The sequence below is a fragment of the Neofelis nebulosa genome, chromosome 11 (genome assembly GCF_028018385.1).
Source record: "Neofelis nebulosa isolate mNeoNeb1 chromosome 11, mNeoNeb1.pri, whole genome shotgun sequence".
Taxonomy (NCBI): Eukaryota; Metazoa; Chordata; class Mammalia; order Carnivora; family Felidae; genus Neofelis; species Neofelis nebulosa.
Window position 1 is genome coordinate 11455919 of NC_080792.1, and position 288358 is coordinate 11744276.

The 288358-nt window shown below is 38.5% G+C and overlaps 1 protein-coding gene across 5 annotated transcripts; it reads right to left on the minus strand.

Moving 5' to 3' along the window:
* Positions 1 to 87596: 87596 nt before the first annotated feature.
* CDH7 (cadherin 7) lies at positions 87597 to 216760 on the minus strand. Of its 5 annotated transcripts, none has more exons than XM_058691855.1 (12): positions 216363 to 216760; positions 203411 to 203817; positions 159605 to 159899; positions 155762 to 155881; positions 148334 to 148501; positions 145498 to 145685; positions 129516 to 129769; positions 116778 to 116914; positions 115860 to 115981; positions 115087 to 115204; positions 111767 to 112018; positions 87597 to 95481 (listed from the first exon to the last, which is right to left on the minus strand). In XM_058691855.1, the coding sequence occupies exons 2-12, from the start codon at positions 203618 to 203620 to the stop codon at positions 94988 to 94990; spliced, it is 2358 nt and encodes a 785-aa protein (XP_058547838.1). In that variant the 5' UTR covers positions 203621 to 203817; positions 216363 to 216760; the 3' UTR covers positions 87597 to 94987. The 5 variants fall into 5 exon arrangements, with proteins under 5 accessions (XP_058547838.1, XP_058547837.1, XP_058547836.1 ...); XM_058691854.1 differs by lacking the exon at positions 216363 to 216760 and adding an exon at positions 215208 to 215350; XM_058691853.1 differs by lacking the exon at positions 216363 to 216760 and adding an exon at positions 214698 to 215009.
* Positions 216761 to 288358: the final 71598 nt, after the last annotated feature.

Below are 288358 nucleotides of genomic sequence, written 5' to 3' on the forward strand. Positions count from 1 at the left end.
ATCTCGCGGTCCGTGAGTTCGAGCCCTGCGTCGGGCTCTGGGCTGATGGCTCGGAGCCTGGAGCCTGTTTCCGATTCTGTGTCTCCCTCTCTCTCTGCCCCTCCCCCGTTCATGCTCTGTCTCTCTCTGTCCCAAAAATAAATAAAAAAACATTGAAAAAAAAATTAAAAAAAGATATAAATGTCAAAATTTTAAAAGTGGGCAGCAATTCATTTGACAACATCCAAATTAAAAACTCATGACATAGGGGCACCTGGGTGGCTCAGTCGGTTAAGCGTCTGACTTGATTTTGGCTCAGGTCATAATTTGATGGTTCATAGGATCAAGCCCCATATCTGACTCTGTGCTGACAGTGTGGAGCCTGATTGGGATACTTTTTCTCTCTCTTTTTCTGTCTCTCTCATTCTTTCTCTCTGCCCTTCCCCTGCTTGCGCTCTCTCTCTCTCGCTCTCTCTCTCGCTCTCTCTCTCTCAAAATAAATAAATAAACATTAAAAAAACTTTTGGCACAAAGAAGAAACAAAATTATAAATGCAGTCTATTTTTTTGGAGAAAGCATTAATATCTACAAATATTTACAGAGTACCTACAAATCAATGAGTAAAAATTTAAACAACCAAATGAGAAAATTGGCTAAAAACAATAACAAACAATCTATAAAAAGAAAGCAAAGCAAAAACAAATCCAGGATAAATTAAATAGGATAAATTAAATAGACACAATAAAATATTATTTCTCATTCTTGCAGAAATTCAAAAGTCTGACTATCAATGATAAGGATGTAGGGGAAAGGCATCCATCCCCTGCTGCTGAACAAATGCAATGGATCAGCCACTTGGGAAAACAGTTTGGTGTTATGTAACACACTTGGAGATGCTTAATCCTGTGAAGTGAAAATAGTTTCTCTTTGGGCAAATTGCCCTTCTTTCCCTTTTCTTTCCCTTTTCTATTTGTAAAACTGGAATAATACTGGCGTCCATGATAAAAGTATTAGTATAAAATGGGTGGTTGCATCCAAAACGCTTGAAGTATGATATTATTTTTATTAGAAATGAGGGGAAACTAATACATATGCATATGGAGATGTTTACAAATAAGCATTGCAGCATTGGGAACCAGTGAAGTATAATTATCCATTTATAGGACAGTATTAGAAATGAGCTTATAGTCTCATTCTTGAAGTATTCCTAGTTATAATTCAACAAAAAATACAGAATTAATTAATAAGAACTGTGTAAATGTACCTCAAAAGAGCATTGAGCCTTAAATGGTATGGGTTTCTTTATAGTATGAATTGCCTTTATTGGTAAAAAGTCAGGCCAATTTATGTTCGGTATGACACAGGCAGTGACACTAGAAAAGTGAGATTGATTTTACTGATGCCATTGCAATGGGAAAGCACCCCAGATTGTAAGATTAATGTCTGGCAGGGGCTTTTTGTCATGGACAGATATTTATAGTGAGGAATAGACAAGTTACAGACGGGATGGTTTACAGGTATGGTTATTCTGCAAGTAGGGGAAGTCTTAGCTGAATAGGAAGTATTTTCTCTTTCAGGGGGACAAACGATTCTAAATTTAGCTAATAATCACTGGAGAAAAAATGAGAAGTTGTCTGGGGTGGAATAGGTAGATGTAAAAGGGGAGGGTCTGCATTTGTCCTTATCAATATAATTTATGTAAATTTTTTAAAATATTCAAATAATAGCATCGAATGAGTGTATATGTGTTCTGTGTGTATATATGCATGCATACACACATATATGTAAATATATGTATGCATGTATGCGTATGTATCTATATATATAAATACATACACTGTACTTAGGTTTGCAGGTGAGATCAGAAAGGATAGGCTAATATCATAAATTTTAATAGTTTATGATAAGAAATATCTCTAGAGCAAGGGGAAAGGGAGATTTTCCTGCATTAGATATCAGGCTTCAACTTTCATTCTAATATCTGTTTTCTTAAAAATTTCAAAAGAAAGTCTTTATGACAAAATTTTGCATGTGACTCTTTCTGACCATTGAGAGTATGAATGTCACTGCAGTATTTGAAGATATGAAGTAGAATATGTGGAAAGAAACAGAAAGTCAAGAAATGAAAATACAAAATATGAGAAAAGAATGAGGAAAAGAATGTCAGAATTGCTGAAATGTTACATAAAAGAGGACCAGAATATCTCATTGCTTTGGTGTCATAAAAATCACTGCAATCTTTAGTGAAAGTCAAGGTGACAGAGTGAGTACATCAAGCAATGAAAAGGATGTAAGGAAATGGAGGCACAACAAGGAATATTTGAGGGGGAAAAAGGCATAAAGAGAAAGGCAATTAAAAAATGTGTATGTTGGCTTTTATATTATTTTCATGGTAAGAAATAATAGAGGATTATTTCTCATCCTGGCTACATGTTAGAAGCATCTGGTGATTTAAAAAAAAAAAATGCTGATGTCCTGTGTTGGTCTGCTTGGGCTGCCATAGCAAAATATCAGATTGTATGGCTTACAAAGCAGAAATTCATTTTCTCAATGTTCTTGAGATTAGGATGTCCAAGATCAGGTGCCAGTCAATTTGTTCCTAGTTGAGGGCTCTCTTCTTGGTTTTCACTTGAGCTGTCTTCCTGTTGTGTCCTAACATGATGGCAGAGAGTGAGAATTCTGTTGTCTCTTTCTCCTCTTTTTTTTTTTAAGTTTATTTATCTCTTTTAAGAGAGAGGGTGTGTGCTTGTATGCAGGAGTGGGGAAAAGGCAGAGAGTGAGGGAGACAGAATCCCAGGCAGCCTCTGCACTATCAACATGGAGCCTCATGTAGGACTCTATCTCTTGAATTGTGAGATCATGACCTTGGCTGAAATTAAGGGTCAGAGCCTTAACCAACTGAGACACCCAGGCACCTGTCTTCCTCCTCTGATAAGGCACCAACCCTATCAGATCAGAGTCATACCCTACTGACTTTTTTTTTTAATTTTTAGTTTATTTGAGAGAGAGATAGAGTGTGAGTGGAGGAGGGGCAGAGGGAGGGGGAGAAAAAGAATCCAAAGCAGGCTCCAGGCTCTGAGCTGTCAGCACAGAGCCTGACACCGGGCTGAAACCCACCAGTGGCAAGATGATGACCTGAGCCAAAGTCAGAGGCTTAATGGACTGAACCACCCAGGCATCCTTTACTGATCTTATTTAACTTTTATTACCCCTTCACAATCTCGATCTCCAAATAGTGTCTTATTGGGGGGTTGGAATTTCAACATATAAACTTGGTAGTTACACAAACATTTAGACCATAATATACCCTGATCACAAGAAATATTGGAACCATGAGTTTTTCACAAGGACAACGTGTGTTTTCACTTCATTTCATCCTTGATGCTGACACAATGGTTGGCCTGGCACTTAAGCTGGACTCAATGGCATTTGTTAAAGACTAAATGAAATAACTTAGATGAATTATTTATAATGAAGTGGTTTCCTTGAAAACCATCTAAGTTGGGTCTCATTTTTTTTGTTTAATCTGCTCTGACATATCGTTTTATTAATTAATTTATTTATTGTGTTTACTTATTTTGAGAGAGAGAGAGAGAAACAGAGTGTGAGCTGGGGAGGGGCAGAGAGAGAGAGGGAGACACAGAATCCGGAGAAAGTCTCCAGGCTCTGAGCCGTCACCACAGAACGTGACTCGGGGCTCGAACTCACAAGTGTAAGATCGAGACCTGAGTTGAAGTTGAACGCTCAACTGACAGATCCACCAGGTGTCCCGTTCTCTGACATATCATTTTAATTAGTGTATTTAAACCATTCACATTTATAGTGATTATTGATAGTTAGATTGACATCACCATGTTTGTAACTCTATTTGTTGTGTTTTGTGTCTTTTTCCTTTATTTCCGCCTTCATTAGTTTTGAGTATTTTATGTGATTCCTCTTTTAGCATTGCAATTTTATTTCTTTTGAATTATTTTAGTGCTCCCTGCAGTTTGCAATGTATATTTTTAATGAATCAAAGTCTACCTTAAAATAACAATATCTGCCTCACGTATATTCTAGGTCATTTATAACATAATAGCTCAGTTTTTCTCTGTTTGTAATACTGCTGATGTTTATTCTAACTGTCTACATGCTGTTATCATCCTATACAATGTTACTATTATTTTACACAGTTATTTGTTATTTTGTTAAGAAAAAATGTATTTTACTTCTTTTTCTATCTATAATACTTTTCCTTTTTAAATGGGGACTCAAGAATCTGAACTCTTATTTTCCTTATGCTTAAAAATATTTTAACATTTCTTACAGGGCAGTTCTGCAGTGGTGAATGCCCTTAGGATTTTTGTTTTTTGGAGAGTCCCTTTTCTCTTTCACTTTTGAAGGATAATTTCATTTAATATAGAATTCTAGGAATTTATAATTTTCTTAAAGTGCTTTAAATACTTCACTTTCTTCTTACTTGCATGGTTTCTGAAAAGAGTCTACTGTAATTTTCATAAGTGTTTCTGTATAGGGAAGGGTTTTTTTCCCTCTGTTTTCTGCAAAAATCATTGACTTTGATTTTTGCAGTTTGAATATGACATACCTCTGTGACCTTTTTATTTTTTTGGTATTTAATCTGCTCTGTGTTCTCTGTACTTCCGGGAACAGAAGTTCTGGGAACTTCTCTGAACTTCCTCCTCCTTCTAATGTTCCAATTATGTGTATGCTGCATATTTTCAAGTTGTGCCACAGTTCTTGGTTATTCTGGTTTTCTTTCTTTTTCTTTTTTTTTTTTTTTCCATTCTTTCCTCTCTTTACATTTCAGTTCTCAAGATCTCTGTTGACATTTCTTCATGTTCACCGATTCTTTTCTCGGCTGTATCTAGTTTACTGATGAGCCCGTCGAAGGCAATTCTTTATGCCTGTACAGTGTGTGTGATTTTTAGCATTTTCTGTTGATTCTTAGTTTTTACCTCTCTGCTTTGCATCACCCATCTATTCTTGCATACTGTATACTTTTTCTATTAAAGCCTTAGTATATTAATCATAGTTATTTCCTATATAAGAATTCCAATATTCGTGCCGTATCTGAATCGAGTTCTCATGCTTGCTTTGTCTCTTAAGACTGGGTTCTTGCCTTTGATAGCCTGCCTTATAGTATTTTCGTTGTTGTTGAAAGATAGACATGGTGTGTGCATTAGACAATCATAGTACATGTGGTAATAAGCCTTTGCTGTAAAATTTTATGTTGAGTTGGACCATGTTTGCTGTCCTTGAAGATGTCAGGGGCTTCAGTTTCTTTTTGTGCTCTTGTTTTTGTTTCTCTTGTTGTCTTTGAGTCTCTCTAAAAACTCCTTAAATAGAGTCTGCCTTTTCCAGCTGTAACCCATTCTTCTTCTAGTGGAGTCCTGTTGGTGTGGAGGAAAGAGGCAGGGTTATTTATCTTACAAGATTATGATTAAATTGCAGTGTTTCAGTTGGTCTAAATTCCTTGGTTGTGACTTTCACAGCAGTGTCTTAGCTTTGTTCATCCTTGTATGCGAAAGGAAGGCTGGAAGGGAGGAGAGTCAGAGAAATGCCTTTTCCCCCCTGAGATAACTCTCTGGCAAATTGTTTCCTCTTGTAGAGTGGGCTTACTTGCAGAAAAGACTGTTGGTGTATCTCATGATGGTAACTCCTTGTCTCCATCTGCCACAGCCAGCAGGGGATCTTTCTTGGCTTTCATTGGGAGAACTTAGTGGGGCTCCTTAAAGGTAAAATCTACAAAAATGTAGAGCCTCGCTGAAGACTGTGGCTCTGAGGTTTTATTCTCATGCTATTTCACACTCAGCCTCTAGCAATTTGTCAAAATTAGCATCTAACTGTTCCTGTCAGTTTATGACCCAGTGGTTTCTGCTCTAGGTAAGCTGACCTCGGCTGTGGCACTCTGGATTTACCTGTCCTGATTTCAGGGTGGCCGTTTGTCCTGTGACCTCAGTGTTCGGATAGTTCCAAAAAAGTTCATTGATTTTCAGGGTGTTTGGCTTTTTAATTATAAGGACAGAAGAAAGGACCAGCTGATTCCATGTTAGGCCTTTACACGGGCTCTTAATAGCTTGATGATATAAACACATCTGAGCCCTGGTCTCCTTAGAAAAGTGCCCTCTATTTGTGAGATTTGAGGGAAAAGATCAAACTGATTTTTAACAATCTGGCATGGCAACTGAAACTTTAACTGTAACACAGAATGCTTTTGATGAAAAAGTTGCTGCAAGAAAGCCGGTGTTAAATGACAAAGTCCCACTGATTTAAAAACGGTTAAATTGCTTTGCTATAAAAGCCAGAAAGACATTGGTTCAACTGTGGGACCTGAGCAATTTTTCTGTGCCTCAGTATGTACAGGTTCAGTTTTTAATGCCCGCCTTATGGGATATATTCATTTACTTGTGGTGAGCATTTTTCTTTTTTTGTATGTTACATACCAAGTGCCATTTATGCACTTAGGGTATGCAAAACAGGCAAAAGTCCCTAACATCCTGGTGCTTATGTTCTAATGAGAAGATAGAGAAAAACAAGAAAAAAAAGTCACATACATAGTATACTGGATAATGGTGAGATCTAAGGGGAAAAGGATCTAAAGAGAGGAAACCGGGGAATGTGATTTTATAGCGTGACCAAGAAGGGCTCTTTTAAAAAGATGATATGGGGATAAAAGCCTAAAGAAGTCGAGGGGCTCATCCATGTGGATCACTGAGAAATAACGTTCCAGGAAAAAGAAGGCCAAGTGCAGAGCCTTGGAGGCAGGAGTGTCCCAGAATGTCAGAGACCCCGAGGAAAGTGGTGTTGCTGGGAATGTGTGCAACAGGATGAAAAGTCAGTGCAAACAGGGTGGGTGGAGGAGACTCGTTGTCTACTGCAGGTGGTGTTGGGTCTTGTAGATCATTTCAGTATGGCAAGGACTTTAGTTTTGAATCTGAGCGAGATAGAAATTCATCATAGAGTTGTGACCAAAGAACTGATATAATCTGACTTCTACTTTAATAAGATCACTCAGCCAACTGTGCCTGAACAGGAAGTAAAGAATTGGGAGGCGTAATTTGTATATTTCTTCCAGACACTTGCTAAGTATTCATCACAAACTAAGGAGAGCTTCGTTTTATATCAAAAGCTATCTTGGCCATGACAAATGGTGAAAGCAGTGGACTCTGGAACTTGACGTTGTATTGGAAGAAGATACAGGAAAGAGAAGGAGTACAGAGAAGAGGCAGACACACGTGCCCCCCAGTCAGTGTCCTGAGGGTCCCAGGAGCAGCATGATGGCCTTGGGTTGGGTTAGAGGTCGGCAAGGGAGAAGAGGGCCAGTGGAAGGGGAACCAGAGTATCACAAAAGTAAAAGATCATGAACTTGGAGTTTTGCTGAAATTTGATTCTGATAATAGCTATCTTATATTTATTATAGCGTAATACCGTGGAATCATCCAGGTTCTTTGACACAACATTAATGTTTTTCTTACCTGCTACCTATGACGCAGTTGCCTTGCTATTTAGTCTGAAGGTTCTTTAGCTTATTTACTTGACTCATATATAATTTTTATTATTCCCCGGCCCACATCTCCAACCTCTTCCTATAAATACTTCTTTCAGACACATTAAAATGTGACCTCGTTTTCTGATAACTATGCTTCTCATGTGTGTCACAGCACAGACTGTTTAGTGATTCAAGAATGATATATTTTATGCTTGCTGAATATAACTTTAATTTTCTATGGCGATCAATAAAAACAATATAAATTCCTTTAGGAAATGTGTCCCTGGGAGAGGATAGAAACATCAGTGAAACATGAAACTGACGAGAAATGAGAATCCAATAAACATTTGCACATTAACTTGAGAGCACTTTGCAGCTTGTTGCTGCGTTTCTCTAAATTAGGATTTGATATAGTGAGGCTTTATGAGAGATTTTCTCCTGTAAGAGCATTATTAAAGTTATTCATGCTATATCCGAAGTCCTCGATTATTGAGAATCATCATCTCTCTGTCAAAGCGAGTATTAACTAATTGGTAACAGGGGAATAGGAGGTGTGAAAAAACACACGAGGTATTAGAGGCAATTTGTTTTGGGGAAGCAGTCGTTGACAGTTTGACATTAACGTTCAGTTAACACTTCTGGGGGACTTTGAAAATGATTCTCTCCGCCAGGCAGGACACAGGTTCTGTGCTTTCACAAGACTTATGAACAGACTTCCTTTTTGACTTCCTTTCCGTGCGTTTGAATTGAAAATGCACACCATTGCTTGCCGTCCTCACAGATGCTATATCAACATTTTTAACAGTGGCGGTGTGCTCTAGATACGAATTTAACATTTTACCCTTCAAAATGGCAATTATTTTCAATATTTCAAATTTCCCTTTGGTTAGAAAGGAAGATCCCAGAGTAGAGCTGCAAATCCCTCCTAAATAAATTCTTGCAAGGAGAAAGGAGGAAAGCTTAAGCAGATGACAGTGAGCGCTATGAATGAAAACTCTATTTCGTGCCATAGAAAATAGTCTGGCTTTTCCACACATCACACATTTTAATATAATTTCAACTGTTCTTGTGCTGGCTCGTGGGAACCTTTTCTGACAATGACATATTTGTGACCTAATTCGGATTTTTAGGTTTCAAATCAGCCGAACCCGGTCTTCACTGGAGTATTTTATGGTTTGTAAAAAAGCGCCCAGCACTCTTACCTCCCAGCTCCTGTGACCACAACTGCGCCACCAACCCAAAGTGCAAAACCTGGAATGATTAAGAAAGCAAAATTATTGTTTTTCATAGAGAGAAAGTTGAAACTGTAGAGTGTTCATTGAAAAGTATTCGTTGGTTTTACATTGAAAATGATTCTGGGGGCACCTGGGTGGTTCAGTCAGTTGACCAACCGACCTCAGCTCAGGTCACTATTTCGCAGTTTGCAAGTTCGAGCCCCGCGTTGGATCTGCTGCTGTCAGCGCAGAGGCCGCTTCAGATCCTCTGACTTTCTCTATCTGCCCCTGCCCCAATTGCATTCTCTCTCTCTCAAAAATATGCAACGTTACAAAATTTTAAAAAAAACGATTTTTTTAATTTCCTCTTAGCAAGTAACTTTGGGTAGATAGAAAAACCTGAGATCCTGAAAGGGAAGAGAATTTCTGTGGAACTATAAAAGTAGAAATCTGGGAGAGGAAATGAGCTGACATGAGTGATGTAATCATTTTAGGTCCTCAAAAGAGAATTAGCCATCGTTTGTCACCATATTCTGAGGCACATGTCTTACCTCACCCGCCTTAACCAGGTCCCATCTTTCTTTGCACATACCAGTGTTGATTAATGTGGAACTTAGACAGGTTTGTGTGTAAAATTATATACGTATATAACTTGTCCTTTAAAATTTAACAGAAGAGCATAGTTTAAAATGGCGTATTCACCTTAGTAAATAGCAGTTATCATATAAATGCACAAAATTATCATTAAGATACAGATTTAATTATGGTGTGGACGGATATGTTAGAGTCAATGTATCCTCACTACATAATTGCAAGAAATAATAGAAAGGAATAAAGTGTGTTTCTATCCCTGTGTACAACCTACCTCTTCTGCTGGCTTTTGGGACATCAGTTTCTCCAAGAGACCAAGCCCCATAAGTTTCTTGCCTCAGAACTTAGAAATCAAGTAGCCACCAACTATAAACGGTCAGAGCCGGAATCTACGTAATCTGACCCACACTTGGGGCTGAGCTCCTAAGAGACTATCCCCTGGTAGTTAAAAGGCCAGAAGAAAAGCTGTTCTCTCAAGACCTGGAGTCTGCCTTAATGATTTATCAAGGGTCCAGAACACTGCTGATCTTGAAGTTCAGAGTACTGTACTGTCAGCACTCAAAGGCTTGTGGCAAAAGTAAAGAAAAACACTCTTGAGGAATAGAACATTACTCAGGACTCATGTTATTTATCTCCGTTTTTCTTAAATACAGCATCTAGCATAGAAGCAAAGATAATCAGGAACAAACGGACCTGTGACAAAATGACCAAGAGTCAGAAAACGGAATAAACAACTAAAATCAAACTTGAAAACCCCAGCGATTATCTAGAAACCCTAAAATCAAGGTGGCACGTTTGAAGAAAAAAAACAATTTTTAGAAGAGAAAAATTGCAATAACAAGTTAAGAAACCAATGGATAAATTTAGTAGCAAATTAAACAGGGTGGACACGAATCGAAACATCTAAGGGCAAGTCAGAGAAAGTGTACAGAGAGGCAGAGAGCAGAGTTGGGGAGAAACGGGATGGTGTGGAATAACTAGCATGTGTTTAAATGGATTCTTAGGAAAAGGATTGTGGAAATGAGGCAGAAACAATATTTGAGTCATAGAAGGTGCAAATTAAAAAGACCGGTTCCCAGATGTAAAGATTGCAACATATTCAATAAAAAATAATAGAAATAAGCTCACAACTTATAAAATTTCAGAGAGCCAAATAGCAAATATCTTTAAAATGAGCCCCCCAACTCTGGTTATTTTCAAAGAACCAAGAGCATAAAGTTGTCATTTTGAGAGCAACAGTGGAAGTTATGAGACAGGTTAGTCGAAGCTTGATTAATAAATTCACCCAAATTCTTTAAAAAAATTTTAATGTTTATTTATTTTTGAGAGAGAGAAAGAGAGAGAGAGGAGGGGCAAAGAAAGGGAGATCCAGAATCTGAAAGCAGGCTCCAGGGTCTAAGCTGTCGGCACAGAGCCCAACACGGGGCTCGAACGCACAAACCACGAGATCATGAGCCGAATGAAGTTGGACACTTAACCGACTGAGCCACCCAGGTGCCCCTAAATTCACCCAAATTCTTAACACGGTAAACTCATAAAATTTTATTCCTTGCTCACCTCTGTTCAATTAGGACTGGATAGGACAGTGAATCTTACACAGATTCCACCTGGGATGTGTAGCCCAGTAATAGGGAACAGCAGGATTCTGCAAGATGGTTTGGAGAACTATGTGGGGAAGTGTCTTCCTTTACTTCCACTTAGATCACATTGGCCAGAATCTGGGTACATTATCCATACCTAATTACCAAGAAGTTGGAGACATAGAGCACGTAATTTCATAATCCCTTGCTGTGTCTCTAGTTACAGGGCACCCTTTTGTTAATGTCCCACCAAGAGAAAACAACCTCTTTGTGGAGAGAGGTGCAAAGTCACTCCCAGTCACCAAATTCTGCTTAAAGTTCAAGGTCTAGAAATAGTATGTAGTCCTAGCTTCAGAAAGTAAGAGTTGGGGCGTCTGGGTGGCTCGGTCGGTTAAGCGTCCGACTTCAGCTCAGGTCATGATCTCACGGTCCGTGAGTTCGAGCCCTGCGTCGGGCTCTGTGCTGACAGCTCAGAGCCTGGAGCCTGTTTCAGATTCTGTGTCTCCCTCTCTCTCTGCCCCTCCCCTGTTCATGCTCTGTCTCTCTCTGTCTCAAAAATAAATAAACGTTAAAAAAAAAATTAAAAAAAAAAAAAAAAAGAAAGTAAGAGAGTTGAATAAAGCACCACTTACTTTTCCATATCATTGTTGTAAGCCTGAGAATAACAGACTGACAGGATATCCTGCTGTGGTTGGGAGGGGGGCTGCCGATAATATTGTCCTCATCTTGCCTGTTTTTCTCTATAGCAGCTTTCAGCATTGTGTATATTCCTTCCCATCTTTTGTGATTTTATACCATGTCTGAGTAGGCATTTGGGATTAGGCCCATCTGAGGAAGCCATACGTCTTTCTTAGCTATCTCCTGCCAGTGGGAGGAAGGGTTCCTGCAGGATGTAGAAGATTAAAGTTTCAGAGGCTTTTAGATTTTTTTAAGTTCATTTATTTATTTTGAGAGAGACAGAGAGAGAGTGAGCAGAGGAGGGGCAGAGAGAGAAGGAGAGACAGACTCCCAAGCAGGCTCCACACTGTCAGCACAAAGCCCTGTGCGGAGCTCGAACTCACAAACCATGAGATCATGACCTGAGCTGAAACCAAGAGTGGGACGCTTACCCGATTGAGCCACCCAAATGCCTCTAAAGTTTCAGAGGCTTAAAAAAAAAAAAAAAAAAAAAAAAAACCAACCTAGGCTTATGGGTGTTTTGACCATTTAATCCTCTCAAAGTATACATTGACTTTGATTTGTACAAGATCATTTGTTTCCATCTGCCAATAGGGATATCCAGATTTTCTGTTTCTTATTTGGAAAGTATGCTTCATTTCTTTCTTTTGTTTTTGGTTCTTTCTCTTTCTCCCTCTCTCTGTCCCTCTCTCAAGTCAAGCCTACTCTAAACTGATAATTCCGATCTTTTCTCTGCATTATTTTATTAAACTGGGTAATTTCTGTGGTTACAATATTCGGATTATGTTAAAACATTTTCCCCAAATCATTGTACTCAACTGAGTAATTTGGCTCAGGCTCTGTCTTCCAGAGGCTTTTTAAATATTATCTCTTTTGTCTTGGGGTTTGTAACTTTAAGACCTCAATTACCAGGGATCTTCATATATCCATTCTTTTTGTTGTTGTTGTTGTCATTTTACTTTGGCTTTCAATCTGGTCAAAAGCTTTGTAAACTCAAGCCTTCTCTCAACATGTTCATAAGGGCAGCCGAAGAAGCCAACATGTGGTTCCAAGCTCTAACCTTGGAGTGTCATCCCCCGGAGTCTAGGCTGAGCCAGCACCACCAATGTTACCGTAAGACCATCAATGTTACTGAGTAGGCCATCGAAACCCAACATGGGGGGCAGTTTAACTGAGTGTTCCGTCCTTGTGTAACATGGATCTCCAGCCGATCAACGTCCACCAGATTATCTAGTTCCTTATCCAGACTGAGAATACACGATACATTTCTTCCTTTGGCTACTTTTACTTAGCTTCTTTTTGTCCAAGATCACACGGTAAACCTGAATCTTGAGCTTGGGCGTAATTTCCACAAGTCAGCGTTGGTTTCCCCCACTGCTGTGAAAGTAGCACGTTCTCTGAAACCTTTCATAAGCTGAAATGGCATAAAGCAAAGAAATGGTTACCATTAATTGATATGGAAACATTTTTGAGCCTTCCCAGACCCAAGAAATAAGCTCTCTTAAGATACCTTTCCTGATCCCTTAAGACACGTCTTGCTAATGGAGATACTAAATAAATTGACCTAAGGCATAGGTGCTCACAGAAACAGTTCAAATCAGGTAGCTTGAAGCTGAGACGTTGAGTGTCCTTCCTGGAGAGGGAGCTGGTGGAGTCCCTCTCACTGCTCAGGGGAGCACTGCCTCTGTGCTTCCTGCAAAACAAATGCTGAAGGCATTTTTGCTGTTTTTTTTTTTTTAATTGTTTTTAATGTTTATTTATTTTGGGGAGAGAGAGACAGAGTGTGAGTGGGGGAGGGGCAGAGAGAGAGGGAGACACAGAATCCCAGGCAGGTTCCAGGCTCCCGCTGTCAGCCCAGAGCCCAACGCGGGGCTCGAACCCGTGAACTGTGAGATCATGACCTGAGTGAGCCGCAGTCAGACGCTTAACCCACTGAGCCACCCAGGCGCCCCTCGCTTGTTTTCAGCTAGCAAAAACAGGTGCTGTCTGTTGTAGGTCTTATAAAACTGAAGTGGAGTAGCATGAACTTTTGAACAAGTGGGGGATCCGTGTAATAACTTCACCTGAGGGGAAAAAAAAATACATCCAAGTTCGCCTGGAAGTGAGATGCTCTGCACACGTGGAATCTCAGGATCACACAGCCCGAAATGAAGGTGGAAAGAGATAATAAGAATCATTCCAAGTCCAATGGGTAGATGACCAGTTCCATACTCTCTTCGTTTTCCGAGTTGCTTATATATTCCGATTCTTTACCGAGAAACACGAAAGTCTTTTGAGTCATGTGACACTTGAGGCCAAGTTGAAGTGATCAACAGGAAGGGCTGAGTTATAGAATATAAGAGGAAACTGACTCACTTCTATAAGCAGAAAAGTTATTTCCACAGTTCTCAACGTGAAAATTGCCCCCAGGCACATAATGAGCAATCAATAAATTCTAGCTGATTTTTTTTTGAAAGAAAAGAAAGCCACGCTGCTTATTTAAAGCCCATATATAACACTAAGCCATCTGCACTGTTTTATTGCTCCCTGTGGCGGGAGAACTATCAGGGACTGCTAAAGAGATGTGTGTTTAGATAGAAACCTGAAGGCCACCGCATCGAAACATTTGAGTGTGTTTGCAGGTAAACTGATTAATGCATGTTTAATTTAGGCTCAATAGTAAATTAGAACTACCATCAGGACACACTCTGCTGAACTGAAAAATCAAGAGAAAAAGCTGTAACATTCCAGGGACCAACTTGTATTTGAAACGTGTCTAAACGGAGAGCTGTGTGTTTACAATGTGGACTCTGCGCAGCAGTGGAGGGAGGAAGCATCACTAAGACTTACTTATTAGAAATCCGTGTGAGTTACTGCTATCTTTTCTAAGATCTCTATCAGCACCCCAAATGATAAGGTTGCTAATAAATGTATCCTGTAAAAAAGAGATACCTTTTTATATTTAAAATGTTGCCTATTTATTCCTAAATCCCCAAGAGCAAGATAGAATTTAGTTTCCAGGAACGTCTCAAAATGCTTGATTGTTATGTTCACATTCCTGATGGCCCTGGTCATTTATCTAAGGAGAAAAATATCATGTGCCAAAAAAACTTTTTGTGCTTATTGAAGAATGAACCAAATCAGTCAATACGATGTGATAGCTGGACCTCAGATGGGCTCTTCCATATACTGGGAACAATATGAAATTCTTACATGTGACGAGAATAGTCTGGATGCTTGACTAGACTATATTATAGCACAAATTTTCAAGAACATGCCTGACACTTCCCCCCCCTAATGTTAATACACAAATGCCAAATTTAAGTAGATCCTTCATCATTGGATTGGCCTATCCTATAGAAGCTTGCTTATAGGCACAGTGCTAGAGGCTCCCCCTTAGACATGGAAACAGCATAGGTGAGTCAGAGGAGCAGCAGCAGAAGAACAGTTTAGTCCAAAACTCATCTTTTCAAAGAGAAAAGTTGAGCCTAGTTAGACAGGTTTCCAAAACCTCATAATCAGTGGCAGAGTCGAGAGAGGCCTGATGATAGCCCTCCAACATCTACTCAGTTAGGGGCTTGCAGAGCCCAGAAGGACAGTGAAACCTCTCCCCAGACCTTCCCAAACTATCTGCTTATAATACAGGGATAAGCATTATTGGACAATGTAATCATCCTGCATGAATACAAGCTGATAGTAATCCTCACCATTAGGGGATCAATAAAAGTCTCAGAAGTATGAGTGTTAGAGGTATTGAATTCCTAACAGTATGACTCAGTGCCCCATTCTTTCTATTTAAAAAGTCCCATGTTTATATTATTGACCCTGCAAGCGTCAATTTTCTGAGATATTTGATGAGTAAATAGGAAATCCATTTACATGATTCAATGAATGAAACGTCTGTCAACTAAACAGATATCTTAGGAAGCACAACACATTCAGTGGCTCATTTAGACTTCTTGTTCTGCTTGAGATTGACTCCATTAAGCTGAAGACTAAATATAATTGGCCACAGATCTAACATGAGATGTAAAGATAAGCATTCTATTAGGCATCTGCTTTGCATGCACAGTTTTATGATGTACATTATTTTAAAGTAGGTTTCATTGGTTAATTTGAGTCATTTCAATGAAAATGGAAATGGAATAATACAAATTTTTAACAGACAGCAAAAGAATATTTTAACAAAGGGGCCATCTCCCAACAAAATTCAACATACGAACATTTAGGACAAGAGACAACCAATAAATGACTTCTCTTTCTCTGCTAGAAGGTAATTACATATAACTGAAAGGAATTAGGACTTATATGCACAGGCATATAACAGACTTGGAAAATGAGACAGAAACTATAAAACAAGGTATGGTGATTAGTCCAGTGGGAATGTTTTAGCATACAGTTATAACATATGGGTTGGTCTTTACAACATGCTCTAGCGTTGCACTTCAGAATAGATTGTTTTAGGGGCTCAGTCGGTGAAGCGTCCGACTTCGGCTGAAGTCATGATCTCACAGTTTATGAGTTCAAGCCCTGAAATCGGGCTCTGTGCTGACAGCTCAGAGCCTAGAGCCTGCTTCAGATTCTGTGTCTCCCTCTTGCTCTGTCCCTTCCCTGCTCACGCTCTCTCAAAGATAAATAAACATTAAAAAATTAAAAAAAAAAATAGATTGTTTTAGAAGTTTAATGAGAATGAAGTTTAGAAGTTTAGTTTAATCTGAGAAGATTTTCTAAGATAAATAATAAATAAATAAAAAGATAAATAATACCTTTTTTTTTTTTTTACCCTTACTGTGTGCCCAGTTGTAGGACTTTAAGAAGTTTCTCACATTCTATTGACATTGCAGACATGTTGACAATACAAGATGCCAAATCTACAGGTGAGGAAGGTGAGATACATAGTGCCTGTGGTCACAGTCAATAAGGCAAAGACCTGGGGCTTGAGTCCAGGACCACTAAACTGCCAGGTTCAAGCACTTTTCCATGATGTGCAGAGAGGTAGTGGGTGAAGGAGAAAGAGACTGGTTAACTCCTCTGAGAGAAACTCTAGCCTGCAGATATGTAGGTATTAGCCCTGTGGACACAAAGACCAACTCGTTATTTAATAATTCACTGAGCAAATATATAACGCACTCCTAGGATGTGTCAGATGCTTTTCTAGATGCTGAAAATATTTGTGAGAAAGAGGCATAGTCCTTATCAGCAGAGAGCTTACATTCTACTCACGGAGGCAGGTACTAGATAAATAAATATGTATTAAAGTGTACATTCTAATGCGATGAGTGAGTAGATAAGAATCATTCAAAGTCCAGTGGGTAGATAACCAATTCCAGAACCTCTTCATTTCCCAAGTTGATTAAATATTCTGATTCTTTACCAAGAAAAGTGAAAGTCTTTTGAGTCATGTATATAGAAAGGCTGAACAGAAAAAGCATCCTGAGGAGATAACATTGGAGCAAGGCATGAATGAAGGAAATGAGATAGTGAACCATGAAAACATCAAGGGGAAGAAAAATGTTCTAAGCAGAGGAACAAGTAATAAAAGGTAAAAGGGTAAAGGTAATACAAAATGATAACATATAATAAGAACACAGACCATGTATGACACTGAGTTTATGAAAAGAATTTGGATTTTGTTTGGCACAGTGTGAGGAACCATTGGAGGATAGAGAGTTGGGAGTCCCATGATCTTATGTATATTTTAAGAGTTTCAGTTGGAGAGCTATGAGAAAACTTAGTAGTAAATGGCTACAAATTACAGTGGGTCATCTGTTAGGGGGATGGGGTAGAGACCTCTCTTAAGGGGATTAGGCCAGTAAAAAAAAAAAAAAAAAAAAAAGGATGTATCAGTATTTCATTGTTTCTGTATGTAATATGAGGCTAGACAATAAAGATCAAAGTGGTGAGAAGTGGTCAGATTCAATATACTTTTATAAATTCAAATGTATTTTCTGATGAATTAAAAAAATTGGGGAAAACTCCATATCTTGACCTAACCATTTGTCTTCTGATAAAAGTAAAGCAACAACAACAACAAAAAACAAACATAGAGGAGGAACAGATTTGGGGGGGGGGGAGGAATGGTCCTCAAATGTGGGCATGTTAAATTTGAGATGCAGTTAGTTTTCCAAACAGAGACTTTGAATAGAAAGTTGAATGTATGACTCTGGCGTTCAGAAAGAAGTAAGAGCTGGGGGTTTATCTTTGTGGGATTTGGTGAACTGATGTTATCTAAGCAATGATACTAAACTATTTCACTGATTTAAAGACCAAGACTTGAGGCCTTATAACTCTTTGTTTTGGGAAAGACGTGGAATATTCAGTCATGGAGAATTGGAAAGAGTGGCAAATGATGTAAAAGTGTGTGATGATTTGAATGTGTAAAATAAGTGTTTGAAGAAGGGAGAGATCAATGGTGTCAAATGTTGCCGAGGGAACACATGACATGTAGGCTAAGAATTTACCATTGATTTTGGGAACATGGGATTGTGGCCACCAGAATTACCTTTCATAGTCCTAGTGGATATAAGGAGTAGAGGAATATGAACAATTCTTAACCTGAATTGTTCCAGAGGAAGGGCAGAAGTGCAAAGAAGCTGCATCCAACCGGGATAGAAGTATTCCCTCTCCCAGAAGAGCAACACCCTACTCAGGCCACTGGCAGAGGCCACTCCTGACCCCAAGTCAGCTGGTCAGAGCAAGTTACAAGTGCGATGATGGCAAAAAGGGTTGTGGTGTTTGCGATCAAAGACTGGGATTCTGAATTGAAGAATCGGGTCCAACGTTTAGTTGGTTGACTTACGAATTGTGTTACTCTTCACAATTTTCTTAACTTCCCTAAGTTTTATTTTCTTCTAAAACAAAATTGGAAAAATAGTTCTTACCGCATAAACTTGCTTTTAAGAGCTCAATGAATAGTATTTTGGTTATTGTTATCCCTGCGGCAAGAATAGCAATAGATGAGACCAACCGAGGAAGCACCAACACACAGAGCATCCGCCCCCGTGCACTAGTCTAATTTCTACTCTGAAACTAGAGTAACTTTGACAAATTCAGATGTAATTTATTGCAAATCACTCTTTGAAATTCCATGCTGGAAACATAAATACCAACGTCCATAACGTGGCCCGCTCAGCTCTTCCCATTCTCCTCTCATCTCACTTGGTAGTTTCGTGGACAATGTATTCCCACATGCTCTGGCACTCCAGACCGTGTGTTCTCCCTTTTATACCTGATCTGTGTAGGCTCCACATGTCATTTGTGCACTCTGTCCAGAATCTAAAAAGCCTATTCTCGGGGCGCCTGCGTGGCTCAGTCGGTTAAGTGTCCGACTTCGGCTCAGGTCAGGATCTCACGGCTCATGAGTTCGAGCCCCGCGTCAGACTCTGTGCTGACTGCTCAGAGCCTGGAGCCTGTTTCAGATTCTGTGTCTCCCTCTCTCTCTCTGACCCTCCCCCGTTCATCCTCTGTCTCTCTCTGTCTCAAAAGTAAATAAACGTTAAAAAAAAAAAAAAGCCTATTCTCTGTGCATTTGTGATATTCTAGCTCAAACATCACTGCCCATGGAAGAACTGTGCCCCTAATTGTGAAGGCTTATGAAGTGATGAGGAGTTGGCAGTAATGATATTCTGCTTCTAAAAGGGTATAGATGACATCTGGGTGATATGGGACCATGTAATTAGGTTGTAAGGGATTCTTTTTTTCTTCCTCTCATCCTCTTTCTCCCTCCCTCTCTTCCTTCCTTCCTTCCTTCCTTCCTTCCTTCCTTCCTTCCTTCCTTCCTTCCTTCCTTCCTTTCTTCCTTCCTTCCTTCCTTCCTTTCTTCCTTCCTTCCTTCCTTCCATATCATAGGGTAAGTCATGTCCTCTTGAATTTTCTCCCCCAGTTTTGGCAGAAAATAAATATTTTTTAATGTTTTAATTGGTAAATATTGCACATATAAAGCAAAGCCTACATTTTAAGATTTCAATCGCTAAAAGAAGATGAAAGAAATTATCAACATTATCATTTTTTATTGCTTCCTTGTGTGACAAGTGAATGATGAGTTCCATAGTAAGATGGGCTCTAATTTACAAACCTGATCAATGAAAACGACCTATTTTGTTTTATTTTATTATTGAAAAATTGAAAAATTAGAGTATCACCCATAATTGTCCAAATGTACAGTTAAAAATTCAGATATGGAAATAAAATATAACTCCATAAAGTAATGCTATCTAAATAAGGGTGTATCTCATATGTGGATAAAATACATTTTGCATTGAGGGTTGAATACTATTGTGATTGGTGGTCATAGGATTAATACTAAAAACTGTTTGACGTATATAATTAATAAAAACTTTGTGATAAGAGTGATTTCAGCAACTAATTGTCAGGCAAACTAGGGATTCCAAATAAAGATTTAACAAAAATAAACATCCATAGAGCGCTTTGTCAAGAGATAAGATTAGAGAAGTAAGAAAATAGTTCCTAGTATGTTATAAAAATTACAATTTAAATGTTTTGTCATGTTATAAAGTTAAATTATCTAAGGGTATCTTATAAAAAGAAAACATTAAAAGTTTTTACCTCACCATTTAGAAATATGTCACATATGATTGATTCTGTCCCTAATCTACTAAAATTCAAATGCCAATGGATTTTTATTGAGTTTTTTACTGAAGAAAAAACCTATTCCAATAACAATCTCTGAAAATTTACATCTTTGATTTAAATATAAAATTTTTACAGTGCATTAAAAGCATTTAGTAAGTCGTGTGTGTATATATAAAACTTATCTAAATATTATCTTAAAGAAAAGCTTAGAAAAATCTTGTGCCATCAGGGTGATGATTATTTTGCCACATAATTACCTTTCTGAAGATGAAATAAATGACATTTGAGCTGTATCATCATTTTAAGAAGTGTGTGGGGGAGAAGGGGATGTGTGTATGCACAAACTCTTAAAAGGAAATAATGCTGATTCACCTATATACTTTCTGAGGATTCAGAAGATAGTAGTGTGAACCGGGTGCAGGAGGAAGTGAAACATAAATTGAAAAATTGAAGTTATTTCCACCTGGCCCTTGACATAAAAGGGTACTATTTTCACTGATATTGCTGAAATGCAAAGACGAAAATTAAAAAAGGCAAATCACTTGTAAAATATTGAGTTACATTTTCCTCTCGTCCAAGCCACCACTGGATGTTGAGGAAAGAGGCTGGGATATTATTAAATAACTTCCTGCTTTAATTATTCAAATGCCACCTAATGTCTTGAAACAGCTAATTCAGCTGGCTAAACTCATTGGAATCAGAGAATGTTTTAAAAACTATGAAACTCTATTTTAACCTTACAGCAACTGAAAATTATGAAAATAAGCTTTAATGGTCCATCTCATGAGAACTACCCTAGCTTTATTTTTTAATGTGAGTAATCATTAACACCCATTGTAAATGGTATCATGGCAATATAAACTTTAAAAAATTTAAATTCTTTGTAACGAGAATTTGGCTGTTTTAAATATGCTTCTCAAATAATTGAGGCTCCTGGCCTTGCAGTTCAATAATGTCCAGATAATACCACTAATGTATTTAAATGTGTAAAAATGTATCTCATGACTTTCTGCAGACCATCTTTTTATTTCATGAATGTAAATGCCTCATTAGCCAAGATTGCCATGGGCATAAAGCACCAACCAGGTCTTAAAAGTGCATCTTTAAATGCTTTAATAATTCTTGGGCACCTTTTGAGAATTTAATGTTTTCTTTTTAACTGCCATTCATGAAATTAACAAAAGAAAAAAAGAAAATCACAGCATAGAAGGAACAAGGTAAAACTCAGAAATTCATGTTGGAATGTAAGCATGGTTCCTCTGTCTCCTAACCAGAGATACTGTTTAAAATTGTCTGAAAAGATTTGAGAGAGGTATGAAGAGCCTGGATTTTTGAAGTGATATCTCTAAGGGAACTCTTGAATAAAAAAGACAACTCAAAAAAATCCTCAGGGAAAGAGGAAAGTCGAAATGACAGAATTTTTACTACCCACTCCCCATCTGCCATAATCTTTTGTCATAACTTGTAATAAATAGATGTGTTTCTAATTGAGATTCTAGTGAACTCAAAGACAGCATGAGTGCACATTTGGTACGTAGAGGGAAAAGGCATAAAATCTTTTGAAAAATCTATACGTTGTATGCTCAGCCAATGGTTAATTTATAAATCAGTTTAGTAGCCCCTCAATTTATTAGGAGTTTGCATTTAAAAGGTATACAGCAGTGGCATTCCAAAGTTGAGATGAGATTACCTGTTCCATCCAGTGTTAAGTATGTAGATCTCTTCACTCCTCTCCTCCAGTAATCCATTTTAATGGGTGTGGGGACCAGGCAATTTTACTGTTAATAAGACAGGACCATGGGCCTCATCCCTCAACTCTGTCATCTTCTACACATGGCTTATAGCTAACATGTCATTATCAAATTAAAGGTTGTAAAGAAGCTTCTCGTATTTTCATAACAAACTATACACTCTTCAGGCAAATTATATTCTTATATGAATAAAGGGCTTCTCTCTAAGGCACGGGAAGTCATGACCTCTGTGGGGTCTAAGTCTTTGAAATAACTAGAAAGTTCTTGATGACAATGTTGAGTTACCCTGGACAATCTAATTATGAAGGACGCGCTCTCATCTGCTCTCTCTTCTGATACTCAGGGTGTTGAAGCCTGGAAGCCTAGAGAATGAGGCTGGAGAAACCAAGGCATTTTTGCCTGACCCCAAAGTCAATACTTCTTTCATCCCAGCACATGAAGGGCCATCCTGGGGCCCTCATTCATAGGTTGCATACTCGGTTGAGGGATTGTTTGCTTGACTCTATTTTCCAAAACTGAAAATAATTTATTAGTTCTTTTCTGCCACCTTTCTAAGTGGCTACCCCATTTTCTTTATTCAATGTAGATGATACAGGGGCGCCTGGATGGCGCAGTCGGTTAAGCGTCCGACTTCAGCCAGGTCACGATCTCGCGGTCCGTGAATTCGAGCCCTGCGTCAGGCTCTGGGCTGATGGTTCGGACCCTGGAGCCTGTTTCCGATTCTGTGTCTCCCTCTCTCTCTGCCCCTCCCCTGTTCATGCTCTGTCTCTCTCTGTCCCAAAAATAAATAAAAAACGTTGAAAAAAAAATTTTCAATGTAGAGGATACAACTACAACTTTTGTTTTTGTAAATAAAATGTATTCAAAATGAAACACTTATTTGTAAGGGTAGTCAATGTTAGATTTGTTAAAGTCACTTTAGGGCGTCTCAAAGACACAGGATCACTGAATGGAGTAACATGTCATTTTCCTTAAAATTGTTGCAGGAGACAAGGGCAGGTTAATTGTTTGCCGTAGTTTTGAGGACTTTCCCACCTCTGAATTTCCCACATCACAATCCATCCATCTCTGTAGTACCTTCTACACCTCTCCTACCTGATAGAAGGAATCCTTTCTCTATCTTGGAGGCTCGAGTTCCCAAAAGCACTGCGGTTTGGGAAGGGGTTGCCAATTCTGTCTCCTCAGTCCATCCAACCCAGTAAGACAGAATGACATGGGGCTTAAAAGAAAGGGTCTAGAGACAGTCATGTAGGGAATAGAAATCAGGGTCTAGCAGTCACTAACCAAGAACACAGGCAAGTTGATTAATCCCTACAAGCCTCAGTCTCCTCATCTGTGAAAACAGATACATATAGAACTTACCTTCTTATTACCAAAATATGCTCTGCAAAATGTTATTTTGAAAATATTTTGTGGGATTTGGCTTATAGATAGTCTAGTAGATAATGGGATTATAAAAGTGGTGAAATAGTGTGCCCATTCATAAAATGTTTGCTGCTTATTTGGAGATTCACGCAAGTCTATTAGAGGTTAACCATGTGGGGAGAGTTAAATCAGACGTTACAGGAAGGGTAAGAGAGAGATTCCTTGGAAGCTTATGGGTGGGGAACACTGTCCGATCTTCATGCTTATTGTGTATTTTGGGAAGCTGTGGTGGAAATGGAGGAGGGAAGACGGGGAGGAGATGAGGAGAACCTTCTGGGAAGATCTTTGACAATATATTCGTTGTCTATGAAAGTGATTCTTTCTAGCCACGTCTCCCACTCAGTGCCGCAGTATCAGTCTTAAAATGGAACCGAATTTGCTAAAAAGGAAATAACTGTGAATACCCTATCAAGAAGTGACTTAAATAGGTGGGTAAAATGTAAATACAAGATCGTTTACGTTAAGTTTACGTTCCATCTGTAGTGGAAAACTGCCAAGTTACTTTCCTCACAAAAACAATGTTCATGGATCTAATGATGAGTTTTGTTGAGCTAGAACTCTAATGTTCAATTTAAACCACTGGGGACCAAATAGTTTAAAGAATGCCACACCACACCTCCTCTCATCTCCGTTCAACTGAGTCTGATTTATATGTTCACATGTTATAATACATTGAAGTTGTTGGTTTACTAATAGTTCTTGCTATTACTTTCCTCCATTCAAGTAATATAATTTATTTTTATCCTTTTGCATTTCCTAGTACAGTACTTGACTGTAATAACTCTTAACAGAAGTTTGTTGATTTAATTAGTGGCAGTGTTAAGCTAAATTCATTTTAATGAAAAGCATGTCCTGAATATCCTGGAGATTTGAATAATGCCTTTTCCCAAAGACGTCCATGCCCTAATTTTCTGAACCTTTAAATATGTTACATTACGTAGCCAGAGGGACTTTGCAGATGCTACTATAATGGTATATAGATCCTGACACAGGGAGATTATTCTGGACTATGCTGGTGAATCCCAGATATGAGGAAGGGTACTTAAATATGGAATAAGGGGCAGAAGGAGAGAGTCAGAGGGAGATGTCGCTGTGGAGAAATGATTAGAGATGAAATGTTGCTGGGTTTTAAGATGCAGGGAAGGGGCCTCTACAAACTGGAAAAGGCAAGGAAGGGAATGGATTCTCCCCTGGAGATTCCAGAAAGATACCCAGCCCTGCTGAAAACTTGATTCTAGCCTGGTGCAGCCAGTGCCAGGCTTCTAATCTGTAGCAATGTAAGATAACTTTCTGTTACCTTAAGCCAATAAATTGGAGACGATTTGTTATAGCATCAGTAGGAAACCAATATGTTTAGCTACTCTAATTGTACCGGAGGTGCATTGATTTTAACTAAACAGAAGGTCTAATATTAACTGTAACCATCTATATCTACAAGAATAGCGTGCATTCTTATGAACTTTAATGTAACTTTTAAGTCTCTGTTCTATAATTTTATTTTATTACCTATATTATAATTTTCAAATGAATGGCTGTTTTTTTTTAACCCAAGCATTTAAAAAATATTAACACTTGTCAAATAAAATTTTGACCTCTTTTTCTTAGATATGACAGAAATACTGAAATAAATAAATTGCATTGATAACGTCCATTGCGATATCAGATGGCTTACAATATGCCCAACACTTTCAATAAAGATGGCATACAATTACTTATTACAATGTTATAATTAGATGAACCAGGTGGCAAATTATGCTAATTTGAAAATCAATCTTATTCTCTTCAATTTTGTATAATACTGAATAACACCGATACTATTACATCATTATTCAAGAGTATAATTCAACATGTGCACGGATATGTTTCATTGTGTGCTCACTTAGACATACTCTTGATAATTGCTTATTGGTTGAATTGCTATTTCTTAGTTATGCACTCATATATTTGTCACATATAACACAACTTTTACAAATCATTCATCACCCACCTAAACACGTTAGACAAACTGGAGAAATGGAACAGTACACAACACTCACCCTCAAATCACAAAACTTCACGGTATAAGTGATGTACTTGTGCCAAATTATATGTGAATTAATCTGAAGAGAAAATGAATAGTTGACATGATTTCTGTTTCCTGCATGCACCTCTCTCTCAAAAAATGAAATTACTTGAACCTACATGATACCTATGAAAAATAAAAATGTCATTAAGAATATTTGTAATGTATGTCTTCTAATAACCAGAAACGGTTACTAGAAGAATTTCTTATGATTCCATAAGAAGTCTCTACAATCCATGTCTCAGAATGCTGACGTGATTGATGCCTACCTTCCACTAGACTGTAGTCGATCTGAGAATTAAGATTAGATTGGATATGCTTAATGTTGAATACGCAACCCTGGTCTAGTAACTGACACAAGGCCAATAGGAACCAAATGAGAACTTTTTAAATAAATGAAAAAAATAATTAATGCATTGCAAAACAGGATGTTGAGAGGTTAGTGATTTTGAGAGAAACAGTTCCATTAAACTACCCTGAAATTCTGATTATTCACTACATGCAATTCTCTGTCATTTACCAAAATAATATGTTCATTTATTGCCTTCCCAAATAGTTTTTTTCTTTCTTGTGGAATGTACTTTTGGGTGAAGATGTAGTTATATTTCATTAAAAAAAAACAAAAAAAAAACAAAAACCTGAATCAGAGTTGTTAGATGACTTAGCCAAGCAAAACTCTAGGACTAGCACTCAGGTATTTCTGATTATAATAAAAATATATAGTTTCCTTTTAACTAGATTCATGTTTCAAAAACAGCCTGACTTAAATATTGACATGATATCTTTTGGCATTCTGGACTAGTACCCATTTTCTTTTATTTCTCTTGTGGGACATAATCAAGATCCTGTCATCTTAAGATCTCAAGAGCTGAAAGAGAATATAAAAATTGAATAGTTTAAGGTGACATATTCCAAGGCCATTAAAAAGTTTATATATTAACAAGCAATACAAAACCTAACACGGTGTCAGTTCAAGGTAGGGAAAGAAAAGAAATGTACTGAGTTTATCGACACGATGCCAACACCATAAATTCAATATGAGAGAAAGTTAACGATAGGCGATAGAAGGTCAAAAAGAAGAAAATATTAATGGCACAGATAAAAGTTAGACTTATGTTGAAATCTTAAGATTTGATACTTTAATAAACTTCATAAAGAAGATAGACCTTAAATTATATATACAAAACCCTGAAAATATTACACAGTTCTATCTTAATCTGCTTTATTAAGATACAAATTACATAAAACAAAAATTTCAAATTCTCAGTGCGTAATCTGACTAATTTGAACAAACATAGACAGTAACGTAACCACCACCATGAAATTATACATTTTTATCACTCAGGAAAAGTTTGTGTCATTCTGCAGGCAATGTCCCTACTGGCCCCTGATAACTTTGGTCAACTGTATTTCCCTAGGCTTTTGTGTATTTTGCAAGTTCATATAAGTGGAACTATTTAACCGGTTTGATTGGTTCTACCAACTTCCTTGCCATATTTGAAACATATAGCTTTATGTAAAAATGCTTTAAAGTACATGGTATAATTAATTTAAAATCAGTTGCTTTGGTTTGGGCTCCAAAGGAAGGATTCCCAACTTTCTGCGGCCATGTCCCTCTCCCACCAAGAGGTAAGGCCATAGGATTTTTACTGTGACTTGTCCCTCTCCCACCAAGAGGTAAGGCCATAGGATTTTTACTGTGACTCTCCAGTTCTAATACAGAACCTAAAAGGGAAAACTCTAGTTCATTTCCATTCTTGACCACATCAACTCATGTGCTCTTTTTGGCTGATCTTCTTTAATCCCATTAAAATCTCTTTCCACCTATCCACAGAAGATGGACAAAATTATTTCCTCAAATCTGTTCCCCTGAGCATCTGACCCTCATCTGTCTTCCTCTTGGTCATATCCTCTGTAATAGCCCACAGATAAGTCTGTCAAGAACTGTGGAATGTCTAGAATTTTATCCTCCCTGCTAGTTGACAAGTTAGCCTGTCACATTTGCCTTGATCCTGGTAGAAGGTGTGAGACAAAGGGCTTTATTAGTTATGGTGGAGCAGATAGCAGGAACTTCAGGTTGTGTCACTCTTCCTTCCCCTTCAAGGTCCATGAGCCAATATAGGTTGGCCCTGGTAGGTGCTGTAGACATGGTGAATTGTGTTACCGCTGAGGCACTGTGACCTTAGGAAACCTCAATTTTCTTTTTCTTTGTTTTTAATTTTTTTTTTTTGTTTGTTTAAATTCAAGTTAGTTAACATACAGTGTAGTATTGGTTTCAGGAGTAGAACTCAGTGATTCATCACTTACATCTAACACCCTATGCTCATCCCAACAAGTGTCCTCCTTAATACCCATCCCTCCTTTAGCCCATTCCTCACCCACCTCCCCTCCAGCAACCCTCAATTTGTTCTCTGAATTTAACAGTCTCTCACGGTTTGCCTCCTTCTCTGTTTTTATCTTATTTTCCCTTCCCTTCCCCTCTGTTCATCTGCTGTGTTTCTTCAATTCCACATATGAGTTCAATTGTATGATATTTGTCGTTCTCTGACTGACTTATTTTGTTTAGCATAATACACTCTGGTTCTACCCACATCATTGCAAATGGCAAGATTTCATTCTTTTTGATTGCCTAGTGATATTCCACTGTATATATAAACCGCATCTTCTTTATTCATTCATCATGAGTCAGTGGACATTTGTGCTTTTTCTATAATTTGGCTTTTGTCGATAGAATGGCTATAAACATTGGAGTGCATGCACCCCTTTGAGTCAGCATTTGTGTATCCTTTGGATAAATATCTAGTAGTGCAGTTCCTTGGTTGTAAGGTAGGAACCTCCATACTGCTCTCCAACCTTTTTTGAGGAACCTCCATACTGTTCTCCAGAATGGCTGCACCAGTTTGCATTCCCACCAACAGTGTCAAAGTGTTCCCCTTTCTCTGCATCCTTGCCCACATCTGCTATTGCCTGAGTTGTTAATTTTAGCCATTCTGACTGGTATCTCATTGTGGTTTTGATTTGTTATTTCCTTGATGATGAGTGATGTTGAGTATCTTTTAATGTATCTGTTTGCCATCTAGATGTCTTCTTTGTAAAAGTGTCTGTTCATGTCTTTTGCCCATTTCTTCACTGGATTATTTCTTTTTTGGGTGTTGGGTTTTATAAGTTCTTTATAGATTTTGGATACTAACCTTTTATCGATATGTCATTACAAATATCTTCCTCCATTCCGTCAGTTGCCTTCTAGTTTTGTTGATTGCTTCTTTCACTGTGCAGAAGCTTTTTATCGTGATGAGGTCCCAATACTTCATTTTTGCTTTTATTTCCCTGGCCTCTGGAAACATGTCTAATAAGTTGCTGTAGCCAAGATCAAAGTGTTTGCTGCCTCTTTTCTCCTCTAGGATTTTGATGCTTTCCTGTCTCACATTTGGATCATTCATTTGTTTTGAGTTTACAATTACACCGAAAACCGTAAGATACCTAGGAATAAACCTAACCAAAGAGGTAAAATACCTGCACTCAGAAAACTACAGAAAGTTTATGAAAGAAATCGAAGTCGCCAAAAAAATGGAAAAACATTCCATGCTCATGGTTTTGGAAGAACAAATATTGTTAAACTGTCGATACTACCCAAAGCAATCTACACATTCAATGTAATCCTTATCAAAGTAACACCAGCATTTTCACAGAGCTAGAACAAACAATCCTAAGTTTGTATGGAACCAGTAAATCTCCCGAATAGCCAAAGTAACGTTGAAAAATGAAACCAAAGCTGGAGGCATCACACTTCCGGATTTCAAGCTGTATTACAAAGCTGTGATCATCAAGACGGTATGGCACTGGCGCAAAAATAGACACATAGATCAATGGAACAGAATAGGGAACCCAGAAATGGCCCCACGGTGTATGGCCAACTGATCTCTGACAAAGCAGGAAAGAATAGCCAATGGAAAAAAGTCTCTTCAGCGGATGGTGCTGCCAAAACTGGACAGCGACATGTAGAAGAATGAACCGGGACAACTTTCTTACACCATATGTATAGGAAACCCCAATTTTACAGAAACTAAATCCTTGCCCAGAGAGCATATTGCCTCTAGTTTCCTAAACAGTAGCCACATCTGTCCTCTGCCCCCACAAGGATACACTATGTTTTGTACACATATATCCTTAAAAACACAACCTCGTACGGGAACTGCTGTAGGAAGAGCAGAAACATGAGAGACTCACAGAGAACTGCTTCTCAAAATCCCCAAATTTAGCACCTGCCTTAGTCTTTCAAACATGGTCCCCACTGATTTCTCCATCCTGGTCAACACCATCACCCAACCTAAAATATACGAGAATCCTACCAAAGTTGGCTATTTTTAAAAAAACAACTCCAATATTGTTATTGCCCCATTCCTAGAAATTAAACTTGTCTCACAGTCTAAATACTTATCAAGACCACCTCCTCTTCTGAATCCTTATTGCATAGCCGAAATTCTTGTCCTTGTAATTATAGTCCTGGACGGTTGTGGTGATCTGGATTGGCGGTTCTCAAAGTGTGGCCACCAGGCCAGCAGGCATGAGCATCACCAGAAAACTACAAAGACGCAAATTCCAGAGCCCTCTTTAGACCCATAGAATCTCTACAGGTGGTTTCCAGAACTTTGCTTTGCAAATCTTCCAGGTGCTATTGATGTATATCGAAGTCTAGGAGCTATTGCTCTCTATTATGTTATCTCTACTCTTAGCTTCCTAAATAAATTCTGTTACCAGAGTTGGCCAATAAAAATACAAATATGATATTACATTCCTTAAAAACTGTATAACATCTTTGGGACCCGAGTGGCTCAGTCGGTTGAGCGTCCGACTTTGGCTCAGGTTGTGATCTCACAGTTTGTGACTTCAAGCCCCACACAGGTTTTGCTGCTGTCAGCATGGAGCCTGCTTCCCATACTCTGTCCCCCTGCACCCGTCCCCAACTTGCAGTCTCTCAAAAATGAATAAAACATTGCCAAAAAAGGCCAACAACTTTATAACATCTTCATAACCAGAGGATAAAGTCCAAGACTCAGCTTAGGTAAGCTCCTTCCAGAAATCCTCTCTGGAAGCCTTAGCCTATGGAAAAGCCTCCTCTACATCCTCAGAATGTCTTTATAATTTTTAATAAAACACTTTAGAGGTAGTCAGAGCTTAGGCTCAAGTTAGGCTCACGTGGGACTGAATCTTTGCTTTACCTTGTATTAATTTTATATCTTTGATGAAGTGACATAGCCTCTTTAAAGAAGGTTTAACCTAGGGATGCCCGGGTGGCTCAGTGGGTTGAGCAGCTGACTTCGGCTCAGGTCATGATCTCGCAGTTTATAACATCGAGCCCCGCATCAGGCTCTGGGCTGACAGCTCAGAGCCTGAGGCCTGCTTCGGATTCTGTTTCTTCCTCTCTGTCCCTCCCCTGCAATTTCTCTCTCTCTCTCAAAAATTAATAAAAATGTGAGAAAACAATTTTAAAGTAGGTTCCGCCTCTATAAAGTTGGGACAGTAATGACATCTGCCTCAGGGTGAGTGTGAGTATGTAATTCAACAACAAAGATAAACCTTAGGCCCAGTGCATTCTGCTTTGTACACATAAATTTGTGTTTTGTTACTTACGTATTCAGTAATTACTGTTTGTAATGGTATTTTTGTTACTATGACTAATCACTATTATGGCTGTTATTCCCACAACATTTAACATAGTACGTTGCCGGTATGTTTCCCTATCTGTGTTCTTCCTAGGCTGACCGATAACAGCAACCCTGACAAATAGTGTGTTTTCAACTAGTGTTTGTGAACTAAATTCAGTTACTGTATATCATCAACCAAACAGAAAAAATACAGTATGCAGGGTATAAGCAAAATAAATATGAGACCTATATAAATGGAAGCACATTCAGGTGAATAGGAATTCATATGTTTAAGTCACCGTAAGTAACAACAAAATTACAAGTTTCCCTCACTATCCAAGAGTGGAGCAATTTATGGAAATTTTGTGAAGCAAAGAAGCAATTACCATTAAGTTATATATTTTTGAGCATTTTCACCCACTCTAATAATCACCCTTTGGCTTTCCTGGTGCCTTAGGACATGGGGGTGCAGAAAATAAATGGAGAAGACAAAGCACAAATGCTTCTAGACACAGTTCCAAGTCCTGGAGGCTTGCTGCTGAGATGGTGGGTGTAGTTCCCGGGGAAGGCACTGGGAGGCGCCATTCTCACTGCTCAGGATGCCTCTGGCCTTTAGAAGGGCGCCCTAGGGAATAAACGTTGAATGCTGTTCCCACCTTTCACCTTTCTTCTAAAAGAGAAACTCCTCCGTGGTTTTCTTGAGGATGGCGAAAACAGGAATTAATGTGGGTCTTTTGCAAAAGCAGCGTTGTGTAATGTGAACTCTCAAAAGTGAGGGATGGTTAAATTTCAGCTCGAATCCATTGGCCACTTATGTGCTACCCTTGAGAATACAAAGGCTGATAAAACATAATTCTTCCTCAAGAAGTTCAAGGCCTGTGAGGAAAGACATACATAAATAGATACATTACAGTGATGTATTACGTAAGGATAAGTGCTATCGAAGTTGCACAAAAATAATTTGATAGGCTCATAGACATGCCAGGAAAAAGTTGAGGAAATGTTATATTTGAACTCATAAAATAAAGGTACCACATATTGAGGATATCAAAAATACAAACTGGCAGCGAAATGTATGGTTTAGTCTCTTTAAAGCCTCTTCTTTACTGACCAATAAAATTGGTGACAACAGCTTTCTGTTGCATGGAGAAGAAATAACTCACTCAAGAAAGATTTCCCTTCCAATTGGGACTAAGGATTGATAAGATCTTGACAAATGCTGTGTCGGGAGGTTTGCCAAGAGATATTTCTAACCGAGTAGCACCTCCAAGAAGCAGGGCGTGCATACACATCAGAATCAGGGCAAGACCACGTCTGCCCTTCCAAAAGTAGAACTCATTAGCAGAGATGATGTCATGCTTCCTAAACCGGACCTATTTTAATGTTCTGCTAATCATCTCAGAGGTAACTGAGGCCATCAGACATCATGTGTGAAAAAAAATTATGACTAGAAGCATTGCATATTGCATTATCCACAAAAATGAATACAATGAATGTCCCCCATGAAGATTTTTAATCTTGTCATTTCAAATATTCATGAAAATAAAAGATTGGATTTTCTGAAAGCTTGAAAATTTACTTAGTATCTCAGCTTACATAAGCCACTCTTTAAGACCTGAGAATTTCACCAAACATTGTCCTTGGAAATCACATGACAGAGTCATTGTAAACCACGTTAAAATGGTGAATTCTTCTCCTTAACACCTGAACTTTTAAGCATTCCACCGTGTAACAATTGCAGAGCGTTTAGCTTTGCATAAATTTTCAAGTTGAAATAGTCACTTACGGACGAGACTTATTTCATAGAAGAGAGTGGTTTTCCAGCGTATTTTGTATTAAAGCCCTGCATCCTTCTAAAAGACGCTGTAGGGAAAAACTCCAGAGTGCCCCTAATATAGAACCATATCTGCTATTTTATATCACCTTTAATGACTACAAATTTTCTTATAAAACTAAATCTCAATTGTATTTGCAAAGAGTTTATAAGGACATACTGAAGATATTGGGACAACCAACTAGAGGCGGCCGTCCGACTCTACGTAGAGTAACTGATACCTGTTCCCCACAGACACCCTCCGATGTGGATTAGGACACATGCCTGCTAAAGTGAAGCTTTCAGGTTTTCTTGGATCGTCTTGCGCAACTAAATATGTTTCTGCATAACACTCCTGAATGCTTCGGGCCCTATATTATTCTGCTGCCTCTCTCCGATGATATGTTACCGTGATAAATCCTCGCAGTGCACTGCTGTTCTGATGAGCTGTTCCTTCGGCATGCCATTGAGGCTGTCACATGGATGATGTATGAGAAAGGCATACTGATGATGTTTTCCGCAGAAGATGCTGCTGCCCGGGGAACAAAAGGGTTAGGAGAAGATTCAACATAATTACCCGATAAAAGTCAACCCGCACACGGCATGCTAGGAAGTGCATTCATGGGTATGGTAAATCACTTCCCTTTAAAATGTAGTGTTTCTGGTACTGTTATCATAAGCCTCCTTCCCTGAGCTATAGATTGAGCTCATGTAAACATTTTGTTAGTGGAAACAAGCTTAAAGGGGCAAAATTAAAATTTACCTGAAACCCACATGTATAGATTAACACTATTCTTTTCAACTATGGGATAATTTGTCAAAGGAGTTCCGTGGTTACTGGAAGTTTTGCATGTATCATAGAAAAAGGAAATAATTCCTCTTTGTAATAACCATGCAGGAAGATTTTCCTAGGAAAATGTCATTATCCTGATTAAACCCAGAAATGACCTCAGGTTTACACTAAACCCTTACCATGTAACATTCAAATGTCAGAGTCACCACCAAAAATCATGCCTACTGAGATAGTATACCAGACAGTTCGTTTAATTTAAAAATAACCACCTGATCCTTATTAATCTTCCTAAGGAAAAAGAACATAAGAATTAAGGAAAAAACTATAGTTGCTTCAGGTTCTTGAGAGCTGAAAGATTGACTCTTTTCTATACCCAGTTCTCACACAGTGGATACTGAATAAATATTTGCTGATTTGAGATAAACTCCATAATTACCTGTCCCTTTAGGAGATCATCCCATGATGCAGTATGTTAACCAACCCAATCAAGTTAATGGGATGAGCAGAGAATATTGTAGAGGAGGAAAGGGATTTCTTGTTCTCGGTTTTAGGATCTTTCTTTAATTTTATTCTGAGGTCTTGTAAAGGAAGCTATGGGGAAAGACAGACTGTCATGCAAATGATTAATTACTATTTTGCTTATCTTTTCAATAAAAGTAAGTTGACAAGTTTAATATTTTTTCATAGTCTGCTTTTATTTGCTATGAAAATTCATCCAGTCTGGGAGATGTAGTTTAAAGAGAATTGTCAAAAGAATGTTTCTGAAGCTGGTATTTGCTAGAACTTTTAAAAAACGTAAGGTAGTCTCAAGAGAAGCCAGTAAAGTCATGTTTCGTGTTCCATGTATTTATTTATTTATCTAAACCTCCCATAAAGTTCTTAAATTAACTTTATCTGGAAAGTTGACAACTTAAAATATCTCATTCTGGTAGGGTTTTGGTAATCTCGTAATGCTTTGCTTAAAAATCGTTGTCTGTTCTCTGCCATGTAAAACTACCTACATCACCCTGACCTTCCTGGAGGTACAGCTAAACAGCAGATCACCTGTTGGAACAATTTTCTTTTATAACCATCCACTTTCTGGTAGAGGCCAACCAATGCTCAAAGTCAAATATTAACTCCCAGCTTGGGAACTAGAGACCCCTGGGGGTGATAGAGATGAGACGCCATATGACGCAATACTGCCTTTCTGTTTGATTACTCAGTATTTTGTATCAGTAACGTTTTATGGGTCAGTTTATATAAGAGCAGCCCAAGACAAGACCAATTGCTTATACCTTTTCTGGAGTCTGGTCTTCATGCTTCAGATGTTTTGGTAAAAAAGTCCAAAAAATACAGGCTCAGAGGCTAAAGGACAAAACCTCTAGGAATTGAATGCAGTCTACTCTGACCCATCTTTCAATAAATAGTTTAGAAGGCTTTCTAAGTGTCAGGCACTGGGCTATAAACAATAACATGATCCAGGGGGTTGGTAAAAAGAGCCATGCTGTGTTGATACAGTTTTATTAAATGAAAAAAGAACTAGAATTATTTTTTTCAGAATATCTCCTCGGTAAGAAAAGATACTAGACAATATCCAAAGAGATCAGTTGATGCCAGAATTCTTTGAGAAAAGCAATCTATCAAATATTATACTTGATAACATTTTGTGTGAAATACAATATAGAGTTTGTTCCATGCCATTCTTTATGTATGTGGACTGCTCAGATTGTACAAGAGTTGAAAATGATTCATTTTTTTAACTGTTGACTTTCTTTACGTATAAGGAGCATATGTTAGAAAAAATGAAGGAAACAAATTTGAAACACGGAGGAAGAGGGACCAGTTTTTATAATAACTGTTTGTAAACATAGTTCTCCGCTAAACTGTTTTTGCTTAGGATCAAACATATGTTCTTACTCCTAAATTCTCTTTACCAAGTCAACATCAAGAATCAAAGAAGTCTTGAGTAAATGGAGAAAGAAAATCTTTAGAAGTAAAATTATGAACCATCAACATTTATACATTCAGTATTCACTTTTACTATAGTTTATAGATATCTACATATCTAACTTTGATGCATACGTCAGTTTAGACATTATACATATTTACGTTGTCACTCACATATCAGTGCTCAGTAAATGTGGATCTTTCTTTTTCTTAGAAAATGCAGAGTATCTACCTCATGTGGATACAGTTTAGAGAATGTAAAATGCTGTAGTCAAAAAACATCCTCATAAGGGGACCCTGGGTGGCTCAGTTGGTTAAGTGGCTGACTTCAGCTCAGGTCATGACCTCATGGTTCGTGAGTTCGAGCCCCGCATCAGGCTCTGTGCTGACAGCTCAAAGCCTGGAGCCAGCTTCAGATTCTGTGTCTCCCTCTCTCTCTGCTCCTTCCCTGCTTGCGCTCTGTCTCTCTTTCTCAAAAACAAATATTTTTTTTCCAAAAAAAAGCATCTTCCTATGGGGAATTGGAGCAGGCTAGTCAAGTATTGATTAGCCCAGTGTAATGGAAAGAACATGTACTTTGGGTTCGACTAGACCAAGTGTTAGTACCATTCCAACCACTTTTCAAAGTGTGAATTTTGTTAGTTTCTTAACATTTTTGGGTCTCACGACATGTCCAAGATAGAAGCAACACCTACATGAAAGGCTTGCTCTAGGCATGCAGTGAGATAACTTTAGAAAGTAGAGTTCTAGCTGGAAGTAGGTACTCAAGGATGCTCGTTGCATCCGTAGCTCATTTAAGTTGGTTTTTTAGACAATTATCATATGCGTAGATAGGTGTCAGGGTATTCTGTTTTGAGACTTCATGTTAGGTTATTATTATCTTTAGTATTGTCAAAAATATATAGCTACTTTGTTTGCATAGCACAACTACGGAACTCTCTAGAACTCAGTGACAGTTTGGAGCACAATACCAAATGTAGGAGAGGTACATAGTCATAATTTGAGTGTCTGGAATTGGAAAATGGCTAAAATAATGATTAACATTTGGTCTGTCCAAATCCGAAGGACATAGTCTTTCCATTATAGTAAGTGTATGTGTGTGTCTAATTTGCTTCTCTGTACTTTTCAAGACTGTTTCAACCTAGCAACCTACATCAGGATCTAAGTGACTAGCTTTTATACACCAAAAAGTATTCCAGATATTATCAGCTTATTTATTGAGGTTCACAACCAATATGTGATTTAAGTAAAAGTCTCCTGGTGAAAACTAATGAAAGATTTTACACAACTTTTGTGATTATTAAATTCTGAAAGCTCTGTTTTCATACGAAAATTGATTAAACATCATTTCTGCACAATATGGTGTGGTTTTTAGAGGGTATCATTTTTCCATATCATTACATTTAGCCTTATACATATGTGGTTCAGCAATTAAGCAAAGGCAAACATTGACAAAAATAATCCTAAACAGGTTGTAATCTAAAATAGAAATAATGAAAATTGAACAGTGCTAAAAGAATGTTATATTTAGCTAAAGTAGTAGATGATTAAAGTATTTTCAAATTATGAGGAAAAAATAGAGAGCATAAACAGAAAATACCTTGTTATATTAAATCAGCTTTTATTTATTTTTTAAGTTTTATTTATGTTATTATTAATTATTATTATTATTATTATTATTATTATTATTATTATTATTATTTTGAGACAGGGAGAGGGAGAGAGAGGGAGAGAGGATGAGAAGGAGAGAGAGAGAATCCCAAGCAGGCTCTGGACTGTCAGCACAGAGCCTGACAAGGGGCTTGAACTCAAGAACCACGAGGTCATGACCTGAGGCAAAATCAGGAGTTGGATGCTTAACCGACCAAGTCACCCAGGTGCCCCAATCCAGCTTTTATATTCTAGCAATCCATCTAGAAGGGTGATGATAATAAATATCTTCAATTTTAATACCACAGTAAGAAATACCTTGATATTTGTGAATGTCACTAATACTGTTTTATATAATCTATATCTATCTCTGTGATCTACAACAATATAGATATCCATATAACTCCAAAAAATGTTTCTCATTCCCACTCTCCATCAATATTTTAGAAGGCATCCACTTCATAGGAGTCTTTTAGTGTGAAAAATCACAACTATACCATTGAACAGAGTTCAAAATTCACTAAAATGACAATTATTTTTCAGCCTGAATTCTTTTAAGGCCATCCTAACTTTATTATAAATGGCTTGATTGATGATTCTAGCTATATTACTTTGTTTTCCCTGACTTCAGTATTCTGTTTTCATCAAATGAATCTTATTATAAATATCATGAGCCAGTAAGGTGCTAAGGTGATATGGTATCATTTATATAACAAGAGAACTTCATCTTTACCTATAATACAGTTTTTCCATGTGGATTTGGAGTATGATATTAGCAATTCGTAAGCTCCCAGAACGGGATTTTTGGCCGATGTAAGAGTATATTATTTTGGTACAAGTCTTGTGCTCTGATTTATTTTTTCATTAAATAGTGACACCTTTGACACATGTTAGCTAATAAAAATCTCAACAGAATGTTTTGTTACAAATTTGTGTCTATGTTGTAGAAGGAACAGGAACTAAGGAAACTCAATCTAATTACCACCCCCCCCCCCCCATGATGTGCTGCTTCATCCTCGAGCAGGGTTTACAAACAGGACTACTGTTGCAATTGTTTTTTTCATGTAGCATTTCCCCTCTGCACTTACACACAAGAAAGTCCACACAAATTTTGCCAAATGGTTCCCCTTGAAATATCCTTCCATAGCAGTTCCTGCCATCTGTCTAAAGCATTATGTTCTCTCTTTCCAACTAGGTAATTTTTTCTACACTTAAAAAAAAAAAAAAAGGAGTGGATGGGAAACATAAGGAGACAGACTGAGCACCATTAATCAGGGTTTCAATTTAAATCAAAGGGGGAAACTAAGTGCACATAACCTGAAAATGGAGAAGATATATGCACATAGTTATCCGGAGTGAATCTTGGTTGTAGAAAGCAAAGATCCTGAACCAGGAGTCTGGAAATTTGATTGCAGTGCTGATCCTACCACTAAATAATATATGGTGTTTAGTAAATTATTTAATGGTCTTTGGCTTGAATTTCATTATATCCATAAAGGGGATACAGAGTTTATAACCTTTATTATCCCTTCCAACTCGAATGTTCTACATCAGTGGTATGACTTTATAAGAAAAAATAGAGGCAACTCATGTTTGTTTCAGTACAGTTTTAGATAGAAAGATTTTTCTGGCAACATGTAGATTAAACGCCTCATAACAAAAATAGTGAGTCAGCAGCTACAATACAATCTTGACTGCAGGGCAACAACCACTCAGAGGGACTAGGAGATACATCCGTTTAATACTCTGCAATTTGTTCGTCTTCAGAGCTATGTTTGTGAGCAAATCTATCTAATGCTTTGACCTTGCACTCTAATATGCTCCCGAGTCTCAGACAATCATTGAAACACGCAGCGATCATTTTTCCTTGTGTTTCTTTCTGTTTCAGGTTTTACTTTTTGTTTTTGTCTTTGTTGTTTTGGCTTTGACAAATAGTAAATCTGCCCACTTCATCCCACGTTGAACGGTCCACTATGCTCACAATTGCATCTGATGGAAATGACCATGCCAGTATGAGCAGTATGAGGCCAGTCATAAAACACACACACACACATTCATCAACATTTGGCAAAACACACACAAAAAAAAAGGAAGGAAGGAAGGAAGGAAGGAAGGAAGGAAGGAAGGAAGGAAGGAAGGAAGAAGAAACTAACTAGAAATAATCTATTTAGATCAGGGTTACTGAAGCAAAGACTTTATGGTGTTGAGATTCCAAAGGAGAAAGTGCCTCAGAGAGGTGAGCTGACTTCCTGAGGTAGATCTTTCCCTGGAGCAAATGATAAATCTTGGCATGGGGTAAGAGACAAAAACTTTGAGCTTTGCCACAGCAGATGGCTGTGACTGAGGACAGGGACGTTTTGTGATCACTGGAAGTTTGCAGAGACAAAAATTGGATTTTGGGGGTCTCTCAAAGATAAAATCTGTTTTCTCCACAAGAGACTTACTGATTCCCGAAACCAAGCAGGGAAGAAGACTAAAACACTAAGCGAAAAGTCTATGAAAAGCAGAGTTTAAAGAAGCTTCCTGTGATAATAAGGGAATGGTTAGAACCAAGGTATTTTGCCAAGTAGGGTTCTGATAAACACACAAGCTCTGTGTTGGGTGCCCTATGGGGATGCCCATAGCAGAGAGGAAAATCACACAAAGTTTTATCAAAGTTTACTACACCTGTGGATTTTAAATAGGCATGACAGTGATTTCTTTTTTCCCTCTTGGGTGATCTAATGCTTCTTTTTGACCACCCCATAGGGAACAGGAAGACCTACTGAGGAACAATTCATGTGTCCAACCATGTCTCTACATATGTCTCTTCCTGCAAGGAATTCACTCTGGACTTAATATAACGTTTACAAAATGAGTACTCACAACACCAATATCCACTCCATATTCAGTCATGAAACCCGCATCAGTACATTCTGACCCAAAGTGTCCCCACCCACAAAGACAAAAGATAGTATAAGGCAGTATAGTTCATAAATGAAAAGTAGGGTATGTGGTAAATTTTTTAAAATGTCTACAGGCAAAGCGTTAGAATTAATAGGTAAACCTTACACGGAGTGAGATATAAAGTCAATAGAAAGCAAAACTCACTTATCAGAAACAAAGAAATAGTCAAATTTTTAACATTATGCTTTTTGGAAAAGCATGAAAATACTTTATACAGAAAAGTCCAAATCTAAGAACACTCCAGTTGTAATTGAAAGAAATTGAAGGGAATCTAAACAAAAGGAAGGCTATTCCAATGTCCATACAGTGGAAGCCGCAATATTATAAATATGTTAATTTTCTCTAAATTATCTAAAGGTTCAAACCAATCCCAACCCCAATCCCAATCTCAACAGTATCTCCCCTGCCCCATCCTTTTTTTTTGGTGTAAATTAACAAGCTCAATCTAAACTGATGTGGACAAAGGTCCAAAACCATTGAAGAGAGTCCTGAGAAGACCAAAACTAGAGCACTTACACTACCATATGCCAAGGCTGATTATAAAATTATAGTCATTAAATGGTCAGTTAATTTTATGACTTTCCTGAAAAATGAACATCAACCCACCTTCACATCACACACACGCGCACACACACACAAGCAATCTACACCAAGTGTAGAATTATATGTGAAACATAAATGATGATAGTAGAGATTTTACAGGCAAACATGGGAAAATCTCTTCACGTCCTTCAGATAGCAAAATTTTCTCAAGCAGAACATGAAATGTACTAACTGTAATGGGAAAGATATAAAATGTATTGCATTAAAATTAAGAACTTTGTTCTTCTAAAGTCACCATTAAATAAAGATCTAAACCACACAGTGGAAGAAAATATTTGAAAAATGCATATTCATCAGTGACTTAGGTGAATAAATAATTCCTAAATATCAACCCAAAAAAGATAAAATATTTGTCTTAAATTTTTTTTAAAAAATGTTTATTTTTGAGGGAGAGAGAAGGAATAGAAGATCCAAAGTGGGCTCTGTGCTGACACCAGACAGCCTGATGTGGAGGGCTCAGACTCACTAACCGTGAGATCATGACCTGAAGCCAAAGTTAGGCTCTTAACCAACTGAGCCACCAGCTACCCCCAAAATAGTTGAAAAAAATTAAATACAAATTTCACAAAAGAAAGTACCTAGAAGCCAATCGACACATTAAAAGATGTTCAAATAAATGATTGCCAGTGAAATATACACTGGAATTCTAATGTGATGCTACTATATATTCATCTGAAAGGATAAATGAAAAGAAGCAGAATATATCCCCTGTCAGCAAGCATAGATCACCTGTCGAAGCAACCAGGTCCTTCATACACTACTAGTAGAAATGCAAATTGTCCTAACCACTTTGGAAAACTAGCACCTTCTAAGAATCTGAAAGACATATTCCTTATGAACTAGCAATTCTCAAGACGCGAGGACATCCAAAAGAAGTGCATCAGTATGTTCTCCAAAGGACATTTTATAATTATATTCTTAGCACTACTCATGACAGCCGAATGAGAAAGAAATGTCTATAAATGGATGGCCAACATGTGACATAGTCACGCAATTAATACCGTGTTGCAAAGCAGAAATGAACTACCCTTAGCAACATGGACGGATCTCATAAACGTAAGGCGAAGAAAGCCAAAACACAAATAGTACAAAGATTTCGTGATTCTATTTGTATCCCGTCCAAAACCAGACATGGTTGTCTATTGTGTTGGAAGTCAGAATAGTCCATTGCCCTGAGAATGGGGGCGGGGATCCCGGGGACCTGGTAACCTCCTGTTTTCTTTCTAGTTACCACGAATAGTGGAATGTGAGCGTGGTGAACAGTCATTGAGCTGTAACTCCCTCTTCTGTATATGCCTGTGCCAAAAATGCTTAGCTATTAAAAAAATCGAAAAGATCTAAAGGGTCATGTGTGTGCTGCAGCATGGGGGCTGAGGTAGCAGGCTGGGAAGCTGAATCTGAGCAGAGACGTTTCTGAGGGTTCTCCGGGGGTCTACACCCTTGGGTGTAGGAGGGGGGTGAACTGGATTGGATGGAGGAACATGGTGAGCTGTGATGTGCAGTGAAGAACTCAGCAGCCCTGTGTGGGAGGGACTGAAAAGGCTGGAAGGTGACTCTCAGATGATGGGAATAAATCTTCATTCCAGGGGTTTGGGGAGGGGGGGCACTCTGGGTGACAAGTCATAATAGCTACTGCAGAGAGAATTCCTTCTGAGGACTTGAAGAAAATAAAACGTGAAAGGGAAGCCGATCATTAAACAACATTAAAATAAGAAGGAGGTCTCCCATCTGACTATCCTAAATTCTCGGGGAAAGCCTTCCCTATAAAGAACCCTAATCTCTCATGGGGCAGTTTGAAATTTGTTTAAATGTGGCATCTAAAAGCTGAATAGCTGCTGGAAAAGGAAAACTACTTCTCCCCTTTCGAAGCTAGCACTGTAATCTACAGCCCAGCACAAAAGATTTTTAAATTGCTGAGCTAAACATTTCAATTTCACAAAGGCTTTTTCATTCTCTCTTAACTCGTAGAAACCTTTGAAAGAATTCAGCGGGGGGTAGCAAGCTTCTTTCGTTTGTCATATTTATCATAGTAAGAAATGAGACACATTAGAGAACAGAAAAATCACCTTCTTAGGCAATTTAGCGAGGTTGAGACTTAATATTTCCCCTTATTCTAAAATGGATATTTGGACATTTTTGTTGCAGTGTATCATTTGGCAGTGATCAGAGACATGGATGAAACGGATGAAATGGCTGTTATGGTTTGTTTCCTTAAGGTTGATTCAGATGGTGAAGAATGCCTCAAATATTTACTTTTGAGTAAATGTGTGTGTGCATATTAATTACTCTGCCTGTTATCATCATAAATCATCCTTTCCACTAATGACACATTCTTCACACTAATAAGTGAAAATTACAACAAACAAACTAATCTCTATCAGGAAAGCACTTGATGACTTAGTAAATTAAATGAAGCCAAGCCCTATGTATATTTCTACAACTGTCTGGATTATTTTGTTCCATATCCCAAAACCACCTACGTCTTAGACCACAGGGAAATTCTATTATTCTTAAATATCCTTATTTAAGGAAAGTGGGAAATACACTTTCACTTGTAAAAGGCCAGGCTATGGTGTGAGCAAATTAATCAAACCTGAATAAAACAGAACTTTGGTAAACTAAAGCGTTTCTACCTCCCTAGACTTAACCTGGCCAAAGTCATACCAGGTGATACCTTCCCTTCTTCTGAATTTGTACATATTCCTAGGAGTCGGGAATAGTTTTCCACATTTAAGAATCTTTCCATGTATGAAGGTGACGGTCATTAACCGAAAGCTTACACTTTGCCAGGTACCTTCCTAAGTTTTTATATCCCTCGACCATTAAATCCTCCCAAACTCCTACAGGGTAGGTTTCTCTTTTATCTCTGTTTTAAAGATAAACTCACCAAAAAGTAACAATACCTGGTTCAGGTGTCCTCACAAGCAGGGAGTCCTGGAGGGATTCGAACCCAGGCACCATCTGGGCAGCAGGGTCTCTGTACTTTGCTCGTGAACTACATTGCTTTTGCTTAAAAAGTACTTTGAAAAGTCGTCTTCAAATAATTCTTGATCAGCTGAATTTTTCCTTGATGGTATTTCCACATTAGTTCTGTAGAGTGAAAGACCTGTTCCCTGCTATTGGCGGTGACAGAGGAGACAACTTCGAGTCTCCCGCTGAGGGGGAGACTGGGGAGGGCACACCAGAGTCCTGGGATGCGTTCCACCAGGCTTCTCCAAGGCATGGAACAGGAGCTCTAACTGCGTCCCGTCTCAGGGTCATGATCACCATCAAGAGACATGTTGTTTTCAAACACATGATCTCTTGGTAGGTGAAGGTCTCACGACTTGTAATCACTTGCGTGATTAGATGCTCTTTAGTTCCCGTCCTGAAGGTGATAATACAGCTTGTACTTTTTACGTAACAACCGCTGCCTGCTGGTTTCCCCGGAGAAGGAAAGGAGAAGATCCCAGATGAGCTGGGGATTCAGCAGACTCCTTTCAAATGAGAAATTCAGAGCCTCATTTTCTTTTGTTCTCCCAAAGCGCTCTGCAGCATGGTCCCCAGCATCCTAGGAATCACAGTTTTAAACAAGAAACCTACAAGCATTACTCTAAATGAAGACATAATATTTATTATGATTTTTGGGGGGGAAGGCAAGCAAGTATTATAAATTACACTTTTCCTTACTGTACTGTCTTGGCTTCATCATCATTGTCACTGATTTTCCTGGCTCGGGCACATGTAATGAAGAAAGAATAAGATCGCTCTCAAAATCAATATATGGTTCTCATACAAACATGCAGAGTAAATTGAGTTGGTCCAGACCGAGGGAAAACCGTGCCTTTCTAGAGGGCTGAATTTGCATGTTTAGGAAAATAATGAAAAATAAAAAGTCCATTTCATCTTCTTTCTTCTCCCAATTTAATTTGCAAGAAAAAAATAATTCTTAATATAAATCATCATGTTTTCCTTACTGCCCAGAATCTAACGAATCCCACAATCAAATTGTAAACAGTCTGAAGATAAAGGATAGTTTTCCAGCTTATTTATTCGCATTGTCCATGTATTTCTTTGTTGTCATTGTTTAATTTTTAGCTTCTTGCGAAATGTGAGTTCAAATAGGTTTTAGAAAGAGGTAAGGGATAAACAAAAAATACTTAGATTTTTTTTTAATTTTTTTTAACGTTTATTTATTTTTGAGACAGAGAGAGACAGAGCATGAACAGGGGAGGAGCAGAGAGAGAGGGAGACACAGAATCTGAAACAGGCTCCAGGCTCTGAGCTGTTGGCACAGAGCCCGATGCGGGGCTCGAACTCACGGACTGTGAGATCATGACCTGAGCCGAAGTCGGACGCTTAACCGACCAAGCCACCCAGGCGCCCCCAAAAATACTTAGATTTAAGAAGCCGATAGGCAGAAAAGCTAAATAAAATACACTTTGGATATGAAAATTGTACTTGGGTATATAGACAGATCATAATTACACAGTATTTATGTTCATATTCTGGGAGCAAAACTTGTGCTACTTTAGTTGAGATGCAGGTGTAAATATAAATACAAAAACCATGCAACCCTGATTATGTCCGTTTTCCTTCCAATTATACTGTTCTGTGTTAGCCGCATATGCCACTTTTATGCTGAAAATACAGTCATTGTAGCTATCAAATAAATTTCAATAGATGCAGGTTATTGGAGAGAACAGATATGTTCCTTTATGTTAGGTTCACCATCACTGCTAGTCAAAAAATAATGACTTTTGCTTATCGTACCAAAGAATCATTAATATAGTCAGTGGAAAAAAAAAAAACTTGAAATGTCATAAAGCTGGTAAAATGGAAAGCGGTGGAATCCATAGTAGGGCAGCACTGAGTGTGGGGGCCTTGCAAGCAGAGAGCCGAGAGGGCTCCTCGTGAGCTTGATCGTCCAAAGCTCTTTGGAGATTGAGACCAAGAATAAGCCTAGAAGGTGGCTCGAATTAAAGCAGATGGGATCAGGAAATCTGTCAGCACGACTGCAGAAGTTGGAACGTCTAAGTTTTAAACAGTTCATGTGACAGCACAGTGAGGAAACCGGTGAGAACAGAGTCCCCCTTGGAGAAATGGCAATTATGTACACAAAAGTAAAACTTTGTCTTATTCCATGCTTGCATCTGGACCCAAACTTTTTCTCTATCTGTTTCTGGGGAGAGAGAGCCTCTTTAATCTCAAAGCCTATTTTTTTTTTCCTCATGTGTTCTGTGCCTGTGAACAAGGGATGAATGTACTGTGCCTCAGTTTCCTCAGGTATAAAATAGGAATGGCAGCGTCTAATTCACAGGGATGCTGTGACATTCATATGTGTCACTTTATGCAGAAGTACTTGGCATCTTGCATATAGGAAGTATATCTTGCATATAGGAAGTATATCTTGCATATAGGAAGGTATCTTGCATATAGGAAGGTATCTTGCATATAGGAAGGTATCTTGCATATAGGAAGCCATGAGTAAACATCAGCCACTATTATGTCAACGCTAAGTAAGAAGCACCTTGAGCTCACATATATTTGCAAGTACGGCGACCCCTAGGAGTTCACTTTCACAGGCGTGCCTTTTCCACCTGGTCTTCAAATTTTGACTACTTTGAGCATCTTGAATCAATAATATTCCATTATGTGATAGAGATCTGTCTGGATTGGATAGGTCATTTGAAAATATCTTCTTCCATGCAGCAGATTGCCTTTTAGTTTTGTTGTTTTCTTCACTGTGCAGAAGCTTTTAATTTTGATGTAGTCCTAATCATTTATTTTCGTGTTTCTTTCCCTTGCCTCAGGAGACATATCTAGAAAAATGTTGCAACAGCTGATAACAGAGAAATTGCTGTCTGTGCTCTCTTCTAGGATTGTTATGGTTTCAGGTCTCACAGTTAGGTCAGATGGACTTCAGTCCATCTTGAGTTTATTTTCTGTGTCTCATGAAAGAAAATGGTCCAGTTTCATTCTTTTGCATGTTGCTGTCCAGTTTTCCCAGCACAATTTGTTGAAGAGACTTTTTCCCATTGTATACTCATTCCTCCATTGTCAAAGATTAATGGACCATATAATTGTGGGATTGTTTCTGGGTCTTCTATTCTGTTCCATTTATCTATGTGTCTATTTCTGTGCCAATACCACGCTGTTTTGATTACTACAGCTTTGTAGTATATCTTGATGTCTGAAATTGGGATACATCCAGTTGTGTTTTTCCTTTTGAAGATACTGTGGCTATTTTGGGTCTTTTGTGGTTTAAGATGGTTTGTTCTAGTTGTGTGAAAAATGCTGTTGATATTTTGAGGGGGATCGCATTAAATCTGTAGGCTGCTTTGGATAGTAGAGACATTTTAACGATGTTTGTTATTCAAAACCATGTGCATGGAATGTCTTTCCGTCTCTTTTCATCCTCTTCAACTCCTTTCGTCCATGTTTTATAGTTGTTGGAGTACAGGTTTTTCGCCTCTTTGGTTAAGTTTATTACTAGATATTTTATAGTTTTTGGTGTAATTGTAAACTGGATTGTTTTCTTTTTTAAAAAATGTTTAATGTTTTTTTTTTTTTGAAAGAGAGAGACAGACAGACAGAGCATACGTGAGGGAGGGGCAGAGAGAGAGGGAGACACAGGATCACAGAATCTGAATCAGTCTCCAGGATCTGAGCTGTCAGCACAGAGTCCAACCTGGGGTTCAAACTCATGAACCGTGAGATCCTGACCTGAGCCGAAGTCAGACACTTAATCCACTGAGCCACCGAGGCACCCCTGCACTGTTTTCCTGATTTCTCTTTCGCTGCTTCATTATTAGTGCATAGGAATGCAACAGATTTCTGAACATTGATTTTGTACCCCATGACTTCAATACATTCATTTATCAATTCTAGTAGTTTTTCGGTTGAGTCTTTCGGGTTTTCTGTATATAGTATCATGTCATGTGCGAATAGTCGAAGTTGTACTTCTTCCCAACCAATCAGGATGTCTTTTACTTCTTTTGTCTGATTGCTGTGGCTAAGACTTCAAGTACTATGATGAATAAAAGTGGTAGGAGCGGACATCCTTGTCTTGATCCTGACCTTAGGAGGAAAGCTCTCAGTTCTCCCCATTGAGGATGATATTCCCGGAGGGTTTTTCATATATGCCCCTTATTATGCTGAGGTATGTTGCCTCTAGACCTGCTTTGTCGAGGGTTTTTCTTATCATGAATGAGTCTTTTACTTTGTCAAATGCTTTTTTTTTTCTGCATCCGTGAGCATCTTATACTTTCAACACTATGCATAAAGGTTATTCACCCATTATTGCTTAGCTGCAAATTGTCCTTCTGTGAAAATATCTGTGATTTATTTTGATGACAAAGACCCATGTTCTTCAAATACTACTGCATGTATTATATTTGGTCTTGAGGTTAGTTGAAATAAAGATGTAAGGCGATGTTTATTTAGTATCACTCACTGGTTTACTTGGACAGAATCTATGGTCCTTCCTTTGCCTATAAGGGTATTCCTGGTCTCCTTGTTGCTTTACTTCTCCCGCTTCATTTTTATTGAAGTGTCATTAAGCCCCTGCAAGTTTCCCAGTTCATCCTGCTTTGAGAACCCATAACACGTAGAGCCACTCGGCATAAGCAAAAGCTGTCATGGCCCATGCTTCAAACTATGACACAGTGTAGTTGAGTGTGAAGGAGAGACAGGAAGTGGGGAACAGCACATATATCAGGGCAAATATTATTGTGCTGGAGAGGCACGTGATATCGTGAAGGCTGATAATAGAGAAGATTAACTTAATCATTTAAATAAATCCGTCAGGTAAACAAGACAGATATTATCAGCTCTTTTAAAGATAATGAATCATAGATTGAAAACATATGGTCTTACTAGAAATCAAAGCAATGCAAATTAAAATAATGAAATACTATTCTTCATATAATTAGCAGAATTGGCAGGTAATATTAAATGATGGAGAGGCAGGCATGTGACACTGTCTCCTGGACTTGGGAAGCGATTGATTGTGTCGTGAACTTTCACAGTCTTTATAGATGTCTAGCAGCCTGTCAATGGTAGAAAATACATTTTGTGCAGGCATCATGTATATTTTTTTAATGTTTATGTATTTTGAGGGAGAGAGGGAGCGAGGGAGAAGGAGAGAGAGAAAGAGAGACAGACAGACAGACAAACACCATGAGCTGGGAAGGGGCAGCGAGAGAGGGTGAGAGAGAATACCAAGCAAGCTTCACACTCAGCATGGAGCCCGACGTGGGGCTCGATCCCACGACAGTGAGCTCATGACCTGAGCTGAAAGCAAGAGTTGGCTGCTTAACCAACGGAGCTACCCAGGCACCCCAAACATCCCGTCTTTCGGTGTTATTTACAATAGCACAACTTTAATAACTGAATTCAGTAACGAATAAATGATTAAGCAAATTGCGCTACACCCAAATGATAGTCGATTCACATTTCAATTTTAATGTTAACTAATGAAAATAGAAACCACTCATGTTAGGCAAAAAAAAAAAAATGTTGAAAATCTATATCCACAGTATAATATTCGTTGTGTGTAATTACTAGAGACGAATATACCAAAATGATGGTGGTAGTTATCTCTAGGCAAAGAGATCATGGCTTTGATCTCTTTTATTTATTTTATTTTTCAGTTTTCATTTTCCATATTTCAAATTTTTGGTAACTAATGAATTATTTATAGACCATGACACAAACACCATATCATACAGGTACTTGAAGTTCTTTATTAGGGAACACGTGATCAGAATACAGGCGGCGTGGATATAAATGGTGACCGCATCCACGAGGGAAGCCATGTTGAAAGGAGATCAATTCAGCCTGACAGATAAGCCCCAAGTCTATCAGTGGTTCCCATCTTTGATAGTTGGGTGGTCCTGGGTCATTAGCGTGAGGCTTAAAGATGCTGACAAGAGATACTGGAAACAAAGTTTTTGAATTATTAGTGAAACTCCAAGGGCAGAATCAAATGATTCAATGGAACTCGTAATCTTAGAAAAGACTAATAACGAATACTAAATTTTAATGAAGTCCACAGTATCACTGAAATGCATCATCTCATTTGCCGTTAACCTTTCTGATATGCTACTCGGAGGCCTTTAAATTCTTAGGACAGGGTGCCATTTAATACCAAGGACAAGCAACTGTTTCATTTACGTGAGCACACGTAATGGTAGAGGAAGAAAGGTGAGGGATATATGTGAAGAAACCTAGAAAATTCGGAGGAAATAATCAGCGGCAAAAAAGCAAGTGAGGGAGTACTTTTCACAGAACTTAGCATGCTCGTGATACTCCTGTACATGTTTCAGGTATAACACATCTTTTTGAAAAACAGTGCAATTTTTCAACTGAATAATTCTCTTACAGATATCTGACAAGCAACATGGTAATCAAATTGCACAAAAATCTCTTCACGTGTTTATTCAAATGAAAACAAAATCATTTAAAATCTCAGGAGAAGTCCTGCAAGGGGGGCAATTCAGGTGTGAGGTCTGAGCTAGAATGCAAACTGTCAGAATCTGGCAGGTTGAAAAGGGTGATTTTGCAACGTCTCCTCTAACACATCTCATGGCAACAGAATACTGTGACTGTCAAAGTTACACGCCACAGCCCCGGTTCAGGATGAGCCAGGTGGCCTAGGAGCATGCCAGGTGAATCAAAAACACAGGGCACTAGTCCACACAGAAGTACGAGTTTTGAGTGGATTTTATTTTTAGCTTTGTAGTTATTGTAACGGTCCTGAGAATCCAGAGGCAACGCTCCAGTTGAGAGGAAAATCGGTGCACTAATAATCCTCTGCTCTCTGGGACTCTCAGTCCTTCCCCAGCCAGGGCATCCGATCCATCCTGGGGCCAGGTGCTTTGCTGAGTCCTGGGGACTCTGTCCAATGCCTGCTTCCTTAAGCAAGGTGATTTGTGGTCTTTCACCGTTGTAACAACTTCCCACAAGAGCAGGGCTTGAAAACAACACAGATATGTTACCTCACAGCTTGTGTGGGTCAGAAGTCTGGTGACCTCGAGCGGATCCTCTATTTAGCATCTCACAAAGCCTGAAATCAAGGAGTTGGCAAGATCGGGATCCTCACTGGAGTCGGTGGGACAGAATCTGCTATCAAGTTCATTCAGGCTCCAGGGAGGATCCTGTCCTTGCTGACCTTCATAATGCTTGCTAGTCTTTGCTCTTAGAAATTGTCCCCATCTGCTGTGGAGGAGCTCCATCCAGGAGTGGGGGACAAGACCTTCTTATGCTTCAAATCTCTCTGATTTCTCCTTTTGCCCCATCTCTCTGACTTGAGCCAGAGGAAATTCTTTCTCTCTCTCTCTCTCTTTCTCTCTCTCTCTCTCTTTTTTAGGACTTCTATGATTATCCATGATAATCTCACTATTGGAAGTATGTAAGCTTCATTGCCTACGCAAAATTGTTTTTGTCATTTAAGGTGATGTATTCAGAGGTTCCAGAGATTAGGACACAGATACCTTCAGGGGGCCATTCTGTTTACAGCACTAAGATACTGGATGGGTGTCAGAGAACTTATTATTGACGTTCTTGTGTGTGTGTGTGTGTGCACGCGCACTCAATTTACAAATAATTAAATAATTAAAATGGATTGAGGAAATTCAACAAGTCTTATAATGTTTTGAAACTCTTCAGAATAGCTTTAATTGCTTGGTCACTTATGATTTGCCACACAAATTATAAATCCCTCAAATCCATCAGAGCCACGAGATTTCAGAGAAAACTTACTACATTTGCTCTGTTTCATTTATCAGGAGGCTGACGAAACTAACAAGCTGACGAGAATTATTCAACCCAGAGTAGCTGCTTTTTGGTCATTAAATTCAAGAAGCCAGGCGTATGTTAATAACCGATATTTTATTAATTTCTCTCTACCACAGAACACAAAATCTTTTCCAGATTAGTCAAATATATTAAAGGAAGGGCTGACATGGATCCGGTTTGTAAAGATTGTCTACTTTTGATCATAGAGACCATTTCTGTAATGCCTGACCAAGGGCCCTGACTCCATACATCATTCGTGTTGGGCCATGTGTGCTAGACCGTATGGTTTATGTGCTGTCATGGGAAGGTATGCCTCTCTCTCTGGATCTGACCCCCTACCCAGAATCTTAAGACCTTCTTACCGAGTGTCTTACCGAGTGTCTTGCTTTGACCTCTCCTGTGTTCTAACAGTAATTGAATCCCTGCTTTTTTTTTCCTCTTTGAAGAAGCTATGCCTTCAAATTAAGTTTTGAAAGACTAGCATTTCAGAATAGTTTCTCATGTTAGCATCCTGCCCATGTTAATTTCCTATTATTACTTTATCATATGACCACAAATGTAGTGACTTACAGCAATACAAAATTATTTTCTTTTAATTCTGGGGATTAGAATTTCAAAATGTGTTCTGCTGGGCAAAGATCAAATTGTTAGCAGGGCTAGATACCTTTCTAGAAACTCTAGGTGAAAATCCTATCTTTTCCAGGCTTGAGTGGCAACCCATATTCCCTTCCTCATGGACTTCAAAGCTAGCAAAGTCCGGTGATGTGAATCTTTCTGAGAGCACATCACTCTGATGCCTGCCACTGTCTCCATCTTTCACATTGAAGAACCCTTGTGATTATACTGGACCCATCAGTATAATCTAGAATAATCTCCCTATTTTAAGGTCAGCTAGTCAGACACTTCAATTTCATCTACTGCCTCAACTCCCCATGGTCATATAACCTAACACATTTATAGGTGTTGAGGATTTGAACATGGGCATCTTTGGGAGACCATTATTCAGCCTTCCATACAAGTGTTAGGACGCTTTATGGTAACAAATTTACCTGAAGATATCACCATGAATAAGATAATTGCCTGTAATAAAAACTGTGTTTTCAAAGAAAAAAATATGTAAAATTTATGTTAAAAATCCATCACAATTCAATACTTTGTCTATAACCATCCCTTAACATTTGCTTCACTGGGCTTTTCTTTCTAGGGTAGACCAGCATCCTTTTATACCTCCAAGTTATCCAGCTCAGTTTCCTCCCACACACTTGAGGGAACAGACATTTATCCACTAGTAAACTTTGTAAATATATATTTTTGTAAAAATATCAAAACCTGGCAGTTTTTTATATGACTCAAAATGATTAAAATTGAACAACTCTTTTGGGATTTTCCTTATCTTCCAAATTCCAGATAGATCCCTTTCTCTGTCATTATCTTTTAAACACCTAACCATCAGGATGTTACAATGATCCTCTCTCACATATGCCTGAAGCTATTTTAACTCATTCTCTCAAAGGAGGCAAAAAGAGACCTTTAAGAATGCAGACCACTCTTTTTCATTGTCTAGTAGGGTAAGAAATCAGTCATAATAACGTTTTATACATTGTATTTAGGATAGGAGGATTGGTTTACAATGACCTTAGAAATAGGAATAGAAAAGATTCATATTTGAGCTGTAATTCACATATGTACTAAAATCTAATTATTAAAGTATAAGCCCAGTGTACCATTCATAAAAACATGAGTGAGTATACATTGCACAATCAGCAAAAACCGAAGACACTAGTTTTTATAATTACATTTAACCAATGGTAATTATCATTTAAAAAGCAAAAGTAGGACATTTTAATAAACACCTCAAGACTGTAGTTACAGTGCACTGATAGGAGTTCCTAAAATTTCCAGGGTCTGCTCTCTACCTATCCATCCATCCATCCATCCATCCATCCATCTGCAGTGAGAGTCACACACCTGCTAATACTTGTATGGGAACCAAAACTGATAGAAGAATGCTGATTTAGAATACTCAGTAAACATATATTTAAACACTCCACAATTATGAACACCTAATTTAATTGACCTTTAAAAACTCATTTGCTTTTGGGGCGCCTGGGTGGCGCAGTCGGTTAAGCGTCCGACTTCAGCCAGGTCACGATCTCGCGGTCCGTGAGTTCGAGCCCCGCGTCGGGCTCTGGGCCGACGGCTCGGAGCCTGGAGCCTGTTTCCGATTCTGTGTCTCCCTCTCTCTCTGCCCCTCCCCCGTTCATGCTCTGTCTCTCTCTGTCCCAAAAATAAATAAATAAATAAAAAAAAAAAAAAAAAAAACTCATTTGCTTTAGATTTAGTAAAGATTTAGTTACAGGTGAAAGTGGATTTTTGTGAGGCGCCTGGGTGGCCTAGTCGGTTGGGTGTCTGACTTCAGCTCAGGTCCTGACCTCATGGTTTGTGTGTTTGAGCCCTGCGTTGGGCTCTGTGCCGACAGCCTGGAGCCCGGAGCCTGCTTCGAAGTCTGTTTCCCTCTTTCTCTGCCCCTCCCCCACTCATGTTCTGTTGCTCTCTCTCCTTCAAAAATAAACATTTGAAAAATTTTAAACATTTTGTTATTTAAAATTTTTATTTAAAATGTATTGTTATTTAAAATTGTTATTTAAGATGTATTGTTATTTAAAATTTTTATTTAAAATGTATTATTTAAAATTTTTTTAATTTAAAAACAATTTTTTAAAGTGAATTTTTGTGAATATATTCAAAACAAAAGGATCAATTCATAGTTTGGGCCACTTAATGGCATAGTAACAGAATATCCATTGCCAGTGGTATGCATGAAAACTTGCTCTCTGAAGTGTAAAAGCACTGACTTGTACCATTTCGTTATTCCCATGGTAAAATGCACTTTTGCCAGGTCCGAATTTCTGCTAGCCACATGATATCACTGAACAGAGGACTAAAAAGACATGCACGGAATCTGCTCTCCTGAGCTGGTCGGAGCCAGCCTGTAGCCAGGTATCACGCATTGAAAACATTGTTCTGTAGTGAGTGTGTATCCATCACAATCAAATCCCAGTGTCAGACAGACTGAATGAATGGTGCAGCTCTCGCCTACGATATCAATTAAACACCCTCTGGAAACCAGTTAACTCATCTATTCAATGAGGATAATAATACCTTCTTAATATATTTGTTGTGCAGATTCAATTACGCAACATATGTGAAGCCTACTACCCACTGAATACATTAACAGCGTAATCATCATTGTTGCAAATCTGTTCTAGAGAATCCTAGACTGTGCGACCTCATTGCTAGCATATCAAAGACAAGTCCTGTAGAATATGATGCTCCCAACCAAAGAGCACGACGTACAAAAAATTCATGCGGCTTCAAGACTAACACAACATGCACACCTACAGATACTGTCCAGCCCCTTCACAAAAACCACTCTACATGTGCATTTCATAGCAAATTTTAACACACAGAGAGAGAAAAGGATGATAAATGTAAGAACATGGCTATTTATAAACACCTTGCGTCTACACAGTTTGAATTGTTACTCTAAAATATAGGGAAGTTTTACTTAGCAAAGACATTTAGATTAAATGCTTCAGAAATGATTTCCTCCCAGCCACAAAAAGAAAAAAAGTCATGAAATATTTTCAAAACCATCTTTTAATACAAAGAACCTCAAAAAAACATACTATTGTGCTTGGAAAAAAAAAAAAAAACCTTATAGTCTGTATTTCACAAAGTTGACTAACTTCTTTGCCTGAGAGTAAATGGTATTTTCTTATAAAAGTAAGTGTGACATCTATAAAAATGTTTAAATTTCAAATGATCCCAACTTGAAATCTGGATGCCATCCATATAATTATAATATATACAGATATATAACATTTATTATTAATCTGTATGGAATATAAATGTATATTAATCTAGATAATATGTAGTTATATGAATATATAGATATATGTACAGATATGTGTACTTATAATCTGGCTGCTATAATATAATATGCCATATTGAAATATAATAAGTGTAAGAGAAACAGATACTTATTTGTGTATTGGTGAGGCATGGAAGGCTGTGTTCTGTTTTTCTGAAATCTCACTATGTGGGTCTAGATTCATTTCTTTTCCCCAAAATTTTAATACATGACTTGTAAGGTTTCTTTCACTCAAGAAGGGTTAGACCTGGTACTGATTAGTTGAATAAAGCTTAATATCAAGCCATTAATAATTTGTCCAATACTCTTAATTGCAGAAAATGTGTATTTGTATGCACATGTACCTGTCACAATCCAAATCTATTCCATTTCAAATCTGACAAATAATGAGTTCAGATGCTCAGTTTTGATTGCAATGAATATATTTAATTGTCCTTGATTCCTGAATTTTATTTTATGTGAATTGTTTTAAGTTTATTTATTTTGAGGGAGGAAGAGAGAGAGAGAGAGAGAGAGACAGAGAGAGAGAGAGAGAGAGAGAGAGAGAGAGAGAGAGAGTGCATATGAGCTAGGGAGGGGGAGAGAGAGAGAGGGAGAGAAAAAATACCAAGCAGGCTCTGGACTGTCAGTGCAGAGCTCAACATGGGGCTTGATCTCATGAATTGTGAGATCATGACCTGAGCTAAAATCAAGGGTTGGATGCTTACCCGACTGAACCACCCAGATGCCCAGATTCCTGAATTTTAAATAGTATGTAGTCAGAGCTAAAGATATCTAGCAATTCACTTAAAAATGTATTTGGTCCCAAATTTGAATAGGGATTCCTGGAACTACAGGTGATAATAATAATAATAATAATAATACCAACAACAGCAACAATAGCAAAATAATCTTTATTACTTGCTGTATGTAAACACTATGTCAAATACTTATTATCTTGAAATCCTATAATTTAGTGATTATTGTTGTGAAAACAACCAAAAATCAGGGTGAAGTAATTTTTCAGTGGTGACACAGACAACAAGTGACAGGGCTGTTTCAATCCTCAGGTGTGTGTAACTTCAACATAAATAATAGAAAACACTGAGCTGGGTTGTCTCTCATTTCTGTTATACAATCTGGAAGATTCACATCATGTGTTAATACTCACCTGTTCTAAACTATCCTTTAAGCACCGATCACATACTTATTTAGTGACTTTGGCAGTCTCTGCTCTTTTGAGGCTTAGAACTAAGTAGAAAAGTAGACACAAGTTAAGAAACAACCAAAATTCCGAATGATGAGAGAGAAAGTCAGGTTGAAGTGGGATCATCTTTATCAGATTTGTAAGTTTGTTCAGCCGCCTCCCAAAGAAAGTGACTTTCCAGTTCAGTTTTGAAAGAGAAGTAGAAATGAAGCAACGCAGTAATGGTAAGGGATCTTCGGTAAACAAAATCGGAGCTAAAGAGCAGAAATGTATGAGATGAGATCGCCTGACTCGTTCCTAGACTGTTTCTGCCACGAATTATAAAAACAGAAAACACACTAGAGATTTCGGGTAAAGTATTTAATATAAAGATTCGCTAATTACAAAACGTTCGGACTGAGTGAGCTTCCAAAAGGAAAAGGGAGACTTCCAGGGATTTTAGAAAAGTAGAATGTCGTAATCTTTGCAAGAGCCCAACCCCAGGGATTTCAGGTGAGGCAGCCCAGAAGTAGATACCTACGAGAGACAGCGTAGTCACTATTAAATCCGTCTGCTTTAGTCACTGTGAAATCTCCACCTGGTGTCTGCTGAATTTCACCCACGTGCCAGCCGATGTCAGGGGAACATTGGTGGTTCCGGTTTGTGTTCCACTACCCCAATCTTTCGCCAGTGCCTTACATTGACAGTTTCTCTACTGGAACACTGCTGGCAGTGGTGTCTGAGAAATGTAGTTCCTAGCTCCTGAGTTACAGAAGAAGGGCTAATTACCAGTGTCAGGATAATTCTGAGTAACAGCAGGCAGCCTCCAGCACGGGAGTCAAGGGTACCCGTGGGGCAGCGCTGGGAGAAGAGGTGGACAAATCGCCAGAGCTGTCCACCTGATGGGCACGACATATTAAGGAGGTGAATTTTATTTCACTGCACAAACTATAAAAACCCTCTGAAGGATTTTTAGCAGGAAATTGGCACTATATGATCAGATCTACGTTAAAAACATAATTATAGGGCATCTAGGTGGCTCAGTTATTCAGCGCCCACTCTTGATTTCAGCTCAGGTCATGATTCCAGGGTCATGGGTTCCAGCCCTACATCCGGCTCCACCCTGAGGCTGGAGCCTGCTCGAGTTTCTCTCCCTCTCTCCCTCCCTCTCCCCTGCTCACCTGTTCTCTCTCTCTCTCTCTTTCTGAAATAAAAAAAAAAATAAAAAGAAACAATTATGGAAGATTTCAGGATGAATTGGCTGGGCTGGGGTGTGGGGAAAGGGAAGCAGATAGGAATATTGGAAAAGATGCTATTCTAGCAATTGAATAGGTACAAAAACTAAATTATCATTAATGGTAATAGAGAAAAGGTAATATATCCCAGGTCTTATCAAGGAAAGAATGTGCCTGGCCTAGGGACTGGTGGATGAAGAGAGGAGCCTAGTGTTCAGGCTGTGTGTTGGATTGAGGTGTGCTTGCTACTCTCTCGCGGAGGTAATCAGGCTGAAGGCCCTGTGGCTACCTGGGGCATGTTCTTCTCTTGACTGACCACGTGAGCCATGCAAGGCTTCCTCAACCTCTGTCTGGAGCCAGTCGCTCACATTACATTGGCTAAATGGCATCACGTGACTACGGCTTTAATTAATAGTTGAGTCACATAGGCTTCTCCTTTTTCATGAAAAGCACTGCAAAATCAGAGCAAAGTTACGGTCTCTAATTCTACCGAAATTGAGTGTTCAGAAAAATGATTTGACAAAGCACTACCAGTTTGCTCTATCAAATGGCTACACCAGGGGCGCCTGGGTGGCCCAGTTGGCTGGGCGGCCGACTTCGGCTTAGGTCATGGTATCACGGTCCCTGAGTTCAAGCCCCGTGTCGGGCTCTGTGCTGACAGCTCAGAGCCTGGAGCCTGCTTCGGAGTCTGCGTCTCCCTCTCTCTCTGCCCACCCCCAATTGGTGCTCTGTCTCTCTCAAAAAAATAAGTAAACATTAGAAAAAAAAAATGTAAATGGCTACACCATTCCCATGGCCACCAGCAGGGCTGTGGCCCCCGCTTCCCTGCATTTCCAGCAATACTTGGCCCATCTGTCATGTTTTTTTACAATCGGAAGGGTATGGGGTTGAAATCTGTATGTTTCAGCAAGCATGTGTTGATTGAAAATTAGTTGCGATGACTTGTATGTTTTGTTTGAATCATTTAGAGTTTGCCATTTATAAATTTAGGTTTTGACCCTTTTCTTGCGAATTTCCGGGACTTTTTTTTTTTTTTTTTTGGATTCTAAATATTAGCTGTTCCTTTACCTTCCACGTGCACACGGCATCTTCTAAGCAGCTCTTGATATTTTAACCTTGTCTATACTATCCTTTGAAACAGAACTCTTTGATTTTGATATAATCAAATTCATTACTTTTTAGCTTTATGTTATAGGGTGGTTTTCGTTGTTTTTATCTTGTTTAGCAGTCCCATGTAATGTAGGGCACAAGGACATTCTTCAAGTAATATTAGCTGTATGATAATACTTGTCACATTTAGATTTCTAATCCATGTGGAGTCCAAAGTAAGAGTTAAGTTTTCATTTTCTCTTTGTGACAAACCAGTTTTCCCCCAGAACTTACTAGTTCATTCTCAGCATTTGATTTGGGGCTACTTTGTCATAAACTAAGTTATGGTAAAGTTGTATTTTCAAGTCATATCATGACTTTTCTGATTAAAACCTACAAAGCTTTTCTGTACATTAAAAATTTTTTTTAACATTTTTACTCATTTTTGGAGACAGAAAGAGATATAGTGTGAGTTGGGGAGGGGCAGACAGAGAGGGAGACACGGAATCTGAAGCAGGCTGCAGGCTCTGTGCTGTCAGCACAGAGCTCCATGCGGGGTTCGAACTCACGGACCGTGAGATCATGACCTGGGCTGAAGTTGGCTGCTTAACCAACTGAGCCACCCAGGGGCTCCTTTCGTATACTTTAAATGACCAATTATTTAACCTGTAACTTAGTCTTTACATATTCTGAAAACATCTACTTAGTTTGTACTATGCATCAGAATCCAATACTCTCTCTGCCTTCATTCTTCTACTTGGCAGGTAGGACTTCACTGACCGGGTCATGACAAATGTCATGAAAGAGGAGAACCAGATTGCCATCAGAGTGTGATGGGGTGCTTCTGGGGGTCTGGGGTCAGGAAAGGCCACCCTGTGGGAATGGCATTTTACCTGAGAAGGCTAAGTAGAAGTAGGATGTGGGCAAATGAGGGACAGAAGTTCAGGAAGCAGATTTCAAGCTGATGAAACACTGTTGTGAAGGCCTCAGAGGGCACGAAGGTTGTGGGCTGCTTCTCTAACACAGGTAAAACAACGAAAATGGCAGAAAGTCTCTTACTGTATGGAAGTGAAGGATATCTTCTTTCCTTCTGGGCTCTGATCGTAGAAATTCAGGGGGACTTTACATCTCTGGCTCCCATGGCTCATGAGGTGTCACCCTTTCTCCTTTCAAACAAAAATGCATCACGACTGGAGTCAAATACTTGGATTATGCCGTGTAATAATCTTATATTTTCTCAATACCTGGGTGTCTATTTATAGGTCCCTTGCATAGGTAAATCCATATTTATTTTGCCATTTAATTTTCCACAGAGCGTTTAGAACATTAGTTTTAAATACTAAACTATAGAACTATAGAATTATAAAAACAAACTTATAGAAAACAAATTCTAATGTTGAATTACCTTGAAAAGAAGCTTAAACATGAGTAATATTTAGCCCTTAATAAATTCCTGTGGTAATAATAAATAGATTAAATGAAACAATGATAATTCAGAGATTGCGGAACGTATATAATGTTAACAAATAATTTATTCCAGGCCCAGAGATAAGCTAGAACTTGTTATAAACCATTGTATGCTTTAACACACTGTGTTTATACTTCATATTCTAAAGAGAAATATCTAGATAACAGTCAACCACATGCATCCCCTTAGCACAGCCTTCACTTTTCTCCATTTCTGTCTTCTGTTCTCAGTAATAAATTGATTGCTGCTCAGTTCAGCCACAGAATAGAGCACTGAGGGACCATGAGTACAAAGCGATGTTAGAAGGTCAGCATGAATCGCAACAACTAATTTGGACTTCCATACATGAAAAAAGATAAAAGAGACAACCTATTCATAATTTTCATATTATTCCAGAGTGGAGAACTAACAGATATAGACAAACTATTGATGTCATGCCAAGCATTTATTTTTCCAACCCATGAAAGTTGATATAAGCATAAGTTCTCATTTTATGTTGCTATGGCAGTCTTTGGAGAATGCACACAAAATGTGCTGCCAACCCATACACAGGAGAATTGAACTTGCACCTTCAGAGGGAGAGAAGATAGGAAATGTGGCAATTGGCCAGAATCAAGGGCACGTAAGGTTAGAAATAGAAATACAGAATTGGGGTTTTAGAGACTTCAGCATTTGACAACGTTTAGATGACCTAATTTTGAAACAAGAGACTAAAGGGAAGAAACCATCCACTGCCATTATTTATACATCACACTTCAAGGAATAGAGAAAAGTTAGTAGTAAAAAGAATATTTGAGCTAAAGTCAAACATGAAAACCAGAGGGCTTGCACTAGGGGTAGGATGAGGGCTGAAAGAATGCTATTTGTTTTTTCTTTTCAAACAGAAGCGGTCACCCTGCAATATAAATGAGTAAGAGAAGCAATTAGCATAAAGAATTTTCAACTGTTGTTAAATGATCATAGTATTTGAAGGAGTCATAAAGTTTCGATCATTATATACGGCTCTTACATATTTTCAGTGCACTTCATGGTCATTAACTAGCAATTAGCAGCTAAAGTTTCTTACTCGAGGGAAATCGATGAAAATATGTTGTTTGGCCTCCTTACCATATGAAATCTCCTATGTAACTTAGCTTGTAGTTGATTTAATCCCTTGTTTTTCTCAGTATCCAGTGAAAGTCTAAACCTTTATGATTTGTACTGGTGTATTTACAGAAAGATTTAAAACATCCTTAAGAAGTTAGTGTTCAAACATTATTAAATATTTAATACTAAAGGGATGTTAAAAGTTCACATCTGTTCTGTGCACATAGCACTAAAGAACACAGCGAAAACTCATTAAGACTGCAGAACCTAAGCACCACCACAAGTAAGAGAATCAGAAATTAAAATCATTGTAGCAGGGAAAACAATGACTAATGAAAATGCACTGATCATTGCCTTGCAAGTAAACTGCTTTTACTGACAACCACATAAACTCACTACAGGAGGTAGTGGGGGTAGAAAAGGAGAGACACCAACATGAACACGAAATCTCACGGCATCCATTTCAAGTATTACGCTGATTTACAGACAATGAAACTGATACCGAGAGATTCATTTAGTAGTCCAACAGAATAGTGAATGTCAGAACAATGATTCCAAGTTTCTCTGATTCGAAATGGACTCCTCGCCCTCTCGGTCTTCCGTTGGCACTATATCACCTCTGCCACTTTGTTACACGCATGAGGAGTGCTAACGCTGGGTCATGCTCTAAGGATTCTGTCCCCTGAAAACCATGGCACGTCTCCAAGCTTCTCTAATGTAAGCTTCCAAACAAATGTCCTCCAAGATGAGTGGAGTGATGGAATAAAAAAGAAAAACAAAATTATACTGCTGTTGAAAATTTTCCTTTGTGGCAAAGGATACGTGATTTTCCTATGCTGCCTGTGTTGTTTATACAGACAGGAACGCAGAGGCACATTCACATGGAAAACGGGAGAGTATATAGTGCTTCGGAAATGATTAGGCAACTCCCATGCGTAATTCACATCTATTAATTCTTGGAGTCTCTCAAACATGGCTTAATTCTTATTATCGTCCCTGTCGATTCATGCTCATGCCATGTATCCGAGGGGATCCGCTGATGGATTGATCAGAGCTCCAATTTCTATAGCTATCGTTTCTCAGTATATTGAAAGCTACTAAGTCTTGGAATCAACTGTAGTAACATTACCATTTTATTACAGTATATTGAATTAGATTCTTTGAGATTCTTGTTTTCTAAATGAAGGAATAAATATAAACTATATCTGATAGGTAAAGAAAAGATCATTAACTTGTTAAAATAACTCTGACATAAGATATTAAAATAAAAAATTTATAGAATGATTTAGCTTTGTCACTTTCACTGGGAAACTTTTTTTTAAATCTTATTTAGGGTACATTTAATAATAACAAATCCATGTATTTTAAATTGAACAGTTTCGTTATTACAGTTATTTCTATGTTAATATTGAAATACGCTCAATACAGGTTGATAAGAAGGTTAAATAATCGATTTTATGAAGAAATATAGTTATTGGTCCACTCTTTTGCTTAAAATTTTCAGAAACAACTATTCAAACTTATTTTGCAAGATGTGATATTTACTATATCCTCAGTGCCTATCCTACATCCTACGTTTCATATCATAGAGTTTCATGTTTATAAAGACACATTTCCACCATATCTTTACGTTGCTTTGATACAAGGAGTTTTGTGTGCACCATCAGTTGCATAGACTCATAAGGCTAATATCTGAATCAAATCAGTTAATAGACACTTCCCGTGGTACTTCATTTTATGGCAGTCTCAAAATTGTTGAGTTTCAAAGTAAGATTGTGTATAGCGGTAGTCCTCAAACTTTGGCTTGCTGAGAATCACCTGGAAGGCTTGTGGAAAGATAGTTAGGCCTTGCTCCAAGTTTCTGAAACGTTAGGTCTGGAACAAGGTGCCGGGTGAGAGGGTTTGAAGCAAGTATTTGCATCCGTAATAAGTCCCAGAAGAAGACCTTGCTTCTGCTGAATGACCTTACTTTGAGAACCACTACAGTAGACAAGCCACTGAAGGTATTTAGCCTCGCGAGTTTCCGTAAAATATTTCACAACAAAATTTACCAAGCCTATCATAGTAAAGCCATTGTGAACCCATATTAGAAAATATGATTTTAATTAAATTAAAATTTACAATGGAATGATTCCCCAAACCTTCACCATCAGGTGAAGACATGTTGTGATATGAACATATCGGCTATTTCTTTCAGCTGACCAGTCACATTTGAGGGGACCACACAGATGAGTCTTTTCTAGCCATGTGTTGACTTTCAGATCTAATTTGTTCTAACCTGGACCTAATTTGTTTCAAGCAGTGAGGCTAAAACATTGGGATGCATGAAACCCAAAAGTGCAAGTGGTATTCTACTCAACGTTTAGTCAGTATGACGAAAGAAAGAAAGAAAGAAAGAAAGAAAGAAAGAAAGAAAGAAAGAAAGAAAGAAAGAAAGAAAGAAAGAAAGAAAGAAAGAAAGAAAGAAAGAATAAGAAAGACAAAACAAAAATCACAATTATTCATTTACTTCTACTCTCTCTGAGATTTTTCTTTAATCTTATAACCTGACAGATTTTGGTCTTCTGTGACCTGTTGTATGAGTCTCTCACATCAGCTAACTTCTTGATTGGGAGATAAAAATGGCAGAACACAGAGAATAGATAAGACACAGGGGTTCAGCTGGCCATTCCCTCACATGTGTTTCACTATAATCAATATGGTAGGACTTGATGAAATAAGACTGTCTCAGCTTATCTTTGTTACAACGGAAGGAGGTGAAGGTAGATTTGAACAAAATATACTTGAATCGTTAAGGGAAAATATTAATGTGGTAAGTTTATTACTTTAAGGTGAACTTCTATAATTAATTCTTGTTTACAATTTTGGGGTTAGCAAATTAAAGGGAAAAAAACCCTGCTAAAATCATTATTCAACAAAAGGATGAATGAAAAAAAAAACTAAAAATTTCCGTCGACCAAATAAATGGCAAATTATGAGTTAATTACCGGGGAACTAGACCCAAAACAGAGAGATAGTGTTTAAGGCCCAGAACATACCTAATATGTAGCTGATCAGTATCATGGGAAATATAATTTAGTCTTTTAACGTGTAATCAGGAAGCTTCTGGTTTTCTTTTACAACTCTGTCCCTCTATTCCTGTTACTTGTGCAGATGGCTTCTATAATTTGAGGTTGTAGCTATGAATTCATGTCACCAGAATCACCCAGCTCCCTTTTTATATAGTCCTACAGTGTGAAAACGTTTCAGCACAATGAATATTACAGTGATGAGGGAAGCAACCCCAACGTAGGTATTTGGCACTTCCTAGATGTGTGTTGTTCCATAAGCGGATTAACAACAGATACTAATTATTAATTCCCAGTCATTTGCCTGGGCCAAGTGGGAATACATTTGATGGTACAAAACACCAAACTGTTCAACTGTAGTAGTTAGAGGAGTAACCAGTGACTTGAAACAAAGGCTAATGATAGTTCTGAAAATAGATCCAAAGCTAGCAGCTGGGGAAATGTGTGCAGATACAGTAAAAATATATACTATAACAACCCCAGCAGTATTAGAGAGTAAATTCCACATCTTTAGTAGCAGAGAAATTCAGATAAGTGTAGAAACCCCAGATGAATTTATATAGTTATCTCAAGTGTAGGAAGATGAATAAACATGATAAAAATAGAATTCCATGTACAGAAGAGTATGGCTCTTGGAGCCCCTTGATGGCAGAACTGACAAGCATGGAAGGGAGAAAGAAATTACTGAAATATTTACTTAGACATAAATGACTGCTATGTGGGTAAAATATACACGGATTCGTTGCAAGAAGGCTAAAACATTTAATTGTGCAGATGAGAACTTCTTCTTTGGTCAAGATACAACTAGATTTACTCTCCCACCTGAAACAATTTCGGAACCAGACAAAACCTATAAAGCAACAGCTTTCGTAACATTAGCCATCAGAGAATGTACAGTGATCTCTGAGAGACAGAAACCAAATTAGGTGAGTCATACAGTTTCCCCAGACATTTCACCCAAAAAGATAGAGAGATAGCAAAAGAGCACACGAAAAATGCTCAAGGTCATTGGTGATGAGCTAAGTGCAGATGAAAACTACAATGAATTCCTACTATGTGTCTCTTGAAATGTGTGAAGCCAAAAAGACTGACCATACCAGGTATTGTTAAGGGTAGGGAACACCTGTGATGTTCTTACATTACTGGTGGCAATGCAAAATGGTAAAACTATACGTGAAACAGTCAGCGAATTCTTATAAATGAACACATCCATCCACCACATGACAGAGACAGTCGACTGTTGGAGAAGATGAAAGCATATGTCCATACAAAGACATGTACTCAAATTTTCATAGCAGCTTTGTTTGCAGTAGCCAAAATCTGGAAGCAATTTATATGTCCACCCACAGGATTGCGGTATATCAGTGCAATGAGATAATGAGATAATGAAGAATAAAAAGAAAGTATCATACATGCATACAATGATGTGGTATTTAAATGTTTATACCTAATGGAAGAAGCTTGATAAGAAAATATAGGTTTCCATTCATATGCAATTCTAGAAATGCAAACTAATCTACAGAAATTAAAAGACGTGCAGTTGCCTGTAGACGGTGGACACAAAAAGTCAGAAGAACAAAATTACAAAAGGGAACAGAGGAATTTGGGGTGCTGATGGATATTTTCATTTTCTTGATTATGGTGATAAATTCACACACACACAAGAAGGGTGTGTGTGAAGATATATCGTACACTTTATGTACTGGACATTGCAGCTCAATTATATCTTAAAGGTGTAAAAAATGTAGACCTGCAAAATAATAAGTAATTTTCATACATAAGACGTTGCAGATATGACTTTTCTTTTTATGATACGGACCTATTTCTATCGGGAAGAGTAAACTTTTCTGGTAGGAGGGGCAGGTTGTAGGAATACACAGAGTGATAACCATAGTTCAGAATGCAAGAACCTTTGTTTCTGCAGAACTCCAAAGAGCTGTCCGCCCGGTGACCTACATCTTTGGATTCACAAAACTGAATCTTAACTTTATGACTGAGAATGTGGACATAAGTTTTCAAAAACAAATGATACAACTTGATGACTTTGGCAGGAAAAAGAGTTATAAATAACTGGGAAGTTAATAAGAAAGTCAGATCAAAGTTGTCCTTCAGTTGTTCTGGAATGACAAACTGTGAGACCCCACCTGTGTGAAAAAAGGGAAGATATGACTGGGAAGTTACAGTGTTCCGTGCTTGCCAAGTTCATCTCTGCACTGGTGAGAGTACAAAGTTCATCTTGAAACTGGTGGTTTCAAGCGATTGTATTAAAGGCGTAATTGTTGGCCATCTCTGTGCCCCTTGTTGTACAGCGTTGAATAACTACTCTGTTGTACAGCGTTGAATAACTGGTAGTTTTATTTCTCTGTTCAGAACAGCATCCCACTCTTTGAAATGTTGATAAAAAATCTATTATTGCTCTTAGAAATATCTTGTGGTATATTGGACAGTGGGAGAAAATAATTCTTTCCTCAGATGATTTGATTACCACTGAAAATTACTTTAAAGTGTCTGCAAGGATAATAACTAATAAGACCAATTAATAGCATGCTTTTTATTAATTGAAAGAGAATGATGCTCTTCAGGAGTTCATAATATCTTGGTTAAAACATCTAGGGGTAAATATATCATCTTGAACCCAAAAAGCTGAAGTCAATTGGGATATACATAGAGGGTTTGTAAATCAATCGAATTTGGATCAAATGAAAAAAGACAAAGCCCACAGAGTTTAAAATTTAAAACTCCACACACAGCAAAATGTATAAAATTAATAGCAATCTTAAAGGAGCTGTAGAGATTAAAGTACCCATTATGCTTGGCCATCCTTGGCTTGTGTCTAATAAGATGTCATTATTTTAATAGTCTCATTATATTGACCTACTGTCTTTTAAATTCTGCCCTAGGTAAAATTGCAAAAAAGGATGCAATTGTGCATTAAAGGGTCTAGCATACAACCTTTATAAATTATAGGTAGAATTAAGTGAGAAATATATCAAATATTAGAAAAAGGACAGGAAACAAAACATAGATTGTTTTACAAAAGACATCAATATTACTAAGGAATTACGGTGTTTGCAACTTTATTTTTTTTAAGTGTTATTTATTTATTTTGAGAGAGAGTGAGAGCAGGGGAGGGGCAGAGAGAGAGGGGGAGAAAAGGAATCCCAAGCAGGTTCTGCACTGTCAGTGCAGAGCCCAAATATGGGGCTTGAACCCACAAACCGTGAGATCATGACCTGAGCTGAAATCAAGAGTCAGATGCTTAATGGACTGAGCCACCCAGACACCCCTTGACCTAAAAATATTTATATTGCAGAGTAAATAAAGCCAGTTTCTCAGTTCCCCAAACAATAATAGCAAAAAGTTATAATCGTTTTCATTAAGAAGAGGCAATACAACCCCTTGACATGAACAGTGATCGTTTTAAATCCATGGGAATGACTGCAGATCAGGCTTTCTCGGCTTATGCTTCCTAAGACACCGGCCTCTCAACAAAACCGTGTCTGGTTTAGTTAATTAATGATTACTTAATATTGTTCTGCATATAAAATTAAAAAAAAAAAGTAGAATAAACTTTGGAGATAACTGGGCTTGCAAACCTTTTGTGCATATCTTATGAATAATGAATGAAGTAATCAAAAAAAGCAAAGAAAGAGGCCCACTCTCCTTTGCCCAGTTAATACCCTTGACATCTCTTTTCTAGTTAGTGTACTTCAGAGTAAAAATGTGGATTTCCCCAAGAGTAGATTGAATTCTGTGGCACTCTAGACAGAAGAACGCCCAGTAGCTAATGTTGGATTGGCCATTTGGTATGAAAAATGGCCAGTAATCCTTTTAACTTTTATTCCAGAGCAGTTGACTCATTGTTAGTTTCTAAGATTTCTTTCTCGATAAACACAGATCAACATTTGGCTGTATCCTCTTTCAACATGGTGGTGCTCTGTTTTCGTAGTGTATTGATCCCAATGCTCCGTCTTACCAAAGTTTGCACTATTGTTATTTATTTTCACATTTGGTATAGTGTACCTTGAATCAATATGACCAATCCTTTCTCTACATATACCGCGTGAATCAAGTTTGAATTCATCCTCTGTATATGACTACTTTCACCCAAGTGTTAAAAAGATGCGTCCTAGCTCACAACTGTGACTGATTTTGTTCTCCCGTTTGCATGACGTAACTTTGATGTGGGTCCTTTAGTGCCCTTTGACAATCCTGTCAATAACTCATTTCTACTGGTTTACAAATTGTATTTCTATGTTCCATTGTGGTTATGGGGCATGCCACCTTGACTGCACCTTGGTAATTTGGTCTACTTTCCTAACTTTTGATGTTAACGAATTCCATGAAGGAGGGGTATATTCTTCTTCTGAGGAAAAGTTACTGATTTATCCAAAAATCTGTAAATAATGTTGAAGTATTAATAGTTCATCTCATGCTATTTGAATGAAGTTTCATATCTGATACTTCTGTGGGAACTAGAGCTCTATGAATTCATAGGCCAAAACAATGTAATTTTTATATCCTACTTATCCTTCTCTTTAGCCGCTTGTGTGAATGATCATCTCCAAGGAGTCGGCTGTCCAAGAACATACAGATTTACATTCTGTATTCGTACCAGGACACCAGGTCCTGATTATATCTGTTAATAAATTTAAGTTGTAGTCTTTATGTTACTAAAATCACTGAATTTATACCTCAATAACCCACTTTTTCACTAATAATCCAACTAACAAATTTAGGATTTAATATAATACAATAGTAACAATGAAAACTGCGTGTTGAACAAAATAAAAAATGCCACAAAAAAGATACAAAATTGACAAAACCTCTTCTGTTACTTGGATATTACCCAAAACCAGATCAAGAAGGTAGGTTATATAGCATAAGTAATTATTATTATAAATGTGATAGGGTTTCCACAAAACGTATAATAAACCTTTGATTTCAATATGTGAAATAAATGTAAATTTTTGTTTCAAACCTTTTGTCCCCTACAAAGTCACAAAACTGCCCAGGGACCACCAGGTTTTGAGAAATGTTGCACTAGGCACCTGCTGACTCAATATGAGAAACTCATCTTCTAAAAGTAAACCTTACAATAATTTTTTTAAATTCATTTTAGAGAAAAGATGATAATAATGCACCTGCATTCTCAAGATATATTCAACCAATATTCCAAAAAGAGTTTTCTACATATGTGTGTGTGTGTGTGTGTGTCTATATACACATATAAAAAATTCCAAAGCCTGAATCACAGGATTTAGAAATACTGACTCTTCTCTTTCAATGCTTCAGTTTTCATCTCCCTTCCATGACGATAAGTATATTCAAGGCAAGTGCAAGAATTGTGGATGCCTGTTCACCTGCTAGTTTGGAAAATCCTTTACATTTGCAAATCCATTATTTTTGGAAGTCAAGAGCATATACCCTAAAGCACTACTCACACAAACTTCCGGAGAGGAAGGAAGGAGTTTTTCTGAATAAATAAATAATTGCTATTGAGGGCTGCTAATATGCCCACCATGGGCTATAAGCATTTTAAATGTATTAACACACTGATGCTAATAATGGTACGAGGTCATTAAATAGGAACATTTAGTCATTAAAAGCACCAGGCAATAAGAAACCTCCCAGGAATAACAGATTTTGACAGTTGAACTTCTAATCTCCATTAACTAGTTTTGTTTGTTGTTTAGCTGTTGCCAATTTTTAATCCTGTTTTCTGAGATGTGAACCTTCAGTCTCCCTTAGGGAAGCTGGTTTCTTATCTTTTAGATATGCATTCCCCTCCACTTGTAAAATTCTGTCTTTAAAGTCCTATTTAGTTACAGCCAGTGACCAAGATGGCCTTTTAAGAGTTCTCAGCTTCGCTAAACTTTCCACAGGCTTCTTCTGGACTCTAGGCATCACCTCGCTCAGAGTATTTACATTAGAAAACTTTTAATTGTTCTTCTTACTTGAGATGTAAGGTTTTTGTTTTGTTTTTGTTTTTTTAAATTTTTTTAACGTTTATTTATTTTTGAGACAGAGAGAGACAGAGCATGAACAGGGGAGGGGCAGAGAGAGAGGGAGACACAGAATCTGAAACAGGCTCCAGGCTCTGAGCAGTCAGCACAGAGCCCGACGCGGGGCTCGAACTCACGGACCGTGAGATCATGACCTGAGCCGAAGTCGGCCGCTCAACTGACTGAGCCATCCAGGCACCCCAAGATGTAAGTTTTTAAAAACCTCTTGATCATTTTACAACCCAGGACACTTTTTTCCCCCCCTCAAGAACCTGGACCATCCTTTGAAAAATAAGCATCCCTATCTTCCAGTATCTGTCTGAGCCTAGTAATCTAAATTTGGAGGCACTTTGCTCCAAGTTATAAAAATCACCTGCTGTTATGAAAAGAGGGAAGAGTTTACTTTTTCTTAAGTAGTTGCTAAGGCCAATGAGCAAACACAAATGTCCTTTCTTATCCTGATCCCGGCCCTTAATATCTTTTTTTGACCTTTGTTTCAGGGAGGTTGAGCTCAGAGGAAGTTCTGACCTGTCTCCCTATCTCGATAGGCTTGAATACAGTCTCCCTTTCCTGTTTAACTACCAGTGCAATTTTTGTTTGAAACAGTGTCTTCTAATAAGGAGGTTGCACACGCTTGGTACTTTTAATTTTGAAAGCATTGTCAATGCACACTCTAAAATGCGACTTTCGCCCAGCTTTGTATTTGAATGGGAAAAGTTCTTTGAAAGGACTGACCTTTAAGTGTTACATTACTTGCCCAGAGACAAGATGAAACAATGGCGGCTATTTGTGGATCTCTTCACATGTGTTAACTAGAACTGTTGAGCCTAAAGTCAGTGGTAAATTTCAGTGCCTTGTATTGCTCTATCATTTGGGAGAGCTGCCTCGGCAGGAAAATCAGTACCTTTAAGGGGGCCAGAACTTAGCTTTGGAGAAGCAGTAGAGGGTATTCTGTGAACTATTTGGGGGAAATGATTTCTAGAATTTTGCCTTTCATGTATGAGTAATAATTTTAAAGAAAGAGGAGATTAATACTTGAACAAGTAGACTTTGAGAAAAGCAGATTGCCGTGTATAATGTGAGGCAATATGACATCATGTGATAACAACTCATCAAGTCACTTGAAGGCCTTAGTAGAAACCAGCCTGATCTCTCCTGAGGAAGAGGGACTCTTCCAAGAGAGGGCCTTCAAATTTGAACTACAACGTCCTGTCTTGCTGGTCTACCCTAAGTAATTTAGACATGACAGTCTTCACAGTCATGTGAGCCAACTCCTCAGGGAGAGAGAGAGGGAGAGAGGGAAAGAATTCTCCATAGTATCCTATTTTCCTTGAGAATCGTGACTAATATAGGGCATTAGGATTTTATATTATATTATATTATATTATATTATATTATATATGATATATGATATATATTATATTATATTTATTATATTTATTATATTATATATATTATATTATATTATATTATATTATATTATATTATATTATATTATATTATTTCTTTATCTGAAATCCAAATTTTAAGTGAGTGTCCTATATTTTTTCTGGCTGACCTAGTTTATAAGAAAGTTCTAGGAAGGGTAAGAGACCACATGTGATAGACTGATTTTATTAACGTCTCCAATTCTTTGTTCTTCAGTGACCTTTATCGTGTGATTTTGAGGCTTCTTTCATAAGGACAGAGAATATTGCTCCCTTCATCTGACTCTCTTTGACCAATAGAATATGGTGGAAAATCATGGACTTGTATTGGAGAGCATAGCCTGTGTTTCTGACTCATCTCTTGTGCTTCATATATCACCGTGAAAACATGCTGGAGGGTGAGGGAGAGGAGGTGTCAAGCTGAATCCACCAGGTTGTCCCTGGTGAGGGCAGACTAGATTATCGATCTGCTGCCTAACCTTCCACATGGGAGCAATCTCACATAAGATCAAGGGGAGACGCCTAACCAAATCCCACTGACCCCAGACTTATTCCCAATGAACACTTCTATTCAGATGCTAGAAAAATTATGTGATTGTTTCATGTATAACATCATTGTAACAATAGTCATTTAGGTACTAGTGTATACAATAATTTGATCCCTTAATAAGGCTGTGGGCATCATTCTATACATAACAAATCATTATGGACACAGAGATTAATAAATGGAAGGGACTGCCACTTAGGAAGATTTTGTGGTATTCCTGATAAAATAATGAGGACCCAGTGTAGACTTTGAAATTGTAAAACATCCCTGAGTAAAACGGAATTTGGCGTCAGAGTACATATGAGGCAAAGTAAAATTAAAAGTTGAAAGTGAAGAAAGGATTTCTGCTTTGCTGACTGGATGGATATGATATTATTAATGGAATTGTGACAAGTCAAAATAATAAGCTTGTAGCACAAACTCTTATGAAAGAATGTATTTCCTTTGACATTTTGAATTTGAAGTTTATTGCGGCATCTGGTTTTAAAAATTAACGGGTGAGTTCAAAGTGTGTGTCAAGATTTCAGGATAGAGAATGAGATGGAGACATAGATTTGAAACATCTTCATATAGATGTAAAAAATAAGATCCTTCAAAGAAAAGGGAAGAGATTTCTGGAAGACCACTGAGGAACAGTTTATTTAAAGAGGCAAGGAGAGGCACATGTGTGGCTCAGTCAGTTGAGTGTCAGACTCTTTATTTTGGCTCAGGTTATGATCTCAGGGTCATGGGGTCAAGTCCCATGTTGGGTTCCATGTTGAGTGCAGAGCCTGCTTAAGATTCTGTCTCCCTCTCTCTCTAAAAACAAAAGGCAAGGAAATGAAGGTGAGACAGAAGGAGAGTCCTAGAAAGAACAGTGAATTAAAAAAAGTGGTTGAGATGGCAAATAGGAATATGAGAAATGTTCCAAAGCCTACATCACCTGGGAAATGAAAATTAGAAACTATACACACCTAGTTGAATGGCCAAACTGGAGAACACTGATAAGACCAAATGCTGACAAGAATGTTTTTGTTATATCTTGATGAATTGATATTTCTTATCATTACAAGTGTCTATCTCTCCTAAGACTCATTACTTTGAAGTCTGCATTTGCTGATATTGATGTAAACATACAAGTTTGTAAGCAGAAAGTGTACATGATGTACCTTTTTCTATATTATTAATTTCATTCTATATTTTTATACTGTGCATTGTTTATACACAGCATAGAGTTGATTCTTCATGTTTCAAAGCCCAGGGTGAAAATCTCTGCCTTTTATTGGATTGTTTTTTCTATTTACATTTAATGTAATTTTGATGTTATTTGGTTGAAGTCAACAACGTTAATGTTTGTTTCCACATGTTACTTCTCTTCTTTGTTTTTCTATTATATCTTTCTCACCTTCCCTTGACTTATTCATTATTTTTAGCATTCCATTTCTTTCATATTTGGGTTTTTTAGTCATATCTATTATAATAGTTTTCAGTTATGCTAGCTTAATAATATTCAACTTTAATTTGCCAGATTACTTAATTTCAAAATTAAATTACTTCACACTTTATTCATTGTGTTCCTTTTGTTTTTCAACAAAGAATTCTCTTTAGTTTCATTTACCTATTTGCACCTTCAAATAGCGACTTTTCACATATTTTCTATAGTGTATAACTGTTATCTGCAGGATGATTTTTCTGATATAAGCTGTTCCACTACTACCAGAAATGGAAGTCCTCATTTAATTTTATACCTAGTAGAATTATTGGGCTTAGAATTTCCAGAATAAATAACACAGCAAATATATCAATATCTATGTTGTTAGGACTACGCCACAGAGGTTTTCTTTGTTTTTGTTGTTGTTGTTTGTTTGTTTTTTGTTTTTTAATTTCACATGATGATGTTTATTCTAGATCTGAGATTCACTGCTTTGATACTCAAGATTGAATGAATCTTTAATCAATCATTCAGAATGTTTACTCAAATTATAATAGTAGCCTTACCTTTTCTTCTGCTAGTTTGTTTGTTCAAAATAATAAATTTCAGGGGTATGTTACTTGCAATTCTTCATGTTTACTGAGTAGAAGAGAAGAAAAGGCATCTTCTTTTCCTTCAGGGAAGTTTGCTACATAGTTGAGTAAGTCAAAAAGGTTAAACTAACCTTCAGATTTTTTAACCTAGCAAGAAAATGTACAAGGAGAGTACACATTTACTGGTCACAAGGTTGAGCAAAGGGGATAATTTCTATTTTAAACACACCATTCTGTCTTCTCTTGCTCTAAATTAAAGTAGCTTTTAAGCTAGGACTCTTGAAAACCACTCACTAGTTAGAATTTTGGTACAATAATTTGGATCCATGCAAAAGGTATACTGAAAAAAAAAAAACATTTTGAGTTGAAATAACAACTTCAACGCTTTTACATGAATTCATAGAAAATCCCCAAGAGCACAGAATCAGACTTTCACATTTTGATATATTCTGCTTTTCTTTGCTCTGTGGGTATGTGTGTATCAGTGTATATGTGTGTTTGGAAAGAGTGTGGTGTAGTCTATAACCTTTCTGGATTTTTCAGATAATTGTAACAATTATCTTCATAAAAACAAACAAAAAACATAAGAATAGTATTCAATACATTTACTGTGCATTTATTTTTCATACTATGTCTGGTTAGTTAAATGTTACGATTATCAAAGAGCTAAAGGATTTGCATGGACAAATGAATTTAAAATATTTCATCCAGGATTGAAATATACCTGGTAGATATAGCCCTAATCTGAAAACCCAGTTTTCCACTCTAAATAATGGACTGGGTACTTGTGAACTATACTTTTTTCTGATGTTTATTGTCATTCTCTAGGACGCTCTGTCTTTCTTCCACATGATTATCTGGTTTATTCGTAATATTGCACCATCAAAATGCAAGGACAGATTCAGAGCACGATATGTATCATGCATCTAACTCAGTTCCCTTTTAACACATTTTATACCATGAATATCAAACTTATTTCAAATTAACTTAGCTCTTCACTGACTAGAGTGTGAAAATCTCATATAAAAGGTGAAAGAGCACAAGACAGAGCCAAAGAATCATGGGTTATATGAACCACCATATATTTTCTAGTTGCTAAGGAGTTAGGCAGCCTTGTGAAACCAGCTATTGTGCTTGAACTTGTCTCTCTTCACCCCTCTGCGTATTTTATGTTTATTTTGGAAGCTCAAAAGAGCTGTATTTATTTGCTTGTAGAATACAATTTATATTTTAGTCTCCTGTGTTCAATTTTACATTTTCCAGAGTGCACTAAGTGCAATAAATCTAAGTTAGCAGTTTTCCAACAAATACAGGCAATTGTCAACACAACATCCTATTTCTGAGCTGTTCAGAGGTTACAGCATAGACTCTAGAATCATGACACTGGGACTATACGAACACCTTATTCAAAATGTCTCTGTTGCTTGCAAATGATAAATAATTAAAATTAAATCATTTTATTTTAGCTTTAACTATAAATCTTGAAAAACAGAACATTTAGAAGTTGAATACTAAAGACTAAGGATACCTGCGAAAATATTGATGGAAATATCTTAATACATTTTCAGGTGGTTTTATTATATGAATTCTTGAATTACATCCTGTTGCTCTGCAAAAAATAATAAGCATGCTACTTGAAATAGTATGCATTTTATAGAGAAAGGAACTCTAAAAGTGAGCCATAAACACAGCCTCAAAAACAGATTTGAGAAATAAAAATAAAGGAGTTTCTTTCATATTAATGTACAGAAGTAACTAGAAGGGCAAGTATTCCTCTAAGATCTTTTTAGTGTGATGCAAAAGTTTATCTCTAAAGATCTCAAAAATTCTTAAATAATAAAATGAATTTCATGGAAAGCTATTCCACAAATCACTTTGCTACAAATAAAAAATGGTAAGATATCTTAAAGGACATTTTAAAAAAAATATTCTTTACATAATGCCCTTTACACTCATGTGACCAGGTTCAGTATAACATTTACTGTGAGTTTGCTTTATTTTCCATGAAATATAATTTAATTATTTTAGCAATTTTCAAAGGGATAATAATCTCTTGCCTTGCAAAATTTCCCGTGTTTGTTATTTAGAATCAACTCTAGGAATCCAGTTTAAGTATAATGGCATAATACATTATACACACACACATACACATATACACCTAAGGAGATGGATACTTGACATCTAGCTATTTTTCTTTCATGAGTAATTCTGGCGGTGCTTAAAACATTAAAAAACTTTCTAAATCCCAGTGGTTGGCATAGTTTGATAAGTAAAAAATACATTGACTCATTATCTGTAGCTTAAAAAATAAAACTAATGCTCAATATTAAATATTTGAAAGAACTTAAATCGCCTTTTATTTCTTTGTTCAGGTGATATTTCTCATTTTTAATTTGTTTTTTCAGAAAGGTAATTTTGTGTAGTTTAGAAAAGTATTTTTTTCCCTTGAGGACAAAATCCCAAGGTTGCAAACCCCCAGAGGGTTTAAAATTATTAAATATTTTCTTTTTCTTTTTAAATTTTTAAATGTTTTTATTTGTTTTTTTTATTTTTGAAGGAGAGAGAGAGAGCATGAGCAGGGGAGGAGCAGAGAGAGAGGGAGACACAGAATTCGAAGCAGACTCCAGGCTCTATGCTGTCAGCACAGAGCCTGATGCAGGGCTTGACCCCACGACCCATGAGATCATGACCGAGCCAAAGTCGGACGCTCAACCGACTGAGCCACCCAAGCTCCCCTAAATATTTTCTTTATTCCCTTATTTGAAACTTGTTATCTAATTAAGTTATATTTATTCTATACATACAAAAATAGATGAGTGAATAATTACCAACAACTTTGAAATAATGTCTTCTGAATACGTTTGCCATCATCTCTAGCCTTGGCAGAGGAATAGGTATGGAAGAACAAAAACAAGACATTGTTCAACCTTTTATTTGTTCTTAGAAGAAAAGGAATGTTCTAATTTTCATACAATTCATAAATCCTTACAGTGTCCTTGAATGTAAAATGCAATGTAATATCACACAAAGTAACTTTTATTTCTCTGTGGGTATGGCCTGTAAAGCAAGACAAAATTCTTTGAGGTGAAAAAAGCTTTGAACAGCATTTTTTAAAGTAAAAAGAGCTCCATCACTAATACTTCCCGTCGAATGTATCTCCAAAGAGAGTAGATCAGTGCAGCCAAATACCTGTTGTATTTTAATAGAAACTTATTTCTCCTAGGTGGACCCCACATCTTCCTGTGAAGCTTCTAGGCACTTCTGAGGCTCTATTCTTTCTTTGACTTAATGCTTCACTTCTGATATAGGCAGATTTGGTCACTTTATTGCTAGCCCCAAATACTTAATAAAATTACCACATAATGTTTTACTTCAAGACTTTGTAGATATTTGGAGCGCCAGGATCAATAATATCCCTCCGAGAAATATTTTCTTTTGGAATTCTGATTATTTGAATTTTATAGATGTGAGCGATAATTTTCGTTCAGTAGTCCTGATTTCCTAGAATCTGTGAACACGTATTCTTTTTAAACAAATCTTTAACCATATAAAAACAAATATTTAAGCATGAAAACCATTAAATAAATATCTTAACAATTCAAATGTTAATATTGAAAGTAGAGCAGTCTGATAGTAATGAGTAATAATTTAGGCTTTCACATTGGGGCTGTCCTTTGATATCTCAGGATAATCCTTAAGACCATGTCCGTTAAGTGGACACATTCAAAATAAGATCATCTGTTATTAAAGGGCTTTATTTTGGTGGTGGGTGTAGAGAGTTGTTGGACAATATAATTGTCCCACAATTATGTCCCATCATAGGATCTCTCTCTCTTTCTAATAGAAATAAAGTAGGTAAGAATGCATTCTTCACCTTATTGTCAGCCAAGTTATTAATTGTTACTGTATTTATAATTGGTTGCTTTATTATCTGGAACTGCAATTTTCTCCAACTTTTAAAACATGTTTCTATTAATACTCTTCTAGACATAATTTAGAAAATGATGCAAGAATGCTTGAGCCAATGGAAAGAGCGCTTTCATTCACGAATGGCCTCAGAGTTGATGTAAAATGATGTAAGTCATTCGAGTTGTCAGCCAGTGCCCAGACCGCAAAGATTGTCTAAAGAACCACCGGAAATAATCATTTCAGCAAATAGGCCATGAAGATAGGTTCTTTCTATTGGTTCACCCATTTGACTTTATTTTTTTAAAGCAACTCAGTAATAAATGATGTACGATTTCAGTTTGATAAGATTATTTAGCAAACACAGTGCCTGCTGTTGTTCTAAGTATTTTATAAGTATTAACAAATTTAATTCTATTAACATCCGTATAAAGTAGATTCTATTGCTAAGCCTACTACATAGACGAAAATTTTGAGCCACAGAGGCAAGTCTCTTGTCCAGACTCACTCAGATAATTGGCCCAATCCAGGAATTTACATATAGAAGCTTTGCCTAGTGATACTACACTGTCCCTCCTAATGACTACTTCTGAAAACTCCACCTCAAGACGTGTGTGTGCATGTGTGTGTGTGCGTGTGTGTGTGTGTGTGTGTGTGTGTGTGTGCGCGTATGTGTGTGTGTTAACAGCTTGATAACCCTAGTAAATCAGCAATTAGAAAGTTATTATCTACCTTTGTTTAAAAACTGTATTGAGTATGTTGGGATTTGGGAAGGTAGGGACAATTTATTTGATTTCTGGTCATAATCAGTAAGTTCAAGGGTGCTGAGCTCTTCCTGCTGCCAGAGGTCCTGCTCTGTTTCTCTAATTCTTTCACTCTTCTTTCTCCCTAGAAGTCTGCTTCTTACCTTTTTTCTCCTTCATCATCAAGATGTCTTTCCACCTGATCATGTTCTGCTGGTGACTGCTCTCTAGTTCACCAAGAAAAACAAAAACAATTAGGAGAGAACTTTGACATGATCCCACTACCACATTAAGCTACCTATGTTGGTAGCAATATGCCCTATCTTCTTTCATAATATGAGTTATGGACTATCTTTTTCTCTATGCAACCAAGGCCAACCTTTAGGCACTAGATCTCTTCATCTCTCACCTCAGAGATATCACTTAAATTATCTCTCTTGAATCCACTTCTAAAAATATTGTATTTGGGAAATACAAATCTGTGAAAAACCTCCCTTGACACCACATTCTTTCCAGCTACTTTTCCCATTTCTCCATTATTTTTGGCAATATACCTGCTGTCAATGCGCTACAGCCAAAGAAACTTGGTAATAGGTCGAGATCCTCATTGCAGAAAACAAGAACACACACTGCAGAGTTGCTGAGTATCTCAGTAAGATGTTAGAAAATACATATTATTGGAGCTTGCATTAGATGATTTGGGGAAGAGTTGAAAAAAGTAGGGCTTTGCTTTGAATTAGATGCTGTCAGGAAGTGAGGATGATTCTCTGATTGGAAATCTTAATAAATTTTAGCTAAGACAGAAAGAATAAAGGGAAGATAAAACCACTGAGTAAATTATACACATGGAGAATACATTCAAAGGCTAAGAGATAATTTACACTTCTTCAGAGAAAAAAATACTTAACAATATTAATAGTGTTGATTACATATAACATTATAATTATATGGTATCTTTGCCATCCATTAAAACATATAAAGTATAGGATCTTCCTATTTTACTAACATTACTTGTTAGAGAATAGTCTTTCAACTCGATCATCTGTTTAAATTCAATAATTTAAATTTCTTAAAAATATTTCAATGTAGAAAATGCTTCACTCACACCCTATGCCTCTATCAGAGTTTTTTTTTTTTTTTTTTCAACGTTTTTTATTTATTTTTGGGACAGAAAGAGACAGAGCATGAACGGGGGAGGGGCAGAGAGAGAGGGAGACACAGAATCGGAAACAGGCTCCAGGCTCCGAGCCATCGGCCCAGAGCCTGACGCGGGGCTCGAACTCACGGACCGCGAGATCGTGACCTGGCTGAAGTCGGACGCTTAACCGACTGCGCCACCCAGGGGCCCCTATCAGAGTTTTTAACAACAAATAATTGAACACCTACTTAACAGTGGCTCAAACTATTAGGTCATTTATTATTTGCTTAAGTACAATGAATGATAAATAGTCCATTTAAAAATCACTTCATAATGTTTGTTACAAGTTATAATTCCACAGTTAACATTTTCTAAAGAAAATTTCTAATCTTAATATATAGATTTCCACCAAGTGAATCTATCCCAATCCAATTAGGTACTCTGTCATTCATATCATAGAAAAATGATAACTTTTGTTACAATCTTTACAGACACTTATTTGAAAAAACTAACGGGTTTCTGGGAAAATTAACTAATGCCTACTTATATTCTATTGGTTGACTATAAATACCTTGTAAAGCATTTTTTAGCAGTTTATAACAAAGAATATACTGGTATATGAGAAAAAAAACAGTGATTAGTAGAAGTTTGGCAATCACCATAGAAACGACTTCTAAGTCTAAATTATATGTATTAGCATTTCCATGTGAAAATCTCATACTGTGTTTTGCCTTTTATTTTAATTTTACTTGGGCAGTAAGGTAATGCCACCTCTGTTTAATATTCTGTTTCTACTGTACTCAAAAGTTCCATTAGCCATACACAAAATACATAAACATGATATCACTTTGTGGCCTGGCAGAGGCTAAATTGGCTTTCATGTTATAGTCTCATAAAAATATAGTTTGAGGGGTTCCTGGATGGCTCAGTTCGTTGGGTGTTCAACTCTTGGTTTCAGCTCAGGTCATGATCCCAGGGTCATGGGATTGAGCCCCGCTTTGGGCTCTGTGCTCAGTGTAGAGACTGCTTAAGATTCTCGTTCTTTCTCCCTGTACCCCTCTTATATGCTTGTGTGGTCGCTTTCTCTCTCTCTCTCTCTCTCAAAAAAAAAAAAAAAAAAAAAAAAAAAAAAAAAAAATATATATATATATATATATATATATATATATATATCTTCTAACTGTGAAAATAGATGTATTGCATATATATCACTTTATTTTTCTTGAATCTGGAATATCCTCTAGCTTTTAAAAATTTATTGATCTTGATATTTTTTGAAACCTACACACACACTGCTTCAGAGGTTATTTCTCAATTTGGGTCTACATCATGCATTTCCTGATTAGAAACACATTATCCGTTAGGAATACCACAGAAGTGATGTTGTGTCCTTCTCAGTGCATAATGTCAAGAGGCATTTGATAACGGTTTGTCCTAATGTTTGTGATGAGATCATTAGCTGATTAAGACAGTGTCTGCCAGATTTCTCCACTGTAAAGTTATTATTTTTCCTTTGTAGTTAATAAATATTTTGTGGAAGAAACCTGGAGAGTATGTAAATAATATGCTTATTATCAAACATTACACCCTAATTTTAGTATCCATAGATAACTTCCTAACTTTATCTCTTCACCATGTATTGGTTGTCACTCAATTGCAAGGAAGTACTTTTATTTATTCCTAATTTAATTTGTTTTATTATGGAAGTATAATTGGCATACAATGTTATATTAGTTTCAGGTGTGTAGTATTCATTCAATGATTCTATACATTACTCAGTGCTTACCACAAGAAATGTAAACATTGTTATATTATTTTTTAATTTTTTTTAACGTTTTATTTATTTTTGAGACAGGGAGAGACAGAGCATGAACAGGGGAGGGTCAGAGAGAGGGAGACACAGAATCTGAAACAGGCTCCAGGCTCTGAGCTGTCAGCACAGAGCCCGACGCGGGGCTTGAACTCACAGAGCGCGAGATCATGACCTGAGCCGAAGTCGGCCGCTTAACTGACTGAGGTACCCAGGCACCCCAACATTGTTATATTATTGATTACATTCCCTATGATTAGTGATATTGAGCAACTTTTCATCTGTCACCATCTGTAAGTCTTCTTTGAGAAAATGTCTATTCAAGTCCTCTTTTTTATTTTTTTTTGGTGTTGAATTGTAGAAGTTCTCTATATATTTTGGATATCATACATCACTTGAAAATATCTCCTCCCATTCACTAGGTTGCCTTTTTGTGGTGTTGATGGTTTCCTTTGCTGTGCAAAAGATTTTTTTTTCATTTTGGTGTGATTCACATAGTTTATTTTTGCTTTTGTTCCTCTTGCCTAAGGAGCTAGATCCATAAATATGTTGTTAAGACCCATTTCCAGAAGATCACTGCTTACGTTCTCTTTTAGGAGTTTTATGGTTTCAGGTCCCACAATTAGCTGTTCAATCTATTTGAGTTCATTGTTGTGTATGACGTCAGAAAGTGGTCCAGTTTCCTCTTTTTGCAGGTAACTGTCCAGTTTTCCCAACACCATTTATGGAAAAGGCTATCTTTCCCCCATTGTATAGCCTTTTCTCATTTGTCATACATTAATTGACCATATAGTCATGGGTTACTTTCTGGCCTCCCTAACCTGTTCCATTGATCTGTGTGTCTATCTTTGTGTCAGTATCATACTGTTTGCCTACTATAGGTTTGTAGTATATATTGAAATCTGGGATTGTGATACTTCCAACTTTGTCCTTCTTTTTCAAGATTGCTGTGTATATTAAAGGCTCTTTGTGTTTCCACGCACATTTTAAGATTATGCTAGTTCTGTGAAAAAAGCTGTTGGCATTTTGATAGGGATTGCAATGAATCTGTAGATTGCTTTTGGTAGCATGAACATTTAAACAAAATTATCTCCCTAATTTAATTCTGTATTAATTTATACTAACACGAATTCATGGATTTTATTTAGTAGCTTATAACCCATATTATTAGAACTTAGCTCATTTTGATATTCAAATTCTGGAAGACGATTTGAAGTGCTTGAAAATCACTGATAATTATAAAACTTTCTTACCCAATGTAGAGAGCAGTTGGATCCACCGATATTTTTAACATGAACATGTAAAGAACTTTATCGGCTGTTGTCCGTGGCAGGGAATCGGACAGAGCTACGAGGTTGCACACTCATATGGTAGCTCTTGGCATTTCAGAAGAGGGTATCCCAAAACGTAAAGGTTCCACTTCCAGAAATTCTGATGAGGTGTACACCATTAAGCCCACAAGGATAAATTTTCTTAATGATTTAGTAATTCAGGAATCATATCCAGAGAAAATTGTCTAGCAGGTGTGCAGTAATAATGTCTAACTCAGCTGTTGTCTCACCAGAACCTGTTTTACAGTAGAAGCTCAATGAGCACTTCTAAAATAAAGAAGAAATGTTTAGATTTGGGAAAGCCGAATTGAAAAGGGAGGAGGGATTTTGACATAACTTAAGACTAATTTGAGTTACAGTTTTCAATTAATACTCTACTTTTGACCAGCATTTTTTGCATCTCTCCTTAACAGTGTTAGAATAGGTTCAAGAACTATAGGCATCTTTTCCTATTTGTGTGTGTGTGTTTATTTTAATGTTTATTCATTTATTTATTTATTTTTTTGAGAGAGAGTGTGAGTGGGAGAGGGGCAGAGAGAGAGAGAGAGAGAGAATCCGAAGCAGGCTCCAGGCTCTGAGCTGTCAGCACAGAGCCTGATGCAGGGCTTGAACTTATCAGCCATGAAATCGTGACTTGAGCTCTAGTTAGACGCGTAACCAACTGAGCCACCCAGGGGCCCCTATTTGCTCGTAGAGTAATAGTTTTCAAGAGGATTTCAATTACAAACATGTGATAAGACTATTTTGTAGCAAAGCTATCTCTTGCCTATTAATGTTAGTAGCATTTGTTTTTAAGTCAGTGTGTTCAGTACTGGATGTTCATTTTTAAGGCAGAGTTTCTTATTCTAACCCCTATCTATAACACGTAAATCTCCAGTGTTAAGCTTTACAACTGCCCAAATGTCTATCAGGAATTCCTTTGCAGTCCTGTTGTGTTTGCGTATACACCCCTGTCGTGAAATAATATTGAAAACTTAAAGATCTGCCTACATAAATGTGACTATACACCCATTTCACATATTTTCTCACCTAAACACTTCAGAGCTAAAGAATCATGTTTTTATAGATTTACTCCCTCTGGCCACATGTTAACCTAGAGGGAAGCAATAAGTTTTAGTCACCTATAATTACGTACCGTTGGATGCACAATAAATATACATATACATTGGTGAAATGATAGTATTGTGATATTAAGCTTCAAATTATGAGCAATTGTAATAGTGTTAAGGAAAAATGGTCTTAGCCTCATTCAGGTGTCTGGTCCATCCCATGAAGTTTTTGGAACATTGGCAAACTCATCGAAACTCTTTGAGTTACATTTTCCTTGTAGGTGAAATGGTGATAATAATACACATCCTCAGAAAATAGATGTGCAGTGATGGTAAAATTTACTTCATATAAATAAGTTTCTTAAGGAGCATTTATGTGATTTAAGCCTCTCCTGATATAATTATGTATAACGAAAGTAATACTCCACAATACATATTAAAAATAAGAAATACTCTTGGGGAACTTGGGTGGTTCAGTCAGTTAAGCGTCCGACTTCGGCTCAGGTCACGATCTCACAGCTTGTGAGTTCGAGCCCCACGTCGCACTCTGCGCTGACAGCTCAGAGCCTGGAGCCTGCTTCGGATCCTGTGTCTCCCTCTCTCTCTGCCCCTAACCTACTCACATTCTGCCTCTCTCTCTCTCAAAAATAAATAAACATTAAACAAATTTTTTTAAATAAGAAATACTCTCATTTTTTAAAAATTTTTATACACTATTGCACTAATTATCTTCAATTTAGAGGCTAGATATTAGCCTAAGTTTCAGACTAAGGAAAATGAATATGATCCATTTTTAGGCTTATACAAAAGAGACTTTTCTTTGGTCCCTTTCATATGATCATAGGCATACGTACAGTCCACCGCCCCATCAGGACCTAAAAGACTAAGTTTCATTAATTTCTTCTGTCTGCTGAGGGAAATAAGTGGCCTCAAGTACAGAGGTTAAGGGATCTCTGGCATAAAACCCTGGACTTGTTACCTTCTTATGAGACTAAGTCCTAGTAACACCACACCCACCTCTGACCCTCTTTTGATGCTCAATAGAAAAGACAAAAATAGTAGCAGCAATTTTTACGTGAATCTAGCACTGACAGAATCCACTTGGTTCCCAAATTGTGAAATGGCAAAGCACGGTTCAATTGTATTTATAAAATTTACAAATGAATACATCTGTGACCCCCTAGATGTGGTACAGGGCCAAACTAGTAACTGACATATCACCAGAGAGTTGAAGAATGACTTAATCCACACCCGGCTGTGTTTCTGGCTGTAGGACACTTTAATAAATGGATTTTTGGAGGCTAAGGGGGGCAGGAAAGAGTACCTGGAAGGAACATAATGACCATTTTCATTTATGCCACGTATATCCTTATTACGTTGCATCTTTTCTGTCCAAATCTAAACAAACTCCCTGTATCAGAGGAAAGACTTAACGTTTCACTTTGATCTTCAGTAACCACAGATGAAATCATCTGGACTCCCTAGAGAGAGGAGACAAATTAAAACACAGAGCTTAATTTTAATTTATCTAGCTTTAACTCACATTGCTTAGGCATCCTGCTCACTTTTCATAGGTATGCCCCAAGTTTTGATGAGGGTGCACAATTTATTTTCACTGGCATTGAGGCTTCATTTATAACAATATTTGTTAAGTGGACCACCAAGCTGAATAAATGAAGCTGTGAACCACAAAGAGTGTATAGCTTGTTGTAGAGTCAGGGGCCCAGGAAGCCTCTGGCAAAGTGAAACCATCATTTGAAGATGGGAGTCCAAAAAGGCAATTGAACATCGTGTTGAAATTGAGTAACAGAGATCACCATGGGTCAAGGGATGCTGGACCTCCACATTTTATCCTCATCCCTCGTGCGTTTATAGATCACAGCTTTTTGTCCTCTCGCTATGCCACAGCCTAGGTCATTTCTTCCAATCTATTTTTTAGTTTACTGAGTCTCTCTTGTGCAGTGTGAAATGGTACAGGCACCCCATCTGCTTTCTAGCTTCAAGATTGAATTATTAATTTAGAGATGGACGCTTGGGTTCCTTTGCAAGTATACCTCCATGATTGGCAACGTCTTTGTTCATGTGTTATTCTCCCTTTTATTTCCCAAAACGTTTTATATATGGCTCGCTTTTTATTTTTGATAATTACAGTATCTGAAGTTCTTGGGGGTTTCTGTGAAACCTCTCATTCATGCGTCTGGTGATTTTCATTGTTCATTCATATTTGGCTAACAACAATCTGGAACGAAGGGCACAGTTGGCCTCGAGTGATATTAACACCTTCGTGGGTGCTGGCTTCATTGTAGGTGTCTTGCTGCCTTCTCCAAGCTCAGCACTGGGTGACAGCTGTCTGCAGGGCAACTTCAGCGTTCGTGTTTGCTTACAGTTCATCTTCAATGTATTCAGCTTTTTCTTTATATATATTTTTTTCTTTTTGTGAAAGTATAAGGCTTTTCAGGATTTTCCTTACACTCCTGAGAGCCAACAACGCCGTAAAAAGTATAGAAATCTGCAGAGAGGGTGCCCCTCAGAATATCTAGTTTGCTATACTGCTACAATCTGGTACATTCTTAGGTCGATGGACCCCCTCAGAGAGATAATAGGGGATGAATAGAGTTGAAATGTCAGATTACTGACAATATCAGTATTTGTTTTCTTGCTACTTTTAAACATACAATTTAATGTCATTTCCCCAATTAGAGATTTAAAAAAAAATTTTTTAAATAAAGAAGTCTTACACTCTTTGGAAGGAATCTAAAGGTTAATTAAGATTGGCGAGTCTGATTTTGAAATGAGTTTCAACTGTCTTCTTACCCTTACAAACCAGAACATGTTTTTGTTTGTTTGTTTGTTTGTGTTTTTGTTTTTTTTGAAGGTCTACAACAGTAGAAAATATAACGGGCAAAATATTTTTTTCTCGTATTTTCTCTACCACTTACTTTTCACATTTTCTTGGGTAAGTTATAATTATTCTGGGTTTCAATTTTTCTCCATTATAAAAGGGATAACGATGCCTTCCTTGGGCGATTCACAGGCTTGGAAGCAAGTTGAAACCACATATTACATTAGATCTTTCTGAAATTTAAAGTGACATATCTCTGGAACATTTTTATTAACAAGATTTCACATAAAAATCAGTCACTTAGAAGAAAACATCAAACTTTAACTACAACAGAATTCATTTTATGTACCAAGAAGTCAAGACGTAAAAATTAGAAGCCAACTTGGGATTACTATCACCGTTGAGGAGCAGGACTAAACAGTGAGCCACTGCAGACACAGATGTTTGTCAGGAATTTGGGAAATTGTTTTATTCGGCAATTAATTTGCAACACAGCTTCTTAATATTTTTCAACCCAGCAAAGCACACATCAAGAAATCGTGGCAATAAACTGAACTCTCATAATGCCACTGCCTGGTTTCCCAAATTGATTCATATTCATTGGGTGTTTTGTATACAGCTATTCACTTGTATAGTTATGAAACTGTACTTTCCTTTATCTACTAAAAAAATCTCAAGTACTTAGTACTCAAGCAGACTATCTGCCTGAGAGGCAGTGCTTGATTTGAACAAAAATCATCTCTTCAGGTTCTGACATACATCAGACTTCAAGTTTTTGCATGATGTCTCATTGCCCAGGCTAAATGGAACTACATTTTCAGGATGGATTTTTGCGGTTAATTGAATTAGCATTTTAAAAACTAGGTTATATCCATTTATTCAACTGACTCTTACGTAAGTCAAAACATTGCAGAAAAAGCATTCATTTTTTTTCATATAATTATAATAAAGCCTCATGAATAGTCATTAATAGTTTCATTGAAAGTTATCTTGTATATTTTACTTACATGAATTGCTCATTTCTCTTTTTATAAAAAAAAAAAAAACTGGAATCTAAGAACAGCTTTACAAATGTACAGTATCATTTTTCAGCATTCCCACATAATTTGATTATGGAGATTGCATCTAGCAGTCATAATTACCTTGAGAGAATGTTAAAAGCCATTTACTCCATTTAGCAGGTAACATTTAGATTGTGTTGGGGGGGCATGTGTGTATGCTCATATATAATGTTAAATATGTATATGCAATTTGAAACATAATATACATTAAATTTGTCTAATGAGTTTTTTTCCTTTTTATTTTTTGCCTTATAAAATCATTGCAGATAAATTGCAATTTCTACATACCTGTTTTATAAAACTGATTACTTTTGAAATATTGATCATATTTGATGTATATGCCAGATCTTGATGTTAAAAAAATAGTGTCTACGCACAAGAAAAATACAGCTTGAAACAGTAGTGGAGCATATCATTTTTATGGCTTATAAAAATAAAAACGATTAGCAAAATTTCATGAATTAATGCAATAAAAATGCAAGAGTTAATGTCCTTGAGTATGAGTATGCCATACTTCTCAACACTCTCACTAATTCCATAGCTATTAATGCGTATGTTTAGAATGGCTGTTCATACGAGCTTCAAATAACCAGATAACTAATATCTAAAGTTGAGGAGAAAGTTTATTAGCACTCATTTTACGAGTAGATTATCACTGACAAAGCAATAGTATCCTATGCATATTACTTTTTAATCTCTGATGGCTTCTTTGTTTATAAAAGGCTAAAATAAGCAAGCTTCTGTAAGATATTGGAAGTGGTTTTAGGTCATCAAAACAAGAGCACAGGATAGTTTTCATGTAAAGTCAATATTATGGTACCTTAGTTCTTTGAAGTGTATAAATTATTAATTATACATATGTCGCTCATGACTGACAAAACCTTTGGGTTCCCTAGAACCACACTGTATTTCCTCTGGATGTTCTAGAAGATGGTGTACTTCTCTGTTCCCGTATATTTGTGATCTGTAATGAGGCTGCGATCAGTGGAAGGCCTTCGTCTTTCACTCCGTCATGATCACGAGTAGGGAATATTGTTATTTATTTGTAATCCCCTGCCCATACGGCTATCCTTAATTCTTATTAGTGACTGAATTGGTTTGAATTATACCTCAACCTTTAAAGATCTTACAAAAATGATTGTTTTTGAGGAGTGGCTTTAATCAATTATGCCAATTTTCTCTGAAAATGCTTTCCCAATTTAGGATACTAATTGCATACTTTTTTTTTTTTTCCATTAATGCATGTTTCCAAAAACAGACATTATCTGTATTTACTACGTAACAATACATATAATCAACCTTATCATATAATTTCCATAATTTTCCATAATAAAGCCGTACATTTTTTTGTTTTTACAGCATTTTACAGTTTACACAGCACTTTCAATTAATCAGCTCACAAGCCTTTGAGACGGGATAGTAATTAACTCAATTTTAATCATGAAGATATAAAGGTTCAGAGAATTAGAATGGCATCCAGGGCATAGCAGAAATGTGCTAGAACTGCCTTCTGACCCAGATTTTATAACCACAGACCAGGGTTACTTCGTAGTACAACACACTGATACTCAAGGCCAAAGCTCAGTGACATTCCACAATAAATAATTCAAACTCCATAGTCTGTGTTAACAATGAGATCACATCTACACAATAAAAAGAAAGTGAGCCAATTATTTAGATAGTTCAGCTAAATGCTTTCCCCTTAATACCAAAATCCTTCTCCTTAAGTTAAAATTTTAAAGCGAATAAAATATTGCTCCCTTCAGTCAATATCAGATATTCTAATCTTATGGCTTATTAAGAATTTGCCAAATGACAGTAATATGTTGGCAGTAACAAGGTAATGTTAGACCAGTTTTCTAAGATTGCTTCAGACATTCTTTCCGATGCCCCACCCCCTCCAATCTCAAACACCCGCGCACGCGCACGTACACACACTCACGTGACCTTTTACAGTTCACCTCTGAGCCTGTACAAGATAGCATAACAAAAAAAGTGTCAGAATGCCACACGCTTGAAAAATTACCCCTGGAAATGGACTTTACAATGGCTGCCAAATCAGCATCAAGTCTCGCTTTTCTCAAGGGCTTATCCCCATCTCTGAAACAATTTCAGTTACACTCAACACGTAAATGCAATTACTCCTTCTTTTGCTCTTTGGGTTGTACCGATGAGGAGTCAGCTCACACAACTGCATTTGTTTTGCCTGCCAAGCTTTCCACACACCATCGTATATACATAAAATATACATTACGAATACTTTTTAAAAACTGCATAATGAAGACCAGATAACCAACACAGACTAACAGAAAATGAAATTCATTCCCTGCTAATTGTCATATACACTGTGCCGCCAGCCATCTTGGACTGGAAAGAGTTAAAAGTTGAAGCTCTCTTTTAATCAACTTTAATGAGCTCATCTGTAAATAAACCTTTCAATAGTGATTTAAAAACAATGAGGTTAATTAAAACAGTTTGCCAGTCGACTTCAAATCAAAATTGAAAATTGGAGATTGATATTTCCAGCTAGTGCTTAAAAACTGTAAAACATTTAGATGGTCTTTGCCTTTTGCAACATATTTCTACTTATTTTAAGATCCCTCCGATTTTAGATTTGGATGTAACTATTTGCACGTAAGTTCTTTGGACATGTGGCCCGTGACACAAATGATACTGGTATCTTGCATAACTACACTTTTTACATGAGAATAATTGCTGGATCCTGCTCACCATCCAGTGTAGTAAATGTAATGGTGCATGAAGTTAAAATAATTTAAAACATTCTCAGAGGGTGGAGTGAAAAGGCAGCTATTGTTACCTGAACATGATTACTTCCTGCCTGTGTTTGGCAGCTACCTGACCTCAACCGAGCCTCCAGTGAGCTTCTTGTCAAAGGAAAGTTTAACAGCTTCATCTACGTAATTGCTTATAGAAGGATCTACTCATTGCCTCCACAGAGCTGATCTTTTCTTGTTTCTCCTTCTTAATTTGGGTCTGCAGTTGACCTTAGAGTATTGCTTTAACAGAGAAACTGACCTGTGAATCCAGAATGATAATTCAGACTTGATCTGCAAAAGCCCACTCTCTTGATAAGATTTAGTTTTCGTATTCTTTACGCTGACTTAAAATTATGCCGTGATAATTCAGAATTGGGGCTTGGACATATCTCCTTGACATAAACAGTAACAAGTAAAATGCAAATATATTTTTTAAGTTTATTTATTTTGAGAGAGAGTGAGAGAGAGAAAGAGCATGAGTGGGAGAAGGTCAGAGAGGAGGAGAGAGAATCCCAAGCAGAGAATCCCATGCTCTGCATGGAGCCTGATGTGGGGTTCCCATCCCATAACCACGAGATCACAACCTGAGGCCATATCAGAAGTCAGATGTTTAACCCACTGAGCCACCCAGGCACCCCATAAAATACAAAAATTTTTAAGAAATTAAATTGTTCAAAACTATGCATTACTTTGTGCGCTTTGAGTTTCTAATGGTGCCCCTATATGGACAAATGGAAAATATTTAAATTTATGGACTTTCCAGACCACTGTCTGCACTTGAAATTATCAAGCCATTGCTTCCTATAATGAAGTGGGTCCTATTTGTAGCTCCAAGGATTATTATTTAATACTCCATTCATACTATATTTAGGATCATAAAGTTGCCTTTATAAAGCAATTTAATCAGTGAAATGTTGGTGAACATTTAATAAGTGGCTCTTCAGGAAAAAAAAAAATTTGCTTATTTCCATGGTGGTCTAAATCTTACTACATGGTTAACTTCAACCCACCAAATGATATCACCAGAAGGGGGATGGCGAAGAGACGTACGTCATTGGTTCTTGGGAGCCGGTTCTGGCTGGTTCTAATACACCACTGAATTTTAGTGACTAGATAATAGGGATCTACTTAAATGCTTCTGGAGAATCTCCTGACTCGGTTTAACATGGATTTTTTTTTTTTTAATCAATTATTACAGGGTCTGGTTTTAAAACACAGCCTCTCAAGTGTTATGGAGATAATCATATATGGCACTGGATTTCGGAAGGGGGAAAAAAACCCCAAAAAACTAAAATAACAAACTCACCCCTGTTACCGGTAAGCTTAGATAGAAAGCCTCATATAAATTTCATCTAAATTAGGGACACACTCTCAGCCATCTCAAGTATTTTTTTAACAATCCCACTGAATCAAGTTTAGTATCTGTCTTGATGTCATTGTCCACGCATAAAAGAGCAAGGGGGTATAGGCAAGAATTTCAAATCTTTATTTAAATTTAAGCTTTTCTTTTCCCAATCTGTGATCAGCAAATATGAAAAAAAAAAATAAAAGTATATATATATATATATATATATATATATATATATAAAAGTATATATATATATATATATATATACTTAAAAACAAGACAAAGGTGAATGATGTGATTATTCTTTTCTAAAATACACTCAAACCTCCATTTAGTGATCTGTGCAACAATCAGTTTTGACATCATCATCCAAATGCACTAAACGATTTTGTCGTCCTGCAGACAACAGGGGATTATTACAAAACTGTCTTTTCAGCACCTTGCTGATTTAACGCCTACATAGTTCTTGCACCACACTTTGCTTTTATTGACTTGGGTACGTGTACTATGTATTTTTTTTTTTATTCGAAAAACTTACATAGGGGACTAAAAGTCATGAACAGAATCTTTTACTGTTATGAGTTTTTCACATACATGTATATTAATACAGCAAGAAGCATATCTATCTAGTCCCACAACAATGTTTACAAACCTGTATTCAAATGAAAGGACTGAGTGCAGATGGTCAGCTTGACAGACTTATTTCTTTTGTGATGAGGCTGAGGGCCATCTTCACCTACTTTATTTCTAAGGATGAATCGTGAGTCTACAGAATCCTGGTTTCTCCTCACGTCATCAAAATATGAATATTCTGATTCCAGTGTTTGTCTTTCAGAAAGAAGCACTTTTAAAATGCAATTTCCTCTACAGGGTCCGCTAGCTGTAGATTGATTAGGAACCCAATAAATTATTCTGAAAGAGAGAAATGAAAGAAAAAAGTCCATTCTTATTTCAATATATGCACATTGAGCTAGTACTATTCTAGGAAAAAGTGATAGGTGGAAATATTGTTTTAGTCATAAAACTCGTATTCTAAGAATCCCATCCTAAACACACATGATCACTTGAAATGGTCTCCTCATCTTGGCACCCTCTAAACCAATATGGACCTTCTACATTGCTTGGTTAGTTCTTGAGGAAGGTGTGTGCGCGTCAGAATTTAAAGACGGATTTTGAAAATTGTAACATCACATTAAGGTAGTGTTAAAAAACAAACAAACAAACAAAAATAAACAGTCTTTTAGTCAATACGGTTACAGCCAAAAAGGTTGGGGAAAACAAATTCTTAAAAGTCTTTGGAGCATAGAGAACTTGTGACTTTGAAAAATAAATCTTGCATCCAAAACAAATCTCAATTCTGAAATCTTCCCAAAATACAAATATTTTTATTCCACTGTTTGGTACATTCTAATGGCTCAGATGAACATCTTGTATGTCCTTGTAGCCGGGATCCTCTCTGAGATGTGAAAAGGGCTCAACTGCTCTATTTTCTTCTCCATATCCATGCTTCATTCCCTTCATTTAGCTCAGCCTGGAGAAAAATCAGCATGTTCTGACGAGCTTAGTTCTATGAGGCAGTCAGATGGACCTGAATTTCGTGGAGATCGGAGCTCCAAAATAAATAGAACACCATGTATGAAAATAAAAAAAAAAAAAAAAGAAAAGATAGTCTCCTGTATAAATCAGAAGAGATAATAAAAATCAATGAATAGACAGCAACTTTTTTTCATACCTCCACAAGCAGCTCAAAAGGAATGATTTACCTTTTTTTTTTTTTTTTTTTTCTTATTTGGAACCCTTCGTAATTTATTTGCTAAACAACGGTTTATGTTGCCTGAAACCAAATTTTATCGGTTTGTATTGGAGGACCGGGGAGGATTTTCTAAGAATTTATATACTGCTAAATAAAATATATTTGCTAACCAGCAGCAGTAAGCTTGCGCTGGATTCTGTAATCTAGCAAGCGAAAAGCATCACCGCAAATTATACTGGTCCCGGGTTTTGAGTCGCGAGAAGTTCTAGGACATTTCAATGGCGCATCGTGTGTTGTTCTTCTCACTGGCAGTACCGTGAAGGTTTGTACGGGGCACGCTTGGGTCACGGACAACACAGGGCACTACTCGCTCATAGAGGTTGGGTGCTTTGCAGGTATCTGAGAGTTGCTATCTATTCACAAACCACTGAGCATTTCGTTTTATCAAAAAGCCTTCGAATGCTCAGAGTCTGTGGTCAGTGCAGTCCCTTGGGTAAGTCTAATGGAGATACACTTCACCAAGGCCAAAGCCCAAACAGTCAAAAATGGAGAAACATGTACAACCGTTCTGTCTCGTAAGCCGAGTTCTTGTTTTCTGTATGTAGTGGGTTGTTTTGTTTTGTCTCGTTGTTTTGCCTTGTTTCGTTTTTGCTTTTATTTATTTATTTTTTTCTCCAGTACATTTCAGATTAAGGTTCCGGGGCTATGAGTACAAACTCTCGGGGCCGGTGCCATACATATCTGCGAGTCGTTTAAAGCGAGGCCCCCAGTCACTTAGGTAGTCGTAATTCTGATCAGAGTTCGAGCTGATGGAATCTAAGGAGCTGAGCGATTCAGCCACTGAGCCATTTCCTTCGAACGCGTACGTCTGCAAGGAGTCATAGGGGGGAGCACAGGGGTCCACGTCAGCTTCTTTCAGCCTCTCCCAAATAAATTCTCGAAAGATGACGTTGTCTGGGATGCTTTTAAAAGTCGGTCGACTCAAGAACTGAATTTCTGGAGTCACATCCCTTCGGGTCTTGGTATCTCTGATGACATTGAGGTTCCTCAGTGCGGCCATGTCAAAAGCTTCTGTGTCTTCCTCTCCCCCACCTTCATCGTCGTATCTCACAATATTTTCTCGGATATCTCTCTCCTCGTCGAAAATGAGAGGCTCTTTTTTCCGTCTTCTCATGGTGACGATGAGGAGGATCAACACTAAAACGAGACAGGAAAGGAGCAGGTTTCAGTAAATGGCCAACTGCCCCTTCATCATGGTGAAATCAGGCCTATGATCCCGACTTAAAGATTTTCTGCTCTTTAAAGCGAAATGAGTTGGCCACCTACGTGCATGGGAATTCACAGCGGCAGAAGTGCTAAAATTGCTAAAATGCGTTTAAAGTAAGGACACTTTTAGACATCAAGAAACCCTTTTCCACACCTGTTCGAAATTGATGTCTCCCGCTTTAAGGCAACCTGCAAAATATTTGATAGAGCAAATTGAAGGGCCAGTTCAGGAGAACTATAATGATTTCAAAGCTATGCAACACAAAGTGATTTTTTTTTTTGAACTCCTTAATTGCTGGAAAGGCAAAATGACTTTCATAAATGTTTTAGGTCTAATTTAACAACGGCAATTTCAGAAGGAAATGGATTTTAGCATTTGGTCAGGTTCTTTGAAGAAATGCCTAGTACTTGTCTAAGAAACTCCGCTGTTAAATAAAATCCAGTATGTCAGACCATATATGAAGATTAAAAAAGCTTTTCTATAGTAAACTGAGTCTCACTTTCAGGATGAAATACTGAACTTGGTCTTTATGCGTTAGACCTGGAAAGAGATTATAGCTTGTGAGATTTTCAGCTTAGCCAAAAAGAGATTTATCAGAATAATTAATAAAGCACATGGTTATACTGGAAAGCAAAGGACAACAGATACACTGGCTGTTACTGGTTTTAAACCACCTGAATATACTTCTTGTATTTTCAATAAGTACATGCTACTAAGAAAGATTCTGCTCTGCTCAGGCTATGAGTGACAGAATGCTAGCTGGATTGGGAACATATCAGATTTCCTCGCTACTTGATTTAGTTAGAGTGAAAAAAAAGAAAGTATTCTTGAATTTTGGAGTTCAAAATATATAAAGAATTATCTTAAATTACCTTTCTATTACATCAGCCAATTTTTTTTTTCTTGAAGATCTAAAAGGCCCAAAGTAACCATTACTCTCAGCCTATTTAAAAAAAGACATTTGAAATATTTATATTTACAATATCTTAAGAGGTCTTAGTTTGGCATTAAGAATACATTTGAAAATAAAAAAGAATAAATAAAACCAAGGAGGACATCACTGTAATTCAGAGTGATTAAAAGCAATGACTAGGTGAGACCTAGTCCATCCTGTCTCAATCTGCTTTAACAAAGTTCTAAGCACTTACTTTTAAATAAGTCCTTTTCTGTTGTAATGTGGTGGCGTGGGCCTTGAATAAAAGCCCAGCCTTTTCACATATTAGTTAGCTGGGTGATCTTGGGCCAGTACTCAAATTTACTGAGTCTAGCCACATGTGATAATTATAGGCAAATGGTCCCAGGGTAGAGACTGGGAGGGGGTGGGGGTAGGAGGCAGGGGAGGGAATGTAGATAGAGTTAGCTGAATGCCAGGTACTTGTTTGTGTGCAAAAGTGAAGTTTTCATTGTTATCTTCTGGTCAACTAAGAACATCAACTCAAAATTTCTCCTCTGACCGAGGAGAAATAATGAAGTTAGGTACAAAGTAGAAGGTGCAGCAAATCTATGGCAAGGCACGTGCACTAAAGATTAAATGAGAGACAGAAGAGGCAGTAGAGCGAAAAAGGAAGGTCTACAAACAAGGTCTATCGTTTGACCCTCAGAATAGCTCTCTGGGGCATGTTACGTTCTTGTTTGACAGCTGTCTTAGGCATCTGAAACAACCTGCCTGTGGTCATGAAATGAATGCAATAGGTAGGAACGATGTGTTCTCCAGTTCCATCGGCCTCAAAGCCGGTGCACTTTCTAGAACACTAGGAGCTTAGTACTTCCATAGACGGTAATTCAGACACAAGCCAAGAGCTCAAGTGACCATTTGCCAGTTCCGAGAAAGGCACACCAGTACCTTTTAACACATACGAGGAAATAACACTTTAGATTTCTGTATAAATTTAGCTTCTGAAACTTTTTTACATAGTTCCCCTACACCCAAATATAGGTAATTGAAACAGAAAGAAAGAGGGGCCATATCATATTACTGGAGAAGTCAGATTAAGACAGAGAATGGAAAGTGAGTATCCGAGAGAGCCATGATGGGGGGACAGGTGGAGGGAGGGACGGGAGAAATCTCTAAGACATGTCGGAAGGAAACTGAGGCAGAGCAAATATCCAACCGGATGCAGAGGATAGAAGAAATGGATGGGCATAAGAGTGAATGAGGCTGTGAAGAGGGTAAGAATTAGGTGATAATTAGATGCACTTTTAATTTAAATCAGTATTTAGGCAAAATATTTCAAAATTCTCAATTCTCTTCATATAATGAACCTTGTCATTTATATATATGGTACATGATATATAATGTTTTATGTTATATACATATGTTATATAGATTTATACGTTATATACAAATAACATAAAGCCACCATTTCTTATATTCTGCTGTCAATGTATTTTTTTAAGTTTATTTATTTTGAGAGAGAAAGAGAGAGAGAAAACAGGCAAGCGGGAGTGGGGGAGGGATAGAGAAAGAGAAACCCAAGCAGGCTCTGTACTGTCAGCACAGAATCTAATGTGGGGCTCGAACCCATGTACTATGAGATCATGACCTGAGCTAAAGTCAGACGCCCAATCGACTGAGCCACACAGGCACCCCTGTAAATATTGTTTTGTTTTTTCTGCTGATAAACTTACTTTTGGATGCTCAAGTGTAGTGTTCGGTAAAAGTGAAACATGACAGAACCCACGGAATCTGTCAGCTTGTAGGTTCAGTACCTGTTAAGGATATTAGTATCTTATAGAGTTTATTTCATTTCTCAGTCTTGCCTCAAGCTGGGAAAAAAAATGAAGTGTTTTAGAAGGTTAGAGAATTTAACATTTCAATGACTTAGGAGAATATTAATTTCTAACTACATGAGCACATATAAAAAATAAAATTTAACCTTTACGTAGAACAAGTATTAACTGCTCTTCAGGGTCTATGGAGATAATCCCTGCATTAAAAAGAATATTTTCTGCTTAAGTAAGCACAAGATTATATAGTTTAGGAGGTTTTCCTCATCTGTCTTTTCTGTCATATGAAGGATACTTCTGAGTGCAGGCATAAAGAAAGATTTAGTCTAGACACGTGGAAGTTATAATGGGTCTGTGGCTCATGAATTTATATAGGTTTAACCAATGTGCATTAACCATTTCTTGTAGGCATTAGGTAGGATGATATAATGTTGAGCACAGAAGTAGACACAATAAGTTTTCTCAAGGAACTTATAATTAAATGGGAAGGCAGATATCCATCAAATAATGAGACAACTAAATGTCAATGTAGAACTGGGATAATTATTGCAAAAGAGGGAAACATGATCTTTTCAAGACCCACAGAAGAAACAGACCCATGCAAGGCAGATTTAAGTGAGGGTCACTGAAGGCTGGGGTTGGGGTGACGGTGGAGAGGTGATATGGAAGGTTACTCTTGGTACAAGCGAGCAGTCAGCAAAGGTCGGAAGTCAACAAAGCTGTGGAGCAAAGAAAGGTGGAGATGACCAATGCGGTCTGAGGCTGGTATGGTATGATCACACTAGTTTTTCAAAAACAATATAATTCAGATTGGACTGAGGATAGGAAGAAGGGCAGCGTAGATGTTAGCAAAGCAATTACAGTGCTATTGCAGCAGCAAAAGCATACTGTTAACTAAAATTTCTGGTTTTAGAATTCAGTTTTATAACATTCAACATTTTCTGAGTATCCCGGTACGTCGGCTGTGGTGCTGGTTTTTGGCAAAATCCTGATAAGGGAGGACCCCTGCATCCAAGCAGCTCCAACTTGGGAGCTGTATCTTTACAAAGAGAAATACAGTATGAATCATAATGCAGTTCACTGTGAGAAAGTGCAGACACCCACCAGTGCGAAGAAGCATACATACGAGAACAGCACCATTGTCCCACATTGAAAGAAAGAAAAGGGAAGATGGAGAAAAATACAGAAGTGTAAAATACACAGCATCCTATAAATTAGCGGGCTCCTATAGTCTCAACGTCACCGTGGTCTGTGCCAGATATTCATTTTCACTTAATCATCTTGGCAGCATTTCAGTGGAACCAGCCACGCTTCCTAGAGGTCAACCGTAGCGTTACTGGCCCCTGTGATTAAGAGGCCCCCTCTCTAATACACTTGCATCATCAAGTGTCTTGTTTTCTGAAAGACGGCAGACGCTTGAAAAGTCATCCCGATTAGCTCTTGAAACGCTTACAGGGTATTCTCAGCTACTGAGTTCAACACCTAGTGGTCATCCCCGAATCCCCTGCACGGGATGTTCTAAGCTTGCAAACACCACAATTCTCAACATCCAGTTTTGGTCCCCAGAACCTGGCAGAACGCTGCTGATGTGGTACAATTCTACCACAGCTTGATAAGCCTACTTATATTAAAGGAAAACCATTTCCCTGAATGTATTTAGTTATTTTTTAGCATATTTCAAATTTTGAGCCAAGTTCATTTTAAAGCACCCAGTCATGCAAACTACCATCAAATCAGTTCTTTTCCATCTGAGACCTCGATGAAAGGTTCTTTTTGTACATCAAAGTGGAAGTCTTCGTACCTGTTCGGCATCACTTTGTAAAGTTTAACCTGTTGTTTAGAGACTATCACCGAAGGTTAAAACCTAAATTACTTTTAATTCATTTTTTTTTTTCCACTGGGCAATTGATTTTCTACAACTGTAATCCCTATACCGTCAGTGAGTTTATTCCCCACAGTTGTATTTTAAGCACAAAAAGCAATATCTGATAGTAAATATGCACTCAATAAGTCTTGTTAAATTAATAAAGTAGGGGTTGGAGAGAGATGCAAATGGATCTCGGCATTATGAAGTTCAGTATTTTGTATACAAATAACTATTATGCAATAGATTATACAGCAAAGTAACATATGCTAGGTAAATACGTATGGAAAGGTGTACTTTGCCCACGATGTTCAGAGAAGTCTCACAAAAGAGAAAACATGATTTAAGACTTGAAGGATAAACCACCATCATTTAGAAACACTACTTTCTCTACGGATCTCTCTGAATCATCAGAATTTCTTATTAGTCAATAAAATTGTCTAAATCCTCGCTTGCTAACACAGCAGCCACTAGCTGCCTGTGGCTTTGAGCATTTGAAGTTTGGCTGTTCCTATCTGAAACACGAATTGAGATGTGCTTTCGTGTAAAATGCACATGTGACACTCAAGACATTGTTAAAGTGAAAAAAACATTTTGGTAACACGTTAAAATTATACTAGTTTATTAATAGCTCATTCAATTTGTTGTTAGCATTTCAGGTGTTTCTTGTTATTTTTACTAATGAGGCTACTCCCTGAAAGTTTAAATTGATGTAGTTCACACTTGTGAACCATAACCTACGTCTTCGGACAAAATAAAGATTCAAAAATACTAGAAAAATCTTAATTGCGTACGATCTTGATGTACGCTACTCTAAAACTTTATGGCCAAATGATGCATTGAACACCAAAACAGCTCTTGCACTACAATTATTACTGTGTCTATTAGGTGTAACTGAAAAGTGACTACTTTAAATGGAAAATCTGCTAGTATAATCTATATCCACATTCACTAATTTGTAAATGCTTATTCTATCCATGTGTGAGTAGAACTTAGCCCTTCGATAACTACTTTTTAACTCTTCACTGTCTTTTGATCCTCTTGATTTGCACCACTATTACTGAAAATCTGTTAGATGTTCTCTATTTGGCACTAATTACGTTTCATGAATTTTCATTTAATTTGGTGGCTTCAGATCAGAAACAACCATGACAGAGAAACATCTTAGTTCTTTTCAGCATCACTTCCAAGTTCCCACCACTTTTTCCATGCCTGGAACTCCCCCAGAGCTCCATACTCCCACCACAAAAAAATAGGTCATTAAGTGACAGTTTGCTAAGCAATGATTTATCTTCAATGGCACTCAATTTTATTGACTTCTTTTTTTTTTTTTTATAAAAGCAGCCTATTTCATATTTCCACATTCTTATATCCTAATTGCTCTGAAACCAGAGAAATCTGAATTTTTCTGTTATCTCCAAGACTAAGGTTACCAATGACCTTGACGGTTGCCCAATCCAGTGGGCACTAGTCAGCTCTATGTTTACATGGCATATCTATCATATTTGAAGTAGAACTTCAATGCAGAAACATGATATGGGTGAGTTTTTTAATACAATGTTACAGAAATTCTTATAGTTAAAAAAAATCTTTTTTTACTCTCTCCTCTCAAATCATGGTTTGTTGGTAGCTGATCTTCTCTAGGGTAATACTTATGGTAAATCTTCTTCAAATTCTGTACTTGGCTTCCTACCTTTTCATCCAATACTCTTTCTACATGAGCTCCGTGAAACCCAAGAATTCGACTACTTTCTATATATGGCGATTGGTGAGTTCTCTGACATATAAACCTCCCATCTGTCTCTCTAAATGAATCAGATCATATTCATAAATGACCGCTTGTGATTTTTATGAATGAAAACGTATGGGTTGCTTGGACTATGGTAAATACTTCTTATATGGCAATTATAATGTTTTAATGTTACCATCACTTAGCTTACACCTTTCTGTACAAATGTCTCTCTTCAGGTTTAAACCCGTTTACTTTAATCTGTTTCATATTTTGTGCTCTTTTCTCAGAAAGATCCCCTAACCCCAAACTAGAAACTTCCAGGTCACCTTTGCCTTGAATTTCACTTCCTCCCTGTATTTACCTCTTGCTCATTCCACCACTGTAATGAACCAATTATTATATAGTGTAACTCCTGGAATGTACCTCAAATCCCGTCCCTAAATCCACATTTACACTGAATCCCTGCCCCTATTGACTGAATATGTGGGCTTATATAAAATATTTTACTTAGCCCTGCCTCAGTTTCCTCCTCTCCAAAATGGAGATAATAGAATCAACTCATAAAAATTATCTTATAGTAACGTTACAAAGATTACGTTTATAAAGTCTTAAAAATATATACAGTAAGCACAATAATAGGTGATATGTGTTAAACTACTATAACAAAGTCTTATGCAACATAACGCCTATATCTCTGGGTCTTGCTAAAATTTGAGTCCTATAACTTGCACACTAAAAGCAAAAGCAAATTTTACTTGTACTCATGTGATTTTGCTAACTCCCTATTTATTTAGTTATTTGCTATCTATACTATTCTATTTATTGGATGGTAAAATAGAGACACCAGAACGATTCTTGAGGAGCTTAACATAAGTGGCAAAGACAGGAAAGTGAACAGGACATGTTAAATACTATTCACAAATTCATCCCTAAAGGCATTTCCTCCTACCTTTGCTCTATTAGGCCCTGGGAATACACTGGATTAAAAGAAAGGTTAAGATCAGTACTCTCAAGGTGTTCTTAAATTTGAGCAAAGCAAATAAACAGATGTACCAATTGTGATAACTGATCTAAAAGAAATACACAGGTTTCATGACAAGGAATCGCAGGTGTTTGTATAGCTTGCCCGGGGCACCCCCTGCTCCGGCTTCAACTCTTGGGTCATGGTGCCCCAAGCATGGCACGCCCAGGGATCCCCCCAGCTCACATCTGCTCTAGCTTCAGCCATCCCACTAAGGCAGCCCCGACATGACGTGACCAAGGATCCCCAGTTTCCCAGAAAATCAAAAACTAAAGTTCACCACCACTAAAACAGACTTCCAAAGAAAGTTAAAATGTCTTCCTTAAGGCATGCCTGAGTGGCTCAGTCAGTTAACCATCCAATTCTTGATTTTGGCTCAGGTCACGATCTCACGGTTTGTGGGACTGAGCCCCATATTGGGCTGCTGACAGTGTGGAGCCTGCTTGGGATTCTCTCTCTCCTACTCTCTCTGCTGCTCCCTCACTCACACTCTCTTTCTCAAAATACGCATTAAAAGAAAGGAATTAAAAACAAATTTAAGTGGAAAAGGCCATAACTAAAAATTAGAAAATATATGAAAGAAAAAAATCTCACCAATGAAGGCAAATAATACAGGTAGTGAATCAGCCACTTAAAAATCTAGTATGAAAATTAAAAAAAAAAAACAAAAGATGTGAAATATGTTATCAGCAACATAAAACGTGTGTGTGTTGGGGGGAGTACAAATGTACTTTTATTTTTATTAATATTTTTTAAAGTTTATTTGAAAGAAAGAGCGAGAGAGTGCATGAGCAGGGGAGGGGAAGAGAAAGAGGGAGAGAGAGAGAATCCCAAGGTTCCACACTGTCAGCACAAAGCCCAGTGAGGGACTCCATCCCACCAATCATGAGATCATGACCTGAGCTGAAATCAAGAGTTGGATGCTTCCCTGAGCCACCCAGGGCCCTCAAATGTCATACTTCCGGAATGCATTGGAAATTAAGCAACTATCAGCTTAAAATAGACTGCTATAACACTGGTGTATGTGAAACACATGGTAACCAAAACCAAACCTATAAAAGAACCTAATAAAACAAACAACTACAACAGGGGTGCCTGGATGGCTCAGGCAGTTGAGCGTCCAACTTTGGCTCAGGTCACGATCTCGTGGTTCGTGAGTTCGAGCCCCATGTCGGGCTTCCTGCTGTCAGCGCAAGCCCACTTAGTGCCTCTGTCCCCATCTCTCTCTGCCCCTCACTTGTTCATGTTCTCTCTCTCAAAATAACTAAACATTAAAAACAAAGATTCTCTTTATCCCTCTCTGCCCCTCTCCCCACTCTCTCAAATAAATAAATAGATAAAAAATAAAATAAAAATGGGTAGAAAACTTGAATAATTTTCTCAAATGACCTACAGATAGCCAGCAGGCACACTAAAAGATGCTTAACATCACTAATCACCAGGAAAATGACATTCAAAACCATAATAAGATGACCTCACACCTGTCAGATTGGCAACTGTCAAAAAAACCAAAAAATTGTTGGTAAGGATGTAGAGAAAAACAAACAAACTTTATACACTGCGAGTGGGAGTGCAAACTGGTGCAGCCATTACAGAAAACAGTCTGGAGGTTCCTCAAAAAGTTAAAACCACCGTAAGATGGAGCAAATCCACTTCTGGGTCTTTATCCGAAGGAAATGAAAACACCAATTCAAAGAGACACATGTCTTGAGGAACCTCCATATTGTAAGTGTTCTCTCGCACAGGAAAAAAAAAAAAAATACACACACACACACACACACACACAATGGAATGTTCAGCCGTAAAAAGAATTACATCCTAAATGGAAACAGACTCGGTGGGAACAAAATGTTGGTTATGAGTGGGAAGTGACTGGGAGGTGGACAAAATAGGTGAATGAGACTAAGTGGTATAACCCTTCAGTTAGAAATTAAGGCATGGAAACGTACAGGGGATGCAGTCAATAATTTTGTAACAACTCTACGGTGATATACAGTAACTACATTTATCATGGGGTTCACTTCATAGAAACGTATCAAATCACTATAATGTACACTTTAATAGGCCACTGTAGGTCAAGTATACTTCAATTAAAAAAAAAAAAAAGAATCTGGTTGTGAATGGCTCTTAATTTAATCAGTAGGTGAGGACAGTCCCCCTGAGAAGGTAACACTGAGTCTGGACATAAAGGGGAGTGTGAGCCCAGCAGGTGAAGGGATTCAGGAAGAATTTCTCAGTAACAGGGCGCCATGTTTGAAATGGATGGAAAGGCAGCTGTGCATCTCTTCCTACAGGCTGAGTGAAGGCTTAGCCTGATACCTTCAAGAGGCAAGCAGGTGTCAGAACATGTCTTGCTTTGTGGGCCATGAGAACCATTTGGGTTTTATGTAGGTACATTTGATGCTTCTGAAATGTTTCAGGCAAAGAAATAATTTATGTTTAAAAAAGTGAAATGATAGGAAAAATACAGGGGTACTAGTGCAGTCTGGTGATCAAAGGCGGATGTCATTGCAAGTGACATCTAAGCTAAGATCTAAGGGATGAGAAAATTCAACTTGTCATTTTGTCTGGATCTATGTGCTGTAGAATAAGAGATATATGCAGATGCTCAGTAATAGGCGGCTAGAATTTGAACTTGTACTTATGAACCCACTCTATTATTTATAGTCACAAAGAATAAATGAAGATTTATATGTGATAAAATCCCAGCATGTGATTGAGGTAAATTAGCTATCAACTATAGCATTTTTAACTAAAATTTGAACTGAATTTTAACAACAAATGCAGTATCCTTGAAATGTCTGCTGCAATATTTTCTCTGTCTTTAGACAGATTTGGAAAATCATATATTCGGATTTATTTTTTCTTGAGCCCTTATAGATCTTGGGATTACTACACTGAAAATAGAATTTAAATATTTTAAATGTGTGCCATATCCACTTTATAGAAAAAAATAGGCTGGATTTGGGGAAAAATGACTTAAAATCATATCATCTTTTTTTTTTAATTTTTTTTAACGTTTATTTATTTTTGAGACAGAGAGAGACAGAGCGTGAACGGGGGAGGGTCAGAGAGAGGGAGACACAGAATCTGAAACAGGCTCCAGGCTCTCAGCTGTCAGCACAGAGCCTGACGCGGGGCTCGAACTCATGGACCGCGAGATCATGACCTGAGCCGAAGTCGGCCGCTTAACCGACTGAGCCACCCAGGCGCCCCTAAAATCATATCATCTAAGGAAATGGGAAAATCTGGGTCCAATGGAGATACTACTTACGGATAAAGACAAAAGTAAATCAAACATTCTTTTCCACTAATGAGTACATTAAAATCGTCCATGGTCTAATTCAACAGGAGGGTATGGAACACCCTCTACATGTCATATCAGCATTTTATGAGATGCTACATATATAATGATCAAATAATGCTCAGCCCCTGCCTCTAAAAGCAGGAATCTACTCGAGGAGATAGACAAACTAATGAAACAGGTGAGTCAGCCTTGCAGGATGCTCTTGTATAAACAAGGTGCTATGGGGTATGCAGGAACAGTACCCAAAGTCGACTCCAATGCAAAAAAGAAGAATGGTGTTCCAGGCAGAAGGAGCAAGTCATTTAAGAGTAGGTAAGGCAAATCACGAGGAGTCTAAGAGCAGCTCCGCCATTTGGCTGAAGGTTGAACTGGGAGGGAGCAGTAAGGTCACAGAGTCTGTGATTTTTGTCTGTAGACAATTGGGACATTTTATTTTATGCTGGGCTGTGTCACAGTCACATTTGCTTTGCAAAACATTACTCTGCCTGGGATGTTGACAGATTGGCATCTGGTAGAGACTGGAATGACTGCCATAATCCAGAAGGGCGGCGATGGGCCCTGGGCAAAATCAGGTGCAACACCAAGGCAGAGAATAGCATAGATTCAAGGATCAATAAAGTAAAATTCATATTTGGGGATACTGATTGGCTGTGGGGCATGGTGATTGGCTGTGGGGCATGGAAAAGAAAGAAAAGGATGACTGATTCCCCTCAAAAAAAAAAAACATGGAAGTAGGGACTAAATTGGGAGGAGAGGTAAGGATATAGGAAAACTGTTCAGGATTTAATAATTCTATTCGATTTCTAATGCCAGCAGTCCGCTAGAATAATGAATGTGCCCACCTAGAGTTCTGCAAATCACCTGCACAAAAGAGACATTGTTTTCCATGTCTCAAGAAAGGAAAACATTTCATTATAACTCAAACCAAACTTCCCATTACTTCCCCAAAAGTATCACAGAGGCCTCTCCATTAAGTGTGCAAGTTGAGTCTCAAGATAGCGATAAAACTGACCTAAGTAAAGTGAATATCGTGTGTACAAAGACAACTGGTATACTATACGTTTTGGTGATAATGCAGTATCATCTCAAATTTATCATACACAATTCTCGATGCGTTCTCTCAAGGTTGGAAGTAATTGGAAGATCCTGTAAATTAGACACTCAGAGGTAACCAAAGAAGCGATAAAGCTGCTGTGTAAAGCAGATCAAAGATTCTGCTGGCTCTAATTTGGCAGTACGTGGGCTGTGATACCCACAGATCTGTAGGCATTTCCCAGAGACACACAAGTCTTTCACATGGGAAAACACACAGGGAAACATGCCTTATAAAGGACATTCAGAAGCCAGGCCCGCCTGTGTCTGAGTCCTGGCTCTGACACCTTATAACTTTGTGCATGTCTCCTCCAATTTACAGTTTTCTCATATAAAAAAGTGGGCATACGACTGCTTACTAACACCTGCCTAGGAAATGCGTGTTACGAGCATTAAATCGGACCATGCTTGTAAAGCACATAACTAATGGCTAGCTCTTAGTATGAGCTTATTGAATGCAATTCATTTTTTACTATGCTTGCGTTTGTTTGAAAGGGGAACCATGTGCCATCGTAAATTGGCTACTTCAGTCCTTTATTATCAATAGGACTGCTGTATCAAGTACTTTTGATCATTATAGATTATGATGGGGCTCAGTCTTTTACGTAGTGCTATCATATTGTTCTCCGCATTTTTTTTTAGTTAGGTAATATTGTCACTTACAAAACTGGGAATATATTTTCCTGTTGAACAAAATCATGAGTGGCCAGAATCACAGGGGAGCAAGTACACTTCAGCACTTCGTACATCAGGAAGGAGAAGTGAAAAGACGCATGACAGCTGAATGTGAAGCTGGCCATCCTGGGCACACTGGAAGAACTTGAACTTGAATTCCATGTGGTAAGCAGTGTTTCCTACAAATGTCTTATTGCACTTGAAGCTGGGCCAGTCTAACAAATCCCAATTGTGGCTGAAGAGCAAAGAGCCAGAGGGGGTGTTATAGGACTTCAATTACTTGGACCTAATGGTCCAAATAGGGAAAAGCAAAACTGAATATAGTAAATTCAGTGACAGTTTTAACGTGCAGGAAAATGCACAAGCTAACAAAGTAACTGTGCAGACTAATGAAGAAACTGGCTATTACAGTCTTTGGATAGACGTGCAGTAATACTGAAACCCTATTTTATTTTTTTGTTTATTTTGGAAGAGTGAGCGAGCACACACAAGCAGGAAAGGAGCAGAGAAAGGGAGAGACAGAATTCTAAGCAGGCTCTGCTCTGTCTGCACAGAGCTTGACATGGGGCTCGGTCTCACGACCACCGTGAAATCATGGCCTGAGCTGAAATCATGTTGGATGCTTAGCCGACTGAGCCACCCAGGTGCCCCAAATCCGTATTTAAAACAACTGAAATTCTTTCTGTCTGCTCACTTCTCAAAATCCACTGAAGTAGTAAGTTAGTGTCATTCATACAAATTTTTTTGAAGTGCTTTCAGCCTGGTTGAAAAATAAGCATATATGTCAACAATTATGAGTTTATGATCAAAATGTGTAACAATTTTGGGGCAAAATATTTAGACATTAGAATACTAAAGGATCTTGCCATATATTGGTGAATGTTTTTACTGGCAAAATAACTGCATCTCGTTGATAACTTTCTCATGAACGTTGAATATGACCATAATCTCTCTCATTCCAGTTGTATTCAGTGGAAGTAAAGGAAGCTTCAGGCTCTAACTGTGGGATCATGTCTTTCATTCAGAGAATTCCCATGCAAATAAGTCAGAAAGGGTGAGAACAAAGTGGGGATGGGAGAAGAGTCGGGAAAGATTTCACCCATGAAATTAAAAGGACACAGAGGTGAAGTCAACACAACCAACTTCAGACAACATGACTTTCCAATTTTAAGAAAGGACTACATATGAACATTAAACAAATGTATTTTCAAGGTGCAATTCCTTTGTAGATTAATCCAAAAATCAGTGACTGAGAATAAGGAGACCTAGAATCTTATGCCATAATCGCCATTGTTATATGAACTCCTGAAATCCTTGAACTTCATTGTACCTCACTCTCCCCCTCTGCAAAATGCAGAGGTTTGGGTTGGAATGGATTTCTGCGATGCCTTCCTGTAGGAGCATTCTGGAACCTTCAGGGCATCCCTTTCTCTCATCTTATAAGTAGCTTTAATTTAAAACCTCACTGGACCACAACATCCCTAAAGTGACCTAGATTCTCAAGGAGTTCTTCCCTATTTCCACCCTTTTACCTTTCTTTTTTTCTTGCAATATTTATTCAGAAGCCTAAAAAGGCTGAACTATAAAACCTGGTATTGAGTGTCTAGGAATATGACTCATCTTACTTCTTGAGGTGGAAAGAATGTGTTACTTGTGCACTAGAAGCCATGATCCGTGCCAGGCTGGCTGTCCCATCCACACCACCCTCACCCCAAATACTCAGTCACATTGACTTCGGTACATACTGTGTGAAAACCTAGAGTCTACGATTGAGGAGACAGAATCAAAAGAACATGCAAAGTCCCGACTATCTGCTTCTAAAGACTCAGGAAATAAGGCACAAAGAGACTCAGTGCTGAACAGAAATACCAGTTTTTGGACATGCTGGTTACTGAGCCAAGTTCTTAAATTTTGAAGAAATCAGCAAAAACCTATAAACTTACCCTAAGATATACGTATGTATACACATACAAATCCTCATATATATTATATGCAAAAATGAAATCTAATAATACTCAATTTCACTTACCAGTGACAGCTAGGTAATGATTCTTAACTAATTAGAACCAAGCAACCTAAATTGCAAGGAACCCCTAAGTCCAAGGTAAAAGTATGTTCTAACAATGAATCAGGCTTCATTAGACAGCCTTAAAAAAAAGATAATTGACTGCTGGGTGTGATTAAATTCTGGGAAATCCAATTTTACCTTATTCTTTTGAAGTCCGATGTAATCTAAATGGTGTGTGATAAACTAGCCAAGTTAAGTTCAAGAAGAGTCATCCACATACCATTGACCTTTGCAATGGTTCCATCTTTTTCAAAACTGAGGCTAGTCCTTTCAATTCTCATCAGGCTTTAACTGGAAATTGCCATGTCTAATGGTTTTCTGAGACTTTCTGCCACCTGTGTGAAGTTATTTGGTTAGCTGAAGTTATCGAAAACGTAGTTTACATTTGTGTGAGATCACTGACAGTGTGTTAGTAACTAGGTCTTAGCTTAGTTCATGGCTTGGGAACTTGCTTCACCAATAACACTTACTGAATGTCCACTATGTGGTAGGCACATGACTGTCTCGTTCAAGGTTGACAATAACCTTATGGGTCTGGTTCTACTATTTCCCCCTCATAGATTAAGAAGCCAGCTTTAGAAGCATTAATGTTCCTCTGGTGAAAAACCAGTGTATGTTGGGAGCAGTAATAAACACTAGGTTTACCTAACTCCATAAATCTTGTTTTTAAAGATTACACAATGATGACTCACATCGCCAAGTTCTGCTTTTATAAAAATATATTATAAATGGGTTCACAAATTATATCAGACCCATTTACCTTAGAAAACACACAGCACGGTCTCAAATGCAATCGTAAATGCTCATTGTCCTTGCTGTGGAAAGTTACACTGTGAAAGAGAGTGTAGCTAAGGAATAAACCCATTACTCAATGCCCATGTTGGCTAGCTCCCAATTTTTAAAAGCGTACTGCATAATCGCTTACAAAACTGTAATTCTAATACAAGCTGTAAATGTTATTTAACCATGCAATGAAATAATCCAGGAGAGTACAATTAAATATGTTAATTCCGGGGAAAACTGTAACTTTTGCACTGCTGGAATTACAATCTCTTTAACTTCATGAATAATTATAAAATATTCCTTACATCTTTTCTGAAAAGAGGGGGCATATAAAGCCAAAATTTCTGAAGTAATCATCTTATCAAAACAACATAGAGGGGCGCCTGGGTGGCGCAGTCAGTTAAGCGTCCGACTTCAGCCAGGTCACAATCTCGCAGTCCGTGAGTTCGAGCCCCGCGTCAGGCTGTGGGCTGATGGCTCGGACCCTGGAGCCTGTTTCCGATTCTGTGTCTCCCTCTCTCTCTGACCCTCCCCCGTTCATGCTCTGTCTCTCTCTGTCCCAAAAATAAAAAATAAAAAACGTTGAAAAAAAAAATTAAAAAAAAAAACAACATCGAGAAGATTCTGGTCTAATAGATGACTCTGTAGGGTACTGTAAAACAACATGGTAAATTTGAAAAAAAAATCAATTTTAAACAGTCCTGTATCTTTACTGCGATTTTAAAAAAGAGATTGGTATTTTTTTTTTCTGAGCTGTGTTTTAAATATACCATGGGAAAGTGTGGCCAAAGGAACATGGGTTGCTCACTGAACAAAACACAATAGAAGGGAACATTTGCGTATGTTCTCAAAAAGGTACCCAAGGCCAAAGGAAAGAGAAGGGTCACGGTCCATGCAGGGTTGGCGTGACTGCTCTCGCAGCGAAAGCACTGGAAACTGTACCCACCCAGTAACGTCAAGACACAGGCGAGGATCGCGATCAGGGCTCCGGTGCTGAGGCCGGCAGGTAGGACATAGGCCTCCGCGTTGCAGGTCTGGGCTACCCCGTCGGCATCACAGTCACAGACGCGGATGGTGAGGGTGTTCGTGCTGCTGAGCGAAGGCGAACCACTGTCCACGATGAAGATGGGCAGGTAGTACACAGACTGCTCCTGTCTCCGGAAGCCGTTTCTCCTGGTGAGAACGGAAGCCGTGTTGTCTAGGATAAAGAAAGCAAACGTGTAACCCAAGATTTCTGGCAGACTCAGTCCTGCCAAACTGTATCCATTTAAGGGGGAGGGTGGGAGGAGGGGCGAAATAGGTGAGCGGGTTTAAGCAGTACAAACTTCTGGAAGAAACACACACACGCACACGATGTATGTGAGTTAAGTCCTTCTGTTTGGTGTCTTTAGACTGAGCACTATATGTTACCCAATACTGGTTCACTGTAGTACAGTTTAATACATTTACCTCATGCTATGGAGTTATGACCAAAGGAAACAGTGACAAAGTAAAACTGAATATGGAAATTTTTATTCATCACTTACTAACTGCAGCTTTGTGAAAATTCCATGCAGTCTACCCTCTTACTTCTCTTACGTTTCAAACCACACACTTACAAAGAGGATGATGCAAACGAACAGGGTATCTTTGCAGAATCATGAGATGGCCCAAAAATCTCCACCTGTCTCAAACCCAATATAGAAACAATTAAAATAAGTCGATCCGGCTTTATCTAAGTATAGCTATCAGAGAGAAATGACACTGTAGTTTTCAAAAATCCATATCGGTATATATCGTGACCCATGTGTATAAACATTGTGTCAGTGATAAAATGGGTCATTTGAGTTTAATTTATATTCAATAGTCTATTTCATCTGAACGTTTAAAGTAATTATGAAACTTTTAACGGTGATCAATAAGTCTGTATCACATAAATATGATTTCTAGATCAGAAATATTTTTTCTTATCTGCTAGTGGTTTACCCAACTAACTTGTCTTCATTAACTAATTAGAGAATGTATGTGGTCCTTTAAACTTACAGCAATTAACACATAAAGGAAAATAGGATGCTAGTTTCATCCAGTGTACTTTAATATTGTATCTCCTTTCCAAGCTATCAAAAAGACATTTATCCAATGTTATCTAAGAATTAACAATGCTCTAGTGAAAGAGCAAGCTGAAATCTATTCTATCCAAATAGCACCAAACATCAAGCTCACAGGAGACCAAAGAAATCATATATCCTGCAATTACAAATATGGCAAGAGAAACTGTTTGCTTTTTGGATTCCATCCGGTAAGTTTTTATGTAAACGAATCTTCTGTTTTAAAACGTGAATTTGAGGTGTTCATTAAAAACCCACACATGCAGCTGAAGGATATTGTTTTCAGTATGTTTCTCTATACACTTAATAGTAACACAACGTCTGTTTCTTGGCCTCTCAACCACTCAGATGTATGTATTCATGATGTGATACACAAAGTTGTTTCAGAGTTGCTGAACGTTAATCTGACATGCCTGGCATCAGAGAGCACACTTGTGCACGCGCACACACACGCCGAATCGAGGAACACGTGCAAAAATGCCCAATACATGAGAAGGGAGCCCTGTGCTCAGGAAAGATATCATAAGATGTGTGATGTTCTCTATGCAGTTCCTATGATGGAAGCCAATATAAGAACTAATCTCCTAATTCTTACATGGTTCATGCTAGGACGCTCTGGACTTGACTTAGGGAAGTCTTTCAAGTGTGCGTTTACTGTCCAAAAATCATGGCACTACACGATGATGACACATGGGGGAAATACTCTCTTCTTGGAAAGGTCATAAATCCCCCTCTCTGCATTTGTGCTGGGTGAATCCAAGTGCTGAGAACTGTCCCTTGCAAATATGATTAAATCAGAGAGTTTGGGATTACCCACATAGAGAATGTTCTTCCTTTTATGTTACAGAAGGGACAAGATAGTGTTCTCATTTAAGCAGAGGATGGAATTCAGGAAAAATATTTTAAGATTGAAGTTTTGAGGTCAAACTTGGATTTTCTGCGCTAAACAGGATGGAGGCTTCAGGCAAAAAGCACTTATAATGCCCACCTTCTAAGTCATTTTAGATGAGCCACTGTTTGACTAGCAAATCTGTTTCTACGTTTTGTTTTTTTGTTCCTGAAGCCTGATTCACATATTCAAGCTGAAAGAAATACATCTTCTGTATTGGTGGGGGAATACTCTTCTCGACGTATCAGTTGCAAATACCCTTCTGTTAAAATAATTACCTTGAATGAAATCACCTGTGAATAAATTCAAAATTAGACAACAGAATGGTCTTCTGCTTCCCTTAAAAGTTCTTATAATCGTCTATATGTTGTGTATATGTCTATAATTTTATATGTATATATATAATTGTCTATATAAGTTGTTTATATATAATTATGTATGCCTGTAAGTCTGTATATATTTATAAAATATAAATATTGTATATATATTTATTTATTTAAGCAAAATCAGAATATACTTACAGGCCTCTGTAAATACGTTTCTATAATGACACTTAGGGAACTGGTAAGAGTGTTCACCTCTGACGCAAAGAAATGAGATTGAGGATGACAGGAAATTCTTTTTTATATTTCCTTGCATGAGGAGTATATCTTTTAATTATCTGCATGGATTACTTTTATGTAAAAATAAAGGAATAACTGATGTTGCTATTGAAGGTATTAGGTCAAAATTGATTTATGTTGAAATCAGATTGGAAATACCAATTATTTTCCTAACATCTCAGTTATGCCTATATAGGATAGCTTTATTGATACATTTAGCTGGCCCCTCAAATGTCTAGGAGTAAAGAGAAAGGTGGACCTGCCTTTTCCCTTATTTGGATTTTGGCCGGAAGTGATTTAGCTGCTTCTTAATGACAGCAAATCCACAGATAAAAATTACTTAAAAAAAAATTTAAGGGCAACGAGCCCCTTAAGAGTTTATTTGAGAGAGAGAGACAGCACAAGCGGGGAAAGGGCAGAGAGAGAGAATCGCAAGCAGGCCCTGTGCCATTGGGGCTCAAACTCACAAAACTGTGAGATGGTGATCTAAGTCGAATTCAAGAGTTGGATGCTTAACTGGCTGAGCCACCCAGGCACTCCACTCACTGCCCTTTAATTAATGTCCTTGTATGTGTAGGTATATGTGTATGTATATGTATTCCACAATCAGGATCCCTGAGCAAGAAATAGTAGTTGTTTAGAGAGTTTGTACCTGCTGCCTCCACTGGTGACCATAATAATCCCTTACCTTTGTTATCTTTCAATGAAAAGTTGTGGTTATTTGTTGCATCAGTCGTTAAGCTGAAATAAAACTGGTGTCCATTGGATGGCTCATCTTTATCAACGGCACTGATCTTCTGGATAACCTAGGGACGGAGAAGTAAAACATGAAAATATGTTGTTGTGCTCGGCTTTGTTTTCTGTGACAGAGAAGAGCGATTTTATACCTTATAATAAACACCATCCTTCTGGAAGGAAGGAGCAGATAAGCTAATATGAACTCAATCTATAAAAGGGCTCTGAAAAACAAGCCGTGTCCTTTTCAAACGCTGTGTTTGAATTTACTTTTGTGAACCTGAGACATAAGCTGTACCAACAGATGACACCATCCCCGTAAACATTACAAAACACTGAACAAAATGGATGAGTAGAACAAACCAGACCGAGATTAAACTACACTTAATTCTTTGAAGTTCAAGGTACTTACGCCCTGCTGTGTAAAGTGGGGAACAGCTCAATCAAGCTTAATATGCTAGACTTCTTAAAGGAGTCAAAGCCCTCAACCATTTACCATGGCTTTTACAATGTTTATCTTTCTTCCTGAGAAATTTCATCATCCCAATTAAACCAGAATTTTAAAGTTCCTTCAATATTAGTTTATACTACACATCAAAGTGTTAGTTTTGCTGAGACATGCTGACTATATTTTATCTTAAAGCTGACAGAATTTCAAGGGCAACTGCTGCTGGATATTTTAAAAGAAATCACAAGCTAGGAGGCTGGTGTTCTGAAAGCTCTCACCTGCCCTGGCTGGGCATTTTCACACACGGTGGTTTCATAGTCCATAGCAAATTCAGGGGCATTGTCATTGATGTCGAGTATAGTAATGGCCACATAGCCTCTTCCAACTTGAGACGGATTCTCTAATAAAGAGGAAAATGTCTTATCATTTACTCAGAGTAAAGCTGTTATTCCATTGCCATTTAACTCAAGAAACTCCTATTAAAAATAATTAGGATCAATAAAAAGGGTTGGCCTCTCTAAAGCATGACCCTAGTAAGAAAATGACCAAACTTTGAAAGAAATCTAGAAACTTAACACTGTAGACTTCAAAGAGAGCAACAGAAAATTTGATCCAAGCATCATATATACGTACAGTATATGCATTTTTTTAGTCCTTGATAAGAAAATCATTGAAAGAATGACAAACCATGAATTTCAATGTTCTTTGAAGCTAGAGCTCAGGTGTGTAGGACTACACGTATATAATGTACACATATATATGTACATAATATGCATAACATAGAAGTGCGCATTATGTCGATGTCTTTCTTATCAGAGACTCAAATGAGTTCGACATTAATATGCAAATCTGAGTGTCTTGGCTAGAGATCAACCTACTATTTTCTGGAAGCTACTGGCCCAACTCTGTATCAGCATAAATGTAGCTGATACGACTACAAAGCAAGAAGAAATCCTCTGCAGGTAACTCAGGCCCATTATTTTATAGTCCTCTCTTTTCATTAACTTTCTGAGCATTAGAAAATAAAGCCAATGAATATAAATTTATTTCACAGCTGGAAATTAAGGATTTTCAAAGTTTTGCTTAACTTGAATAAGCACGTAATATGACTCAAGTAGAAATGATAACCTCGTGACAACCCACTCTCCACTCTCAGTGTCCCCCATCCTAACTGAATACTAAACCTTGCAACTTACGGCTCTCCATTGCAAGAACTGTGATATTATGAACAGCATTTGTCTCTCGATCCAAAGATTTGGCGGTTGTAATAACTCCACTGTTGGCATCGATATTGAAATATCTCTCCAAGTCTGTGTTTCTGTCAATTGAATACCTAATGCAACATTAAAAAAGAAGAAAAACACTTCAATATTTATGTTTGATTACAATTTGCTAAATTTATTTCATTAATTACACGGCCACTCATCAAATCCTGCTGACACCACAATCTGTCATGTTAGTACAAACACATGCTTAGCTTAAAACTTCACCAAAGTTATACTTGGTTCATAAGTTCTTGTCAGTAATCTTTTTGATTTTCTGTCAGTAAAAAATAAACACCCTAGTATAGTTCTCTTCACAGCAGATTTGATATTATAAGCTTCAAATTTATTTTATTATTATGTTAGTTCCCCCAAATCACTTACAATAGACTTAGTAGCCCCTGCCATGGTTATAGGTCCCTCTAAAATGGAATATACACAGACATCCTGACCATTCACATACACCTTTTGTCTTCACAACTCCAGCCAGATCTTAACCCCCCAAACTTAAAAAAAAATCCCTCAGGATCTTGACCAGGATTCCATAGAGAATTTTCAAGGTAGAACCCTTAAAATTACGTGAATATTTTGGTGTATAGGAGCATTTTCTCAAAATATCTGCTATCCAAATATGAGTGAAAAATGTTCTACCTGCGTTCTTAATCCATTATGCTGTTATTTGTTCTGTATACAAAATTCACCCACCTCCCATTAATGACTGTCTTTAAATGCCACCCCCCAGTCATTCTAGTTGAGTAAAGGGATCTCATTTAAAAACAGACAAAACCAACAGATAAACGCATACCCAATTTAAGAAAGTATTCTATGTTTCCATAGTTCTCCAACACTATTATTAAATAGAATCATCTACTTCCAGTCTGATGTATCACAAAATGCTAGACACATAGCAAGGAAAGAGGAGGCATCAGAAAATATTAGAAAATTAACCGCAAACCAATAAACATCGTCTTTGTCCAGCAATAGTAGGTGTTTGGGTACTGAGAATGTTAGGAACTTATTTTCTGATGATTTCTATTTTCTTGATGGCATATGAAACAAGATTATCAGCTGAGAGAACAAAGGGGTGAAGGTACTTTGAGAAGAGTAGTCATTTTTTTTAGAAGAGACAGAAATATAAATAAATATAAATACACACGCAGAGACCAGGGAATGTATAACAGAAGAGCTAAGCATTGTGGATTGATACTTTGAGATTTATGTTCATCACTTTAATATGAAACCAGTCATTCTATGTGTCTGTCTTGCTCTGTTGTCATAAAGGCGCATAAAGAGCATAGGGTTATTTTAACTATTCATGGACAATGGACGGGGGGCGGGTATGGACAACAGGGGCATGTACATAAGAGTGATAATAAGGAAGGCCCATGATCTATAAGTTGGTAAGGAAGAACTAAGGAAATAAGATAGACTGATTTGACAAGATTCTTATTGCATCAGTACATTATAAATCTCTTTCAGGATGCGGAATTTCTAAAGTGGAAAGTAGTGGACAAAGATTAAGATCCTCGAGGTAGATTTTCAACAGTAGCGTATATACGAGAGCTGACAAGTCACAAGTATGTTCGTGAGAATCTAGGACTAAATCAAGGCAGAAAAACAGATCACTGGAGGTAAGAAGACCAAGAAACTGAAACAGGCACAAGGCATGAGTAGGCATTTTTCCAAAGCAGATATCCAGATTGCTAACAGACCCGTGAAAAGATGCTCAACATCACTCGTCATCAGGGAAACCCAAATCAAAACCACAATGAGATACCACCTCACACCTGTCAGATTAGCTAAAATTAACAGCTCAGGAAACAACAGGCAAGATGTGGAGAAAGGGGAACCCACTTACACTATTGACAGAAATGCAAACTGATGCAGCCACACTGGAAAACAGTAAGGAGGTTCCTCAAAAAGTTAAAAGCACAACTATGCTACAGTCCAGCAATTGCACTACTAGGTATTTACCCAAGGGATACAAAATCACTGATTCAAAGGGGCACATGAACCCCGACGTTTCCAGCAACATTGTCAACAATAGCCAAATTATGGGAGTCCAAAGATCCATTGACTGATGAATAAAGAAGATATTGTGTGCCTGTGTGTGTTTGTGCTTCACCTTCTTCTTCATGACTACCCTTTACTTAAAATCTGAAAACTCTCCTGCAGGTCCTCTTATGTTCTTTATATAAAACTCTTTTCCTTTGCAAATTTATACAGTCCCATGGCTTAAATAACTTGTGTATTTTTGATTACTCCAAAATTCACATAAAATCCTCTTGGCCCACTAGACTTATATATTGAATTGCCTGCTTAATGTCACCACATGGATAGACGACATGAACTGAGATGTAACATGTCCCAACTGGTGTTGTAACTGCTACAGTCTCCCAAGCCCCTACTTCCCCTACTCTTTCTCCTCCGAGTAAATGACACCACCAGTCACTTGAGTGTTCGATCAAAAAATCTAGAACTGGTCAGTGACTTGTTTTTCTCACTTACTCTTGCATCCAGCTTCTCAGCAACTTCCAAGTACAAGCAGTTCCAATGGCCATACACTGTAGCCTAGATTCTGCATTATTTTACTCCTTATCAACATATTAGGAGAAAACTAACAAATTGCTCTCCGAGGCTAAGGCGGAGGGAGTCAGAGCAGATGTGGGGAAAGAATGAGCTGTTGGCTTGAGATTGAAGGTCTTGGCAAGGACACAGAGGACACGGGTTGTCCAGAACACTCTGGGTAGTGGTCATACTTCTTCATCACAAGGACTTGGGATCACTGAGGATTAAAGGGGTTCCTTATTTTAAGGGGTGCCTGGGTGGCTCAGTAGGTTGAGTATCCGACTTCAGCTCAGGTGATGATCTCACAGTTTGTGGGTTCAAGCCCCGCATCAGGCTCTGTGCTGACAGCTTGGAGGCTGGAGCTGCTTCGGATTCTGTGTCTCCTCTCTCTCTGCCCCTCCCCTGCTCATGCTCTGTCTCTGTCTCTCAAAAATAAATAAATGTTAATTTTTTTAAAGGGGTTCCTTATTTTCAACCAGTCCTTCCAGGCATACAAAAACCTAGATTTTATATAGGAGACATTCACTACGATATAAAGTTACCTAAGAAAAGCAGCCCCTCAATCAAGAGAAGTAATGATTACATGGGCATTTTTTAAGTGAGAGGTGCCAGATGTCTCTCAGGAGGACTGACTGAGCCAAAAGAAAAGGAAGAGCCTAAAGAAGTTCAGAGGAGCACCTTGTACAGGTCTGGACACACGGGCCAAGGCCCTGAGATGTTCGATGGCCCGAGTCAATTAGAGGCTGAACAGAAAGGAAGGGGATAGGTTGTTTCTCTAATCACAAACTGAAGTGAATGTCAGTGCATCTCCTCATGCTGTTAGTGGTGTTTGGACTCACGATGATCCCTCTACTCTCTGCAAATGACAGCCTAAGAAAACTTGGCCTCTTTCAATGCATGTTGGAGGAACCAATGAAAGAGATCACTTCTATGATCTGCCGCAGTTAAAGCTTCTGCTCTATCCATTTATTAGGCAGGCAGCTTGAAATCTCAATGTCCAGCCTCAGTCCTTTTCTTGAGAGCTGTGAACTGCTCCAGACACCTGCAATGTCTTGAACTCAAATTCAGTAGATTTAAAGCAGATCCAGCGGCCTTTCCCCAAAACTATCAGTTCTTCGTAACTTTCCCGTTTTCGGAACGAGCTGAGTATTTAAAGCAGAGTTGACGTTTTTCTCTGAATCCTCAACTGTGAAGGGTCATGTGTAACAAAGACTTCTACTTACATGTCTAATATTCATTTACCTTTCATTCTTATTAATAGAACCTTGCTTTTGTTAGACGCAGCCATGTGTTCAGCTGAACAACTGGGATTACTAGTCTTCCATGCTGATGCAGTGTCAATCTCCTTATATTAACATTTTAGCAAATGAGATGAAGAAAGTTGAGTCGAGCATGACTGAAAAACCCCTACAGACGATAGGAAGGAGCTGATAATTCAGCTTGCATTTGATGTCCGCCCCTTCCCCTCCATCTCACCTGGGACACGCACACAATGGAAGAGGTCCAAAAACCATCTTGTAAATAGGAGGTGATGAGTGCTTGGCATGAGAAGCCAAGGCCCTTGATGACATTATACTGCCAAATTGTCAGTCCTCGGGTGCATAGCTCCAGACTTCTCATTAGTAAGTCATTAGTGTTAAGCTTTGTTGCAACTAGCCAAGCACAATTTCAAACAAGGGCAAGCAGGTACTATTATGGTGGTATTTCAGAATTAGATACTAACATCTCACAGTTGGTTGTTGATGGAGACAAGATTCAGAACCGTGTCATCTGAGCCACCTGTCCATTATGTACCACATTACCCATAAACGAGCTTTTAGTCCCTGTCACTTACAACTTTACAATTCAGCTTCTTTTCACTTTTTCCCAATGCTCTCTTACCTAAAACCCTAAGCCAGTCAAACTGATGTTAACGGATTAATTAAAAGGCCATGTGTCTCTCCATTTCTGATGTCTTTCCTCATGTTGGTCCTCCTGTACTCCATGTTTCCGCCTTTCCAATTATTTTAGTCCTATGATTCCTTGAAGACAGTCCTCTGGCATTAAAGCAGCAAGCCTTTCCAATTACATAAAAGAGAAAGAATTTTTCCCCCCAATCAGGGCCTCTCTAAGGCGCCAGATGTGGAGCAGGCACAGAGGAGCTGTCTTGACTTCTGCTCTAACTCATCTCCATTTTCCTGGCTCTGGATGCACGGGACTTAATTGCCATCCTGGAGAATTGCATTCCTGCCTCAAATCAGAGACCCCCAGGCCTCAGAGGTTTGGGGCTTTGCTTGTGGAGAAGAGCAAATCAGAAAATGTGGTTGATTTATTTGGGAGGAAAAGGAAGGCTCATGGGACAGGGTCCTGCCATACATCATTTTGAAGAAAATGGGTACCGGTTTCAGAAAGAAAGCCCAAGAACAACATCAGAAAGCAGCAAGATTTAAACCTAAAAGCTAACGTGTCATGGATTTTTGCCAACCCAAGGGTGTTCTTCATTTCGACCCATGCCCCGCCCCCAGCATCAAGTTTCTGTTAAATCACGCCAGTAATAATTTTGGAAAAGTCTTTAAAAAATAATGTAGCATGATGTGATGTGACTGTGGGACCCCAGGATTCGAAGTCAGGACACCCTGGGATATTAGCACCAAGCTTGATCTGACTGCCTGGAGGGACTACCAGTAATTTAATCCCTCAGCCCAAATTTATTAATAAGTGAGTTGAAACAGAGATCTCCAAAATTTTGTAAGTGTCTGATCTGATCTTAGCAATTATCCTACATTATCACAGAGAGTCACTGCATATTTTTGTAACTCTAATTTCCCTAGGATCAAACAAAAAATTAGGGCACTCGGTACTGGGAAATCAAGGCTGTTCCTATAGTATATTGCCAAGAAAAAAAAAAAAGAACAATTCATAGTCAAAGCAACATCTCTGAAGTTTAGTTCATTAAAGCCACTCTGTTTTAAAAATATAATACTCGCATATAATCCATAATGGGCCTTTCTTGGTTTGTATAAAGAATACAGGCTGTCACTAAAAATCCCTTAATGTTTAATGTAGGGAACAGTTGGAGGACATATATTTGGATCTCTCTGTTCTCTAGATCTTACAACTTTTTTCAAAACAAATATTTTAAACTAAAAGCAAAAACAATTTACAAGTTATGCCTTTTTAAGAAACCCTGCAGTAGTTAGGATCTGTGAACCTGGTGCTCCCCACCACAAATCACACGCAAGGAAATAAAGGACACAATTTATGGCCCCAACCCTGCCACTGCCCTCCTGTACTCATTTGGGCTCTCGAATCACTATTTATACTGTTCTGTTTCTTTCGCTGCAAAATGAGACAGTTTTACAAGATGGTTTATCATTTCCAGATTTAACATTTGCTTTTTTAAGTAAGATTTTGTGTACCACCTCTTTCCAGCTAGATAACAAGAGGGTTGGGAACTCATCTAATCATCTGTATACGCTCGGCTCTCTACATCTGCGATGAAAAGAATTCCTTAATAAACGCCTGTTATTACCATGGCTGCTGTTTGAGAAGCTATGGAGATCAATCGAAATGTTCTTCTCCAGCAGCATTCTTATCGCCCAGCTACTGAGATGCATGTGAACACTCACAAAGAGGACGTGTGGGTGAGTGAGCTAGATTAACACAAATGTGTCACCGCTACTCCCCAAATGGCAAAAGATAATGTGATAAATATACACGAACAATTCTGAACACAGAAACAGCTGAGTCATTCGAGTTGAGATCTTAAGAAATGCATGTGTGGGTGGGTGCCTCTGCGTGCCTGTGTGTGTGTGTGTGTGTGTGTGTGTGCGTGCACGTGTGTGTACTGCTGTAAGGAGTGGGCAGCTTCTCATACAGACCTTGCTAAAATCCTGGAACCACATTTTCTAACTGTGTGACCAGGAGGCAGATGTATTATAACACAGGAATGATAATGCTTGCCTTACAGGACTTTAACAAGAAATTTCTTCAAAATAAACTACTGAGTTCAGCACTTAGAGATGCTACTCTTTGTACTCTCACCCCCTGCTGATAACGGCAACTCGATTCTCCTTGGAGATTTAAACCTTCCCAATCTCATGCAATCTTGATGGTACTCACAATCAAGATGCCCAGAACTTCCTGGGTAAGAGACGGGACACACGTCCTAAGACAGGCCAAAAAACTTTCCAAGAAACGTGAACCTTAAACAGAGGGCCACGAGAAAAGAACAGGGTTGGCACGGGTTCACCCCACTGCCCCATCCTCAAAAGACTATCTGCTCATTCTTGCTGGTCATATTTCTAGCAAAACCTTAGTCTTCTGTTTTCAGAGTATTGGCTATGCAACGTTTTCTTTAATTCTGTGAGCTATCCCCAATTACTTCAATAAATCCTTTTTTTCAGTTATCTATGGCCAATTTCTATTATTGCAACTAAACAATGCTAAGAGTACAGTTCAGTGTAAGTATAGCTCCTTAATCTTTCTTCCTCATGGATAGTTCCCTAAGACTCACACCGAAACACATTATGGATTTAGTATTCTTCTATTCATCACACTTTTCAATAAGCATTTTAAATGTGGAAAATAATATAAGGGACAAATCAAGAGAAATGTAATCTTCAATAAATTCATTACCTGCAGTCTTCCAAAAGCTAACTCAGAACTCCAAGCAGAGTTCTAATTCTAGGGCAATATGATAAAAGATGGAAAAATTGATCACATATATTAGGAATTTCTACTCACATTTTGAAAATTATCTCTGGAGATTAAATACACTAGTATAATAAGAACACTTTTTTTTATCTTCACCATATGTGAACTTTTTTTTTTTCATTTTTAGTGATAGTTATATTCGATTGGGCAGCATTTTGACAGTAAAGCTCATATTTTCCCGATGGAATAGATTTCTGCTACTTTGCACATGAACCACTATTTTTCCTCTATGTTACTGGCTAAGTTTCTTACAAAATAAGATACTACCAAATAATTTAGATTAAAATAATATGTACAAATATATGCATGTATACAGGCTACTTTAAAAAAAAACACCTGCACACTGAATTATTCAAACATCCCAAATGCGTTCATACTAGTCACACTACATAATGTAATATCTGATACTATTTCATCACCTTTTATCTGAGAACATAAAATACCAGGAATGCCAAAAGTGCCTGCAGGTAAGTAATATTACCTTAGAATCCTTGAACATAAGTCCAAATGTAGTTCTGTATTTAACTTGTTAGAAATGCTGAAAACAATCCCCATTAATTTTTATGACCCCCCCCCCCCTTCACATCTAATCTTATTTGCGATGATATCATGTTTCAATCCATTGGCTATTTTTAGCATAGGGACTTCGGGCTGTTTGTGCTGCCTAGAGAAGTATTTCTGATTTCATAAAACAGCACTCAACTCTTAAGATGTAACTAAATAAAACATAAACAGACTTTGCATAACGTTTTCGTGGTCTGTCCAAATTCTGCCCTCCCTCAAGGCCTTGCTTACACTATCACTCCTTCAAACGAAGTCTCCTGTCCAGTGAGCTCAGAGTGACTACAATTTATCTCATGATTCGCTCTGACACTTTCCCCCCTCATTTTGTTTAGCGTTTATGGGATCTTATTTCTTCAACCGGATTGGAAGTTCCTGGAGGTCAGAGGAAATGTTTTATTCATCTTTGTTTTTCCTGTCAGTATTCTCCCCAGCACTGTGCACAAAGCAGGTTCTCAATAAATGTATGTTGATGCAGTGCTTTGGTCTCCAAGTGCTGACATGAAGGGTGAAGAGTGTTCTAGGCTCTAGGCTGCTCTCCTAGTGTCTCCTGTCTCGTTGACGAGACGCGCAGAAGCGAAGTTTCTAACATTCAGAAAGATGATCAAAATCAGAATGTGACCTGTCCTTCCAAATTCAACAGATAAACCCTGATATTTGGCATTCTGGGACAAAATTTACATGAAACAGTAAGCAACTACATAAAACATAAAGAGCCAGGTATATGCTGGACCTCAATGATCTACTTTTGCTTTCAAAAAAGCCTCTTCTTCTTCTTCCTTTTTTTTCTTCTGGCTAAGTAATCTTAACTATCACCTAATTTGCATTTTGGGCTTCTAGTTTCTATATGGGAAGAGGAAAACAATGCATACATGACATGATGGGGGAGGTGCCCTATCTGAATGCTAGGCAAGCTACAAGGAAGATATGACATTTCACGATGGGTTATATTCTGGCTAAGTACCGTGCTTAGAGTTCATTTAACCTTTCCACCTATCGCTACTATACTTCTAGATGGTCAAAATGCTTTATCGTGATGTAGATGCCCAGTCCTCTTTTAAAGAAAGGGCATATGCACAGAGAAGAGTTACTCATCGCTTTGGCTGGTGCCAGAGGTAGGTAAAAATAAAAAGTGCTGAGCAAGGAAGGGATCATATGAGACGAGGCTCTCAATTCTGTCTTTTTGGAGGAAAGTGAATGTGTTTCCTTCTAGAATTCTAGTCTCATACCGCACATATTGGTAAACATCCCAAATATAAGTAGCCTATGCTAGATTTTAGTATTATGCTACAAACCTGTCAATAAATTCAAATGCGAAGTATCCAGTTTCCCATCCTGTTTTACAATTCAAACACCATCGGCCTCATTTCAAGCAGTTACAATAAAACAAATACTACTCTTCCACTCCTCTAAGAACCACACCATTTCTAAAGGTGTGAGCACAAGGTTCACAACTCTAAGACGCTTCGGGTTCTAACTCAGTCTGGAAATTCACTTTTCCTAAGATCTCAGAAGACTGTGACATCTACCCAACCAGTGGCATTTGCTGAAGGAGGGCTTACATTTGGATAGGTACCCGAGCGCCCAATGCAAACACGTGTTCATGTCCATTAAACTATGTAATATTGTCTGTGTACTGGAACCCATGTGAATACCAAATAAACTTCACTACAGACTGCCAAAACGGTTGCCTGTAGAGTATGTCTCCTTTCATTGGCTTATTGACCTTGAAATAAAGATGGCAGGGAAACACAACAAACTGTAATAATAGCAATGTATCATGATAATGCTTTCTAATGCTTAAGTCATGATTCTCAGTTTGAAATCATTGGTTACTTTCCCTTTATTAATCTTCAAAGAACTTGGGAGAAGGCAGGGATAGGGTTTACTTTTCCTTTTTACTGGGTATATGGGAGCTTAGGAGCCTAAGTGCATCCCCTAGGTAACTCAGCAAATATCAGTGCTAAGAAGAGAACTAGTCTTCTAGAGAATGCACATCAGTGAACACCTATTCATCAAACTAGAATCTGATAGGAGGAGCCTGGCCTTTCAAAGGTGGATATCACAAATGAAAATGAAAGATAGATCCAGAAAAAAAAAAAATCAGCTATGGATGTGAACTGACCTTATAAAAAATAGTGTAAAAAATGCTTCAAAAATACTATATGGTAAATATTAAGTCAGGGGCACCTGCGTGGTCCAGTCAGTTTAGCATCCGACTTTGGCTCAGGTCACGATCTTGCGGTTCACGAATTCAGGACCCGCGTCAGGCTCTGTGCTGACAGCTCAGAGCCTGGATCCTGCTTCAGATTCTGTGTCTCCCTCTTTCTCTGCCCCTCCCCTGCTCACACTCTGTCTCTCAAAAATAAACGTTAAAATTTTCTGAAAAATATTAAGTAACGACATGAATTCTACAAAAGCAAAAAAAAAAAAAATACACACGACAACATTTTAGTCCACTTTGAACAAAGGCGGTCCTCTTTAGTTGTGAGACTTAGGTGTTCAAAAACTGATATAAGATAGCACTAAGCTGAACTTTCAGGCCACCTTCATTAGTCTTAAGAAAAAGAAAATAAGGTAAAAATAAATTCCTGGCCAGCCTCTTTCATTGACGAAAGCCACAGAGATCTGTACGTTCAAAACCAACAGAGTTCACCTTCTGACCCTTTCTCTCTCTGTACTTCAGGGAGTAGACCTGGAGGTCACTTCATCTCTACCTCAGGTCACTACCCTCCTAGCCCTACTCTTCCTTCCTCCCCAAATTATAATACTGCATTTTTTTTCAAATAAAGTACTATGAAAAGTAAAATATTTGTTTTTGGTTTTTTTGTTTTTTTTTAAATTTTTTTTTTCAACGTTTTTTATTTATTTTTGGGACAGAGAGAGACAGAGCATGAGCGGGGGAGGGGCAGAGAGAGAGGGAGACACAGAATCGGAAACAGGCTCCAGGCTCTGAGTTGTCAGCACAGAGCCCGACGCGGGGCTCGAACTCACAGACCGCAAGATCGTGACCTGGCTGAAGTCGGACGCTTAACCGACTGTGCCACCCAGGCGCCCCAAATAAAGTACTATGAAAAGTAAAATATTTGTGTGGCAAGGCTCTAACAGGATGACATACAAGCAAACGAGTAAAGGAAAAATAAGAAAGAAACAAGATAAAAACGCAATGCAATCTATCAATTTTCCTTGACTCCTCTCCCTCAAGGCCCGAATTGTGATATATATGCGTCTCTTCTTTTACACCCCTAACGTCATGAAAGCATTCTCTTTCTTCCCATTGAATGGTTTAAGCAGAAGTCTGACTGTTCTGAGTAGCTGATCTGTGCCTACAATCATGCTGTGTCTGACTGTTCCTAAGGGAAGGAGACTTACGTGTGTCAGTAGGAGATGTGATGCTATAGCAAACCCAAGTTCAAGTGTGTGCAAGTCAACGGGATTTGGTGGATGCAGCTGAGCTTAAGTTAGGAAACTGTTCTGACAACGAAGGATGGACTGTTTTAGGCAGAAGGGGAAGGCGTGTTCTACCTGCTACATTTGTGACTTCCGAATGTTCTATTGCACGGAAGATTATATTCCTAGAGATGGTTTGTGATCACTGTGTTCAAAATAATATAGCCGTCCATATAGCCTGACTTTATCATATAGAGAGGGGGATGCCAAGTCTGACTTCATTTTTGAACAATTATTTTAAATAAATTCTTCACTAGACTATGATATTAATGTCAGACATGAGAGAAGGAAAGGAGAGTGGGGTGTGTGTGTGTGTTACCATATCTATATCCCTAAATAAGCTTATTATTTAGGGAGGTAAAAGATTATAAGCTTTTCTTAACAATAATCATCGTCTAAATTACGGATATTTTTCGTGACAGTTTACAGTCAATGTCCAGACTTAGCTCAGAAGTCAGCTCAAAGCTCTCACCATTGCCAGATAGCAGTTAAATCTAAATGTGGTTAGCTTATTAGTTGAATATATATAAAATACTGAGTGATTTTTGTACTTTATACCTTTACGTTTTTGTAGTCAAAATCCAAAAGGTCACATTGAGAAACTTTACTAGTGAACCCACATTAAGACATGCAATACAAAGACATTTCAAATATATGGTCTTTATAACATTTATCTAAAAAGACATAATGTATCGTATGCACACACATGCTAACACATGCATACACAAAACCATACATGTAGATCATAGGTTGTAAGTTTTATGTAAAAAGTGCGAAATTGGATATCATGGTATTTTGACGTGCTTACCTATCATCATTTTGTTAGTTGCGAAGAGATCAGTTGCTTAGAACCGTGTGTCTAGTCTCGATACAGGACTATTGATAAAACACTTTAAAACAGTCCTTAGATACAGATACAGTTATACTTTTTATAAGTGGAAATAATAAACAAATACATGCTAACCAAACAGGCCAATATGAGAAAATGATCTATTGAAAGTCAATCCCTAATTTAAATTTTTTATAAAATTAGTTTTCTAATATATGCATATATCCCATAACTAGGACACGCATCACTTCATCTTTGAACACAGTTTGCTTTGAAAGAGCTCAGGATAATTGGTTGAATAGGAACATCAGCTATGGCTTGTGGATGATAACGGATGCCTAAAAATTATTGCTACATAATAATGGCCCCAGATAATCAGGTGAAACATTTTTAAATTAGTAAAATGTTGCACCGCTCTGATCCTGGTTCCTTCTGCCTCTATGGCTCAATATATATACAAAACTGGTCTTCATTTGCCATGAACCAAAAGCATCGTAACGCAGAGACATGAACTGTGAGCAAAGCACACTCTTGTAAAATCGCATAAAAGGAGAGCAATGAGCTTTTACCTCACAGGGCTGTTGGAAGAATCTGGGTCATGAGCCGCGACGGTGCCAATGATATTCCCAACTTGGGTAGCCTCCGATACCTCCATGGGGTACAAGGGTGAGGAAAACACAGGGGGCTCATCCACATCTTCCACGATTATTTTCACTGTGGTCGTGTCGCTGAAGGGACCCAAGCTCAGAAAGCGAGGGTCGGCATCTTTGTTTGCAGCTTCTATCCGGAGTGTGTAACTTGTTTTGGCTTCAAAATCCAGGTCCTGTAAAGAAAGTTATTAGGAAAATTAAATTACCAATTAAATAGTCAGCTAAGCAGAGCCTTTTCATTTATGAACGTCAGTACGCACAGAAAGGACTCCGCCACGAAAATGCACCATCAGTATTCACAAATAATAAATAATAATGCCAATCAGACTCCTTGCTGCTTTTCTGGCTCACAGACAACGGTAAGTGCTTTTCAGCTAACTTAATCCACTCCGCTGGCAAATGCAAGTCTTTTGAATATTATTTGAAAGACAACTGGTAAGATTGAAAAATCTTTCCAACAGGGATATCAATATAATTTTCTTCAACCATGTAATTTAGCTGTACTATCCAGGGGTGCACACTAAAAAGAAAGAAAAATACAACTTTCCACTGAATTTATTATTTAAAAGGTCATCTTTATTGATTTCAGGGACTCCATTCCAGTCCTGAGCTTTTATGGATGCTCCAAAGGGAGCCAGCCACACAGGATAGGTGGTACGTTGAGTTTGTGCCGTCTGAAAACACAGCCAGTTCTCGACGAAGCACGCATTGTTTCTTTCTCCACAATCCCTCTACCAGTGCACACTGTGTCTCTGTATTTGATGGTGGAGAGTTATATTCCAGAATCTCCATTCTGTAACTTTCCTAGAGGATTAACATGCTAACGCGTTCCTCAAAAATAGGGACCCAAGTTAAACCATTTGGCAGCTTTAAAAAGTTGTAAGGGCAATTAAATGCTGTCCTAGAAACGCACCATCTGTGGGGGGAAAACAAAAAAGAATGCTGCACGCAACATGCTGAAGTTGTTTGTGACAATAAAATGCTCTTTCTTCAAGGGATACAGAGCCTCAGAGTTTAATGACTTTCGATCTCAGTCTCACCACTGAAAAGCTGTCCCCAAATATCACTTACGTTCAATAAGACAAAAATAATGGTGTAAAAAAGTAAAGGCATGGTATGAAATATAACACATGATACATGTAACTCTCGTTTTTACTTAATGGTTATGTCACAGGAAAAGTATTATGAAAAGGGGCAAAAATGTAATGTTGCGAATTATAATCCAACTTCATCTATTATGCACGTGGGCACATGAGTGTTACATACATGAAGGTATGCATACATTCCAACCATCCCAAAAGGTGTGATACTAAAAAAAAAAAAAAAAACCAATGTAGTCATATAAATATAAATTAGGGGCGCCTGGGTGGCTCAGTCGGTTAAGGAGCCGACTTCGGCTCAGGTCACGATCTCGCGGTCCGTGAGTTCGAGACCCGCATCGGGCTCTGGGCTGATGGCTCAGAGCCTGGAGCCTGCTTCCGATTCTGTGTCTCCCTCTCTCTCTGCCCCTCCCCCGTTCATGCTCTGTCTCTCTCGGTCTCAAAAATAAATAAACGTTAAAAAAATTTTTCTATAAATATAAATTAGGAGATGCACATATAAACACACACTGAAAGTATATATATACACATATATGTATATATGATGTACAGAATATATATACATGTATATATATACATCTACACACGCTTAGACAAAACATAATACACATACACACATAAACCCATGTACGTACAAAATATACAAACATTCATGTGTCTTTGCAGACATATATTACATGAAAAGATTCCATGGCTCATCTCTGGTTAATACCGAGAAAAACAAATATAGATCAATTCTCAAAATAGGTTTACAATATCTACATAAAGGAGAACTTACTGGCCTCACATCGGTCTCATCCAATCGACTGTAAGCTCCAGACTGTTTTGTTAATTACTAGCATTCCCAGTGCCTATTATGAATTCAGTACATAGAAGGGGCTCAATAAATTCTTGTTGGATTAGAAAACAACTAGACCACAGATAGCCAGGACACTTGGCCACAGAGAATCCCGATGGCCAAAGTAGGGGGTGAGGGGAAGGAACAATTAGGTATATTGGTATTCTACCACAGGAAAAAAAAAAATTCTTAGAATTGCTACAGGAAAATGCAGTTTTAATTTTTTCTGAAGTTTCATATGAAAATTCAGGGGCACATGACAGTGCTCTAAACAAGTCCTTATTAGCAAATTCAGTGATATTTTTATGAGGCTACCTTTTTTGTCTTTTACCTGAAAATATTTCTGGCTCGATAACTCTCAATCAAATGTGAGAATTAGGACTACCCAGAGGAATTTTCTGGCACACGTGTGGCTCCTTCAACGAAAATTTTGATTCAGCAGATCCAGGATGAAGCCCAACCGTACGCATTTTCGAAAGGCTCACTGGGTAATTGTGATGCAAACCCTCTTGTAAGAAGCCTGATCTGTGCATTAACACCGTCTTGTCACCATACATATAACCCACTATTTAATTTGGGTACTGCTGAGAATAATAAAAAAAAAAAAATACGTACCTAAATGCATTTACTTAGAGACTGTAAACATACGCACAAACAGCTCAGATATTAACCTGTTTACTTTGTGCTTCTATGACTTATAAAACTGACAAATGATGAGAGGAATCTTATTTTTATATAATATGTATCCGTGTATGTAGAATGTGTTTTAAAAATCCTGTTTATCATCTCCTTTTAAATCAATTCAAAACCACAACTTTTAAGATATTCATTCAGGTTTATCAAAAGGGGTAACAAGTATTTCTGTATTCAAGGAAAAGTGTGACTGATATATGAAACAATAATTTAAAATCTACCACACAAATGAATGCAATTATTTTATAGCAACTTTTTTTTTAATCTGTCTAAAAGGCAACAACATGAGATACAGACATCTGGAGGCCACTGAATCATAATGAAACACAGTATCACACATGATGATTGGTTGCCTGAGAGCTATTATGAAAATAGAGCAATAAAAGAATTCATATGAAAGGCTATGAATCAAGATTACAGACAAAAGAATTGCTACACAAAATGATTTTCAGAGCGAATCAGAATAAGCCAGACAATACTTTTCAAAGAGAGGTGTGGGGTAACAGAGTTATTAAACACATAGAAGAAAAAGCTTTTGCAACAGAATTTTGATTCCTATTTTTCTTATCGATTTCTATATAAGCAACATGTTCCGTAACTATTAGATTTAACGAACAGGGCTTTACTTGGGGAAAGAAATGTTAAAGCAACAGGTGAGGAAAGGCAAAGTAAAAGGAAGGAGATGAAGGTAATGTCTGAAGAGATTATGTTCGATCTTAGAAGCTACATATCACTGGAGACCATATGTCACTGGAAATCAAACCAAAACACTGTTCATGCTGTCGCCCACAATAGCAAGCAAGATGTGGGATTAATGAGAACCTGAGTTCAAATGGAAATCACGTAGACCCAAACCAGTGATGTCATAGAGACGTATCTGGGACCTGTAGAAGCTGTTCTTTCATCTGTCAAGTGACCCGTATGTCAGAGACACCAAGAGAAAGACGCAGCTTATTGGGTATCTTATCTCCCAGACTATAAAATAGGGCTGTTTTTTGTTTGTTTGTTTGTTTGTTTGTTTGTTTTTGCCATCAGGGATGAGAAACTTCAGGATTAAAAAGAAAAAAACTGCAGAGAACAAACTGATGGTTAGCAGAGCGCAGGTGGGGTGGGGGTGGTGATACTGGCGAAGGGGATGAAGGCTTGAAAAGTGCACTCATCTTGACAAGCATGGACGAATGTGCGGAACTGTCCCATCAGCCGGCTGTACACCTGAAACTAATATGACACTATGTTACGTGTTAACTATACGGGAATGAAAATAAAAAGCGTAATCAAACACTAAGCAGTATAACTGCGGCAGAGGTGAACAACCTTTTTCCTGTAAGGAAATAATACTAAATAATTAGGCTTTGCAGGGTATGCATTCTCTGCCCCCTGCAAATGAATTAGTGTGGCCGTGAGCCAATAACGCTTCATTTGCAGGCAATGAAATTTACATTTTATATAACCTTCACGTATCACACAGCATCCGTCTTTCCTGATTTCTCCATCATTTTAAAAACACAAAACCACCCTGGGCTCTGGAGCTGTACAATAGCAGACAGGCAGTTGTTTGTCAACCCCTGATCTAGGGAGCCCAACAGAATAAGCTTATTTTTCCAGACTAGATGCTCACCCTTCTTTCTCCCATCCTTTTTACTACAATTAAAATGAACTATTCACTACGAGCATCACACTTCGTCTTCCAGTTCGTATCGCCTGCTGGCCCTTCTTTCCCACATAATTTTGTCTTCTGTTTCTCTTATTGAAATCTCAAGGATACTCGTGATCACCTTTTCTTTTATGAGTGTTCCCAGAATCCCCGTACCTAACACATAATAAACCTTATGTTGAAGGCTAACCATGAACAAGAAGTTTTATACGCATTTTTAACGTACATTGAAAACGATGCAAGGCTGGTATTATTAATTGATGTGAAAACCAAACAGCAGAGAGTTACAATGGAAGTGTAAAGTTACATGTGTAGAAGGGCAGGCACATTATGTGAACTCAAGGCCATGTCCACCCACCACCTATTCCCTTCCTGCTACAAAAAGCAGGCTTGAAGAGCAATTAGGGCTTCGTATTGTATGGCATTATCAAATTTAGGCACCTGCTTACGTCGCCGACCTCACAGGTTTGCTATAAAGTATTCCTTGCTTTAAAATACGTAGAACACTGCCCGACACTGAGTAATCGCTGTACAAATATTCACTTGGTCATTATCATTCTTAGTGCCATTATTTCCTGCTAGATTATGAGCAAATCCAATGAAAGTTAAGACCATGCCTTCCTCTTCTGGAAGAGGACACCCCCATGACACCTACACCTTCAGTAAAATCACTTAATAATATGGTGGCTTGGATTTTAAAAAAATATATCATATAGAGTGGGGTCTCCATAGTTCCCCCTGCCATTTTTAGCATTTTTAATAGTAGAACCTAAGTTAAAACATAATCATGAATTCATTTAATAAAATCAATGCACTACATTCTTCTTTTCCATATAGTTTGGCTACTGGTCTATAGCCAAAGGTGCTCTCATTAAGCTCAACGGCCTCCTTTTAGCTCTTGTTCTTTTGAGCAACGCAGAAGTTGATGTTTAAGAATTGATTCATATTAAACTCTTCTTTTTAAAAAATATTTATTGGGGTGCCTGGGTGGCTCGGTCAGTTGAGCGTCTGATTTCGGCTCAGGTCACGATCTCGTGGTTCATGGGTTCGAGTCCCGCGTCGGACTCTGTGCTGACAGCTCAGAGCCCGGAGCCTGCTTTGGATTCTGTGTCTCCCTCTCTCTCTGCGCCTCCCCCACTCACACTCTGTCTCTCTCTCCAAAAATAAATAAACATTAAAAAATATTTTTAAAATATTCATTTATTTTGAGAGAGAGAACGTGTGCATGCACACACCAATGCGTGCAGAGGAGAGGGGCAGAGCGAGAGGGAGAGAGGATCCCAACCAGGCTGTGCTGACGCAGGGCTTCACAGTCTCATGACATCTCATGTTTCATGAGATCACGACCGGAGCTGAAATCGAGAGTCGGACACTTTACCAACTGAGCCACCAAGGCACCCCCCAAGTTAACCTTTTCCTTTGCAGATTGTTCGCAGATTGTTCTCTTTCTGCTCTTCTAAACGTGGAGTGGTGCCATAAGAGCTGATTAGAGTGTGTGTGTGTGTGTGTGTGTGTGTGTGTGTCCCTGTCTATATATTTAGTGTCTTATATTTAATGTTGATTTTGTGCAAAAGCACGAAGACTGTCATTTGTAAAACACTTCTTTCTCTGGAGATTCCAGCCGTCTTTTGGATCAAAGCATATTGTTTTGTATTCAATATCCTCCCTACTTGTTGATCGAACCAACAGAAACCTTTTGTCTCCCTTTAGTAAGTGGGCCTAAAGGAGGCCATACCTATGGAAAAATAACCCCACTCACAATTTTCCCTTTACAATGATTTCAAATAAACCTACTGTCCAAAACCTTAAAAATGGCCTACAACCTTGAAAAAGGTCTCTCAGCAAGGATAAATTGAAATAGCATTTAAATACAATGATAAGAGTTCTAAAGTTACTCCCCCCAAGTACTTTTCAAAAGCAAAACACACCTTTATCATGTGCAACTGCATTATTGCCTTTATTTTCACCCTTTCTTGGGTTGTGCCCAAGGAGGCCTTCATATTTCCCACTTGCCTAAATTTAGGTAGGCTTCTTCCTGACTTTGGCCGCTGACAGCCCTTTTCTTAGACAGCTTGTATCATAAGCCCATTCTCTGCCCCTTTGAGAGGTAAATTAAAAAAAAAAAAATCTTGCCATTTTTACAGCCCAGAAATGTTTTCCTCAAGAAATGGGGAGCCATCTCTTTGAAACGTCATTATCAAGGAAGACAGACCCTCTAGCTGCTGGCTGCTGTGGAGGGTAGGAGCCAACCTTCAGTCTAAGCCTTACTCCAAGTTGTAAAACTACCCCCTGTCATAAAGGTACAAGAAAATCTACTTTTCTTTTGGGTAAAGCCAATCAGGACAGACAAATGTCATTATCTCTCTTCGTAGATACTAAATTCTAACTCGGTAGCCCTCTTTCTCACCTGACTTGAGTTTATTATTATTAAAAAAATTTTTTTAGAGAGCGAGAGAAAGTAAGTGTGCATGGGAGTGGGAGGAAGGCAGAGGGAGAGAATCTCAAGCAGGCACCATGGTCAGCGTGGGACTCAATCTCAAGACTGAGATCATGACCTGAGCCAAAATCAAGAGTCGGACACTCAACCTACTGAGCCACACAGGCGCCCTCCTCTGACTTGAGTTTAGACTGAATTATGGTCTCCTTCTCCTACTGCAATATCCTTGAAGTCTGTCTTAAGCTGTTTAAATTTGTCCCGTGCAATTTTTGTTGACAGGTGCGAGTGATTTTAGCATCTTCTGAAGGTTTTATTTGCCTTGAAAACTTTTGTGAATCATAAAACCTATGTTCAGATTTGGACAATAGAGTACTTTTTTTTTTTTATAGAGGATAAGAGAAGGGAAACACAGGTTTCAAGTTGTTATATGAGTCTATATTTGGATGCATTATGTTGATGCATTAAAAATATTTAAGGACAAATAATCTGAAATGTTGCAAAATAAGTATAAGCAAATTTAGACTAAGCAAAAAAAGATTATGAGATACCACCATGTCCAGTTTATGTTTCTAGGAGAATTATTATCTTTTCAAAAAATTATACTTTAACGCAGCTCTTTATCAGGTACTTGATACAAATATTCACATTTTGCTAATATACTATTATTACTACACAGAAAATTTTTGGTACTCTATAGGTAAATTGGTACCCCCCCAAAGATCTTACGAATAATTGCAGAAATGTTTAAGCCCGAAACATTAAGTTATGTCAACCCATTAGGAATAAAATAAAGACATACATATCGGGAGTAACTATCTCCATTATCTAGCCAAACAGATGTCTTTTGACTTCTATGAGTAATTAAATTAACATATCTTAATCTTGATATGAAAAAAAAGAGATAATTCAAGCAGGCATCATAACACATCTCCATTTCGTAACTTAAAAAAATCTGAGACAATCAGTTAAATGCACATACATTTCAGATTTTTAGTTGAACTAATCCACAAAGAGGTAGAACTGTAAGCTGCTCGATGTATTCCCCATTAACCATACACATTGATGGGGCGCCTTGATGGCTCAGTTGGTTGATTTTGGCTCAGATCATGATCCCAGGGTCATGGGATCGAGTCCCATGTCAGGCTCTGCTCTGAGTGTGGAGCCTAATTAAGATTTTTTCTCTCTCTCTCTCTCTCTCTCCCTCCCTCCCTCCCTCCCTCTGCCTCTTTCCTGCACTCATGCTCTCTCTAAAAAATAATTTATAAAATAATAAAAGAAATAAAAATACAACACATTTATATAGCCTTACCATATGCAAGTTATCATGCTAAGTGTTTAACAGTATTATTAACATCATTGATTCTCACAAGATAATACAGCTTCTAACAGATCTTTTTAACAAATCTAGAACTGAGTCAAGACAGATCGACTTTCTTGCTCCTAATCACACAGGGTGGCTCCAGTGTCTTTGTTCCCACAGACTAAGAAAGAAAATCAGAATGAATTGGAAGTATAAATCAGATCATCTAAAACAAACAAACAAACAAGAGTAGTAGGAGTTAATCTCAGGATGATGACAAAAGGAAGAAAGTGAGAGAAATCCTATAAAACTGACGTTGGAAACAAGCAGTCCATACTGGGGGGTGGGTGAGATTTGAGTGAGAGAAAGCGAGGGCTGTTATCACCAAAATGTGCACTGCCATTGTACATTACTTCAACTTGAGCACAGAATGCCTAAATCAGGAATTACCCAGATTCTCATCCAGGCCTAGTTAATGTCTTGCTTTCTCTTTTATGTTATTGTCTGGATTAGCTTTTCCACTCACAGAAATGCTCCATTTGACATATGTGTTAATTTCCTACTACTGCAGTAACAAACCACCATAAATTTAGCGGCTTAAAAAACATCAAAGTATTGTTTTACCACTTTGGAGTGCAGAAGTCTAAATCAAGGTATTGGCAGGGGATGTGTTCCTTCTCAAGGCCTCGGGGAGGGGCAGAGAGAGAGGGAGACCCAGAATCCGAAGCAGGCTCCAGGCTCTGAGCTGTCAGCACAGAGCCCCACGTGGGGCTCGAACCCACAACGGTGAGATCATGACCTGAGCCAAAGTGGGATGCTTCACAGACTGAGCCACCCAGGTGCACGCACCTCCCCCCCAACGCCTGCCTTCTTCCATCTTTAAAACGTATCACTTCTTTCTCTGGTTCTGTTATCACATCTCTTTTCTGACTCTGACTCTCCCTGCATCCCTCATATAAAGACCTTATGATTACATTGAGCCCAAGGAGATAATCCAGGATAATCTCCCCATCCTGAGTTCCTTAATTTAATCCCATCTGCAAAATTCCTTTTGTAATATAAACTATTCACAGGTTCCGGAGATTAGGATGTAGAGATCTCTCTGGGAAGGCACAGGGTTCTGTGTACCAGAACCTCCTATTGTGAATTTATTAGACTGTTTTGATTTTCATAAGCAGAAAACAGGAAACAAGACTTTGCAAAAGACTACGTTCCTGCCCAGCATCTAACACCTGGTTCACGCAACAGCCCAGGCAGAGGTCTCTATTTCCCAGCATGCACGACTGAGGATACCAAGGGATGCCCTACAGAAGGGTCTCACGCATTTTTAGGCAAGCTGAACCCAGATTATGACCCAAAGGCAGTTTAGCTCGTGTCTTCCTGGGAGCCTTTACCAAACGGTGGCAAATACTGATTTATTTTGATCCACGCAATTATTTTGTGAGTAAAGCTGACACAGGAGAGAAGGCGAGAGTAGATGTCAGCTGACCTGAGATTCTTACTTCCACCATTCCTTCTATGTGCACCGTGAAGATTTTTTGAGCTGAGTCTCTCTGGAGCACAGCTGCGTCTCAAAATCTTTTTTCTACTTTCCCAGCGTCCACAATGTTTATAGCTCCTTTCTTTTCATGTGCGTGTGTACATGTGTGTGTTGCCCACTCACTGCTCAAATCTGGACTGGCCTGTGTTGCTCTGATGAATACAACGTGGCAGCAGTGATGAGCCAATTCTAGACATCGGCGCCGCGAGTCCCTGCAGCTTCTGTTCTTGCCGTTCTTGGAAGAAATCCAGGTTAGCTGTTGGATGATGTGAGCCACATTTCCCCTCTTGTTGTCCCAGCAGACAGACAGCCACCTCCATGGAGAAGCCACCAAGCTGACCAGGAGCTCACCACTTAGATGAGCCTACTTAAGACCAGCAGAAAAATCACTCTGCTAACCCCCCACCAAATTGCTCACCCCCAAAGTCATGACCTAAAGAAAAACTGTTGTTTAAAGTAGTCCATTTGGGGGGTAATTGGTTAAGTCGCAATGGATGGCTGACACAATTGTGGAGAGACACAGAATACAAGTTGGTGGCTTCAGTTTGTGACAGGTGATGGCAGCATAGCCAGTAAAAGTGAATCAAACTAGCCTTGAAATGACCAAATGAAATGGTGGGAGGGGGTCATGTCTAGACATGTGATCTCTTTGAATTCCAGGCCCTTGACTCTTCTAATCATTTTCTGATTGGTTATATTCTGTCTTTATCACCTAAAATAGATTCCAGGCTCCATCAGTTCCCTTCTCTATTGATACTATATGCAATTACTTTTCTGTGCGTGTGTGTGTGTGTGTGTGTGTGTGTGTGTGTGTATACTTTTTTTTAAGGTTTATTTTTGAGACAGAGCTCGAGCAAGGGAGGGACAGAGAGAGGAGGACAGAGGATCTATCTGAAGTAGGCTCTGTGCTAACAGCAGTGAACCTAATGCAGGGCTCAAACTCACAAACTGTGAGATCATGCCCTGTGCTGAAGTTGGACTCTCAACCAACTGAGCCACCCAGGTACCCCTGTATGTATATATATACATATATATACACATATATATGCATATATATGTATATATATACACGTATATATATACATATATATGTATATACATATATGTGTATATATATGTATATATATGTATTTAATTTGCTTTTTGACTACTTATTTTTAAACTCTCTGCAAATACCTTAATGCTGGAAGAATAAAACAATTTCCCTTTTTTGAATTCTTCTCTGCCCTTCTAACTTAAAGTTTTCAGTTTCACCAGTGTCTAAAGCATTCCTTCCCTCACTTGATTCATTTATTTTTTTAACTAAGCTCTATGCCCACTGTGGGACTTGAACTCACAACCCTGAGATCAGCCAGGCACCTCTTTCCCTTACTTTCCATACATGCTTTAGGGAATTCTCCAGTGTCCCTTTAATTGTAATTGTCATGCAAATGGTAATGCCTCCCAGACCTAAGTTTGTACTCCAGGCCTCTGCCTTAAGCTGCAAACCCTTATTCATGACCTCCTAGACATTATTATCCAGATATCATAGGCGCTTCACGTGTATTCCAAACCATATTAATCATTTGCACACCCCTATTCAAGGACACACTTACCCAGTTACTCATGCTAGAAACATTAGTTTTCTCCTTAAATTCTCTCTCCAATTTTCTTACACAATCACTAAATCCTTTCTTATCTCTTTCTTAAATATCTCTTTCTTGGAAGCCTACCCACTGAAGGTAATTTAGGAAACAACACACCGTGGAAAAAAAGACAGAAGTAAAGGAAAAATTTGTACATTATCTGTGACTTGTTTATACTAAGCAAAAAAAAAAAAAAAATAGTGATGGACTCACTGAAAACTGTCTTTGACATACATATATTCCAAGAACATTGCTCTGATAACTATCAAAAATCAAAGCAAACAGAAAATACTCCCAAGCGAACATGGCCTTTGCCTCTTTGATCAAGACTATCATGCGGTGACATGTACATTACTATCAACTTCCTTCAGAGACTGTCAATTTCTTACTTCCTTTTTAAGACCTTAAATTCATCTCTACTCTTGGCTATTCACACACAGGTAAGTTTATACGTTGATAAGCAGAGAGCCTATACATATGCACACATGAGCATAATGATTAAAATGACAGAAGGATCTACTTAAATACATACAGTAACAATGGGTTGAATTAATTGGAAAATATAATCTGAAAGTCAGAAGTCAACTAGAGTTACTGTATTAACCTTATGACAGTCAGCCTTTAATTCCAAATCTGTGCCTTTCACGGTCAAATAAGGGAAACATCTTTGTTCCATTTTGAGGAACGTGCCTCCACAGCGGGATTAATTGAATTGGATCTTTGAAAGAAAAATGTAATAATAAGAAAAAAGAAGAATTGTGAATGTTGTCAGTTTCCTCCACTATACATCGACAGCCTTGTATGAAATGCTGAAATACAAACTTGACTCTGGGGATTAGCCCCTCAGCACTTCAAGTAGTCCACAAAGGACACGTTTCAATAACAAGATGGTAAACCCGGGAGCTCAGAAATCCTTGCGGCCGAGTTGAAGGTTCGAAGGAAACTGCGTATTTGAACTCTTTCTCCCCAGCGGTGGATGGGTGCGGGCCACCTTAAGGATCCTTCTACAGTAATGCTTTATTATTTCGTGGCTTTGGCGTCATTCTGAATTTCTTAAGGTACGAATATAAGGAGATTACGAAGATAGCACAGAATCGGCCAGAAGAAGCTTAAATATGCTGTTTGACAGTGACCATGTGACCCACCAAACACCATCTGTTGGCCAGAGAGGAACGTGTACTTGCCCTTCACAGGAAATGCGTCTTGAACACACATCCTTTTCTACTGCACTGTGACTCTATGGTAATGAAGTTTAGAAAAGCAAAACTGCGTCGTTAACCCCTGCTGAGGTCTCGTATTGCAAACTGAAGTACATTAGAGACAGGACTGACGTATCTCAAAGGAAAAGTAGAAAGCCTAAAGGACACCCCCTGTAAATTAGGATATGAGACTGCAAGCAGAAAAACTTCTAAGTGGGGAAAAAAAACCGTGTTCGCTCACATGGAGGAATATTTATGTTGACACTTGGTGAATTTTGAAGCCCTGTAGAACTGCTCGCCAAGGTTATCATTAAATCATTCATAAATGGCCAAAGAACCAGCCTGTACGGCACTTTAACTGTGAAACACTGTATTTTTGTCATAATTTTTAAACAACACTTAAACTATGTAATCATGTTTATTCCTAATGCATAGAGGGAATATTTAAGTTGCGGAAAACTAATTCTGTGGCAATACCTACAAAAACCTTTAGCCTTGTGGATTCTGCCTATTTGGTCCTATTTATAAACATTTTTTATACAAGACATGGGGGCAATAATAGCATAACTTAAAGTAATCTTCCACAGTTCTGTACATATTTCGCTTTTACTAACGTATCTTCGTTTTGTTTTTTTTTTTTAATTTTTTTTTTCAACGTTTTTTATTTATTTTTTTGGGACAGAGAGAGACAGAGCATGAACGGGGGAGGGGCAGAGAGAGAGGGAGACACAGAATCGGAAACAGGCTCCAGGCTCCGAGCCATCAGCCCAGAGCCTGACGCGGGGCTCGAACTCACGGACCGCGAGATCGTGACCTGGCTGAAGTCGGACGCTTAACCGACTGCGCCACCCAGGCGCCCCTAATGTATCTTCTTTAAAAAGACAGTTTTCCTATTCTTCGCTCTCTGCTCTTAAGTTCACTCTGTGCAAAGTGTAACATATGTAAATGTCTCAAAATATGACAACAATTTTCTCAAACGGGAATAAATCCCATTATAATCATGACAGTGCATTGTTTATGAAAAAACAAGTAACTGAAGTTTTATCATACTACAGAGTCGAGAGAAAACAAGTTCAGGTGACTATGAAGCATGGTTCGCAGGTACAAAATAACCAAATTCCAAGAGAAATGACTATCTGAATGGAGACAATGGGACTCGGCTGTCCAAATGTGAAATAATCTTTAGAGGTGTTCACAATCATCAGAATAAATACATACATCAAATCCCAGCAACACCTGGTTGTAAATGTTTTCCTATAGTTAGGAGAGACTAAAAAAACCTATCACAAAAAGGGTCATTTTTATGGATTCCCCATAGCATTCTACTGTTTTTCTAAATGAAAATTTTAAAATAGTCTAAGAACAACGGAAGAATGCTTCCTTTGTCTTCTTTCAGAATTTCCCGGTTTTAGTAAGAATGCTCTTGAGACTCAGTTTCAAAAATCCATTCTGGATTTCACAGATGATTTCACTACTCTCTAGTACAGAGAGAATACTGAATTTATGGGACTCATACAGGCTTTTGCTCACTGTACTCCCTGTGAGGCACTTCTGGAAGCATTTTACCTGGAATGCAATACAGACCCCAATTTCACTGAAACTGACTGACTACTGGAGCTCTCATATTGAAAGCTCTTGTTAATTCTAAAAATCCTTCAATGAATTCCTTGGAATTTCTAAATATATAACCTCTTTAATGATTATTTTACTGCCTCCTATCACTTTGTCGCATCACTGTCTCCTATTTCCTTAGTATAAGGGAGACTGTTTTCAATCTAGTTGGACTAATAAAGTGGTTTTGAATTTTGAACAGCAATTTAAACAAAAGGTGGATTTGAGAAGCTAGAAACAGGTTGTGAGCTCGGGAGCTTTTAAAATAGTTTTGGAGTGAGTAATGATGACCAACCTTAGGACAGTGCTAAAGACAATCGAAAAATACAAATAAACCTACAGCCAAGAGCTAATATGGCTCAAAAAGGAGAAAGAAGAGAAGTTAGAAATGACTTCAGAGCTTTAAATTTAAAAAAGAAAACAAAAAAAGTATCCTATTTGACTGTGACCAGAATTAACAACTCTCTAAAACTTCAAAAAATATTAAGAAATTGGACATAATTTTATTACTGCAACACATATCAAATATACATTTGTGTATATGTTTTTCAACGATTTAGGCTCTCTTTATAATATATGAAATGCACGTGTGCAACAAAAATAATTTCAATATATATTAAAAATTTTTCAGTATGAACAGACTGATCTCAGATGAATATTTCAGCTGAATCTTTGAAATCTCTGAGCAGCACTGTACTTTACTGCATTTCTTTTATTTTAGACAACAAAACATCTGCCAACAGTTGGCCTGTCCTAGTTATTAAAACTTTTTTACACAGATTGTCACCAGCTGAGCTAAAACAGCAGCTGTCCACTGGAAATAATTGCAGAAATGTTTTGCCCATTGGCCTGAAATCAAACATATGTTTTCCGGTAACAACTAAAAATATAACTTTCTTTATTGACATGTGTTAATTATCCAGGAGTGTTAATTACAGAGTTATACACCTGGATTGTCAGACCAGCATGAAATTCCATTATTTAGGGGGTGGGATTTTCACATTTTAATTTTCAGTACTTAGTTGAGACAATAAGACTATATTCTGTAATAATTCCTTTTTCCGTTTTTTTTTTTTTTTAATTTAACAGTTGTCAAAGATCATGTCTATACAGAGCAAAGGGAGTAAACAGCTCATTTTCTCCCATATCTAATCAGTGTTGGGAGCTAATTTAAATATACTATGACAAACAGTCTTTAGTTAGGATTATAATTTTCTATCTCCTCTGCACTTATACTTAAGGGATTATGATAGGCTTCACAACTTTTCATGCTCTGTTTGTATGAATTCTTTAAGTACTTCAATTAGCATAAACTTTAAAAAGGAATAACTGATAATGTAGCAAGTCTTCAACACTTTGGTTGCTATTTCCAAGTTTGTACTTTTTTTCACAGAGATGGAGTGTTTGTCTAGTTTGCTAACAAAGACTTGTGGTTGATTTTAGGGTTTCATTCCTGGAATAGTCAACGAAGAAACATCTTCCCCTCTCCATTAGGACATTTGAAACAGTACATTTGTGGGGTGCCTGGGTGGCTCAGTTGGTTAAGCCTCTGACTTCAGCTCAGGTCATGATCTCATGGTTTGTGAGTTCAAACTTGGTGGCAGGCTTTGTGCTGACAGTTTGCAGTTAACGTGCCAGTGGGCCTTACGGTCACAGAACTACGATAAGTCTATTCTCTTACTTAGAGAACAGACTTGCAGGGCATGATTACGAATGCCATTCGCGATTCTCTATGATTCTGACACCTAAAAGTAAATGCATAGCTTTCTTCCTAAAGATAACATAACAATATTTCCATATGGCCATTCATTTTGTCTAATACATTCTTCAATCAAAGTAAACATGGTTCTTAGTATGCTCTGTGGTGTCACCCTCCCAGAAAATAAGAATAAAGAAAATATTACCTTCTGTATAGTGATGATTCCTTCCTGTGTATCTTTGTCGACAGAAATCTTGAAAATCCCTAATCCGTCACCATCCACAATTTTGTATTCCATTTCAGCATTAGCTCCTATATCTGCGTCAGCTGCTTTGATTCTGGCCACAACAGAGGCCACTGGCAGTGATTCTGGGACATTATACTGGTAAGACCCTGTGAAATTCAAATCAAGAATTGAACAAGCTTTATACAAAAGCTAACCGATAAAACCTATTTGGTTCTTTTGCATCATCTTTGCTTAATTTGTGTTCATAGTTCATAAAAAAGATGCTGAGGCAATATCAGATAAATGACGAGTTTCATAGAGACTCGAGAAATCTCATGGTGATGGTTAGATAATCACTATAATAACAGCAGAAACAGTCTGAGGAAAGGTGTGAGAAGAATCTCGATTCCTGTTTTTCTAGTGGTGGGAAATACGCTTCTTTGAATAATAACATATATTTAAAACAATTATGAAGAAGATTACTAGATAACCATTGAATCGACATAATTAAAATATAATTACTGTAAATATTAAAAACAAAAATTGTATAGCTTAGGCTTCCAATGGGCAAATACAGGCCTAAATAGTACTGATGAATTATTGTTAGAATTTACATCACAGTGTCTGTTACTATGAAAGTGTCAGAAAACTGGGCCAGGGAGTTGATGAAAGACAATATTGGTCTTGTTTTAGCTCATAGATTTATCAGGAAGGATTACCTGTGTGGGTTTATGTAGAAGTGATTTGGAACACAACGGTACGAGAGCAGAGGCCGTATTATTCAAACAAAAGGAAAGAGAAGCAAAAACAGAGAAGCTTTTCAAACTTTCATTTGTAAAAATTCCTCTTCACCATCCTCAAAGTCAAAAAAAAAAAAAAAAAGTTTGGAAAGCAGATGACCATGACCATGAACCATCCCTTTGAAACTAGAAAACTCCTCAGAAACAGTTTTCCCTGATCTTCTATTTTTTCCTGCCTTTTCCACCTATTCCATTCCCTTCTGGTTGTTAAACGCGGTGCATTTTCACTTTCTTATGAAAAGACTCTCTTCGAGAGGAACTGAAAAAGGAAAATGTATCCATATGAAAGGACCACATGTTCAGTTCAGAATTACTATTGTTGGCAATTTTCTAAATTTTGTGACAAGTTACTGATTAAAAATAATAATGACAAGAGATGCTGATGACTTTCAAGTGATCTCTTTCACACATCTGTAAGAGACCTTAGTAAAATCCAGAAATTTCAAGGTTAGAATATTAGCTACAGGCAGTCCGGAAAATCTGAGCCTTCCCTCCTTGCCTTCCCTCACTTTGATGAGCAGGAGAGTATCTAGAGTAAGCTAGAAAACCTGTACTGTGTCTTATCCAATTATGACAACTGGAATAACACAAATTCCAAGTATCAATTCTTATCACTGTAGGCTTAAAGAAGAACAGTTAATTTGACTGTGAGCCCAATATAATTATATGATTGTTTTGTTTATTCTACAACCTTCCTCTCTTCTCCCATTATAAGGTATCAAAGGCACAGTTAAGGGTAAGTTCATTTTTTATGAATGCTGAATTTTGAGTAATTTCACTTGATTTTGTGTGGAGGCATGAAAATGTCTGTTGTATAGGGGTGCCTGGGTGGCTCAGTCGGTTGAGCATCCGACTTCAGCTCAGGTCATGATCTCATGGTCCATGGGTTTGAGCCCCGCGTCGGGCTCTGTGCTGAGAGCCTGGAGCCTGGAGCCTGCTTCGGATTCTGTGTGTGTCTCTCTCTGTCCCTCACCACCTCATGCTCTTTCTCTCTCTCAAAAATAAGTAAGTAAGTAAGTAAGTAAGTAAATAAATAAATAAATAAATAAATAAACAAACAAGCATACATTAAAAAAATTTTAAATGTCTGTTGTACAATAATATAAATATAAAAAATGTGTAAAATAAAAATGAAACATTGGCAGATGGAATATTTGCTGGAAAATATAGTGACTTCATGTTTACAGAGAAAGCTTCCTTGTTTGAGTTTATTGGCTTCTGAGATCTGTTTGTAAGGGAGCTTAATTTCCCATTGCTATAGAACAAACATTTTAGAGATATTGTAGTCTATACAATTTCCTTAATTTTCCTGAGCATTGTAAAGAAATATTGCACACACACAAAAAAAAAAAAAGAAAAAAAAAAAAAACTAAAAGAAACTGAGATGAAATGCTTTTATATAATCAAGACATATCTACCTAGATTTTTTTTTTTCCTTTTCCTTGGCTGAGTCAAAAGCCACTTTGGTCATAGAAACTAAATTGAGGCCATATGGTTTTCTGGTTCTTTGAACTGACTTTTGAAACACTGAACGTTTGCACAAGAAAGAGGTGGTCGAATTGCTGTAGGAATGTTTAATGTGCATGAAATGGTAAAAAAAAAAAAAAAAAAAGTGTAGAGTAAAAAATGAAAATGCTGCATGTTCTTCTATGTTTCTCTTTAAAAATAAATCAATACTGTTGGTGTACAGAATGTATGTATTTGAATGTTACTAATTGGCAACAATCTCATAATTACAGAATGTGTGCAAAGAAGATCTTAGAATGAACAGATGAATCTATAAACAAACTTAGTAACTGTCTGGTATTAAAAACATGAACCAAAGAAAACCCATAATATATTGAAGACAGAAGTAATACAAAGATAGGATTTCCACACTTCTGAATTAAAACCACGCCCCTGTAATAAGATAATTACTTGTTTGAAAAGCATTTGGAAAAATTCCCTTTGAGAGACATTTGCATAGACCGGCAAGGAAAATTAGGGGACTTGGAACATTTAACAAACCAGCTTACTTCGAGGAAAGCGAGGTGGGTTATCGTTGACATCAGTTAGGGTCACGGTGACTGACGTAGTTCCTGAGAGTCCTCCATTTTGACCAACCATATCCTTTGCCTGAATAACAAGCAAATACTGGTCTTTAGCCTCTCTATCCATGTTTGGAAGGGCGGTCTTGATGACTCCTGTAAAATTTCAAATCCCAGTAAAACGCATCATGAATCATTGCATTTATACTGGCGAAGAACACTGACAGAGGTAGCAAGTCGCTCTTGAGTTGTTGCCTTTTGTTGTTTTGCTTATTTTAAATAATCTTAACGCATATTAAAGACCAGGGGGTATGACAATTATATACAATATTACAAAACATAGAGAATGCTATAACATGGACAAGCAGGGCTTCTAGATACTGGAGAGAGAGAGAGAGATGATGTTTAGATTTTATGAAAATATGGTTCAGGAAATACCAACTTATAAATAAATAACATGAAGTCCTCATCTGCAATGATGGGCAGTTACCCATATAGGTACATGGTCACGAAACTCTCCTTTTCTTCTCTTTCACGCTCTCCAACAACTTCATTCGCAGGTGACATGAAATCACCAAAAACCTTTCAGCTATGGTTCCTACCACCTCTCTTTGAGCAAAACAACTGAAATGGTCCACAAAGAAAAAAATGAGAATGATTTACATTTATTAACAAAAACACCATTTCAACCTATGGCTATGTTTGTGGATGTGGTTATGATGCAGGATGATCTTATGCTATACTGAAAGATCTGACAAAGCACTAAAGATGAGAACAACTATGTTAATATAAATCAGCAACACTGAAAACATTCATGTGTTTTGTTGTTATTTGCTTCTTTTTTTTTTTTTTTAATGTTTTTTATTTATTTTTGGGACAGAGAGAGACAGAGCATGAACGGGGGAGGGGCAGAGAGAGAGGGAGACACAGAATCGGAAACAGGCTCCAGGCTCCGAGCCATCAGCCCAGAGCCTGACGCGGGGCTCGAACTCACGGACCGCGAGATCGTGACCTGGCTGAAGTCGGACGCTTAACCGACTGCGCCACCCAGGCGCCCCTGTTGTTATTTGCTTCTAATCAGTTGCATTGAATACTGATCACCCTTAAGGCTTCAGCTGTATGAGAAACTGATTCCAGAGTTTCATGATACTCAATGGAGAAACTTGACAGAATAATCATTGTTGCACTGAACTGGTTGTTTTATATTAGTAACTATTTAATTATTGCATAGGTATGTTAGGCAATAATATTTAATTATGGGGTGGAATTTAGTTTAATCATGTATATGTAAATATACAAATTATATGTGTGTTATACACCTAACATACTTAGTACATGTACACAAAGGTGATATCAACAAAAAGCCTATTTAAAAATGATCTATATAGACCTTGAAACTCACAATTTGAGGTCATCTTTAAGATGTCTTGCAGTTTCATCTTTTCCCACACACTGTCTTACTAATCCACGTAGGACCATAGCTTGAAAGATGTCTAATGTATTTTATTAAACAGAATCTACCTTTTAGGGGGAAGTCAGAATTTAAATCCTCACTGATTCAGACCTGACAAAGAGAAACTCTAGTACTCTGCACTCCTCATACCAAGTTGCTTGATGGAGGATGGTTCTTTGGAAATAAATAACTGAAAACAGCTCCTTAAATTGGGATGGAGGTTCTTTCTTTCCTCATGGTTAGCACAAAAAGTTATATTCTCCAAATTTATAACTTTTTCAGGGCTGCCAATTTAAATAGTTTAAAGGCTGCTAATTCAACGTACACATGTAATAATGCCGCGTTACATTTTATATATAATACGCGTTACATCTCATATACAGTTTGTGTTATATTTTAGCACGAGGTATAAGCCTAGGTGACACTAAACTAGGCCTGCCCTATACTTTACCATATTCTACAGTATGGTAACTGTTCTAGGCATGGGAAACAGACGAGAAAAGCTTTTCAATAGTATAGTTAAAAGTTAAGCAATTTGTTATCAGTTCCAAGATTCCAAGTTAAACAGCACTCAAACTATCTTAAGTAACCATACTTTTGTTTAGTCTGAGCACTAGATAGCAAATACACACCCCCCACACACATACACACATCAACAGCACATCCATATTTTAAGTGCTTAGATTACACTTCTCTGAGTTGGGCAGTTTTGTTTTGTTTTTAAACGTTAACCACTTTCTCTTATGGGGCCCCTTCGCTACAAACACACCAATACAAGGTCTCTTTAAGTAACTCCTTCACTGAAGTCTTTGGCTCTCTACATACTGCTTGTGTTTAATATATGACATATCCAAGAGACATGAAAATCGAAGGAAACAGTCATTTGGTTCAGTTGGTAAGTGTCTAATACATATTTTTCTTGGTGTCATCACAGTTCTATGAATATTATATATTTGTTCTTCAATACTTCTGTGAACCCCAATTCATAAAACAGTGAGCACTGATCTCAGTAATAATAAGCATAAATAATCTTTGTCTAAGCGTTCTGGGACTTAAACCTCTTCATTTTGTTTTCCTTTCTTATGTTTCTCATGTTAATCATCCCTTATTTATTTCTAACCTTTTTTTTTTTCTTCTAGATAAATTGAGGATTGGCCATCTTGAATACTGGAGTATTAAGTGTGTGTCATTAGATGACAAAATATTAATGAGTTATGTTTAGAATCATTTCCCATTCTTTTTTTTTAATTTCTATCCATCTCTTATTTTTCCTTCTAATATCAATAGGTATAAGTGAACTTTCACCCTCGAACCTTTATTATGTTGTGGAGAGAGCCCTTAATATCTTAACTACTCAACAAGGAGAACACTGTATCCTTTCATGGTTTTGCTTGGTGGCATTATGTTTGTAAGGAAATATAGCACTATTAAGAAAGTCTGGTATTCAAAGTTACTCACTGATTTTTCACACCTCTAATTGTTTCTTTACATGTAATCCTATAAATAGCACTTCTCTAAAGCAGAAATCATCACAACGTTTGCAGAGTAATCCAGGTAGTAAAGGTAATTTCCAAATACCTCAAATATTAAGCATATTTTTGAAAAGACTGGGATAATTGGGAGAGAAATGAATTTAAATCCGGACATTCAAAATATATTTCCAGTTCGATGACTTTTGCTGGCTTTTTACTTTTAAGTAAAATTGTCTATATTTGGAAAAGAATTCTCATACGTTGGATTTGATTTGCACTTTGCTATATATTAGGGACACACACATATGGCAAATTGTTCACTCTGTAACTCTGAGGTCGTAAAGGCTAGTCTTTTCTAACCAGATCCCTATAGCTCCGTGAGATTTTCATGGAAGACGATATTATTTAATTTCAATAATCAGTCATTTTAACCCCCTTATGATGAGAATATATCCTGTAGCTCTTCAAAAGAGAGATGAGCTCAGATGTTAAGCTTCCTGAAATAATCAGTTTTCTATAGATGTATCGTCTGACCCAATCACCCAGAACTTTTCATTTGTTTATAATCCATGGTCACAAAAAGTACTGGGCATAGGAAACATAAATTTATCCTCATTACTGCTGAACATCTCTCTGGCTTTTGAGTCTGGGAATAAATTTTCAGATGATTCTCTGCCTACCAGCCACTGATGATTTTTGGTTTTTTTAAAGCATATTCTTTTACCATGAAATCTTCTAAAGAATTTATATATGTCTTAAATGTAACAGATAAGAGCCCGTTCTGAAATCGACCCCAGTTTAGAGAACCAAACAATCATTGAGGCCACGGGCGTCTGCACACTCAGGCCTTGGGCTGGTCTCAGTTGATTCGGCAACCACATGACCCAGGTGACCCGGGGCTGCGGGGCTTCATGCGGTGCGGATCTGGGACACATTAGATGTACCTGCTGAATCTCTTCCTATTAGTTTACACTATTTCCTAAATTGTGCCTCTAGGCCTTGTTTATATTAGGTTGGTCTATCGATAAGCGAAGCATGTGAAACAGAACCAAAAAAGCCAGAGAAGAGCCAATGATAGTAAACATGGAAGCTTCTGAAGCAGTAAACTTCAAATGAAGAGTCACTGAGGAATGGACTCTTCCAACCTGTGAGAGGATGTCCTCAGCAAGCCCTGACGGGAGTGAGGGCCCTCCACACCTTGAGCCACACCACAGAATGGAACGCAGTCGAAGGCCATACTTGGGAGGCAGGCTTCATTATGACTAAATTACCTGCGTAAAATTACGACTTAACCAGTAGGCATGCGCAGTCACACCTCTCACGTTTAAGAAGAAACTCGTAAATGACAAGTGGCGTTGCCCATTCAATCCACTTTTCAGGGCCAGCCTCGTTGGCCACGTGCCCTTTGCAGGCACACAGGTCCCATGCTTGGTTTCTTGCTCTGCTGGTAACATCTTGAAATCCTATTAATTTTAGAAGACGGCGCCTGCATTTCCATTTTGAACTGCAAATTATGTAGCCAGTCGTGCCCCATATCAAGTAGGCAGAAACACGGGATCTATTTGCTTGCAGGTGACAGAGTAGATGAACACCTTAGAATGACCACAAGCTTCTTAGAAGTTTGTCGCCATCATGGAGACGGGGGATGGCATCTCTACAGTCCTTCTGATGCTGCCTTATCCTCCTCTTAGCGCCATTCCTTTCGCTTGTTAGAGCAAATTGTTAACATTGGCTTTTGCAGCTACTTGCGTTCTTGTCTTATGGATGGAGAAATGAAGGTAGAAAATACAGTTACCCTCTGGTCACATGGGTTGTGAGTAGTGCGACAGGTGAAATATGTGATTGGAGGTTTTAGCCATGCTAGGTTCATGATGTGTGGTTAATAAACGGTAGTGGGTATTGTCAATATTAGAAAAGAGAAAACCGAAGTTAAACTTACGGAAATGTACCTAATAGTGATGCTCTGTGCCTTATTTTCACAAATACTGGAGTTAGCATATTTTCAGTGTTTTTCCTATCAAACATTTTACTTTCTTCTCAAAAACTCTTCCATTTAAAGGTTTAGAAAAATCACATTATTTCTCACATAGACACAAATCAGACTGACACAGAATATGAAGACTAAGTCAAACTTCATTTACAGATCTCCATGCCCTTAAGGATTGAAAACTTTCCATTTCTGTCAAAAAAATACATTTGTGCAAATAATACACTATCCATACGAGAAATTAGCAGAGGATAAAAATTCCCAGAATCTCTCTGCACTAATGACTCTAGAAGGAGAAGTCCCAATGATTACCATAATTACAGTATGAAAAAGTCTAAACAAAATTAAACTAAATTCATCTCCTACTCTACACGATCCTTGAGATTCTGAAATTAAAATTAATTTGAAGTACTAATCATGTGATCCCACGACACAGACTACTGTCCACTTAATCAGAGACCTTACTCCCACTGGACTTCAGAAAAAAAAACCTGTTATCTTACCACAAACCTAAAATCACCAGCCAATCAAGAGTTCCCGCAAAATATTGAACCCTAGGGATTAGTGCCTGCTATTTTTGGACAGGTTATATAATGCAGAAGTGTATAATTTGTGAGCAAATTGTCAGAAACTTGTCAATGTCTTTGTAGGCTGTAAAGAGTAGATATATAAGGGAATGGGTGGGTGTGTGAATTCAGGCTTCTCAGATCTATCGTTAAATCCACCCCAAGCACATATTCCATAGTCACAGGGTTCATATCACCAATCGAATACTTTTGTTTACTTCTCCATCAATACTTGCTTAATCGGAACTGTTTCTTCTCTGTTAGACTGTCCAGGTGGCTTCAACACTCTACCACCATATTGGTATGAAAGACGCAACGCGGTCTCTGTAAAAATCCTAATGGTGAGCTAGGATCGAATTTTATTTTTCTGTTCCTGCACCTTACCCCTGTCGTTCTCAGAAGACACTTACACTATGGATCCTCCATAGTGATTTGAAAATGACTATTACCATTTACAAATATGGAACACAGTATGAGTAGCATTCAAATCAGCATCGAAGGTCACAGGTACTCTCCAATATTCCTAATCATAAGCTTGGCTGTTTGAAAAATAATTTTCTTCATGATGAAGACAAAACAGTTACAACATGGAGAAATTCTGGATTTCATGGTGGTGAGGAAAATCATCGGCTCAAACCACCCATCTCCACGCCCCCCCCCCCCCAACACGCAGAGCCAGAAAAGCAGAACAGATAAACCATTATTTTCTATCCAAGATAACAGCGCTCCAAATTATGGTCTTACTTAATGTAAATTATTCCAGCTCCAGAGCAAAACAGAACACCTAGCCAACCAACCACATATTCCACACAATCAGGCTCGCAACTCATAAAAATATGTTTCTCTTCTAAAATTAAAAAAAAAAAAAAAGAATCAACTTAATTTTTGATTGGGCAGCTCTCATCCAAATTGCTACATTTAGACTAATTTCCCTGATAAGCCATACAGAGAAAGACAGATACCATATGTTTTCACTCTTATGTGGATCCTGAAAAACTTAACAGGAACCCATGGGGGAGGGGAAGGGAAAAAAAAAAAAAAAGAGAGAGGTTAGAGTGGGAGAGAGCCAAAGCATAAGAGACTCTTAAAAACTCAGAACAAACTGAGGGTTGATGGGGGTGGGGGGAGGGGAGGGTGGGTGATGGGTATTGAGGAGGGCACCTTTTGGGACGAGCACTGGGTGTTGTATGGAAACCAATTTGACAATAAATTCCATATATTGACAAAAATAAAAAATAAAAACATAAACTAATTTCCCTGAATAAACCAGACTCCAGACAGATAAACAGAACCTACCTACCCCACTACCTGGCAGGGAGATTTTTGCTTGAGATTTAAATTTAACTGCCTGCGATTCCTTTGTGAATGAGTTAGAGGAGGCAAGACAAAAATAACACGTGACATAAATAATCAAGATTTTCTTCTCTTGTCAGGAGACAGCAACTACAATACTTTTTAAATATATGATACTCTGTTTAATTCTGCTAGAAATTCTGATAAATGTAATAAAATATTCTTAAAAGATGTTAATGCCACTATAAATCATTGGCTGTTTCTTACCACAGGACACCCACTGAGAAAAGCCCAGTAATAACGTAGTGTCCGTTATCAGTACCAAGTATATCGCATAAAAACAACTAATGGGGCACCCAGGTGGCTCAGTTGGTTAAGCATCCGACTTCGGCTCGGGTCATGATCTCACAGTTTGTGAATTTGAGCCCCACATCCGACCCTGTGCTGACACTTCGGACCCTGGAGCCTGCTTCGGATTCTGTGTCTCCCTCTCTCTCTGTCCCTCCCCGCCCCCCCCCACCTCTCAAAAATAAATCAACATAAAAAATAAATAAAAGGGTTTTTTTTTAAAAAAATCACTAATATTAATTCTATGCCAACAGATAAATGATGACATTACACGAAGAGGCACATTTCACTTTTTACCTGTCTTTGGTTCCACTGAGAAGTATGGCTGTCCTTGCAGAATGCTGTAGACCACTCGGGCACTGTTGCCATATGTAGGATCATCAGCATCCGTTGCTGTCACTTGTACCACTGAGGTCCCTACATGCCAATCCAAAAAACCAATGAATTAAAAATTTCCAAATGCCACAACACAGAAGAACCCACACACTGCTGAAGATTCTCCATTAGATTTGTTTTGAATTCTTTTTTTTTTCTTACTTCAAGGCAAATGAAAAATGGACATGTGGTTTGTAGATGACACACCCAAAACGATGATAAATGCTAATGAAGCCCTCAGAAATATTTAAGGGGTACAAAAATATGTTAGCAAAAAAGTAAGATTGATGATGTGCATTACGAGTATACTCAGAACTGGATGGGACTCAAATTTTCGGCCTCTCATCCATCAGGGGCAGGTAACAAGTTTTTATCAAAAGCAATCTCTCCAAGTCTCAGTTACCATCCAGAAGGCAGTGTGACAAGTAACAGCATCTTGACACCCAAGTCGCTGAGGCGGTCTCACTGTTAGAGCCGAGGAGAGCCAGGCAGAAAAGGAAACTTCACTCACTGAATAAACAATTTCTAATGGATACACTTAACTGGATATTAGGTGGCATCTCTTCAGCTTTAGTTTTCATTGTTTCCATGAATTGATTTAAAAACAAAAGCATAAAATCAAATGCAAAGCACACACCCCAAGAAGAAAATTCGTAGCACAGCAACTTTAAAAATTGCATCAGCAGGGTTGCGTGTGTGTGAGATAGAATGCTTTGCGGCTTCCTCATTTTACTATATATTCACTTACTCCACATGGAAAGCACTTACTGCGATCTGTTCTTTTTATTTCCATTTGGAGTATAATCTTAAAAACGTCACTCACATTTACTTAGTTTATATATTTAAGCACATGCTGTTTTATCATTTCTGTCCTATTGATGACAATGGGGCAAATCTCTTTGTGTATTCTTCTAAGTTTGTTTCAAATGTTTTGGAAATATTTTTTAATCTAAAATTTCATCTTGATATATTTCTAAATAGATTTCCCTCTCTAAGCCCTTTAAAAAAGTCATTGGTGTCCATTTTGTTACAAATCTATCGTCTTTTCAACACTATGATTTTCATGAACAATCCCATTTCCTTTAAAAAAAAAAAACAGGTGCATATTACCAAGCTATGTATATGGCACTGTTGTTTAAATTCTGATTTTTTTTTTTTTTAATTTGACAGACTTAGTTGATTGTGCCGTGCGGATGCCTGGCAGGACCAAATAGTGAATGATGTGTATTTAAAAATATTAAGAATTAAATTGAGATCATTTTAAAATGTTAGAACCAATGACCTTGATATTCTCTATTTTCTCTACACTGTACCAGCTTTACAGCAATATTTACTCCGGTAATATGCCTAAGTATTGATTTTCTAATTCTTTTGAAAGGGAAAGAGCCTAAACAAAATAAAACCATTTTGGTAAATTTGGTTGTATATGACTTTTTTTTTTCTAAAATGTTCACTAAGAAACTTACTTTATATATAGACTCATATGTACGCACACCCAACACACATGCACACATACTTTTAAATGATTTTAATTGTCCATGCTTATCTATGCTCTTCTGGAGAAGATGAACTATCCTAAGGACTTATTAGCAGGTTTTCAATCTAAAATTAGCATCCATTGAAAACCACACCCATGAATATTAAACAATGAATGCTTGTGTTGTATATGCCATATTACTTAATGGTTTTTATAAGTATTTGGTTAGAATTAAACACTTTGATAAACTACAGCTCACTATGGATCCACATAACATATTTAATGTAGCTATCTACTGTTCTTAGTTTAAATTCCGATATTATTTTAGTGGTCCCAATTAATGTCAATTAAATCCAGAAGACACTAAAAATCATTTCCTAAAAGGCCCTGAACCTGTTGGAGTCAAAGAGCTAAAATAACTTGCATGTGCGCATAATAATCATGCTGTTTGATATAAGAGTGGTACCACTGAAATCAAAACTACAGTGCATTATTTAGCCTCTAAAAGAAAAAAGTTCACATTAATCCAGTTTGCGTGGCTACATTCTATGTAGCAAAGGAAAACCTTAGCAAGCCAACAAAGAAAGCCCAACATGTCAACGTGAAAATTATAGAGTTGAACCGAACTGCTTAAACACGCCTCAAAGCTTCCTGTTTTTCCAAACATTAGTGCTTTGGAGAGGACAATGTGCCTTCTCTTTTCTCTAAAACCTCCAAAATCTTGTTGTGGCTGCTGTTGTCCTAGTTGTTTGTGCGGTCAAGCAACGGCAAGAAGCACTCCGAAGACGTGGGCAGTACTGAGAAAGTATGAACATGCCTGTTTGGTTAAAGAAGTTCCTCCATGCAAGCTGACTATGGTGAGATCCTGCCGTCGTAGTTCAGAATATTTCCTGACCATGAACATGGTATTCCTCTGGCTCATTTTCAGTTTCTATTTCTTTAGCAGCTAGAGCAATGGTGCCCCAAATAATTTTCCCTTTCCATCTGCTAGACACAGAAATTTAGGGGCACTAAATTGTGATTCTCCTCAAGGGCACGCATAATACACATCTTTTCCACTACCATGGTAGACATGTTGACTGAACGCTGGAATGAATAAAGTGGCTTTATTTAATAAAACAAATCACAATGGGTAAAATTTTTACATGTTGAAATACAAGGCCAATTACTACTTTAAATGCATGTCTTATTTCAAAACTGAAAATGACAGGAAATAAATATCTAACTCAACTGGTCTATTTAAGCTCCTATCTTTTTTTTTTTTTTTTATTGTTTTACGAGATCATCTAAAATTACATACCGGCTAAAAAATATTCCAAAGGTATCTGAATAAATAGTTTAAAACTGAAATTATATCATCTGATGTAAGTAAAGTACATACCAATAGTACTTTACTTTCTATGTTTCCAGTAATGGGGCAATGTGAAAAGGCCTTCGAATAGAATAGATTTCATGACTCTCTTATATATCTCAAACGGAGTATCGCTTTACCATTATGATCAATTCAGCATAAATTTTCATACATTTAAGTTTCTGGAGAAATTACAAAAAAAATTAGTGGTGGCATATGGAGGGGCATTTTTGAGTTCAAGCACACTCTACAAGCAAGTAGACCAGCTGACCTAAACGTTAGATGGCCTGCCTGATACCTCGGCCACAGAGGCATTCTCAGAAGAGTGAATCATTAATATTAATCAGGAGAAAGAAGAGATTATCGCAGGGCAAAGTCTGGAAGCATATTCTTTTTTAACTTCTTAGGTGTAATTTTAATCTTTTTTAAAGTTAAATATTACATTTGGAAGGAAAAGGCAAGGTTTGAATAATTTACTGAAGATTTTGAGATCTCCGTTTGAAAGGAAAAACTTGCCTAATTTTCCAAATAAAATAATGACTTGAATAATTAGATGTAGGCACTGGCTATTAACACATCTCAGTCTTCCCCCTCACCCTCCCTGGAAACTGCTATACCAATACTAATGTGATTTTTTTTTTTTTTAGTACCTACAATGATTTGATTTTTCTTTCATTTTTTTCATGCTTATCTATTTTTGATAGAGACACAGAGCATGAGCAGGGGAGGGGCAGAGAGAGAGGGAGACACAGAATCCGAAGCACGCTCCAGGCTCAGAGCTGTCAGCAAAGAGCCCAACATGGGGCTCGAACTCATGAACTGTGAGATCGTGACCTGAGTCGAAGTCAGGCGCTTACCTGACTGAGCCGCCCAATGGTATGATTTTAATACAAACTCCCTAAGACCAGACACTGAAGACCAGCATGCCTTGACTTACCCACAGGCGACATTTCAGGAACTCCTGCAGTGTATGGGCCATCCAAGAACTTGGGCTCGTTGTCATTGATGTCCTGAATCTTGATGACAAACTCGGACTCGGGCTCCACGGGCTTGTTGGTGAGCCTGTCCAGCGCCTGGGCTCGCAGCGTATAGTAGGCCTGCTCCTCTCGGTCCAGCCTCTTGGTGGCATGGATATCCCCCGTGTTCTCATCAATAATGAAAATGGAACTTGCCCCTTCGCCTGACAAGATGTATTTGATGGAACCATCTCCTTTATCAACATCAGAGTGAAGCTGGTGAAAAATTCATGTGAGATGAGATTAACTTACAAGAGCGTCAGCGATATGGAGATAGGTAAAAATAATTCTTATGTCAGGCAGCAGTACATGAAATTTTATTGTTCTTGGAAAGATAAGCTGATGCTTATTGTGCACAGCAGAAAGGCTATTAGAATGTGTCAGCTTGCACTTGTGAGCAAGACAATTTCATTTCTTCCTGTAAACAGTCTCATTTCCAAAGGTATTTTTTTTTCCTAGAATTCCCAAAGTTAGGAACTTGTGGTGGTGTTAATTTTTATTTGATCTGTCCTTGCCAGTTTGGGCCATCTTCTTTGAACAGAGCATTCAGTAAACATGTATAATCGGTTGATTTGATCTTATTCCAAGCAAAGGGACTTGCTACAGAACACTTGTAAATTTCGATCTAATAAAATATGTAATCTGCTTAGAAATCCCCACATTCTTTAAGGGTTCCCTTCCCTCCCACCCCCTTTCATGATTAACAAGTATGGATGGATGTCCAGCCACTAAATCCGCCTCCAAATCCTGTTCTATATTTGAAAATGTGAAGCCGAAAAAAAAAATTACACTGCTCTCTGAAGTAGGAATGTTTAATCAGTATGTGCCTGAGACTTCAGCTCAAACCTTTCTTGAAATACCAAGAACTGCATTAGATTTGCATGATTAACCCCGGCATCAGCAGCACGGCCAGCACCTACTAATTTGCATTTCATATCCGGAACCGTCCCCACTGTATGTCAGAACATTATGTTGAACAGAAGAACCTTAGGAAACTCAGACATAATTACACATTTTCCTGAACTTCATAACCCGCAACACACAGGACCCAATCTGTCATCTCCACAATCTTTCATCCCCTAGAACTGCTATCATCTGGACTTCGATTAATATGAATGCAAACAGCCAATTTACCAAACGATGAGGCTTCTCACTGCCGCCCAGAACTGTGTTTGCACCCTTTCAAAAATGTAAGATGCGGGAAACTACTTAGGGAAGTGTGCCCGTGGTACGTTTCCTTACTGCCGCGGTAGGTGCCGAAGGTATCGCTTTTTTGCACCACTGTCTCTGTAAGCGATTCTTCTATCTACCACATTGAGACAGCTGTGTTTATACTCTGCTTCAGAACACGCAAATAGCTGATTCACCTTTTAGTTTCTGTAATTTATATCGGGACTCACTCATACAAAAAAATTAATTACTGGCGCCAAGTTACAGTTTAGCCCTGCTCAGTGCGGAATTATCTGGCAGGTCACTGTACTGCATGTGTACCCACCATATGGAAAGGCTGCATTCTTGAAATACGGGGGATTGCTTAATTTTCTGAAGTCATCCTCAGGGCTACTATTCCATCTCTCTCTCTCTCTCTCTCTCTCTCTCAGGAAAGCTGGGAATCACAGTAGTTTGAATTACGGAGTGCATCCTAGGGGTCGAGCACTCTTCTTAATGTTCTCTACCTGGGAACTCATTTCACGCTCACATTGAATGGATTCACTCTCCCTGGTAATGGATAAGGACACTGAGATCAAGAAAGGCTTAGTGGCTCGCCTGAGGTCACATGGTGATACTGCGACCAGGATCATGAAATCGGGGGAGGGGGTTTGGAGGGGGGCTGCTGGAAGGCTCAACCTCAACTTTAGGCAACAAGACCCTGCATCCAGAGAGGAGCCGCTGTCCCGTGGGGTGGACATATCAAAAGCTGCAGCCAAAGGACAAGTCAGAGAAAGAGGGGTGCATGCAACCCCCACCCTGATCACCCCCAAGTCTTAAAGAAGTTGAGCGCTTCTGGTGGTTTCCGTCAACGCACTCTAGAACTCGGCAGAAGGCTCCTTCCTTGGCATTCTGGAACAGCAAAACGCTCCACCAGCTGACACCTCAACGACCCCCACAGCTCCACGCACTTCTCCCGGCTACTTTTTTATCCCCTCCTCACCGGATCCCTGCCTCCAAGGATTAGAAGAGTCTATACGCTCCCACTGACCTTGGTGTGAAACAACAGAGGATGATCCAATGACCACAGAGACCCTCAAGGGATAGACAGGTCGTGTCTTTAATCAAAGGCTTGCCGTGTCTCTAAGTCTCATTAGGGACTACCATATATAGAAGAACCAGCCCTTACGATTCATTTAACTGATTCCTGTCAACTAGTTGCTGTTTCCATGGCATGGGGGTACGATGCTCCTGTGGTAAGGGAGAGAAGGCGCATTCCTTTTCAATACATAACACACGTTAAATCCTGAGCTGATGGTCAACCGACAGCATTAAGAACTTAAAGGAAAAAATGATTCATATCGCTGGTTTCTCTAATCATTAGAGGATCAGATGTCTACATCCCCGCCCCGCCCACAATTATTACCACCATCACACACACACACACACACACACACACACACACACACACACCTCTCTGGAGCATCACTAGGCTTGTAATCACTGCCAGAATTCACAAGCAGAAAATTGCTTTGAGTGTCCTTGCGAGATTCGTGTAAGCATCTGTAGTTACAAGTGGATGACCAACTTTGAAATGTTAAGACGGCTACCCGATTATCAGATGCATTCAGACATTTAATCTGTGAAACACTGTGCGCTAATACTAATCTTAAGAGGTGGACTGAAACCCATGCTATTAGGGAAAAACTACCATTCTCCTCTACTAAAAAGACAAAAAACAAACAAAAACAAAGAAACCACACAAAACCTCAGCAAAGAAAAACTTGCAAGTGCAGAATGACTTAATGGCATGCTTAGGTAAAACATGTCTGTGTGCAACGCACATGCACGCGCGCGCGCACACACACACACACACACAGGTACACGTGATCTTTGTGAATGACTATTACAGACTAAAGAAGCACTATTCTCCATAGCAAAAACCTCTGTGCAGAAAAATAAATAGAAAAGCATTCCATGGTCCCACCATATGGCAATGGAATTAACAATAAATGAAAACCATGCTCAAAAACAAATATTTGTTCTCATATCTTGGGCAGAGTAGAACTTCACAATGTTATGTCTATTTCATTTGCAAATACCCTTGTAAACATGATCTTGCGATTCATCTAAACAATAACAACAACACCTTGATTCATTAATCACCACACAAAGCTCACCTTTAGTGCATGGATTCCTAAATCCCTTTAAAAATATTTGTTGTGACTCCAAAGTAGATGTTTACATTAATATTTTTTTTTCTAAATAAACACAGTGAGGAGCACACACCTCTTGGCTGGGTCTACCTCATGGTAAGGCAAAAGAATTAGTAGAGAAGGAGGTACAATCATTATGGGTTTTCTCTATGTCATTATGTCAGCACTGTGTATGGTAACAATGTGAGAACACATCACACCGTACTGCATCCTTTATAAGCCATACATGCCGGAAAATCAAAGCACCCACGACATGCCCCCTAAAATGTAATAGATTTAATAATCCATTATGGTTCCATCATTCCCTTGACAGAATACCTACCCACTACCTCCAATAGAGCAACTCTTTCTTCTCAGTCTTCAGAACAATAATCTTAATTTGGAATCTTAAACTCTTTCACTAGTTACAAAACTCTTCAGTTACTCTCCATTTTCTGTGTGTCAGAAATTATCTCCCTAAAATTCATATTGAATTATATCACACCCCTCATCAAATACTTTTAATGGCTCTCCATGGTCTAGGGATTTACCCCAAACTCTAAGCATGGGGCTCCATGTAGCCATATGCTATCTCTTTAGTCTCTCTTTTGCATCACATCTCAGAAGGCACTCCATGTTTCAGGCATGTCAGACGAGGACCACACCGGCTATGCAGAGCAGGCAGCGCGATCCTTTTCAACACAAATCCTTCATCATCTTGCCTCCAACTGACCTCCATCAACTGACCTCCAACTCATTGGAGGTCCAAATCCCCTTTACTGAAGTCTTAAAAATCTTCCTATCTTTTCCCCATGGCCTGCCGTTTGCATTTCTGTGGCAGAATGCATTTAATTCTGCTTTATATTGAAAATCTGGTTTCGTTGTTCTCATATCCAACCTTTGATTTATAAACTCCTTAAGAGCCAGGTGCTTTTTTAATACCAAATCCACATTCTCAATAAACAGTTCATTGTATTAAATGGAGTCAATTCATAATCCACTTTGTAAAAGAGTAGTGCTTGTTTTTCCTCAATTTCTATCCTTTTAAGTTTTAATGGCATTAGGCAAAAAGAAAAACTAAACAAAAACATCCTGTATCTCTGGACTGTTCTCCCTAATCCTCTGAACTGCCTAGATTGAGCTCAGATACCTCATCTTGTATGCCCATGGTAACATTTGGCACATTATTTTGTACTTGCAAATGTACACATTTGTGTTCCCCAGGAGACAGAACCCTGTAGGGCCAGTCACACTTTCTTATTCCTGTTTCCCAAGTCTTACACAGTAGTACACACACACACACACACACACACACACACACACACACACACACGTGCTGGTAGAGGGTTTTACAGACCTTTGGATCCCTTTGGATGGAAGAATCTTAATGTCCTTAACCTTTATGTACACCATTTAGTTTTTAATTTAAGATTATAAAGACCAAAACTAAAAATAGATCAATGCAGCAGTTTTGACAAATTTCTTATATCTATTTAATCAAAGAGGGCCTGATACAAACTATCTGGTTGTAGAACTGTCAACCTATCTGCTTAAAGAAGAGTCTTAATATGGTGCACAAATCTCAATTCAGCAAAGGCGAAGGGAAAAAAAATCAGTATGTTGGTCAACTTTTCCTCCCTCTACCAACAGCTTAAATTCTGCTTGTTTTTTGATCTTACTAATGATCTTGCCTTTTAGTCACCCCCTTTGCAAAATGGAAGCAAAAAACACCTGTACTTGGAGTTCACTGAACAATTGTGACAACTATTGGAGAGGCTAGAGTAGAACACATACAGAAGTAGAACTATTGGAGAGGTTCTAGTATCAGGATTGTGCTTTGTAAGGTAACAGACAAAATTTTCACACGAAAATAAATTGTAAATCTAGACAGAAGATGAAACTATTTGGAAAAGAGATCGTGTTTATCATGAAAGCTTTGACACTAAAAAATAAAACTAAAGTCAACAAATGTCTCTGTGATCCTCACTGACCTATGTGTGATGAGGATGGAAATAATTATAGTTGATATTCAATGTTCCTTGTAACAAACATTTGAATGAGTGCAAAATGTATTATTACAACAAGATAAAAGTTCATACTACACCTGTACACAAAAATAGAGCAATGATGGAGCAGCAAGTTGATCGCAATCTATGGATGATTTATATTGAATATTAGTAAAGGATTTCTAAGGTGAACTTCTCAGCATTGGTTTACTGATGATAGATACCTAGATTTTTTTTTTTTTTTAAGTTTAAAAATACAGTACATATTGGTAGGACTCACACGATTCACTAAACTTTTCAAGGTTGAAGTCGTAAGTATAGAGGACAGATTTAAACAATGACCGGTGGAAATAAAGCCTCTTGAATATACATATTCCATGTGAGTTTTCTTTTCTCGTTATGCTTTTTAATAGATATTTTCCACATGCCACTGGATACCGTGTAATTACCAGGTTGTTGAAGAAATATTATAGAGGAAAACAAGTGTATGAGCCATTTCTTTCTGGTTGAAGTATTTCCAATTTATACCTATCATTGTGGTCCAGGGTAACGGAACACAATTTATTTGTGAAGCATCTTTTGATGAAGATGCACGGTTTATAAAGTAAAGGTATTAATTACAGCACATCGAGTAACAGAGGAAAGGGATGCAATCCAGGAAGTGCTTAGCGAAGGTTAAAATTGTCACACACACACACACACAAAAAAAATCTATTTTTTTTTTTTTTAGCCAACTATAAGTAAAAAGGAAGACCTATTCAGATTTTTTTTCCCCCTTGGAAAAAGTCTACACTAATTCAGTGGCAATGAACATTCCTAGGGTCTTAGTTCACTTACTTAGTAGATGAAAGGGACAACTGTTAGGTGTCCATTGCAAAGGAGCCAGAAGTATGGCCACTGAATCTCCACTCTGCCCCTTATGTGATCCCTTGATCACTCCCAAATCACAGTTTATTCATCTGTTATAGACCAGCATCCATAATGGTACAGTTGGCCTTGCACGTTGAAATGAGGATAAAATGAAGTAATGCACTTGGACGTATTCTGTAAAATGTAACTTTCTCTCCCTAACTGCAAATCCACACAGAACGGGTACAATAGAACTAGCTGCATCCCCTAAGGCGGCGGGTGGCGGGGGGGGGGGGGGGGGGGGGGGGGTGGGGGGGGGGGGTGGAATCTTCCTTTTCTTTGCAAAGGTTCTACATTTACGCCTAGGGCGTGGTTACTGAGAACTTCACATTAAGGGCTGCATCTTTTTCATCAGGGACCCAACGATAACAACTCAGAAAAGTGTTTTCTACCCCACACAGCTACATGCGCCTCCCTAAAGAGATCTCCACAGCGTTCATCTCATCCTCTCTCCGATTGCTGTCTCCAGGCCACATCCAGAACTTTTCAAACAACTTAGGAAATCTGCCTTGAGTCAAATTGTTACTGATCAAAACTCCTCCTGATCAAAACGGCTCCTCGTCCAATGTAATTGTGAGCACATCATGTTCTTTGCTTCGGGGCTCCCCCGTAGTACTTTACTCACTGAGTTCTAAACTCCAAGTAGTCAACCAGAAGCAGATAAAAAGCAAACCCCTGGAAACGTTAAGCTTTTTGCTCAAGAGGATGACTTTCAATCTTGCTTTTTAAATGGGGCGGGTTGAGCAGAAAATGTCACAGGAAGCTAAAGCAGTGCTACTCAACACGGGGTCCAAGGACTGGGTGCCATCTGTCCAAGTCGAGGCAAGTACAGAAAATGAGTAGAAGAGCTTAGAAATTTCCAGAGTTGTTTTACAGAGCAATCTAATGTCTGCTGAGCCCAACAGTAACGGAAAAATGAGGGCTGAGTTTTATATCTAAATAATTCATTTTTAATACAGCTACAAAATTATTAGGGGGTTACAATAGAGCATGTTCTGTGTTCTTCAAAAAACACTAAGCTTGCAAATAACAAAAACTTGGCCCTTCCCTCCGGATCAGTTGAGAAGCACCGGGTCAGTGGATAACGCCTATGTGAAAGCTCTTTTGAATGCTTCTAGGCAATAAACCATCAGTCCAAAACTCTCTTCCTGTCCTCACATGAGCAAAACCCGAGGATGCTAGCCCCCAGGGAGGGACAGGGCAATTGCCGGAGGCCAGCCTGAAGACTTGCACAGATGTTTTGCACATGGCATCTTGGAGAAGGCATTCGTGTACAAGCTGCGACGGGCAACGGCACGTGTTTGCCAAGTCTTTCCTGAAGTCCTCTGAGGGGTATTGCCTTGTGCCTTCAAAAGTATGAAACGATAACAGTTAATAGAAATATAATTCTGGAGTCTCCATTTGGGGAAGTAAGCTTTGACACTCGTGTAATCTAAAAAGAGAATACTCCACACTATCGTATCAACTCTGACACAAGCATAGTATAGGTCCAATGTAACCTGATGGAGGCCAGTATATGGAGAAAGATCCAGAGAAACAGAATTTCAGAGATAAAATGAGCGTAGGAGGGTGAACAGAGGAAAGGAGCTAGTCCAAGAAGAGAACAGCCAGTAAGTAGTCATTCAACATGCACTTATTAGTAAGACCTTAGTAGGGAGGGCCGATGGTTAAACTTTATACCCACAGTAAGAATGTACATTACTTGTAATTTGTGATATCTACTTGGTACACTTGTTTTCAAATATTCTGAGTATTTAATGTTCCTCTAGGGACTCTTTTCTGGCATCTTTATAAAGTCACAAGTATCCCTTTAGCTGTTTATTAAAAGCACCGCGTACCGCGTGAGAGGTAGCATTTCAGCTGTTACGCACGAACTAAAGGGATACAATCGACATGGTCCTCGTGCCTAAGCTGAATTGTCCTGGAAAAACAGAGACTGAATCCAGTCTGTTTCTGTCTTCCTCTAGAAACTCCACCTATATTAAACATGTATTACAAATGAGTCCCGGGTATCTCCTATGGGCCAGGTGTGTGCGTGTGTCTGAATGAAGACAAGATGGCCCAGGGGAGCCTAGAGTGTAGAGCCAACAGTGGCCTGTTTTCATGAGCTCACGGAGAGAAAGGCTGTCAATGCAGCAGGCATGGGACCAGGTCGAACAAACAATCGCATTTCTGCATTGAAAAAGCACCCACAGAATGCCAAGAAATCATGTGGCAGGAAAATCAAACGGAGTTCAGAGGTTCAGGGAAGTGTTCTTTAAAGAAATGATATTTAAGTTGAGACAAGCTGACGACTACTAAGAAATAGTCTGACGATGAAGGGCAGAGCTTGATTTCCAGAAAGGCACTTGACTCATGATGGAATAAATTTCTTTTTAGGAATAGTCACACAGTAATACACAGGATCCATTAATTTATAATAGAGGATAGTTTTGGCATGTGATACGCGGAAAGAGTCTTTATAGGGTAAATATGTTACAACCAATATCCTGTAAACATCTGGTTAAATAACTGTTTTTAAAAGGCTACAGAATGTTCACTGATCTTAACCTACCGTTTGGATGCTGAAGTTATTATTTATTGAAGTTCAGTATGTAGCTTTCCTGCATCGGCATTACCTGAGATGTTGGTTTAAAATGTCAATTTCTGGGCTCTGTATTAATCTACAGAATCAGAATGTCTTTGAGTTGAAACCACTGAAAATATGGATTTTCAACCAGCATGTTGAAAATATGGATTTTCAACCAGCATCCCAGATAGAAAACCTTTGGTCTAATAAAAATCACCACTCACATAGCAGCCTCTTTAGACCAATAATGTCATGGCTTAAAACAGTTCAGTACTTTCAATTAGTTTGTATGTATAACTTATTCTATATAAGATGATTGAATAAAATTTTCTGTCTTGATTTAATTATGCACTTTACTCAACAGGGATCTATCCCTTCTCTACCAAAGTTACAAGGGAAAAGTACACACTATATACTTATGTCCTCATCCAATACCCTGTGAGACTTCTTTTCAAGATGCAGAAATTGTCTTAGGTTTCCGGCATGCATCCCTCTGGGGCCAGAAAGATAAACTAAGAATAATAAAATGTCCTGCTTATATTTTACATGTTTCCATTGGTTGGAGTCAGAAAGGCAAGGGGAACACTCAAGGTGGGGCAAGAACTGTAAGTAATGGCATCCGTGGAGCCTCTGGTGGTAACTATATTTTTCCTAAAGAAATAGTCCATGTTGGCTCAGAAAAGTTAATAGTTTCAACTACCATGTGTTTATTATTAAAAGGCTGGAAATATAAAGCAAACAAAGAAAGTAATAGTAGAGAGAAAATACTTATGATCTCAATTAGACCTCAGAGGTTATCCGTCTAGGCATCTGTGGTGTGGCACCCCTCCCGCACCCCACTTTCACCCTATGGGCAGAAACACTTCCTCAAGTGCTGGAGGTCCTGGAATCCTCGCGTCCTCAGCCCATCGCCGCTTGCTTTATGAAAACTCTCTCTCTCCGGGAGAAAAATGCCCCCATCTAATGCCATAGAGCTTCCTGGGGCAGGGAGAATAGACAGGACCAGAGAATAAAGGGGTCGAGTGGACCCGGCCATGTGATCCCTCACTTCTCCCGCCCCACCTGAGGACTGTGTGCCTTCCACTTCCTAGAACATGCTCTCTCCTTGTCTCTGAACTCCCACTACCACGGGAGCAACACCCCTGTAGGTGCAACTGGCCTCGCTCACCAGGAAGAGGTGGGCTTCTCTCACACAATGGGAAAGAGCAAGCATCGCCTCTGGACATCGGCTGTCTCTTGAGACTCCCTTGCCCCATTTTGATGGTAAGGGGAAGCGCAAGACCCCAGACTGGGGCAGGGGAAAAGGGTGTCAGTGTTAACCTGAAAATCAGCTGCAAGACATAGACTGTACCTCATCCTACTAACCTTCTTATAGATTCCTCCAAGAAAAGAGATGTAACATGTTTCCCTAGGAACTGTGCTCTGAATGGATTACAAGATGCAAAGGGATGTTAGTGGGGCAGGGGTGGCCTCTAAGGGATGTCACGGCAGCCTCTTGAGTCCACTCCTTTCCCGAATCAGTGAACACGGGAAGTGTTGCCGACTGACCTTTCTCAACTAGGTCTTGCCCCCAAAATCGCCACTCTTGAGACGTTTACAAAGTTGACAAGTTGCAAAATTGGCAAAAAGAGCCACCTCGTCAGAGGTAATCCTTCGGTCTTGGGGGCATCCCACATCCACACTAGTGATGGGGGGCTTTAACGCGCCTCCTTCTCTCCTACTTCAGGAACCCCGTGAAGAAACTTTCCAGCTCCACTGCTCCCCAAAGGTCAGCCAAGTTGTAGGTTGCAACTGTATTGCCCAACCCTCCCTCCCCCCCTTCCAAGTGTTAATTCCAAGAACGCCCTCCAATAACTACCCTCAAGGCAAATCCGGGTCTCCGAGGCCATTTCCCGTGACCTGACCTGCAGCATGCCCCCAGGAGACTAACTCAGTAACTAGTGAGTGGCAGGGCTCGGCTCCCTGCAGACATCTGTCCTCATGCATCCCACACAGTCTCCTACAATGCACAGGAGAGTGAGAAGCGCATTTCCATAACCTGTTGAGAGGCGTGCACTTGCAGATCAGAAGCAGCAGCAGCTGAAGAAGCCGCGGGGCAGCCACATACACGAAAGACACAACCCTGGACAGAGCGCTCCTTGTTTCTTTCAGTCTACACCCGATATACTCTTATTCCCCCCCCCCCCCCCCGGGCTCCCAGCGGCTTTGATTTCTAGAAACTTCATACTGTGCATGAACAGGTCACCAGAGAGAGGAGGACTCACTGTGTTTTTATCTGAGCAGAGGAGGAAGCAGAATGTCCTTAATTCAGTGAGCCCAGAGCTAAGTCCGCCTGTGTTTCTCCTCATACAACACGCTTGTTCTCCACACCCAGGGCGAGTGACTTCTGTTCACGCGAGCGGTATGATGCCCAGACATACTACAGAAGAGTTCAAGCAGAATACGCGTCCACGGGCCCAGGCTTTTATTTTTATTTACTTTTTAATTATTTTTAGAAGCTCTCCAGGTCATACTATTCTACACCCAATGTAAGAATCGTTGCCCTAAAAGGAAGAAAGAAATATACAAGCTGAGGAAAACGCTCGTCCATTTTACTGATGATATCGCGTTGAAAGAGGGGAAGAAAAGAGGTTTATTAAGTAGATTAAAAAAAGAAAAAAAGAAGAAAAGAAGCATGTCTGTGGAGCTTAGGCAATAATTTGCTGAAAGGGTGGCAGATTTTAAAATCATACCTCAAAAAAAAAAAAAAATCCCTGGCAAAATTTCAATGAACACAAAAGCCTCCTAAAATGAAAAAGTACACTGGTTTCACATGACAGGACTCTCCTTGGGATATGTAATTGCCTCATTTAAAATATAGCGGGTTTAAGAAGTAAGAGGGCCTTTCTCCAGCTCGGGTGCCCTAAGAAGAGCTAAGCCACGTTTTCGCCTCTAAAGCAAGAGATCCTTCGGAAATAAAGGAGGAAAACAACGTTCCTTCGGAGCCCTCTTGGGCCCACTACAACCACAGGGCCACGACGCCCCGGCTCCCTACCGCTCACCATCTCCAGGAAGTGTTTAAGGCCCGAAGGATAAAAGTTCCCACGAGCCAATGTGACAACATTTGTAAAGCTGGAAGACGAGGAAAGAGAAAAAGGGAGGAAGAGCGCGGTGGAAGGACAGGCGGCAAGAAAGCCAAGTCAATAACCAGTTGACACAAGAGCAAGACATCTTCAAATAGCTCTTAGCGTCGCAGACTCTGGAAAGGCCTCATGGGTTTTCCCCGGAGACACCGCTCGAGGCTATCTGTCTTTGTTTACAGGTTGTTCTGGTATTACCAGCAGGACTCCACCAGTCCCACACAGGCATGCATGTGGGCACGCGCACACACGCGCGCGCGCGCACACACACACACACACACACACACACACACGTGGCTGAGTCCTCCCTCCTCCCTGCTAAAGTGCAGCGAAGGAAGATGAGTAATTACCTTGCCTAAAATGAGTTTTGCAGTTCCGTTTAGCTTTGAAACCGAAGACGTTCTAATTTTCAAAATGCAGTCAGTTATCTGAGTACTTTCTTAACAGCCACATTTATGACTCTTTATCCCTTGTCCTAAAAAGGGTATTAAATTTTGGAACTCTATTCTGCTATCCATTATTTCACAGGCCTGGGATTGAAAAGGAATAAAAGAAGCTCTTTGGCAGCACAATCACAATCGGGAAAGTGAATCAGAAGCCTATTGAAACCGATTCACGTCTGCGTGGAGCACCACGGCACAGGACGAGAATCAGGGAACCTGCGACTAGAGCCACGGGTTACTGCCCTAACATTGGACAACGCTAAACTGGTACCTTCTTGGAACTTCAGTTCATTCATCTACAAAATGGATTGAACTAGGAGGTCTTCAAAGCTCTCCTTTCGTTCCTAAAACTCTACACATCACCTCTAAGTAAACACGAGTGACCCACAGGCATCCATCCAGATTCCTAACATACGCTGTCTACTCTGGGGACCGCACAAGACATTGAGACCTAAGTTTTAGGTGTATGAGAATGCCTTAGCTTAAACGAATCTATAAGATCACATGTAACAATTGTGTAGTTATGCCACCTTGGGAAAGTTGGGAGTGTTTTAGGACACGCTCAGACTACTATATCCTCAGAAAATCCCATAGATTTATGTTATAAGATTCTTTTCTATAATTTCAAAATGTCTGTTTTGTAATGGCTCGTGGAAAAAAAAAAAAGACATTAAGACATTTACTTCCGGGCACTTGGGAGAATTCGTCCTATGTATGTATAACAGCTTGCAATTTGGTTAAAATAATTCAAGAGAATTAGTTTTTCATTTAAAGATCTGTGTCAACAACATGCACAAGGTATCTTTACAGGGTATGGGAAAGTAACATGCTACCTAAACACAACCATTTGGACAAGTACATCTGTTGAAAAGGAAAGAGTCATGGTATTTATCATTTGTCTGATATGCACAAATTCAATTAGTATCACTTAAAATATATACACACTAAAAAAAAACCCATTTGCTCTTTCTTTCCCTGAGATTTACAATGTTATACATTTTCCCCGTACTTCATCCTGTCATATTACAGACACATGGTCCAGATGTATTATTATATTTCAGTCTGAAAGAGTACAAAGCTGTACTGTGACGATAATGATTTCCTGGTAGAAGCCTGCTACTGAGAGACATTAATACAGAGAAACCTTCCTGGAGGGCATCTTTGTGGGTGGCTATCCCCCCGCCCTTGTTTTCTCTGCTGCTCCTATTAACTAAAACTTCCTTTGCGGTGGACCCCAAAAGGAGAAGAAGAGGGAGGAGGAGGAGGAGACTAAGGGGAAGGGGCAGCCAACTGAATCGCCCTCCTTTTATACTCCGTGTGATTGAAGTAAATAAAGAATCCCATCATGAAACGGATGTGTGTTGTCACACCCAATATAAAACAGTGACCACTACGGCCAGCTAATTCTGGACTGTGATACTATGTGAAAGGGACCTATTTGACCACGGAGTTACGACAGAAGTTTTTTCCTGCAGGCTTCATCCAAGTCTAACTCAAAATGCTATGACTCCCGTTAAAGAACGTAACTTCTCGATTCCCTCCTGTAACCTTATGTTTCTTTGCTTTATATTTGCAGTCCTCTTAGCCGCCCTGCTCCACATATTGTTTCATAGCTCTTTTATTCAAATAGCTGATAGTGAGAACTAATATTTATTGAGTGTAATTATGTGCCAGACACTGTGGTAAAGGGGCCTTTAATTCACTTACCAGCCGTCTGCGGTGGGCGTGATCGGCCTGGTTCTACACAGGAGGAAACTGGGATTTAACAGGATTAAATGCTTTACTCAAGCTGACACGACAATGTCCCAGATTTGATGGGAGATCTTCCCAACAACAAAGTCTCTACTCTACCCGTTCTTATCTATCCTGCACTGGCACCTACCCATCTCCCCCCATAAGAGACGAATGGCCTAGAAGATCTTGGATTCTTGCCCTCCCCCAGGTGAAAAACCCGGCGATTAGTAAATCAAAACAGGAATTTACAGCTACCCAATTTTCCAGGTTCTGTGTCTGAGGCAACCGCGTCCTCGCCCCACCCCTACTTGTTGATTTCCCATATTCCACCTCAATGGTTTGCCAATTCTGTCCGTTTGTCACTGCTTCGCCTATTACGGCCCTGAGTTGGATTGCATTAGTTCTTATACATGACAACAACAAAGAAATTCACTTTTATGAAAAACGTGCAGATTCTCACTTGTCCTCCCCTTTGCTGCCATCTCTAGCACATAGTGTTCACCTGGCTGCCACATGCACCTGATGACACCACACTCATGGCACTGTTCTCTGGCTCGTGGTTACGGGAAGGTTCCCTACAACTTTCCACTCTGATGTCTAGCTTAGCATTCGCTTTCTCCAATGGTATGACCCCAATGACCGTAATATGCATCATGATCCTTTATTTCAACACAAAAAAGAAACCTGGCTATTATAATTTTAAGATGTCATTCATTCTACCTGACACTCCAATTTCTGAGGGCAAAATGTGAAAAAAAAATGCATCTTAAAATAGGCAGAATGTGCTGCCTTTTGGTTTGTGTCTCTTACTTCCTACTTCGAACTCTCCTATATTGTCCCACATTCTCCCCCCTTCTGAAACGCAAGGGGCTTTGCAAAGCAAGAACACACTGCCTAAGGCTTTCTACAATCAAATCCATCAGATCCCAGGCCAAAATTATCCATATTTCACATTTATCTAACATGAAAATCAAGGAAAGCCAAGTAAAAGTAAAAAGAGCACACAAAGCATTGAATATGATCTGTTGCTCAAAGAAACATAATGAAAAAGCTTCAATAAATGGTAGCATTTTGTTTAGTACTGCCACAGCATGCATTTTCTCTAGAACATCTTTTAAGATAATCTTATTTTTATTATCTTTACACAATCAAGTCTCCATTGCAATCACACCGAGTGGCAGTAAACTTCTGTGACAAGTACAGTGTGATCCGATGTTGTAAGCAATTTATAGTTACCACCATTAATGAAAACTCTAATACCTGGGGTTCCGATCTATAAACTGGACCATGATAATACAGTTATACAGGCTTTTAATCCAGTGAAAAATGCTTTGTAACGAAATGTGTATTCACTGGCATTTATCACAACTGTATTTATGTCGAGGAAATGTCTCAAAATCTTTGTGGGAAAAAGACTGAGGCATCTACCTCTTTCTCACAAACACCCATGTGATAAAGAATAATTACTAATTCCCTTAATACAAACAAAAGAGAAGGAGAAATCACAGCTGGATGATCCATGAAGGAAGAGAGAAGGAAAAGCCACACGTATCCCTTTTGGCATTTCATTCTTTGCACTTGTACTCGACAGACACTGACCCCCTTTGAGCCCTAGAGGCCATGTCAATTCAGTCCTCTGGAGTACAAAACCCGGAAAACCCTCCTTTTCCTTTTCTCCTCTCTTCCAAATTCTCTAAGAAGTCTTCCATAGGTTTCACCACTCTTTAGAAAAGATTGGCCTCAGCAGCCAAGCTGGGGCTCCACGGAACGTGGCTAGAATTTCTAAGAGTCGTTTTTTAGTGCACAGAATGTCAGCATCAGGGGCACTTCAGAAAAATACCTACCATATACCCTAAAAGAACTAGTTAATGTAGTTTACAAAACTCAATATCCAAGAACCATATACACAAATTAGCATGGTAAACAGAGAAAGCCATATGTCATTAATTAAAAGCCAGAGACATCGATGGAAAATAAAGGCCAAAGAGGAAGAGAGAGAGGAAAGAAAGAGTGGAGAATACATACAACTCTCAGGGCAGAAGAAATCCAGACGAGTCGACTTGCGTTTGTTTTCCCAATAATTCTGTCATATTCTAAACAAATTATAAAAATTGGAGCGCCTGGGTGGCTTGGTCAGTTGAGTGTCCAACTTCGGCTCAGGTCATGATCTCACGGTCCGTGAGTTCGAGCCCCACATCGGGCTCTGTGCTGACAGCTCAGAGCCTGGAGCCTGTTTCAGATTCTGTGTCTCCCTCTCTCTCTGCCCCTCCCCTGTTCATGCTCTGTCTCTCTCTGTCTCAAAAATAAATAAACGTTAAAAAAAAATTTTTTTAAAAATAAAAATAGTGACAGGACTCTTGGACAGACTCCCAGAGTGAACTTTAAATTATTATTACATATTACATCATTTAGCACATCCCCTAAGAATTCTTGGGGCGCCTGGGTGGCGCAGTCGGTTGAGCGTCCGACTTCGGCCAGGTCACGATCTCGCGGTCCGTGAGTTCGAGCCCCGCGTCGGGCTCTGGGCTGATGGCTCGGAGCCTGGAGCCTATTTCCGATTCTGTGTCTCCCTCTCTCTCTGCCCCTCCCCCGTTCATGCTCTGTCTCTCTCTGTCCCAAAAATAAATAAAAAATGTTGAAAAAAAAAATTAAAAAAAAAAAAAAAGAATTCTAGTGCCATGTCTGGCATCATCTAGACAGACAGTGGCTAACAGTGGAAAGGAGAGCATGGTCTGTGAGCAGAATGCCTGGGGCCAGGGCCGGACTCCATCACTTATTAGCTATGTATGTAACTTTCTTCCAGCTTTAATTTTCTCATACATAGAAGTTAACTGGCACTCATGTTTCCCCCAACTTCAAAGAGTTTTTGTAAGGCTCGAGTGAGAGAATGGGTTCAAAAATATAGCTTACAAACTACAAAATATGAAATAAATAGCAAATTTTTGTTAGGTTAGTGCTATTTAAGAACTCCACATATGAAGGACAGTCTCAGGACCAAAATACCTTACCAATTTGTATGCATATACAAATGCAAAAAGCAGATTAGATGTGCACCACGGGAGTATATCCACATGCAAATTATACACATAAATATATGCACTCACATATACACGTGTGTATGTATATATATATATACATATATACACACACACACACACACACACATACACTCATACATAAACTCAGAATTTTAGGTTTCAAACGGAGATGATAAGGACTAAAGGTCTGAACAGACAAAAAGACATTTCATTCCTAGTTCTCAGATTAGATCCTTCATGAAGCATTTTGCAAATTTATAAGATCATTGCCTGAAAATCAAGAACATTAACGAAATCTTTAAACTTTTGTTCATCGTTCTGAGAGCCCTTTTGTAAATAAATAGAATTTCTTCTGTTCAAGGTGTCTAACTGATGTACTATATTACACACAGTGACTCCATACAGTACCTACTTCAGCGTTTAGCGGAAGCGTTTTGAACTAACCAACTGCCTTTCAGAAATAGTCCGTAACAGTGGGCTTTCTACAAATCGTAGTACGATGATTTAATGTCGCGTTTGTTTTCTTAAAGTATTTCTGGCTACCTGGGTAAACAGAGAGGATGAAGAGCCAGTGAGTGAATGTAAAACTCAGCGTGTTGTAGAGCACTCGCCTCTACCCTTTGCTCCCCAAGGTCCTGTTTGTGATCAAGCCTAAGAGTCAGCTCTTCGTCGCTAAGACGTCAATCCTACATGCTTCACCCCCAACCAGGTGCAAGAAGTTGTTTTTCTCACCAGTCTTCTACGTTTCGGGATTTGAATGTTTCGTTAATGAACATCTCCAGGTGGATACCCCTCAGGCAATTTCACATGCAACAGTGTCAGACTGCAGCTTAATCAGATTATTTCCTGTCTTGAGCCAGAAACAAGGGAGTCACCACTCACCGTACAACACCGTGTGGGAGGTACCTTTGCTAATGCTGCAGACACACCGGTGACTAAGACGGGCAACCTCTCTTCTCCCCTTCTGTATCCCTCCAGGCCTTCCTAGCTCCGCTCTTGTGTCTCGACATCAAACCTACTCCACCTTCCAAATAACTTTTATCCATTTTCTCCTTTCCACTCATTCCGACTGCCGTATTTCAGTCCGTACCATCTCTTGCCTGGAGTAGTTGATCATCGCGGACTTGATGCCTTCAGTCTTCTGCCTCCCGGCTGGCCTCCTTTAATTTAAAAGTCTTTAACTTTAGTAAAGTTGGCCTTTCTGAAATCCCAACTGGCTCAAAACCAACCATCTGATGTACCAAAACACACACAAGAACCAAGAGAAGACCAACAAAAATTCCTTAACAAGGATACTGACATTTCACGGCGTGGCTCTCGATTCGTGGATGCCACTATTCTTTTGTCCTCTGTGGCCACCTGAATCACTTACAGACCCCTAAAGAAATTATATTATCTCACAGAGCCATGCCTTGCACAAACCATTCCTTTGGAACAGGAATCTCTTTTTCTCATATCCCATTTGTTTAGGGACCACTTTCTCATCCTTTAAGCCTCAGCTGAAAAATTATCCCCTCTTTAAAGATTTTGCCTGATCTCCCCAGGCTGATTTTCCTGTTCTTGCCTTTAATCTTTCATTGCACATTTATAAAATCCACTACCAGACAACGCTGAGGCTGTCTGTAAGTTGCCCCATGTCATTGTGACCCACAGAAAGGACAGGAGTCTTTCTTTGTATATTTGTATCCCCAGTATATGGCGACAGGAGCATACAGCCCACGTACAAATGTATGAACGAAGAGCGAATTCACGCATAGCTTAAAATCATCATGCCGACATGACTTCTTCCAGGATAATTGCAGACCATGAATTTTTTTTCTTTTCTTTTTGCATTTCCTTATCGCGTAAGTTTGGTTTTCAACAGGCAAACTATCTTAAGCTACAGGTAAAATCTAAAGGTGAACAAGGCGAAACTGTCTCGAGTAGATTCCTATTGAAGGCTTTGACCCTCACCACCCAGCTAACCATCTTAGACTCGCTAAGACTTGCATCTTAGTGAAAGCAGACACAACTACGCTTCTCTTTCTTCCCATGCAGGACACACAAAAACGGCGTTCATTCTGCTCTTCTCTGGATTACACAGGTATCTGGCAAGTGGCATGATGTGAAAGGTCTGTCTGATCAGTGAGCTGGTAACATCAGGAGTCTGCGAGCCACTGGGAACTCGTGCATTTGCACTAGTTGAGCAGACGGCACATGGTCTCGAGGAGTTCTACTCTGGAGCATTTATGCATACACCCACTAACACCTGCACAACTGAACTGCACACATACTGTGACAGATAGGCTTTCTCCCGCCATTCTCCCTCAGCTCCCTCCCTTCCTCTTCCCTTCTCTCTCCTCTCCCCTCACCACCCTTCTTTAATTTCAGATATCCTGTGTGTTATATAGGATGCATGGATTCCATAAGGCACTCCAAAGCCAGCTATTTAAGTGATGCTGATCTCAAGTGGTTGCCTGTTTTTAACTGCTTGGGTCTTTAAACCTACGTAATGGTTTGAGCCAACAGTGTAGAATCTGGCACGTAGTAAAGTGGCTCTAATAACTTCCACCGTGTTCAAAGATTTTGGAGGGGAAAGAACTGTGTGCATTAGTGATACTTAATAAATGTTTACTGAAATAACCACCCGTTATTCCGGATGCCTGTTGTAGCTGGACCTCTCTACCTAACCAGCCACTGCCCAGATGATTCAACTTTAATCCACTGTCCACTTAATGAATCTGAATCAATTCCTGATTATAAGAGCTTGCTTTCAGTGTGTTCAAGAGGAGGACAGAGTTCAGTAAAAATACAGGAAAAAAACCACAAAAATCCTGGCAGCTGATATCTGCCTTTCTTCTTAATTTTAAGGCACGGTTTCAGGGTTTCTGTTTCACCAAGAGGTAGCCCGCTAAAAAGCAAATGTGATTTACTCTTCTCCATTCTTCACACTGCTTATTTTGCCTTGAATTTCACCAACTTATTCAGGAAATATATTACCCATATATCTCCTGAGTGCAGAGTTCTATTAGTCTCAGTCTACTTAGAAACTGTAGTTTCTTGGCTATATTCATCTGCGTAATAGATTTCAAAAATACTTACATCAGACCATCTGCTCAGTGCTGAGAATGCAAAAATAAAAGGCACACATTTTCCCTCAAAGAGTTCATCCAAGAGAAGAGCCAGTTCAATAAACAGGTAGCTATAGCTCTGCCTTATTATATTGTTGCCCCTGCCTTTATATATCTGGACAGTATATCCAGTCCTTCATGGCACAGAATTCAAAACTAAAGCAGCTCTAATTTTGTTCTTCCATCTACACCCTGAACACTTAGCCCAAATCTCCTGAAATTTAGACTACGAATTCCTTCAAATGTGCTACTGACCTCTGAAAACTAGTCTCCCTGTTCATGCTTTTAAGACGACTCCTATCAGGGGCGGCTGGGTGGCTTCAGCTCAGGGCAGGATTTCACGGTTCATGAGTTTGAGCGCAGTGTCGGGCTCAACCTGACAGGGTTGAGCCTGCTTGGGATTCTCTCCTCCTCTCTCTCTGCCCCTCCCCGGTTAGTGCTTTGTATCGCAAATAAACAAACTTAAAAAAAAAAAAAAAAAGAATACTCCTATAGGGGGTGCCTGGGTGGCTCTGTAGGTTAAGCTTTCAAGTCTTGATTTCTGCTCAGATCATGATCCCAGGATCATGGGAATGAGCCCCACGTTGGACTCCATGCTGGGCACAGAGCCTGCTTGAGACTCTCTTTCTCTCTCCCTTTGACCCTCTCCCTGACTTGTGTTCTCTCTCTTTCTCTCTCAGGAGGGGTGAAGAGGGGAGGGGGAGACTGCCAGAGGGAGAGGGGGCTGGAGGGGAAGGGGGAGTGGGAGGAGAGGGGGGTGGGGAGAGGAAAGGAAGGGGAGAAGGGAGGAGGGGGAGAGGGGAGGACGATGAGGAGACTCCTGTCGTATCTTCTAGAAGGAACGACAAACACTCTGTCAATTCTTATTCGGTTACATTGAACTGAGACCACTCTACCAGTGGCAGGAGCACCAGCACCTGTGGCCACAGCCACAGAAGGGAAACAGTAATGCAGAATAGTTGACAACTGCCACTCCAAATCGAAGTTTCAGTAATCCTTCTTAGACCTACAGGCATCTAAACATATGTGGCACAATTTAATTCGAAACGTTAGACAAGTATTTTTGCTGGACAAGTTCGTTTGACATATTTGCATATGCAGGGGCGCCCGAGTGGCTCGGTCGGCCGAGCGTCCAGCTCAGGTCATGATCTCGCGCTTTGTGAGTTCGAGCCCCCATCGGGCTCTGAGCTGACCGCTCAGAGCCTGGAGCCTGCTTCGGATTCTGTGTCTCCCTGTCTCTCTGCCCCTCCCCTGCTCACGCTCTGTCTCTCCCTCTCTCTCAAAATAAATAAATAAATAAACATAAAAAATATTGAAAAAAATGTAAATGGCTTTACATATTTACATATGCATGCATATATATACATAAGTATAAAATCTCTCTGAAAGTTAAAAATATTTTTTGATAAAATATTTCTAAGTATTTGATAAAATTTTTCTAAGTATTTTATGCATGGCTCTCGACCTGCACGTGTCATAAAAATGTTGCTTATGATAATGACCCTTAAATCGTTTTAGCAGAAACACATAAAATATGACAGTCTCGTGTCAGAAATAATAGGTTTTCATTGATGGGCATGAAACCAAGGAAATTATCTGACCCAGAGAGTTATCAACCCTTAAAGCTATCCTTTTACAACATCATTCGGAACAAGAAACCAAGCCCTTCACAGACAGATATTAATATATCCAATTAAACATTTTCAGTAGAGATTTATGGTTTGAGATGCAAAGGTGGATTTATTCTGCAGCGAATGCACCTTAAGATTCAGGGCTGTGTACCTGCACAAGCCATTCCCAAGACCCAGACATGGTGGGGATGGGGCGGGGGGGGGAGGCGGGGGGAGATTTGGCACACAAATGGAATCACAATTTTGTAAAACATCCAAAAGCAATTTTTAGATTTTTTTTTCTTAAGAAGCTTTAGGACCCACAAAACTCTGATCTTTCATGTTTTTTTTTTTTTTTTCAATGTTAGGTATGCTCCTGAAATGTCATAGGTCATACCAAAATGTTTGGCTTGAAAACGACTTCCTCATTAATTTCCATGACATAGTCAGGTACATTCACCGTAGAAACACAAGCCCGAATATGTTAAACGCTACACGGAGACCGTCGTCATTACCAATTCATGTTATATGTACCAATTCAGATCCTATTAATGGGCGGCTTTAACTCAAATTAACGGCCCTCATTTACTTCATGCCAAGTCCCATCTCTGGACCTAGAGAACCAAAGATTTCACACGCCAATCAATGTAGGAGAGACTTGTACTTGCAATGAACAGTACCATTATTTATAACACATTTTAAAGTGGATGTTCACAGTGTCTATGTGATTTAAAATTTCTGTTGCTCTATTTATGATCACAAATTTCATTTTGTATACTTAAAAGTTCAGTTTTGTTGGAATCCTCGTCCTGGTTCTTGTGTAGGAAATAAATCTTCTAAATCATAGTACTTTACCATCCTAACTTTCATGCTTTTTCTTAGGCCCAATATCAGAATAAAATGAGTAAGTACACCATCCATGATGTGTATAATGAACTCTAAAACTAATGCCACCAGGAAAATTATATTAAGTTCCCTAAACACCATTAGATATTTTTTTCGTTAAATTTTGTCATTTGTTCCTCACCGCCAAGGGTTTTATATTTTCTCCTTTATATAATATCTACTACGTTGGGCACGGTGGTCTTGGAAGGCTAAGAATGAATGAATTTTCTACAAATAGGTATGTCAAGTTAGATCAAATGACCCGACTTTGCCTGAAAATTGAGGCAATGAATTTTACACTGTCACTTTAACCAAACATATTTTAACTAAATTGAACTAAAGACAGCATATAATCTTCTCTACCATGCTGGCCACATATTTTAAGAAGATGATCCAGTTTTCATTCTGCTTCTATAGAGAACTATATACATGTCCCTTTGGGCTGAGAAGTACCCAATACAATCACGTGTATTTTCAAATGACGTACGACACACATGCTTGTTTTGAACGTAGCCATGGTTCTCCAATAATTAATTTCATAAACATTAGGTCAGATATAATATTTTGGAATCAGTCAAATAATAGTTTAAAAGGACTGCTTTGCAATAGGATTGTTATAATAAATTAACCAAATTCTAATTAGCCAAAATTCAATCCAAGAGCCATTAACCAAACTGCAGTTGCTGCAACCACCATGAAAGAACACAAGCTCCGTTTCCTTATCATCTTTTTATTTCTCTACCTGTCTCTCTACTGAATACCTCGTTCCAGAAGGGACATACGATGGCTCATAAGGATATAATGAGAAGAGCAAGGCAGCATCAGAGAACCAAATGTGCCAACGAAATGACTCAGTAATAAGGAGTTAAAAGATGCTACCAAAACTTGGTAACCACTTAAGTTCTAAGCATTCGGGCGGGTCAAGGACAATGTCTCCATAGCAGACACACGGACAGGTTTCCTAGGACTTATTTTCTCATAGTATATTTGAACTGCAGCTCACCAGTTACACCAGAGGACAGGAATTACATAGGGATTGCACAGCCGGCCCGATAATCCAATTCCCCTTTCTTCTCTGCCATCATCTGCTACTCACTTCAACCAGCCACCTCGGCCCCTTCTATTTCCCCAAAAGGATCAGGCCACTCTCGGCTAAAAGACACTACTCTTGCTATTTCTCTGTTTGGAATTTACTTTCTCTGGGTGTCCTCTGGGTTCATTCTGCATCTCCTCTTGGACTTTGTAAAAATGCCCTTTTTAGTCAAGCTCACTACCCTTCAAAAAACGGTCACCGCTTTATGGATACTCTTGATTCCCACCCCCTTATGTATTTTTCTCTACATGATATATTAGGATCGGTCACGTTATTTTTACTTGATTTTGCCTCTGTCCCCTACTAGGATGTACACTCCATTACACTTTTGGGGCCTTTCTCCGTGGGTACTTTCAGCTGATATCACTCTTGCCTGACTTATTCTGCTCAGGATTTCCACCAAAAAGACCAAGGTGATAAAATAGGACATCAGACATTTGTGAGCACTCTTTGCAGCGTCTAAGTCAAAGATCCTCAAGGTATTTTCTTCAGCCCACCAACTTTCTCTGGAGGGGCCATAAGGAGATGGGTCAGAATTTCAGTAGGAATTTCTGTACCATTAAATTTTCCATACAAACTTTTAGACCACTAGGGGTTAGTACTAGCCCCTAAATAAATTTGGTATTTATACAGTGAAATTAGAATACGGTTATTGTTTATGGATTCTAACACACCATTCTATAAGAAATATGGTTATTATGAAACAGCACATTTTTGCCAACCTCCTAGGTCGAATATTCGTACGTAATTAACTGAAAACCCTACCGTTTCCAGAAAGGATAAGGTATTGTCAGCGATGTTTTGGGCTTTTCAGAATTTCCAACTGCTACTTCTTTCATAACTATTTAAATTATCTTCATCGTTATCAATTTACTTTTCCTCTGGTTTGTTTACTTGCAGCAACGTGTTGCCTAATGACAGTATTAAAGTGTTCATGCATCGTGCTCAAAATAGGACTTGTGCGTATTCTCTTTGTTACAGTGGATACAGTGATTCTTCAATATCCCAGATTCTGCATTTGTGAACTTGGCTCCTCACTAAAATGTACATGTTCTTGGTCATTCGTGGACATGCGCCGAGCAGCAATAAATTGGGAGTCTCCTTGTTCATCGGTGCCCCTCTACGGCTGAACAAGTTACTGCTCTGCCTTCCCGTTTCAGCTCTCATGTTGCAAACAAGTGTACTTTTTCAGGTCTATATAGTACCACATTTTCATATTTTGTGCTTTTCGTTGGTGCCTTTGAGGTTTAAAATTGCACCCCCCCCCCCACCGCCACCTCCACATACTGCTAAAGTGCTATCTAGTGTTTCCAGATGCAAGAGGGCTATGATGTGCCTCAGGGGCAAAAAATGTACGTTAGTTAAGCTTTGTCAAGGCATGAGTTAGTGCCGTTGGACATGTGCTCAGTGCTAATGATCTACCAACTACGTATCTATCTGTCTAGGTGTCTTTGAACAGAAACTCATAAAACAAGGTTACAGGGTGATCACAAGATGAAAATGTGACCAGTTAGGTGGTTTCCCCAGGAGCAATGGTTCAGTATTTTCTAATTCAGTGTTTGTGGCAATTTTATAAAAAACTGAATTACCATAAATAGTAAGCATTAACTGCATAACCGCCCATCCAATGGAAAATTGTGTTCCACTTTAAGACTTCTGTTAATATTGGGGCGCCTGGGTGGCGCAGTCGGTTAAGCGTCCGACTTCAGCCAGGTCACGATCTCGCGGTCCGTGAGTTCGAGCCCCGCGTCAGGCTCTGGGCTGATGGCTCAGAGCCTGGAGCCTGTTTCCGATTCTGTGTCTCCCTCTCTCTCTGCCCCTCCCCTGTTCATGCTCTGTCTCTCTCTGTCCCAAAAATAAATAAAAAACGTTGAAAAAAAAATTAAAAAAAAAAAAAGACTTCTGTTAATATTAAATTCCATTTCTACCTACAGATAAAAGTTAATCAACAGGGTAGAAAGCAAGGTCCTTTGCCCTATTTAAGATAGTAACTCTTTCTCCTGAGTGTCAGATATTAAAATGCGGTAGACAGAGTGTAAGGAAACGAGGGATGGACAGAGGGAAGAGAGAAGAGTGGAAATGGCGAAAGTAAAAAGAGCTTAAAAATGAGCTTGAATTCCACCTATTCTATTGTATATTTCCTTCTTTCTGACAGCACTGCCTCTTAAAATGTGTAAAAGGTTAACTTGTAAACACAAAATTATTTTTTTCTCAAGCGAAATAGCTCTGAACTTGTACCAAGAAACCACATTCAAATAGTACTTCATAGTAAAAATAGTTATTCTATGTACATTTGCATAGATTTACATAAAATGTATATGTACGGTCAGATTATATTCATGCGACTTGAGAGAAAGAATTAAGTGTTATTAACCTGATTTCTTACTTAAGTCAAGGGTTTTCTTCTCAATTATTTTTTATCATCTACTGACTGTCATTGCTATAAAATTCAGCACGTCTGAGACAGAAGAAAACAAAAGATTGAACGGGGCCAATCTAAGTAAAGGGGACTAGACAGGTCCATCAAATCTGAGGATTCACTGTCAACTCTCTGATAAAACGGCAGTGGTGTATCCATGAGACGGAATTAGAGCTTGGCAGATGTTCCTTCTAAAACACTGAAAGAGGCGGTCAATGCTTCCCATTCTATCGCATCTTAAGCAGTTCTGTGCTTATACTTTATAGTTCCACTGACTTCCAACAAGTTTTGGTGAGACCATATGTGATTCAAACGTAGACCACACTAGTGCAACTGAGTCAGAGATTGAGAGAGGAAAGTCCTCTTTTTTGCCTCTCTGCCAAAAGGTCGTGACCAGCGGGAAGCGAGTTAGGCAGTTAAGGGCACACGATTTAAGGACCAACTCACTCTCAGTTTTAGGCAAGTATTAACCCTGCCCTTCTGTTTCCCTGAGAGCAAGAGCCATCCTAAGGATGAGGCACCAAGGGCACAACATTTAAAGAGGTGCTCACTCAGGAAGCCTGGGTGGCTCCGTCGGTTAAGCGTCCGACTTCGGCTCAGGGCATGATCTCGTGGTTCACGAGTTCGAGCCCTGCATCGGGCTCTGTGCTGACAGCTCAGAGCCTGAAGCCTGCTTTGGATTCTGTGTCTCCCTCTTTCGCTGCCCCTCCCCCGCTCCCACTCAGCGTCTCTCTCTCTCTCTCTCTCTCTCTCTCTCTCTCTCTCTTCCCCTCTCTCTCCCTGAAAAATAAAAACAATAAAAAAATAAAGAAGTGCTTACTCTCATTCATGCAAGTTCTGGTGGTAGAATAAAAAAAAAAAAGAGGGAGGTCGTATATTCCTGGCAACAAAATTAAAACAGTTTTCTCTGTGCAGGTGTATGTGAGTTCAGTGCAAGGTACTGTTGAATCAGCACAGCATCAGTTCTCAATTAAAGCAATAACAGACACTTAGGTATAGCATTTAGTTGCAGATCAGCATAAACACAAAGGAAAAGTCACTGACTCCCTGAAAAAAAAACATTAAAATCACTAAAAGGCTGATGACACCTTTCAAGGAGATATAATCGAAACTAAAATAGACACAAGTACAGGATTTATTTCCTTTAAGCAGACACTGTTACAGATCCACCAAAAGGGACACTTGACTAGTTTTGTGTGCATTTATTTTTACGGGAACGTGTCACGTTTTATGTACACTTATTGTTAACTTGAGTCACAGTTAGAGCCTGGTGGTGTGTGAGAGCAGCTTATGCCTTAGTAGAATTCTCACTTCCTCCGGGCAGGGGATAAAGGAAAAAAATTACCCTAAGTCACGGGGTCAATCTGTAGTAAAGAGTTTGTGAGGGGCGCCTGGGTGGCTCAGTCGGTTGAGCGTCCGACTTCGGCTCAGGTCATGATCTCACAGACTGTGAGTTCAAGCCCCGCGTCGGGCTCTGTGCTGACCGCTCGGAGCCTGGAGCCTGTTTCAGATTCTGTGTCTCCCTCTCTCTCTGACCGTCTCCCATTCATGCTCTGTCTCTCTCTGTCTCAAAAAAAATAAATAAACGTTAAAAAAAAAAAAATTAAAAAAAAAAAGTTTGTGAAGTCCGGATATGTATTCTCTCCACTCAATTAGATGCTTATGTTTGGATGGATAAAACATAAACTTATCCCTCTGAATGGATGAATTTGCTCCAGACTGAGAAGTTTTTCTTTTTGCCCATAAGCTAGCCTCATTGCAAACATCAATAAGCATCCTAGGAGCTTTTGGGTGGCTTTAGCATTCATTCCATCTAGAAACCTTGTGGTTTTTCATGGTTAAACTGTATACAACTTGCCCTAAAACTCACATGGCTTTCATTTGGATACAGTGAACTGAAATCATGATTTCTGTACATGAAAAAATTCTAGCTACAGAAGCATTTCTTCACCTTTATATTGTAGAACTGAATTTAAAAACGCCCTTCTCCCTCTGTAACACATATCCTTTGGATCACTTATTTCAAAATCTCGTCTTTCACTTTTTTTTTTAATTTATAAAAAAAAAAAGAAAAATAACCTATGGCCTTGTTTTTCCCCTCTGTTTTTTTTTTTCTTTAATCATATTCTTGAACACCTGCCAGCCTGAACAGATTCTTTGCAATGGCAGTTCCTAGAAGCTGGTAGTATTTCCGAATATGAACACTTTCTATCCCACCTCTTGTGCCCTGGCAAAACTATCAGAATTGCAAAACATTTGGTTTCTATTTATCCAATGATAAGAAGGGAAAAAATACATGTTTATACAAATATTCAAATTACATCAAGACGTCCAATACCTTTTCTTCTCTCAAAATGTCAGAATTTTACTACTCCAAAAATGTTATGCAAGCAGTATTCTCAATACTTAAGCTGGAGATGTGTAAATGCGACCATTTTTTGGAACTAAAATGAATTAGTTTAACTTAGTTTTTGCATTCAGAACTCAATGGAGTACTAGATGGGCACACCCTAGCAATTGGTTCCAGCCAAACTTCCGACCAAATAAAAATGAAGTTCGAACCCAAAGCATGGCCAAAAAAATAGCCGATTGGGGAAAAAAATAGCAGATTAACAAGCAACCTCATTTACCTAGTTCCATCCAACATCCCTCTTCTTCAGTAGAATTCTAATGCCACTGGAATCTCTTGCCTCCTAAACTCTCAAAGATGTCATTAACTTTCTAGATTTGGAAAGAGTCTGAGAATAAAGCAATCCTGTGTGTGTGTGTGTGTGTGTGTGTGTGTGTGTGTGTGTGTGTGTAAGCTCTAACCTTTCTGCTAATGTACAGTCTGAAAAGCTGTCTTATGTAATTTTAAATCTCATTTGATCCTGCATATATAATATTTAAAACAGCAGCAAAATCCTGAAAGCATTTTCACGGTACATATCAAAGTATCACTTATCAATTACCAAAAAAAAAAAAAAAAAAAAAAAAAAAAGCATAGGAATTGCAAATTCCGTTTCTACCCTAATATTTTATAACTGTAACTGGTAATTTTTCTCCCCATCAGAAATAGCTTTCAAGTTTCATGCTTCATATATTTCAAAGCACTTTAATACAGGTCATCTGCTGGAGGTTTGGGGTCTACTTCGTGGCCCAGGGGGACTGTCTGTCCCTCTGTGATAGATAAAAGAATAAGGAAGGTGATTTAAATGACCTTTCTGTGGGTGGCTCAGTTGTGATGTCACAGTCTTGAAATCAAGCCCCATTGGGCTCTGCACCAGGTGTGGAGTCTACTTGTGATTCTCTCTCTGTCTCTCTCTCTCTCAAACAAAAACATATATAAAGGACTTAGCTGTGGTCACAAAGTACAACAATGTGATGAATCCTTCTTGGGTTTCTCCTTGTTTTCTCCTTAGACTATAGTTTGTTTAAAATACAAATTCCTTAAAAAGAAAACACCAAACTGAGAAAGTAGAGATTGAAAGTGGAGTAAAAATATTTTCACTATTATTAACAATAACAGATAACCCTTAGTGCTCCCCGTGTTTCAAACAGGAAGCACTTATATTTACCTTATTTAGTTCTAACAACTGTATTATAGGAGGCCTGTTACTAACCCATTTACAGAGATGAAGTGGACAGAAACGGATTAATTTCCCAGTAAATGATGCTGCTGAGATTCCCACTCAGATCTTCCCGAGTTATGAGCCTGAAGTAGGATTTCACAGTTAGGCTAAACTTCCTCCCTATGCCCTAGCATAATTTATCAACTCATTACCACTCATTTTAGGTAGTCTACCCAAAGAAGACCACATAATGTGTAAAGAGCTGCAGAGTTTCCAGTTCCCTTTGAGAAAACAAAACAAAAAAACAAACAACAATTGCCATCCTACTCTTATAAAGCCCTTGCTTGTGGAGTCTAACCCTAGTGTCCTTTTATCCTCTACATATTTATCAGAAAACCAACTGGGGGCGCCCGGGTGGCTCAGTCGGTTGAAGACCTACTTCGGCTCAGGTCATGATCTCACAGCTCAGGAGTTCGAGCCCCGCGTCGGGCTCTGTGCTGATGGCTCGGAGCCTGGAGCCTGCTTCGGATCCTGTGTCTCCCTCTCTCTCTGCCCCTCCCCCACTCATGCTCTGTCTCTGACTCAGAAATAAACATTAAAAAAAAAATTAAAAAAAAAAGAAAACCAACTGAACTATTCCTTCTATCTTTTGCACTTAACCTCCAGACAGCTCCAAAGTAACCCATCTCCTTCCCCTCACCTCTATTCTCTTTATGTATTTCTTGTTCCAGTTTCATGGCAGATTTTAAAGCAGGGCCAAGCCATCATAGGAATTATAGAGGTGTAACTCATAAAACCAAAGGAAAATGCAGACACCCGAAAGGAAGCGTATGAGAAAGCCCGCATCGGCAGCCTGGGAGGAAGTTTTCAGTGTATGCTCTGGAAGAAGAGAAACTAGGCTCATTTAACACTTTTCTGAGGAGAACACAATCTGGAGAGATCAACTTTGGCGTTCCTAGTCAATGTTCAATTTTATTAGACCTTCCTTTTGTATATTCACTATTTTATGACCATGTACATTGAGTTTTAAACCCAGGTTTTTCTGCATTGTTTTCTCTAAGAGACGATAATAATAATACTAGTAATAAGAATAATAAGTAATGCTGGGCACCTGGGTGGCTCAGTCGGTTAATCTTCCGACTTTGGCTCAGGGCATGATCTTGTCATATGTGAGTTTGAGCCCCACGTCAGGCTCTGTGCTCACAGGGTTCGGATTCTGGGTCTCCTTCTCTCTCTCTCTCTCTCTCTCTCTCTCTCTCTCTGCCCCTTCTCTGCTCACGCTCTCTCTCTCTCTCTTAAAAATAAACATTAAAAAATTAAAAAAGAGGGGCGCCTGGGTGGCGCAGTCAGTTAAGCGTCCGACTTCAGCCAGGTCACGATCTCGCGGTCCGTGAGTTCGAGCCCCGCGTCAGGCTCTGGGCTGATGGCTCGGAGCCTGGAGCCTGTTTCCGATTCTGTGTCTCCCTCTCTCTCTGCCCCTTCCCCGTTCATGCTCTGTCTCTCTCTGTCCCAAAAATAAATAAAAAACGTTGAAAAAAAAAAATTAAAAAAAAATAAATAAATAAAAAAATAAATAAATAAACATTAAAAAATTAAAAAAGAAAAGTAATACAATCATGGCCTGTGTTGATGACGGAATTCATACCAACGGGAACAAAAATCTCAATTTTTCTTGTTTTGAACCTAATGGATCAGTTATGAATTACTGACATTTAATCCTGGTTGTCAAATTTTGAGACACTGAGAAACAAGGAGAGCTAAGTCTGAGGAAAATTCTGGAAATAATGTCAAAAAAAGGAATGCTTGAGAGAACGTTACTTAATCTTTTCAAGCATTATTTCAAATGGGAGGTGGGCTCGGAAATACCTGCCTTCAAACATTTCAATAGCCAGATGTAATTCAGGTTCCTAAAAATAAGCGTCGTCCGTATTATTGGTCCTAAAACTCTCCTCAATACAACCATGGTGCCTCACGATTCCAGAAGCTTCCAGCACATTTAATAGCTGCCAATGACTTTTGGAGCGGACAAGACCCCTTTCTTCATGAAGCTCAGTCACTTCTGTAAATATATTCGCTCACTTTCATACTTTATTTTATGCTTTCATATTAACACTTTTTATGCTTTCAAAAGCCTTGTGAGATGAATATTTTGTTCCTATTTTAGAAGTGAATGAATCAAAAAAATAAGCTATTTGCTCAAAGTCACCAGTCTCCAGGGGTGGGAGTCAGGACTCAAACCCAGTGCACACGACTGAAATGTGTGTTTCCACCACCATTCCTGCCCCAACTAAAAGAGACCTGAAGCTACCTGATCTCCCTGATCAGCCATCAGAGAAACTGTATAAGAAATTTCTGAATTGGGGCACCTGGGTGGCTCCGTTAAGCGTCCAACTTTGGCTCTGGTCATGACCTCGTGTTTCGTGAGTTCAAGCCCCACGTGGGGCTCTCTGTTGTCGGCGCGGAGCCTGCTTGGGATCCTGTCTGGGATCCTGGGAGCCTGCTTGGGATCCCTCTGCCACTCCCCCAGTGTTCTCTCCCTCTCTCCCAAAAATAAACAAACATTAAAACTAAATTCTAAATTCAGAGATTATAGTAAACAAGCCTGAAAGCCCCAGGCAGCTCTAATATGAAAAACAAGTAAGAATAAGGGTCTTATTTTCTTTTTGCTGAAAATATCTTATGTTTACATAATATTTGGATTTTCACATTAAAGATACACATGATGTGTGTAAAAAAATGCGATAATGCATATTTCATAGCCAAAATTACACACAAGATTTTTTTTTTTTTTTTTTTTGCTAAATTCCAAGAGAGGTCATGGCTTGGAAAAACAGTAAAGAAGCTATTGCATAACTGGTGAAGTCTCTCGAGTAACTTAAAATCCTTCCTCCTTAAAGCTTCCATTTGTCCCACACATCCTTTTAGCTCTGGCTAGAAAACAAAAAATGGAGTACTGTATCAGACTGGACTCTGTCAGTGTGCCCAGAATTTATGGAAGACTCAAACTTAAACATAAGTCAGAAGCCACAGAGGGTGTGAAGAGAGTGGCACTCAACTGTGTATATTACAAGATGTTAATAGTTTGAATATTAGTCTCTATGTTTTTCAGCATCAGTGCCACGGTGAAATCTTAATTGGATCGGATACCGAACGCATCGCCTCCCTCTGACCCTTGCTACGAGTCCTCATTCACTGGCATATACTTTCCATCATCAATTGTACTCACGTTTCCAACACACGATCTAATCAATGGGACAAACAGCCTTGTTTCGGATCATCACACCCCACAACTGCTCTTCCAAATGTACCGAACAGAGCTGTCATGCCACAGGTAAGAGTCTACTTGCAGATGTTATAAGGATCAGCCAAAAAGGTTACTTAGCCTTTGCAACAAAGCTTGTGTTTTTAATTTCAGTGTCAAGCTTCACGATGCCATGCCATCATTCGATACCAATCTTTGTAAAAAAACGTCTCCGAGGTCGTGCATCTCCTGCACAACTCCAGTCACCTTATTTTCGACGTGGCTCTGGGTCTCTTTAGACTCCATGTGCGACTAGCAATCAGTCTTAACTGTTGATAGCTTCACTTCTCTTATATATAATTACACTGAATCCCAAAGACTATGGCTCACCAGTATCTGCTTCCCCTGAATAAGCAAAATTAGCTAGCGGCCTAAATTCAGCTCTGTTATGATTCAGTTGAGAAAATTATATAAACTGTGTCAAGGATAGAGTGGGTGTGAGATACAGAACTGAGTTTTTCCAATATGTTGTGAAAAAGGAAATGCTGACTTTTATTTCTTCTTCATTTCAAACCAAGTGCAGGATGTGTAATCTTTTACTCGCCACACACATTCTGCTCCAGTGTGAACCCTTAGATGACTCACAAATGAGCAAAATCTAATTTAAGTAGGGTTTGACTAATTTCACTAGTGATCATCACAAATCTTTCAAACCCACATCTGTTGAGAGCATTATGTATGTGTTGTCCAAATCTTGATTGTGTGTTTTCAGTTAAATACCTTAAAACATGTCAGCATTTTAACTAAGAAGATAAGTAAATATTCTAAGGGAAGCATTCTTATCAGATAATTGCACACTGTTTACACACAAAACTTGCCGGAATGATGTTAATCATTTTGGTTCTTGTAATTGCCATTCCGGTAACACAGTCCCATCTTGAGAAATTAGTCTGCATTTATCTTACAGAAGACAAGGATTCTAATTTAACGAGGAATGGAGATGGCCTCACCTTACTCTATTGCACTGCCCCACCCCACCCCCCAACCAAACACGCGTCTTTTGGGCTCTCTCTCTTTTGCTTGTGTGGTGACAGTTCTAAAGACAACTTCCAGGCTCTCGGCCTAAGAAGACCCAAGGCTGGCTGAGTCCAGCATGAGTATTTTCCTGGCCATTTCCTTTTCTTTAGATGCCACCGACTGAGGTATGTTCAGACCTTCCCTTCCAGTGAAATGTTAAGCCATGAGATGCAAAAGTAAGCTACATTGATTTGGGAACCTATCTTGGTCCAGGCCAACCTAACAAATGCTCCACGAGCCCATCCCATGGAGTGGAATACTGTGCTGCAATGTAGGTAGGGCCAACTGGTTACAAACACTCCTCGATCTCTCTTTTACAACCCCTTCTGGGTTGGGCTAATGGTCACCCCGCTTGTTTGAAACGGTACTTTTATCAGTTAAAAACTCCCGAAGTGTATTGTATCCAAAAATGAGATTTTTTGAAGGATGGCAGTTTTTTTTAATAAAATGGAATAAAAGTCCTAAACATTTTCTTCCCAGACTCTCAATAGTTTGTTCTCTTTGCAACCCTATTCTGAAGATTTCAGTTCTAGGGTTCATTTTTAATATTTCTGCATCCTGACTAAATACCACGTAATCTCTCCATTATTACCACTGCTTATCATTCCAACCATATTCACCTTCAAGATTTGTTAAATTTTAGTAAGTAGTATGATTTGAGAGCACTGTAAATGTATTTGTTCCTTCTTGAACACGTGCTGTTTTTAGAAGTTTTTTTTTTTTTTTCAACGTTTTTTATTTTATTTTTGGGACAGAGAGAGACAGAGCATGAACGGGGGAGGGGCAGAGAGAGAGGGAAACACAGAATCAGAAACAGGCTCCAGGCTCCGAGCCATCAGCCCAGAGCCCGACGCGGGGCTCGAACTCACGGACCGCGAGATCGTGACCCGGCCGAAGTCGGACGCTTAACCGACTGCGCCACCCAGGCGCCCCCATGGTGGGTAACACGTGCTGTTTTTAAAGGCAGAAGTTTCAAACACATTTGTTAAAAGGGCTCAGCGGTAGCACAACTGAATCTGATACTTTGCAAGAAAACAAAATATTTTATAGACCTAAAATATCTTGTTAACATTTTTCCAGAAATTTACTTCTGAGAATTGATATAAGCATCCATATTTGTTTTCTAACTCTTCTAAATTATAGCTCTAATGGTTGTTCCCTTTCTTGTTTTACTTCCAAATGTATCAATAATCTCATTTCTGATATAAGAATGGTTCCTTTCTAACGCTGAAGATTTAATCAGCATTCACTATGAAACAGCAATGTTATAGGCTCTTAAGAGAATCATTAGAAGAAACTGTCATTACTAAATCTTTTCAAACACTAAATATAATTCCCTTCACTGTTTAGATTTCAATTCTCCTGTGACTATATTAAAATGTAAGACATCTGATGGCACTCTCTTGAGCTACTTTTTCCACCTTAGCCAAACCTGAGTACCTATTATTTTCTCAAACGATATTTACAATTTACAATTTACAATTATGAGGGTTAAGTATTTGTGGCATACCTTCCAATGTAAAACAGCTCTTTATTTTTTGTAAACAATGGGAGAGAAAGCTCTTGTTGTAACTCTATGTCAGTAAACATCTTATTGGAATCCTGGACTTTAGAGATTATTGTTGCCTGGTTGAAAAGAAAAAAAAAATATCAATTTCCCTCAGACATACTAAATTGATGTGCTTTGGGAGAATAAGATCAATTTCTATGTAAAATTGTGGACATTACCTGATTGCATTATAGATTTAAATTCGACCCATGAAACGACCCCCTCATCCCTAAAAATGGGCAATGGATGGACCGTCACCCAAGAAGCAAGCCCCTTCAAACCAGTGGCAGTATTTATTCTAATCCATAGTGACAGCTTAAATAATTTTATACCTCCTTTAAGATTTCAAAACTTTCACATGTATTTTCAGAAGAACCTAAAGACAGCACATTAACCAAGTGACCAAAGTCAACATCAACACTAATGAATCATATCAACGTCCTCCTGACAAAAGGCACTGAGAAGTGAACAACATCCCCTCTGTGGCATCCTTGTCAATACCTCACCTAAAATACCTCCATGAGGAAGAAACATGAAACTAAGCCAGATCAGAAAATATGCTACCAAGGGGCTCCTGGGTAGCTCAGTTGGTTACGCGTCTGACTTCAGCTCAGGTCATGATCTCACAGTTTGTGGGCTCGAGCCTCACATCGGGCTCTGTGTTAGCTAACAGCTTGGAGCCTGGAGGCTGCTTCAGATTCTTTGTTTCCTTCTATGTCCCTTCCCCATTCTCTCTCTCTCTCTCTCAAAAATAAATAAACATTAAAAATTTTTTTTTTAAATATGCTACCAAATCACTGGTCAAGAATGACAATGAAAGACTGATGAACCATCCCAGACTGGAAAAGACCCAGATCACAAAATAAGTGTGAAATGTGATACTAGGTGGGCTCCTATCAGACAAAGTACAGTAAAACCTTGGTTTGCAAGCCTAACTGGTTCTGGAAACATGCTTGTAATCCAAAGCATTTGTATACAAAAGCAAATTTCAAGAACCATTGGCACAGTTGTGATCGTGTGATGTTCGGCATCACGCACTATTCATATTGCAAGACATCACTCATCTATCAAGTTAAAATTTGTTAGAAACGTTTGCTCGACTTGCAGGATACTCTCAAAACAAGCTACTCGCAATTCCAAACTTTTGCTTTACTTTATGGTAATAGTTGGAAATTTTTGACTACGATTTGTTGTAAATAGTAATATATCCATGTTAATTTCATGGTTTAAATATTAAGTATAGTCATGTCCAATACTAACATTTGGAAAGGCTGGGTTTGGGAAAAGTACTCTGCAACCTTTTGTAAGTCCGAAGTGATTTTAAAATAAAAATTCTAAAGTGTTTACCTATTTGATTTCCATTTTATATTTGTGAGGATAACATTTTATTATGTTTTAGAACAGTGCTCAAAAACAAGGAACTTGTAAGTATATAACCTAGGGTTTCTATTTGTTGATCTTTCTACTGCATAAAGTTTCCCCCCAATATAATTTTAAAAGACTCTGTCCTACATTAAAAGAAAGTAATTTTTTATTGCTTTGGTTTGAAGAGTGTATAAAAGGATTGTGAAACCACAGAGGTATGTCAGGTATCCTCATGCAAGCATTTGTTCACGGATGCATGAATTAGTTCCTCTGTTTTTCCCACCTCCACAGCTGTAGATTACCTGTAGAATTTACTGCTTCCCCATGCCATCTGGTTACCTTCTTGGCTTATCAACGAGACTAAATTTTATGAAGAAGAGTGGGGTGTGTGTGTGTGTGTGTGTGTGTGTGTGTATGTGCGCACGTGCGTGTGTGTGTGCGTGCGTGTGTGTGTGTGTTTTAACTCTTCTACCTAACACAATACCTATCATAGAATAAGCCCTTGGTAAGCTTTTGAAGAAGAAAAAGGAGAGAGAAAAAAGAAGAGAACGTAAGAGGCTTTACAGCATGCCAAAGTGAGTTTGGGGGAGATAATGTTAAGCATATTCATACAAACTATAATTTCGCTCTGGTGACCATAATCATTATGACAGATAATCAATACAAATCATGCAAAATGATCAGGATGAAATTTCTTCCAATACAGTTCTTATCCATGTGCTTGAACCAGCAAAGTTTCAGTGACCGCCCTGCTATTTATCTAAATCTGTCAATTATCTTGGTGAGTTACAGAGACTGCTGCAATTTCTGTGACTCTATCAATGAGCCCTGCATATAGAGCTTGTCAAACAATTACAGTGCACTTAGTATAGAAAGTGCCTGATAACATCATTTTACGTTATCTCTTGTCGTTTGCACTTAAAAACACAGCTTCATACAACATAAAAACACAGTGGTATAGAATGAACGTTAATTTTTGCTTCTCCCATCAATGGGCAACAAGTAAAATACGTACCAAAAAAAAAAAAAAACCACATTAAAAATGACAGCATTTTTAAGTGACTTTGACCGACACAGATACTCACAAAATTTAGAGCCAATCTACACTATCTAGTTTGACTATTATTAGGCTGATAACTGTGAGTTCTCTCTCCTCCATCTAGAGCTGTGCAGCCTCCCCTGATAAAGCCTTTGGCAATGGTAACCTTCATTTCTAACCTAAGATAACTTTAAAGAGAAAACGACCAATGTTAAACTAAATTAATGGTAGGATTTTTCATTTTAGTGGCAAAAACTGACATGTTTTATTTCCATCATAGTTTAAAGGAAATAAACAAAGACTCTGAATCATTGATCTTATGCGAAGAAAATGCATTTACTACTTACTAGTTATACTACTTACTACTTACTAGTTATACTTACTAGTTATAAAAGCTAAAAATAACTGTCAAAAGAGTATTTCTAAATATCTAAACGTATTTGTATCCCATAGAGCTGATCCAAGTCCAAATTCATTTTGAAGCCACAGGAGCCCTCCATTTCTATTAGCAAAGAAACAAAAAGATAAGAACAAGAGTCTTCTTAAGTCACTCTGCTTATGAAGACAATATGAAAAGGAGGTTTTTCCATACATACAGAGGGCAAACGAACTGTATTTTGCTGTCTTCTACGACCGGAGCCAACTTTAAGTCATCTATAGATTTGGAGGACACTTTTACATTCTTGCTCTCCCAAATCTATAAAATAGAAATTTGACTATGATGAACATGCTCTTTCCTAAGGAATTAATATTTGTGATTATTTTCTTTTTGTGCATCTAATATAAATTCGCCCCATTAAGGAATCTAATGCAGAACTCAGTTTTTAAACACAACCTATTTTCAAGATGAATATTTTTCTGGAACGCTGAACATAGCTTCAGTTATCAGGAGACAGAGAATCTCTTGGTAGGAGATACTGCTGAGGTGCAATCAAATGCACGGAAAATGCTCACCAACGCTTTCCAGCAAGCTTAAATTTAAAGCAGAGTGAATCCCACACTGCATTTCTTATATATTTGATTTCGACCAGGGTAACAGGTATAAATTCTGCCTGAATGAGGAGGGAAGAGAGGGGAGTAGCCTAAAAGGCAAGAGTGATGTTAACAGCTAGAGAGCAGACCGCGGAACAGGCACGAAGCACACATTTCAGGGAAAGTAACAGCCCAGAGCACAGCCATCAGCTAGCAGCCCATTATGGGCAGAAGAGATGAAAAACACTTAATACCTGGAACAGAGGCCGAGTGGATCTGTAGACAATTTTTTTGTGTGTCAGGTGGTTAAAGGGACATTTAGTGAGAAATGCCAAGGCAAGGAAAAGACTAATCTGGAAAAGTGCATTGTGATGCAATGAGAAGGCTGGAAACTGCTACTTCCTGTGTACTTCAAATAGCCAGTTCAGGGTGACATTAAGTCACGGGGTGGGGGGGGGAGGGGCGGGGGAGGACTCTCCACCTAATTCTCCCTGTAAAAGGACAAGAAAACAGTCATGACGGTAATTAAGAGCTACTCTTAGAGAAGGGCACACTATTAGTCTTTGAAACAGTACTCCGTACGCATGGTGACTATAGCTAATGACACTCCACTGTATATCTGAAAATTCCTAAGGGGGGAAATCTTAAAAAGTTCCCATTACAAGAAAAAAATAAAATTGTAGCAATGTAAAGTGTAAGGTGGCAGATTTTAACTAGATTTACTATAGTGAACATTTCATAATACATACAAATATTGAACCATTATGCTGTAAGCCTAAAACTAATATTATATATCAATATAATACGTTATATATATATAAGTATGTATATGTACGTACACATGTATATATGTGTATATATTTACATAATACATGTTATATATCAATTACGCCTCAGTAAAAAAGTCCTGCCACAGTAATGTCTAGTGATTCTTTCCTTAAGTCTATATATTTAGATCCACGAGTTTATCAATTTGTATCACAAGAATAAAGTGGGATGCTAATGGTAAATGCCAGATTCTAACACAGCCCAGAAGTATGTACCAAGGAGGTCTCTTGATGAGGGTTCTAGAAGCACTGCTGGTCCCCTTCCACAGACTGTTCTACTTTGGTCTTGACTTGTTATGTTACACAAACCCAGGAAACAGCCTAAAATAATAATAATAGCACCAGCCATCTTCTAACCACATTAGCCTCAGTGTCCTAATGACCAAATTTCATTTAATACATCTTGTTGCCCACCATCCATAAATATGGTCTCCAAATTTGAAGGTCTAAAGAATTAGATACGATCTCTCTGACATGTGAATTCCCTGTGTTTAAAGAATCACCTGCTTACTAACCATATTTTTGCCAGAGTCTACTCAGAAAGAAATATGAAGATGTAGTGTATTTCTAAGCACACCCTACACAGACCATTCTCCTAAATGACTGCAAAAAGTTTAAGTACTATTTAGCACATAAAATAATGTCTGCTTTCACTTGAAGGATAACAAATACAACCCTGGACACACAATAAATCATCTGAAATGCAGTTGTTTTTATAAACAGTATATGTAAAGTAGATAAATAGAATGTCTAGATTAAATTAATATATGTTCCAAATATTTTGATCTCATTTATTCTCAGAAAGACACTTGGATTATAGGTATTATTAACCCCACTGTCTTTATTTTTTTAATGTTTATTATTTATTTTGAGAGAGACAGAGAAAGAGCATGAGTGGGGAAACGGGGTTGAGAGAGAAAGAGAGAAAGAGAGAAAGAGAGAAAGAGAGAGAGAGAGAGAGAGAGAGACACCCAAGTATGGAGCCTGACGCAAGGCTCGATCACATGATCACAAGATCATGACCTGAGCTGAAATCAAGAATCAGATGCTGAAGCAACTGAGCCACCCAGGCGCCCTTCATTATTCCCATTTTAGAGCTGATTTTAGTAATATTTAGTAAATTTTAATAATATTAGTAAAATTTAGTAATATTGGGCAATTTATCCAAAGTTCCACAATGAGTAGGAAGTCATAGAGTCCACAATAAAACTGAAGTCGATCTGACACACACTGTATTTATCCATTATGTGATCAAACTAGACTATCACCTTCATCAAAGTCATTATTTATATTTTCCAAATTAAGTAGCTGGATTGCGTCAGGAAGGCGAAGAGTCTGACCATCCAATTACTACAGGTTAAATATGCATCCAGAAAAAGTAACAATTGCGTTCCTTCTTTCCTTTCCATGAACATCTGTCTCTCCATTCTTCCACGTCTACATCTATAATTTTTCGTTTTCTATGTCCTATGAAAACTTTTGGTCACACCCATTACCTTCCTCAAGTTAAAAAAAAAAAAGGAAAATCTATCTATTCCACATACCCCAAGTGATCGAAAATGTACCAAGGTCAAACTCATTGTTATAACTGCTTATTCAGACCAGCAAACCAAGGATATTCATTTTGGCATCTCATACATACAATCCAAAAGTATTCAAGTTCTCTGCCACCTCCTCCTAAGCAAATGTAAATTGTTCCTTTGAAGCCTTTGGTGCTTTGTCGATAAATTCCCTCTCCATCTCAAATTATTTTACTGTCTTTTTTTCTGTATTTTTTTCAGTCATGGGTTGGTTGGTTTTTTAACCTATTTACCACACTGGACATTCTTTTACTGTGAATGGCAATACTGAACTCCCAGGATATAGCCTGCAAGAGATAAACACAAACTTGCTTCCTGTCACATAAAATCTACTAAACAATGGTCACTGATTAATTGAAAGAGAAGCACAGATAACATTACCAATCAAGGAATCCCACAATCTCTCTCAGAAAAATGACATCAGCATTGCCCAGTAGCTTTATGTGCATTTGGAATTTAACCTAGGGGCATGCATTTCCAGAATTCTAAATGGACTTACAGGGATTATTTCGATATACGCACTCTCAATTATGATGTGAAAACTTTAAAAGTTAAAATAAGAGCACTTTTAAAATTTTAAGTAATGTTGATTTTAAAATCTCAACCTCATTCAAGCAACTCCATTTAAAACTCAATTAATGGGAATATTTTCGTTGCCTTTAGAAAATTTTACATTCCCATAAAAGTGTGATTTCAGCTAATAACTACTGATTCTTTATGAATTAGTTGATTTTTATACACCTATCTAACGAAAACAAACTTTGATGAATCTGTTAAATATTCATTACAAATGAATGAAATTAAAAGCTAGATTCCTCGTCAGTAACACCGCATAATGATTACTGCTCTCGCTTCGTTTACGAGAATATGGATAAGAGAGACTGAGACAGAGAGATTTAGTACATGCACAGTATATATGATGGTACCCTACTGGTTAAGGCAGAATGGCTCTGTGTACTTACATATTCTTTGTTAGGTCAGAAAAATGCTATAATTGGGCATATCCTACTCCACATCCCTGGAAACCCTTAACTTGTTCATCCTTTTTGTTTATAATATAGTATCGGTATTTGTAAAATATAGAGGCATTAAAAGAAAAATAACATAATGAAGATTACCTTGACTTATATAGATACTCATCAACAAAAACAGATGTTTCACTCTTATTTAAGGTGTGTTCAAAGGAAACAATGATCCGTGGAATAAACGGCAAAGATTCTTCCTCAAGCACTCAAAATTGAAAATTCTCTCAGATAAGTTCATCAGTGTGCTACGCTCCATTTTATCAAGAATAGACACATAAAACTGGCAAAGTACAGAAATGTGGATATGTAGACATCTTGCCAGTGCATTCTACTTAGAAACTCTTTACCAGTACCAAAACGAGAAATTCCAAATATCTTTACAAATATGAACATTATCACACTTGCAGTAGGTTAGAGACTGGGAACAGGATACAAGGATAGTAGGGGGAAAGGCCATGCTCTCTCCAAAGGCCCCTCAGTTCAGAAAGCGTTTGAATGCAAATCCCATGCCCAAGTATTCAAAGGGAAAGAATCTGTGGCGGGAGGGGAAACATCCCAATTTGGCTCCGACGAGGACGTGACCACCGAACCCACGTACCACAAGGTGCCCACCTTTGGTCTAATATCCATTAGAAACTGACTTCTGTTCGCATTCATTTTTTAACCAAAAAGAAAAGCTAAAAAACAAAACCACAGATCCACCAACACAAGACCACCACTAAGGAAAGGGGGGTCAGAACCGCTCATGACTGAGGGACAACAGACCCAATAATGTCACTCGGCGGTTTTTCAAATGCAAGTATCAGAAAAGGAAAGATACGCATAAAGTTAGTTGTGTGCACCGTACCGACCCCCAAAAATGAAGCTAAAAAACAAATCGACTGGCTAGAAGCACCCACCGCTCTTCGTTTATTAGTGAATATTCTTGTTCTAATTTTGGAAATAAAAGTTTTATCAGTGTGCCACAATCCTGGTAAACTAGACATCTGCGGACTCATCTGGATGCAGGATTAAAGCATCACTCCCTAAATTATGGCTTCACCGTACGGACACCAACCCAGGCTCTCCTTTCAGAGGAACGAATGCCAAAAACCTCACGAACTATTTCACAGGAGCAACAAGTTTACGTGTTGCTCATCCCCAAAGCAAAGAGAGCAGTTCTCCATCCAATCGCAGACATTCACAATAATCATTTGCGACGTTGAAAGGCCAAATGCCCTACCTTTCCTACATAGAGAGGGTCTGAACCCATGTATTCCTCCAGCACAAAGAACTGATTCCACACCCAGCTGCGCTTGGTCCGGGACCTCCCTGATTGGAAATAGGGCTTTGATCTGGACCTGGAGAGCTCTGCTTGACTCATCCCCGAGAAACACAGGAAAAGCGCTATCAGCTGCAGAAAACGGCACAGCTCCGCTTTGCCCAACTTCATCTTTTTTTTTTTCTTCCTTTTTCCTGTGTAAGAAAAAAACCTTGACAAGAGAAAAGGCACAGTTCCAGTTGGCTCAGTAGCTCTTGCCTCCGGCAGGGTGTCAGCTGGGAGTCCAGAGATAATAATTTGTAGAGTGTTCGATTGTAAGGGGTCACCACTGCTGAATAACCTTCGCCAAAGAATGGTGTAATAGGTACCTGGCAGAACAAAAGGAAGAGCCAGTGTCAGAAACCAGAATACATCATAACTTTTAACTCTCATTTGCTAACTTACTGTTGATCTTCCCCCAGATACCGGGAGTTGGATAATCATTAAAATATTGATGATGAACTTCAAGACGTACAACGACTGGTGCCATATTTCTAAACCACACCAAGACTGCTCGTGCAGGATCACCCGGTTTACTTAATACAAATGGAGCAACGTCGGTTAAAGAAATCATCTGAATGCCAGCCTTTATCACTATTTTTTTTTCTTTTATGTTACAGTCAGTTTCATTCGCTGGTATCGGAATATGAAAGCCAAGCTGCTCAAAGCAGGGATTTAACCAAATGGGAAGGACAGATGCTGGCTTAAATCTCTTCTGTGAAACTGTAAAGAGAAATAAAGAGGTATGAGGTGATTCAAACCCGGTCGATTGATGCTGAGTCACAGAACACCAGCTGTTTTGATGTGTTCTGATTTGATTGTGATCAGCTGAAAAGCTCAGTGGTTTCCCTTTTCCACCCTTCAAACCTATTGTCACGTCGGCTGTGTGGCCTGGTACGTTATGCCATAGGATGGCCGTTATTTGCTACCCCACGAATATTTATCGAACATCCTAGAGCAGGGCTTGTGCACACAGTAGGGCCTTCTCGCCTAAGTATTTACAGATTACGAAGAGATCATTAGAGGGGTCTGAAGACTCAGCTGTCTTTGTGAGCCCCACTCACAGCAAGCGTGCACCCAGAAGGCATCAGCAGCAGTATGGGAATAAAATAACTTTTCTTCTAAAGTCCACTTGTGTCGGATGCAGAATTCTTGACGATGCAAGAGATACAAGGTCAGTTACAAGAGAAACTTCCAAACATACCCCAAAACACAGAGGAATGAGGATTTCTGGCAAAATGCTTAAATCACTATGCTGCACTTTGGTTTGTAAATTCATTCGACTACCTATAAATAAATCAATAGGATAATGAAGGTGAAGGCTAATATTTGCCTTTTTCTTTTTTTTTTTTTTTTTTTTTTTTGAGGGAGAGGAGGTAAAATACAGTTTTAGGAACATGAAGCCAAAAGATAGTTCCCAATCAAAGTAGAAAATACACTGTCTTTACCTTATAAGCTTTTCCATCTTTCTACCTGTCTCTCCTGTAACAAGAGTGTCTGTAACTCATTAGATGATTTCTGACAGTAAAGTCTGCTTATGGAAAATGTCTTATCTTGTAGAAGAAAAATGAAATGCATTAAACGTATTAAATACATTAAAATAGTCCACCCACCTGTAAAAACAGGTTGCACTTTGATCTCTGTTCTAATGAACACATTCGTGTTAAAACTATGTCTATCAACTTTTGAAATTCCAGAGGGCACTGCAGAATAATCCAACATACGGCTGACATATGTGGAGAACTACCAGAATAGGCCAATTATTATCGGAGCATATTCACCATAACCTGGGCAATGAACACCTTCTCCTAAAATCCAGATCGGTCATCTCAGCATCAAAAAGGTCCATTTAGAAATCACTCTGGAAGGGTTAGTTGTTCTAAGACTTAGAATTATAAACAAGAAGTAATGTGGGGTCGTATCTTTGTATTCCCATGTAGCCACCACACTCCCCCATCAGGCGGAAAGTTCACTGCAGGGAGGTCTGAGCTAACCCACCTGAGACACAGGTTATCTGTAGTTAAAGAAGGCACATAGGTGTTTCTTTCTTTGCTGGGAAACAGAAACTAGTATGGACTAGTCTACGATGAGCCAGGAACTCATACTGAGTGGCTTTTGTGGGAATGGCTGTCATCATGGGGAGGGCCAAGGTCATGTGGTTCCCTTCATGCCAGTGGCAAAAAACCATGTTCCGGGGCGGAGGGGGATGGTTAGAGTGTGGTCACAGGACTGTCGAGCTTAGGAGACCTGGGGCCAAAGAATATTCCAGTTTCGCTGCTCTACTTCCTCAAGAGAGAATGTGTTTTCTCAGAAAAACAAGGAGATAAATACTTTGGTCCTGAAGACAATTTTTTTTAAGGTAACATAGTTAAGTTATATTATTAAGGCCACTTTATGGTTCAAGTGAACTTGAGAACACTGTTACATGGTGAAATGCGTTCAACTTTATTTTTAAAATTTTTTACTGTTTTATTTATTCTTCAGAGAGGGAGACACAGAGACCGAGCATGAGTTGGGGAGGGGCAGAGAGAGGGGGAGACACAGAATCCGAAGCAGGCTCCAGGCCCTGAGCTGTCAGCACAGAGCCCGACACGGGGCTTGAACTCACAAGCCCTGAGATCACAACTTGAGCTGAAGTCGGATGCCCAACCAAATGAGCCACCCAGGCGCCCCTAAATACATCCAACTTCTAAGAACCTGAGTGGCAAATGGAATCCAGTATTTGGGGAGTTATTAAAATTATACACTCAGAAAAAGTGTGGGCACCTACACCAGAGAAGGATTCGAATTCCGAGTCTGCCCTGTCTTAGCTATGCAGCCTTAGACACATTATTTCAATTCTAACATGCGTTCCAGAGAGGAAGCTGTAAGCCTCTAACTTACAAAACAGATAACAACTGCATCTACTTCATAGGATTAAATAAGCAAATCATGAAAAACTAAGGATGATCCCTGATGCAACTAACAGCCTTAAAAAAAAAAAAAAGCTGTTGGGTTATTATCTATTATTGTGATGATATTTTTTAGTTTGATACTGGTTATGTTAAAGTTAGTTTGTGAAGTAATGTTAGTTTTCATGTTAATGTTCTTTATAGGAAGATGTTTTAGACAACTCTTAACACTGAATGAAAACACTCTCAATAGTTCCAGTCACCGCCAGAGAACTATATGGATCATGAACCCAAAAATCTAGATGAATAGGGACAATGGCACCAAAATACTTTTAAAAAAAGAATGCAGTACTTTCTTTCCTAAAGGCATGTCCTCTGTGATTTTTATACGTCAAAGACTGGTATCAGAATTGGAGAGATTTGAGTTCACTCAAAATGTTCACTAATAAGAAAAAGAAATATAATCTGGACCAGGAACAGGATCACTGGGGTCTTTGCCCTAAAACCTCCACCATTTGCTATATGACCTTAGATCCCTCTGGGATTTCATTTTCCACATTTGCAAAATGAGGGAGATGAACTAAATTATAAAGTCTTTTTTTTTTTTTTTAACAGATGTAACTTCTCTGCTTTTGACAATTATATAGAATTGGTTTTGCTGGCCTTTTTTAAGCTGTGAAAAAGCACACATTGTTAATGAAAGGGCAGAATGATATAAGAAAGTCATAGGAATATAAAAGCATTTTTTTACATTTATGAAATTTAGCAGGAATTTTAACATGAGATGTTTAAATTACTCTTCTTGCCTCTTGAAGATCTTTTCTCTTCCACCCAAGACTGTGAAGTTACCAAACGAGCCAGAACATACAAAAGCAGTGAGTTACAAAACACACCATGGGTTTTGTAACTGGGTTAATATTTGTGAAAGAGACCGGAGATCTGTATTTTCCTATTTAAAACCAAGTGTTTTAAAAGCAGGGATTAATAAAAACCTTGGTGAACAGGAAGACCCACCCTAGTATCTAGAAACAGAAGTAGACACACGCAATTGACGCTGAGAACATATTTACAAATTTTCTTTTCATTACGATCAACTTCATGTTTTTAATATGGGAAATTAACCATGTAGGTCAATATATAAATTCCTTGGTAACTCTTCCATGTTTATGACTCAAAATCACTTTGGAAAAAAAAAAAAGTCCATTATATTTTTCTGCAGTAGTTGAAGGCTCTTGACCCAAATTTCATTTGCCTTTCTTTAAAGGTCTTTAATAGCGTACAAGAATATTTTAACGGACTCTGTGTACATTACTGGAGGATAAAATTCTCATTTTTATGAAGCAGATGATTCTACAATACCCTCTGTGAAATGCACTCATATAGTCAGAATCTCCCATGTGAATGATTGTGATTGGACTAGGGGAGATTCATTGTTGATCAACATTGTTGACAGTGACTAATAACTCTGCCTAGAATGAACAACTGACAACAGCAGGGGGAAAGTCACAGGGCAGATGACCCTTCATCATGAGGCTTCCCCAAATCCTTGCCTTCCTTTACGACCAGATCTGGTTTTCAAGGTAAAGACCAGTACAGAGGGTCAACCCAACTAATCCTGACCTGACCTGAGAGATCATGAAGGAAATGATAGGCTCTGAAGCATTATGAAAAACCTTCCGTTATTCGTGGTCTTCAAAGAGAAGTCATCAAAGCATGAACTTGAGATTCCCTACTGCAAATAGGCTTCCTATCATCCCACAAGTATCCGCACTTAGAGAGGCACCCCAATAACATTGTTTTTTACATTTAAATGAATTTGAGCACACAACCAATCACAATTGTTGCCATTTCTCACAAAGGGTTAAATTCGGACTCGCAAATCTGTGCCCCAAAGCAAAACCCTGCACCCTGCCTAGTTAGGTCTCCATCCCTCTAGTCTTTTCCCTCCTTTCCGCCTCCTGAATTTCCTATTAACAGAGGGAAAGTCCCATCAGAAACAAGGGAACAGTCCCCATTAACAGAGGGAAACAGTCCCCACTGTTTCCCCATCAGAAACAGTCCCCATTAACAGAGGGAAAGTCCCCTCAGAAACAAGCAGAGACCCCTGCATCCAAGCGGTGTTATGTGTCATTATGTCCTACGTGGGAAAGCTTGGGGTGGTGACCCACTGGAGGTCTGACCTGTTCACTATTGCTGGCTCAGAAAGAAAGACCGTGCAGAACAACGATGTGTTGGGATATATACACACTTTGGGTAACTTCTACAGATCTATGTAAACTTCCAGACAGTTACAAATGGGTAGCATTATAGCTGTGGGGAGAAAAACAACAGGTTCTACCTAAGGAGAAAAGAACTGAATAGGAGCCAACCAGATGTTTGAAAGACAGTAGTGGCTGCTACCGGACTGGTAATTTAAAATTTAATGTATGCATATATATCTAATATATATAATCTAAAATTTAAGATATACATATATATACATACATTAAATTTTCGATTACACACGCACACACACACACACACACACACACACATATCTGAGTAAGGTTTAAAATGTTTTCCTCTTGACATTTTAAAGCTAAAACTTGTAAGGGATGAAGCCCACTTACAACTGCACCAAAAACCATCCAATATCCTAGGAAAAAAACCTAACTTGGCAAAGAGGCGAAAGGCCTGTTTCCTGAAAACTATGAAACACTGATGAAAGAAACTCCAGAGGAGACAAAGAAATGGAAAGACATTCCCTGCCCACAGACTAGAAGGACAAATATTGCTAACATGTCTGTACTACCCAAAGCAATCTACACACTGAACGCAATCCCTATCAGAAAATAAAACTCGTATTTTTTAACATACAACGTTTTTTTCTGCCAAACTAAAAGCACGTGAAAATCATAATAGTGGGATCAACACAACACAACACACCTTAGTCAAAAGAACAGAAGAGATAACCTCCAAAAGGAAATTTTAAGTGGATGGAAGCAAAAAGGAAAAAAGAAAAGAAAAAAAGGTCCGTGGTAAGGATCCGTCAAGTAGTTATTTACTGTGTCAACATCATTTATTTGACCTGACACCACTTTTACCGTGCTACTTTTTGGTTCCAATTATTTTTGTTCAACTACGTGGCAAAGAATTATTTCCAAGTAGATGGTTTATTATTCACTTAACCTTAATAGCTCCTATTATTTTACCCAAACAAATTCATTAGTATAAAATTTTCTTGGATTTTCTGCTCCACTTAACATCTCGGGGAAACCACTTTTCAAAATCAGAGCAAGTGACTATCATAGGCTCAAAACAATGTTTGGTTCATACCTCAACACAAGGACTAAAAATCCCTTAACGACAAAACAATATTTTGTATGCATCAGCATCCCAAGTGCTAATCAGCAAAAGCATAAATCTGCGAGGACCTGCTCCATCTAAATTACAGGCAACATGCTAAAAGCAGGACAAATCGCATGAAATGGATCGTATTCAGCCAGTCACATTAACATACAAACACACGAGTAGTTTTAAACACATGCCTGATTACCAATTAACTTATACATGCTAAACTGCTTCTCTCCAAGTGCTACATGCCTTCTAGAAATAACTTGAGCTATGAAAGAGGATGATCAGTTATGTTAAAGGGAAACATATTCGTATTTTAGGTTCTGTGGCAAAGTTAGGGTGGAATATTCTCTTTGCAGCTCAATATAAGTAACCGATGGCTTAGCTCAGTTAAATACTATCAACAGTTTCTCTAAATGACAAGCAAGGGACAGACACTCATGCTCTCTGTGTCTGGAGCTGCATCACACACGGGTCTGAAACTATTTCGAAATGTACTGACTATATACCACATGAACACATAATTTCTTATCTCCTGGTAAGTCAATGAAGATTCGAACAACTTGTGCCTCTCCTTTAAAAACAGGTATGGTTCACAATTATGTGGATCGTGATATCCCCAAAGTAAATTCTTACTTGCATTTTCTAGAAAAACGGTGGTAAGAATAACATTCGAGGACTCCGTGTACTTGACAGAAAATAATCAGTGAGAATGCGAAAAATCCATAATGGATGACTGTCCAACATCTCTCGACTCTAACTGATATTCCCTAAGATGTTTTGCTCGCTAATCTACAAAACCTAACAGTACCAGAAATCACAGTTGTAACAGTAACAAAAATTTTTTAAATCTTGCTGTTGGCCTTTTGGGAAGAAACTGTCATTTCCCAGACTGATTGAAAGTGGAACTACATTCTGACAAGCAACATATTTTTAATGGATCCTTATGAAGAGAGAACAATATACATGCTCAAAAGTGGAAATGATACCATTTCACAGCAGTGGTTAGAGGGCACTATGAAAATACTACCATTGCCTTAAGAATAACCTTCCATGTATCCGTTCTTTTGTACCTTTTTGTCTGACAAAAAAAAAATATGCCTTTTTAAAATAGTCCTTGAGCATTTAATAGCATTATTTAAATTCAACGAAAAGACTGCCTCCTGATTCACCTAATGCCTTCTTAAAAGACTTTCCTTTGCCCTTGCTTTCCCCAGGACAGCAGCCACCTGTCACCACTGAGGTCCTCACTGTGACTTATCTCTGTCCATAAAGTTAGAGCAGTCTGCTTGGTAAAAAGGATAATACTTGTTCATTGTTACTTGTATTTATTTTTAAAGTAGAACCACTGAATACATTTGAAGGAATACAAAAGAAAAGATAGTCTAATCTCCTGTTCATGAATGGGCAGATGTCATAATTCCACAACAGACAGAAAGTAATCCAGGGCAAGGAGCATTTCAAGATCTGTGGCCACATTTTCCGACCACCACATATAAGCAGAGCTTTCAAGGATAATGTTTATGGGACAGAGAGAATGTTACTTCAGTGCTGAGGAAGGTAATCGCTTGGCTCTCCTGAGGGTTCATGTTGCAAAAAGAAAAAAATAAATAAATAAAGAAGTCCCTAAACCCTCTGTTCCTCCTGATGTTTGAAGGTTCCTTGAGTGGTGGAACCACAAAACTGGAACAGACATTAGAAAAACCTAAGGTGGCCTCTTCTTTTTTTTTTTTTTTTTTCCTAAGAAAAATGGTATCTACAGAATTCTAGTGAAATGCCCAAGGTCACGCGACAAGTTCTTAATGGCACTGGGCATCATTGGTTACACCAGAAAACTTAAAATGTTAAACATTTCTCATTCTGATACTAAAGATCCTTCTAATTTATCATCTTTGGAATAGATTATATTCTTTGGAATAGATTATATTCTTCAAAAGCCAAGAAAAGTAAGTTTAATCATACTCCAATTTTTATAGGACCATGAGTTGGAATTCTCCAAGCAGGATTATTCTATCCAGAAGGGTCATGAGTGCAGAGTGAGAATAAGGGGGAACAGATCCATTTAGGACTGTCGTTTCCATATTACCCAAAAGGCACACTGAGGAAGATCCAACTTTAAAATCTCCTCTCCTTTCCAAATCTGGTGATCAAAGAATACCTACCACACTGTGACACTATAGATGTCCACTGAAGTTTAAACAGTAGCTCTTTGAATGTTGTAGAAATAGGCTACCAACTCAATATCTTAAGATGTAAGGATGTATATGTATGGTTATTTGGTTGTTGCTACAAATCCTATATTTTGAAAGGACTGTCTGCTCCTATCTATAGCCATTTACTATTTAGATTTAATATTGTCATCTTTAGCTTCTATTATAAAACATACTATCATTTAACTTCTCTATCCATATACCATTGAAAGTTTAGGATTAGCTTCAGTAATGCTAACACTGATGAAACAGCCCTCTTCTTTTTTTTTTTTTTTTTAACTTAAAAGGTATAATTTTTTACATTTTAATTAGTGAGGCTGGGGACCCTCCGTGATATGCGACTTCTCACGTAAAGAAACTGTGATCAACTGCATTAGCTCCCTGGGCCAGATAACATTACAACCACAGACCACAGCCTCCCACAGTTAACTGGCCTAAATATTCAGGCAGGGGCCCTGGAAATGAATCACACAGCCTGTAGCGTGCATCTGGCTATCAGACATGGAATGAAAACTTCTCTAAGTGGATTACAGAGTCGATTTCAACAAAGCACAAATAACTTGTCACGGGTAAAAGGAATGAAAAAGAAAAGAGGAGCAAGAGTTTATAATTAACTAGAAGAAGCCCATGCAAATTAAAAAGAAAACAAAATGACATCCCACAGTCCATCTGAGCTATTTATATGTTATACATAACATACGTATGCATGTACAATTATAACAGTGAAAATATACTTATAGTGTTTTTTCCTTTATGCTTCTACAACATCCCAGCCATCTCAATTTTACTGTGTAATTTACCTTAGCATTTACACTGAGCAAGGTATGATGTATGTGACTTCAATAAAAGGCATCATGTTTTCTTTTTTTTTTTTAAAGGCACCATGTTTCAATAAACATTTTGCAAAACAACCTAAAAGAAATTCTACCAGAATGAAAATCTAGAGTATAATCTGAGATGAATATATGGACAGATGTCTGCATAGTCATTTGCACTGATAATTCTGTCAGGGAGGAGACTTGCGAACAACAAGGGGGAAAATGTTTGCAGGGGTAGCTTTTCTGCAAAACCGGCAAATCCCCAGAGGAGGCACTCGCGTATTGCTGGTTACAGCTAAATGTGCTCTGCTTGTCAGAGGCTGAGGAGATGGTCACACACAGGACTCTGATCACATGTCTTTTTCCTTGTCCTCAGCTCCCCTTTATCCCCCCATTTGGAAGCAACGGATTCCTTTACGCCAAGGAGAAAAGCTCCCATCACAATCCCTTTGCAACACGCTAATGCGTGTTAGTTATTTTAGAAGTTCCTGAAGCTCCCATTTTAAACTAAGGCTCTGAAGCCTTCCAACCAAGCAAAAAAATGTTTGTGTGTGCGTGTGAGAGAGAACCATGATAGGATACAAACCCCTAGCACAACAAATGCAAAACCTTGTGAAATCAAGGAAGCTTAAGATCACTGAGGCATAAATACAACACTAAACAATCTATGGGCTTTTACTTTATAAAAGATTTCTGAAAGACGTGACAAAGTATCTGACTCTATGCAGAGAAGTTTAAAACAGCTTTGCCGTCAAATTAACTACAGTGCTGAACAATAGGGAGACCAGCAAAGAAATCATGCCTGAGGAGACACAGTGGGGTTGGTTTTTTACATCTAGGGAAGGCTGAACAGTAGCCAAAACTCAGTATGCTCCCCACCCTGTCTTTTTCATTGGACACTAAAAACTAGAGTCAATTCAAGGGTAAACTGCAGTAATACAGATGCTTTACAATTCCCCTTTTATAAAAAAGGGAAAAGCTCTGTGCTATTGTATCAAAAGTAGACTTAAGGAGAGTTGTGAGCCTGTCAGCTGATTGTCCACACAATTCCAATGACCTATTGCAGCCCTTAATTACAATAATATCTCACGTTGTAAGCACACAATGCCCTTTTATTAAAGCTGCAATCCGAAATAGCTTTTTGCAGGGTGATGGTCTGCACTACTGATTATTGTTTTATTTTTCTGTCCACAGACATTACCAGATAAGACTATTAACACTGAAGGCCACCTAATTGCTTTTCCCACTCCACTCTTTATTAAACACTAACCTATAAACAAGACTTCCACAAAGTTGTCAGTTTCGCTACGTGGTCTCCATTCTTTTGCATTTTCATTCATACTATTCCAAATAGCCCTAAAAATGAAGAAACTGATTCTTGATGTATTTTCCTGTCACATACCATAACAAGCCAAGAGCTTGGGTAAACATAAAGTCTGACTAGTTCTTTGGGGAAAAAAAAAAGTAATTCCTGGTGAGTTACTGAAAGCCTCCTAACGTAATTACTTTTTTTCCTTAGCTTCCCCCCCCCCCCCCGCCCACCAACTTGTCTTTATAAAGACACAAACTATTTAGATGTTGCTGGCAGTGAATCAATGCAAACTTTCCTTTAAAACACGGGATGTTACCGCCCCTAAACTCTTTCAAAATGTGTCCTTTTGTGCCGTGAACCTGATCTTTTAAATGTACGCTTGTCATAAAGTTCTGTTTATCTACTTCTGTATGGAAAATGATCTGCTGAACACCTGTCTGGTTACAGGAATTAGGAAGGATGGCTCCTACTTAAAGATATTTCACTTCACTCATCTAATAAAAGGAAGATATTTCTTGCAACATAAGTATATTCACGGTTCAATCTGCAGATCTCCAAAGCCTTGAGACACCCAGTCCTTGATGATTTCTTCACAGTTCTCAACTGCCCAAGGCTGGGTGAACTCACGGCCAATCTTTTACTCACCTGAACTATATCTATGAAATCCGAAAAGGTTAACGATCTACAACGTGAAGCCAATACAGACCAAAGGTCCCTTCTCATTAAACCATGCAGGGAGGTTGGATACCGGCAACTAGCCGCGTAGCAGGTGCACCCACGAAGACGTCCACCGCGCAGAGAAACAGGGTGCCCTTTTCCCAGCGCAAACCTAAGGTACCGCCAGGCGGAGGGGAAGCGGGGGCGCCGAGCAGAGGCAAGCCCTGCAGACGCACCGTCGCAGCAGATTACTAATTACAGGCAAGAGCAAAACACCCTTAGACGAGTGGCACCTTCTCCAAAGGTAAAAGGAGTCCAGCGTGGACGGCTACAAGGACTCCCGTGCACGCCGGCGCACACCCCCTTCCAGTCTCAGACCGCCGCGGAGCCGGCGGCCCCGCCAGCGCGGAGTCCTGCCCCCCCCCCCCCGCACCCCAGGTCAGCGGCGGCCCACTCGCGTCCCTCCTGGAGGACGGCGGTCCAAGAGTCCGGCCTCACCGCTTCATCGGGAGCGTGCGCGGATCCGCTCTCGCCCCGAAGTCGCCAACACGCGCCGCCCCCGGCGGCGGTCGGCTCGGGCTCTCGGGGGGCCGAGCGCCCGCGGCTCGGTACGCACGTCTGTGCTGCCCCGCCGAGCCACGTCTCCCGGCCGCACAGCGGAAACTTGGGGACGCCGAGGGAAACTCCGCACGGATCCCCCCGCCCGCCTGCCGCTCACCGCCGAGTCCGGCCCCCGGAGGCGCACGGCGAGGGCGCGCGCTCCTGCCCGGCGGCGCCTTCCCCGGCCCCGCGCGGGCGGACGCACTCACCTGGGGCCTCGCTGCCCTCCCGGCGGCGTCCGGCGCCAGCGACCCGGCTGTTGGCATCCGAGAGGGCGCGCGCTCAGCGGCCGGGCGCCCGCGTGCGCTTCGGGACCCAGTGCGCGCAGCTCGGCGCGCGGGGCGGACTGGCGGCGCCCGCCCGGCACCCGCTGCGGCCGGCCGGGCGCGGGCTCCTGCTCCAATCACAGCCCTCTCCGCGGGGCGCGGGGCCCCTGCCCCGGCCCGGGCCGCGGGCGCCCCCGGCCCGCCGCCGCCCGCTCCAAGGGACCGGCCGCCTTTCCCCGAGCGGCTCAGACGCCAGGTCCGGAGCCAGCGGGAGCGCGCGTCCGGAGAGAGGGCGAGAGGGCGAGCGCCCGAGAGAAGACGAGAGGGCGCCGGGCCAGCGCAGGAGGGAGGCGAGGAGGTGAGGGTGGTCGGCGGCGGAGGCCTGCGGTCGGCGCCGGGCGACCCCGGCCCGGGGAGCCACTGAGACTTGGGCACCTCCTGGAGACCCAGTGAGGGCTGTTGGAGAGGAAGCCGCTCCGCCGCCACGCGCGCACACACGCGCGCGCACACTCGCGCACCCCTCCTCCAGCGCCCTCCTGACGGCTCCGTACAGATGGAGTCCTTCGCGGGGAAATCAAGGGGAGCGGGGAAAGTAGGAGGGGCTGCGGCCCATCCATCTCTCCGCCAGGTATTTGCATCTGAGAGCGCGGAAGCTGGAGGAGAGTTTTGAGATTTTTTTTTTTTTTCCCGAGCGCCCTCCCCTCCCACCCCCAACCTGTCGTGGAAGCCGTGATCAATTGAGCTCCTGAGGCATGAAGGCAAAGTCATGAAAGTAATCAGAACTTACAGTTTTCTTGCGTGATAGTGTTGCCCTTTCAATCTCCTCGGACTGCCCTACTTTTACTTTCTTTACTTGCAGAAAATGTTCTTCCCCGCTGCGTTCTCTAACGCAGAACTTCTGAGGGGTGCGATTTACGCGCAGGGTGGGGTGGAAGGACCCTCGGGAGGTGGGGAAGGGGATCCGGGCTTGTGCGGAGAGCGCGCTGCAGCCAGGAGAGTTGAGCCCGCTTTGTTTTCCTCGGCTCAGGTGCTTGATTTCACCTGACGGCTAGGTGTTCTGTCGTCAGGGTTCGGGAGGTGAACAGATCCTTTCTGAGTGCGTTCATTTTTCCTATTCTGTCAGGGGAACGTGCCCTGCTTCTCTTATCCATCCTTAACAGCGAATGTGGGTGCAAGGCTTGTCCTTGTCAGCACCCTCTGCTTTCCTGTTCATTCAGGCACACTGGCTCTCCCCCATCCGGTCCATCCTGCCCGTTCAGCTTGCATCTTCTTAGTCTTTAAAACAGTCCTTTGCTAACAATTCCACCAGCATTTTTTTTTTTTTTTAACTCCTGTTGAGTTCCAGATGCCTAGCGTTGCTGTTTACTAAACATTGCTTCATTTTTAAAGTTCGATCTCCCACCCGAAACCTCCCCAACTCCAGGCCCGCTTGGGTGGCCATTTCATAGTTCACTTCCACTCAACTGTCATCACCCAAACTCAGGATGTTCAGAACAGACCTATCTGAATACTGGATTTCCCCAGTATTCTCTTCTCTGTCAAGGGCATTATCATTTTCCAGGTACCCAGACATTAAACATTGGCTTCATCTTTGAGGCCTTTGACATGTTTTTTTTTTTTTTTCTGTATTAAAATCCTTAATTATTCTGGCTAATACCATACAATCTAGAACTTTACATTTTTCTGATGACCATACATGCATGCACCTTGCTTTGTCTTATGAACTCATTGCTGGGATGGGACCAATTCTTGTAATTGTTCTGGACTAAAAGACTCAGGAAAACAAAGGTTTCATATTGATATTCAGTAGGATCAAGACACCGCACAGACTTGGGCCATGATAGATATCTGTTAAATAAAAAAGAGAATGTTTGTATCTCATCCAGCAATTACCACAAGCCTGAGGACACCATGCTATTTGTAACCTGCTCATTGATCTCCTGGGTCTTTCATCTATGAGATGATATGAGGAAATAGGTACTGTGCCATATTTGTTTTAATCAAAGGAAAACAAATTGGAGATCATTTTTTTTAAGTTTTTTTCCCACAACTTACCCTTTTCTTTTTTTTTTTTTTTTTTTTTTGTTTTGTGCCTCCCCATAAATATTGATCACAAATTTGGCTTCTATCCTGAACCACATGCTTCCATGTAATCTGCCTTCTTAAAAAAAAAAAAAAAAATCTCTTAAACTAGGGCACCTGGGTGGTTCAGTCTGTTAAGTGTCCAACTTGGGCTTTGGTTACTGAGTTTGAGCCCTGCTTTGGGCTCTCTGCTGTCAGCATGGAACCCGCTTTGAATCCTCTGTCCCCCTCTCTCCCTGCGCCTCCCTTGCTCGTTCCTGTGCGCGCTCACTCTCTCTCTCTCTCTCTCAAATAAATAACAAAACAAAACAATCCTGAAGCCATAACTTTTACGGGGATTGTAGAAGGGGTGAGATGAGCTCAGTTAAACAGAATACCAGTTCTGGTCCTTAGAGTCACAAGCCATTCATCATAGAGGAAGGTCTAAGTGCCTCTCTACCCCGGGGACAAGATAAAGAATCGTGGACACCCCTTTTCCTAGGACATCTGGGATGACCTCTCTGCAGAGGTGGCACTTAAGCTCGAGGTGATGATACGAATGAGTCGCGCTTGTGAAGATCTGAAGGAAAAAACCTGGGCAGAATAAAGTCGAATATCTACAGAAGGAAAGCTTTGGGCGTGTTTGAGAAACCTGAAGTATTGTAAGAAGGGGAAAGTCTAGATGGATCAAGTGGGGAGGGGAGGGGGGGAGGGGTTGCTGGGGCAGGGACACATTCCCAGGTCCCTCTAGGTCCCTGAAAGGTGTTCGTTATTTTATTCTCAGAAAGAAGCCTGACATTTGTTCTGAATGGCCAGTAAGACAAGAACTCCGCAGGTTTAGGCTGTGGTCAAGTCCAGGGACAAGACCTGTTTTATTAGATTCTTTTACTCTCCCCTCCTTTTCCTAAAACTCTAGTTGGTTGGAAAACCTAGTTTCCTGAGAAACACAAATAAAAATTCACTGTACTAGATAAATCCTAAGGTGCCTGGCAAATGTTTAAGATTCCATGAAATACAAATGTAAGTCATAACTGCATATGCTTATTTAAGAAACTTCATAATGTTTCCATATAATTTTCAAATTTATGTTTTCATATTTCTATTCTTCTATATAATAACCTTTCTCAAATCCCTTCAGTGGAAGGTTTTATTTCTTCAGTGTCATATAATGGTATACACAAATTTGATTAATGTTCCCTTCTCTGTTGAAAAAAGCAACCCTCCTTTCAATTTATTTTTTTTTTTTACTCTTGATGAAATCAATAAAATCAGCTGTACCAGAGCTATATTTTGGAAAAGGAGAAGTCAGAAAAGGTAGGCGAACTCTGTCATGTCTTGTGTCACCATGGAAGGTACTTCCCTACATATTTTATCTCTCAAAGCAGATTTGGTACAAGTAAGAAGGTTCTGATGAGATTGCTGATTAGGTTATATTCATTCTATCCTGGACTTACTCTAAAACCAAATGAGGCTCAAGGATCTTGCAGCTAAGAGCTGAAGACAGCTAACCATTGAGAATTGAGTAGCTGTAGAAATTCAGGGGGTTCTGGTAGGAAAACATAGATGCGACAGGAAGAAAGAAGCACCTAAATCAGGCAAACTGTCAAGTGGAGGAATTTATAGTTTCTTCAACATAAGCCAGTGGCTAATAAATATGTTTTTTTCATTATGTAATACTTAGCATTTTCCAGAGGGTGTCTATGTTCTTCAATTTATTTTATGTAATTAAGCATGCTTCCATCTTCTAGAAAATGAAGGTTTTAGGAGGAGAGATTCTAGCTCAATATACTCATTTGCCAATTAGGTAAGCATTAATTGAACCCCCGCTGAAGGATGGACTACAGACAGAGATGAATTTCAGATGTAGTTCCTACCCTCAGGAACCTTCCAACCTATGGTGAAAATCAGGCAGGGGGTACATCTCCATATACCATGATAAACGTTGTGATGAAGCATGCATAAATGTCAAGTGTGGGAGCCCATAAAAGGGGCCATATGACAGAAAGTCTTGAATGCGAGAATAATTTGGAGTGTGCCATGAGGACAATAAAGTATCACTAAGAGTTTTATGAGGGAGAGTCATTACCATAATTCCAGTAGAAGAAGGAACACTCCGGCAGCCTTGGAAGACGTTATTGGACTAGAGGTTAGGAAATGTTTAGGAAATTATTCCAGAAATCCGGGTAAGAAACATCTGGGCCTGGACTCTACTTGTGACACTAATGTTTGAATATCTCTTGAATTTGAAATCAGAAAATCTGTATCTAAATCTATATCTATCATCTATCTATAGATATATAGTTATCAATAGGGGAGCATAAATGAACACTAAAAGGTGATAGACATGTGCCTACAAGTAGCATCGTGGAATTGCCCCCAATCACCTCCTACTGGTGACAGTATCCCTCGCAGAACACTGGGCTGGAAGAATCCAAAGTCTGAGGTAATACAACTTTGTTGCTTAGGATATTCTCAAGGGCTCCTTTTTCATCATCCAGAAAGTCAGTCTGTTCAAAAATGAATACTTGCAGGGTGTGGCACTCAGTTGAAGGGCCCTGAAGAGATTCGCGGACAGGAGAGATATGAAGTCAGCACAGAATTATTTAGAAAATACAAAGATGTCTATTGGGGCCAAAGGAAGTCATCCCTTAGAAGTTTCTCCGTGTGGAGAGGAGGGCAACAGGACTTTCAGGAGCCTCAATCCTTAAGAATGCAGGATGCTCGGGGCGCCTGGGTGGCTCAGTCGGTTGAGCATCTGACTTCAGCTCAGGTCATGATCTCATGGTTCGTGGGTTCGAGCCCCGTGTCGGGTTCTGTGCTGACAGCTCAGGGCCTGGAGTCTGCTTCAGATTCTGTGTCTCCCTCTCTCTCTCTGCCCCTCCCCTGTTCAAGCTTTGTCTCTTTCTCAACACTAAATAAACATTAAAAATTTGAAAAAAAAAGAAAGAAAGAAAGAAAAAGAATGCAGGATGCTCAATGGTCCGTGGTCTGGGAGCAAGCAAGTGAAAATCTACATGGAAAATTTCCCTGAGACTCTCCGTTTGTGCCGCCAAAGGTTCCGTGTTGGCTGTGACATTGCAGGTGGCTCACTCCTCCCGCAAACCATTTAGAAAACAAAAACAAAAACACCCACAGAGAGAAAATGGGAACAAAAGGACGTAGCGGGAATGGCATACAAAAGTGATGAATTCGTGTTTCCCCAGATCTAAGCAAAGGAGGTGGTCCTGACTATCCATCCAGTTTCCTCCAGATATTCAGGGCTTCCCGTCGAGGCTTGAGAATGGCTGAGCTGTTGTCGGCCAATGGGTATGATTTGTAAGTAGAAGCAGAATTTTCTCCTGCTACATGTCAAATTTCTCAACACTTTCTTTCTGAAGAACAAACTCCAGCAGATAAACATCTGATTTGGATCTGGTATTAAATGCCAAAGCAAGGGAACACCTACTTCTTTAAATGGCATATACTAATGCAGTTGTATCTCAGGGTTGAAAATAGTTGGAACACAAATGACTTTTTTAAAAAGCAGCTGAAATCAAAATTGTCAGAAATAATACGGCGAGGCCTGCGCTGTCTGTTGAATCACAGTGGTTCCATAAAAGCCTTCGAAAACCTTCAGAGAGAAAAGCAACAATGCAAACTTCTGCTAAACAGTGCACTCTCTGTGATTAGCAATAGAATCTCTGGACAAATGTGGATTTTCTCAATAAACTCATTTCAAATATATTTCTTGAGTATGAACTGCACTCCAGGTTTAATGCCACACACCGCAGGAACCAAAAGGGAAAGAAAGGCCAAGACCCCACAGTTGTATTCCCGGCACGTAAATATAAAAGAAGGGAGAGATGAGGCTAAACTCAGGAAGGGTACAGTGCACACACAGTGAGTTACCAGATTTGAAAGGCGGAGATAATAGTTTCTACTGGAGCGTTAACTGAAGAGTCTGACTTGATTTCGGCTCAGGTCATGATCTCATGACTGTGAGATCGAGCCCTGCCATGGGGCTCCCTGCTGGGCATCGAGCCTCCTTAAGCTTCTCTTTCTCCCTCCCTCTCTACTCCTCCCCCATCTCCCTCTCTAAATACATACATACATACATACATATATACATAATAATTAAAAAGAAAAAAGTATGGCATTTCCCTTGGGTCTAGGACGTGACTAGAGCCAGTAGGAGTCAACAGCAAATCAGGACATTATTCACAGAACTGGAAACCATCTCCAAGGAGCAAAGGGATTTTTTTTATTTCAGATAAAATTAGATTCTATGTAATCCTCTTCTCACCGAGACAGAAAGAGGGCTCCCTAAGCATGCATTCAGCTGTTCCACTTGTATTTGGGACACTATTCCTCCGCCCATGCCCACTGAGCTCAACACTGACCTGGTTGTTCCCTGCATGGAGATCCAGAGAACGGGCGTGCCCTGGGTTCTGCAGATTTTACAGCTGGTGCCACTCAATTATACTTAGTGCTCTCCTAACACACATAAACTGTGCATGTAGGAATGACCCTACCTCCAGCGGCTGCATGGAGCTACGTGACTTTGAGGCCACACTCATGTTCAGAAGGAAAATCTGAGAAAATAGGAGAGGAAACTATATACCTCAGTGAGAAAGCTTAGATGAAATGAGCCAGTTTCTCCGAAGGTGAGTTTTTTAAGAAGTCAAGCATGCTTAATAAAGTCGTGAAGAACCACCGCCCTAGAAGATACTTCGGGTTAAGGAGAGCAGTAGTCTTTTTATGAACTTGAACTACACGCACAAAGGCAAAATCTGAAGCAGTCATTATCTTTGTGAACTACAAATGGTTTCCCTTTCCACTTTGAGGGCCGAATGATTAAAAATGAATAGAACAAGCGTCTCTGTTTTATTTCATTCCCCATCTAACAAAATGGTCACTCTAAAGTCCAAATTAAAGGAGGTCCCCTGACTGCAAATGATTAAATAAAGAACAAACCCAATTCAGACTGATGCAGTTACATTAGGACCAATAGGAACAAACATACTTCATGGGCGAAATAAGGCACGATATTTCCCAATGCCTTCACGTGTTCGTGTGAGAACAGTTGTGGTTGAAATGAGTTCTCATTATGCCATGTTTGTTAGCTAGGGATTTTTACTTTTAATGTTGACAGACAAAAAAAAATGTTATAGTAAGTAATTTAAAGACTTCCTTGCAAATATATCTGTGGATACCGATGCTGGTCTGAAAGGGTTAATGGGTCTTGGCAAGCCACTAAATTACCACCAGTCACTGAGGATAATTGGAACCAATACCTTATGCATGAAATGACCTACATAAGACACCTTTGAAGACATTTAATCATATTCCCTTACTTTATCAATGATGAAACTGAAATTCAGAGAGGGAACGAGATTGGTTCATACTCTTAGGATAAATTTCAAGTATGGAAGTAAGAATCAAAACCAGGTAATGAAAGCATGCTGATTGGTCTATCCTGCAATACCCGAAGCAGGATTCTTAAAGATCTTAGATACTGGTACTTAATTATTTGATATTTTGCATTTCAAATACCAAGAAAGATTTTTGTTTACATTTCATAGTGTGTCTGAGCAATGGAAAAATAATTTGGTTGTAGCCTTTCTCATTTTTAATATGATATTTACAGCTCAGACTGTAGTGACTGTATAATTACAAAAATTGAATGTATATTATAAATAATTCTGAAAACATGGATTTCCATCACACCTTAAAATTTTATTTAAATACAAATATACATCATAATTTTCATTCTTATGAGAATAAGAATTGAATGAGTCATTTGCTTCAGGGCAAAATGCCTATATGGTGGAGAATTAAAAAGGCAAAGGACTAGCTCATGGCAAGAAAGCCATTTGCTGTTAGAATCCATATTTATTGATAATTCAATTCCATTATCATATGAAATGTCAAGTAGTTTCCACCCAAAAGTTAACAAATTTAAAAAAAAAAGTAAGTTTATTTAAATCATAGTTAGGAATAGAAATAGCTCCATGATTTATAGAAAATTACTAGATTCCTTTAAACATTCCAATTTTCCCCAATAGATTAAGACAAAATAAGTATTTCTAAATTTCTGAAAAAACAGCTCCTTAACTGCTCTTGAAAATTTGCTTAGATTGTGTCTCCTGTTTGTGTGAATACCAGAAAAGAGCAAGGCCAATAGTGTTTCAGATGTTTTAGTTTGTGTAACCAAGGTCTGCCAACTGAGGGTTCCTCTGGTTTACACGGAGCCCATCTTCCACATGACTTTGGCCCACAGAGTTTTTTGTTTTCATTTTTTACATAAGTATCTTCCCGTATTTGTTATTGGAAGATCATGCATCCAGGTCCCTATTTCTGACTTCTCTTTTATACGCCAAAATTCTGACCAAGCTGGGCTGCAATTTCATATTGTAAAGTATGATTGAACTTGAGCATTTTCTGTTTCCTTGAGATGGGACGTGTACAGTCCTGTTTACCACAGTCATCTTAGTCCTTAATTTAACTGGTAGCAGTTTATGGGTGTACAAATAATGATCCCTAGTGTCAAGGGTACAATGTCTCAGTCTGCTCAAGCTGTTATAAGAAAATTCCACACACTGTAGCTTAGACAGCAAACACTAATCTCTCACAATTCCAGGAGCCACAAGTCTCAAGTCAAGGCATCAGCATGGTCAGGTTCGGGTGAGAGCTCTCTTCCTGGCTTAGAGACAGCCACCCTCTGGTGGTGTCCTCATGTAGCCAAGAATGAGATATGCCCTCTTTATCCCCTTACGTGGAAATCAATCCCATGGTGAGGGCTCCACCCCAGTGATCTCATCCAAATCCAATTATGTCCCAAAGACTCCAGCTCCAAACTCACCATCACATTGGGGATTAGGGCCTCAACATATGAATTTGGGGGGTAGGGGGCGGGGAACACAAACATTCAGTCCATAGCATAGCATGTGAGTAGGCAGACTTAAAAGTCTAAGAATTTTTATAAAGTGTGTCTTATTTTACAAAATGAAAAAGTTAAAAAAAAGAAGTCTTCAGACATTTTTTTTTTCATTTAATCACTAGACATAATGAGATTTTATCATTCTTGTGATAGAAGTTACCTGTAGGATATATTGGAAGTGAGTGAAAACCTCAGTATTAGTCTATCTGCCCTGTTACATTACCTGGAAAATCTTAGTACCACCCACTGGGACATATCTACCTTATTATATGTAAGTTTGCAAAAGACTTCTGATCTATTTTTTTCCCTTATTTTATGTATGCTATCAATGTTTTCTAGTCTTGGTACTCCTATTGATTTAAATGGGACCTTAGCATCCACATAAAAGTATCAGAAGCGAGAAAAGCAAAACGCGATTTATCTCATTTCATGAAGACTAGTTCTGAAATACTCCCAAGTAATTTTAGTTTCCCCTATCCTCATGGGATTATCAGATGTTAATTAAAGCCCAGTTTATAAAGATTCCTTTTTTTGCAAAATATAGTCATTTCAATCATGCCCCGCATATTCTTCCATATTTGTAATATATGGTCTTTATATTCCTAAATTCCACTCCTTACATTGACTTTCTTTTGTTATTTTTACTTTGAGTTTAAAAACAGGATCACTTGAGGGGCACCTGGGTGGCTCAGTCAGGTGAGCATCTGACTTCAGCTCAGGTCATGATCTCATGGTTCATGGGTTAGAGCCCCACGTCGGGCTTTGTGCTGACAGCTCAGAGCCTGGAGCCTGCTTCGATTCTGTCCTCTGTCTCTTTCTCTCAAAAATAAGTAAACATTAAAGCTTTTTTAAAAATAGGATGACTTGATAATCAGTAATAAGAATCATACAAGATATGGATGCAACATTGTATTTTATATTTTTAATAGTGCCTATGTAAATAGAATTGGATATATAATCATGCATTTAAACTACAAGGAATATTTTTAAAACTTTTGAGGCATTTACATTGTCATTTTGGAATAAAATAAATTATACCCATTTTAACTAATATGTTTAAAGGGCATTTTAAACATTTATTACATATATCATGTATGAATATACTATGTTGGTAAAAGCATATGAGTATCAAAGGACCCATTATATTGTTTTATTTTATCTTATTAAAAAAAGTTTTGTTAATGTTTATTTATTTTTGAAGGAGAGAGAGAGACAGAGTGTGAGCAGAGGAGGGGTAAAGAGGGAGGGAGACATAGAATCCGAAGCAGGCTCCAGGCTCTGAGCTGCCAGCACAGAGCCCAATGTGGGGCTCTTAACTCACAAACCGTGAAATCGTGACCTGGGCTGAAGTCGACTGAGCCACTCGGGTGTCCCACCATTACATTATTTTTTTTATTTATTTTATTTATTTTTTTTTTAATGTTTATTTATTTTTGAGACAGAGAGAGACACAGCATGAGCAGGGAAGGGGCAGAGAGAGAGGGAGAAACAGAATGGGAAGCAGGCTCCAGGCTCTGAGCTGTCAGCACAGAGCCCGACGCGGGGCTCGAACTCACGAACTGTGAGATCATGACGTGAGCCAAAGTCGGACGCTTAACCGACTGAGCCACCCAGGCGCCCCTACATTGTTTTTAAAAAAAAAAACTTGAATTCGTTCACACTTGTTCAGAATTATTTATATATCTTTGTTATAAATAAAACATGGATCATAATCATTAAAATCTATACAAACCTATTATTCTCTTGATAGATGTAAATCTCTAAGTCTAGATATTCTCTATTTTTTTTTCAAAACTATAAGAAGGGTTCCAAAACATACACAAGGTCAATAAAAGCATAGATATTGCAATTGACTTTTGTTTGTTTGCTTTGCTTTTTTGTTTTAAGAAACAGAAGGCTGCAGGAGTTACACACACATCAGCTGTATCGTATCTCATTTATAGGAAAGGATGCCATGGTTGGAGTGAACAAAATTGCTTATGAAAAATATCTTGCCAACAAAAAGCAGGTTACTGATACTATATAAATTATGTAAATTTAATGCCCAATGGATGATCATTGGAGTCAGATGAACACATCAAATTCAAAAGAAAGAATAATCACTGTGAAATACTCATTTTGGCCAAGAAAAAAAAAATGTAAGAGCCTAACATTCTCTCTCTAAACTTTCTGGACTTAGTATAAAAAAGTTAGAAAGCTCAGAAGTAACAGAACAGATGTGAAAGAAGGGAAAGCATAAATTCCTTCACACTTCTGATTAACCAAGCTTAAGATTGAGGTATTGAGACTAAAAGCAAGGAGGGGGGAAATGTAACTTTTCTTCACTTCTTTAAGTCCATTAAGCACTAATTGGGAAAGATTTTTTTTTTTTTCCTGGCAGTTTCATCAGGAAAAAAAAAAAAAAAAAAGGTTTCTTCGTGTCCATTCTGACCGAAGGCACAAAAGGGTTCAACTGTGTGGGGAAACATGTATTCCTTTCAGTGGAGAGCTTTTATTTTACCCCATCAACAGGATCTCAGTCCCCTTTTGAAACCTATTGTCCTTAGCTAAGACCCTTGTGAAAGGCAACAGATGTTGCAAAGATTATACTAGCCTGTCCACTATCCTGTTTCATTTTTAAAGGAAGAAAGAAAAGTGAGAGAAAGAGAGAGAGAGAGAGAATGAAACAGAGAAAAGAGACCAAGACTTGCTTTCCATCACTGGACCATTTCGCACTTGAGCCAATCTGTTTGCACATGTTCTGCTGGCCTGGCAGAAAGGACTGAGCCTTTTACATTCAGCTTGAGGTCAGTCTTAATGTGGTGTTCAGTGGTCCTCACGCCTTTCCCGTGAAGTGGCCGCCTCTGATTGCCAGAACAAATTGAGGTGATTCAAGCCACCAGCAGGGCATAAGTATAACTCCTATTCATTCAGAAGGGAGGAAAGAGCTCAGAACAGACCAACGGGGGTGGCCCACAATAAACCGTAGGATTAGATTTGATACACTGGATATTAAGACATGGCCAGATTGAGAGGGAGGCCATAATGACATAAGAATCTACAAGATAGTTATATGAATGACCATAAGAGAAAACAGTACCTGGGCGTTTATGAAGTTACAACTAATTATCAAGCGCCTTACATTTCTGTGTCTTTGTGACATCTGTGGAATTCTCACTGTCACTTCGACAACAAACTCATTATGTGCACAGGACACATGCAGAGGGCTAAAGACATTTATCAAGAAAATAAAATCCATTAGGCAGGAAGCGATCTTAAGCAAAGCAATGGTTAGTCAAAGTTGGATGGATTGTCTCCCAATTTAAGCATAGGAGTATATAAGCAGTTTAAACCTAATAAATCTATTCCAAAAACAAAGAGTAAAGGAAAATATTGTCGAATAACAACAGAAATTAATTACATGAAAATGAGCATAAATTGATTTAAATGGCACTCTCATTTTAAATCAGGGCTTTTGAAAGGGTTGGGGGGAAGAAAGAAATTTTAGGAGGACTTGTTTCAAAGATCTCATATTTACTTTTTTTTTTTAGTTTTAGTTTTTTAATTTACATCCAAATCGTATTTACTTTTAATATAAAATGTTCCTGACCCATTCATTGAGATAAAAACATTAGGCAAATATTACCTAAGTATAAGTGAGATTTTTTTTTTTGGTGGAATTATATTCCTTAAATTCATATTGTCAATTCCACACTTTTCAGTTTTCAACATATATTAGTGAGTCAGAGTTCAGGGCAATTATTCCATGAGCCCAATTCAATCCCAGATCTCCCATCCATAGATAGTGGTGAAATTTTTATATGTTAGAACTTTTGCTTCAGAATATTTTTCTTCTTATCCCGACGAGGATGGGTAATATTGCTGAGTTCTATTCAAAGAATTCAGTAGAGAATCTTGCATAGCTTATGCACTCATTACATGAAGCATGTTTAAATATTAATTTATACTACATTAGTATATAATGCCATCACACAAAAAAAGAAACAGATGCACATATGTGGAAGACATTGCACATTTTTTCCAACTATCATTAAGCATATAGCATATTTTTCAACTAAGGTAGTTACCTCTTAAATTACGAAGGGCAACTTATTTTGTCAATGAGAAGTCATCGGCCTTTGCTTTACCAAAGTGAATGCTGACCTTCAAGTGAATTTCATGGTCATTTAGATAGAGATTGATTATTATTTCTGAAGATGATCAAAATGCTGAGTAGTCTTTCATATCGAGCTCTTTCTTCCATGCAGCCTCTATAGTTTGTTTCTGTGTGTAGCTCTTTTCATGACTGGCAATTTCTCTATTCTTCTCTATTCCTGTCCTAATAGATCTTAAAATTATCCTGTGCCAAGAAATGATGTCCCCAAAGTCTAGAATTCACATGGATGTTGGAATTGAGTCACAAGTTCTTTTGATGTGTGTTAGGTGGAAACAGAAGTATTTTCTCAAGATATACACGCTATTAATAATGAGGACGGGGAATGATATCTCTATTTGGGAAGTTAATTACCCTGCTGATACTGGTGCTAATAGCTCCGTACCAAATATAAATTCAGTGTATTGATCTGTTAGAGTTGAGTCCAGAGGGTGTCTGGTAACACAATGAAATTTACAGTGAAATTAGCAGCAAGGAAGTTAGTTCATGACTATAAATTGTCATGGAAAATAAACAAAGACATTCGGCATAGGGGAAATGGAGACAATGATATATTTTGAGAAAAATTATTTTGTCAATGCACCTCTCAAATCACTGGGGGCAATATAAAATATAAATAGAACATTAAAAAAGAAAGACACAGGTGACCTGTAGCTAATAAAACAAGACAGAATAATGTATTAAACATTCATAAGTAGTTTTTTTTTTAGAATAATGTTCAAGAATTAGCAACATTTTTACCTGTATACCAGGCAACCAAAGGTGAATGAGAGAAAATGATCCTAAAGATAATTAGAGATTCATGTGAGGAAGGCTGGCATCTGCAGTTACAGTACACGAGCTAGGATAGAATTACACCCTCTATCAATCTTCATGCTTGAGGGCAGAAACTGCTCACCAGATGGGTCAGGAAGATATGCCCCCCCGTGGTATAATATTGCGAAATTAAGTATATGCTGGGAGGTTTATTCCTCTTAGTGAAACATCTGGTATTGGCCACCAGATGAGATGCACCCTCTGCCTGCTTAGAATGGGAACTCATATTTTTTCTCACAAAAGGATTGCATATGGCAATTGAAGTCACGTGATCTTTACTTTTATGTCACAACCGATTCTCAACGCCGAAAGACTTCTGAGTTTCCATTGAAGACCCAGAGGAACAAATCGTGGATTATTGTGGAGATGGTTCCCAATTCCCACTGACTTTTTATTACTTTACTGAATAAATACTAATAATACAAGGAAAGGACGAAAAATATCCACCCCGCCCGTGAGGCTAAGACTGGCAACTCCCCATGCTGATCTTTCTCCTCTAGTAAGCTTTTGAATAGGGTACCTTTTTCAGTCTGCCTTGAATTGCACAAGGTCAGGAGCCCAAAGGTCTCCTCAATGGAATGTGAGTAGAACTGATTTGTGTAACGTCCACTTCTCTTGCGTATGAGGGAATCCCTGCCTCTACTCTTCTGTTCTTCCCCTTCCCATTGTCTGAAAGGATCGTGTCCAGAGTGGCCTTGGAAGCTGTGGTAAATACGGCAGAGCCATTGCGGGCCCAGGACACTGGCTCATTTTGTTGCTCAGAACCTGCTCATCTTCCCTAAACATGAAAGACAAATAACTTTCTATCTTTTTGATCCGTGGCTTTTGGGTGTTCTCCATTATCATCTTACCTATCTATCTTTTTTTTTTTTTTTAATTTTTTTTTCAACGTTTTTAATTTATTTTTGGGACAGAGAGAGACAGAGCATGAGTGGGGGAGGGTCAGAGAGAGAGGGAGACACAGAATCGGAAACAGGCTCCGAGCCATCAGCCCAGAGTCCGACGCGGGGCTCGAACTCACAGACCGCAAGATCGTGACCTGGCTGAAGTCGGACGCTTAACCGACTGCGCCACCCAGGCGCCCCCTTACCTATCTATCTTAATGCATCAACAATTTTCATTTTCACAGGTTCTGTTTTTCTGTCATAGGAATTCAAAATCTCTAAACAACTGTAAGTATAGTACCAATACAATTATTTACTTGTTAAATGCGATATTTTGAAAAATGCATTAAATATATGTAACATATTAAATTTAAATATATCCTCCCCAATTAGTTTCTAGTATTTCCCTTTTAAATTTCTTCCTCTTCTTTTGCTACTACTAGACTGAGGTGCTCTTAATCTGATCACAATCTATCTAAGATTGGGCATATATTGAAAGTCAATAAGTTTGGAAGCTGACTTGTTTCAGAGGAATTACAGTATCTACATTAGAAGCCAAGAAGATGTGTATGCAACTTATTTCTTGGCTGTGATCTCCATGATTTCCATTGTCAGAGTCACTTATACTGGAATTTTTCTCTTTAGATTTCACCTTCATAATGTATTTTATACCATCATTGATATGGTACCCGAAAGCAACCTTGAACATGGAGTTGATTTTAAGCCATAACAATTTGCTGTTGAGTTTTAAATTGCTTTTCTATACTGATGCACCCACATGTTTATATTTTCATTTTAATTAATTCCATTTTCAGAAATTTAAAATGTACTCTTTAATTCCACATGATTTATAGCAGCTGTCTCCATCTGTAAAGTATGCTCAGAGGAATCTTACTCAGCAAATGAAGTCTGTATCCAGACATCTCACTTTACATACCATGGGGACGTCAGCATGACTGTTCTCAGAGATAAACCTGAACTAAGGATAATCAGGAGAGAAAGGGAAATCCAGTGTAGAAATGACACAGTAGGAGGTAGCAAATCTGAATACATATATATAATATATATAACCTACATTATATATATTGCATATATATTCGTGCTTATATACATTTATATATAACATAATATGTATGTTACATATATGTAATATATGTTATGCATATAGACAAAAATATATACATGCATTGCTATAATTAAATAAGCTAGTAAAATAAATAAAATTAAGTATATAACACATATTAGTATTTTGTTATACATATTATATTATTTTTAAGATATGATTTTTCTCTCTACTAAAACCTTCTGTAAGACCCTGGGATACTAAAAAAAATAAACCCTATTATTTCTTCCGCTCTCCTCAGAATCACGAGGGCCTCCTATAGGGGCCTTTATTGCACAGTTGCACAAGTCCGTAAGAATTTTAGAAAGGGTAAGGTGACTTTTTTTCTTTAAAGACTGTCATTAAAATACCAAACGAACTCAAGGGGCTCCTGGATGGTGCAGTCAGTTAACCATCCAACTCTTAATTTTGGCTTGGGTCATGATCTTGCCATTGGTGGGGTTGAGTTCCTCATTGGGCTCAGTGCTGACAGCATGGAGCCTGCTTGGGATTCCCTCTCTCTCTCTCTCTCTCTCTCTCTCTCTCTTTCTCTGCCCCTCGCCCATGCACTCTTTCTTTTCTTCAAAATAAATAAGTGAACATTTTGAAAAAACAAGAAAAAAGTCAAATGATTCAAGAAAATTCAAGTAGTACAAAAATTATAAATAAAAAGTAAACTGTTCACCTTCCTTTGGATTCCCATTGCCTCTCTCCAAAGAAAGCCACTTTTAAATCTTTGGCAATTTTGTATAGACCTAAACTTGATTTTTTCTCCCTGGAGAATAGATGTGCTCAGATAAGACACAGCAGATAGGGAATAACCTACGTGCACAACTTAGGTCACCAGGTTGGGAGGTCATCATAATGGATAAATTTTGCTTGTCCTATGGAATGCCAAGTGCAGAAGCCACAAGGGAGCTGTCCCAGGAAGTTTTGAGCGAGGTTCATGTTTGGATGAGAGAGAAAAAGCTGTATCTTTCGGTACTGGTTCATTATAGATTCACAAAAGAATCCTAAGAAAATTCTCAACTTCAGTCTCAAGATTGATTTGAGTTGAGTAGGGTGGCCATATACCATTGTTTTCTTAGAACAGTCCTCTTTGAAAACTGTTTTCTTTTTTTATCCTATTCTCAAATTTGGTGAGTGTTCCATTTCACCCTCAAATGTGACCTGCCGTCGAACTCTACATTGCACGCTTACCCTGGCTTTAAGACGGTACTGGGTCCGAGGTGCCGCTATGTAGTTTATCTAATCCTGACTCTCAATCTACCAACGGTGACAATGATTGCACTTCAATTCAAAAAAAGTTGTGCTCAATGAGATATTGGCAGCCTTAAAGGAATGCATTTCTATCTATCTCCAAAGAAGCTTCATAGGGAGGCAGCCTTAAATTCATTATGGTTCAAGGACTGGCTCTAAGTGTAGGTGGCTTACAAAGGTGATTTATCAACATACCAGAAGCAGGGATGATCTCAGATTCTCCAGGCTCAAAAGGAATGATGTACACCAGTTTATCAATTTATAATGAGCCGTCTAATTGGAGAGGCAACCAGACAGTCTACCTGCCGGCATACCACACAGGAAGCCACATTATTATCAGCCTGCTACTTGGTGAGCATGAAGTCAGATTGAAGACTGTGAATATGTGATTTAAAAGTGTAAAGGCGTCTGGTTAAAATAGACTCGCGCGTATCAACCCCAATAGCTTAGTATTTACCACTGTGCTTCCATTTCCGACTAGCCTCTTTTTTTCTTATTAACACTTGACTTCTCTAGTTACAGCCATCAGCTACGTGTTGTTTTCCCCAAGCCCTGTCTCATCTGGGTGCTCTTGTCCTCTCTTTCAAATGGCTTCACAGGCACCTGGGTGGCTCAGCTGGTTACGCACCCGATTCTGAATTTCATCTCAGGTCATGATATCTCACGGTTCATGAGTTCGAGCCCCACGTTGGTCTCTGTGCTGACAGTGTGTGGAGCCGGCTTGTTATTCTCGCTCCCTCTCTCTCTGCCCCTCCCTGCTTGCTCTATGTCTCTCCAAAGAAATAAAAATAAATTAAAAAAAAATAAATGGACGAAATGGCTTCGCTGATGTCTAATTCAACTAATTCAATCCACCGAGTGCTGGGGAGGGGGGTCTCTCCAGTTCCGAAGTCCTTCCTTCCCCACCACGCCCACTCAGAACAGTGCCAGAAGCCCGAGCAAGAACATTCCCCTGGGATTGTGAGATGAAGAGACGGTAGGTCATTTCGGATATAAAAGCCAGATCGTTGCAGTCACTTATTTTTATAGGATAGTGAAATTAGACCATCACATAAAAACAAGTCTTGTTGTCTCAGTGAGGGGCCCCTGAAATGCTTCCGAGGAACAAGAGTAAAAAAGGAAAATATTGGGGCACCTGGGTGGCTCAGTCGGTTGAGCGTCCGACTTCGGCTCAGGTCACGATCTTGCGGTCCGTGAGTTCGAGCCCCGCGTCAGGCTCTGGGCTGATGGCCCAGAGCCTGGAGCCTGCTTCCAATTCTGTGTCTCCCTCTCTCTCTGCCCGTCCCCCGTTCATATTCTGTCTCTCTCTGTCTCAAAAATAAATAAATGTTAAAAAAAAATTAAAAAAAAAAAAAAAGAAAATATTAACACTTGGTGATGGACAGAATGTTACCCTCAGAGCGAGTTTCTTAAAGTGGAGTGAGGATGTGCCTGTACATTAGTATCTGCTCCATTGGCGTGAACTTTGTTGTATTCCTCAGCATAGTGTCATATCCTGTCACATCCCCCCTCCCACCACGTTAAGGAGTGTGAACAGCTGCGTTTTATTGGCAGATGATGTACACAATACATGTTTTCAAGGGTAGCATTCATTCAAGAACTTTGTTTTATATTTTCTCATCAAGTCCACCAATGATGCTGATGCCCCCATGATTCAATGACCTCTTCTGTAAATCCTAATAGAACCCCCTTTATATTTTGAGTGACTTTTTAAGCCAGCCATGACTGGCCATGAAAACAAGTTAGTATTGACTTGGGGGGTGGTATTTGCTTTCAGTGCTGATGGTACCTCCATTGAGGGGAAAGCTTCTTTGGGGGATACTCAGTGTGTTCCAAACCAAATTCATTGTCCTCTTCCTAAATATTCAGTCCTCCAGAGCGATAATTGTCTCCTTCACTTATTAATATCATCCATATGAGGGGGCTTGGGGTCATCTCCTCATCTTTCACTTTCCTTGCCCCCTACACCCACAGTTAGGATATGTCGTTTTCCCTCCCATCTGCCTTCCTCCTTCCCACTCTTGCTTCAGTGCCTAATTTCAGTCCTGCTGTGTTAACTCACCTCTGGGTTATGTGTGGTTTTGTTTATTTGTTTGTTTGTTTTTTAAATTTATTCTGAGAGAGAGAGAGAGAGAGAGAGAGAGAGTAAACATAAGGAAGGAGGGACAGAGAGAAAGAGAGAGAGAGAGACAGAGAGACAGAGAGAATCCCAGGCAGGATCCATGCTGGCAGTGCAAAGCCAAATGCGGGGCTTGAACTCACAGAACCATGAGATTATGACCTGAGCTGAAACTAACAGTCAGTTGGCTTCACCCACTGGGCCACCCAGGTGATCCCACCGCTGGATTATGGAAGCAACCCCTCATCATCTCCCTGCCCCTTTTCTTTTCATTTGCTCTCCTTTTTATCCCTTACACTGCCGCCAGTCAACTTCTCCAAACTAATTTCAATGATGCCAGCACCTTCTCCCCAAAACATGCAGCATCTCCTTATTGTCCAAGGGGACAGGTTAAAATTCCTAAGTGTGGCATTTAAAACTGCCCGAGATCTGGCCACATCCTGCCTGTGAGCCCCATCTGGGAGCACACTTCAGTGCTCATATTGACTGCTCATTATTCCCTGGACATGGCCACATTTTTATGGCAATTAACTTTGTTCAGACTGTTTGCTCTCCTACTATATCAAAACCTCATTCGACCCTTAAGCCTCTATTCAAATGTTATTTCTGTCCTAAAACTTACCCTGAATGCTGTTGTAAGAATTGTTTCTCCTGCAATTTTATAGCATGTCATTTGTTTTCTCACATATGGCTTATGGTTTATGTTCACGTGTCTCTCTCTACCCTGCCAACGATAAGTATTACCTTCTTGAGATAGTGACCACGTGGTATCCTTTGAACAGATAGCTTTCACAATGTATGTTTTCAGTAAATGTTAGCTAAGCAGATTATTACAGGGCTTAGAAGGGGACAACTCTGATTTCAGCCTTTTTTGCCCGTGTGTTCCTAATCTGTCTATGAACAACAACAACAACAAAAAATCAGATGACCAGCTAAGCTTGGAAATTAGGAAGGTGGCTAATCAAAGATGTTAAGGAAACCCTGGAGCTCACGGAGGCATCGCCTACCCAACTTGGAAAACTCCAGTAAATAATGTAAGCTATTCTACACCAGTGAGCCTGACTTCTATGAGGCCCAGTGATTTCCTCCTGAATAAGTGCTTTCTAATGGTCATTTAATATCCTGAAATGAAATTCATAGATGGTAAACCCACCTATACACTTATAATAACTAAAAAAAAAAAAATCGATATGATGTTCCAACAAAAAATAAATGAGACAGAAAAAGCAATTTATACTAAAATAATGGACATTTCCATACGGAAATGGTTGGGGTGGGGCAAGACTGCTTCACCAGTTCCAGCGTACCTACAGGGCAAGTGATCGATTTAGATGCATTTCGGAAGGGCAGAGGGATTGTGTTTTGGGGGATCCAGAAAACGTATCCCTGGCTTTTTGTGATGCATTCAGAAGAAACACAGTGCCTAACACTGAGTCTCAAGAACATACAGCCCTTTCTTTGCTGTATTTAAGGGCAGAGAGGTACCTGATCAGCCCTTGAATAGAGAGAACGGAGGTTTCCTGGAGTTAAGATCATCAGAAAGTTTGGGAAGAACACATACTGTCCAAACACCGCCACTCGCCCGCCTTAAAGAATATGCTGTTACTTGTTTATTTCTACAGGTCTATAGTCTTGTGTGAAAGCAGCCTGCAGATAATCCTCTGAGAATTACAAAATCAAGGGGTGTCTTTTGCACCCCATTTTCTCTCTCCTTGATCTTTCTATTTCCTCTGAATGTTTCTGTTTTCACCAGAATGAATGGCAAGGCAGACCACTGGGGACAAAGTCGCAGGCTAATACTACAGCCTACCCTGGCTTCAAGTTGATGTTTCGGTGGAGGCCCCATGATAGCAGGTGGGAGATATTCAGAGGCCTCTTCCTTCTCTGGAGAGCCCGCTGAGCTGTCTGATATCTGCGATAACCTCTTAATGAGGCTTGAAATATAATGAAACTCTAGGGTCGAAACAACTTTTTTGAGCCGTCCAGTTCATTAGACATCATAGAATTCAACCCTCTCGTTTTACGAGCAGGGAGAATAAGTCCCCGGGATCCCTCAGCTTGGGAGTGTCTGAGCCTGGCCTGGAACCCACCATAGCTGCCGTCAGACCCAGGGCTCTCTTCTCCTCGTAACTCACTGCCTCCCTTCACTGGGGGCGGATTTAGCTGCTCCAGAACGCTGCCGACACACAAAGCCTTTGTAAGCCACCTTCATTTCCTCAAATATTTTTTCTTCCCATGGTACCCCTCCAGGCACATTTCTTCTAGTAACCCGTAGAACAAGAATAAATACACAAACCCACAAATCCTCAACTGAATTGGCCTCCAGAATGTATATCTTGCTTCTCCCTGTATATCTCTCTTCTTTACTTTCAGTCCATTCTCTAGGCCAAGTGGCTTGACTTCATACAGAAGACAGTGCACTTGTCTCTACTTGAGGCTTGGTGCCTTATTAGCGTGTGATTATTGTTATTTTACGTATTTATTTATTTGTCTGCACAACTGGGGCAGTCATATCTGTATATCCTTGAGTTCTTGGAAGGAGCAAATGGTAGCATGATGGCACTTTGTGGACAAGAGTAAAATATCTACTTTTCCTTACATTCAATTTCATAGTCATAATAAATGCACTTTGGGATCTCTCTCCTGTCACTCCATTTCAGGGAAATCTTAGGCAAGCTGCATTTCCTCACTCCGCTGCTTTCCCATCTGCTAAAAAAATAAACCTTTATTGGAGAATTATGGGGGTTAGAGTTAAGGCATATGCATCTCTTAGTAGACAAGCAGGCACAGGGTTCAATGAATAACTAGACATTATCATTATCATTATCATTATTATTATTACTCCTACCACTGCTTCCCTAAATCCTCATTTATTTTCTAGTTTTCCTTATTCATGTCTTTATAGTCATCACATTTCCATGATATATTTGGATGGGTCATTTTGTTCCTATTTTAGATCCCGAAGTTATTACTGAAGCATCCTGTAGAATTACGCAGTGGCCATAAACGAGACAGATGAAGAACCATGCTATCCATTCACTTGCAGTAGGATAGTGAAAATGTTGAAGACAGCATTTGATTGCTAAATGCAATTTTCACCTATTTCCGACACTTTTCATAACATGCTTAAGCAAAATGAGATATATATGGAAAAGCTGAATATCTTGTTTGCTCACTATGCTTACAGTTATTGATAAATCTCTCTATCCCATAAAAAAGAATTTAAAAAAAGAAAGTAGAGGGATTTGGGGCACCTGGGTGGCTCAGTCAGTGAAGTGTCCAACTTCAGCCCAGCTCATGGTCTTGCAATCTGTGAGTTTGAGCCCCTCATAGGGCTCCGTGCTGACAGCTCAGAGCCTGGAGCCTGCTTCAGATTCTGCGTGTCTCTCTCTCTGCCCCTCCCCCACTCACAGTCTCTCTGTCTCTGTCTCTCTCTCTCTCTCTCTCAAAACTAAATAAACATTAAAAGATTTAAAAAAAAGAAAATATTTCTTGTGAAACACTTCATCTTAAAGCTGGCATTCTTGACAATAAGCAAATGAGGACAATTGTATTTTAAGATTTTTAAAAAGTTTATTTATTTATCTTTGAGAGAAAGAGAGAGAGAGGAGAGAGAGGCAGAGAGAGAGGGAGAGAGAGAGAGAATCCCAAGCAGCGCAGAGCCTCAAGTGGGGCTCAACCTCACGAACTGCACGATCATGACCTGAACTAAAACTAAGAGTCAGACATTTAACCAACTGAGCCACCCAGGCACCCCAAGGAAGACAATTTAAAAAAAAAAAAAAAACATTCAAAATTGACCTCTTTTTCCAAATTAGGTACTCCAATACCCCTGCGCCCTTCTCCTCACATTGAAAAGACGGTAGAGTGTTGTGTCTCCGATGGAAAATCAAACAAACACAAAATAATACATTCAGCAACACCACTCACTGATGTTTCTCCATTAGAACATCACCTGATTATAATCTGACGCCAATATTCTTGCGGTATTACCATTTTCAGTTGTTATTCCCACACTTGTTACAAGCATGCATGAGAAGGGTAGGGGGGGCTTTCTCTTATATGTGAAGTGAATTTTTCAAGCGATTCTTTCACATTGTCTCTAAAACACAAAAGTCTGAGGGTATGGAACTTTCCAGCATGCTGGATTTCCAGGCACTGAATCCCCTAAATAGACTACTATATAATACTACATTCCACCTGAATCCAACATTTGTATAATGTACTCATTTAAATTCTTCATAGATACAAGCATTTTCCTCAATCTAAAGAAAATCAGACGAGGCACAAATCCTGCAAGAAATCTGGAGGTAGAAAATGGCTCATCTGTTTTTAAACACTAAAGCTCCCTCTTTCCCTCTTTAAACACTCCAGCTAAGGGCTAATCCCCACTCATTCTCTTTAAGTGATTATAGATACTAAACGGCCACAATTATGTTGCTGCGTATGAATGTGCTGTTTGATGAATGTAACTCCAACAATCACAAAGCACCAGAAGTAAGGAGAAAAAATGCAATAAACTATCATTTTTGTAAATTGCCACACTGAAGCAAAATTATCACATACATACTCAAAGAGACAAAAATGGCCCAGCGAATAAGATCTATCGGAAAGAAAATTTTATCATCAATGACAACGATAAATTGGCATTCTGCTCGCCATTATATGAATTAATGATTACGTTTAGTCCTTGGACTGTGTAGCGTGTGTGTGTGACACATTCTTTAACATGAATAAAGATCTCTGCAATTAACGCGTTATACAGAAGGTATCCTAGATAACGAAACCTCGGACATTAACTCCGCATCTGAATTTGAGACTGCCAGTTTGCTTCCAGATAGGAACTGGGGACAACACTTTATCACACTTGTCAATTAAGTCCTTGTCCTCTTACAAAGCATTCACCTCTGCCCCACCCAACGGCTGCCTGGTGAACAGCTCCCATGAGTAAGAGAGTGGGGTTTGGTGCTGAAGACAAGGACAGAAGCTGTCCCTGTGGCTGCTGTTCACACAGGAGGCTGTCGTTCCCATCAATAATTCTGCCATCTGCACTGAGCTGTGGGGCGAACTCACCAGAGTGCCAGAAGCTTCGGGGCCACCACCAGATGCCTCATCATGCAAGAAGATCTACAAAGTCAGCTATGCATTCATCCAAACCATGATAGGGAAAAGGAAACACACATTTAGGTTAATAAAGTTGGACCGGTAAGAGGAGGAGGAAAGAGGCAAGCAATGAAGTGAAAACAAAACTACAGATGCAGAAGTTTTTACTCCAGGCTCGCTAAGTGCTTTTGGACAATTCATGTGACCCCTGTTTCCGTATCTTTAAAACATAGAGGGCTATGTTTTCCCTCCTCATGTATTAGTGTAGGGAGAGAAATGACAAACTTTACAATAACATAACTGGGAAAAGGTAAAATTCCTACAAAAATTGCAAGATTTTGTATGTGTGTTCTGTAGGCCGCACGTTATTTTTCCCGTGTTCCTCATGTGCACGCACGTGTGCACAAACTCAGAGACCTAAGTTTACAGTCAATACAAAACCGCAGGAAAAGGAACAAATAAATGAAACACAATGATGGAATCATCCTTTCAGGGGTTGGATGGAGGTGTAAGAAGTCTTACTATTAGATATCTAGCTGGGGGACTAGACAGAGTATTTTTTTATTATACGTTGGTTTTTTTCCTTCCTTATTTCTTCTACCATATTATTTCAATTTAGAGAATTATTTTTAGATTAAATTGTTTTTATAATTCTTTTTTTTCAGATTGTACACACTGAGATCAATATTAAAGCAGTGCTATCTACCATTGAAACCACCTTAGCATACTGAAAAAAACAAAACAAAACAAAAACTTGTTTTTAACTGTCTGGGATAACGGCCAGAGGTCTGGAAGATATCAAATTCTTCACCAGTGTCAATGAATACAGTTTTCTCACTTTCTGTCTTTCCCAATCCTCTCAGAACACGGACACTTCTATTATCTCCAAATCCTATAAGAAGACATCGTATTCTCTTTTAAACAGAATTTCAAACATTTTCCTTCATCTGCTAGCTCGTGCATTCATTAAAGACTGATTCATTGTGCCTTTCGCTTGTGACTTGATCCCAACTAGTGAAAGGACAATATTTCTGAAGTCCCCGGAGAGCTGGCGGTCTGATGAGCGAGAAGAACCTTAAGTAAAATTGCTTATGATACAGTAGGGATGGAGACAAGCCAGGTTTTGTGGGAAAACAGAAGAGACTTAGCTATCCTGAAATATGAATATCTGAGGTTGTCTCCAGACAAATGTGTCATTCGTATTAAGTTCTGGAGAATCAGTATAACTCTAGCTAGAATCTGTCTCTGTCATAAATGATGATGACTTTTGGATAACTTTGTTTACAGATAGATCTGTGGTTTCAAAGTGTGGCTGGAAGTCCCCTGGGGTCTCTGAGACATTTTCTGGGGTCAGTTAGATTCTCCCTGTCGGGCTACCTATCCACGTAAGGTTGGATTTTTCTCATATTCTTTAAGCAAAACAACACATCGTAACAAATAGAATACGGAGGCAAATATTAGAATTTCTGTGTCTTTTTTTTAAAGCCAGACATTAAATAGATTTGCAAAAATGTAAAATAATGAGGTCCATATTTTTTCAAATAATATTTTTACACAAAGTACTTAGGTTAACATGAATGGATCTCTATTTTTTTAATTAGTTAATACAGCCATATTTTTTAAATGTCTATTTACATTTACAATTAGCAAATATTGGTAAGTATAACACACATTATTGAAAGTTCCTAAGGTCTTCAATAATTTTTAAAATATGAAACTATGGGGCGCCTGGGTGGCGCAGTCGGTTAAGCGTCCGACTTCAGCCGGGTCACGATCTCGCGGTCTGTGAGTTCGAGCCCCGCGTCGGGCTCTGGGCTGATGGCTCGGAGCCTGGAGCCTGTTTCCAATTCTGTGTCTCCCTCTCTCTCTGCCCCTCCCCCGTTCATGCTCTGTCTCTCTCTGTCCCAAAAATAAATAAATAAATAAATAAAATAAAATAAAATATGAAACTATTCCTGCCCTTAGAAGCTCATTATTGAATATAGATTATTTTATGTTTTTAAATTTTTAAAAAAATTTTAAATGCTTATTTGTGAGAGAGAAAGACAGAACATGAGTGGGGGAGGGGCAGAGAGAGAGAAAGAGAGGAAGACACAGAATCCAAAGCAGGCTCCAGTCTCTGAGCTATCAGCACAGAGCCCAATGCAGGGCTCAAACTCAGGAACCATAAGATCATGACCTGAGCTGAGGTCGGACACTTAACCAACTGAGCCACCCGGGCACCCCTAATATATTTTATATTTATATATTTATTTATAATGAATTCATGTTTTTAATGCTTTTAAAATGCATTTCATGCATTGTAATGCTTTTAATGCGTTTCAGCAAAATCAGATTTCATAGAAGATAATTTTTGTTTTTGTTTCATGTGAAATATTACATTTGATGAAATAACTTGTTAATCAACTCCTTTTTTATTCTTGTTAAATAACTTCATTTTTTATATATGTAAAAAATATATTTTGAATGTTTATTTATTTATTTTTGAGAGGGAGAGAGAGAGTGAGCAAGAGCGTGCTATGGGGAATAAGCTGAGGAATTCCCTGGGCTTGCACAGATGGGTTAACAAGGCATAAAGAATTAGAAAGCCATAGGATGTTCACACCCAAGTTTGGGTAAACAAGATTAGGTAAATAAGAATAGGTAAGGCAGGTGGGGCAAAGGCCCCAGTACAGGACAAAGGTATATGATGTAAAGGAGATTAGGTATTCAGGGGGGAAACGCCCCCAACTTAGTACAATAGCAGAAAGCTGCTTTCCCAGGAAGGAAGGACCAAATTGGGTAAACCGGTAAATAAGGCTATAGACTGCTGTGGGGTGAAGTTGCCCAGAGAAGAGCTAATTAGCAAAAGAAAGGTGCCCTGTGGACCCTGAGGTAGCAGGCTCTCTTGGTCTCATCCCCTGGGCCAGCTAAGATAAACATGGCCCCTCATGTCTGCTGTTAACAAGCATCTGCCCGGTGCCAGGATTTTGTTTTATATTGACCCAAGCTCCTAACACCCTATATCTTCAAAACGCCCTTTCCCTCACGCCCATGAGTGAATGATCACCGATTCATTGTCTCTTTGCGCGTGTCCATCACCATGTTTGTAACCCTCCTGATCCTAATAAAAACGGAGCAAGGACCCTTAATCGGGACTCTTGTCTCATCCTGGACATTAGCCATCTCTCGCTTCTTAGTTCTGTGTCCTGCTTTCTTACGGGATAAGAAAGAACTCCAGTCCCAGAGTCTATTACAGAGCATGAGCTAGAGACCCTCAGCAGGGGAGGGGCAAAGAGAGAGGGAGAGAAAGAATCCTAGGTTGGCACTGCGCTGACAGCTCAGAGCCCAATGCCAGGCTTGATCTCAAAAACCATGAGCTCATGACCTGAGCTAAAACCAAGAGTCGGACGCTTAACCGAGCCACCCAACCACCCTAACTGTTAATAAATTTTTTTATAGGTACATTTCTATAAGTCAAAGATTTCTAATGTTGTTGCATCTAATTCTTGATTTCCATGCTTGTTGCTATTGTTGTTTTGTTTGCTTATGTTATATTTTGGTAAATTGGGGGATTTCATTTATTTTTATTGGCGCAAAATATATAACACAAATTTTTCTATTTTAACCATTTTAAGCATACAATTCAGTAGCATTATACATATCCACAATGTTGTGCAAACATCACCACTATCTCCAAGGTTCCATCAAGAACCCAAACAAAAATCACGGTCTATCCTTCCCTTCCCCCAGCACCTGATAACCTCTAATTTACTATCTATATGATTCGCCTAGATATTTCATATAAGCGGAGTCATACAATATTTGTCCTTTAGTATCTGGTTTATTTTACTTAGCATATTGCTTCAACATCTATCCATGCCGTAGCATGTATCATAATCTCATTCATTTTTTCAGTCTGATATCGGTTATGTATATACCTTATCTTCTTTATCTATTATTTGTAGATAGACACTTCGGTTGTTTCCACCTTTTGGCTATTATGAATAATCATGCAGTTAACATTGTTGTACAGATCTTCTTTGACTTACAGTGGGGTTCTGTTCCAATAATCCCATAAGTTAAGTTATTGTAAGTACAAAATGCATTTAATTTTGTTTAATTAACTAACACCTAACCTACTTAAACATCATAGCTCAGGCAGACCTACCTTAAATGTGCTCAGAACACTTACATTAGCCTCTAGTTGGTCAAAATCATCTAACACAAAGCTCATTTTGTAATAACGTGTTGAATGTCTCATGCAACAATATCATACTGAAAGTAAACAACGAAAAACAAAAAAACCAAAGCAGAATGGTGTATGGGGACAGAACAGTTGTAATTCTATCCGTTGTTTACCTTTGTGATTTGCATGAGTGGCTGGGAGCTACAGCTCCCTGCCACTGCCCAGCATCATGAAAGAGTATTGACCACATGTTACTAACCTGGAAAAGACCCAAATTCAAAATTGAAAGGGGGCGCCTGGGTGGCTCAGTTGGTTAAGTGTCTGACTTCGGCTCAAGTCATGATCTCACAGTTTATGAGTTTGCACCCTACATCAGGATCTCTGCTGTCAGCACAGAGCCCAGTTTGGATCCACCCTCTCCCTTTCTCTCCGCCCCTCCCCACTCTCAGGCAGGTCTGCACATGCTCTCTCTCAAAAATAAACAATATTTTTTTTTTTAAAAAGTACGGTTTCTACTGAATGTGTATCAATTTTGTACCATTGTCAAGTTGAAAAATCATTAAGTGAACCATTGTAAATCCAAGACCATCTATAACTGTTTTGTTTTGTTTTGGTAAATATATAATAGTGAAATTGATAAGTCATGTGGTAATTCTATCTTCATCTTTTTGAGGCACTACCACATTGTTTTCTATGGCAGCTGTACCATTTTTCATTCCCGCCAACGATGTTCAACTCTTTCTGTTTTTGTCTTTCAAAAATTTGATTATAGTGTTTCCTGAGGTGAAACCCTTTTAGTTCATCTTACTTGCAATTCTTTGACCTTTTTCAATATTTACATTATTTCATATTGGGTTTTGAACTCCTTGGATGTTTATATTAGTGGTCTTTCATCAAATCTGAGAAGTTTTCAGCTATTAGTTTTTTCAAATATCCTCTCTGCCCCTTTCCCCACCTCTTCTCCTTCTGGGATTCCCGCAATGTGTATGTTGGTTGGCTTGATAGTATCCCACAATTACCTTAAGTTCTGTTTACTTTTCTTCAATCTGTCTTTTTTCTGTCCCTCAGAATTGATCATTTCGATCATCCTGTCTTCACGTTCTCTGATTCTTTCTTCTGCCTACTCATATCTGCCTCTGATTCTCTCTAGTGAGCTTTTCATTTCATTATTATATTTTAAACTCTGGAATTTCTTCTTTTTCCTTTAGTTTTGTATCTCTTTACTGATGTTTCCATTCTCTTTATATATTGTACTCTTGACTTCTTCTGCATCTTCCTTTAGTTCTTTCAGCATCTTTAGGAGAGCTGTCTTAAAATCTTTGTCTAGTAAATCTGCCAGTGGGTCTTTTTCAGGGATAGTTTTTTGTTAATTTATTTATTCTTTCTTTTAAATAGGGCACACTTTCCTGTTTTATTGTATATCTTGGATTTTTTTTTTAATATTAGATATTTGAATCTAATTATGTTTCTCTGGAAATCACATCCTCCGTGCTGTTTTGTGTAAAAAAAATTGTATTTGTTTGGTTATTATAGGCTGTTTCTGTTCCAAGAATCAGTCTGAGGTGTAAACTATAGGTCTTCTCAGTTTCTTCTGAGTTGGTATTTTGCTCTGGGCGTATGCAATCACTTTCTAATTTATCCTGTATACGTAGCTGTTTTTGAATGGTCTAGTCTTCAGAGTCTGGCTTCCAACAGGAAAAAAAAAAAGGACAAAAATGAAAGGGCAGATAATGAGTACTGACCTTTTGAATTCCCTGGAAGTCACTTTAACAGAAGGGGGAGGGGCTTGTAACAATGGGGCAGATGCAAACAAAAGTGGCTGCCTACCTGACCTCTTTGTTATTATCTCTGTAATCAGAAGCAGCAATCACCAAAGAGAGCACAGGTTCAACACAGTTTTAGGACAGGATCCTTTTGCCCACCCTAGCTCCTGCGAAGTGTGTGCAAGCTGATCCAGGAATACATGCATAGTTGCTAGCCAGGAGGTTGAAGGGTAGGGGGTTTGTACCTACAACTGTTCTCAGAGCTAAAATTGACTGAAATTAACTGCAATCTTCCCTCCATGACATCTCCTGTAAGTTCCAAGCCTCCAATACACTCTAGAGGAGTCCCAAAAGAGTTATATTAGACAGATTCTGCTAATACAATTGTTGTCTAGATGGGAGACAAATTCCTGGTGCTTCCTAGGTCCCAGAATCCTCTTGTGCATGTGTTTTTAATTGTTATATTGTCTTGATAAATTGATACTTTTATCAATGTATAATATCCTTTCTCTTGTAACAATTTTTCCCTTATTAAATCTAATTTGTCTGATATTGGTATAACCACACCGGCTCTCTTTTGGTAACTATTTGTATATAATGTTTTTCCATCTTTTCAGTTTTAATCAATTTGTGTCTTTGGAACTAAACTATGCCTTTAGTAGACGTAGATGGCATATATTTATTTATTTTTTTTTATTTTTTATTTCATCTACCAACCACTATCTTTTGGTTGGAAAGCTTAACCCATTTCCATTAAAACAATTACTGATAAGGAAGGATTTACTTCTGCCATTTTGCTATTTGTTTTCTATATATCTTATAGTTGTTTTTTTTTTTTTAGGGGGGAGGTGTCCCTTATTTCATCTATTAATGCCTTCTTTTGTGTTTGGTTGATATTTTTAGTGAAGCCTTGATTTACGTCAAACTTCCTTTTGTGTACATTTTAAAAATATTATGTATATATACATATATATATACATATACATATACATATATATACATATACACACACACACACATATATATATATATGTATATATACATATATATATATATATATATATATATATATATCTTCATAGGGATTACATTTAACATCCAAAATTAATAATAGTCCAATTAAAATAGATACCAACTAAATTTCAATAGCATACAAAATCCATGAACCAACCTATATACCTCTGTCCTGCAGCCCTCCTTTATGTTGTTACAAAGCATCCCTTTATATGTTGCATGCCAAACAGCATAACTTTATGATTACTTTGCTCATTTATATTTGAAATCCTATAGAATTTTTAACTTATATCTTACTTTTATTGGGAATTGAATGTCTTATAATTTCTGGAATCCAATTTTTACAACACTCCTCTGTATTTTGGGAAGAATCAGCCATTCAGGATTTCGTACTCTGAATGAAATCTATAATGCTAATTGCCTTGTCATTTTTTTTATACAATCAGGTCTTAAAACTGAATTGGTCATGAAATGCTCTCTTCCCAGCTTATTGTCTATTAAATATAATTTCACACCCACTTTCAATATCACCTTATTATACACAGACAAGTGAACTGAATTATCAAGCACTATGAAAATCTAAATATTATCAAATAATAATTTTCCATTTTATTGATAATTATATCACTGACTTTCTGAATGTTTTATGTCTTAGTTTCTCCAAATTCAAATTAGCAATTTTAATAGATGCCTATTTAAAGGGAAAATAGTACTATTTGTAGACTAAGATAATTCTTCTAAAATTTTCTGATATGTGTAACATTTTAATGAGATTTGAATATTATTATTGTATTATAATTGATATTAAAACGTATTTATAAATGAAAAAAAGTTAAATGCTGTCTGGGATCAGTTTTATTATATAAGTCATTTTCTGTTTGGTTTCTAACACTAAATGTACAATATAAAAGATTGTAAAGGCTAAGTAAGCCAATGTGTAAGTTATGTGGATTCTCATGAGTTTTATGACCAAATGCCACAATCTCTTAGCTTGTACATTCATCTGCTAGCATCTCCTTTTCTAGGTCTGTAATTTTTTAACTTACAGTTAATTCCTTTATGTTTATCAACAAACATAATCATGAGTCAACTCAATCAACATGATAGACCACATGAAGAAAACCAAAGAGGTCACTTGGCTGGCTCAGTTGGTTAAGTGTTTGGTTTGTGAGCTAAGCCCTCTGTCTGGGCTCTGTGCTGACAGTGCAGAACTATCTTGGAATTCTTTCTCCCTCTCTCTCTCTTCCCCTCCCCAACTTATGCTTGCTCTCTCTCTCTCAAAAATAAATACACTTTAAAAAAAGAAAACAAAAGATAAAATTTATGTGATTATTTAAATAAATGTAGAAGGAACATTTGACAAAATCTAACAGCCATTTATGAGAAAAACTCTCAACAGAATGTATGTAGAGGGAGTACACCTCAACATAATAAAGACCATATCTGACAAACCTACAGCTAATTTCATACTCAACAGTAAACCTGAAAGCTCTTTCTAAAGACCAAGAATAATACAATATCCACTTTCACCACTTTTATTCAACACAGTATTGCAAGTCCTAGCCAAAGCAATTAGGCAAGAAAAAGAAGGAAAAGGCATCCAAATTGGAGAGGAGGGAGTAACACTGTCACTATTTGCAGATGACATAATGCTATCTATAGAAAACCCTCTACCTCCACAAAAATCTGTTAGATCTAAAAAAGAAATTTAGCAAAGTTGCAGGATACAAAATCAAAATACAGAAAGTTGTTGCCTTTCCATACACTAATAACAAACTCTCCGAGAGAGACATTAAGAAAACAATCCAATTTATAATTCCACCAGAAATAACAATATATTTAGGAATAAACTTAACCAAGGAACTGAAAAACTTATCCCCCCAAATCTATGAAACACTGATGAAAGAAATTGAAGGTGACACAAATAGGTATACTGTGTTTATATATTAGAAGAATTAATATTGTTAAAACGTCCATACAACCCAAAGAAATCTACAGATTTAATGCAACTCCTATCAAAATACAAATGGCATTTTTTTAACAAACTAGAACAAATAATCCTAAAACTTGCATGGAACCACAAAAGATCCTGAATAGCCAAAGCAATCTTAATAAAGAAGAGAAAACTGTAAGTATCACACACTCAGATTTCAAAATATACTACAGAGCTATAGTAATTAAACAGTATGGCACTGGTACAAAGACAGACAAATATATCAGTGGAACAGAATACAGAGCCCAGAAATAAATTCATGCTTATATGGTCAATTAACCTAGGAAAAAGGAGGCAAGAACATCCAATGGGGAAAAGAGCATTTCGTCAGGAAGCAATGTTGGGAAAAGTAGATGGTGATGTGCAAAAAACTGAAACTGGACCATTTTCTTATACCACACACAAAAATAAACTCAAAGTGGATTAAAGATCTAAATATGAGACCTGAAACTGTAAAAGCCCTAGAAGAAAACACACACAGCAATTTTTTTGACATCGGGTGTGGAAATATTTTTCTAGCATTGTCAGGCAAGAGAACAAAAGCAAAAGTAAACCATTGGGACCACATCAAAATAAAAAGCTTGTGCGCAGCAAAGGAAATCATCAACAAAACACAAAGGCAAACTGTTGAATGGGAGAATATATTTGCAAATGATATATATGATAAGGGGTGAATATCCAAAATATATAAAGAACACAAGCAACATAACACGAAAAATCCAGTTAAAAGAATGAGTGGAGCACTTAAATAGACATTTTTTCAAAGAAGACAGACAGATGGCCAACAGGCACGTGAAAAGATGCTTAACATGACTAACATTAGAGAAAGGCAAATCAAGCCACAAAGAGATATTATTTTCACACTTGTCAGAATAACTAGTATCAAAAACACAAGAAATAACAAGTACTGCTGAGGATATAGAGGAAAGGAATCATCTTGCACTGTTGATGGGAATGTGATTGGCAAAGCCATTGTGGAAAACAGTACAGAGTTTCCTCAAAATGTTAAAAATAGAATTATCATATGATTCAGTAATTCCATTACTTGGTATTTATTTTTAAAAAATGATAACATTAATTTGAAAAGAATGTGCACCCTTATGTTCATTGCAGCATTACTTACAATGGTCAAGATACGAAATCCATCTAAATGTTCATTGATAGATGAATGGATAAAGAAGTGAAATATATGTACAATGGAATATTACTCAGCTATAAAAAAAAAAAAGAATGAAATCTTGCCTTTGGGACAACATGGATGGACCTAGAGGGTATTATGCCAAGTAAAATAAGTCAGGTGGAGAAAAACTGTAGTTTTGCTTATACATGGAATCAAAAAATATAACCAACCAACCAAACAAACAAAACAGAAACAGAGTCATAGATATAGAAAACAAACTGATGGATGCTGAAGGGGAGATAGTTAGGGGGTGGACAAAATAGGTGAAAGGGATTAAGAGGTACAGTCTTCTAGTTAGAAGATAAATAAGACATGGGAATGTAATATATGTCATAGGGAATATAGTCAATGACACTATCCCAACTTTTCATGGTGACAGGGGGTAACTAGACTTATTCTGGTGGTCATTTCATAATGCATGTACATATCAAATCACTATGTTATACATCTCAAACTAATATAACACTGTATGTTAATTCAATTAACATATTGACATGTTACCAAATAATTTTTTCTAAAAGCATACTAGTTTATACAGTTACTAGTTGTGAAGTAGAATGCCTATATCATTGCATTTTTCTCGAGTGTTCTCATTAAATAGTTGTATTTAATTTTTAAAATGTTTATTATTCATTCATTCATTCATTCATTCATTCATTTATATTGTGCTGAGGACAGTTAGACTGCGGCCCCTCTGGAAAAATTTTTAAATGCCCAATACACTAATGTGAACTACAGGCCCAGTGCTGTACTGATCTTTAAAAATTATTTACCTTGTATAATTAAAGCAATACATGCATTGAACAGTAATTCCAATTCTCCCCACCTCCTGGTCCCTACAACCACCAGTCACATTTGTATATATATTATATTTTCTTTGTTTATTTACTCGTCAATGAACAGTTTGGTTGTTTCCACGTCTTGGCTATTGTGAACAATGCTACAATAAAACCAGGAGTGCAGATATATCTTCAAGATAGTGATTTCAGTCCTTTGGAAATATACCCAGAAGTGAAATGACTGGATTGCATCGCAGTTCTAGTTTTTAATTTTTGTTGGACACTCCATACTGTTTTCCAGAGCAGGTATAGCAGTTCACACCCCCACCAACAGTGCACATCGTTTCTCCACATCTTCACCAACAGGTGTTTTTCGACGATAGCCATTCCGACAGGTAAGAGATGACATCACACTGTGCTTTTGCTCTGCATTTCCCTGATGATTAATAATGTTGAGCATCTTTTCATAGACCTGTTTGCTATTTGTATGTCTTCTGTGGAGAATATCTAGTTAAGTCCTTTGACTATGTTTTATTCAAGTCATTTGGTTTTGTTTGTGATTACAATTGCGTTGTATGAGTTCCTTATACATTTTAGATGTTGACCCATTGCTAGATATGTGGCTTGCAAATACCTTCTCCCCTTCTGTAGGTTGCTTTTTCCCTCTGCCAATTGTTTCTTCGGCTGTCCGGAAGCTTTTTATTTTGATGTCATCCCACTTGTCTATTTTTGCTTTCATTGCTGTGCTTTTAAGGTGTCATGTCTAGGAGATCGTTGCCAAGATCAAGGTGATGCAGTTTTTCTCTGATGTTTTCTTACGGGAGTCTTATAGTTTCAGGTCTCATGGTGAAGTTTTTAATCTACTTTGAGTTTGTTTTGTATGGTGTAAGTATACTATTCCAAATTCATTCTTTCGCATACGTATATCCAGTTTTTCTAACATCATTTGATGGAGAGACCATACTTTCTCCACAATGTGCCCTTGGCACTTACGTTGAAGACCAGTTAACCGTATATGTGTGGTTTTATGTCTAGACTGTCTATTGTTTTCCATCTGTCTATTCTGTTTTTATGTCAGCATCTTACAATGGTGTATCTCCAAGACATTTAAATTATTAAAATCATTCTGAACCCATTACTTTTGGAGGGACTTGTGTCCCTTTTTAATTAAGATTGACATAATCTCTGTGTACAATATGGCAGATTTTCAAGGCAATTTACTGAAATATCAAAAGTTTCCTATGTTTCAGAAGGGAGTAATGCCAAATTAGTACATTATTAATTTTCCTTCCTTTTTTTAGCCATTCATGGATGCTACGAACAACCTGCAAATACAACTTTGATCAATTCATTGGAATTAAGCAAATTTAACAATGTACTTGAATGAAATTCCACGGCCTTTAACAGGCTACTTTAGTTTTGAAGCCACCTTCTTTAGCATTTATTCATAAAATTCTCTTTGCTCCTGTTAATGAATATTTTCCTTTAGAAGGTTAGATTTGAAGGGCTGTAAAATTTTACAACTGATATGTGAAACTAATCCAAAAGGGAGGTTCCCTATAAAGCAAATATGAACTGTTTAAAGTTTATAATATTAAGACCATATTTTTCTAATGTAAGATGTTGATATTTATTTCTTGAGTAGTCAATAAAATATTCATCATTTTATACTAATCCCTTTTCTAATACCATGTTTCAGGTTGAGATCATATCACATTCATAAACAGAAGTATCAAATTTTATTAATTCACATAAACCTTCATATATTCTATGTAAATATTAATATATGAGTGCTGTCCTATTTGTAAACTAAGTGTATTATAGCTACAGAGAATGGAATATATATATTTAAAACATTTCCCCAAATAAATACTTATTTGTTATTTATAAAATAACTAGAATTTATCAAAAACATTTGCAAAATGTTCTCAACATGTCATCAGAGCAGAAATATTTATCTTTAATTTTGGGGCACCTGGGTGGCTCAGTCTGTTAAGCGTCCAACTTCGGTTCAGGTCATGATCTCACGGTTTGTGGGTTCCAGGCCCACCATCTGGCTCTGCTGATGGCTCAGAGCCTGGAGCTGCTTCAGATTCTGTGTCTCCCTCTCTCTCTGTCCCTTCCCTGCTCACACTGTCTCTCTGTCTCCCTCCAAAATAAATAAACATTAAAAAAACAGTAACTTACACAAACTGATATTCATTTACTATATCCAAAATAACTGGAATTCTCAAAATGACTTTTAAATTTCTGAACATGTCATAATCAAAATCTAAATATGTGCAATTTTTATTAAAATAAAATTAGGGACACCTGGGTGGCTTAGTTGGTAAAGCGTCTGACTTGGGTTAAGGTCATGATCTCACTGCTCGTGAGTTCGAGCCCCACATGGGGCTCTGTGCTGACAGCTCGGAGCCTGCAGCCTGTTTCGGATTCTGTGTCTCCCTCTCTCTGCCCCTCCCTGCTCACGTTCTCTCTCTCTCTCTCAAAAATAAACAAACATTAAAAAATTTAATAAAAATGAAATTTAAAAATAAAGAGGAACAAACCACAAAAAATAAATTTATGTATTTACTACAGCTTCTTTATCGAAGTGGAATATTACTCAGCTACAAAAAAGAAGGCAATCTTGCTGTTTGCAATGACATGGATAGAGTCAGAGAGTATTGTGCTAAGTGAAGTAAGTCAGAGAAAGACAAATCTCATATGATTTCACTCATATGTGGAATTTAAGAAACAAAACAGATGAGCGAAGGAAAAGAGAGAGAGAAACCAAAACACAGACTCTTTTTTTTAATGTTTATTTATTTTTGAGAGAAAGAGAGAGACAGAGTGCAAGTGGGGGAGGGGCAGAGAAGGAGGGAGAGGGAGAATGCGAAGCAGGCTCCGGGCTCCGAGCTGTCAGCACAGAACCTGATGCGGGGCTTGAACTCTCACGGGCCGCGAGATCGTGACCTGAGACGAAGTCAGACGCTTAACTGACTGAGCCACCAGACACCCTGAAAACACAGACTCTTCACCCTAGAGAACAAACTGGTGGTTCCCAGAAGGGAGGTGGGTAGGTGTATGGGTGAAATGGGTGATGGGGTTTAAGAATACGCTTGTCATGATGAGCACTGAGTAATGTATAGAATTGTTGAATCACTATATTGTACACCTGAAACCATACTGGAATAAAATAAAAATTAATTTTAAAAAGGGGGGAATAAATAAATTTATATGTTAAAACGTACTACCCTTTAATGGGGTTAGTCAGTTAAACAACTAATTCTACAATTACAGCTAAAATAGCTACAGTGAAAAATAATGATTGAGCAGTAAGTCAGACAGTTTGAGTTAACCAATGTTTAGCTCGGTTTTGGCTCAAACACATGACCCGTTGTGAAAATACACAATACCCTTATTATTGACAGGGACACAGCAGACTCAGTCCATTCAGTCAGCAGTTCTGCACAATTTCTCAGACACTGTCTCCAGTGTCCTCTCAAGGGTCCCCTTCATTTTAAAGCCACTTGACTTTCGGAGATAACATGATCATATGCCATCAATTATTTTTATATCTAGAAAAGTTTTTTTTACCAAAAGAATGCTCTGCTAAGTAAATGAAATGATTACGTGAATAACAAAATTCATTTCGCCAACTAAAAAGGGATGATTGAAAGGTGTGTGAAGGTCAAACAAAAGAAAACAAAAAGGTACAGTAATGTGTTAAAATAAAATGCTCAACACAAAACATATCTATTTTTAATTATATTATTTATAGAGCACTGTTGCAAAAAATGAGTGTTTAAAGAGCACTATACATATACATCGTGTGTACATTCTACATTAGCAAGTAAAAGATAATAACAGGATGTTGGAAAACTTCGGGAAAATATCAGTACTTTGGAAACAAAAACACTTGAAACTCTAAAGAAAATATAAGCAGCGGGATATAGCACCCATGATGCACTAACTTAGAGTAGTATTAGTTAATTGTAAAATATTTAAGTGAAAATTGAACAGTTTAATCAGTTGTGTCCATAGCTTGGTTAATAAGAGGCCAAACAGGGGCCCCTGGGTGGCTCAATTGGTTAAGCGTCTGGCTTCAGTTCAGATCTCGCAGTTCATGAGTTCGAGCCCCACATGGGACTCTGGGCTGACAGCTCAGAGTCTGGAGCCTGTTTTGGATTCTCTCTCTCTCTCTCTCTCTCTCTCTCTGCCCCTCACTGCTCATGTTCTGTCTCGCTCTCTCTCAAAAATAAATAAACCTTTAAAAATATTTATAAGAGGCCAAACCACTAGATTTTGAGACATTTCACTCAGGGGTTTGAGATTCTGCAGACAACTGTAACAGAATTATCACTTACTATACGCAAAAAGTATGTTTTCATTCTGAAAGAAATTAATTTTGATTTGAATGAGTAATCAGTGTCATCTCGATCACAAATAAATCTGCTACACTTTTATTTTGTATTTAAAGAAGGATCTTTGCATAACATTATTAAGCAAACTGTAAAATGTCTCCCTGAATCTCTATTAAGATTCACAGATGCATTTTAGCTTATTTTTTCTTTACTAAAAATTTCTTTGGCCACAAGAAAAGAGAGTATTCACATTGGTGACCTCTCTTTTTGTGCCAATGTATAATAGACAATGAAACATTTCTTCCTTTGGCATTTCACTATTCTTTCAACAATGGTCTACTTTGAGATCTTGTTAAAAAAATCAATATTGTATATACCCACACACTACATTTATGAATATTTATATTTTATTTCACAAATGACATCTACTTTAAGGAGCACAGACATCCTTTGAGAAATTTTTGAAATGCTTACAAACATTTAACTGTTGGGTAAAAACAATGGCGGTGAGGAAGCAGATATAACTCCTACGTCTTATTTCTAAGTCTTTATGATGGGGTGCTTTTTCCTCATTCTTTTATATCACCCCTCAATACACCCACAGTCAATTTAAAATACAAAAATATAACCTGAAATTCAATCTTTATAAATGTATGATCTATTATGTAGTCTCAGTGTTCTGCAATTTGCAAACATTGTTATTTAAATGTATGAGTAGGTATCCATTTATTTTTTAATAAAAATGTTACAATAGAGGGGTGCATGGGTGGCTCAGTCGGTTAAACGTCAACTTCGGCTCAGGTCACGATCTCACGGTTGGTGAGTTCGAGCCCCACGTTGGACTCTGTGCTGACAGCTCAGAGCCTGGAGCCTGCTTTGGATTCTGTGTCTCATTCTCTCTCTGCCCCTCCCCCGCTTGTGCTCTGTCTCTCAAAAATAAATAAATGTAAAAAAAATTTAAATTAAAAAAATATTACAATAGGAATAATCCTATTGGTTAATGAAAATGTCAATAGGATGTCTACAAACATTTGGTCTCAATTATTCATAGTCCTTACATACTTAAACAGTGAAGTACAATAATGATATATAATAACATATATACATATATATTATGCATATAATATGAAATTAACCATATAAAATGAAAACCAAAAATATTAATAAAATATAAATACCTAATACAATCATTTACAATAAAACGAGAAAACTTTGTTGTTACTTTATCATTTAAATTTTAAAGCCCATTTAGAAATATTTTATTATTGCTCTTTGTAGTAAGCCAACAACTTCTGTTAACTATAGAAAAAGTAAAATTCATATTTTATTTACTCAACGTTTATTAAACCAAATTGCAATTACTTCATAATACTGTAGCTTTTAAATGGGCATTTAGATTGTTTTCAAATTTTCATTATTATATTTTATTACAATACTTGAACTAAGCATTTCAGTATTTGCAGAGTAATCACATTTCTTGTGATGAATGACATAAATGTACAGATTCCTTTTAGGACACGCTCTATTTTCAAACCGAGATTATCCTATTAACTGTACCAGTAACAAGAGCTATTCTAGCTGTCATTACTGAGACCTTCAAGGGCATGAGTGTGTGAGGTTCCTATTAGTGGTTATTCTTTCTTGTGCATTCCTTAATTCATAAATGGATACCTCCTTCACTTCCTCAAAAGCGGGCTCAAAAGTCACTTTCTCCTAGGCCTAAACCGACATCCATTTAAATTACAAATCTCTAGGATTCCTCACTCTCCTGACTTTAGTTTTATTTTCTGTTGCCCTTATCATTTTCTCACATAATCCATAGGTATAGTAAGAACAGAACATCCACCCCAAAAGGAAAAGTTGAACAATTTTTAGTAAAATTTGAACAAGACATATAAAATTTCCCTGGACACTTATCATAGTTGTACTTCTGGAACTCTCAGTATATTATACACCTGCAAAAAGTGATGTGCTACACCTAAATCAGATTAGGCTCTATGCTCATAAACAAATTTTTCACCTATTTGAACTCCAGAGAGACATTTGAAAGTCATGGCAAGAGATGGGCCATTTCGATGAAGGGACTTCCCTTAACATGTTAGAACGTCTTGGGGTGCCTGGGTGGCTCAGAGTCTGGAGCCTGCTTCCGATTCTGTGTCTCCCTCTCTCTTTGCCCCTCCCCAGCTTACACTCTGTCTCTCTTGAAAAAAAATAAAATAAAATAAACATTAAAAAATGTTAGAACTTCCTGTTTCACTGATTTCTACCCAGTGGATGCTAGTAATATTCATCCATCAGCCATGACAACTAATAGCCATCCCCTAAAACATCCAATCCGTCTTAGAAGTGGTGCTGCTCCCACTGTGTGTCCCTATTTGGACAAGAAAGACACATTTCCCTCTACAACAAGAAGAAATAAAGACTAATGACAATACAGTTTTTAAGTTTGGTGATAAAAAGTGGAACATGTTCTCATCTGATGAGGACTCATCAATTTGTAAAGCAAGGTCCTGTGCTGAGAGGGAGGGGGAGATCAGAATGAGTCTCAAGAGAGTTGACTAAATTTAATTTAATGGCTAAACCACTCCACTCTATGTGGAAGAAGCAACTATATAAAGAGTAGGAACATAAATATATGTATACATACATATAATATATGTATAAGGTGACATATATGTGGTATACATAATAAATACATATTTATAATGAGATAAATACATATTTATAATGATGTGATTTATTTTCATACTCTTCATATATGTATACATACTGGATAGGAAGTAATGAAGAAAAACTGCATTAGAGGAAGGAAATGGAATTTCATCCTCAATGAGGATGAAAATCGGGAGTAAAGGCAATGATGGGGCAGAACAGTGGGAAACATCGGGATGTAGAGGATGTCTGATTGTATGATTTCAGAAAGTTAATCTTTGTGTGCAAAATCTTCCTCTGAATCTTAAAGGCACTTTGTTCCTTATTCACGGCCCCACACTTCACCCCCCAGCCCCTGCCAAGTCTCACATGGAGCTTTGGTTTTGTTTGCTTGCATAAAATGAAGAGCTGCTTGGCACATTCAGTGTTTCGAGTTAAAAAAGAAAAAAAAAAGTGTTCTGGCTTATCCTGTGTTTTCTCACTGTCCATTGGGTATGCTTCTCAGATCGCATCAGAAAACAATTGCTGGACTAAAGCTTTATGTTTTCATATTCAAGCCTCAATTTGGCGAAGTTTTGTGTGGTTCAAGCCAATGGACTAAGGGAGACCAAGCATTTGTTTTCTGACCAGAAAACTCACACACCAGCCTGTCTGGTAGAGAGGAAGGAAGAGAGCAAACAACGCTGTGCTTCTTGGTTTGTATATATTAGATTGTTGACCGGCTTCTTAGACCTATTTCCTGTGCTAATATATATTATATATATTAATAATATATATTATAATATATATACTAATAATATATAAAATATTATATATATAATATACATATTATATATAGTAAGGTATATATATTATGTATATATATATTATATATATTAAGGTTCTTTAATTCTACTTGACTGAGGTGGATGTTCTCAAAAAGCCATGGCATCTTTTTCTGTCACTATGCAAAAAGAATTCAGAAAACGAAACATAAAAACAAAACAAAACAACAAAAACAAAAAACTTCTGTCTCCAGCAGATATCACAAGTGGCATTTCTGTTGATCTTTCCCACAGAACTGAACACGTTGTGTCAATGCCTCACAGGATATGATTTACCAAACCCAGGCTCTCCGCCTTCATTCCTGTTTTTAGAATTTTCCATTTTCCTTGCCTGCCACAGGGTCGCAACAGGAAAGCAGGTCGGCTTTGATCCCCTGAAAATCTTCTATCTGTGCAGTGGGAGGGCAGCCTCCAAGTTTTCCGTTGGCATAAAGTCTGGTCTCTTACCAGGGGGAGGTTGTGGCACGGAACCAAATCATATCTATACCATCTGCTCCAGTTGGCAAGGCCCATGTCAGCTGCCAATTGTGATTCTCAGTTCAGCCCCGTAGGCCTTGTACTTCCTCTCAGATTATTGTAATGCTGGAGAGTCTTCGGTATTCTTGCAAGATTTGGTGTGTCTGAGTCACCTTAGGTGCTTTAAAAAGTTGGGAGAACCTCAGTACATTTTAATTTAAAATTCACAGGTATGTCATTTAAAAATGTGAATGTTTCCCTCTTAGGTTGCCTATATATATATATATATATATATATATATATATATATATATATGGAATCAATTTTTATGAAAAAAAGTTTCCCCTCTAATTTAGCTTTCTTCAAAAGCTTTCACATTTAGAAAATTCTTTCCACCACCGGAACCAATAAATGTTTGTCACTCCTTTACCTTAGCGTTGTGTTTATTTGAGCATTTTTTTTTTCTCTAAGGTTTAAGATCAAGGAGTCAAATAACCTTGGCTAAAATGATATTCTCTGGTTTATTGGCTGGGTAACTGTAGGCATGTTACTTAAACTTCCTAAGTCCATCTACCAAAGATAATAAAAACCTAATAGCTCCCAAGCTTTACCAATGCCCATAATTACATTCTAATTTTCAAATTCCTTGACCTAACTGAAACCTTCAGTAGAAGATCGCATCTACTGGGATTTGTTTTTCCTACTTTTGCCTACAATGTAACTTACCACCCTAAGACTGTGCTCTGCATATGCTATTCTGAATTCTCTTTTTTCTGCCCCTACATTAAATATCAGCATTCCCCACGTTCTCTCTTCCTCTGCTCTCTCTCCCTGCATAATCTTAATTGCTTTTATGGATTGAATGGATTTGAATGGACGATTCCCAAATCCAGGGCTCAACTTGCGTTTCTCATTGGCACCACGACCCGAATATGTCGCAAACTCAATTTACCTAACCCGCAAAAGCCTGCTCCTCTCTGACCTTATTTTTGAGAAGTCACCATCAGTAAACTAGGCACTGACATGAGACTCAACTTTTACTCCTTTCTTCCCCACTTATCAAATATGAAATGACTGACTCTCCCCGCTTTGGTCTCTAAAACATTCTTTGATACTTTCTCTGTGTTTCATCTCTGGAAACACTTCTTCTTGCTTTGCAGCTGGACAGTCCTCCTAACATGCTCTCAGGTCACTAAGCTTGCAGATGTAACCATCCTATTTCTACTCCGGGTAGCAAAGATTCCCAAAACAGGGTGTCGTTATATTACTGCGTTGATTAAACACTGTCAAAATGTCTCTTTCTCAAGTAACGATAGCTTTTGGTTAATTTCTAGAATCTATACACGAAAGATAGAAAGCGGTTACGTGATTGACAGAATGCTGTTGTTGACAGGAAGTCATTCTGGTTGGGTAGACTTACCTGGTGTTCAACAAATACCAATAAAAACAAAAACAATGATTTGATAAGAGAGAAAAACAAAATTAATATGAAATTATAAAAGTAGATGGGAAAAGCACATATGTACTAATTAAGATTATAAGAACTAATTTGTTCCAAGAGGGTGTAAAAATCAAAGATTATATGAATAGTTTACAAAGTAATGAAGATTATATTAATAAAATATATTATTCAATATATAATATATAATATATGCAATATATGCAATATAATATATGCAATCAATACTACTTTTGAGGTAATGCAAACAGAAGGAACTCGGGAAAGCAACTGTAAAATACAAAAAAATAGTTTTTGGGGCACCTGCGTGGCTCAGTCGCTTAAGAGTCTAACTTCGGCTCTCGTCATGATCTTGTGGTTTGTGGGTTTGAGCCCTAGGGTCAGGCTCTTTGCTGACAGCTCAGAGCCCGGATCCTGCTTCAGAATCTGTTACTCCCTCTCTCCACCTATGCCCTGCTCATGCTCTGTCCCTCTCTGTCTCTCAAAAAATAAATAAACGTTAAAAAAATTTAAAAACCATAAATTAAAAAAAGTATTTTTTGACACCAAATGATTAATGAAGCAGAATCACTTCTTGCATTTGAAGGGATAATGTGCAGTGAAGTTATGAGAAATTATTTCAAGTAAGAAGTTTGTCAACCTTTAGAAGAATGTGTGATTTTGATATTAAAGCATTAGTAGATAATTATATCTTCCTAAGAGCATATATAGTGAAAATGAACAGGAATAGTGTGATAGGCGGATTAATAGTCATGTGAAGATATTTATGCCCTAATCCCTATAATCTATGAATACTGTAATCACAATGGCCCTAAAAAGTGGAAGAGGAAGACAAAGAATTGGTCAGAGATATCTGATGATGGAAGAAGAAACAGGAGAGATGAGCAATGGGAAGGACTGTGTCATTGGTTTTGAAATGAAGAAAGCCTCGAACCAAGGAATGTGGGTGGCTTCTAGAAGCTGAGAAATGATGTCAGTCACCAAGGAACTGGGGACCTCATTGACAATGACTAGAATAAACAAGCAAACACATCCTAACCTTGAGCTTCCAAAAAGGAACACATCCCAACTATATCTTGATTTTAGCCCAGGTGGACCCAAGTCAAACACGTGACCTATGCTCATGGAGTAGCTTCTTCCCTGAGTTTACCTCTATGTTAGTGCTTATTTAGTATATTAAAATTGCCTATGTATTTATGTTGCTCAAATCTGGAAAACCTAAAAGCTTAGGTATATGGCAGACTTCTGTTTATATCACAACACTCAGCACAATGGCTTACACATGGTTGGGTTCCTCAAATATTCATTGACAGAAGATGTGAATGAACAATTGAAAGAATAATTGAATAAGTGAATTAATATATATGTATATAGAGCTAATAACAATATTTTTCTCTTCTTTGTTTTATACATTTATATCAACAGATGTGATACTTTCCTTAGGTCTTTTTAAAGATTGGTTATTTATTTGTGAACCGACTTATTTTTTTTCCCCCTAAATAGGCTTATTGGCCAAAGGAAAATGGTGATGAGGAACAACAGAAGAAAAGGTGATTTGTTATCATCATTTGTACTCTGTAATGAATTGTTTGTCCAACACATTTCAATTGGAAATTTGAAATGTATGATCGCTGAAATTATTTGGTGACTATTAAGCACACTAGTAATCATGTATGAATAGCACTTCCTGTCGGAAATTGACTGTCACATTAAGTGAATCAGTGAACCTGACAAAGAAACAAATAAATTTAGAGCCTGGTTATAGGCTTTGCTTTAGGAATACAGGGGATATTTTATGTTTTAATTTAAAACATAATTTTCAGTTCTACCTTGGCTACATATTATTTTTTCTTTGCCAGTAGTCACCAATTTACCTAATGGGACAAGTCAAATTCTGGCAAGAAGTGCCACTCATACATGATTACCAATCTCATCTAGCTAGCTAACTAAATATACAGATACAGATGATGATATAGATTTGGATGATGATATAGATATAGATGATTATATAGATATAGAGAGAGATACAGATACAGATACAGGTATGAGATATGGATAGATACCTCCACTGAATCTTACGAGTTGAATGGTTAATGGGATCACAAATCGGCCATAATTTCTTCAAGCTTAGCCCTAAGAAAGCAGCACCTATATTCTTGCTTAATGTGATGAGTAGATTCGTTAATTCTTCAATAAAATAATTATGAAATTTGAAACATCAACATTTATGTGAAGGTTGAATCCATTTCAAATATGCATGTCTTTATGATGCAAATGCAAATCTCTCTCTCTCTTTTTTTTAATAAAAGGAGAAAGTATTGCTAATTCATCTATGTCCTCAATCGGCATCAGGTTTTTTCCCCCACCGATGGAAGCAGTGCATCCTAGATGCAAGCTCCATGATTTCACCCATTAAAATGCTTCCTAATTCAGATTTAAAAAGAGAAGAGCTAGCTCACTCTGTTTGAATAAGCCCTAGTTTATTACAGGCAATGAGATGATCAAATAAAAGCCCAGCTGAATCTCAGTTACAGAAGAGATCTATTCATTTATTCCGTGCACTTAAATGAAAGCTGTGTCAGCGTATAACGGTAGTTCAATAATACTAATCTTGATAACCCATTACATTTTTATAACAATTATCTTTCTGTTAGTCATGCCAGTAGACTTAATCCAGGCCACGTTAGGAAAACAAAACAAAATAATTTTCTTTCCAAGAAGATTAATAAATTTGCCCTTACTAGTTCTATAATTGAAAGAAAAAAATAGCATGTCACACAAATTAGATAAAAACAAACAGTGTCTTAATCTAATTATCCATAAATACAATTCATCCCTCAATTTCACCTCAGGATGCTGACCAGAAACCCTGACTCTATTTGTTGACTGAGTCAGAGATACTGGGCAAAAAGGATTGGACTTCCCATCCCTTTTGGACTTTATTTCCATGAACAAAACAAACTCAATAATGCTCCATTGCAATACATACGGATCAGTGAGCCGTGATTTTATTTTATAAATCTGTGATTCACCTTCTGATCAAATGGCAGTCCAAGTATTCCTCACGTATCAAAATTAATCAGTTCCTGAAAACTAACTAGATAACGAATTTTCAGACAGTGGTCATCTCCATCTGTATACCATTCATTTGAACGGGAACGATGATCATATATTTCCAATCTACATAAAACCTCAAATTTTTTCAAATAGCTTAAAAACACTATAAAACAGGGGCACCTGGGTGGCTCAGTCAGTTAAGTGTTCAACTCTTGATTTTGACTCAGGTCATGATCTCTCGGTTGGTGGCATTGAGCCCCATGTCGGGCTCTGTGCTGACAGCATGGAGCCTGCTTGGAGTTCTCTCTCTTCCTCTCTCTGTCCCTCCCCTGCTCACGCTCTCCCTCTCATTGAAAATACATAAAAAAAAATTGAAAAAGATTTTTAAAAACACTGTAAAATAGTTGTGCAAAGCCCACAGTGGAGCCATAAAACACAAATTACCCAATTATTTATCAATTAATGAACTTAGAAATTTGTTGTTGTTGTTGTTGGCATGGAACGATCAAACACATCCACTTTTTTCCTAAAATACAACAAATACCTGCCATAAGTACTACGATTTTGTCACTTAATACACAAACCACATCAGTTTTGAGTGTGATGTGGTATTAAAATTACACTAAGACTATAGTCATAAACTGTGATGGATAGTCATCCAACACCAATGTTATTAAAAGTCAAAATAACATGTTAAGAATACATAAGGATTCAAATAACACTAAGTAAAATTGCTACTTCATGATGGTGGAATTGCTTCAATGAGGTTTGGTAATGACAGGAGAGAGACAAAGTAAACAGTCACAATGCATATGGGTGGCAGATTAAGTGCCAGTGATGGAACCAGGCCAACAGTAAATTCTAGAGGCTCACTGATGATCAAATCCAAGAAACCTATACTCAAGATTCTTGATAACTCCAAGAATCCTAATAGCTTAAGACCAACTTGTCATTACAGTTTTTTAAATGTGATACATCGGCTCATGTTATGATGATGCTCACTAAGATTTTTTTTCATTACTTAAAATTTCAACTAAATTATTGGCATTCAGTATTCATGACTACTCATCTTCCTGTTCTCTGATCACTGAGATGAATCAAACTGAATACCCCAGGAGTGAGTTCTTCATTATTTGATGTTAACAGTTTTGCAACATGTTCCCCCCCATGCATTAAATCCGGCCATTTCCAGATCTAAGATGTATTCAATTCTTTGAGAGTAGGCTGGGCAGACAGTTCCTCAACACCTTGGAAATCAAGAAAACAGCAAATAGTTTCTCCTATTCTCTGTTCTCTATTTTGCTGCTTTTCTTTCAAGCCTAAAGTGTCTCCTTGATACCCAAGCTCTTTCGTAAATTCTTCGTTGAATCAGTATCATCTCTATTAGCAGCTGAACCACAGTTTAGAATATGCTGTGGACGTTGTGAAGGCAATTTGGTCCAAAGAGTTACGATAATCATGTATTATGAGGAAAAAAATGCACTTCAGTATTATCTCTGTAAATCAATAAATCCTTTGTAAATCAATACATCCTTGAAGTGCTATTGTCAGAGTACAGCTTTAAGAGTTTCTTCTTGTGTTATAAATTTCTTCAACATTGAATGACCTCCTTTGTCACTTAGGCTTTATGATTTGAATTCTATATAACAGGCTGTGTGCTCTACAATATTATTTAAAGGGTCTTGCAGTTTTTGGAGTTATATACCGACAAACATTTTACGTCCATCTTCATAATTTCTACTCGAGAGCAGGGTGAGCCTATCTTTGGGCATTGAAGGTGCCAGTACTTTTTTTCACATTCTGATATTATCAGAAAAAAAATTGTCATATATTTCCAAAGACCCCTGTATTAACAAATCAGAATATCTTCTTTGCAGTGCAGCCAACTCATGCTACTGGGAGAGCGTGGTGTAGCTTAATTTTGTACATAAGCTGTTTTACCTGTGATCCTCAAATTATAATCACGAAGTAGTCTCAAATTTCCCAAACCATCTCAAAGCTGCCTTGGAACTCAGTCTTTCAATCATTTCTTTCTGCTACCTTTTTCTTTTTCAGCTCTTCAAAGTCTTTCCAACATGTCTGCTCCAACATCCACAAGATATACAATGGTACCCCCACTGCCTATGGCTTTTCAATCTTCTGTAATGATGTTTATCTGGGGCTTCAAAAATATTACAAAGTGTTCAAGTATCTTAGAGAGAATATCCAGAATCAACAAAACTTTCATGCAACTTGTGCACGGCTAAACTTCTTCATGGGTACACACCTCTCTCAATAATTTTTTTAATGGAAGTATAGTTGGCCCCCCATGTTACATGAGTTTCATCTCAATAAGTTTCTTTACCAAATTTTAGTCGGTTCAATCAGTTTCCCTAGGCCACTTCATTCTCAGGACTTTACCCTTCATACAACTTTTTTTTAAGTTTTTACTTAAAAATAAGGGGCCTATGAAAATACTAAAAAATACTAATGCACAAAAGCACAAATAAAAGATGCGATCCCATCAGGAGGACATAGGAGCTATGACTGTAGCTCGCCTCACAGCCTCTTCCTTGGATTCACCCAATTTGAATATTTGCCTTGCATGAGCATGCAGATTTGATGTAGGAGACATTGAGTGTGGATAAATTTCACAGTTGTTATGGCAACTGAAAGTGGACAGTGAGGGGTTCCTATGTCTTCTATTTCAGGGGTTTTAGAGGGCATTCTAGAACAAAGGTGAAAGGCATTTCAGATGAAGTCAATTTGGTCCTCCCCAAATCAAAGCAACTATCTATAACCTACTTTACGGCAGAAAACAAAAACAAAAACAAACGCAAAATGCTCAATTAGGAGTCAAATGATCCAGTTTCAGTTCAGCCATGGAGAAGTTTGTCAGTAACTGGAATGCCTGGATGATTTCTTCCAGTCCTGACAGTTTTCAATATGCTAACTTTTGATCTTTGACAAGCCATGTAATCTGATATCTTTAAAATGTGAGGACAGATTAGACTTTAAAATCTCTGACATTTTCCCATTTACTTTTTTTTTTTTTTGTAGCCAAGACAATCTATAAAAACACTCTTTAATATATTAACCCTAGTGCCTTAATTAGGAGATTAGTATAGAAATGACTTAGGTTTGTTTCATTTTCTAACAAATTGAATATATGTGATTCAAGAGATTTTACTTTTATTTTTAAATTTTTTTTAACATTTATTTATTTTTGAGACAGAGAGAGACAGAGCATGAACGGGGGAGGGTCAGAGAGAGGGAGACACAGAATCTGAAACAGGCTCCAGGCTCTGAGCTGTCAGCACAGAGCCCAACGCGAGGCTCGAACTCATGGATAACGAGATCATGACCTGAGCTGAAGTTGGCCACCCAACCGACTGAACCACCCAGGTGCCCCAAAAGATTTTACTTTTACCTCACTTTGCGACGATTATCTTTGCCTTATTTAACATGTAACATACTTATATCTTCCTTTCTACATAGATTATACATTCTTTTTTTAAATGTTTTTAATGTGTATTTATTTTAGAGAGAGAGAGAGAGAGAGAGTGAGAGAGAGAGACAGAACACAAGGGGGGAGGGGCGGAGAGATCAGGAGACACAGAATCAGAAGCAGACTCCAGGCTCCCAGCTGACAGCAGAGAGCCCAATGCGGGGCTCAAACTCACAAACTGTGAGATTTTGACCTGAGCTGAAGTCAGATGCCCAAACGACTGAGCCACCCAGGCACCCCTGCATAGATTATAAATTCTTAAGGAAGACAAGTTATATAAATTCTCCTTTCTATCTTTCATACTATGTATCTCATTAGTGAACAGGGAGCTAAATTATACAATCCTTGATGTGTTTTTTTTTCCAACTATATGATCTCCCTGAATTGAAAATTTAATGATCCTGTCAATTTTTTATATGAATTGATTGTTTTTATGATTTTTAAAAGTTTTATAAGATGGAGGTTTTATATTATATCAAACAGAAGATAAAATAAATTTATACTAAGACTGACCATTAGTCTTATTTGTCAATGACAAAAGAAAACTGCTGTTTCACATTTATTTTACATTTGTTAGAGATGTTCTACATAAATCTGTTAAGATGACTCACTCTTAGTTAAAATATGCCTCGCATTCTGTCTTCTATCCAGAGAAAGGATTGTTATTTAAAGGTATTAGGGGGGTGCCTGTGTGGCTCCGCGGTTAAGCTGTGGTTAAGCGTCTGACTTTGGCTGAGGTCATGATCTCGCGGTTTGTGAGTTCCAGCCCCTTGTCGGGCTCTGTGCTGACAGCTCGGAGCCTGGAGCCTGCTTCAGATTCTGTGTCTCCCCATCTCTCGGCACTTCCCCTGCTCATGCTCTGTCTCTCTCTGTCTTTCAAAAATAAATGTTTAAAAAATTTTTAAATAAATAAATAAATAAATAAATAAATAAATAAAGGTATTAGCTATATTTAAATGCTATCAGTGGTTTACAAACAACATGGCAAAATGCTGATCATTTAATAACTGATGACAAGGAATATGACTGAAGAATCTTCACAATTCTGTTCAGATTATTTCCATCCAAACCAATTCTCCGTAGGAAATATTGCCAAACAATAACCCTATTAAATAGGATGGGATTGCTTTCAACCAAGCCTATTCAGGAATGGCATTTTTGGTTTTTTTGCAATTGAATATGGCAGAAATTGATTGAATTTTTTTCAGTGTCTGCAGTGTAACAGCTCAGCAATAATTTGCTAAAGGTCTGCTGTGGCTCTTAAGAAGGCATTTTGTTTAACAACAAATGTGTAAACTTGATGTTATTCTACGCATTTCCTGTGGCTTTAAACTTGGCCAATAGAACTGGAAGAGAGTAAAATAATTTAAAACAACAACAACAACAACAACAACTATATGATGCTTCTCAACTGATTCCAACTGCGGGTTAAATACTATGATCTTGGTTTAACCATCAAGGTTTTGGGTTTTGTTTTTTTGTTTTTTTTTTTTATTTATTTAACCCCGAAACTATCCAAATAATTGGTCTTACTCTCTATATTACACTTTATACATGTTATTATTCATTATGCCATTCTGCCTGAATTAAGGCACGGTGTCTGAACTGAATTGTGTCTCTCCCCAAATTCATATTTTGAAGCACCAATCCTTGGTATCTCAGAGTGTGAGCTTACTTAGCGATCGGGTGTTGAATAAAAAGGTAATTAAGCTGAAAATGAAGTCATCAGGGTGGGTCCTAACCCAATATAACTAGTGTCCTTCAACAAGAGCACATTTGGACACAGACCCACGTAGAGGGAAGGCACGAAGACAGAGGGAGAAGACAGCTATCTCCAGGCCAGAGAAGAGGGGCCTGGAACAGACTTTTCCTTCACGGCCCTCAGGAGAATCCAGCCCTGCCGACACTTTGACCTTGGGCTTCTAGCCTCTGGGGGTAAGAGAAAAATCAATTGCTCTTGTTTAAGCCACTCCGTTTTCCTGTACTTTCTTATAACAGCCCTAGAAAACTAATACAGAAAGGAAAGCACAGTTTTATATACAGATGGTCTCCGACTTAGGTTGGTTTGACTTACTCTTTGACTACAATGGCATAAAAGCCATACTCACTCATTGGAAACCAAATCCTTCAAGTTTGGAATTTTGATCTTTCCTGACCTAGTGATATGAGGTACAATCGCTCTCTTATGATGATGGACGGTGGCAGCGAGGTGTAGGTCCAGACCAGCCACGTAATCACAACAGTAAATGACTGATTCACTGACAACCATCTGTACCTATACAACCATTCTGTTTTTCGCTTTTGGTACAGTATTTAATAAATTACATGAGATATTCAAGACTTTGTTATAAAGTAGTCTTTGTGTTAGATGACTTTGCCCACCTGTAAGCTAATGTAAGTCTTCTGAGCATGTGTAAAGGAGGCTAGGCTAAGTTCCGATGTTTGGTAAGTTTAATGTATTAAGTGTATTTTCAACTTACGATGGGTTTGTAGTCCCATCATAAGTAAAGGAAGTAATTAAAGAGCCTTTAAAAATATCTAATAATGGTTGAATGACAGAAATCTAAGTAGGACACCTTGTCTCTAAAATATAACTGAATATAAAGCCTTGCAAGAAGTATTTCTGTGGTCAGAGTTGAACATCATTCATATAGAGACTCTGTGAGTCAGCAAATGATCCAATAGAACACAGAAGGGAAGACATGGCTAAAATAGAAGATCAAAAATAAAAAAGGACACCATAGGGGTGACTGAGTGGTTCAGTTGGTTAAGCGTCCCACTCTTGATTTCAGCTCAGGTCATGATCACAGGGTTGTGGAATTGAACCCTGCATTGGGTTCTGCACTGAGTATGGAGCCTGCTTAAGATTCTCCCTCTCTTTCTCTCTCTCTCTCTCCCCCTCCCTCCCTCCCTCTGTCCCTCTCCCATTCTTGTGCTCTCTTTCTCTCTAAAAAAAATTTTTAAAAAGAGGACATCATGAAATTGAACTTAAAAATGAGGCTTCTGGGAAGATGGCGGCATAGGAGGACGCTGGGCTCACCGCGTCCTGCGGATCACTTAGATTCCATCCACACCTGCCTAAATAACCCAGAAAATCACCAGAAAACCAGCAGAATGGAGTCTCCGGAGCCAAGCATAGACAAGAGGCCCACGAGAGAGGGTAGGAAGGGCGGCGAGGCGGTGCACGCTCCACGGACTGGCGGGAGGGAGCCGGGCCGGAGGGGCAGCCCGCCAGCCAGCAGAGCCCCCGAGTCTGGCTGGCAAAAGTGGGGGGACGGATGGAGTGTGCTCGGACAGCGAGCGGGACTTGACATCTGGAGGTTATAAGCTAACAGCTCTGCTTAGAGAACGGGAGGGCTGGAGGACAACGGGAGGGAGAGTTGTTGAGCCCCAGGCAACAGAGCTCAGCTTGGCGGGGAACAAAGGCGCTCGCCAGTGCCATCACCCTCACCCATCCCCAGCCAAAATCCCAAAGGGAACCGGTTCCTGCCAGGGAACTTGCTTGCTCCACGCAAACACCCAACGCTGTGCTTCTGCAGATCTGTCCCTCCGGCGGGTCTGACTCCCTCCCAGTGCCACAGGGCCCCTCCCAAAGCGGATCTCCGAAGGAAAAGAGAGCTGAGCCTGCCCCTCCTGCCCCCGTGCACCTTGCTGATCCACCCCAGCTAATACGCCAGATCCCCAGCACCACAAGCCTGGCAGTGTACAAGTAGCCCAGAGGGGCCACGCCACCCCACAGTGAATCCCACCCCTAGAGGAGGGGAAGAGAAGGCACACACCAGTCTGACTGTGGCCCCAGCGGTGGGCTGGGGGCAGACATCTGGTCTGACTGCGGCCCTGCCCAACAACACAAGTTATTCAAGATAGCATAGGGGAAGTGCCCCGCAGTCCCACACCACTCCAGGGACTATCCAAAATGACGAAATGGAAGAATTCCCCTCAGAAAAACCTCCAGGAAATAACGACAGCTAACAAACTGATCAAAAACTATTTAAACAATATAACAGAAAGTGTATTTAGAATAATAGTCATAAAATTAATCACTGGGCTTGAAAACAGTATAGAGGACAGCAGAGAATCTATTGCTAAAGAGATCAAGGGACTAAGGAACAGCCAGGAGGAGCTAAAAAATGCTATTAATGAGCTGCAAAATAAAATGGAGACAACCACAGCTCGGAATGAAGAGGCAGAGGAGAGAATAGGTGAATTAGAAGATAAAATTATGGAAAAAGAAGAAGCTGAGAAAAAGAGAGATAAAAAAAATCCAGGAGTATGAGGGGAAAATTAGAGAACTAAGTGATGCACTAAAGAGAAATAATCTACGCATAATTGGTATCCCAGAGGAGGAAGAGAGAGGGAAAGGTGCTGAAGGTGTACTTGAAGAAATAATCGCTGAGAACTTCCCTGATCTGGGGAAGGAAAAAGGCATTGAAATCTAAGAGGCACAGAGAACTCCCTTCAGATGTAACTTGAAGTGATCTTCACGACATATCATAGTGAAACTGGCAAAATACAAGGATAAAGAGAAAATACTGAAAGCAGCTAGGGATAAACGTGCTCTAACATATAAAGGGAGACCTATAAGAATCATGACTGATCACTCTACGGAAACTTGGCAGGCCAGAAAGGAATGGCAGGAGATCTTCAATGTGATGAACAGAAAAAAATATGCAGCCAAGAATCCTTTATCTAGCAAGTCTGTCATTTAGAATAGAAGGAGAGATAAAGGTCTTCCCAAACAAACAAAACTGAAGGAATTCATCACCACTAAACCAGGCCTACAAGAGATCCTAAGGGGGATCCTGTGAGACAAAGTACCAGAGACATTGCTACAAGCATGAAACCTACGGATATCACAATTACTCTAAACCCATATCTTTCTATAATAACACTGAATGTAAATGGACTAAATGCGCCAACCATAAGACATAAGGTATCAGAATGGATAAAAAAATAAGACCCATCTATTTGCTGTCTACAAGAGACTCATTTTAGAACTGAGGACACCTTCAAATTGAGAGTGAGGGGATGGAGAACTATTTATCATGCTACTGGAAGTCAGAAGAAAGCTGGAGTAGCCATACTTATATCAGACAAATTAGACTTTAAATTAAAGGTTGTAACAAGAAATGAAGAAGGGCATTATATAATAATTACAGGGTCTATCCATCAAGAAGAACTAACAATTATAAATGTCTATGTGCCGAATACGGGAGCCCCCAAATATATAAAACAATTACTCACAAACACAAGCAACCTTATTGATAAGAATGTGGTCATTGCAGGGGACTTTAACACTCTACTTACAGAAATGGGTAGATCATCTAGACACACAGTCAATAAAGAAACAAGGGCCCTGAATGATACATTGGATCAGATAGACTTGACAGATATATTTAGAACTCTGCATCCCAAAGCAACAGAATATACTTTCTTCTCGAGTGCACATGGAACATTCTCCAAGATAGATCACATACTGGGTCACAAAACAGCCCTTCATAAGTATACAAGAATTGAAATCATACCATGCATACTTTTAGACCACAATGCTATGAAGCTTGAAATCAACCACAGGAAAAAGTCTGGAAAACCTCCAAAAGCATGGAGGTTAAAGAACACCCTACTAAAGAATGAATGGGTCAACTAGGCAATTAGAGAAGAAATTAAAAAATATATGGAAACAAATGAAAATGAAAATACAACAATCCAAATGCTTTGGGATGCAGCGAAGGAAGTCCTGAGAGGAAAATACATTGCAATCCAGGCCTATCTCAAGAAACAAGAAAAATCCCAAATACAAAATCTAGCAGCACACCTAAAGGAAATAGAAGCAGGCAGAAAAGACACCCCAAACCCAGCAGAAGAAGAGGAATAATAAAGATCAGAGCAGAAATAAACAATATAGAATCTAAAAAAACTGTAGAGCAGATCAATGAAACCAAGAATTGGTTTTTGAAAAAATAAACAAAATTGATAAACCTCTAGCCAGGCTTCTTAAAAAGAAAAGGGAGATGACCCAAATAGATAAAATCATGAATGAAAATGGAATTATTACAACCAATCCCTCAGAGATACAAGCAATTATCAGGGAATACTATGAAAAATTATATGCCAACAAACTGGACAACCTGGAAGAAATGGAAAAATTCCTAAACACCCACACACTTCCAAAACTCAATCAGGAGGAAATAGAAAGCTTGAATAGACCCATAACCAGTGAAGAAATTGAATCAGTTATCAAAAATCTCCCAACAAATAAGAGTCCAGGACCAGATGGCTTCCCTGGGGAATTCTACCAGACATTTAAAGGAGAGACAATACCTATCCTTCTCAAGCTATTCCAAAAAATAGAAAGGGAAGGAAAACTTCCAGACTCATTCTATGAAGCCAGTATTACTTTGATTCCTAAACCAGACAGAGACCCAGTAAAAAAAGAGAACTACAGGCCAATATCCCTGATGAATATGGATGCAAAAATTCTCAATAAGATACTAGCAAATCGAATTCAACAGCTTATAAAAAGAATTATTCACCATGATCAAGTGGGATTCATTCCTGGGATGCAGGGCTGGTTCAACATTTGCAAATCAATCAACGTGATACATCACATTAATAAAAGAAAAGATAAGAACCATATGATCCTGTCAATCGATGCAGAAAAAGCCTTTAACAAAATTCTGCATCTTTTCTTAATAAAAACCCTCGAGAAAGTCGGAATAGAAGGAACATACTTAAACATTATAAAAGCCATTTATGAAAAGCCCACAGCTAACATCATCCTCAATGGGGAAAAACTGAGAGCTTTCCCCTTGAGATCAGGAACACAATAGGGATGTCCACTCTCACCAATGTTGTTTAACATAGTGTTGGAAGTTCTAGCATCAGCAAACAGACAACAAAAGGAAATCAAAGGCATCAAAATTGGCAAAGATGAAGTCAAGCTTTCGCTTTTTGCAGATGACATGATATTATACCTGGAAAATCCGATAGACTCCACCCAAAGTCTGCTAGAACTGATACATGAATTCAGCAAAGTTGCAGGATACAAAATCAATGTACAGAAATCAGTTGCATTCTTATACACTAATAATGAAGCAACAGAAAGACAAATAAAGAAACTGATCCCATTCACAATTGCACCAAGAAGCATAAAATACCTAGGAATAAATCTAACCAAAGATGTACAAGATCTATATCCTGAAAACTATAGAAAGCTTATGAAGGAAATTGAAGAAGATATAAAGAAATGGAAAAGCATTCCGTGCTCATGGATTTGAAGAATAAATATTGTTAAAATGTCAATACTACCAAAAGCTATCTACACATTCAATGCAATCCCAATCAAAATTGCACCAGCATTCTTCTCGATGCTAGAACAAGCAATCCTAAAATTCATATGGAACCACAAAAGGCCCCGAATAGCCAAAGTAATTTTGAAGAAGAAGACCAAAGCAGGAGGCATCACAATCCCAGACTTTAGCCTCTACTACAAAGCTGTCATCATCAAGACAGCATGGTATTGGCACAAAAACAGACACATAGACCAATGGAATAGAATAGAAACCCCAGAACTAGACCCACAAACTGGGAGAACTGGACAGCAACATGCAGAAGAATGAAACTAGACCACTTTCTTACACCATTCACAAAAATTAACTCAAAATGGATAAAGGACGTGAATGTGAGACAGGAAACCATCAAAACACTAGAGGAGAAAGCAGGAAAAGACCTCTCTGACCTCAGCCGCAGCAATTTCTTACTTGACACATCCCCAAAGGCAAGGGAATTAAAAGCAAAAATGAACTATTGGGACCTCATGAAGATAAAAAGCTTCTGCACAGCAAAGGAAACAATCAACAAAACTAAAAGGCAACCAATGGAATGGGAAAAGATATTTGCAAATGACATATCTGACAAAGGGCTAGTATCCAAAATCTATAAAGAGCTCACCAAACTCCACACCCCAAAAACAAATAATCCAGTGAAGAAATGGGCAGAAAACATGAATAGACACTTATCTAAAGAAGACATCCAGATGGCCAACAGGCATATGAAAAGATGCTCAACATCGCTCCTCATCAGGGAAATACAAATCAAAACCACACTCAGATATCACCTCACGCCAGCCAGAGTGGCCAAAATGAAGAAATCAGGAGACTATAGATGCTGGAGAGGATGTGGAGAAAGAGGAACCCTCTTGCACTGTTGGTGGGAATGCAAACTGGTGCAGCCACTCTGGAAAACAGTGTGGAGGTTCCTCAAAAAACTAAAAGTAGACCTACCCTATGACCCAGCAGTATCACTGCTAGGAATTTACCCAAGGGATACAGGAGTACTGATGCATAGGGGCACTTGTACCCCAATGTTTATAGCAGCACTCTCAACAATAGCCAAATTGTGGAAAAAGCCTAAATGTCCATCAAATGATGAATGGGTAAAGAAATTGTGGTTTATATACACAACAGAGTACTACGTGACAATGAGAAAGAATGAAATATGGCCCTTTGTAGCAACGTGGATGGAACTGGAGAGTATGATGCTAAGTGAAATAAGCCATACAGAGAAAGACAGTTACCATATGTTTTCATTCTTATGTGGATCCTGAGAAACTTAACAGAAACCCATAGGGGAGGGGATGGAAAAAAAAGTGGTTAGAGTGGGAGAGAGAGCCAAAGCATAACAGACTCTTAAAAACTGAGAAGAAAATGAGGGTTGATGGGGGGTGGGAGGGAGGGTAGGGTAGGTGATGGGCATTGAAGAGGGCATCTTTTGGGATGAGCACTGGGTGTTGTATGGAAACTAATTTGACAATAAATTTCATATAATAAAAAAATGAGTAGAAATTTTACAGGTTCAAATGAGAATATGATTGCACATGGGTATAGACACAATGAGAATAAGCTTATGGGCATGACAATGCAAAGAAAGTCATGTGGGAAGTAAGGAGCTGGAAAACTTAGAGAAGAGATAAGGTTGGGGAAAGTTGGTAGAAGGTAGAAAAGATTTGAAAAGGAAGATGTGAAATGTGCCAAATCACTTGTACTTATTTTTGAAAGAAACAGGTGAACTCAACAATCTGGACCATATGTTGACCTTCCTAGACCTAGTTTTAAGGAAGATAATTTTCCTGGCATTTTAGACAGAGTTGTAGTGAAGGGAGGACAGATTGGAAGTCAGTCCCAGAACTCCCATCTTTGGCAATCCTGAATGTTTGAAAACACACCAGTTAAGGAATTTTTCATTTCATTAATATGCACTTGCATTTCCCTTAAAATTCATTAAATGTCAAATATAGGAATGCACCCTAATATTGTCATGTGTTCGTTAATGTCTTGCTCTATTCTAGAAAAGGGAGGGAGAGAGGGAACAAACACATTAAATTAACCCATGCTCCATTCAGCCTTCGAAAGAGTTGGGATCCCTTCAATGGAAACTGATAACTGTGAAGAGGTTGAGGAAGACATCATGATGGTCTGGATTAGAGTAGAAGTTTTCAGTGTACATGAGACCTTTCTGGATTGTGTGCAAGAAGAAAAACAAAAAGGAAAAGAAAAAGAAAAGAAAAAGCAGATTTCTGTGTCCTACTTCCAGAGTTTCTTATTTAGTAGGTCTAGGATGGGAGTGTAGATGTTGCTAGTTCTGAGAATAGCAGGTTAGTAACATGGAACTAGGAATAGAAAGCCCACTAGGTGGCCAGGACCACATTCCAAGGGATCAGATTGGGGTTGTTTGTTCATATAATGGAGGGTACTAGGGCATCTATTGGAGTCTCCACTCTCTGTTGATTTAGGAATTAGATCATTTTCTTTTTGCTTCTCTTGTTAATCACTCTTTATCCTTCATCTTCCCTTCTTTCTATTCTTTTCCCCTTCTGCTTTTTTTTTAGAAGTTTCTACTTTCATGCTTCTCTTATTCTACATATTTTCTAGATTTGTGATAATCAAAAGGAAGTTTCTCAAAAAAATATTGTCCATAGAATAAGAGATTCTATGAAAACTCACTTTTCTTACCCTATTTCAGAAAATAAATTTACAAGGTGTGTCATTCATTTGTACCTTGAAAGTATTACTGATTTTATTAGCTAAGCATATATAAACCTCTTTTTTGATGATTACTTTCGTTAGCTTAAAAGATGCATACATCTAGATGTGTTTTTAAGAAACTGGTATGTAATTAGAAACATTTTATTTCAATCAAGGAAAATTATGGCATCATGTATTGGAATAACAATGCAGATTCTGTAAGGTATTTAATGGTAATTATTATGTATTACTGTGGGTACCTAGAATTTTACTATTTTTATGAACATGTCAGAACATTAGCAGGTAGTTACTATGGTCTAGTAATGAGTGGTATCTGATTCATATAATTTTTAATAATCTCACAATATTCAGTGGTAGTTTAAAGTATTTTAAATATGTCTGTACCTCTGGTAAACTTTTGTACTAAACCACAGAAAGCTACCATTACAGAAGTTGTCCATATGTTTTTAAAATTTTCTTTAATGTTTATTTTTGAGACAGACAGAGTGTGAGCAAGGGAGGGGCAGAGAGACTGGGAGTCATGGAATCCGAAGCAGGCTTCGAGCTGTCAGCACAGAGCCCGATACAGGGCTTAAACCCACCAACCATGAGATCATGACCTGAGCCGAAGTCAGAGGCTCAACTGACTGAGCCACCCAGGCGCCCCTAGAAGTTGTCCATATTATTCACTTTTGAAAGAACTTTCATATTCTACAATTTTACTCTACACGTTAAGATGACTTCTCTTCCAAAAAGTATTGTTGGACGTATAGGCAGCATGTAGTTCTCAGAATACTCTGTCAGTCACTTCCTTGCTTGTTATATATTACTGCCTGACCAAAAGATAATAGCATTTCTGAGAAATAGTGAGCCTCTTGTAATTCAATTAAGTCCAATTAGTTATAACATAGTCCCATATGTTCTTTTAACAGCCAACTAGAAATAGATTCCATAGAAAACTATAATTCATGTCTCTTCTAGGAAGAAATTTAAGGCAGCAAGAAATTGCAGTCACATATATTAAACACTTAACTCTCAGACTATGTCTATCTATAATATTTATACCTAAATGTGCGATAATATTTCTTGGATCGAATTACCTGCATTGTATGATATCAAACAGTGAGAAAGCATACTTTATTTTCCTTGCATGTATGCCATTACTGCTTGAAAAAGTAAGTCTGGGGGCATGAGACAGTATAAGAATAGCCAGCTTTAAGTTATTATTTCTACAACCCAACAAAGAGGCTTAATTGGCAGTTGGGAAAAGATATCTGATTAAGTTGGAAATACCTATGGTGAACTATTGGCAAATTGGATAAACCAGTGATTAAGCAGGTGTTCACAAAGGATTTCTATATTTTTTCATTATTGATTTGAGGTTATTCAAGTTCAACACATAAAATGAAACCTGTAGTTTTGCTATTGATAGTAGATCAAATCAGTTCTAACTGATCTACTCATAAATCAATATCTTTGTCTAGTATGGACAGGATTCATGCAGAGATATAACAGGAATTTATAATTGCTATAAACCATTGGTAACATGTAATTGTGAACAAAAAAATCTAACAGTGAGGGGTCAGTTGAGAGATTCAACTATAACTCACTGCCAAATTAAATTTGGGGCCTTTTAGATGCAGCTATTAGCCTCTGGAAACAAATGAAAGAGAAATAGTTAAATTAGTGTGGTCTCTGTTTACATCAATCCAAATTCAGAGGGAAGACACTGCGACTGTATGGGAGCTTGTTTGTTTGTTTGTTTTTCAGAGAATTTCACTTGATAAACTGCTTTCTGTGAATTTTATTGTTCTTGCAACTAGTGATGAATACATGGGGGGAAATTGCAAATATTTCTAATTTATAGGCTCATATATCAAGTTTTCAGAGTATGTCTCTCTGTATGTGAACTTACCAAACTTTTTTCATCAGCAGCCCCTCAGCAAGCTGTTCCATGGGGAATAATATCTTTACAAAAACCTACTTGTGCTTGGGTATCAATCAATTATATCATTAACACCCATAAAAAGAGATGTTAAGACATTGTTTCAAGCATCCAGTGACAGTGATGATACAGAAACAAAATTCCAGAATATGAGGGCAATGCCTCAAATTCAGTATGATATTTACATTTCATGGCAGATAGAATAATGCCCCTTCAAGGATCTGATAATCCCTCGATCCCATAATAGTGTTACCTTAAATAGTATATTTGTTTCATATGGCTACAATAAAGAATTACCACTAACTGGAGAGGGGTGAGGGGGGTTGGACAACAGAAATTTATTCTCTCATTGTTATGGAGTCAAGAAGTCTGAAACCAAGGTGGCGAAATGTTTGATTCCTTCTGTAGGCTCCGAGAAACTGAGAAAGAACCCATCCCCATCACCTTTTACTCTGTGCCTCTGTGTTTAATCCTTTTCTGTAACTTCTATGGTCTTAATCTTCATTGGATTCAGGATCCATCCTAATTCACAATGATCTCATTTGGGGATCTTCAGTAGCAGTTGCAAAGACTTTTATTTTAAAAAGAGCTGTCTTCTGAAGTTCCAGGTGAGCGTGTCTTTTGGAGGCTACTATGCCACCCAGTAAAGATGGCAAGAGAGACTTTGCGGATGTGATTAAGTCAAAGCTCTTGAAATGGGGAGATTATCTTGGATCATCTGGATGGGCCCAACATAATCACAAGGATCCTTAGAAGGGAAGAGATGGGGCAGGAGGATTCGAGTCAGGAAAGGAGATGTGGCAATGGGAGAAAAGGTGAGAGAGAAAGAGGCAGAGGCAGTGATGGCTTTGAAGATGGACGGACGGGCTGGGCACCAAGGATGCAGATCGCGTCTAAAAGCTGTAGAAGACACGACACAGAGATTCTCCCAGAGATTTTGAAAGGAACACGGTCCTAGTGACCGTTTAGATTTAGGACTCTGAATTGTAGAACTCTAAAATAATACATGTATATGGTTTTAAGTCTCTAAATTTGTGGTACTTTTCTACAGTAGCAGCAAGAGACAAATACATACCCATATAAGAAGTATCTATATTCTACCTTACAGTAGGGATCCTTACAAACTGTTAAGACTCAGATTTCTAATCCACAATGATGATACGCTCATAAATGATTACAAATTATTTGCTACTGCATTTCAAAATCATCTTTAAAAATTTTTTTTTTGAGATATAGAGAGAGAAAGAGCATGCAAGCAAGCGGGGGAAGGGCAGAGACAGGGGGAGAGAGAGAATTTTGAGCAGCCTCCATGCCTAGCTCAGAGCCTCACACAGGGCTCGATCTCAAGACCCTGAGATCACGACCTGAGCTGAAATCAAGAGTTGGACACTTAAACAACTGAGCTACCCAGGGGCCCCTCAAAATCATCTTCGTAAGAATTTATTATTAATATTTTTTTCTAAATTTGTTTTTGTTGTCGACAGAAGTGTAGAGTTATGAAAAAAATCAAATGCTCAGTATAAATTTCATGTGAAAAAATAAACCTATTTTTATTTTATAGACACACCTGACAAGTTCTTATTGTCTGTGGATAGCATTAATACATTTCGTCAAATTACGGAACCAACTTAATACTAATTGTTCTATTTAACTCCATGCTGCTTTCTAATGTAATAGAGTTTTACATTTGGAATAAAACCCATTACACTTTTGCATCTGACAGGTTTTTGCCCCACAAAAATTTCAATTTATTGGAGCACGAACATTGCAGCTAACAACAGTTTTGGAAAGTTTAATGTTAATGCAAAAAAAAGAAAATACCCTTGCAAAATTTACCACAATTGTTTACTTTCTGAAAATGAGCACTAAACCATTTGCATAACATCTGCACTGCTTGGAGGGTTGAAACACTAAAGCAATTAGCGCTGTATTCTATAATGCATGTTGCAACTCAAGCAACGTTGAAGTTGAGCTAACTTAATATTTAGTTAGGAAGGAAAAGTCACTATATTTGCCCTTTACTATTAGTACTTCTTCAAACTACCCGATCATGGTTACTATGTTAAGAGTCTGGTTTTCAAGAAAGTTCCAGAAAACATCATTTTAAGAAAAAAAAATCCTGCAGGGACATTCATTTAGTTTTCCTAATATGTGTTTGTTTACATCTATTTTATGTACTCGAGTAGTACGGATTTTACACAGCAGTTATAGTACAATAAATAAAGCTGAAGCCTGCTGTGACAAATAATTTATATTAATGATATGACAAACTATATTATTCTAGATCAATGCACTGACCAATACTTTTCAAATTCTAGATACCTATCAGTATCTACAATTTTATTTTTAAGAAAATATGTTACAGGGGTGCCTGCATGGCTCAGTTGGTTAAGCATCCGACTTTGGCTCAGATCATGATGTTAGGGTCCTGAGTTTGAGTCCCGACTTGGGATCTGTACTGACAGCTCAGAGCCGGGAGCCTGCTTCAGATTCTGTGTCTCCCTCTCCTTCCGCCCCTCCCCTGCTAGCACTCTCTCTCTCTCTCTCTCTCTCTCTCTCTCTCTCTCTCTCTCCCCCCCCGTCTGAAAATAAATAAACATTAAAAAATTTTTTTTAAATGTTATGACCTGGCATTCAGGCTTTATTTTGTTTCTGAATAGTCACAGGATTTGACAATAAACTGTTTTCTGATTTGCAATCACATTTAAGTTGATAATTTAAAATTTATTATCAAGCCGCATTAAATTCTGTATTAAAATCACCATGATTAGAGGCACGATACCTTAAATCTAGATACATCAATACTATGTAGCTATATATATTATAAAGGTGAACTTCAGTCACACGAATAAAATATAAATGAGTATTAGAAGTTCTGCTGTACTGGAAAAACATGAGTCATTTCACAGGTCAACAGGGCAACACTCAAACAATTCTGTAAAACACCTAAGAATGCAGTTAAACCTTAAACAAACAAGATATATTTTTATACGTGGCTATGCTTGCCAGAAAGAAAGCGAAGTTACAGGCACCAGAAATGAAAAGGTCCCTGATAGCAAGAACGCTGGGCTCTCAAACTGATGAGGGAGATGGGTCATCTTGATTTGAGGGGAGAAAGGTCAGGTGGTGCAGAAATGGTGACTGGGGTTCAAAACTCAAAGCGGGGAAAAGAAAAGGGACAAGGATTCTAGGTTACAAGATGGGAAGTCAGAACCAAAACTTCTGCAAAACCTGGGACTCTGGAAAGCGTATATGTCTTACAAAGAAAAGACTAGCACATCCGTCTGCCAGGGGCAAAGGAAAGGTTGACTAAGCCCTGTGTCCATGTTCAAAATAATAAAATCCGGCAGAATTCTCCCATTCTCCTGAGACCCTGACAACCACAGCCCACCTCTGTCGGGTTTGAGGTTAGAATCTACACTCCCCACAGGACGAGGGGAGGCTGCAAACCCGGGATAGTTGAGAGGGAGTCCAACATCCACAAGTCTGATCACCTTGTTTGGCTGATGATGAAGCGCGTCATCTGCACGTGGGGACTTTGGAGAACATCTCCACCAGACACACAATGTCAGGTATCTGAGTGCGTTGACATTCCTCTTTCCTACGACTCCTTGTTACCAGGAATGTCATCTTGCATCAAGTTCCTGAACGTCCAGTCAAAATCTTAAGTCACTGTTTAGTTCATGCTCAGGTCATTATCGTTGTTCTTTCCAGGCAAAGCGAGTAGCGAGATGTGTTAATCAAGGCTGGTCCTGAGTAGGGTAGTCATTCTGTTAATGTCATCCTGAAGCTTTCATGAGACAGGGCTTTCTCCAAGCCAGGGGTTTCAGATATTTTCCACTTTGGTAAACGGATTACAGGAAAGTCCTCTGGAGATTCAAAGCTTGATTATAGAAGGAGCGGCCATCCAGTATTGTGGCAGAAGGAGGCAGCCAGGAATTTCGGATACAACTTTATTTAGCTTTAGTACTGACAAAAAATGTATGCCATAGAAACTATTTCTGCAGGACCAGGGCCAGGAGTACTGCTCAGCGCACGAAAATTTGTATCTAAGTGGATCAAATGACAACAAATTGATGCTGAGTGGGTTTGTTTGCAAGGACACCTGGAGTTTCGTGATTTGGCATTTAATCATTTCGAGAACTCAATAGCAGAGCAAGCAATGTTTCTCCAAAGTACAGTGGTTCTTTGGGTGACATGGCTGTGCTCCAAAACTTTATGTCCAGTCACTAGGGTTCAGATACAAATGCTTGACAAAATTTGCATAAAATATCCTGTCCGTTGGCTTGATTATGAAAGCCCAAAGTTAGACCTGCTCTCACTCTCATCTGAATCAGCTGGGGGCTTTTATTATTTTCTTGTTCTGCTTTCCATTTAAAATACAGCTTCCCGTGCCACTTGTTAATATAATGTGTAATATTCTTAACTTTAGAGTAAGTTTCTTCCCCAATCCAAAGAGTTCTAGCAAAATACACATGCTTTTTAAAGGGGTAGTGTCATACAGGAAAACATCTTTCTTCAGGCTGTAGAAACAATATCCAGATATTTTCCAGACTATCATAGACCTCTTCTCTGCACAGAAACTACATCAAGGCCCAATATTTTCATGGGATTCATTTCTGTCATCTAAGTCCTGATGTTTTCTGCTAATTTCTATTAACATGTTAGCATCAATAGAATAATTTGGTTTGGTGTTATCTTAATGATGAGGACAATTACGTTCTTTTTGGACTAAGCACTTAAGGTTGACACGAGCTGGAAGACAGCACAGTGAATGGAGCTATATTGCTGTACTTGCCATGTATAAACCTCAAACAACTTCGAGTGGTTTTGGTCACCAATCAACAGGCACCAGATCTCTGGCTGTACCAGTTGCCAAAGGTGTTTATTTGCTTTAGTGAAAACAGACAGCATCTGGAAACAATAGCTTCAATTGGAGTCACCAGTTAATTAAGCTTAGAAATTCACTCTCGTTCTCTATCTGCCCTCCATCTTTCGCACTTACAAAAATTGATAGTTAAATGGGAATGTGATAGAAAATACGGGTCTCTCTGAATCATTTCAATCCTTATAGTAAGAATAAGATCTCTTGTGCCTCCTTGGATATGCACGGTCTTTGTCAGGGGAGACCTTTGGAGAGCTCAGAAATGAAGGAACTCATGGGGTGAGGGTGTGGTTCCACCAGGAATATTGTTCGTTGTATAAGGTAATGACTCCATGTCATTCCTGACATCAGCTGGCCTCCGTTCCAACAGGTGAATCAAGGAGTTCTTTTTGGTCCCAAACGAATGTTGTTCCCGACTCACAATCAGTATCAAATAGTCCCCCAATAATCTGCATAGTTCTTATTTTCCTAGTTCATATTTCTTCTTCCCCCAGTAAATGGTGGCCAGAGCACTGAGCACTTATGAGTTTAAGTATCTAAGTTCTACTGATCCTCCCTACAAATAGCAGTGCCATGACACATGGGCACAGGCAGCCCTGAACGACTTATGGTAAAGACCAGCAGGGAAGAACACCCGTTCCCTGCAAGAAGCTTACTTTCAAGATGGAGTGAGAGAAAAGCACCTAGCAATGCACGACAATGGCATCAATGAAATATCAAATAAGATATAATATAGAGCATTTACAAAATGTAAGTAAAAGATGATATAAGAATATATATCAGTAAATAATTTTAAGTATATGAGGATGTTCTGTAACTACCTTAACCCTATAGGTATTAAGAAGTATGGGGCAATAGACAATTTTCCTTTTTTCATTTTTTTAATGTTTATTTATTTTTGAGAGAGAAAGAGCGACAGAGAGCGAGCAGGACAGGGGCTGAGAGAGACAGATACACAGATCTGAAGCAGGCTCCAGGCTCCGAGCTGTCAGCACGGAGCCTGACGTGAGGCTCAACTTCATGAACTGTGAGATCCTGACCCGAGCCAAGTCAGACTCTCAACCAACTGAGCCACCCAGGAATCCCAATAGGTAATTTTCTAATGACAATATTACAGAGTATGCAAACGGACTCAGAAATGAATAAAACACTAAATAGATTTATAATCATTGGAAAAAAAACGTATAAGTCAAATAAATCATTTAGATTCTATCATAATAAACCCTTAGAAATATGAAACAGAAACTTCTGTACAGATCCAATATAACCCCTATCAAAATCCCAATGTCATTTTGCACAGGAATAGAACAAACAATCCTAAATTTTATATACGCCACGAGACATGCTGAAAACCCAAAGCAATCTTGAGAAAGAAAAACAAAGCTAGAGCTATTATGCTCCCTGATTTCAAACTATATCCTAAATGTGTAGTAATCAAAGCAGTATGGTATTGGCAGAAAACAGACACATAGATCAGGAGAACTGAATAGAGAGCCCAGAAATACACCCACATTTGTATTTTCAATTAATTTATGACAAAGGTGCCAAGAAAATGCAATGGGGAAAAGGAACAGTCTCTTTGAGAAGAAGTGTTGGGACAACTGGATGTGGAAAATAATAAAACTGGACTGCTATCTTACGCCATACACAAAAGTTAATTCAAAATGGAGTAAAGACTTGAATGAAGACCTGAAATCATAAAACTCCCAGAGGAAAACATAGATGGTAAATTCCTGGACATCAATTTTGGTGATGGCTTTTTGGATTTGACACCAAAAAAAAAAGGCAGCAAAAGCAAAAATAAACAAAGGGAGTCACATCAAACCAAAAAACTTCTGCAAAAGCAAAGGGAACCATCAACAGAATGAAAAAGAAACCTACTGAATGAGGGAAAATATTTGCAAAGCATGTATCTAATAAGGCGTACAAAATACGTAAATAACTCGTACAACTTAATATAAAAACAACAATAACCAGAAGCAATCCAATTGAATAATGGGAAGAGGATCTGACTAAACATTTTTCCAAAGACATACAGATGCACAACAGACACATGAACTGATTCTTGACATCACTGATCATCAGGGAAATGGAAATCAAAACCACAATGAGATATCATCTTATATCTGTCAGAATGTCTATCATCAAAAAGACACACAGTGATAAGTGTTGGCAAGGAAGTGGAAAAAAGGGAACCTTCATGCACTATTGGTGGGTATGTAAATTATTGTAGCCACTGTGAAAAACAGTATGGAGTTCCCTCAGAAAATGAAAGAGAATGACAACACGATCTACCAGTTTTACTTTGGAGAAAGAAGAAAACAACACGAACTCAACAATCACATGCACCTCTGTATTCACTGAAGCATTATTTACAATATCCAAAAACGAGAACAGCATAAATGTCCACTGACAAATGAACAGACTAAAAAAATGCGGTATGTATTTACAACGGAATATTATTCAGCAATTAAAAAGAATAAAATCTCGCCATGTGTGACAATATAGACGTCCCTTGAGCGCATTATGCTAAGAGAAGTAAGTCAGATAGAGACAGACAAATATTGCCTATCACTTGTTTGTGAAACATAAAAATCAAGGACAACAACAACAACAAAAAACAAGCTCATAGATACAGAGAATAGATTGGTGCTCGCCCGAGGTGGGGGAGGGGTGGTGGAAAAAATGACTAAAGGGTTCCAAAGGTACAAACTTCCAGTTATAAAATAAATCAGTGTGATACTGCATGTCAAGTATACCTCAATAACAAAAGAAAACTTCTTTACCCTACAAAAATCTATAAATCAAAACTCTACAATTAAAAAAAAATCTACTGTAAGCATCCCATTTCATCGCTGAGATAGTAGGAGTACAGCAGGCACTGAACCTAGCTTCACCTCACTTCCAAACTCGAGCTTGCCCTAATACGACATTTGCCATAGCAATCATCTTCCCTTAGAAAGAGTGTACTCCAGCCTCTTAATCTACTCTGAGGAAACCGGTCTGAGTGGACTTAAGCAATTTGTCTAAATGTACTCAGCTGGCGAATAGAGGAACATTGACTTAAAGCCAGTGTTCTGTGGGGGGAAAAAAAAGAGTCAGCTGAGGGGCTCCTGGGTGGCTCAGTTGGTCAAGCCTCTGACTCTTTTGATTTTGGGTTCAGGTCAAGATCTCATGGTTGGTGAGATCAAGTCTGACATCAGGCTCTGAGCTGATAGCACTGAACCTTCTTGGGATTCTGTCTCTCCCGTCTCTCGGCCCATCCCCCCTCCTGCTTATGCATGTGCTAGCTCTCTCTCTCTCTCTCTCTCTGTCTTTCCCCAAATAAAGAAACAAAAATAAAGCCAGTTTAAAGCATGCTGGTTTATGTCCTCTCCCATTAAAACACAAACACATAACAATTGTAACTAATCTTGTTTATCAATTGTTTGTTACTCGTTTTACAATGAGAATTAAGCTCAGAATTAGATTTTGTCTTATCTTGAAGCAATAAAAGACTAGTAGAAATGTACAAAACATGTCTCTTTGTACAAATAAGACAATAGCAAAGGATGCTACTAAGTGTGCTTTGTTATATGGGCAAAAATGTAAAAGATGGAAAACCACTCTAATTTCTATATTAAATTTGAGTGTCTAACAGGCTATCTGTTTTGCTGACAAATCATAAAAGCAGGGAATGTAAAGTGCAAGTTTGCTAGGAACCAGAAACTCCAAATATTTTTTCAGAAGCCAGTTAGGACCTTAACTACTTGGCAGAACTGAACATATTACATGATTAATGCAGCTTGTGGAATAAATAAAAGTAAGTTTGAAGCACTTCTTTTAGCAAACTTCTAGTTACCTCTACATGAAGGCTGTTGTTATTCCATTTCCCCAGTTGGTTTCTGTCATACCGGAATAGATACCTAGGGTTGAGAGAGCATAGTTTGTTTAAGATGCTAGGAACCTAGGGGCCCCTAGGTGGCTTAGTCGGTTAAGCATCTGCCTCAATGATTTCAGCTCAGGTCGAGATCTCAAGGTCATGAGATGGAACCCTGTGTTGGGGTCCACGCTGAGCATGGAGCCTGCTTGGGATTCTCTTTCTCTCCCTCTCTGGCCTTCCCCTGCTCACACTTTACTCTCTCAAAATAAATAAACATTAAAAAAAAGATGCTAGAAACCTTAAACTTATAGCCTGATTTTTAAACACAATGAACATGTCAAATAAAATCCACCCTGGGGCTATTGTCATACAATTGGTAACCTCTCCCTTAGTAACTGTGAAAATATTAAATTTGTATTAATAACTTAATGAACTTATTTATATGTTTGCAAAGATTATATTGAGAGCTTACCT

Bases quoted from the DNA above. Each gene is read 5' to 3' on its own strand.
- CDH7 (XM_058691855.1), bottom strand. From the start codon at position 203,620: ATGAAGTTGGGCAAAGCGGAGCTGTGCCGTTTTCTGCAGCTGATAGCG. The intron at 159,900-203,410 runs GTAGGGCATTTG...ATTTTTCACCAG, and splicing joins ACCCTCTCTATGTAGGAAAG to CTTCACTCTGATGTTGATAA. The intron at 112,019-115,086 runs GTAAGGGATTAT...TCTTTATCCTAG, and splicing joins TTCATTGAAAGATAACAAAG to ACAACACGGCTTCCGTTCTC.